The sequence below is a fragment of the Candoia aspera genome, chromosome 4 (assembly GCF_035149785.1).
Source record: "Candoia aspera isolate rCanAsp1 chromosome 4, rCanAsp1.hap2, whole genome shotgun sequence".
Taxonomy (NCBI): Eukaryota; Metazoa; Chordata; class Lepidosauria; order Squamata; family Boidae; genus Candoia; species Candoia aspera.
The window spans coordinates 9,995,868-10,252,993 of record NC_086156.1 but is presented as its reverse complement, the minus strand read 5'-3'; the positions used below and the strand labels follow the sequence as shown (position 1 = coordinate 10,252,993).

Below are 257,126 nucleotides of genomic sequence, written 5' to 3'. Positions count from 1 at the left end.
GGAGTTCATGGGGAGGCACGGACACTCCTATGACTCCGAGGCCGACAAGATCGCCGCCGTGGCGATCAAACTCCAAGACAGGGCGGCGGACTGGTACGTCCAACTGTACGAGTCCAGCTCCCCCGCCCTCGCCACCTTCCCTGCTTTCATCAACGAGATGAAAAGCTATTTCGAAGACCCCCTAGCTAAAGTACGGGCGAAAAGCGCACTCCAGAGACTTAAACAGGGCGCACGCACGGTCCCTGACTACGCCCTGGAGTTCAAAGCCCTCGCGGGAAAGGTCTGCGACTGGTCTGAGACCACCCTGCTGGAAATCTTCAAAAAGGGGCTCAACCGCGACGTTCTCCAATGGGCCCTCTACCGCGACGACCCAGAAACGTTACACGGGTGGATCCACCTCGCGGGGAAAGCCGAACACGCGCACCGCACCTTCCTTATGACAACCACGGAAGACACAAACTACGTCGAGAAAAAGGTACCCGCACCACACGGGGGGATGGCCGGCCCCATATACCCAAAAAAGAAGTTCAACCGGGAGCCCTGCGGGAGGTGTGGCAAATTAGGGCACAAGACGGCGGACTGCTTCGCCAACCGACCGCCGACCAGCGCGCCCAAGCCCGCCCCGAAAATTAGCCCCAAACCACCCAACCCGGGGCCGCCCCCTCACCGCCGAATGACCGTGGCCACAGCGACACCGGAAGAGGGCTGGGACGCTTACTGGGGAGAAGAGGACAATACCGACCCCGACCAGCCGGCGGGAAATGCTCCCCGCTTGCCCTGAAACGCGTGGCGAGGCAGGCGGCGGGACAGCAACGCGAACCACCTCAACGAAACGACAAAAGCTCCGTAATATTGGCAGCAATTCAACTCTCTGCCGGCAACGGAGCCACCACGGCCGCGGCACTAGTGGACTCGGGGTGCTCAAAAAACCTTATCCACCCCGACCTAGTCGCCAAACTCGAACTCCGCTGCTTCCCCCTCCCCACGCCGCTGGCATTCCACCAGCTGGACGGCTCCACAGCGGGGGGGAAACCAGCCACGCTACAAACCGAGCCGGTCACCCTGCAAATGGGCACTCACACCGAGCGCACGTCGTTCGTAGTCACGCCCATCGGACGGCCCATTGCAGTCCTGGGGATGCCATGGCTCGCGAAAAACAACCCGCGGATCAACTGGGCGACCCGCACCTTCACATTCGGCGACGGCGAGTATCGAGCACCAGTACCAGCTGGCAAAAGCAACCCCACGGTAGGACGAGCGGAGGCGACCACACAAGACAACGCCGCTACCACTGCAGACCTACCGGAACAATACGCCGACTTCTCCGAGGTCTTCGGAGAAGCAGAGGCAGACCAACTACCCCCCCACCGCAAGACGGATTGCCGAATCGACCTACTGCCCGACGTCCCCCTACCTAGACCAAAGATCTATTCGATGACCCCGAAGGAGATGGCAACCCTCCGGGAGTTCATCGATAAAAACCTAGACAGGGGATTTATAGAGCCAGCATGCTCACCGGTCGGAGCCCCCGTCTTATTCCGGGAGAAGAAAGACGGGACCCTACGGCTCTGTACCGACTACCGGGGCCTAAACGCGGCTTCCCTGTCCAACAAATACCCCTTACCCCTGGTGAAGGACATGCTCGCCCACCTGTCCACGGGCAAAGTCTTTTCCAAATTGGACCTGCGCGAGGCGTACTATCGCATCCGAATCAGGGAGGGGGACGAATGGAAGACGGCGTTCAACTGCCCCCTAGGCGCTTTCCAGTACAAGGTACTGCCCTTCGGACTCGCGGGGGCCCCTGGGGTGTTCATGCAGCTCATCAATGAGGTACTGCATGAACATCTGTTTAAAGGGGTCCTGGTCTACATCGACGACGTCCTTATTTACACAAAAACATACGAGGAACACGTAACCTTAGTCAGGCAAGTCCTCGACAAGCTCAGAAGGGCGCAGCTCTATGCAAAGCCCACAAAGTGCGAGTTTCACAAAGAGCGCCTGGACTATTTGGGGTATCGAATCTCCGGGGACGGCATCGAAATGGACCCCGCAAAAGTCGAAGCGGTACTAAACTGGGAGCGGCCCCGCAACAGACGGCAACTACAGAGCTTCCTGGGATTCGCGAATTTCTACAGGTCCTTCGCCCGGGGGTTCGCTGAGATAGCCCTACCCTTAACGGACCTCCTCAAAACCAAAGGGGTGGGGGACACCAGACGCGCCAAAAACCCAGGCACAGTGCTGAATTGGACTCCCGCGTGCCAGACCGCATTCGACAAGCTGAAAGCGCTGTTCACGACGGAGCCAATCCTCGCGCACCCGGACCCAGAACGGCCGTTCGTGGTCCAAGCCGACGCCTCAGACTTCTCCCTGGGAGCCATCCTGCTACAAAAAGACTCCACGGGGCTCCTGAAACCATGCGCCTACCTGTCAAGGAAGTTCTCCGAGACAGAGAGGCGATGGCACGTCTGGGAGAAAGAAGCCTTTGCGGTGAAATCGGCACTAGAAACATGGCGTCACCTACTCGAGGGAGCCACCCAACCATTCGAGGTCTGGACGGACCACCGGAACCTCGAGGCCCTACGAACGCCTAGACGCCTTAGCCCAAAACAGGTCCGATGGGCACAATTCTTCAGCCGCTTTGATTTCCAGTTGAAGTTCATGCCGGGCAAGAAGAACTTCCTGGCCGACGCCCTCTCCCGGCTGCCCCAAGACGAAGAGCCCGCCCCAGACACCATTGGGACGGTCCTATCCGCCTCGCAACTGGGGATGGCCGTGACCACCCGAAGCGGCGCACGGAGGCAGCTCGACGCTACGGCGCAGCCGACGGCGGGACAACCGGCGACGGAAAGAAGGCAACCGCAACTACCAGGGGGAATGCGCACGGACCTCGCCGCCGCCCTCAAAACCGACCCCTGGTTCCTGGCAAACCCCGACAAGGTAACGATGGCGCAAGACCTAGCATGGGGGGAAGGCAGAATCTACGTCCCGGACTCGCAACGCCAGGCGATCTTGCATAGGTCACACGACGCCAAGCAAGCGGGACACTTTGGGTTCCTCAAGACCCTACACCTAACACGGCGGCAATTCTGGTGGCCCGCGCTCAGGCGCGACGTAAAAACCTACGTGGCGTCCTGCCCAACGTGCGCTAGGGCCAAACGGGCACCAGGCAAACCCGCGGGGCTATTGCAACGGGTGGCAGAACCCTCCCGCCCATGGGAGGAAATCTCTATGGATTTTATAGTGGACCTCCCACCCAGCCAGAAGAAAACGGCCATTTGGGTGGTGAAGGACTACTTCTCAAAGCAGGCCCACTTCATCCCCTGCACGTCAGTCCCATCCTCACAACAACTAGCCAAACTCTTCCTCATCCACGTGTACAGGCTACACGGATGTCCCGCACGTGTGGTGACCGACAGGGGCACACAGTTCACCTCCAAATTCTGGCGGGCCTTCTTGAAGCTGACGGGGACCCAACAGGCCCTGTCTACGGCTTGGCATCCGCAGACGGACGGAGCCACTGAGGTTCTTAATGCCACCTTAGAGCAATTTATACGATCCTATACGAACTACCACCAGGACGACTGGGCTGAACTGCTCCCGTTCGCCGAAGTCGCATACAACAACGCCGTCCACACGAGCACGGGAAAAACCCCGTTCGAAGTAGTCTCGGGGCGCGACTTCGTCCCCATACCGGAGCTACCTCAACCCCCGGAACCCCAGGTGGACGCCAGCGACTGGGGACGGAAGATCGCGGAAGCATGGCCGGTAATCACGGCGGCGCTGAAGGAGGCACAGGCTGCTTACAAAGAGCAGGCCGACAAGCACCGGCGCCAACAACCGACGTTCCAGGCGGGGGACATGGCCTATCTCTCCACCAAGTTCCTAAAGTCAACCCAACCCTCGAAAAAACTGGGGCCTAAGTACATCGGGCCGTTCCGAGTCACGCAAATAGTGAACCCGGTAGCAATACGCCTGGACCTGCCACACAACCTCCGGAGGCTCCACCCGGTGTTCCACACCAGCCTCCTAAAACCGGCAACCACCTCCCGATGGCACCCAAGCACGCCTCAGCCCGCACCGCTTATGATCGACGGGCAACACCACTTCGAGATAAGGGACATCCTCGACTCACGCAAGCAACGAGGAACCCTACACTATCTGGTCAGGTGGAAACACTTCCCCCACCCGGAATGGGTGGCGGCGCACAACGTTAAAGCGCCTGACCTGACCAGAGCATTCCACCGGGCATACCCCGACAAACCGCAATCAAGGTCAGCAAAACCAACCCCCCCCCCCGCAGGCCTCCCCCCGCCTCCCGTGCCCCAAGGGAAAGGGCCCCCCCCAAGCCCGCGACTTGGGTGGACCTTCCCCCCCCCGGGACTCACTCCCCCCGCCCCGGGCCCACGGGGTGGTGACAAACGATCGCCAGCACCCTCCCCCCGCCCCCTGGCCGCGGGGGAGTGGCAAGCAAGTCAACAGGGCAACCTGGGGGCAACGCCCAGGAGACACAACAAAGGCGACGCACTCCAAATAAGCAAAAAAGGGCCCTACCTGGAGCTGAGCAGCACCCGACCAGCCACGCCTCTCGCCTCGCCGAACTGAGCCAAACAAACAGGGTGTGGTTGGAGCATGCGCACGCCAGGTCAGAACCCGAGCATGCGCACCATGGACACACCCTGGGAAGGCACGTGGTAGAGGGAAGAGCAAAGGGAGGGGCGACAACTACTCCGGCGGGAACTTTTGAAAAAAAAAAAAAAAAAAAAAAAAAAAAAATGTGACGTTTTGACAGCTCTAAGGGGAAAACCCAGAAACCCGGGGGAGAACACTATTCGGAAAGGGGGCAGTATGTCATGAGTGCCGTTGAGCTAAAGTCATCAGCGCAATGGCACTCATGACAATGACAAGGAAATAGGTGAAGGGGGACAAGTTAAGTAGCCATCAACCCACAACGACTAACGGCTAATAGACAATAGATAAACGGATCACGGAGCCACCCAAGCCATCAGCGGCAGTTGCAACGGGGATCGCCCAGCTGAAAGCAATCAGCAGAAGATTGAAAACCGGAGGATGGGCGATCCTGGAAACCCTCAACCAATGGCAGGGCAACACATGGGACAAAGGGGGGTGACGTGATCAAGAGCGAGGGGGCGCTGACCGGCGCGGGGTATTTAAACCCCGCACCGGCGCGCTCCTGTCACTCTCAGCTTTTTTCTAACAACGTTGTACCTATCCTGAAATAAACCAGAGCCTGCTTTGCAACCCAGTGTCTGAACGTTATTCAGAGGTAGGCAGCGCATGACAACAGCAAAATAAGCTATCCCTATTTTTAAAACAAAGGGATTTGCTCCTTTGCAAGGGACACTTCTTTGAGTTTGCTTTGAAGTTTGCAGTTTTTTGGTGGAATCCGATCTGAAAAAGGAGGACTTGTACTGACCCTCCAAAGCAAATTCAGAGCAAATCTGAGCCACAGTCAAGACAGCAATAAACTAAAGTGAGCACAAACAGCAAGATGCAAGGGCAGCCACAGGCGAGCGGAAGAAGATAAGGTTATGATTGCTTCTGGTCAATTTAGCAAGTGATGCATTTCCTGACATTTGTGTAAAGTAGCAGAAGAAAGGGATGGCTTTTATTTTAATCAGGAAAGTTACATTTAGGTCTCTAGCTTTGAAAACAGGCCCTCGTTGTGGGTTCCCATTGATATCCCCCAGTAGTTGGTCAACATGGCAACAAAACACCCTTGGCCTGATCCAATACAGTTGTTATTTAATTCTGAGTTATTTATTTATTTGATTCATGGGTGCCTGACTCTAGAATCAGTCTGGGTGGCTTAGTAAACAGGAAGAATATACGTGTCTGGACACAAGTTGCAAACACTTCACAAAATATAACCAACAGGGGCTCCACAACCACTTTATTCCAGAGCCTGTAAGAAAACCCAGGTTTTTAAGGACTTCCAGAACACCATTAGGGTGGAAATCACATGGATTTCTGGGGGAATGCTATTCCAGAGAGCAGGCACTGTGATAGAGGGTTAGAAAACACTTCATCTTTTTAATGTCTGCCCACCAGGAAAAGCGTAGAGTGCAGCCAGTAAAAAAAACAACAACACAACACTAGTAAACAAAAATAAATGAATAAATAAAGCTTCAGGCCACCATTTTCTTCTCTAAAGATTTATTCAGAACTTTATCCAAAACATGTGGCTTTGTTCACAGGGCCTAAAGGATCATGGGCAAACAATGTGCTCCTGGCAACAGGTGAAGTGTTCATATGTATCTATGATCATCCAATAAACAATATTCTAATGTTGTCGAGTTATGTCAACGTCAATTAAAACACCAGCTCTGGTTGACTTCCAGTGGGGACATGGCCTACTGAACAGCTATATCCGCGGGTTCCACGGATAGAACTGACAGTGCAGCGTTTTTTGGGGCTCAGGCAGGCTTTTTCCTGAAGCTCCGAAGTTTTTTCATGAATAAAGAAAATGCTTGGAATCATCCCATCTGTCCTCCAGAACGGTGACTTGTAGCCAGAGAATTGCAAACAGCGTTTGCACCAATCTGGTAAGACTGCCGGGAAGCCAGGATGTCACCATTTCCAAGCCGTGCTGTAGTCTTAAAGAGACACTAAGTTGAGCCACCCCATTTCTAAACCACCCAATTTATATATTTGTTTAAATTTATGTACCCTAAAGGAAGCTTTTTACAGCAAGGAGAAGCAATCTCTCTTGGTGCTTATCGTTATTTTTGGGATTAATTTAAAAAAAAATCTTTTAAAGTTTTGGCTTGTTTCCCATTCAAATATTAAGTAGGATTGAGAATAAATAATTGCCTCCCTGTTATTATTTTTGCACTGAATTTCAAGAATTTAATATTTTCCTACACGTTGAATCTGTTGTTTTGAATCTTCAGCTTTCTGTTGCCACTTTCTCTGGGAGCTGCCTGTTAGCATACTTTCACTTGTGTCAACATCTTTTGGAAATTTTCCATTAACTCACTAACTCCTGCTTTCACCAATCAAGTATCTAGTGGGTGCCATAATCTACTGCCTGAAACATGGAGGATTTCAAGCAGACTTTCTCAGAGTTCCGTTGTGAGCTTAAACAGTCTTTTAAACAGAACTTTTTCAATTCCTGTCAAGCTACTTTGCAAGATGTTCGGGACATTGTAGAAAATACCAGCTTTAAAATGTGTCATCTGGCTGGGGATGTCATGGAAGAAGTTGAGGAACTCAACAACAATAGAAATGTTTCTACTGATACTAAAGATCTTCTACTAAAGATTGAGGCTTTTGCTGACAATGACCAGATTGTGGAACTGAAGGAATTAAATGGACGGATCGAATTGCAAATTGTAAATGGATTTGTTTTTGTGATGGAAAGTTATGGGATAGAAGAGGTTTGTTTCCATGGGAGGTTTTTCACTGAGAAGTTGGAGTTTTTAAGGGGGGCAGTTGGGCTCTTTGATCTCTCTGTGAAAAATGCCTTGTGTTTATTGTGGAGATATGTGAATGCTTTGGTCTATTTTGAAGTGGGGTGAGGATTTGAGAATGTTTATCTGGATGGCTTTTAAGGCTTGTTTGACTTCATACTCTTTTTAATAATTTGGATTAAAATTAATAAGGTATAAACAATAAATGCTGGTTTTAGGTTTAATAGAATTAAGATTGTTATAATTGCAGTATTATTAATTATAAGAGCAGACAATTTATATGTTTTTTAGTTTGATTTTTATTACAGTGGACAGAAATGTATAGAATAGCAGTAGGAAGGAAATGATTAAATAAAAGTTTTGGGGGGAGTTGATTAGGAGGTTTATATATTTCTCTTTCTTCTAATATAAGGGGAAGGAGCGATTGTATTTAGTGATTTTTATAATGTGCTAATGGAATGATTTATAGAAATAATGTGATTTTGGTTTGATATAGAGTAAGGGATTGATTATGGAAATTGCTGTATATTCTTGTTGTTAAAAGTCAGAAGTCACCTCTTCATGTAATCTTTAAAATTCTTCTTTTCTTGTGTTTTCACACCTTTTTAGTTTTTTTTCTTTTTGTAGTTCTTCTGCTTTTTTGTACTTCTTATCTTTGCTTTAAATCTAATAAAATTCTTACACACAAAAAAAAACCCAGCTCAGGTTAACACAGTTGACGAATGAAGCTTCAGAAGGTTGAGAACATGAGAGAGAACTTAAGCAACTTATTTCCTTTAGAAACCTTTTTGTTCCACTTAAAATATAGTACAGTGGTCACCAGATGGTGCTGTTATACACATCCATATGGTCTGTTTTCTTCTGTTGCAACTATTTACTACGAACAACTCCTACAGAAATATTGTTATTCAGCGTTATTGGCTGAAAAAATTGTTAGCAATTGAGACCTGATTTCTTTTCTCTATGGAGACCTGAGAAATCCATAAATTCCTGCAAAGCAGAAAGCTGTAAACTACCACCACCTTTCTTCTTTCTGAAGTTGTACACAGGGTTGAATGAGTTGCAGTACTGTATTTTAAAATAACTGTTACAGTATTTTAAATACCCTATTTCTGTTGCTGTTTTTATTATTCCTCTTTAGGGTGAGAGATAAAGCGTACATGCCATACCACAGTTCTCCCCCTTCCGGGGGGTCCACAAAGTAAAATGAATAATTTCTCCGTTTTATTTTTAATACAGTAAATATCGATAGATATACCCCACATAAACCAAAGCTCTTTGGGTCATCAATCATTTTTAAGAACTTGAAGGGGTCCTGAGACCAAAATGTTTGAGAACTGCTGTTTTAAATGAAATACAACTGTTGCAGACTTCCAGCTTGTTCAGAGCCCCAACTCTTCTCCTGTTCAAATTTGCCTCCTCTTCAAGCTGCTATGTGCCCTATGGAGCAGCTGCTTAGGACAGCTTGGGAATGATTTGGCTCTGGAAAGTAGCAAGGCTTTTAAAATTCCTTCTGTCTGTTCTGTTCAACACATTGGCTGCATTTCAGTCAAACAAATGAACTTTTGGAGATCAAGCACAGGCCTAGTGGGTCACAGAGTAGTTTGGCTATGAGCAGTATTTAAGTTACAATATTGTAATCAACGATTAGTTTCCGTTTCTAGGAAGCAGGGTGGGGTGGGAAATTTTAATTACAGTTTTGTTACTTCCCTTCTTTGGTATTTAGTTACGGGATAAGTAATGAATTGCCTCTTGAACAGTCTTCCTAAAAGGGCTGTGTAGGGTCCAAAAAATGATTCAGAAAGGTTTACAAAAGTACAGCACCAATCTGGTATCCATTAAAGCAGATCTTCTTTTTTTCAGGAAACAGCTGCTTTAAGGAGCACTTCTACCAAATCATGTTCAAAGTGCACACAAACCTAATATTGACAGTTAATTTCTGTTTCCCTACAGGACAACAAGAAGGTTGCTTTCCTTACATAAATTTACATGAACCCACAAAGTTGGTCATGTACTTCATATACTGGCCTTGAATTCAAATGAAAATGACATGTCATAAATGCAAACTGGTCATTTCAGAATGAAGTACAATACAGGTTGATTTTAATTATGATTGAAATAGCTAGGATTCTACCGTTACGATTTGTTTAGTTGTATTGATTTTTTTTACAGACAGGCTTTAGTTTAATTATACCGATTGAAATGATATAAAATTAATTCCAGTTTCCTTGCCTTTACTGCATGGATGTGTCCATGACATTCCCAGGAGTTGAGTTTGAATGTATAATTATCTGAAAACATGTCATTTGCTTAACTGGAATGCAGGATTTACCGTCTTGTTTGAAATGGCCCACAGCTGCATTGCTGATATTTCATTTTTAAAAAAAAGTTTCCTGGGACACATTTTAAGAAGTCCATAATGAAAATGTCAAGCATAGCCCTGACATTCTAAAGTATATATTCAAATAGATGGAAGCAGACACATACGTTCCTTTGCATAAATGCAGAGCACATTTTGTTTTCTGTTGTAGCAAGCAAGATTGGTTTAGTTCATAGATTTTCAAGCAAATTGGTGCCCATTAATCTCCCACTTAAGCTGAGTCATTGCTGTGATCCCAGGGGGCATGAGAAATGTGTAGAATGCAATCTCTTTTGGCACTGAAGTTTTTTGGAAATAAAAGCTTTCAGGCTTTGTAAAAAGCAAAATTCTAACTTTCATAATCGTGAAAACAAACCTGAAAATGTGTGGGCAGGCAGTGCTTCATGGAATCTTAGAAGCAAGAGAGGCAGACAGATTAAATGGGAGTTAATGTCGTGGGTGTCAATATCCAGCACTGTATATTCTTTATACCTCCTTCCAATTAGCACATCAGAAAGAAAAAAGAAAAATCATACAGAATAAGAGAAGTGAGACCTGCAACAAAACATTGCAATGCAAATGAACTGTCCAATTTCCCTTCTATTTCCCAATTTTCTTTTTTTCCCCCCAACCCATTTAGAGGGAAGATTTCTATACTTTTATCAGTCCCGTAGCATCAACCATTACTTTAGCAATGCTATTTTAAACCCTTACCTTTAAATGGGCAGTTTACTTCTTTTTAAAATTCTCTCTTGGCCCAACTACACTGCAAATATAAACCAGCCCATCATAGCTTGCACAGCAAAAAAATAATAATTAGAGGTGAGGGTAGAGATGGGTGACTGTCCCTGTTCATTTTGGAAATAAAGTGAGGTTTTGTTCTCAGTCTTCCAGTCTGAAAGGTATACTCACAAATATTGGATCTGCTTCTGCTAGTTGTCCAAAAGGATCGGAAAGAAAAAGATTTGAATTGCTGTTAACATAACAGTATTAGAAAAGAACAGATGCATTGCCATAACTCTCTAACATAAGTGTAGATGCAATTACTCTCTTACAAATACTCTAGCATGAAATAATAAAATGCACCTGCAGCCCTCAGAAATGTTGAATTCACAAACTACCATATTTTTCTCAAACAAGACAATACTAAAAGGGAACTTTGCTTTGAAAATATACATACAGTCAGTCTCCCTCCGCCCCGAAGTGTAGTTCATTTCCTAGAAAAAAATGCTCTTGGGATTAATTCTATGAACTCAGAAATGTGGTGGATATTATTCTTTGGCTGAAGTGATTCGAGGAACTGATGGGCGAGTTTTAAATTATTGTTGGTATAAAGTTCTGCTGATTTATTCATTTATTTTCTACCCCGCCTTTATTATTTTTATAAATAACTCAAGGCAGCAAACATACCTAATACTCCTTCATCCTCCTATTTTCCCCACAACAACAACCCTGTGAGGTGAGTTGGGCTGAGAGGGAGTAACTGGCCCCAGGTCACCCAGCAGGCTTTCATGCTTCAGGCGGGACTAGATCTCTCAGTCTCCTGGTTTCTAGCTCAGCACCTTAACCACTAGACCAAACTGGCTCTCTGTTGCTGCTACCTAATCCTATACCCTGGTAAAGAAGCTAAGCTGTAAACCAAGCCATTTCCTGTTGAAATCTCACTAGCACTATTTCTCAGCAGTCTGGTCTGCATTCTAATAATGTGTTCTGCCTATGGTTTTTGTAACAAGTTTCTTCAGGGACAGTGGGATAAATAAACAGATAAATGAAATGAAATGGCAATGAGTCTCATATGAAGGGCCTATCCAAATGGATAAGAGGGGTAATTTATTGTTGGGTGCCAAATTAGCATATAAAAAGACAAACTTCCAGTTGTAAAGCCAGCCAAATAGCAAGCAACCAATAGACATGTGTTGCTTTTAATCTCAAAGGTATTAGAGGATGTGGATCATGTTCTGCCTTGTTGCTTCTCAGGCAAACTTTAGTGATGTTGTGCTCAAAACACATTATTTTGGCCTTGGAGATCTGTCATATAAAGGTTATGATAATTAGGACCAGTAGTCTCTCCTTAATGATGGACTCTTATTCTCAAAAAGACAAGACTGCAGAGTGTTCTTTCCTTGAACCAAAAAACTGTACTGACATGACACTCTGTAACAACACAAAAAAGTAACTGAAAATCAAACAGATTATTTAACATTATCCTTATAATTGTTGCTATTTAGGAATTAAAAGATGGTTGCATACTTTTCCATTGCAACCTAATAATGATAACCATCTGCAATGCTGCTTTGCCACTTTTGTAGCTTTTATTTTAACCCCCAGTTGCCTTTCAACTAAAAAAAAGAATTTGTACGTTATAGCCAGTTTGTTCAGAGCATGGTTGTAGCACGGCAGAGAGAAGAATGAAGATGACAAAAATATGAAAAAGATTATGGTACATTGAAAGCCCAGTTAGCTGACAGCACCTAGCCCATCTTGGCTGATCTCCAGAACCTAAACAGGTCAGACCTGTTAAGTACTTGGATGGGAGATCACCAGCAGGGCTGTAGACTAGACGGGGAAATTGAAAAACTTCCTGAAAGAAGGCAATATGAAAGCATTTCTGTACTTTTGCCATGACGATTACATGGACATCTCCCTGAAAACAACGGAGTTGAGTTCAACCTGAAAGAGACTTGACTTTACTAGGGAATGCTAGAAGAATGTCCATGAAGTCACCAGGAGTGAGCTTGACTTGAGGGACTTTATCATACTGAAAAGGATTAGAAGCTGCTCTCTGCTGTGACAGGAAGGTACATTTTAGTTGCATGTTGGAGCAGCATCTTCCCATAGAGTTCTGTGTTGAGTACTGGAATCATATGTTGTTGTTTATTCGTTTAGTCGCTTCTGACTCTTCGTGACTTCATGGACCAGCCCACGCCAGTCGTCAACACCCCCAGCTCCCCCAGGGACGGGTCCGTCACCTCCAGAATATCATCCATCCACCTTGCCCTTGGTCGGCCCCTCTTCCTTTTGCCCTCCACTCTCCCTAGCATCAGCATCTTCTCCAGGCTGTCCTGACTTCTCATTATGTGGCCAAAGTATTTCAGTTTTGCCTTTAATATCATTCCCACAAGTGAGCAGTCTGGCTGTATTTCCTGGAGGATGGACTGGTTTGATCTTCTTGCAGTCCAAGGCACTCTCAGAATTTTCCTCCAACACCACAGTTCCAAAGCATCTATCTTCCTTCTCTCAGCCTTCCTTATGGTCCAGCTCTCGCAGCCATATGTTACGACGGGGAACAGTTGGTAAAAACAAGACCTGGAGCTGACTGTAGTTCAGATCACGAACTTCTTCTTGCACAATTTAGGATCAGACTAAAGAGATTAGGGAAGACCCACAGATCAGCTAGATATGAGCTCACTAATATTCCTAAGGAATATGCAGAGGAGGTGAAGAATAGATTTAAGGGACTGCACTTAGTAGATAGGGTCCCAGAACAACTCTGGACAGAAGTTCGCAACATTGTTCAGGAGGCGGCAACAAAATACATGCCAAAGAAAGAGAAAACCAAGAAGGCAAAATGGCTGTCTGCTGAGACACTAGAAGTAGCCCAAGAAAGAAGGAAAGCAAAAGGCAACAGTGATAGGGGGAGATATGCCCAATTAAATGCAAATTTCCAGAGGTTAGCCAGAAGAGATAAGGAATTATTTTTAAACCAGCAATGCGTGCAAGTGGAAGAAGACAATAGAATCGGAAGGACAAGAGACCTCTTCCAGAAAATTAGAAACATCGGAGGTAAATTCCAGGCAAAAATGGGTATGATCAAAAACAAAGATGGCAAGGACCTAACAGAAGATGAAGAGATCAAGCAACGGTGGCAAGAATATACAGAAGACCTGTATAGGAAGGATAACAATATCGGGGATAGCTTTCATGGTGTGGTCAGTGAGCTAGAGCCAGACATCCTGAAGAGTGAGGTTGAATGGGCCTTAAGAAGCATTGCTAATAACAAGGCATCCCAGCTGAACTGTTCAAAATCTTGCGAGATGATGCTGTCAAGGTAATGCATGCTATATGCCAGCAAATTTGGAAAACACAAGAATGGCCATCAGACTGGAAAAAATCAACTTATATCCCCATACCAAAAAAGGGAAACACTAAAGAATGTTCAAACTATCCAACAGTGGCACTCATTTCACATGCCAATAAGGTAATGCTCAAGATCCTGCAAGGTAGACTTCAGCAATTCATGGAGTGAGAATTGCCAGATGTACAAGCTGGGTTTAAAAAAGGCAGAGGAACTAGGGACCAAATTGCCAATATCCGCTGGATCTTGGAAAAAGCCAGGGAGTTTCAGAAAAACATCTATTTCTGTTTTATTGACTATTCTAAAGCCTTTGACTGTGTGGACCATAACAAATTGTGGCAAGTTCTTAGTGGTATGGGGATACCAAGTCAACTTGTCTGCCTCCTGAAGAATCTGTATAATGACCAAGTAGCAACGGTAAGAACAGACCACGGAACAACGGACTGGTTTAAGATTGGGAAAGGAGTACGGCAGGGCTGTATACTCTCACCCTACCTATTCAACTTGTACGCAGAACACATCATGCGACATGCTGGGCTTGAGGAATCCAAGGCTGGAGTTAAAATCGCTGGAAGAAACATTAACAATCTCAGGTATGCAGATGATGCCACTTTGATGGCTGAAAGCAAAGTGGAACTGAGGAGCCTTATGATGAAGGTGAAAGAAGAAAGTGCAAAAGCTGGCTTGCAGCTAAACCTCAAAAGAACCAAGATTATGGCAACCAGCTTGATTGATAACTGGCAAATAGAGGGAGAAAATGTAGAAGCAGTGAAAGACTTTGTATTTCTAGGTGCGAAGATTACTGCAGATGCTGACTGCAGTCAGGAAATCAGAAGACGCTTAATCCTTGGGAGAAGAGCAATGACAAATCTCAATAAAATAGTTAAGAGCAGAGACATCACACTGACAACAAAGGTCCGCATAGTTAAAGCAATGGTGTTCCCCGTAGTAACATATGGCTGTGAGAGCTGGACCATAAGGAAGGCTGAGAGAAGGAAGATAGATGCTTTTGAACTATGGTGTTGGAGGAATATTCTGAGAGTGCCTTGGACTGCCAGAAGATCCAACCAGTCCATCCTCCAGGAAATAAAGCCAGACTGCTCACTTGCGGGAATGATATTAAAGGCAAAACTGAAATACTTTGGCCACATAATGAGAAGACAGGACACCCTGGAGAAGATGCTGATGCTGGGGAGAGTAGAAGGCAAAAGGAAGAGCGGCCAACCAAGGGCAAGGTGGATGGATGATATTCTAGAGGTGACGGACTCATCCCTTGGAGAGCTGGGGGTTTTGATGACCAACAGGAAGCTCTGGTACCGGTCCATGAAGTCACGAAGAGTCGGAAGCGACTGAATGAATAAACAAGAAAAATAATTAGCAGTTATACTGCACTTTGGCCCTGTAGTTGTGGGAAATTATAGTTCTCAGGACCCTGGAAGCTAAATATAAGTTGCTAACTAAGAGGTTGAAAATCAGGACTTCCAAGTAAGCCTTTCAGAAATACTATCCATTCCGATCAGACTGGTGAAGCTGAGATCTCATTAACACGTTAGACAGGAATGTTGGGAGGAAAAGTTTAGATTTGTTAGGAACTGAAGACAAATTGAGTGCATTCGGAAATAATGGCTTTCCAACTGAACCACCATATTAGCTTGGAAGAAAAAAAAATCAACGCTGGAAAGTTCCTAGTTTGGGTAAATGTTTAATACAAACTGCCTAGGAAGGATAAAGAAAGGTATACTGATGGCAGTAACCATTCATAAAACAAAAATTCTGCAGTTTAATTTGTGGCATCATTAAGGCTATGACAGCTCTACACATGGTTCACAGACAGAGTAGGCAGTACTAGAGTAGATGGTCAGTTTAAGGTCCCTCCTTGTCAGACTTAATTTAGAACAACTCTGTGACCATCATGGTGGAGATGTGAATCCAGTGGCAGTGACTCTTCAGCATCCTGACCACAAGGGGCCACTTGGGTGCAGATAGTTAATGACTGGCTTTTTGTCCCCTCTCTGTCCACCTGCTCTTTGCTCTGAAAGGTCACTTTCTTCTGTCTTTCTCCCCAGGCATACATTCTCCTTCTGGTAAGATTAGCTTTGCCTGTCCCTATACTATTACTGTTACATTTAAAAACATGCCTCCCTAATCATTGCCTGTCAGCTTCCTACTCTCAAGAATGTTCACATGTGCACCAAGAAAGCTTCAACCTCCGACACCTCACAGTCAAGCTGTGCCATGCATTCAAATTATCAAGGAAACTTCCAGCTGAATTTAGGAAGGTTTACCTCTGCACATGTTGGCAGATTGCTAGGAAAGCCTTTGGCCCAGGAGAGATCAGAAAAGTCACACACCAGGCATTTCTATAAAAATAATTTTATTTACAGAAAGCAAAACATATTTAAAAGCTTCTGCATTCTTACAGGCTCTCAGTGAGAGCTGCTTGACTCTCTACATGCCTATACAGAAGGGGAAATTGAAACTAAAACAAGTCCAGGCAAGTTCTTCCCCCCAGGCACAAAAATTAACATCCGAAAAGGAGACAATTAAATTCAACCTCTTCACCCGGCCAAAATGATTAGTTACCATAGTAACCTTAATCTGTAGTAGAAAACAATATATTAACACTCCCCTTTTATACTACAGAATAAGATGCAGACCAATTTGCTTTGTTAACTCTTTGTGTCTTGGTACAGCAAGAGGTTTGGTTAAAATATCAGCAATCATGTCTTTTGATTCACAATATTTCAACATTATTTCTCCTTTGCTTATCATCTCTTTGATATATTGATATCTAATATCAATATGTTTTGTCCTATTTTTGCAGGCTTCAGATTTTGCCATAGCAATGCAAGCTTGATTATCCTCATAAACAGTTATAGGCTGGTTCACTTCCATGCCTATGTCTTTTAATAAATGTTTAAACCATATAACCTCATTACAGGTTTGTGTTAGAGAATAAAACTCTGCTTCTGCAGTGGAAAGAGCAACAAGTGTTTGTTTTCTAGAATGCCAGCCTAAGCTAGATCCAGCAAATTGAATTAAAATCCCAGAAGTGGATTTTCTGTCACTGACATCTGCTCCCCAGTCAGAATTGGCAAAAGCCTGCAATTTCTCAGTTCCAGAGGCATTTAGCTTCAGGCAATAATTCTTTGTTCCTTGCAAATACCTCATTAACCTCTTCAATGCTGCTTTTCCAGTAGATGTAGGCTTCTCTACCTGACTACTTAAAATGGCCACAGAATTTGAGATATCTGGGTGAGAATGATTTGCAATGTACTGTAAACTTCCAATTGTAGATCTGTATTTCTCTGCCTCAGTTAATTGAGTTTCTCCTATATCTTTCTGAAAATCTGTTATCATTGGAGTAGAGACTGGTTTACAGTCTTGCATATTAAAATCCTCTAGGAGCTTTTGAATTTTACTACGTTGGTTTAACAGAAAGCTACCATCCTTCTCCCTGTGTATTTCCAAGCCTAGGTAATTTGTTACAATTCCAAGGCTTTTTAATGTGAAATGGCTTTTCATGCAGGCTTCAAAATCAAGCCTTTGTTTTTCTGTTGGTGTGAACAGCAGCAAATCATCAACATAAATGCACAGATACATACAGCCTTGTTTGTCTTTCTTCATATATACACATGGATCTGCTTTTCCTTTTTCAAAACCAAAATTCTGCAGTTTTTCATCTAATTTTTGGTTCCAGGATCTAGCAGCTTGTTTTAAGCCATAGATTGACTTCTGCAGTTCACAGACTAGATTCTCCCCTTTTTCATAGCCAGGGGGTTGCTGCATGTATAATTTGTGGTCTAAATCACCATAGAGAAATGCAGTCTGAATGTCATAGTGGTGAACTGACATTCCTTTGAGTGCAGCAATTTTTAACAGTAATCTAATTGATTCACCTTTAGTAACTGGTGCAAAAGTCTTGTCAAAGTCTAAATCTTTCCTTTGAGTGAACCCTTTTGCAACTAACCTTGCTTTATATTTTTGGATTTTGCCATCAGCATCCCTTTTCAGTTTGAAAACCCACCTACAACCTAGACAGCGTTCATTGGGAGGTAGATTTACCAGTTTCCACATTTTATTTTCTTTCAAGGATGCTAATTCCTGTTGCATGGCAGAATGCCAGTTTTGTGCGATCTCAGGTGGTAAAGCATTCACTTGTTCCAAAGACTCAGGTTCTGTGAATATGTGAAAAGCCTTTACTGTTTCAGCCTGAAAACGTGATGGAGGAATGCCTTTATTACTCCTCTGAGATCTGCGAGGTAATACAGGGCTTAAATTTTGACTCCTATCACTTTCCTGAGAAGCATCTGTCTCATCAGACAGATCTTCAGTTTGCTTTTCTGGTTTAATGTCCTCATCAGGCAAAAGATCACCATCAGCAAGTCCTTGCTGTTCTCTTGTGGTGGTCAGATCAACTGGAGAGCTAGAGTTTAATCTCCCCCAGTTTTGTTCAGCAAAAGAAGCGCTTTTGCTAATTATTAATCTCTCTCCCATTATGAACCTGTAGCTCCTTTGGCTTTGTTCATAGCCAACAAAGTTGGCTTTCTTTGTTGTGGGGCCTCCTTTCTTTCTCTGTTGTTTTGGAATATGAACGCAAGTGGTGCTACCAAGCACTCTAAGATGGTTTACCTTTGGTTTCACACCATAAAACAAATGGAATGGAGTGTCCTGAATCCCAGAGTTATACAATCTGTTTTGTACATAACAGGCAGTAGATATTGCCTCTCCCCAATACTTAAAAGATAAATGTGAATCTTTAAGCATGCATTCCATCGCATTTTGCAAGGTTCTGCCCTTTCTTTCAGCAACACCATTTTGCTGAGGGGTGTAGAGGTTAGAAAGAATTTGTTCTATCCCCTTTTCCACTAGGAACCTTTTGAATTTGTGAGAAAGGTACTCTCCTCCTCTATCACATTGGAGTGCAGATACAGGCCTAGGGAATTTTCTATTTGCCCATGTCACAAAACCTTTAAATTTCTCAAATGCCTCATCTTTGTGTTTTAAGATGTAGATAAATGTGTATCTTGAGAAATCATCAATGATGGTCATTGCATACCTTGCTTGTCCAAGACTTGAGCAAAAGGACCAATAATGTCAGAGTGTACAATTTCCAAAGGTCTAGTTGTAACTCTGTCACTGTGCTTACTCACAGGAGCTTTTAGTGTTTTGCATTCTTTGCAAACTGCACAGTCTAAGTATTTGTCACAGGGTTTTATCTTTAGGTCAGCACACAGCTGTGGCATTTGTGCTATATACTTGAAATTAGCATGACCAAATCTCCTGTGCATCAGGTGTACACATTGGTCATGATATGGTGTGTTGCCAACTGCAGCCTTGCAGCTTGGCTTCCTTGCATTTTGCACAATGTACAAGGAGTCTTTTAACATACCAGTAGCACACAATTTTCCACGTTTACATATCTCACAACCATTTTTCTTAAATGTTATGACATACCCTGATGCAGCCAATTGTGCCACAGATAAAAGGTTTGATTGTAAATTTGGCACATACAACACACCTTTTACAGTTTCTCCCAAGCAGGATAAATACAAGTCACCTTGTCCCATAATTTTGGTCACAGACCCATCAGCCAAAGATACACTTTGTTTTTCAGTTTTAGACAGTGACACAAAAGAGCTTTTACAATTACATAAATGACAATTGGCCCCAGAATCTAACACCCATACATCAGAATTACCCTTCTCAGCAACCTGTGCAATTTGGCTTGTCTGAAGAGCCTTCTTCTGTGTTGCCCTTGTGTTCTTCTTCTCTGTCTTTCTACTCTTGGGTCTCAAGGCACAGTCTTTCTGCAAATGTCCAGCAGAACCACAGGTGAAGCATCGCTGGCTGGCTAGTGCTGTGGCCTCAGCTTCCTTTCCCTTTTCCCTTGTTTCTGGTATTGCAGCTTTCCAGAAGAGATGGGGGGATCTTTCCTCTCTCTTCTCCCATTCAGCGAGTAAGCGCTGTGTAACATACGATGGGGTGAGGTCTGCTTCAGGCATAGCCTCCAGGGTACAAATCAGCATGTCCCACGTTTCATTCAGTGAGGACAGGAGGATATAGGATTTTGTGAGAGGTGTAAATTCCATTCCTCTTTCCTGCAACTCAACAAACAGCTGCTGAATATAATGCAGGTGCTCAGGAAGGCTATCTCCTTCTGCAAGGTAGGCTTTGTACAGCTTTTTTGTCAGGGTAACTTTACTCCCTGCTGTTGCCTTTATATACAAGTCTCTTAAAGCATCCCAAAGTTGCTTTGCAGACTGCATACCTCGCACGTGGACTAGCTGATTGTCCTCAACTCCCAGGATAATGGTGGCTCTAGCCTGCTCATCCTGTCTCAGCCATTCAGCACTGGGATTTTGGGGGGTTTGCTCACCAATGGGCAGCCAAAGATTCTCTCTGTGAAGATACATCTTCATCTTCAGGGCCCAATTCAAATAGTTGGTCTCTGATAGGTGCTCCAGAGGCATCGCTGAGGGCTGGGAGGTAGCCATGGCTTCTTCCTTCTTTTGCAAGTCACCTCAGCTGGCTTCTTTGTCCTGTAGACCAGCAGTTGCTGGAAAATCTCCAGGTGGCTCCAAAGAAAATCTTCACAGGTCTTTGCTACCTGCCTTTAAATTGTGCATGAGGTGTGGAGCTGATCTCTCTATTCTCTCTGGGTTTTACTGGGCTTACTGGGCTGTTTACTGGGCCCATAGCCTGTTGGCAGATTGCTAGGAAAGCCTTTGGCCCAGGAGAGATCAGAAAAGTCACACACCAGGCATTTCTATAAAAATAATTTTATTTACAGAAAGCAAAACATATTTAAAAGCTTCTGCATTCTTATAGGCTCTCAGTGAGAGCTGCTCTACATGCCTATACAGAAGGGAAACTGAAAACTAAAACAAGTCCAGGCAAGTTCTTGCCCCCCAGGTGGAAAAATTAACATCCGAAAAGGAGACAATTAAATTCAACCTCTTCACCTGGCCAAAATGATTAGTTACCATAGTCACCTTAATCTGTAGTAGAAAACAATATATTAACAGCACAGAAGTTATTGCTGTTTAATTTTTCTCCAAAAGAATTGTCCAATCAGCATGGCAGTGGGTTCATTTAGCTGATATAAAAGAAAACGTGTTTTAGTAGATTGAACTGGGAAATACTGCAGATTGTAGCTTCATCACGTTTGTGTGGATGGTTGCTGTTGCTTGGATCTCAGAAGAAAATTGGGTAACTGTATTGTGTTGGAAATACATACTTGCTTGGGGCAACATTATTTAGTAATGGAAAATGGGAATGAATTTGTCTGAACATTCAGAGGAATTCCTTTAACAGAAGGAAAGTTACAAAGAACCCACAAATATAATAAAATGCACACTTAATGCACACTTGTTGACACAGCATTCAGGATTCCCACCACTTTATTTATCATAGATCTATTTCTAGGGTTTTACAGGACATTCAGTTCCCTTAACTTCTTTGCCAAAGGAAAGGAATCTCAAGACTATTAGCAAAACTATTGCATCTGAATGTAAGCAAAAGTGTTGGGTAATCCCTTAATCCATTTAAGTATTCCATAAACAGTTGTTCTTCTCTTTCTCCTCCTCCTCTGTTCTAACTTGGGATTCCCAATGGTCTCCATCTAAGGAATTGTGAAGAGTCACACTTGTTTTGATGATGGTTACGTGTCATCAAGTTGCTGTCAACTCTTAGCGATCACATAGATAGATTTTCTCCATGATGATCTGTCTGTAACCTGGTCCTTCAGCTCTTCCAACGGTGCACTCATCGCTAATGTGAGTCCATCCAACTTGCTGTTGGTCATCCTCTTCTTCTTTTTCCTTCCACCTTTCCCAGCTTCAGAGCCTTCTCAAGAGAGCTGGGTCTTTGCACAATATGTCCAAAGTAGAATAATTTGAGTCTGGTCATTTGTGCCTCAAGTGAGAACCCTGTGTTGATTTGTTCAATGATTAATTTGTTTGCTTTCTTGGCTGTCCACAGTATTCTCAAGAGTCTTCTCCAACACCACAGTTCAAAAGCATCAATCTTTTTGCTATCCTGCCTCTTCAGAGTCCAATTTTTACTTCCATAGAATGTCACAAGGAATACCATGGCTTGCACTATTCTGATCTATGTAGGTAAAGACACATCACAGGATCTGAGTATCTTTTCCAAGGCCTTCATGGTGTCATGTTCACCATTTCAATGTGTTGTTAACATCGTAACGTTTCACATGTCAAACCGTACTTCCGTGTCTTACATGCTTGAACGTTTGCTGGTATTTTCCATTATTGCTGTGCTCTTTGTTTTGCTACTTTGGAATGTGTGTTTGGGTTTGCAACTCTGTTCAAGGTTACTTTCCCAGGCAGATGTAACGGTTGCTAGCACCTGGGAGGGGGTGGTTGCTAACGAGTACTCGGGGCGGGACTGGGTTGGAAGCAAGGCTTTTAAGTTTGTATTTGGCGCGCTTTTGCTCATTCTCAGCTTTCTCTGTATTTGCATACTATTCCTTTAATAAATCAGTTATCTTTAAGCCCTGGCTTGTGAGACTGAGTATTTGGGTTTAGGCAACCATTACACATGGCTGCTCTGCCAAGTGCTAGTCTGCGGCATATTTCTTGACTGCTTGTTCCTTTATTGTTGATGATTGAGCCTAAAAGGCAAAAGCTATTCACCACTTAGTATCTTCATTGTCAGTTCTAAGGCTGGCTAAGTTCTACCAGATGTCATTAGTTTGGTCCTCTTTATATTTAATTTTAGTCCCATTTTTTTCACTGTGCTCCTTGACTTTTATTACTAGGGCTTTTGAATCCTTTGCAATTTCATGAGTACACACTTTTTTAGGTTCAATAATTCTGTGATGTCAGATGCTCCTCCCAAGTTAATCATAGATTCCTAGCTCTTTTCCTTTTATGAATGAATGAGAAACAGGACAGTTGCTAGGAAGTAAAATTAGAAAGTAGTAGCAGTATCACAACATATATCTTTTGAGGAATATATAATAAGTTTCTTGGTCTTCTTAAAAATAAATTTCTGATCCATTGTGAAACAAAACCAAACCTGAAAACATGGAAAAAATGCAAATGTATTCTGTACTCATGAAAACAAAAGGATTTTTTCTTGCACATTCAAACCTCAGCCAAGAGGACTTTGCATTTAATTAAATGGACTCTATCCAGATGGCCAAGCATTAATACAGTATGTTATAATCTGATAATGCTAACTTGCCATAGGAAAATATGATAGGGGCTATGATGAATACAAAGATGGCAGATGACTCAAAAAGGACAAGCTAAGAAATATTTGAATCAACTAACACAATTTTTGTCCCCCCTCCAGACACTGAAAAAACTACTCATAGTAAATTCATACAAATTACGAGGTGTATGTGCATGCCATTACCACACTAACACAATTTTCATATTAATAGGTAAATCCACTGGATTAGACAATATATGTGTTGCCTGCAATCTGAAGCCAGTGCATTTCATCTGACAACTTCTGAAGTTTGAAAATGAGGTAAAGGAATAGACAGGAGGGAGTCAATCAAATATTTAATATTTAAGGTATATTTTACCATAATATCTCAAGATCCTACACTCCTGGGTGAATTCATATAGCTGTTTTATACTGAGCCAAAGCATAGATTCATTAAATTAAGGATGATCAGGGATGAAAGTGGATTTGATCAAGCATTCGTAATATTGCTAAAAGATTAGAAAGCACTTAGCAACTTTTAAAGTGGGTAGCATCCATTGTAGAAGTCATTGCTGCAGCAATAATAGACCAGTATTTTTTTTATATATATATTAGATGGAGTCACAGAACAGAGCTGACATGCAAGTATTGCTTCAGTTATTTGTCTGAAGTTCCAGGTATATTTGGAATTTGGTGACTAACAGTTTCCAAGCCCTCAGATGTATGAATCACATCTTTTCTTTAAAAAAAAAACCCTATCAATGATATTCATTACCTGGTATGGCCACTTGACATTGCCAAGAAAGAGAAGCACATCAGTAAGGAAGAAGACAATGGATTTATATCACATTTGCAAACATTACTTTGAAGTCTTGGCGCAAATCAGGAAATGTAAAGGAAATGTTTTCTAAATAGAATGTGGATTTTTTTTGGGTGTACCTTCGAGTCATTGTTGACTTCTGGTGGCTGCCTGAACTAGTTCTTGCAGTTTTCTTGGGAAGATATTTGGAAGTGGTTTGCTCTTGCCTTCTTCCTAGGGCTGAGAGAGAATGACTGGTCCAAGGTCTCCCATCTGGCTTTATGTCTAAGGCAGGACTAGAACTCATGGTCTCCCAGATTCTAGCCTGGTGCCTTAACCACTACACCAAACTGGTGCTCAAACAGGAAATATTTGTCCTATTTTTAAAATACTTTCATACTCCTGACTTTGCTTAGAGTATTTCAAGGACACTAAGTTCCATACTTACAGTTCTTCATGTTGTTTGGGATTTGGGCAGCCTTGCAGTGAAGGACCTCTTTAAATAGATAGCTGTCAGGTCTTCAGGTAGGACACATGGTCATCCCCATAGCCAATTCTTTTTTGCCAGGTTTCCCGCTTCCTGCCTCCAGGTGTGCTGGTTTGTAAATCCCATAATTTCCAAGCAGGATATCAGATGAGACTTATGGGCGTACCAGTCAACACATTTAGAGGGCACTGAGTTGAAGAAGGCTGTCCTAGAGAATTGTTGGGCATACCACCCACACCTTTCTCAAGATCTCTCAAGCCTGCAAGTGAAGATAAAGAGGGATGAAGAACAAATCTAGGTTCCGATGTATCCACCTTGAAATCATTTACAAAAGGTGAGTACTTTGCTGTCAGACAGTGCTCTGAATAGCATGGAAACCTTAATTATTCCAGCCTTAATTGTGGAAGGGAAATGCCCACAGGTTCCATGCTGATTCCAAACCCTTCTATACTATCAAGATATTGCACATTGCAAACTTTAGGCAAATCTTCATTCAGCAACTTGAACATAATTGCAAATGCTCCAGGTTCCCTAAATATAACTAGCTGACAGGCAGCAAGAACTGCCCACTTCTTGATTATTTGGTTCCATGCTGCTTTAAAGTGGCACTTGGCTTTCCATTTCTGAACAGTCTTGGTAGCTCTTTTTGCCATGCAGTTCTTTTGAAAAGGTGGCTGCTGCATACCTTTTCACTTTAGGAACACTTTTGGATTTAAAGATACCAATTTGCTCTTATCAGGTGTAAATGGCCAGGCTTGAGAAAAATCACTATGGTAGAATCCCATTGGACCTGCCTAGTTGGAATAAAGTTATTCTATAAGGAGCCAATGTTGTAAAGGCTCATGTAATCCATGGACCTTATTTCCCATGCTGATTCAATTTTTTCAAAAAGGTGGGAGCAATAGCACCATAATCAGTGCCAACATCTTTTAGAAAAGTTGGGGAACATGGTCATTATTGTATGAATAGACAATCCTGCCCATAGCAGCCAATTTGTAAGCAGAACATGATACCTTTTCAAAATTTCAACTGTGCTCTGTACCCCCAAAAGCTTTCCTGTCCCAGATGTAGGACCATCTAAAGTGAGCTCACACTTGACTTTCATTGAAAGAGAGCTCTTCCAAAAGTCATACATCAACAGATTTCATTCAGTCTCCCCTTATAAAATGGCTTAATTTTTTGTGCTCCATCACAATAATATCAAGTTTGATGTACATAAACTAAGAATGTTGAAATATTGATGATCTGTTATGTTTCTTAAAAGATTAATAAATGTGATTTTGAAGTGGGGAAGCTGTATATTAGATCATAAACTGGACTCTGAAGTTAGCCTGACCTTCATTGCTTGGATTGACACTGTATTGCTCTGTAAAATATATAGGATTAATAATTCAGGAAAAAAAAAACGGCAGTTTAGCAGCTGGAGAACGATTTGCAGTAGTTCGCAAATTAAGGATTTAATAAAAATGGAGATCTAGGCATGGCAAAGAACCATTTTTGTAATTTCTGAAATGATGAGAATGAAGTTTTTTTTTGAGTACTGGAGGTTTATGGCTATCTGTAATTTAAGGTTTATTTAGAGATATGTACAAGTAGAACATAAATGAAGATTCCTATCATTAGTAAAGCTCCTTGTTAGGTTTCTCAAGTGGCTTTTGCAACATAAAAATGCTTTCAAGTTTGTATTTTTGTCCTCTTACCTCCAGCCTGATCTTGTTCTCCAGCACTTCTCTAGAACCTTCCTCAGGCTCAGGGAAATGGAAGAAGGTAGAAATAGTTTATCTGAATCTCCTCTGCTCAGCTGATATTGCTAAATCAGTTTTGGCTTCATAAACTCTCCCATTAATTTTTTTTAACATTTGGAATTACACTAGCTTATCAGGCAGCCTCCTCCCAACTTGGAGCCCACCAGATACTGTTACTGTAAACCACCCAGAATCTTTCAAGTAGGGCAGTATCCAAATGGTTGCAGAAATTAACTGTCAGGGCCAGCCTCGCTTCGCAATAAGACACAGACTCACTTAATGGGTATTAAGGATTTCTGGTTTATTGGAATGATAACTGACAGAATGAAAAACGGGAACGGGGTAGGTGGTGTGGGGGTGCCCCTTTTATACCCTCCTGTATTGCCCCGGGCTTCCCCACCCCTCATTGCCCCGATCCCTCTTGATGGGACCCTTGATGGCTGCCTGGGCGTTTTCCCCGGTGTCTTCTTTTGTCTCCCTGCGACGGTTGTGTCCTCCGGGGCACCAGGTGCATCTTATCTTCATTCCTCTGATGTCTTTCTTTTCAGCTGCCTATGGGTCCATGGGTGTGGGTGCCTTTGGGTGCTTGTGTTAATCCCTGGTTTGATTATCTCCTTCCTCTTTTCCTTAATGATCATGATCCACGTTGTGAGGCTCTTTGTGCCTTACAACGAGGTCATGACATTAACAAACTAACAAATAAATACACAAGACCAACTTTTAGACATCTCAGCAACAGCCCTACTGCCTGCAGAATTCTGAGAGCTAAAGTCCACACATTTGGAGGCACCCAGCTTCTGGAAATGCAAGGTAATTGAATAACAATGCAAAATCACAGACTTGCTTAATCAATCAGTAATAACAATAACCCAATACACTACCAAAGTGCCTTAGTTTATTAGTTTATTTAGCCCAGATATTTACAATAGGCATTTAAACAGAGCTGATGAAAACACTGGGGTCAAAATGCATTTGGTGTATGCATACCTGACCAAATTTTCTGTATATGGGCTACAAAATTAAGCAGGATTAGGCCTGGTTAATATTTGAATGGGAGATCACTAGACAGCCTTGAACTGTAGGTTAGACATTCCAGAGGAAGGCAGCAGCAAATAGCTTCTGTTTCATTGGCAAGAAAACTTCACAGGTGTTAGGCTTCACTCAAAGGTGACTTTATTTTATTGAGCAAGGCCTAAATGGGCTTTTCCTATTCATCTGTTATTACACATCACCATTAGGTCTTAATGTACTTAATCTGATTGCTGTTCATTTTCCATTCCTGGAATACATTAATGCATTGTTTTGTGAACTTGCCCACTTCTTTTGTAGTACAATATAATTTCTAATTTTTCTTCCCTACAATAAGCATCTAAGGCTCTCTTCTATGGTGAGGCTCATGAACTACACTGAAGGCCAACTTGTGTCAGGGACAGAATGACTGCATAATCAACTGTGTAAAGCAAAACAGATATTAGTTTATTTGGTAGCATTGGGGGATGAAGTTCACTTTTTGTTAGGGCTTTGAATTAAGGAGTTAATATAAAGATTAAACAAAAAAGGAGCCAGAATTCAACCTTGTTTAAAAATCCCTCTTACGGTGGGAGTTGTGGGTGAAAGGCCTATACTTGCTGTATATCTGTCTTTCTCATACCTATTCTTCTGGAACATCATAATTAACCTAATAAGATGGCAATCTGCAGATACGTTTAATAATTTCCACCACAATCTTCCTCTACAGATTGAATCAAAAACTCTCTTCAAATCAATGAAGGCAGCATAAAGGGAACCTCCTCAAGATCAAGGGGAATCTTTTCCTGCCAGATGGTTTAGGATAACACATTGATCTGTACTTTGATCATCCTGTCCTGAAGCCCACTTGTTCATTAAACAAGACTTGCTGTTGCTCTAGCTAATAAATGAGTTTCTCATGCAAATGTTTGGCACACAGTTTGCTGTTAACACTAAGAGAACTGTCACACTGACAACAAAGGTCTGCATAGTTAAAGCAATGGTGTTCCCCGTAGTAACATATGGCTGCAAGAGCTGGACCATAAGGAAGGCTGAGAGAAGGAAGATAGATGCTTTGGAACTGTGGTGTTGGAGGAAAATTCTGCAAGTGCCTTGGGCTGCAAGAAGATCAAACCAGTCCATACTCCAGGAAAGAAAGCCAGACTGCTCACTTGAGGGAATGATATTAAAGGCAAAACTGAAATACTTTGGCCACATAATGAGAAGACAGGACACCCTGGAGAAGGTGCTGATGCTGGGGAGAGTGGAGGGCAAAAGGAAGAGGGGCCGACCAAGGGCAAGGTGGATGGATGATATTCTAGAGGTGACAGACTCATCCCTGGGGGAGCTGGGGGTGTTGACGACCGACAGGAAGCTCTGGTGTGGGCTGGTCCATGAAGTCACGAAGAGTCAGAAGCGACTAAACGAATAAACAACAAGTGGTTGGAGATACAAATGAAGGGAAGGGGAAGATATATCACTAGAAAGTAATTTATATTTTGTTTTGTTTTTTACTTTTTTCAATCTAAATGAAGTAATATTTTTTCTTTTTTCTTGCTTTTTCTCTACTTTCTTTGTATTTCAGTATTTAACAATAAAACATATGGATTATTTAAAAAAAGGTTATGAGTTTTAGGATGAGCTTCCTGCCTTATGTATTTGTTGCTAGCTAGAATTCGTTATGCTGTTAGCCATTCGTTTTTACTAACACTGTTAGTTCTCAATATTGGTTGGTCAAAATTGCTTCCTGCACATGATGCTATTGGTTGAGAGTCAGAAGAGAAGGTTACTGGCAGACTAGGCCTTGAGATACTTCAGAGTTTTTGAGGGTAGTTGTTATGTTCCTTCATACTATGTATTGGAAGGCCAGTTGATGTTGAAGAGTTAAATGATTCCATATCAACATATAGCCCCAATAGATTTTGTTTTAAATCATGTAATATTGGGGCAATGTCTGATCTTTCTTTGGAAGTTGACTAAATGCATTTTTCACGTTCATTTCTCCATCATCATCTCCACTAATTACAAGGTTATTCATTCATTGCAAGTAGCCTTGCTTTCTTTGTTCAAAGCTATCATCACAGATATGACTTGCCTCATAATTAACTTATCTGGCCCCATGCCCACCTTTCCTTTCAGATAATAATGGACTTAAAACAAGTTCCTTTAACACTCGGCCTCAGTAGATTTCACAAAATTTCAGATTATTTTCTCATTTTATTTAGCATTTATAGTAGTTGGGTCATTCCATTTAATTAAAATTCTCTGTCCATTAGAGTTCTTAGGAAGCCACTCAATTCTCCTGATGCCAGTTTGTGACATGCCAATACAAAGTAGTTGGCTTAGTAGAAAATAACAGCTTGTTGGCTTGTTCATTTTATTATTTATAACAGAAAGCATTATTTGGGCTGTTTGCAAAACTCAGGTGAAGGGACAGCTTGTTTTATGAGAGAGAAAAGACAGTTGGCATTTCTTGTTGACTTCACTTCTATTTCTGCAGCAGTCTGGTACTTCATTCTCTTTCTGACTAGTTTCTTAGTCAGCTCTCCCTTATGGTGGGCCCGAGTGTAGCTTAACGTCTGTTGTAACTTACTTAGCATCTCATTAATATCTTGCAAGTTCTGTAATATCAGAGCCATTGTATCTGCAATGAAGAGGCACTGTCTAGTTACAAGCTCTGTAGAGTTCTTAGGAGTATTGCCTTCTTCACTGGGGATTATTTATTTATTAAAGTTAGATGGTTGCCTATTGCAAATACATGACTCTGGGTGTATAAAAATATTTTAAAAATGTAAAACATATAGAAAAAACATAAAACACACAGCAGCTGGGAAAAATTAGAAAAACATCAGTCAAATACCAGTTCAACATAGGAGGCAGGCTCCGTCACACACCCAGGGCTCAATCACACGGCCAAGTCTTACAGAAGGCCAACAGGGACGAGGCCAATCTGATCTCCGGAGGGATTATATTAATTATCTCCGGACTAGTTAAAATGGAGTTAATGTCCAGGCAGGTAAGGGCAGTTTCTATATCCTCCTCCCCAGGATCTAATATCATTTTTGGCTCAGACTGATTACTTAATAAAAATGATTCATTTTCATTTACTGTATGGAATGTATTCTTTGGGTATGAAAAAGTCCTCAATTGTCTGTGGTTTTGAAGCTTTTTTTTTTTTTGCTTATTGGACCAGAGTTAGTTCTTTTTTCCTTCTCTCCTATCTGGACTGGGAATATTAAGAAGTACCAGTTGCTACAATGCGCTGTCAGCTCAGTGTTTCCACAATCAAGGATGTTTATAAAGTAGAAAATATATATGAAAATACACAAATATACAAGCCTTGGAATGAAAGACTTGGAGGAGTTAAAGTCAGCTGACAGCCCCGCCAAAAAACCCAAACCCAGCCCATAAAGTCTTTTTTTTTTTAATCCATTCAATCATGTCCAGTTCTTGGAGACTGCCTGGACAAGTCCCTGCAGTTTTCTTGGCAAGGATCTTCAGAGGTGGTTTGCCATTGCCTACTTCCTAGGGCTGAGAGAGAGTGACTAGCCCAAGGTCACTGTCCTTGCACAAATCCTCACCTTTAGAGAAAATACTGTTTATAGTCTTTTAAAGAATCTAGGTGAGCAAGAAGCTGGTTCCCCTAACCCAGGGTTTCTCAACCTTAGCAACTTTAAGATGTGTGGACTTCAACTCCCAGAATTCCCAACCAGCATCTTCAAGTTGCTGACATATCTTACAGTTGCTAAGGTTGAGAAACCCTGCCCTAACCTTTTCCTTTTCAATGCTTTCCCATGCAGTGTTCAAAATACATACATTGCCTTATCCTTCTGGCGAACCAGTTTCACTTGTACAGACACATTGGCCACTTAAGGATTTCTCCGGAGCCTAGTAGCCCAGGTTCATTGTACATAACGTTAGTTGGGGTTCTTCAGGGTTGGGGAGATCACTGCTGAAGTAGAGATCACATTTTTTCTGATGTTTTGCCTTAGGTTCCTGCACAGTGGTTCAGAAGTGCGGTTTGCCTCGCACTTTATAATCTGTGTGGGATTTGAGGCTGTCCAATTGGAATAAGGTTGGCACCATCCCCAACCACCAATCAATTGATACTTCTCAAGAAGCTTCGAATTACCAGCCAACCCCCCAAATTCAAATCCCCATTTGTGAATCATTCCACTGAGGGAGCCTCACTGGAATACAGTGCAAAACACCTGCAAAACAGGTGATTTCTACTTTGTCATTCATCTCCCTAAGCCCAGAGCACCCCAATTAAACATTGGCTGCTGTCTCATAAATCAAGGCAAAACGTTTAAATTACATATTTACAAACCAGCTGCATGTATTTTGCTGAAATACCCAAAAATACTGAAAATATTTTCACACACCTTCTCACGGGAGCCGTACTGCAAATAGACTCTTTTTAAAAGAGTTGTATCAACTGTTTTTTTTTTTAAGTTGTATCAAATGTATTATGTTACTGTATACTGCTTGGAGATGTGCTGCATGAGAGGGAGTGCAGATAACTTTTAAATAAATTAAATAATAATAAAAAGTTCCTATAAACTAGATTCTAGTTTTCACCAAAACATTAAACTTGGGGTGTACGTCTGACAGGCCAGACATAAACCTTAGTGGAAGTAAGTGTTTTGAATCTTAATTTTTAATAATAATAATAATAAATATAAAAACTACATGGACTTGTCCATGTAAACATCAGTAGTCAAGAGTGACTCAAAGGCACAAAATATATAAAGTGCAAAACATAAAGGACATGATAAAAAAAAACAAATATAGTAGCAAAAGTCCTAATGTAAATGAATATTTATATGAACCATGGAAAATTATAGGAATATCTCATCTAGCAGCAGATATTCCTCTGCAAAAAAAAAAAGGGGGGACCTCTAATGTTCAATTTAAATATCTCTTTTATTTTTTCCCAAACCCTGATATACCACCGCTTAGCACAAATCAATACTTTTGTGCCATATGGTAAAACAGAGAAGCTGCCCTGGAAAATTACTTTATTGATTTTGATTGGAGATAAATCCTATTGTTACATATCTTTTCATCCTGACCTGGATGTCACAATGAATTATATTATGCATTCTTTGTAAAGGATTGTGTGCAAATAATACCAAAATGCCAAGGTATATATTTTCTCTTGTAATAAAGGGAAAATAGCTTTATCGAATTTTTGTCAAAGACAGCATTGCCAAGAAGTACATCTTTATTTTTTTGTAGAAAAAAAGGAGATACAAATGAGTTCATTGGAGAAGCTGTGCTAATAAGTGAAAAATGGGTTTACATCTAAAAGTTAATTGAAAGCTTACAATTATTACCTCTCCAAGACAAAATAGTGCAATAAACGAGCTTAAGCAGGGATTTGGCTTTTAGTTTGGGCTAGATTTTCTTATAATTTTCCAGCACTGCATTTTTAAACTTTTATTCATTTGTTTCCTATCCTTCTGAAATACTGTTCACATCCAAAATATTAGCCTCTTCTGCGTTGATATCATTCAGGAACATGGATATTATATGGAAATTGGAAAAGACTTCTTCCAGGAAACACCTTACTTCTCATTGCTTGATTTATGACCCTGGTCATACCAAATGCCTGAGAGTTATGCTTGTATTTAGATTGCTAAATGTGTAGAGCAGTGTCCCTCAACCTTGGCACGTCTAAGATGGGTGGACTTCAATTCCTCTTGCTGGCTGGGGAATTCTGGGAATTGAAGTCCACCCATCTTAAACGTGCCAAGGTTGAGGAACACTGTTTTAGAGTATAGAGTAAAAGAAGCTCTGTTCTACTGTCAAGGGAATCAGCTGGCTATTGAATACTTGGCCTTTTCCAGTCTTTATGTAGGTATGTGGAAGAAGCCAAAAAGAAGCTCCGTTCCACCTCCAGAACAGCTGGTTACATTCAGAAGTCCTCAAACTCTCAAAAAGGTAGGCGCATTCAAGTTTTGAAAAAGTTTTCTCACTGCCTTACATAATGGCTAACATGGAGAGGATTTGTTCATTTACAGAACGGCTCCCGTCATGATTTGTTGTCATTATGGTCCATTGAGTTAGCCCTGACTCCTGGCAACTGTGAGAACAAGTCCATGAGGTTTTCTTGGCAACATTTTCAGAAGTGTCTTGCCAGTACCGTACCTTCTTCCTGAGTTCGAGAGGGACTGACTATTCAGCTGGCTTTCAGGCCTAAGTCAGGACTAGAACTGACAATACCTTAGGGTCTAATGCTGTGCCATGAATCACTACACCCAACTGCTTTCCATCACAGTATGACCAGACATAAAACACCCATTTCACAGAAATGAAAAATGACTAAAAAACAAGTAACTTGTCCAAGGCAAAAAAATGGGGCATGAGCCTCACAGCATGAAACTATTTATTTGAAAATATTTTCATTGCTATGTTAATATATTTCATCAAAACTGCTCAGCATAAAAGAAAGGTAATTTCTCAAGGCCATGATTATATGGCAGAGCTGAGTTACAAAATACAAGCCTATGAGAATTGAACCAGAAATCAGTTTCTCAGAAAAGCAAATTGATGATGCTAAAACATAATAGATCCGGAACATAAGGCAGATGTGAGGTTTGTGCCTCAAAGCACAAGCCCACTTCTTTGACTCCGAAGTTCTCTCTCCCAGACTTTATCTGCAGTTCACATTGCTCATCAACAAGAATCACCAGCCACAGTTAGTAATTTCTTCCATTCAGGATTACTTGCCTACAAACTAAGTCATTAAGTCTCCCTTCCTTCCCCTTTCTCTTAAACATACTCATCCCCATAGTTAAGGCACATATACACAGACCTGTCCCTATACTGCTAACTCCTATACCAGATGCTTCATGTTGGGTGTGTTCATGCAGCATGCTTATTTATGGTTTTTGTTGGAAGTTCTGGCAAATCCAGCACGCCTCATTTGCATGTGAATTAACATGTAAATTGAGTTGTCCCACAATGCAACTCTGAGGAATCTGTTTGTTGCCATTCCCACTTCCTCTCTTCCTTCTTCTCCACCAGAAGCAAGCACATGGATGTGTGGTGCTCTCCTCCATTCTGGGCACCATGTGGTGGGCCTGGAATTCGCCTTTTTTCCACTAGGAATTCCTCTTGGCAGCTGTAGGGCTGAGGGTTTAGGGCAAAACTAAGAATTTAGAAAGAAAAAAAGAACAAAGGAACTTCATCTTTTCCACCAAGATGGATGTAACACAAGCAACAATAAAGTCAGTAAGAATTCTTTTCCTTATCTCAACCTAATGTGTCTAAGAGTGTGATTCTTTATGTTGGGAGGGCTGAATGTGTAAGATCAATCACCTGTGTTTCTCTGGCATGCTCACTGAAGCTATCTAAGGTAATTTTCTGTGCCAGCTTCTCAACTGTGTTATAAGCTCTGCTCCAATTCAGTTGGTCCTAGCAGGCCACTAAACTGGCTTCAGTTTTCTCACAAGAGGCCCAATTTTCAGGGCTGTAAAAATACAACCATAAACTAATCATCCTGATTGGGTATGTATAACACACTAAGTCTCAAATATGCTTAATTAGACTGTGGTTCAGTGTGAAGTGAAATGAAATGAGCTGTGTATCTGTGAAACCAAGAGAAAGGGGAAGGCTGTAATAAATCTGATTGAAAGTGGTCTGCTCTTGTAGAGGAACTGATGACCACATGTATGGAACTGAACAGGTTGGCTTAAAAATTCCTGAGAGAGCTAAAATGTATGAAAGTATGAATTAGTGTCTTCTAAGTTGTTATGGTTGCACATGAAAGTAGGAATCCATAGGGTGGTGTTAGTTGCCTAATATGTTCTAGTGAATAGTGATAATGAAGAAACCACACCAGGGGGAAAACATTCTGAATGAATATGATCCAAAGGGAAAGTTATTATATTAGGTGACATGAATGGATGGGTGGGGCGGAGATGAGATAGCACAAAAAATTATCAAGCCATTCAGAGACCCAAGAATGAGTATGATGATTATGTGATGAGTATCTACTTAGAAGGTCTCTTTTTCCCAAACATGTAGTTTAAGTGTAAGTCTACTCAAGACCTTCGCAGCATCCCTCTGTGTCACATGTTTGCCATGACACCCAGCTAGTACGATAGTGCGTTGTTCTGTGCCTGACCTTTTTTTCCCTCTTTTGTGCCCCCTCGCAGGGCAGAGAGATTGTTTAAACAAACTATCTCTTCCTGAGCTGCTTTTCCCCATAGTTCAGGGCTTCCCCCAAAAGGCACTTATCGCCAGTTAACAAGCTCAGCTCTGTGACCATAATTAGTTGATTAGAACCTTCTGGCAGGCTCACCCTGCTATCTGAAATTGACAAGGCCCTGATTAGTTTAGCGCTGAAGGCTTTGCTTGCCTCCTAAGGGGCTCACAGCTTGCAGCTGCAAGAGCAACAGGCAAACAGCCAGCGCTAGTGCATTCCTTTCGGTGTGCCTGCTTACTCTCTTGTAATCCCTTCCTCTCCAAAGAATGTAAATAGAAACATTAATTCCCTTCCTGCTAATTATCCCAGCGCCGGGGTGAGCATTCCAAAGGGTGAGGGAGTAAGAAAAGGGCTATAAAATTTGCCCTTTTATCTGCTTACTCATGAGACAAGTTCTGGAAACTTTCCCTAACCCTTGAGCTGAAGGAAATAGCAAGAAGCAAAGGAAAGCTGAAGTAAAATTGTAAGCACGATCGCAGTCATGTGATTTTCATTTAGTGACTGCTTCGCTTAATGATCAAGTTGCCAGAACCAATTGCAATTGCTAAATGAGGACTACCTGTAGTTATTTACTTTTCTCCTATCTCCTGACACTAATTTATTTGGTTTATTATTTCAAACTCCATTTTTATGCATTGCATAAAGTTGCTTACCCTAAAAGGGAAGAGCATGATGGGGATGGATGGACAGATGGGTGGATGGATGGGTGGACAGATTGATGTAATGGATCATATTCTGAGAACCAGGATTAGCATTATCACATGCTGTCATGACCTCGTTGCAAGGCACAAAAGAGCCTCACAACGTAGATCATGATCATCAAGGAATAGAGGAAGAAGATAATTAAACCAGGGATTAAAACAAGCACCCAAAGTACCCACACCCATGGACCCATAGACGGCTGAAAAGAAGGACATCGGACGAGCAGAGATAAGCCGCACCTGGTGCCCTGGAGGACACTCCCGATTCGAGGGGACAAAGGAAGACACCGGGAAAACGCCCATGCAGCCATCAAGGATCCCATCAAGAGGGATTGGGACAATGAAGGGTGGAGGAGCCCGGGGCCCTACGAGAGGGTATAAAAGGGGCACCTCCACACCACAACCCCCGTTCCCGTTTTTCGTTCTGTCAGCCATCATTCCAATAAACCAGAAATCCTTAATACCCATTAAGTGAGTCTGTGTCTTATTGCGAAGCGAGACTGACCCTGACACATGCACGTTTACAGGTAATAGGCTTTTCTGAATGTCATTTGCCTAATGGCAGATAGTTTCAGAAGACTGTTCTTTCCATGAGGCATTTAAATTTTTTCCAGCCAGACTTGGAATATCTTTTTACTTTCCATCCTACACTCAGTATTTTCCTACCAAAATATCATATCACTAAAACCCACAAAGGAGACATTTCCAAAATTGCTTTCAGTTTTAAACCCACTAAATCTTAGCCCATTAAATCTTCCTCACTAAAAACTCAAAGACATGATTAAGCCAGTACTTTTTATTGTATGTGCTTCCAATGTCAATGTGGCTTTACTGTACTTATGAGATGACCTTTTGGTGGAGGTCAGAAAGATGTATTTTGGGATTGAATGGGAGACATCTCAAGCACTCAGAACCTCAGGGGCAATAGATGATGCATAGATATAGATGATATATATGGATATGGATATACTGTAGGTACTCATGGGAATTACACATAGGAGCTGAATTTTTTAAAAAGTAAGATTACATAAGATCTGACATAAAATGATGGGGATATTTGGTTTGGGAAGAGTTCTGGTGGAATAGCGCCTAAAAATTGTACTGAATCCCAAGATGAATATGAGATATAAATTAGCAGTGCAATGATATGGGTGCAAGAGAGAGAGAGAGAGAGACAGTTTTTAGTGTAGTTTTTAAATCTTAGGAATGCCTAATACCACTTTATTCAGTGTTTTTCTACCTTAAAGTACTGCACCGTAGCTTGAAATTTGATGTCCCACAAAGTTCTGGGTGCTATACTTTTAGGAAGCTTTGTTCATGCTAAGTGAAATTGTCTCAGCAGGAAGATGAAGGAGCCAAAGATTGAGGGAACTGTGAAGCATTGAACAAATGAGATTTAGAGACATGATAACATCTCTTTGAAGAAATGCAATACAGAAGAAAGCCATGGCCTCTCCTATGGATGATGAAAGCAGTGTTGTGTTATACCCTCCACCCTTATGGAACATCACAACACATGTACAAAAGGATGCGACTTGTATTGTGTTGGTCTGACATTGCTTTAGTTAGTCTGATTTGTTTGACACGCACACCCCCTCCACCCCTACACTGTAGATGTTGCTCATGGAATTATGGTCTTCGGTTAGAGGAAATCAGGTCTTGTTTGAATGTTAGGAAAGTCTTCCTAAAAAGTAAGAACAACTCCACAGTAGATCCAATTTCTTAGGAATTTTCAACTCTTTTTATTGGACGTCTTTAAGGAGAATCTGGTCAATCATCTGCCAGGGAAGCTTCAGTTTTGAAACCAATGACCTAAACAGCCCCTTCAACTCTATAATTTCTATGAAATACACCATGTGTTTTAAAATTGAAACAGCTGACAGGAACAGAAATTAAAATCAAACTACGAGAACTTAAAAACAGATATAAAAGCAACCAAAATATAATATATATTTAAAAAGTGGGTAACAGACCAACTCAGTTTCCCCCCCTAGAACTGCTTGGAAAAGGTACTCATAGCCTCAGATACACCTAAAGATAATGTCGAATTCAGAAGGAAACTCAACTTGCAGGTATACGTCACTTATTCTAATACTGTAGAGAACTCTGCATGTTAAGTACTGACAGAATTACAGGCAAAGTAGGACCACTAAGGATAAGAAAGGGTGGGTGGGCTAGCAGCATGCTCCAGGAAGCCCTAAGATTGGCAGAAATATACATGGGGGGAAAAAATCTAATAGAATAATAAAGAACAGATCAGTAATCCACTGCATGGCCATTGAATGCTGAACTGGGCATGAGCAATGGAAAGATGGAATGGAGTATTACTCAAAAGGCTGGCTGGTGTGGAAGAATTTAAGCCACCAGAATATTAATATTAATAAATGTGTTAAACCAGTATTAACAAGCACTAGAAGCCAGTAGATACATTAGAATAGTTTCTATATTGTATTTGTGGTTAGATTTCAAGAGGAAGCTGGTCAGAGCAACGAGAGCTAGCTGAAGTTGCAATTTACCATTCACACCCTGTTTCCTTTATAGTGGGGTCTTGCTGAATAGGCCCACGTGTGCTTCACCTGGCTTTGCAAACCCGTAACGAAGTGTTTGAAGACTGAAGGGCTCTAGTGTCCTGCTTAAGTAAATAAAACAAACTTCATCTTGAGAAGGGAGAGAAAACCTGTACGTTGCAAATGGGAGTTCCCTCTTACAGATACTAGCATATGATTAACCTGAAGTTCCCATTCAAGCGGAAGTTGAAGTTCCCATTCTCCCAGAATGCTTCCCTCTCTCACACATCCCCAGTTCCTGCCAGCTTTCAATACTTACTGAGCTCCTGGTCTTTCTTTCTGACTAAAGAACTTAACACGCCTTTCCCTTCTTGTTCTGTTCTCTCGAGATAACACTTTCTTGCTTAATGCTTTTTACCTCTCATTCAATAGCCTGTTTCCCAAAATCACAGTCTTTCATTCTACTCCTCTTTTTTTTTTTAAGATTCTATTAGAGTTTCAAAATACAAATAAAATATGAAGAGTGGATAGGATTGAAGAAAGAACTAAAAGAAAAAAGATAAACTAAAAAAGTACAGAAATAATTAGAAGTACAAAGGAAGTGACTTCTGACCCTCTCCAACGCAGATATAAATTTAAATATATAATACATTAATCTCTTACTCTAAATCAAACCTTAATCAACATTATTTCCATAAGCAGGAACAACCTAATCATCAAAATCCAAAATCAAAACTTTATTTTTTTCAGATACAAGCAAATAGTCTGAAAGCGGTTTCCACATAGAAACAAATCCAGTCAAAGTGTTTTCTCTTATCAATGCTGTCAGTTTTTCCATCTCTGCCAATTCCAGTAATTTCACCATCCATTCTTCCATGGTGGGAATTTGTATATCCTTCCACCTTTGCACATACAAAAGTCTTGCCGCTGTTGTCATATACAGAAACAAAGTCCCAAATTTTGCTTCAAGTTGTTTATCCATCAAGCCCAAAAGGAAAAGTTCTGGTTTAAATTGTACATTCATTTTAAGAATCTTTTGGTCTATAATACACATTTGCTCCCAATATTTCTTAGCTTTGTCACAAGTCCACCAGAGGTGATAAAAGGTACTTTCACCTTGGGAGTATTTCCAACACACATTTGATACCCCTTTATACGTCTTTGCCAACTTATCACCTGATATTGATGTTAGATATTAAATACCAACAGTACATCATCTTATAAAGGGGCCACGGTGGCTCACTGGTTAAGACGCTGAGTCAGAGGACCATTAAGGTTGGCAGCTCAGCAGCTCAAAACCTGAGAGCACAAGCCGCGTGATGGAGCGAGCTCCTATCAACTTGTCCCAGCTCCTGCTAACCTAGCAGTTTGAAAGCATGCAAATGCAAGTAGATGAATAGGTATCACTTCAGTGGGAAAATAACAGGGACATGAAAGGAGCCCCCTTGGGCATTCCCCGGCCAACGGTGACATCACCGGCAAATTCTTTCAATACAGGAGGACCTTGGTAGGTGCTTCTGACATGAAAAAAAATCATCTTATAAAAAAATATCTTTCAAGTTATAATTCAGCGTGAATTTCAAACCTTTATTCCACATGTTCTCCCATTGATCAAGCATAATATTATATCCAAAGTTTTCGGCCCATTGAATCATACAGTCTTTAACATATTCATCTTCCAAATTCATTTGCAATAACATTTGATACATCTTAGTAACAACATGTTCATCATTACTACATAAATCCAATTCATTTCATTCTACTTCTCCAGCCTCTCCTCTACGAGGTGAAACTGAGTTTGGATACCCCAATTTAGGTTTGTTGCTATTCTGAATTCCAGCCTGCTCTGATGCCTAAAGCACAGCACGGTAAAAATGGAAATTATCCTGCAGAAACAAATTCATTTGGAATGTTTCCATTTGTGAGGTGATATTACTTTAGAGTTTGGTTTCTTTCTGACAGTAAATTCACTCTCTAGCTAAGAGCCTTACTTGGTTAGTCAGAAAGGGATTTCTCTGGGGGAAATCACATACATTAGAAGAGAAGTGAAAGGAAGAAGCAAAACAGAGAGAGAAACCCCTTTCTCCTAAATATATAATAAATAAATGTGTGTGTGTGTGTGTGTATAAAATACTATAAAAATATAATAAATATAATTTATTTACATACTGCTGAGGCTAAGCTACGATGAAGAGTCTTAAGATTATAAAGGCCAAGGCATTATAAACTTCCAGAATAAATTACGAAACTGAGTGATGTTTAAGACATCCAGATCCATATTTAAGATTGGTTTGAAAAGGGAGAGAATTGCTGTCTCCTAAAGTGCTATTGCTGCAGGAAATAATATAATAATCTGTGGTACAGCTTTTGTTTTAAGACAACTTCCCCATAAGTGTGGTGAAATGAGGTTGTTATTCCCCATAAGTGTGGGGAAATGAAATCAGCAAGTTGAGATTTATCCTAATTACCTTCTGAGGAAGGTATGTGTGCTGTTTTGAAAGCCATGGCAAGAAACCAGGACTTGGTAGTGGAAGAACTAAAGCCAAGAGAAAGCCTACTCAACATTCCCATTTCTAGATGTTGCATATGGTACCAGGGCATCAGGGCACCCCAGGATTGCCCTCTCAGTGGCTGTCACAGGATCCCTAACTCATCTGGCTCTGATGTTTTAATTTTAAAAATGCCTCTACCTCCAGCATCAGGACTTCCAAGGGTATCTATGTCCAAGGACATCTATTATGGGTAGCTGCATGTGACTTTGTTTGGAAAGGCGCTCATCTGTCAAGAGAAGGACAAAGGTGAATAAGAATGGTCAGGAGCAACATGTGGAAGGGGGAATTGTTAGCATCCTGGTAAATCAGGGTGATATTTATATATTTTATTGATTCACTTACGTATTTACTGGGGTTTTTATGCCGCTCCAATCCAGAGGGACTCTGAGTGACTTACATTCCCTTTTTTCCAGTAGGAAGGTTAAAAGAAGAAAGTAATTATTGTAACAGACAACTAACTATAGCAAAGAAAATGATAAATGCTATTGAGGAACAATAAACACCATTGAGGAACAATAAACATCCAGACAGAGCAACCCAAATCAGGGGGCTCCCAACATTACTGGATCCCCTCCCAAGGCTGCCCTAAGAAGCCACATTTTTATGGTTTTCCAACATGGGGTTATATTCTCAACATAAGCCGTTCTGTGCAAGGGCAAGTCCCTCTCCGTGGCCATATTGCCAGGGTACCCACACTTTCTTCTCAAAGTTCCAAATCCACCCACCAGCCCCAAAAGATTAAGGACCCCTATCCCAGCTAACTTTTACCCAAGGAAGGAAATGTTGGGTTACTGACTTTGTTCCCGTTAGAGATGAAAAACAAAAATTGGGGAAAGATTTTGAATAGGAAGTATACTAATCCACTGCATGGCCATTGAATGCTGAACTGGGCATGAGCAATGGAAAGATGGAATGGAGTATTACTCAAAAGGCTGGCTGGTGTGGAAGAATTTAAGCCACCAGAATATTAATATTAATAAATGTGTTAAACCAGTATTAACAAGCACTAGAAGCCAGTAGATACATTAGAATAGTTTCTATATTGTATTTGTGGTTAGATTTCAAGAGGAAGCTCTTTTTTTTTCTTTTTCACTTCAGCAAGCCCATCCTTTCTATGAGCTAGACTAAAGAGGTACCAAAGGAAGATACAGGGTGATGATGGAGAGAATTTTATGTGTCCTATCACCTGACCTACATCTTCTAAGCTAGCTTTCAACTCTCAGAGATACCATCGTCACTAAAGTTTGAATCCATTTTAGAAGAGTGATGTACATGAAATGAGAACATATGCTTTTCTCCACCTTTTGCCTAGCCTTCAGAGTGTCTTGGGCCTGTATTTCAGACATGGCATTGTTTCATCCATTTATATAAGGCCTCTAGATCAGGGTTTCTCAACCAGGGTTCTGTGGGACCCTAGGGTCCATGAGTGGTCTCTAGGGGTTCCCTGGGAGATCATGATTTATTTTAAGAACTATTCCAAATTTGGGCAACTTCACATTAAAGAGGCAAGTTTCATTCTTTATTTTCAGTTTGACAACACTGTTAATGCATCTATACAGGCCTACCCATGAAACAAATATAATCATTCTGTAACTTCTGGCCTATATTTGAGCCTGAATGTGCAGGTGTCTCCTGAGGGCTGAAAAATATTTCAAGGGTTCCTCCAGGGTCAAAAAGTTGAGAAAGGCTGCTGTAGATATTCCTTCCTTTTGCCTACCCATTTCTCTTGTCAAACCTCCCTAAATTACTTGAATTATTTGTTTATACTTTGACCCTTAGCTTCTTCTTCTCAAAATCCTGTTTTGAACTCGTCCAGTTGGGTTTGGGTCTACCTATTCATTCTGCAAAAAAACAGCTTCGTCAGTGAAATCTTCACAAGTCTTCCTATGAAAGATTTTGTCACTTTTGAGGCAAAATGCTGGGTGCAAAGCAAGTAATTTTGAGTTATGGATGACCTCTCAGTTATGACCAGTGTTATCCAGAAGCTCCTTACTTAGTTTTGAAATGGTACAATGATAAATGCCCACCTGCTTCCAGGGACTGAACTCTTTCAGACTCTCAGCTCATATCGGAATGGGCTCATATTAGAAGTGCCATAAAACACATTAAATAAATGGACTTTGAAGATAGGAAATATTCATTTGTTTTTCAGATGAAAATCTGTCACCGAGGCTTTCATTCACCTTTAAGCATATGGTTCAAATTTGTACAAATGCCGCATACATCTCTGCCTCCCATGTACAAATATGCACATAGTAAACACATATTTTATATAATCAAGTTTATTTAGAAGAATACTTTCCCCTAAAAATTAAGGAAAACACATAAGCTTATTCTGTCAGTGTAATTAATTTTATTAGTTTAAAAAAAAATTTATTTTCAAGTCGACGTCTGATTTTTTTTTCACTTTGTAGGCAACTGTTCTATGATTTACTCTTGCAGATACAGTAGCTCAAGTATGCTGTATTAATTTAGGATGATTCAAATCTAACTGCTTGAAAAATGAGCCTTCAAGAAGATTAAGTGAGGAGGAATGCTCTGAATAAACTGCCCATTTTGTTTACATTTCATTGCTAATCCTGCCAAGTCCAATATATTTTTATTTTAATTAATTAAATCTAAAGTTTTCCAGATCATTTCAGCAGCATTTGATAGTTGAGGAGGTGTTTTCCAGTGTCTTGCCGTGTTAAACACCAACCTACAGATTAAGAGGAATTTTATGATCAGAATCAATTTGATCTTAACTTAACAGGAACACATCCAAACACACATGCAGGCAATCAAGATTACTTCTGAGGCCAACTTAGACTAAATTGTAATATTTTTTTTGCCTGTTTGGCTAGTAAGTGTACATCTGTTTATTTTATGTCATAAGGTTTTTTGAAATGCACCATTGCTGAGAACCAGAGCAATGTATGAAATTCTAAACTCATATTGAGAATCAGTTGGAAAAAAAGTATTTTGAAATTTTGTCTGAATGCATCACTACTTGGCATTTCAACACTCTTGCTTAAATGCCTTGTATGAGATCATGCAACCTGAGCTTGCTCCTACATACATTTAATTAGATTATATTAAAGTTAAATTTCATTTTAATAAAGTAAATCTTGATGGCTTTGGGGAGGGTAAACAGAATAATTTTAGTATCCTGTTAAGCACATAATAAGTACATTATCTGGAATACTATATCCCCATTTATATTCTATCATCCCCCACAAGAAGCATAAGGTATGATATATAGTTCTTTCCCACCTTGCTGATTTTATTCTCACAATACTCCTATCCTGTGCATTGTTCTGAGAAATAGTGATTGGACCAAGATCACTCAACGTGCTTCACATCTGAATGGAGCATTAAACTAGGGTTATCAGATGTTAGCCCTTTGAGGTAGTCCAGGCAAGAAGCACAAACTCTATCTTGATTGTAAGGTTATATTAACAAAATCTTGCAAGACTGAAAGTATTTCTCCCCTCCTCTCCTTTTACTCTCTGGAAAACCAGGGAGGGTCCCTTCTGAAATGCTTCCCACACCTCTTCTCCTTCTGTGAACTGAGAAATCTTTTACATGCCAGTGGTTCAGTCTGCAGCTCTTCCTCCTGTCTCCCAAGGTCATTCCCACATACCATTGCACCAGAGCTAGGTGCAAAAATTCAGATGACCACTAGATGGTGACAAAGAGATGCAGAACCCTCTAACTTACTGCTGCCATCTAGTGATCCTCCAGATTTTTGCAGCTTAGATCTGGTTTCCTCCAATTCAAGTCTAACGATTCATGACCTCCACTCTGTTCTCCTACCATTGCCATCCTTTCATTTGCAGGAATCTCTGGAAGAGTTGGTATTACTATTGAGGCACACTTACCTCGGTAGTGTTGGGGCTTCTCTGAACTTAACTCAGAGATGATAATTTTTCAGCAACTGCAGAAGACCAAAAAACAAAAAAACATTTAGTTTTCCCTATTTAGCAAGACAGATGTGGATCTGAATCAGATCACCTGGCTGTAGGTAATTTAACTCTCTTATAGGTGAGAGCAGATTAGTACCTGGTTTTACTGATTATAACACAACAGGAAGAAATATTGTTGGAAGCAAAAGAAACGTGTCATCTGTGATTTCTTTGGAGTTCTGCAATAGCATGAATTATAGACCTTATTGCTTCTCTGTACTTCAATGCATACTATTTGCCAGCTGTCTCCATCACCACCAACTACGTAACTTGTTATGACAGAGAGAGAAATGTTTTACTGCAGATGTGGAGATTCGCAGTTTGTGTAATTGCCAAATGTGATCCAGTGCATCTAATGCTGGTCAAAGACGTAAAGCCTTGGGTTGTGTTTAATTTTTTAACAATAGTTACATTTTTGTCCTCTGTTAGTATAATTAACCATTTAATCCTCTGTGGCAATTATTCACACATAGGGTGCTGGTTCCTTAAAGCAGTGCATTTTGAACTGGAATATATGCAGTGATTTGGCATACTGTATCTGTCTTGAGGACGGATCGTGAGCAGGAGGGGGCCACTATCCAGAGGGGAAAACGCACGCGTAGATTAGAGACTTTGAGCTGTCATTCAAAGAAACTCAGAGCAGACCCGCCTTGAGTTTTGGGGTTTGTCTGTCTGGGTTTTCCCACGCTTCTTCAGTTTGGTAGGATTTTCTGTCTCCAATAGCAGTTAAATAAAACACTAGAGACTTTCTCCTCGTCTCGGCATGGTCTTTGCTTAGCCAGGACAGTATGATGAGTAAAAAACTCTGCTTTGCTGTTTATTTTCACATGGAGTCTTTGCTAATACCAGATTACATTCAAGCACAGGAAATGTCAGTTCTCTTTTTAAAATGCTCCTCCAGACCCATCAGCAGAACACTGTCAGTCCCCTGATGTATATACACATGCATATCTCATTTCTGACCAGCACTAAGAAGAAATTGCAAAATTAACTTTTAGTGACAATTCAGTAATCACAATAATACAGATGGTAAAGAAAGTCTCATTAATAGCTAAGCATCATTTAGTTAAGTTTCATTTCCTCAGCTTAGTCAGGCAAAATGCAACAACTTTCCCAATTCACAGCACAGTCCTATTAAGATTTATGTATCACTCCCAATCCAGTGTGCATAGGATTAAAAAGTAATTCCTACATTTAGTGATGATACTAATAACAATGCTTACCATGTATATGAAGCTTACTGAAATATTTTGAGTACTTCAAATATATTAACTCAATAACACATTGAACATGTAAGATAGATCAGCCTTATTACCGCTGCATTGTAAACTGAAATGAGACCCAGTGAATAATTGGTCATGTGGTCAGCCATTATACTGCACCAATTTGTAGCAATGTGGTTGTTAATGTTAACATGACATATGGAAGAAAATAGCCTAGTGATCAACTATGAATTCTGCTTTATGAACAACCTCATAGAAATTATCATTTGTATAAAAGTAAAGTACAATTTCCCAATCCCCTATCTTGGAGGGTGGGGGGGACTTTTCTGCTCTAATGTAATAGATAACCAGTGTGATATAGTGATCAGAATAGCCTTCTGTCTGTCTGTCTGTCTGTCTGTCTGTCTATCATCTATCTATCTCTATCTATCTATCTATCTATCTATCTATCTATCTATCTATCTATCTATCTATCTATCTATCTATCTATCTCATCATCTGTCTGTCTATCTAAATTTATAGGGCTTTCAAGATGTATGGATGTCAACTCCCAGAACTGCTCAGCCAAAATTAGCATTGCTGAGAATTTTGTGGAACGGACATTCATACATAAGGAGGGCATCCAGGTTGGGAAAGTGGATTAGAATCAAGAATCCACGTTCAAACCCTGACTCAGCCATGATACTCACTGGCACCCTTGGGCCAGTTGCTATCTCTCAGCTTAATTTATCATGCCATGGATGGATATACCCCTGGAAGAAAGGTGGGATTCCAGTGTAATAACTCAATAAAGTAGAACACAATGCTATATAGTAGAGTATATGACTGAGGGATGCTGGTTTCAAATAATATGGTATTTGCATATGCTAATATTAGTAACAGTTATTATTAGCATAACCTTACCAGTTTGTTTATTTCAAATGCTATGATCTGTAGTATGTCTTATCTTATTATATCTTATAATTCTGGATCAATACAATTCAGTTGCACATGGGATCCAAGAGGATCAGTTAACTAACAGGAAAGAGGCAACAGGTTCAGAAGAAAAGCATCATAAAATGTTTGATAAGTTCTTCTAATGGAAATATTTTGTATCTCGGGGTTTTTAGGAAATGTGAATAGCAACAACAAATAATGGTTTGCAAAACTATGTTTACTGTGCCTGCAGTGACCACTCCATGAGTCCCCCTGATTTTGTAGCAGTGATTGCATCAAATATTTCTTACTACTCTCTGTGAAGGTTGACTGTAGCTGAGGAATAGCTAGAAACAGCCAAGTGTATTGAGATCATATTAACCAAAACTGAAAGACCTGCTCTAATTGGCAATTGCTTTCTGGGTTCAAATTAAAGTGTAAAATGAGAATGTGGGAAGCTAGTCTCATTATGAACCTATCCAGTTATTGAAATCTGTAGAAGCACTTTTGATGACCTTGTTGCTTGGATGTGAGGGCAATCTGGCTGTGACATCTCTCACCCCTCTGATCACCGGCATTGATTTGGCTGACCAGGTGGGTGTCCCTTTCCTCCCTCACCACTCCATGCGGTGTCCCTCCCAAAGCTGTGCGCTTGGTGGAAGAGCATGACCATCCCAGCTAGGAGTGTACCAATTTTCAGTCAGGTATACAATAGTTGCCTTTGTTGGAAGTCCTGGCAAATCCAGCATGCTTCATTGACATGTAAATTGCATTGTCCCACAATGCAACTCCGAGGAAGCTGTTTGTTGCCACTCCCAGTTTCTCTTTCTCTCTTCCTCCTCCTTCCACTGAGGGAGAAGCAAGCATGCTGCTCTGCTCTCCGTTCATCAGGGCCATGGTGAAGGATTCTGCCCCTTTCTTCCACACACCCCTTGGCAGCAAATAGGGCTGAGAGTTTAGGGCAAACCAAGTATTTAGAAAGAAAAGAAGAACAAAGGAACTTCATTATTTTCCACCAAGATGGATGTAACAGAACAAAGAATAAAGTCAGTAAGATTCTTTTTTACTTCTTAACCTAATCTGTCTAAGTGGGTGATTCTTTATGCTTGGGAGGGCTGAATGTGTAAGAGCAATAACCTGTGTTTCTCTGGCATACTCACTGAAGCTATCTAAGATCATTGTCTTTTTCTGTGCCAGCTTCTCAGCTGTGCTATCAGCTCTGCTCCATTTCAGCAGTTCTAGCAGGCCACTAAATTGGCTTCAGCGTTCCCCTGCTAGAACTTCCAAACAAGCTCAAGCATTGGTGCTCGCAGAAACCCGCTTGTCCGGCACATAGAAAAGGTATCACAAATACATCCTGTTGTGCAGACACTGTGACTGCATAGCTCACTTACCCTATTGTTAACTGATCCATGGTTTACAGCATCAATCCAATTGTGTGTCTTGCCCATCAAACCAAACAATAAATTAATCACTCAGCTGCTCATGAACTAGCTAGCCAGATTTTAATCTAGCTTCTTGTGCCAGCCCAGTCATTCATCTTTAGACTTGGTGTTAGGCAAAGTCATTTCAGTGTTTTATTGATGCTTTCGTATATTTGGATGTGGTCCTTGTTGTTTTTATGATTTTATTGTTTTATTTTTTATTCATCATACAACACTCTGATGGCCTCTTAGCAGCATGGCAGTATAAACATAACCATAATAATTTATCTTTTGAGCCAGGAAAATCAGAAACATTCAGTATTCAGCCTCATATTTTATCTGGTCTTTTTAAAAAATCCTTTCTGGTAAGTTTCTTTTAAATTTGATTTCTCCTTCATGCTTGGTGATATCTGTCAGCTGTTCCTCGTGTTGATCCCTGCAAGGGAATGCGTCAACCAGTAAAGAAGAATAAAAAGTAGGGGAGCTATCTGATCCACTAGAAGGTTTTGCAAGCTGTTTGTCCAGCTAAATATGGAAGAAGCCTGCTGCTTCCAGAGAATATTTCTCATAATATTGGCTCTCATTGCAGCAACTGGATCATGTTAAAAGCTGCTAGCTTTCCCAGAATAAATAGTCATGTAAGCTAAAGCAGAGAAGTAAATTTGGTACAAAACTGTCCCAAGGAAGCTAAAAATGCAGTGAACTCAGCACATCCAAACCAAAGGTCTGCCTTGTGTATACTGTATCTGACCTTCATAGGTATATAAAATGCTAATAAAGATAATCTGATTATTTTTTGTTCTGCTATCAACAAGAGAAACCTCTCCCAGATACTTACTTTTACTAGGATACTGTTCTCCAGCTAAACAGATAAGAGACTGACTTGCACCTGTTGAAACATGCCTTTTATTTTCCTCTAGAAAGTAAGTTTCTTAGCTATCAGTGTTGATTGCATGTTTATTGTGGTTTAGAGATTAGGAAGCCAGCAATGGGCGTTGATAGCCTTTTCTGTTCTTCCATCAAAAATGCATTCAAAACTAATCAAGGTAAAAACAGGGAAGAGATATGCTTCATTGACAACTACCATCAACAATATGTAATATAGGACCCTTGGCTGGAAGAAATACGGGCATTGGTTTCCTAGGAGCAGGCAAATTGTTATTCAAACAGGGAAAAGGCTGCAATTATGAAGCAGGAATGGCATTTACTCAGCACACAATCCAGAGATGTGTGTGTCTTTGTATGTGCATTGTATCATTTGCTAAATGTGAAAGTAACTTACTTGGCTAAAAAAAAAAAAAGCCAAAAATTCATACTAGACCAAATCACGTTTACAATATATCATCAAGCTTCCATGTTCTCAATAACAATTTTTATCAGAATATGTGCCAGGACACATGAGACAGTATTTCCTTCCATTCTTAATAGGAAATATTAGGAGTATGAGCAGATATTAATTTGGCTCTAATAAAGGCAGAGGTGACTCAAGCTTGTCACTAAGAGTCCTCTAAACAAAAGGGTAACCCCAGTCTTTATAAATAAGTGACATAAGTTGTGATGCATACTTTGCATTTTTTTAAAAAAACTTATAAATTGAGCAGATCTGAATAATAATCATCTGAACAATTCCAATGAATTGGTTGAATGTTAAGATTTTTATAATTCATGACTTTTTTTCATAACATACTAATCCATGGTTAGCTGAATCACAGTTTACTGAATTAATCCAATGGCTTGGTTCATATAACACATTGAACCATAAAGTAACCACATGGTTGAGTCTGCACAACACACAACCACAAACTATAAGCCAATCATATATTAATGTAGCATGCTAGGAAAACCCAAGCTGATGGCTGGGATCACACACTGCACTAAGCCAGAATATTTTAATCACAAACTCTTGATTGAGTAGTAATAGGTTGATTCACACATTATACTGACCTATAGGGATGGTTTAACGTTAGGTGTGAGTGAGACCTGTTGCTGAATATCTTTCCTTTATGGAGGGAAACATATATTTGAAAAGCATGTGTGATAAATAAATCTATTTCACACCCCTTTGTACTGCAATCTTAAATATACTTGCCTGTGAGTAAGTTCCACTGAACTCAGCAGGCTTATGCAGACATTGTGCTACTTATTTATTTTTACTTCAAGTAACATGAGCACAATTCTATCAGACTTTTTAAGATTTACTATATTCTAAGTCTTTCCCCCTCATTTATCTTCTAAATGTTTTACAGGTTGGCACTATGTTTCAAAAATGTTATTAACCATCAGGTAATTATGTGAGGTCTCATTAGTCTTTAGTAGCGTACATATTATTGAACAAAGTATTTCTAAATTACGATTTTGTTCTTTTCAGTAGCATAAGATGGTTATTTTATGTTTTATTTATAATCAGTGTATTATCCTCACATTACTTTTAGTCAAAATCTCTCTAACAATGAAATTCTCTTTCACGCTTACACATTATTTTTTCTTCACACTGTACTAAATAAATACATATTTTGAAATGTCCTGCACTAGTCCCCAAACACTCCTGAGGCAAATAAATCTGACTGACAATTCCAGAAAATCTTAAGGTGGCCCACAGCCCAGTCTGAGGGAATGTAGGTCATCTTCAGCATTTGATGTCTCATCTAATATCTCAAGTGAGAAATCTATCATATCCCTCTGTACTTAACCTTGCAACTGTCATAGGATCTATGCCCTCTGTTTCTGTCAGAAGAGAGAGCAGCAGTTTAGAAATTAATGGGTTCAAAGCACTACTGAAGCTTTGCATTTTCACAGCTAATGGATGGTGACTCAGCAGACATTGCTTGCTCCTTAGAGATGTAGGGTAAGCATAGACCAACATCTGTACTCTCTTGGAACTCTCCAAGGTCCTGCGGGGATCTGGAACCTGTATCTCTTTCTCACTTCAGTGCTTCAAAATTTCTACTTGACTTATTTCAGAAATTTATAAGGCCACCCATAAACACAACAACTCGGGGGGTATACAGTAAAAACAATTTTGAAATACAATTAAAATAAAAAACGGAACCACCCACCCAAAGACCATAAGAAAAACAACCATTGAAAGACTTGCTGAGAAACTCATAATGCATTTCTTGTCTTGATTTCAACACTGCAGAACATTCTAAACTTCAACTTTAAATTGGAATCCAAATAAACTCATGTCATCTATATATTCCTCTTATTTGTACATCCCTGATCATTTATGGAACTATGACAATTCTGGATGTAAATTACTTATAATTCCTTCTCATTCTGCAGATTAACAAATGACATTTTTGCTCTGTATGAGTAGGCCCTACAATTATCACATATTTATAGTGGTTTTCTAGTTTTCCAAATTGCTTTGTACCTATGTTATGATAGTAGCTTCAACTGACTTTCACTGTGCCACTTTGCTGATCATTTATGGAATTATGTCAGGGTCACCATTATTCTTTTATTATAGTACAATAACAGTCTTATGGAGCATGGAAAGACAATATAACACAATACATTCATTTGAATGGCAAATAGTTCTAATGTCTTCGATTATATTTTTTTATCTCAAATTTTATGTTGTATGGTGTGAGTGCTTGATGTCAGGTTCCTGAATAGCAGCTGAATGTCTGGAAATGCAGGATTGATTAATGGAACTAATTATTTACACAGTGTATAATTAAAACATGGAACTCAGTGCCATCAATTTATACAGTTTTGAATGAGAATTAGGGAAGTACGCTGAGGATTGTCAGGCACTGGGTGGCAGGCCCATACTTACATACAGATGACCATCCGCACTGAAGCAGATTCTCACAAGCGGACAGGAAACAAGAGGACAATGATGTTAACAGGAGAACTAGACCTTGCAACAAACTGAGATAGCTCAGTTTCCCGCATAGCTACACCAGCAAGCACCATCACAGGCCCCAACAAGTACGCATACAAGATTAGTGGTGCCTTCACATGTTCTTCGTCTAATGTGACGTACACTCTCATCTGCCCCTCTGGATTCTACCTAGGACAAGTGGGACAAACTTGTGCAAAAGAATTAATGGATGCAAGTTTGCCATCAGGACTCGAAATAAGGACAACATAATATCAGAGCATTTCAACCTCCCTCGACACCGCGTGGCAGGCCTTGAAGTGACTGTTTTGGAAAAACGGAACTTTGACTCTACCACTGAGTGAGAGATTGGTTTTTTTTTCAATAAGAATTCTATTAGATTTCAGACAAAGATAAAAACTACAGAACAACAAAACGCTACAGACAGAAAAAAAAGTAAAAAAGTGTGGAAACACAAGAGAATTTTTTTTTTAAGTTACAAAAAGAGTTGACTTCCGACTTTTAATAGCAAGGATATACAACAATCTTCCATAATCAATCCCTTACTCTATATTAAACCAAAATCACATTATTTCTATAAATCATTCCATTGGCACAGTATAAAAATCACTAAATACAATTGCTCCCGCCCTTATGTTAAAACAAGAAATTACACACACACACATACACACACACATACTGTGTGTGTGTGTGTGTGTGTGTATATATATATATGCGCCTCCTAATCAACCTCCCCCCCAAAGATAACATTTATTTATTTCCTTCCTACTACTAATCTATACATTCCTGTCTGCTATAATAAAGATCAAACTAAAAAAACATATAAATCATCTGCCACTGTAATTAATAATACAACAATTATAATAATCTTAATTGTATTAAACCCAAAACCAAACATTTATTATTTTTTTAATACCTTAATAATCTTAATCCAAATAATTAAAGATAAATGAAATCAACCAGACTGTAAAAGCAATCCAGATAAATATTCTTAAACCCTTACCACACTTCAAAATAAACCAGAGCATTTACATATCCTCACAATGCACACACAGCTTTTTTCATAAAGAAACTGAACAGCCCAACTGCCAAAAACTCCAACTTCTCTTCAGAAAACCTCCCATACATAATAACCCCTTCTTTTCCATAGCGTTCCATCAAAAAGACAATTTCACTTGTGGCTTGCAACTCGATTTCTCCCTTAAATTTCTTCAACTTGACTGTCCAATCTTCATCCAGCATTTCAACAGAAGCCCCGATCTCACTGTTAGAAGAAACATTTCTATCGCTGTTAAATTCTTCAATTTCATCCACAACATCCCCCACCAGATGACACATTTTAAACTCACATTTTCCACAGTATCCTGAATGCCTTGCATAAGAGCTTGGCAGGAATCAGAAAGTATCTGTTTAAAGTTTCAATGGAAGTCAGAAAAAGTCTGATCGAAATCCTCCATGTCTCATGCAGTAGATTATGGTGCCCCCTAGGTACTTAACCAGCAAAAGTGGAAGATAATAGAAAAATTCCAGAATGTGTTTACACAAGTGAGAATAGGATAACAGACAGTTCCCCAGGGAAAGTAGCAGCAGAAAGCTGAAAGTTCCAAACAGCAGATTCAACGTGTAGGGAAATGCTAATATCTTTAAATTTAGTACAAAAATAATAACAGGGAGGCGATTATGTACTCTCAACCCTCCTTAGTATTTGGAAGGAAAGAAAAGTCCAAAACTTTAAAAAAAAAATTTTTTTAATTAATCACAAAAATAACGATGAGCACCAAGAGAACCAGTTTCTCCTTGCTGTAGAAAGCCTCTCTTAGGGTAGGTAAAGGTAAAGGTTTCCCTTGACGTAAAGTCCAGTCGTGTCCGACTCTAGGGGGCGGTGCTCATCTCCGTTTCTAAGCCTTGGAGCCGGCGTTGTCCCTAAGGACCCGTCCGTGGTCATGTGGCTGGCGTGACTCACGGAACGCCGTTACCTTCCCACCGAAGCGGTACCAATTAATCTACTCACATTTGCATGTTTTCGAACTGCTTGGTGTGCAGGAGCTGGGACGAGCAACGGGAGCTCACCCCGCCACGCGGTTTCGAACCGCCGACCTTCCGATCGGCAGCTCAGCGGTTTAACCCGCAGCGCCACCACGTCTCTTAGGGTACGCATACTTAAAAGAAAAATAAATTGGGTGATTTAGAAATGGGGTGGCTGGTCTTAATGTCCTTTTAAGGCTACAGTGTGGCTTGGAAATGGTGACACCCCAGCCTCCCACCTGCTCTTACCAGTCAATCATGAACACGGATCTTCTGGCTGCAAGCAGCCGTCCAGAGGACAGATGGGGTGATTCCGAGTGTTTTCCTTTCTCGGGAAAAACACTCCTGGGCTTCAGGAAAATCTGTCTGAGCCCCCCAAAATTGCCACATTGTCAGTTCTGCCCACGGAGCCCACAGACACAGCTGTTCAGACCACCACGTCCCCACCAGAAGTTCACTGAGTGAGAGATTGTTGAACACACGAACATCAAAAGGTTTGAGGTGATCTCAGAAGATCTCAACAGACACAATGGGCTTTTAACACATTACAATTGTTAAATTGATAAGGTACTTATAATCTGTCTCACATATAACCTGCATCTACATAACCAACCTGCCTTTCCTTCCCTTTCCCCCTCACCTATGCCTCTTCCCAACTGAAATCCTACATTAGTCTAACCACTCTATACATCTGAACTACAGCTCATGAAAATGTATGCCTTTCAATCAAATTTTTAATCAGAAAAGATGCTACTGGACTCCTTAGCATACAGAGAGTATACAGAACATGATTTAAGGTATTCAGGAAAGTAGAGCATCTGTAAAGAAAGACGATTCCCTTATTATTTCCCCAACTTCCGGAAAAATAAGTCATCAAGAAAGTGGGTGATTGCACAGAAGCAACTGATGGGCAGAACACCACCTCAGATATCATTAAGAACTCAAAAACATGAGGATAATTTTGTGTTTTTCTGACAATTATTTACCATTTTTATGTTGACCTCACATTTTGCATAAGGTCTAATGAACAGGTTCATTAACTACGTAAGGTTAACTATGACATTGCTTGGCTCCTACCTATTTAATATTGTTTTAAAATCCTTACTATATTTGAACTAACTGGTGTGATCCTAAACGTATTTATTCAGGAATACGACTCATATCTTCCTGCTAAATGCAATATAAACAATAGGCCAAATCATCATACAGACCTTTCGTTCTTTCCAGATAATCAGTTTTTACACTTAGGGTTATTAAAAAAAATTAAGCAGATATTTTCTGGGATGATCAATCTCTGATCTCAGGACCTCACAACTTTCTCTCATCTCCATCCAGAGTCACATTGTTTGAGTTGGGCGGCTCTATAATTCTATCCATCCATCCATCTATATTTTGTAGTGGTCTGTGTCATCTCTCAGAACACCACAGCAATTTGACATTGCAAATGTCAAAAACTGTTGTTTGGTTGTCTGCCTGTCTGCCTGTCCATCAGTCTATCTGTCTATCTAATTTAGAGGCCTCCTGATTCCCGTTGACTGTGGGCGGCATACCTCTAAATGAAAGTAAAGAGCCTAGAACATCTGGAACAAACAACCCAGCACATCCAAAGAAAACTAACAGAGGCTGAAGAACCACCTTAACCCTAGGCCTGGGAGCAGAGCCAGGTGTTCAGAGTCTGGTAGAACAGCTGCAGAGTGGGAGCCCAATGGATTTTGGGATGGGAAAGACATGAAAACTATATTATAATACCTAAAATAAGACTAATCAAGTTTGAAAAAAGAGGTAACCCTATTCTTTCTTACTGCCCATCACCTGAGGTCTTTGGCCATAGACTCAGCTTCAGGATATGGGTATGGACTTGTCATATATTTGCTGGCTATCAGTATATCTAACAAGGCACATAGTACTGGTATGTGTACACATATGTGCAGATAAACAGTACCTATCACTTTTAATAAAACTATACTGATTAACAATAAAACTTTCACTAGGCTCTTATTCTCTATGCAGGATAATACTTACATTCCTCTATTATAAATAGTGAAAGACAAAGGACCTACAGGACAGATACAGGACAGATCTTGGGAGAACTCTTCTAGCCAGGGTTCCCAGATCAGAGGCAACAAATCCCATCCAAGATGTGAACCTGGGTTATACACTCCCTTGAATAATATCATGACATATCCTAGAACCCTTTGAGAACTACAAATATTTTGCAGGATAGCAGAAAAACATGTTGAATGGCAAAATAACAACCTGAATAAATATTTGTATATGTATCTCTCTCTCTCCCTCTAACGCACTCACCCTTGGCGAGGCCTGTAAGCCACTCCAATGCAAGTCAACTCTATTTAGAGAGGACCATTAAAGCCAGCAGGACAATTCACAGGTCAATAACAAAGAAGAAGTAGAGAATAGCACAAACCATTAAAACAAGGGAGAAACCTGTATGCATGTATGAAATAAGAAAAACCCAACACAGAGATGGGACAAAGAACAGGACAAGAAAATTCCAGTCATTTGGTTAGGCACTTTAAAGCTACCATTAGACCCTGAACCAAAGTAAATATATATAAAAAATACTATTCAGAGACCAGACCAAGATGTTGCAGGGGCTGGAGGGGGAATCTCAAAAGTCACAGTCCACAACCATTTCACGGTTCCATAAATGGAGTCAGTAGAAAATAGAAAGGCCTACTGGTACAGAATTGTAACAAGTCTAACAATCCTATCTGTGTATTTGTCATTTTTTTTCATTTTATATCTTTACTGTTCTTCTTCCTAGTTACAGGGTCCCTCACTTACCCAAAGGTTGAGTGTGGCATTTAACTACAAAAAATTACTCTCATGGCATGACGTCCCTCTGAGCTTGCAAAACGTAAGAGATGTGAATAAAATAAATCATATTCTTAAAAATTCCACTTCATTAAAAGTTCTTCTTAGTGTAAGTTGTGCAATATAGGCAAAAAGCCCTACTAAAATAACTCTTTTTTGTTGTTTTGGTTTTTCCATAGGTCTTTGAACACAAACCAGCAAACCTGGATAAAGGTTGGTTAGACTCCTAATAGATGTCAAATGTCTTCTCTTCAAATCATGGTTTTTTGGCTTCAGTCATCACAAAAAGAAGAGCAACGTAGCTAGCAAATGACTGCATTTTTGACTTGAATGTGCTGTGACATCCTGATGTTTCTAAAATACAGAAGAAATTCAGATACAGTCTATAGTGCTAGAGTTCTTCACAGAACTTTTTTAAAATATAAAATTATAAAATTCATCCTCGTAAGTGAAAGAAACTTAAACTTGCTCCATAGCTGTATGATCAAAATATGAAATATTATTTACTTGGACTAGAGTAAATACAGTAGGTATTCCAGGCACATGCAATCTGTCACATAGAGACATAGAAATAAGGAGGCAAAATCTGTTTTTCATAATGTACAACCCTTCCCTTGTCTGGAGCATATTTCTATTTGGCTTGCTATTTTCTACCTATTTTCAACATGCTTCTCACAAAAACCTAATTATGTCTAGCAACTAATTACTAGAAAGAAGATACTAAGAACACTGAGATGTGGCAGGACAGTGAAGACCAAGACCTTGATATAAAACATCCCTATATTCTGTTAGCAGCTTTTTAATTTTCAATCTGATAAATCAGAAACAAGAACACCATAGCTGTATCCTGCCTATGTTTAGCATCTGATTTGGGTTGGATGATATTTTTAACAAAGCGAAGGTTCATCCAGGACAGTCTTGCTTAAGGGTGTTCAGTTGTTATCAAATGAATCCAAAGAAATTTGGAGGAACATGATATGGAGAAATTACCATTTTGCAAACTCAATTTTATGAATGGAAATATTATAAAACCTTTATTTTATAAATGGAGATTTCCATTCAGATCTTTGGCTATGTATCACACATTCATGTTATAGAATGTATTACAATCTTGTCTTTTTAATATTGCCAGGTCTGGTAGTATGCAAACAATATTAATAAAAATATAGGATAAATTTTGAAAATTCAAATGGAAATTCCAGATATAATAGGCAACCTTAACAATTTCTGGTGTGCTTTATTTCAAAATTATGTGGAAAAGAGAGAGTTAGGCACAGATTTTTTTAATGATGCCTTGCTTTATTTATGTTTTTTTTTTCCTGAGAATAACACAGCATGCAATTCTGCAACAGAAGAAAACTATTATAATAAAATTGATACCTTAAGACCTATGGCTGTAGGGAAAAAAAATTGAAAAAATGACTTAGAAATATTTTGCCTCTATTTATTCTGGAACTGATTAAAAAGCCTGCAATAATGGGCCATTATTTTGACATCAAAGGAATAATAAGTGCCAGCAGAACTTTTGCAACCTTTACTTTGTTTTCAAATGGCAGACACATCATAAATTATTATTCACTTCTCAAATACGACAAAAGAAAAATAATTAAGATAGGGAGGAAATAACTAAAATCCTCATTTGTACAAATGGAAGCTATTTCACTCATATATAAATAGCCCCCACTCTTTGGTATATCATCCCACCAGAGATCAGATTAACCCCATCTCTGGTGGCCTTTTGGATGGCTTTGAAGACCTGGTTAGGCTACCAGGCATGGGGGTCAGAAGAAATGACAGAGCCTGTGTGATGGTTGTGTTGATGGAAGGGATGGTTTTCACCTTGGTTGTCAAGTGGTATTTAGTGTGATATTATTGTTATTTTGTTTTTAACTGCTCTTTGCCGACCAGGGTCACAAGCTTGAGATAGGTGGCCATATAAATTGAAAAATAAATATAGAACATTATCCAAAAAGCTGTTCCATGGGATAAATTAATAGCCATCCATAACAGAAGGTGATTACTATCAGGAAAACATAGGAGCACATGGACAGGGACGCCGACCATCACCATCTTACACGAGTCAAATCTTTGCTTATGCAAGTGGAATATAAGTTTCCATACCATTATCTCAGTGATTAAATTAGCACTGAGAAGGGAAATGTGTAAGTTTCCTGAGAAATGAACTTTTGCCCTTAAAAAATTGAAATGAGAATAAAATATAATTACCATACCGGTATAACCATCTGTTGCATTTCAATTATACACTTAAATGCAAGGAGAATTTTTACATTTAGAGTTGCAATTGAACCATGTATTCTTGATAAGAATATTATGTGATGGCTGCACAGAATAAATTGCTCACACTTGTAAACCCATCTGGTCAATCCTATTTCAGTATATTGGACTCATTCCCTGAATACTGCAGAAATGACTCAAGAGTTCTTTATGTCTCAATTTTTGCAGTCCAATTGATTAGACTGAGTAGCATTCTAGGCAATTTGAAAAAGGTACAGAGGCCAAGGAAATGAGAAAAAATTAATGGCTTGCAAGGAGTAAGGAATCTGTCTGAATGTGGATCTCATGTAAGGAGCTAAGAGAGGTTTGGTCTAAAAGGAAACTAACTATTTGTATCTTCTCTTGAGTGGGATGGTGTCATGACCTCGTTGCAAGGCACAAAAGAGCCTCACAACGTAGATCATGATCATTAAGGAACAGAGGAAGAAGATAATTAAACCAGGGATTAAAACAAGCACCCAAAGCACCCACACCCATGGACCCATAGACAGCTGAAAAGAAGGACATCGGACGAGCAGAGATAAGCCGCACCTGGTGCCCTGGAGGACACTCCCGATTCAAGGGGACAAAGGAAGACACCGGGAAAACGCCCATGCAGCCATCAAGGATCCCATCAAGAGGGATTGGGACAATGAAGGGTGGAGGAGCCCGGGGCCCTACAAGAGGGTATAAAAGGGGCACCTCCACACCACAACCCCCGTTCCCGTTTTTCGTTCTGTCAGCCATCATTCCAATAAACCAGAAATCCTTAATACCCATTAAGTGAGTCTGTGTCTTATTGCGAAGCGAGACTGACCCTGACGGATGGATGGATGGATGGATGGATGGAGCAGAGCACAGAAATATTTGTCTATGTCCATTTTTTTTTGCAATTTATCATATAAATCCCTAGTACTCTGCATCACTCCCTATTCTTCCACAGTTTATGAAAGTTCATCTGAGTTGTTTATAGTGAAGGGTGAAAGTTTTAAAATGGATTTGCTTTTAGCAATTATTATGGAAAGATGCTGCATAGAAACTATAAATACAGAAATTTATTCATCTTAAGAACACTGGCCTGGCAAAGAAGGATGTTCTGCTTTGGGGTCATTTGGGAAGCTGAAATAAATTTCAGAAATAAGGTATTTTAAAGAGCAAGATACTAGTCACAAGATATACCAGACTACATATGAAACTAACTGCAGCTGGTGTTGGAAGTTCACCTGATTTATTTAAAACACACACACCCTTTTTTTCTGCTTAAACATGCTCCCTCCCTCTTGCACATATAACACACATAACTTCTATGGTTTTCGCAGGAAAGCGAAATAAATGAGTGTTCTAAAAAAATGGGTAAAACACGTTCCATTACCCCAGCCATTTCTCTTCTTTCCATAAAGTGAAAAAATAAGAATCTCTTCCTTTCTATGGGAAGGGGGAAGAGTTACTTAGTAATGGAGGAATCTAATTAAATGAAAAATCTCATCCTTAACTTGAAGGAAGTTATGCTTCCTAGAAGTTCATTTTATGAAACTGGTAGAGAGAACTATTAATCCCATACTGCGTAGCAAGAAAGAAGAATGATAAGTATGTAGAGAAGTGCCATTTAAAATTATTTATAGTGACTCTCATCTCAATTGTATTTACCTTTTAAAAGTTTACTTAATAACTTGCTATTTACTTGAGACGTAGATGTGTACTCCCATAGTTTAAGTTGTCATTTCTCTAATGAAGGAATTAAGTGTGATTTCCAGTACAAACCATAAATTATCCTGACAGCAGTTATCATACATAAAGCCAGCTCAGTGTAATTTGAGGTATATAAGGTTTAGTAATAGTTAACAAACAATAACTAGTAGAAAAGGAAAGTCATGTTTAGGATTTGTTTCATCCTACAATACATTATCTTTCAGAATAGCTGAGCTTTATGACATTGTCACCAGATATGGTAAAACATTCTTGATTTTTGCATTTCCAACAATTTTCTGAATGTGTGTTGTTCATTCTACCAGTCAGCTCCAGGGTAATGTACCAGTGGAGGAACATCTTGTACCATTTTTCTCTGTGTCTCCTATTGCTATTCCATTGTTGCACATCAATTGTTCTGTTTAAGTTTTGCATCCATTTGATCATGTCATCTTAGGAGCAACTTATATATGAACACTAGGAGGTGTTCTGTATTTTATGTTATAAGTATTTCAAATTCAGCCAAGTCTTTGAGCTTACCATCTTGTCTTTGTAATTCCTTCTGGACTGTACTACTCATTGGATATACTGAAACCCTGAAGACCTTTTTAAGGAGAAAGTCTCATCTCAGTTTCTTTGGACAAAGCACTTAAAAAACCTCTTAAACTTTGTCTTTGAAATTACTATCACCATTTTATTATTGTTTTAATATAGAGATAGGCAAATCTTGGGGGATGTTGTGACCCCTCTCTCAACGTGGTTGCCATGAGGAGTTTATACATTTACAAAATGAGTTTGCTGGGGAAGGCATGGCCAGTCACAAAGCACCCATTTACTAGAAGACAACATTGATGTAATTGTCTACCCTTTGCTAGCTCTCCAGGGGTATGTCCTACCATCCCAGCTTACCTCTGTCTTACTTTGGGGCAGTTTCCAAGGAAATAATTGAGCTGTAACTCAACTGGTACAAATCCAGGTGGGAAAATAAACAGGGCAAAGAGCTTGGCTGGGACTAAGGGAATGATCTGCAAGTATATTAGGGTTCATAGGAACCAAATTGCTTAGTACCCTTGCTTAAGTTTTGACAGTTGGCTAATGCAAATAAATACAGGAGCATTATGTATGCTTTTCCAGTCTGCAAAATCAGAAATAATCAAGATTCAGTCTAAGGTTTTGCCTATCTTTTTCCTCTTGTCCCTTTTAGTTTCTCTGTTTTAAGCTTATTTGATCCATCAGTCGTTCATTTGCACCATTTCCTCTGCTGATCTTTGCAAGGAAATGAATCCATCCAATAAAATACAATAGCAGGCAAAGGTCTTCCTTCCACTAATCTGCTAGAAGACTGGTTTTCAAAGCCTTATTTCTGAATAGATGTGGAAGAAACTGCTATTTCAATAAATGTCAAGCTTCCAAATGAATCCCAAGCATTCCTCACAATATCTGATGTTATGGCCCTATGTTCTCCATGTGCTAAATTTCCCAGAATTCATTTCAAAGTGTGAGCCTAATTTTGGATCCTTCTGAGTTGCAAAATGTCACACAACAGCACTTATGGCCAAATATACTCATGAATCCTAGATTTCTGTGAAGAAAAGACTAAAATATCCTGCCTCCATTCCTGAGAATACAGAAGCTGATCTTCCCTGTCTTAAGGGTTGTCACAAAGTTAAATAAAACTAAATCTTATTTGTTCTGTCTGTTTCGTGCCCTGAATGAAGTGAAATCATTCAAAATGGTCTGTTTAAATGAAGTGTGACGCTATCAGCCAACAACTGCCTTGGTTCCAGAGCGAAGAATAGCCCTAAAATTGTGTTGCCAAAAGACGAGGCACTATCTTCTGTCTTTCCCATCACCTACCAAATGAAAAAAAAAGACTTCCTTTTCTATCTTACTTAATGGAGTCATAAATCATGGGGTTTAAATAATGCTTCCCATTAAATCAGTAGTCAACAGTATTGTAATCTGTATGCAAGACTGACTTGTGTTATTTATTCTGTGTCTGTGTGTGTGTGTGTGTTTTTCAGCTCAGCTTCTTTGCAACCAAAGACACAGCCAGGGATATTCTCTGGACTCCATTAACTACTTATGCAGCTATTTTTCTGCAGCACCTTTATTTAAAAAAAAAAATCTTACTCTCCCATTTAATATTTTGTTGTACCTTGAATGGAGACCAAATAAATAGACAATTATTAGAACAGTTGAGCTGATACCTCCAAATATACAATACCGTACACCCAATGTCTTCCAGGCTACTTTTAAAAGCCAAATAAAATAAATGTAGGCATCTTGCATTGATGTTGCCAGGTGGTTTTTTTTTTCCTGTGAAGATCCCTTCTCCTAAGTCAGAATGCGATTTGCTTGGCCATTCAACGTCATGCATGAAGTTAGCTGCTAAGCTTTCTAAATCATGCTTTAGGTCTTAGTGTGTTTTGCAAAAGCAGACAACTGTACTTTATTCACAACTGTAAATCACAGTTAAGAAAATAATGGTTCTGTCCGATCCATGAACCAGCCTAAAATTCCATCAATCTAGAGGCAGACCTGACTTTGTGTCCCAGTTGAGGTGAGGTTGGATCTGGAAGTTAATAAAGGCACAAAGGTATCAAATTTTATATACAAAACAAAAAACAAAAAATATATGGACAGAAAGCAGAATCTGGCTTTTTCCAAGGCAGGAGTTCAAATATTCTCTGAGATGGGTAGTCCAGCATCAGGTACTTGATCTAATGCAGTGTTTCTCAACCTTGGCCACTTGAAAATGTGTGGACTTCAACTCCCATAATTCTGGGAGTTCACACGTCTTCAAGTGGCCAAGGCTGGAAACACTGATCTGATGTATAGAGCAATGGCTGAATACCCTTTGCTTCAAGATTCAACCATTATCTGGTACTTTTTGTTCTCAATTTAGCATGATGTGTGTATCACCGTAATTTGTAAGCTAGGGTTTATACTTTAGTGTTATGTACAGTTTAGGCTACTATGTGGCTTGTGCTGGCTCAGTGTTATGTGAAAACTATGCCACTAAATAATACATGATTTAGTGCACTGGGTGAATTTGTCCTATGTATTTAAAGTTTGGGTTAGGATTAGTGGATAGGATCTCCCACACTGAAGTATACTGTACTTTTGTCCTTATCAAAGAACTATTAAAGATGTGAAAGGGTTGTCCAGCATACAACTTAGCCTATTTAGATAAACATGAGTAAACAATGGGAAAAATTTCTAAACACAGAATGATTTAGATTAGATTTTTATTTATAACATCCCACCCAAAGGAAAAACAGTTTATGTATGCATCATTTCAACTGGGAAACTGTGAGCATCCTAGACCAAGCCAAATCCAAAAAGGCTAGGGAATTCCTGGAAGCTTGGCACTCAGACAAGTCAGCCATCAACAGGCACCTAGAGATAAACAACATTTACACACCATTCAAAAGAGACGATAAGCTAAAAAGGAAACAAAAAGACCAGAACACCTCTTTGCCAGCAATCAGCACCCAGATAAGCAAAGATTAACACCAGGATTAACACCAGATGAACAATCAAGCAGCATACAATACCCTTATCAAGGAACAAACAACTCAGTCAAACAATCAAGCAGTAAACAACAGCCTAATCAAGGAACTACCAAGGAGAAAATGACAACCCCACCAACGCAGGCAGGGCAAGCTACTGTCTATAAACAGGGAGCAAACCCCACTCCCTCCTAGAACTGAAGATGTTGCCTAGTCTGGCAACAAAATGTCTGCAAGAAAACAACCAAGCTCAGAGAGCACCAAGGACTCCACAGTTCGACCCTGAGCTACAGATGTTCTCTTCAGTTCTTACCTACTCTTTGGAATTTAGTTCTCAAGATACCTTATTTCCATACTAAGGGATCAGGCATTCACACAAAATCTTTTCAAACTCCTCGAAAGCAACAAAACAATCTGTTTACATGGGAAATGAGAGACCAAGGACAATGAAAGCACATTAGCCCTCAGAAGTGGAAGAAAAGAATTGGGTGCATGTTACCGGCTGTTTATGGTGATTTCTACAAGTTGTCATTGAAGCCAATTTAGTGACCTGCTAGAACCACTGAAATGGAGCAGAGCTTATACCACAGCTGAGAAGCTGGCAGAGAAAAAGAAAATTATCTTAGATAGCTTCAGTGAGCATGCCAGAGAAATAAAAGTTATGGATCTTACACACTCAGCCCTCCCATCATAAAGAATCACAAGCTTAGACAGATTAGGTTAAGAAGTAAAAAGAATCTTACTGACTTTATTGTTGCTTCTGTTACATCCATCTTGGTGGAAAATATGAAGTTCCTTTGTTCTTCTTTCCTTTCTAAATACTTAGTTTTGCCCTAAACCCTCAGCCCTATTTGCTGCCAAGTGCTGTGTGGAAGAAAGGGGAATTCCAGGCCCACTGCATGGTGCCCAGAATAGAGGAGAGCAGCATGCTTGCTTCTCCCTGGGTGGAAGAAGAAAGAAGAGAGAGAGAGGAAGTGGGAGTGGCAACAAACAGTTTCCTTAGAGTTGCATTGTGGGACAACTCTGTTTGCTTGTTTGTTTGTTTGTCAAATTTGTCACCGCCCATCTCCGAGGGGAGGAACTCTGGGCAGTTTACAATATAAAACAATAAATACACAATAAAATTTCAATATAAAACACATTATAAAACAATTTCACAGAGCTACCAAATATAATAAAATTCAGATGGCTATGGTCTCATTCAGTTATTGTATAGGAGGGGCACTTCAAGGTACTAGCCAGCCCCAAGTATGACTACTCTCCTCCCTGCCCCAAGCCTGGTGGCAGAGCCAGGTCTTCAACTTTCTCCGGAAGTCTAGGAGCGATGGAGCTAATCTCACCTCCGGGGGCAAGATGTTCCAGAGGGCGGGTGCTACTGCAGAGAAGGCCTGCCTCCTGGATCCCGCCAGATGGAATTCTCTTATTGACGGGATCCATAGCATGCCCTCTCTGCACGATCGAGTGGGACGGGCTGGTGAAACGGGGAAGAGGTGGACCCTTAGGTAACCCGGTCCCATGCCATGTAGGGTTTTATAGGTGATAACCAACACCTTGAATTGGACCCAGAAGCAAACTGGTATCCAATGCAGCTTGCATAGCAGAGGTGTTATGTGCACCCTTTTAGGGGCACCAAAAATATCCTGCGCAGCCACATTCTGAACCAGCTGAAGCTTCTGGATACTCTTCAAGGGTAGCCCCATGTAGAGCACATTGCAATAGTCTATATGGGAGATAACAAGGGCATGAGTGACTGTTCGAAGGGCCTCCCGATCCAGGAAAGGGCGTAACTGGTGCACAACACGAAGCTGTGCAAAGGCCCTTCTGGCCATGGCTGTCACCTGCTCTTCGAGCAGGAGCCATGAGTCCAAGAGGACCCCCAAGTTACGCACCGGTCTGTCTGGGGCAGTGCAACCCCATCCAGAACCAAAGATGACAAAGTCCCGGATACGGAAGAGCTCTTAACCCACAGCCACTCCGTCTTACCAGGGTTCAGCTGAAGCCTGTTGTTCCCCATCCAGGCCCCTACAGCCCCCAGGCACCTGGAAAGGGCAGCTACAGCATCACTTACCTCGCCCGGGATGGAGAAATACAACTGAGTATCGTCAGCATACTGATGATACCTCATCCCATGGTGACGGATGATCTCACCCAGCAGTTTCATGTAGATGTTGAATAGGAGAGAGAACTGAACCCTGAGGCACCCCACAAAGGAGGGGTTGAAGGTCAGATCTCTCACTCTCTATCACCACCGATTGGGACCGGCCCTGGAGGAAGGAGGTGAACCAGCGTAAGACTACGCCACCCACCCCCAACTCCCTGAGCCGACCCACAAGGATACCATGGTCGATGGTATCAAAAGCCACTGAGAGGTCAAGAAGAGCCAGGATGGATGCACTCCCTCCATCCCACTCCCGCCAGAGATCATCCATAAGTGCGACCAATGCAGTCTCTGTCCCATATCCTGGCCTGAAACCTGACTGAAAGGGGTCCAGATAATCTGTTTCCTCCAGAACCCTCTGGAGCTGCAATGCCACCACTTTCTCAACCACTTTCCCCAAAAAGGGGAGGTGGGAGACTGGACAGAAATTATCCAGTATAGTAGGGTCCAGTGATGGTTTCTTGAGGAGGGGGTGTACCAGCGGCTCCTTAATTTACATGCTAATTCACATGCTAATGCGGCATGCTGGATTTGCCAGGACTTCCAAAACTCATGACTTCTAGGACTGATGCATTTAAGTCTCGGTGGACATAGGGACCTTCTCGGGGTACCCTAAAATGAGATGGGAAACTAGACTACTACTACATCTGCTCTAGGGAAAATTTGAGGCCAGGTTCACATATCATGTTTGATTTTGGCTTAGACTGTTGTCTAAACTCAGCTTTAAAAAGTCATGAAAGGGCTGGGATACAGGCAACATTCTGAAACAAAGGGGGGGGGGAGCTAGTTACAAAATAAGCCAAATATTTGGAATGATGACATCTGCATGCATATTTTGTCTCCTCTCTGTCCCTGTTTCTCTTTATGCTATTAAAAAGCAGCAGCTGAATGCAAGTGTTTGACGGAGAAGAATGACAATGGTGAAGAATCTGGCAAGGACCTCAGCTTTCTCGTCCAGTTACTTAGTCATAAAGGTGATTCAGCTGCTTGAAATGTGAAGAAAGGAAAAAAGAAAAGTGCACCATTGAATGTTCTTTGCTAAGCAGCTTCTAAATCAGCCTCAGGTTTGAAGGCATGTGTCTGGTGGCAAAACACCAAAAAACGGGTTCTACTCATCTTCTTAAAGCCTCACAATGCCCCACAACAGAGTTTCTCAACCTCAGTGACTTTAAGAAGTGTGGACTTCAACTCCCAGAATTCCCCAGTCAGCCATGCTGGCCAGAAAATTCTGGAAGTTGAATTCCACTCCTCTTAAAGTTGCTGAGGTTGAGAAACCCTGCCTGACAGTGATGATCACTTAGGGACACCATTGTATGTCAAAAGGCTGCCTAGATTCATGCCTATATCAGCATTGCTGGTACAGATGCTGGTCTTTGTCCAGAAACAGAAGGAATGTAATAGCATCTTTTCTGACTAACACATTCTTGGCATAGGCTTTTGTGAGTTCATTTCACCAGATGCATAGAGTGTCTAGACTGATGTAGGATTTAAATGGGGTGAGGTGTGGGGCAGGGACAAGGGAGAAAGGGAGGGAAAATAAGTTGGTTATGCAGATGCGGGTTACATGTGAGACAGATTACAAGTACCTTATCAATTAACAATTGTAATATGTTAAAAGCCCATTTGTGTTTGCTCTGAGATGGCCTGAAACCTTTTGATGTATGTGAGTTCAATTTCTTACTTCATGGTGCTGTTACATTCCCGCTTTTCCAAAACAGTCGCTTTGGGTTCTGCTATGGAGTATCCTGGGAGCTGGAAACGTTCTGATATTACTTTGTCCTTGTTTTGAGCCCTGATGTCAAACCTGTGCCCATTAATTCTCTTCTTCAGTTTATCTGACTTGTCCTAGGTAGAAACCAGAGGGGGATTGCAGGAAGAGCATGTGAAGGTGCCTCTAATCTTGTGTGTGTACTTGCTGGGGCTTGTGATAGTGCTGTTGGCATAGATATGGGGGCAAATTAGACATCTGGGTTCGTTGCAGGGTCTAGTTCCCATGTTGGCATTATTGTCTTGTTGTATCTTGTTGCTTGTGAGAATCTGCTTCAGTTTGGGTGATTGTCTGCATGTATCTCAGTGCCTGGGATGGTGTAGTGTCATCGGCAGATATGGGCTGCAGCTTATTAATAATGTGTTTGAGTGGTTTGAGGTGTGAGCTGTAGATGACAATCAGTGGTGTTCTGTGGTCTATCTTTTAATAGATAACTAAGCATAATCAGAGAGCCAGTTTGGTGTAGTGGTTAAGGCATCCGGCTAGAAACTGGAAGACCGTGAGTTCTAGTCCTGCCTTAGGTACAAAGCCAGCTGGGTGACCTTGGGCCAGTCATTCTCTCTCAGCCCTAGGAAGAAGGCAATGGCAAACTACTTCCAAAAAACCTTGCCAGGAAAACTGCAGGGACTTGTCCAGGCACTCTCCAAGAATCGGACAGATTAAACGGAGGAAAAAAAAAGCATAATCAAACAAGTTATCTTAAAATTATTAATAATCAACATTAATTCATTATTGATCATGTAATCATTAACAGTTACTTAATAAATAGATGATTAAGTAGATAAGGGAGAAGCAGCTGTTGTCATGAATAAGGTGGATTATGTCTAGGAAGCTGAGAAGCAACGCTTCAACACCACATTCTACCAACTTCTCTCCTCCGATCCCACTACATATCAGTGAGAACTACGTAATCTGATGAAATAATCTCCTAAAGACATACAGGATTGTATCTACATGGAAGCACCCAAGAGTCCTGACCACATCCACGTACTCCCCAAAATACAAATGCAAGGCAACCTGGGTCATCCCATTGTCTCAAGTATTGGAACTATCAGAACTGAAATATCAGGTTTCATGGATTCTGTGCTCAGACCTTATGCCAGCAGCATTCCCACCTATGTAAGAAACACCACAGACTTTCTAAGAAAACTGAACTCCATAGGCAATCAGCTAGACTCCTTCTGATTTTTTGTCAACGGAGACCAACACAGCTGTCCTCCTGCAATGATCTCTGCCAAGTTGCTGAAGTATTGGGAATTTATCAAGAACGCCAAGTGGGTGCAATGCCAGTCCTATTCTAGATGGCTGGTGTCCTGAAGGTTAGCATTCTTCTTCCACCCTTCGTCTTCTGATTCCCTCCAGACCACTTTGCTAGCTTGGCAGTGGTAACTTTTCAATAACCTCTGAGTCTTTGGAGTAGCTTCAGAACAAACAGAAGCAGGAAAGGGTGATGGCTTTGTGTGCTAATTCCTGATCTCTTACTATGATTAGTGGTGAATCTAGATAGGAAATTTGGTACAAGTATTATATGAGAGGAATGGCAGATAACCTGATATACTTCAATACACTTCAATTATCTGATATACTTTAGGTATGGGTCCCAGGATCCCTTACCATACAGACCGGTTCCTTCCTCCTCTGCAGCATTGCAAAATTCTTCATAGGTAGGTGGTAAAAGAGAGGTTCTACAGCTGTACATGTTGCTGTCACATTGCTTTCAAATGTTTATGTTATCAGTCATTAATAATAATGCACATGTTCTGTGTTCATTTTTTATTTTGGATGTATCTTCTGCTACAGTCTCTTTTTAATCTGCATCAGTCACGCATATTAGAAGCAAGTTTTTTCATCTGCCATCAACCAATGTTGTGGGAGATGGTTCAGATTGCATGAGTTGCAATCCTACACATCTCGAGGAAGTCCCATTTGGAACGGCTGTGCTGTTGTAGGACGAAATAATAGCTGAGGATACATATAATCCTGGCTCTATTAAATATCAAAATAATCAATTATAGATTTTCAAGAGCAATTAGAGTAGCCCTTGTACTAATTGCCTATAGAATAGTTTTCTTTCATGTTTATCTGTACGGTTTTTGGTGTATGTGTGTGGTTTTTGTTTTGTTTTAAATTCCCAGAGGTCAACATTGATCATCTACCTTCAGCTTGCTTGGGTACCTTTCTTTGACAGGTTCATGGCAGTTCACATTTGAGCCCTTGTGTTCCTACAATTGGGCACTGCTCCATTAAATACGGGGGGGGGGGGATCCTCAACCATTTGTTCCCATCAAAGGTGTCCTGCTCAGCCGCATGCTCTTCAGCACAGAGAGGAGGGAGGTTATTCCATTTCCCAACCACTTTGACAATAGACCAACTCGCAGGTTGAGTTGGCCTCCATGATTTTGGAAGGGGAAGGTGTCTGTCCACCATTGCGTCCACTCCACTTTCTAAACCAGTGTTTCTCAAACTTGACAACTTTAAGACACGTGGACTTCAACTCCCAAAATTCCCCAGCCAGTCTTGCTCTAACCCTTGACCTACGCATTGGCCTTTTCTCCTTGGTCCTTGGAGGACACAAAAAGCTGGCATGCCCATTGGTAGTATTATGGCAGGTCTTCCTCATCCAACTATTATTTTCCAAACTATGGGCTTGGGATTTTTTTAAACCTTTCTTTTCCACCACCCGCGCCAATCAACGCGGCTCTAGTTCTTGACTTCAAAACAAACGAAGCTAAAGCAAGAGAGTTGTGCGCCATCCTCCCAGCGCTTGGACCACAGCTCCCACCATCCCCAGCCAAGGCGTCCTTGAGAGCTGGGGGAATGAATGACGCGGGTCTTGTAACCCCACGCAGCCGAAGCGGAAGGCTGTCTTCTCCGCACCCCCATCCCCAAAATGGGGCGGCGGGAGGGGTTGAAACGAGTAACTCGCTGCCAAGCGAAGTAGCAACTCCCGGAGGTGGACCCGGCGCGAAGGGAGGTGGAGTCCGAGGGGGCGCCAGACCAGGCGGCCGGGAGCGCGGCGGACCCAGCGTGGGCGGGCCGGTGGGCGAGCAGGAGGCGCGGCTGCCCGTCCGGCTCCGAGCGCCAGCCGAGGCTCCGCTTGGCGGGCGCCCCGTGGGAAAAGCGCGCCGTTGCAGACCGGCAGCACCCGCCCGGCGACCGCATGTCCCTCTGGCTGTGGGAGACTCCCCCCGCCAAGGAAGGCCGCCGCGAGACCCGCGGAGCTGAGCCCGCCCCGCGCGGGGCTGGGACGGGATGCAGCCCTCGGTGCTCCTGCTCTTCTCGACCTGCTGGTGGACGTTGGGGCCGGTGAGTAGGGACCCCCGGTGGGGCGGCGGGCGGGCGTCGCCGGCAGGCGTGGTCCTCACCCGGCGGGGCTGAGTCTCCGAGCATGTGCAGAGCTCCTTTCCCGCGGCTCCTGCTTCGACCCCGCGACCCTTTCCACCGTCACCTCAGGGAGGGAAGGAGGCGCTTCCGACCTTCCCCGCCGCCCCCTGTCTTCTGCTCTTCGTCGGGAAGGAAACCTCGTGGGGCAACACCCCGTTGATTCCGGTTTGTCCCCCGATTGTGGGGCCGGCTCTGCGTCTGTCCCGCGCCTGGCCTGGGTCGACTCAAGGGACCCATTAGGGGAGACCTCCTTTAATGGGGGGCATGAACTTATTCCCCCACTGCCTCCAGTTAGCCCCCCCCATATTTCCTGCTCCACTTTTTAGAAATGCTGCATATTCTTATATCCTCCCACCCCCCCTTTAAAAGAAAGAGGGGTGAACCGGTCTCCTCAGGCTGTGATGGATTACAATTCCCATTATTCCTATTCAGCCATGCAGGCTCGGGATGGTGTCCAGGCCCATCTGCAGAGTCCCGGTTGAAGGAGGTTTAGTTATATAAAGTGGGCTGCTGTTAAATTTGAGCACAGGATTAAAAGCCAGCTAAGTTTGAATTTGTATCAGGCTAATGAATTGGACTAAATGATTGAGTAAAGGATTGCTTTAAGGCTCCCCGGGTTTCAGGACATTTCCGATTTACAATTATATTTATAATTCCCTGAGAAAAGCCAATTCAGTTTTAATCAATGTCAGCGAAGTTGCTGTAAACAGGCTGCGGCATCTCAAGGAATTTTAAATCCACCCACCCTCAGTCACACCAGCTTCCAGGCGAAATATTAGGATCATTTAATGCCAACAATCTCACCAGTTTTTTGTACTCAGAATTATAAGGTGGAAAAAAGGCAAAAGGGTGGAGTTTTCACAAGCTTTTCCCATTCTGTTTATGGCAGCAGCAGGAATTTTATAATAAGGCAGAAATTCTGTCCATTTTAGCCATTTTTAATAGATAACTCAATTTTTGTATATATGAATTACTGGAAATTTTAGTACATTTATTGTGGTGTAATGCTGTGTGGACTAGTGAACCTTAAAACAGGACTGCAGGCATGTCATTTTTGCCAAGCATTCACAAAAATATCAAGGAAAAGAAGACTAATCTAGGGATAAAGATGTGTGTTTTCTTGATAGTTCAGTGGGTTTCTCTTTTTCCATGGTCTGTTACTCATTTTAAGTGAAACGAAGCAGGATTAAGTACTGTAGAGTTTATACTTGCAGCAGAATGAAATATTAGAATTCATTGGCCTAATATTTCTCATTGTATATGGAGTGGCTGTTAAAAAATACCAGGGTCATTCCTGCCATTAGCCAGAGTGAAGGAGGTACCTTAGATGTCCCCCAGCAGTTAATAATGTATTAGCCCTTTTGTAGGAGGTGGAGGAGATGGGCTTGTGAGATGTTGGGGGCTCAGCTTCAGGCTCTGTATCATGACTTTGGGAATTATGGACCGATAGCAAAATGTCTTGGGACAGTCCTGTTGTGTCCCCCTTTTATAATCCTGAAAGGAGAAAAAAATGCAATGAAAATGCATTTTTTTTGTCACAGTATCTTGCTATGCCAGTTTCCTAATTGCAAGGAGATTGTCTTCCTTGCACTTGGTTTCCATCATCACAATCACCTCATTCTACTATATTAGTTGTCCTAAACTTAGAGTGAATATGAAGTGGCCTAAGAAAAATCATATTAGGTCAATGTTTATTGCTACATTTAATTCAAATGTTTTGGGTGTTCTATATCCTCTTATTTGTGCAGTGTATGATACACACATTCCAGAGCTTTTAGTTTAGTTTACTAACCTCATATAAAGTTAAAGTCTGCTTTGAGTCAAACTTGATTTGATGACTTTGTAGATATGTCCTTCTAGTTTTCTTGGGTGCAGAATGGAAGGGGCTTCCTGTTCTCTTCTTCCAAGGTGGTTTTTTTGACTTCCCAGTCTAACTTACAGCCTTACAGTTTCTTGAGAGTCTCCCATCCAACTTCTAACCAGACCCAACTTGGCTTAGCTTTTTGAAATAGCCAGGTTAGCTCATCTGATAGATAAGCACTGAAATCCTGCTGCATCTAAAGCAAAAAAAGTAGTAATATTTCTTAAACAGGAATATCTCTTTTTTTAATGATGCAAATTTGGTACAAATTGGAATCTCTATGCTCACCACAATTCCTTCATAACACTTTGTGGTAAAGCTAATCCTCCTTATATGATATTTTTTTTCTGTTATCACAAATTACAAGCAGGGAGCTATTTGGGAATTTGGGGAGCTGATACAGGTGTTATAATTCTCTATAAGTTGATAATTTGGTGTCTGAAGAAGTATACTGGAATGTGTTTTACCTCTGAGCAAGTTGATGAGATGCTGATTATTTAAACAAAGGGATAGTCGTTTTATGTGGATATGTATGAGGTATACTTTTTTTATGGACATACTGTATGTATGAAGTACAATCCAAAAACGTTTAACTGAAGCTTACAGCTTAGTCATCTTAAGAAAAGACCAATAAAATCCAGAACATCTCTGGATTTTCTCCAGTAATAAAAAACATGGTTCAACTCCACCTGAGTAGCCAAAATCGTTTCATTCCCCAGTCCAAACAAAGAGAAAATTTAAAAAAAAAATACAGGATCCAAGCAACCTGGGCCATGCACACTTGCTTCTTTCCTACTAAAGAGGAGGGAGAAATAGTCAAAATTTATCCCTGCTAGAGAGCCAACATTGCTTTTAAATGACTTCCTTGAGTGCTGAAGTTCAGTCACAGGAATGAGGAGAAAGATTGTCTACAAACTCAGCAGAGCTTCACTTTTGCAAAAAGAGGCCTCTATATTTCGCAGTTGGGGTTACACTATAGCAATCCAAAACTAAATTGGATCAGTTCTTAAATTAAGCTGACACCAGGTCTGGAACAGTGTTTTAACTGCTACAGTGTTGTTCTGTAGAAATCCCCTAATTCATAAGTCATTATTTCTGATAAGTAGCTTCTGATACTTTTTTAACCTTAGAAATTTTGTAATTCCCTATTAAAGCTGCTCAGGTTGATTGTTGTCATTACAGAATTCCATATTGCATCTTACAGAATTCCGTATTTTTAATTTTCTTTCATGATTTCCATTAGCACTAATAATTAATGATGGAGTTACCTATTCTCCATTTTTTAGAAAACAAGCATGCACATAAAGGAAGGTGACATTAAGAAAACGTTCTTTCGTAGCTGCCTGGCTTTTTTGCTGGAAAGATATCTGTGCAGAAATTAAAAAGACTTTGGTTTAGTTGGTACAAGATCCTTAATCAGTCAGTTACAAATCCTGAAGAAGCATTTGTACAGTATGCTAGACTTCATTTTATTAGCGTTAAACTAGATTTTTTGTGGCTTAATCACGTCGTTGAAAGCCTATTTTGTTAGTTTATGATTCAGTGTACTGTGTGGGCCCAGAAAACTAACCTGTTTGGTAACCTAGGTTAAACTATTGTGTGAGTGTAGTCTTTGAGTATGTGGTTATCCTGGCTCAAATACTGGACATAGTTAAAGGAAATCAAAATATTTGGGGAGGAATTGTAGCTCAGTGATAGAATACTTGGACACAGCCAACAAATCATGGCTGTAAACATGCAAACAACCATAAGAAAACTCTTTGTTGCCATCTAGTGTTCATCCAGATTTTTGCAATACAGGTCTGGTACCCCTAATTTAGAATAAGAGAATTTTGACATTAAAACAGATTTCAAACTTGCTTATCCATCCCTCTGTTTAATGTAGGATCTACAATGTAGAATGCTCCCTAGGACGGTACAGATGAACTCAAGTTATGATAGCAATTTTATTCAGACTTATCAGAGATTAAGCCTTGACCTCCATGAAGGTCCTTCTAAAACAAAGAATAGTGTAGAAATTATGAGAGCTTGAGGGTATTGAGTTGTGGAACGCTCATGAAGATCAATGTAATTCACAGTAGATCAGCCCAATCATGCCACGTCCAACTTGAACTGCAGCGCATATCCAAAGCGTTGGAAAGCCAGGCTTTACTTTGGCTTAAGCTTGATGCTGGAATTGGGAAGTGAATCTGTGGTGTGGGGAGAGAGCTCAGAACTTAGCAAAAGACTCCCACTCATGTTTTTCCGTTACTTTAAGTAGAATTTAGAGTTGCTTTAACTGCTTGCTTGTGACTGCTGTACTCTGCAGAAATGATTGCAGAGCAACAGGTAATCCTTTGATCCCTGAGACAAAGGTAGGAAGCGAGAAAATACTTGATCCTTCAGGCATGACCAGGAACTAGAGTGTTGGGCATTTTGCAATGTACTGACAACACTCTGCTACCTGTGTTAAAGATGTGGTTTGCAGCAGACAAAAGGTTTTCCCCATGAGTGGTACAACTCAGTGTTTGTCCCTCTGCTATTTTTTATTTTATTTTTTGTGCCTTCAAGTCAGTGTTGACTCCTGGCAGCTGCCTGGACAAGTTTCTGCAGTTTTCTTGGCAATGTTTTTGCCATGCCTCCTACCCAGGGCTGAGAGAGAATGACTGGCCCAAGGTCACTCAGCTGGTTTTGTGCCGAAGGTGGGACTAGAACTCCCAGTCTCCTGGTTTCTAGCTTGGTGCCTTAACCACTACACCAAACTGGCTCTCACCAAAGTGATTCCTCTGCTAACCATCTTTAAAGAAACAGTTCTTAGAATGAGGGAGGTACTTATTTGGTATTGCAGATCAGAATATAATGGTTATAACAAGGGCATCTGCAGGAGCAGATTTCAAAAAAGTCAGTCTGATGGCTGCATCTACATGATCAAAGCTCTGCCCCTTTTTATCTGTCCTGCAACACATTTAAAGGAGAGGGACTTCGATTGTGCAGGAGCAGCTGTCATCTTGACTATATGGACACAGACACACACACACTGCAGATGTCCTTGGACCATAAAGAGTAAAGGAGTAACAAAAGAACCATAAAAAAGGGAAGAAGACTAAAACATTATGTATTTTGGATTTTCAAGCTTCATTCTTTCTTTCTCACCAAGTTAAAACAGTTTTGTTTTAAAAATGGATATTTCCTTAGTTTATAACTGCTTTATGTAAAGCTGTGAGACACTTTGGTCGACACTTCTAATGGCTTTGGGGTCCTGATTGTTACCTAATGTTTTATTTTCCAAGACAAGAATCAGGAACAGTACAACAAGGTGTCTTTGCAAATTCAGCTCTGCGAAAGCTTATGTGCTGAAATTTGCATTTGGTGGAAGACAGATTAAACTATGTTTAACCAAACTATTGAATAAATCACAATGCCTGGGTTTGCACAACACTAAGCCATTATTTGGTTTTTTAATTTTGGCTATGGTAGTATATTCACTAAACTTTGGCTTAGTGTGATACGCGAAGCTAACCATCGTGGTTAAGAGACTGAACTCTAACTGAAAATCAGACATTCAGATCTTCCCATATCCAAGTCATGACCTCTTGGACATTGTTCTTTGGGAGATACCTTTTGGAACCAGATGTCTTTTACTAGTCACTTCAAAATCGATGAGTTCCCAATTAAAATTTAAGAAATGAAACTTCTATTGCTATAGCTAATCAGTTGCTATAATCCTTTTAGCCTTCTAAGCATTTTGAAGATGTTTCAGTGTATCATATAATATAAAACATTTTAATTATGATGGTTGTTTGCAAGCCAAAGCACCCAAAGGGACATTTGTCAGTGCCTGAGACTAGTGTCTGACTAGCATTTTCCAAGAAGCAGGGCTTAGCAAAGCTTATGCTAATACAATTTAATTAGGATACAGCATGAGATAAATAATTCTGATAAAAATTGCAGTATTGAATAAACCACAATTAGCTGGATTCTTAAAACAGACTGTGCCATAAACTATAGTTTACAGACAGCAAAGGCTGGTTTTGTGTAACACATTCTAAGCCAACACCAAACAAACCATGTTTATGAGTTAGTGCAATGTGTGAACCACTTTTATGCTTTTTCTAAGCTATAGGGATAGCTTGGCAGTGAACAAGTTTTTTAGCATAACCTGTTAATGTGGAACTCTGGTGTCTTTCATCAGAAAGAAACTAGAACATGGAACCTCTGTAGTTTGTTAATGACTTGGTTCTCTGTTTTCTTCTGGGTAGAATTCTGTGATCTTAGGTGAAACTTAACTTAGTTAATCAAACTATAAATGTCTTACTAATTTTGCTCTCTTGTAGGAGAACCAGCAGGTGCATTTGCTGCTAAGCCAATCTTATAGCTGAGTGTAAACTAGTCATTTTCTAAAAAGGGTGCTAAAACATTAACCTTGGCTGTTACGTATTGCTATCATATTTGTCATGCAAAATTCTGAACAATCGCAAGATGGCAACAAGGAGATCCGGAACTCAACTCGATTTCTGCAGCCTGATGTAATAGCACTAGTATTACGGCCAACCTGCACTGTGGGTCTAATAACACAGAACTACATTTCATAATTTTTGTAAGAAGTGTGGATTGCTCCAAGCATACAGCTATAGCAATAAATAAAAGCTTCCTGTTATGTCTTTTTTCCCTGTTGGTTCTACTAGCATTGGTATACTTTCTACAAGATCAAATGTTTTAAGGCTAGCTTCTGTTTTTATTCGACAGGTAAACGGTATTCATCCGGAATGCAGAATGCAGCTTGAAATCCATGAAGAAGAAATAAAGTGTATGGAACATTTAAAGAATGCCCAAACAGTGAGTTATAAAGGTAAGATAATGGCCTAGCAGTCATTCAGTAATGGTCTACTGTTATCTGTATGCCTGTTTAGTGAGGACTTGATGATGTGGCACAAGATGGCAGCTTTAGTACTGCTGACACATTGTACTAAACTATGGTATGATTTATTTGAGTTTTGGTTAGTGTGATGAAGGGCAACCTATGATACAAGAATGGTACAATTCCCCCTTTTTGTGGATCTTGGAACCCCTCTAGCGAAGATTGCTGAAAACTGGTAGCACATTTTCCTACCATTTTGAGCTGGGAAACATATGAAATCTGAAAGGCCTAAAGTTAGCATTTATAGTTTTAAAAAAGCAAAAGAACCCACCCAAATTCATCCCATAGCCAGGCCCACCCACATATATGATATGGTTCCACCCACTTTGTGGATTGTGACCACCAAAAGAGAGCCCATCCTTGAGTGAGTTAGCTCTGTGCCTATTTCAACTGGTTCACTCATGTCTGAAGTGGAAAAATCAATGCAAACCAATAGATGGCAACAAAGAATTGCATAAACTTTCTCTTCTGCCATCTGCTGGTCATCTCAGTATTTGCAGCCCCTATAAGGTGGTCCTAACAAGCAGCATGTAGAGGTGTGCAGACCCAGCCATCAGCAGAAAGTATCTCTCCTGTTATTTTTGGTTCCCGTTAAAGATTTTTTAAACTTTTAAAAAATGCTGACGTATAGTTGTGTTCACATGTATACAAAGTTGAGGGCATTTTCTAATGACCAGCGCAGCTTCACATTGCAACTGTCCTTTCTTCATATTTAAACCACATTTTAAAAATGATCCATAGCTACTGTACTTTTAAAAGGGGGAAATGTGATGGAGGAGGCAGCTGTTTCCATTCCTTTTCTGTCTTCACTTTTAAAAGAAATTTTGCTGCCCTTTTAAGTGCAAACGGAATAGAAGATTATCAAAAAGCAAATACCAGAAGTACGTTATTTTCCACAAGTAGGTGCCTCAGCCAAGGCCATCTGGTCATAGTGTAAATAAATGATTTTTTTATTCTGGTAGGGAGACAATAAATATACTAGTGAGCTTGTAAATGAAAAAGAAGTGCATCTTTGCCAGGAATGTGAGGAAAACAGTCTGTAAAAACCGTCCCACCCGGTCGTGTAGAGCGGGCATGCTACAGACCCCATCTGCAAGAGAATTCCATCTGGCAGGGTCCAGGAAGTGGGCCTTCTCTGCAGTAGCACCTGCCCTTTGGAATATCCTTCCCCTGGAAGTGAGATTAGCTCCCTCCCTCCTGGAATTTAGGAAACAGCTAAAGACCTGGTTCTGTAATTATGCCTGGGGCGGGAGGGAGAGTAGCCATTCCTGGGGATGGTTAGTTTCTTAGAAGGACCCAGCTCTGCCTGCAAATCATAAAGAACTTTTAACCATCGAGGTTTTTATTATATTTATTGTATTTGTATTATAGGGTTTTATAGTTTTATATTTTTATCTATCTTTTATTGTAAACCGCCCAGAGTCCCCCTTGGGAGATGGGCGGTGATAAATTTGATTAATAAATAAATAAATAAAACAGATCAGTAGCCTAATGCTACTTTATAGGCAAGGATAGCTCTATTAGGGCTGGGCAAAGCTTAGATTCAGAGACAATTTGATTGAATTGTCTTTTCAGATTGAATCCCCAAATCAAATCAGTTCAGTGTGTCAGATTGAACTGTTGACATTCTTGATAAACACACACTTTTATCTCATATTTAATCTTTTAACTGGATTGGGTCACTGTGACAGTTTGAATTGCACTTCTGAACTCTTCATATCAATCTGGAGATCTAAATCCAATTTGATCTTGGCTCATCTGCATGCTCCTAACTTCTGTTTCAGGAGGATTTCATACTAACGGGACATGTGAACTAGTCAGCCCAAACCTGGAGGATCCTTGCAATGACAAAGCTTAAAACATTTCTGTCGTAAATTGTAAAGGAGTGACAATAAGATTCTCCCTCCCTTTTATCTTCAAAGGCTTTTCTCTGAACCAAGGGGTCATTTGGATTAATGAGCAGATTACTCTGAATGAACTGGGATATCTTTGGCCTTCCATGTTGAGTAGCCAATCACCATTGCTGCTCTCAGACTAATTAGCCAATTATAATTGTACATTATTCTCTTATGTATAACTCTCTTTCTTCCGGAGAAAACAGATGGTACAAATACCTTGCTAGAGTTCTAGGTGAAATGAATTAAGGACACTTTTAGTATACATATCACATTAAAGATTTGTTTTAATCATGGTGGTTAAAAAATCTATAATTGGCCAGACTCACATATAATGCTAAACCATAAAACATGATTTACCAATCATTTTGGCTGGGTTCCCCCATGTACTAAGCCCAAATGTGCCCTGTTTGTTTTGAGCTAAGCAAAGGGTAATTTATTTGGCTTTGATTGCATTAATTATAGTTCATCTCACATCAAGGAATTGAACTACGTAGCAGGCAGAGGAACACTGCAATACAAACATGGTGGTTCTGCAGATAATATGGAGCGACAATGGAGTCTCATTCATACATCCAACACTCTAGTGGCAGTCATAGTGTGTATGTAATCTTCCTTCTTTTAATGGCCTAAACTGAGAAATACGTATATCTTTTTTCAACAGAAAAATTTATTTTTAACCTTCCTCTTCCTCTTCCCCTTCCTCCTCTTCCTCTAGGTCAATAGATAAGATGCTTCCATTACTGCTTTTACAAGGCTCCTATCTCTCTTTTTTTTTTGTGCCTTCAAGTCAGTGTTGACTCCTTGTAACTGCCTGGACAAGTCCCTGCAGTTTCCTTGGCAAGGTTTTTTTTTGAAGCAGGTTGCCCTTGCCTCCTTCCTAGGACTGAGAGAGAGTGACTGGCCCAAGGTCACCCAGCTGGCTTTGTGCCTAAGGCAGGACTAGAACTCACAGTCTCCCAGTTTCTAGCCTGATGCCTTTGACCACTGCACCAAACTGGCTCTCCTATCTCCTCTACCATTTCTGTATCTTGGAATATTTACTTCCTAGTCTCCTTTTTAATTCAACCACATGCAGTCACAGGAGTCTAACAATAGGTTTCTTAAACCTGTGTTCTTTGAAGAGATAAGCCCCTGTTGGCCAAAGAAATCATGTGAAAATGAGATACTTAATATGAAGCAAAACTCTGGGCTGTTTATTTGTTTTTATTAAATTGCAATCCAGTCTGAACTCAAGGAAATAACAAGAGTGGAAAAGGTTGGAACTGAGGGCAGAATGTGTTTTTAGCTGGCCAGGAAGCTTTTAGTTCTTTTTAAAACTGCATTGTGAGTTTTTCCAGGGAATGATGCAAGGGCTAGGAAAGTAATATTGTAATCTACTCTACCTCTGTGTTCTATATATAGAGCATACAAATATTGCTTTAGCTCAGCCTTGTATAAATCACACTTCTGTGGGGACCATTGATTTAAAATGCAGATGCAAACACATTGTTTTTTTTCCTGAATTGATGCTATTCAGAAAGGAATAAATTTTAAAAAGCTCCATCCTCTATGGCAGCCTTTCTTAACCTTTTGACCCTGGAGGAACCCTTGAAATACTTTTCAGGCCTCGGGGAACCCTGGCACATTCAGGCTCAGATATGATGCTGAGAATAGAATGGGGATAAATTCATGTGAGTATTTATGTATCTGATAATCTTGTCCTCTCTCCTCAGCTATCTTAATCTACAGAGCTGCTTGGTTAGGTCCTCTTATTTATTTATTTGATTAAATTTATATTCCTCCTTTCTGCTTTTGTAAGTATTTGGGTGGGTTACAGTGATTAAAATGAAAGACAACGTTTTAATATAAAACATGACATTAAGATCGAGAAAATTTAAATGGCTTTAATAGTTAAAAGCTGGGGGGAAAGATCTGTTTTTGCTGTTTTCTTAAATACTGGGAGAGTGGAGACCAAACACCAGAGCCATGAAGCACTTTGAATTCAGAGGTGAAAAGGGGGTTGCTGGGGTAGACACTCAACACTTGTCAGTAACTTCTTAAACAAAGTGTCTCTTTTCCTGGGATTGTGCTGCGGTTGGAGACAGGGCCTACATAAGTGCCATTGTATAGTCTGAAGGATATTTTTTCCTTACGAACAGAGGTCCTGACAGCCTGCCAAACACTTCTTCCCAGGGAGAGCATTTTGTAGTATGAAAGTCATACAGAAGAAAGTCCTATCCCACATTCCAGAGACCTGAACTTTGGGTGGAAAAGATACCTTCAAAAGGTGTTCCTGCTGATCTAAATAACTAGGCAGGTTCTTAGCAAGAAAGGTGATCCCTCAGATAAGCTATTTAAGGTTTTGAGGGTCAACAGCGGCACCTTACATGTTGGTAGACAATTGGCAGCCAGTGCAGATCTTTTAATGCAGACATCAGATGACCCATATACCTTGTACTGCTAAGCAACTTGTCTACTGCATTTTGCATTGGCTGCAATTTCTGGAATTTAAAGCACCTTGAAGTAGTTGAGATGGGTTATAACCGAGGCATGTATAACTGTTGCTAAGTCTGACTAATATAGGAAGAATCACAGGGGGTTTATTAATGTAGTTGTGCAAATGGGCTCCTTGCCACAGCCTCCACCTGTGAATCTAGTGACAGCTATGGGTCAAAAAGCATACCTAAACAGCAGGTTGTTAGGGGAGTGCAGCAGGTAGGAAGTTCAGAGAACAAAAGACAATGTATGAATTTGTGTAACAATGTGCTGAAAGTAAGGATGATTTGTACCTATAAAAAATGTTGGTATAAAGTAACTTTAGTTAGATTTCCTTTTGTTTTTCATGCGTCATGCTTTTTTTAAACTACTAGATACAGATACAGATATATAGTAGCATTCTGAAACTCTCAAGCACCTGGTAGAAGACCCAAGGTTGAGGAAGACACATACTACCCATAGGGGTGAGAAGGGAATTTCTTTTTATAGGTAGATTATGTATGTATGTATGTATTGTTCTATTCCCCACCTTCCCTGTCTCCCTGGTGTACTGTAGTTCATAACACTAAGCTACAATTAATATTAAGGTTACCATATCTGGACTTCCAAAATCTAGATGATCACCAGATGACGACATTTTCAGAATGTTCTGCAACTCTTTGTTGCCATCCTGTGGTCATCTGGGTATTGCAGCCCTGATATGGTAGCCCTGTGAAAACTCTTCCATTAAGCCCCAATTCCTTCCCAGTGTTCATGCATAAAAATGAACAGGTTGGGTCCTTCCAAGGACAACCTTTTCTTGCATTAATGCATAAATCAACAACTTATCAATCTATCTATCTGCCCCAGGACAAAATTCTTTTTACACCTGGGAAGCAGAAGCGGAACTGTGGCTTCAGCTTGACAGAACCTCAAGCAGGTTCTGCAAAAAGACCTGGTGGGACACTTCCACCCAGCTGCTCTTGCAACGGTGGCTGGTATTAAAATGGCTTTAAGGCATGGTCTCTGACTAATGTCTTGAAATGATAGTTAAAATCTTTTCAATCAATATGGCAGTTTTCTGTGCTGTGGGGAGTGTTGGGAATTCTAACACATCTGAAGAACATCAGTACAATTCGGTGTACGTTTACTAAGGAATACACTTCTCTGGATTTATTAAACAAAGGTAAATGGGCATTAATTTGCTCCCTTAATAGCCTTAAAAGCAATTTGAGGAATTTAATGTGAATGCTGCATAAGGAGAAACTGTCTCTTGGTACAGCTGTTTGTTGGATTTCCCAAGAGAGAAAATACATAGAGTATAGTGCAATATTATAGATATATTAGTGTCTCCCAGGAACACATTTGTACAGTACAAGTTTCTAAAGGAACTCAAGAAGTAACATGAAGAATCTGCCTCCCCCGCCAACCCCAGGTAAATTCTTGAAAGTGGTTTGAGCACCTCTGCTCAAGAAGTGCATAATTTTGGATAGATAGTTGGAGTTAACAGAGGATACAAAGGGTACCTTAAGACCAAGGTGCTTTTCTTAGTTAGGAAGGACCATAAGACTTTTGGAGTGGAAGAATATACTATAGATCTCTTTTTAAATTGGTGATATTTGGATAATACTGTTTTGAAAAAGTGTTGTAGGATATGGATTCGTAATAACAGAAAGCATCAAGGATATCTATTGTAATAGCTGGATCAATAAGGATGTCCAAAAAAGACGTTTCTAGACTTGTTGCTTTCCAGCATTTCACTTCTGAATGCATTTCTAATGCAAAACATATTTTTTTCATTGTAATAAATTGCCCTTCAATATTTCTTTCCAATTTCTTACACAAGAATAACAACTTTATGGCCAAAAGATTCACAACTCAAATTTGAAACATTTTTTTAATTCTGTTTTTTTATAACCACAGACTTGATTTTAATGATCCCTGCTATCCTTTTAAAATTTCATGGCATGTATCATATTTAGCAGTAATACAGAGTATGTGCAGAACTCATAAAATTGGAAGTTGGTGTTTATCTTAACTCTATTAGGAAAAAATTAGGCTGCGAGAGCTGGACCATAAGGAAGGCTGAGAGAAGGAAGATAGATGCTTTCGAACTGTGGTGTTGGAGGAAAATTCTGAGGGTGCCTTGGACTGCAAGAAGATCAAACCAGTCCCTACTCCAGGAAATAAAGCCAGACTGCTCACTTGCGGGAATGATACTAAAGGCAAAACTGAAATACTTTGGCCACATAATGAGAAGACAGGACACCCTGGAGAAGATGCTGATGCTGGGGAGAGTGGAAGGCAAAAGGAAGAGGGGCCGACCAAGGGCAAGGTGGATGGATGATATTCTAGAGGTGACGGACTCGTCCCTGGGGGAGCTGGGGGTGTTGATGACCGACAGGAAGCTCTGGCGAGGGCTGGCCCATGAAGTCACGAGTCAGAAGCGACTAAACAAATAAACAATAATTAGGAAAAAAAAAAGCTTTTACAAACCACTTATGATCACTTGATTATCAATCTTCAAATCTTGCTATATTTTATATAAGGCAGCTTTTAAAAAACAATTATCCAGTTTTTCCATTATGTTTCTAATACTTTAACAAGTGCATATATTCAAATGAGCTAACGGTTATCAATAAAATTATATTTTTCTGTTTCTCAATCTTGCAAGGAAGAGATACTGAAATATATTCCTAAATTAGTATAAACTGTATGTATTCTTTCAATACTCATTTAAAAAAATAATAAATGGTGCTTCTTTCAGGGGTGGCAAAAAACCCAACAATATTAAGTCAAGTGAGAGCCAAGTGGGATTTGACATGATTAGTACTTTAATGAGTGACAACCAGGAGATCCCAGGGCTGTGTTCAAAACTGGAAACTATCCCAGAATATCCCAGAAGAAGCAATTGCAAATAATGTCTGTATTATTGCCAAGAAAATAGCATGGCCGTGGCTGGGTGGTCACCAGGAGTTTTGCTTTATGCTGAAAGTAGAATACACTGTAATAATCTTTGGCTTGGCCAAGTGGGGGCCAGTGGCTTAAGACCTGGATGTGACCCTCAGAACTACAGGCAGCCTTGCTTATTCTTAAGCAGCATGATCAGAAGTAAGAAGTCTCTGGTTTCCTGCTGCCATTGATGGAAAGAATCATTTTAGTTTCTGTTGGCAAGTTGATATCTACATGGGTTCTTCACCTTTTTGTGCCGTGGACCCCTTTGAAAATCTGAGAAACCTACAGAAACCTGGAGGGTCTGGTGAAACGTATGGACCTCTTCTCTGCTAAATTTCAGTTAGAGGTTAGTAAAAATAAAGTTGTAGTTTTTTCCCCATCCAAGTTTATGGTATCTCTGAAATCAGGTTAGGAAACCTTGATCTAAAAGCAATAAAGACCAATGCTCCAGTGTGCCACTAGTAGGGAAGTGATGAAATTGGGTGTCTGTGCAGGTGGGCAAGCTCCCAGTCTGGCAACTAATATAACTTTGAGACAAAAAATGTTCACCCATTGCAGACCTTCATATCTAGAAGACATCAGGGTTTAGGAATGGTTGGTTACTGAATGAGCTGAGAATGGTGTCTGATTCTGCTGTCCACTGCAAAGTTGCTTGCTTTTAAAATTAATAGCCTCTTCCCCTAATCTCTAGGATTTTGATGTGCTTGACAAGAACTCATTTAAAACAAAAATATTTTAAACGTAGCAAAAAGTCTACACAAAGGTGCACCAAGCTAATTCCAATTTATGCCTGTATATTACATTTCTGTAGACAGTAAATGTTTAATGTTGCTCTTACTTTTAGAAAATCCAAGCTTGAATTTTAATACCATTTCCATATAGAAAGGCTTTCCAGAGTTGAGAAATGTCATTAAAGTGCAAAATATATGATTTCATTTGCAGGTCATTTAAATGCTACTCTGGATTTCATACACAGATATTTTTGTGTATAGAAAACATGGATTGTGGTTCTGTCATTTTGTTTTAAGGGCAATATTTTTTTTCCCTACTGGAAAACTTTAATATGCTTCTCTGCAGAAATACATAAACAAGTGTATTACTGATCCTGAAGGAACAAACTGTGCTCCATTCTTTGCGAAGATCTTGTGTGACTCTTAGCTAAGGCATGCACTCAAAAATTTTCAAGTAGATAATCAAAGTTCCTTTGGGACATATTTCTCAAGGGATCTTAAATATACAATATTTATCTTTAAATCAATCTCTGAAGAAAAAGTATCTCTTTATTGAAACACCAATCTATTATCAAAAGATTACAAGGTTAGCTAAGCACAGCATAACACTCACATCATCAAATCACTAAAGCATTTGCTATATCATGGCTTAACTCCTTATTAAGTCTATCTGAATTAAGTACTAATAACAGCGAAAGAGCTACCTATTTTGTGTAGCTGAAATAGATTCTCAATCAGTTACCTTTTATTTTTCTCCCATCCCATCTTATTTCATTCTCATCTCATGTTTCACAGATCTTTATGAACCGATCACCTGAGATAATTTTCTCTCCCAAAATCATTAGGTCAAATATTGTAATCAATGTGTACATTTCTGAGGTAAATATATAGAGTTAAATTCATACTTTTATTACATGGAGTATTTTGCAGTATTTTCTTTTACAAGTTCTTTGTCACCTTCTGGGAGTCTACACACACACACCCCTTACCTTTTGTAACCTTTGCTAACTCTGATCTAACTGATATCTGTTTTAGACACTATGTCATTAGATGCTACTATAAGGAACATAGGAAGTTTAATGTCAGCATACCTGGGTAGTTTATGTATAATTGCACTTGGTCTGCTTTTTCCTTGGAGATCTTGCATATTTAATCTACTTGGATACCCATAAATTTTGGATGAGAAGATTAGTGTAAGATGTGCAGGTGGTGCATTCTATCATGAGAGGCAGATGTACAGTAAAATTGGTTATGTTAAGGTTTAAGGTAGAAACCATGTAAAAATCTTATCTACAGTAGCTATTTACAAAGTATCGTCACACAAGAGTTAAAAATTAGGTTGAAGAACAAATTCAGAGGCTAAAGGTTTAGCATCTGGTGGGCTGTGACTGGCTATAGGACACAACTAGCTGTGTTCAGAGAGTCTGGATGGATGGCAGCCTTGAAACCCAGAGACCTCTCAATATAGCTTAATGTTGAAGGAAACTAACAAAAGAAGATATGCCTGCTAAATAGCTAGGGTGAGTTTTGGAATCTTGATTATATTAGGAATTCAGCAAATCCAGAAATGGCAGAAGAGGAAGATGCTTTCATAGCTGTGTCAAGAACCGCAGACTCCTACTTCATGTGGTGGCCTCCTGGGCTTCACCTTCCCTCTGAATCCTCCATTCTGGATCTATGGTATTTTCACTAATTCTGGCTTGTCACTGGCTCCTTGTGAATAGGAAGGAGTGTAGTGTGCTTTCTTGTCTTGGCAGTGCTTTACTAACATAATAAGCCTTGGCACACCTTATGTTTCTGGCCTTGCTCTTCAGTCCCAAGTTTGTCTACATTCCTGATTGCTTCTTGGTCCTAACTCCTCGTTCCTGACTTCTGACTTACTCCTGACTGTTGTCCATTGTCCAGTTCCTGACAATGTGAGTGTGAAGGAAACCACTTTTCTCAACAACCTCTTTCAGATATTTTCCCCAAACAAAGAGGAAATATAGACTGTTGCTGTTTGTTTTTGAGGCAGACTCAAAGAAAGAGTAGTAGAGCAAAATACATTATTTATTCTCCTTTCCTTTACTGCTGTATGAATTACACATCCATTAGAGCCAAGACTTACTCATTTTTCACTGTCAGCATAATTACCAGTTGCCTGATTTTTACACACAAACATACACACACTTCTGCCCACATACGTATAACAGCTTCAAAAATAGAATTATTATCTCCTTTGGATTCTTGCATGGCAGGTTGCTAATGCTGGTTTTGGCCTGAAGTCAACTTTATGTTTATGGCTTAAATCCTCTCTTAGGTGGTGGGATAGACATAGGTAAAGGTAAAGGTTTCCCTAGACGTAAAGTCCAGTCGTGTCCGACTCTAGGGGGCGGTGCTCATCTCCGTTTCTAAGCCTTTAGAGTCGGCGTTGTCCGCAGACACTTCCGGGTCATGTGGCCAGCATGACGACACGGAATGCCGTTACCTTCCCGCCGAAGCGGTACCTATTGATCTACTCACATTTTGCATGTTTTCGAACTGCTAGGTGAGCAGGAGCTGGGACTACCAACGGGAGCTCACCCCGCCGCGCGGTTTCGAACCGCCGACCTTCCGATCGACAGCTCAGCGGTTTAAGACATAGCAAGTCATTAAATAGGAATTCTGCCAGGCACTGTGACAATAATACTTCTTCTCTTTGATTTCCGGCCTACCAAACAACAACAGTAAGGACAAAAGCCAACAATAACAAAACCCAACAAAACTGGCAGATATAAAATATTTGGAATATCTAAAAAGATTTACTAAATGCCTGGGAAAATAAGAAAATCTCTATTTAGCTCCAAAAAAGACCATAAGTAGGTGCCAGGGACTTTGTGGAGAGCATTCTAGTACTGAAAGTTGCCCTGGTTAGAGAATGAAAGTCGTCTGCCACCTGATAAGATCATAATATGGTTGAAAATAAAGAGTGTTTTTGCCCCGCAAAACTTGGAGAATACCTTGAGGTTTCTACTGCCTTCTGGAACCTCAAGGTTCCCTCCAAGTTCCCAGAGCCTTGAAGTTCCTTCTTTCTCATCCACAAGAGGAGATTCTCTAACTCAGCAGCCAAAAACACCGCAACATAGTATGCCAGGTGCGAACAAGCTTGAGAAATTTCATTATTCTACATATTCTACAGTAGATACTAGTGTCCCTGAGAAAAATGCACTTCCCATGTCTACTTGTGCATTGTATATTCTATAGGACCCCAGTGGATACTAAACAGGGGGACACATCTTGTTGCTGTTGGACTCAGGTGTAAGTGGGTAAAAAGAAGGCTTGGAGATACTTTCATAGCTTAGACGTGAACTGAGTGAATGGAAGCTTAAGAGAAATTGGATATTCCTGTCCTTTTTCAAGCCATGCTTAGAAAGACAGTTGATTTGAGCCACATTAAAGCTAGCTAAGTACATGTTAAGTACAACGGGTTGGATATTTGGAGGAAAAACTAACCTGTTTCAATAATACACAACAACTTGGCTTTTTCCATAGTGCTCGAGCCTATTTTAATGTCTGGAATTGGGTATTTAAAATCATAATCCCCTTGCTAAACTTCCTGCAGCTCTAATCACACCCATTTCAGTTCTGCAAATAGGAAACTGATGCTGGGGCGTGTGGTCTGATGATTTGTGCAAGGCCCACAAATGAGTCCTGAGCTTCAATCTGCAAGATCCACGTCTGAATTCACTGGCTCTCGTGTTAACATTATCAAACATCATATTTGCAGTAATGAAACAATGCCTGGATCTTTCCCCTATTCTGCTCATACAGCTCCAGGTGGTGCAGTTGGCAGTGTGTAGCAGAGGGCTCTCCCATGATCTCTGTTCTTTTCTCTTTTTTTAAACACTTACTCATCTTTTTTGAGATGAAAACCAAGTACGTCTGCATAAGATAAGGCTGCAGTTTTCTTTCAAGTCAGAATAGCTGTGGATTGTAGGAAGGATAGATCTTTCCTTTTCCATATTGTGGGCACAATCCACTACACACAAATCCCAGCTATTTCAGCAGTGATTGTGCCAGAGACATTTCTGGTAGACATCATCCAAGAGTAGCAGGTTCAAATCATCACCTCAGCAGGACAATGAATATACTTTTATAATTATTAAATAAATAATAGGAATCCCATAGAATGCAGTAGCTATTTAAGTATTCTAGGGTTATACGTGAATGATGATTGTAGATATTGATGACCTCTTCCCACAATTATGAGAGGCTCACTTACAATGCATGTAAATGTTCCATAACTTCTTCAGGCAGTCAGCAAAAGCAACAAGGCTGATACTGCGCTGTTTAAATATTCTGAAGACGTTTTATTTATTCATATAGGAGCCTGCTTCATACCAACTGAAGAAGAATTTTATTTCAAAGTAAAAGGACATTAGTGAATGAAGTGGCAGGCAGTCGGCTCTGAAAAGCCAGGATGAGTTAATTTATTCTGTTTTTTGCAACATTTATATATTTTTCAAGGACATGTTTGTTTCATCCCATTTCCACATCAGTGTGCAGGGTTGTTTTTTAAACGTTCCTTCAAAAATTCATATGCATTTTAATGCAGAAGTTTCCTTAATACGTACACGTTGGATACAATTTTATACGCTCTGAATTGCACATTCAGAATTGCCAGGGTGTCGAGCACGGGCATTAGGATTTGATGGATTGATTGATTGCATTTTTATGCCGCCCATCTCAAAATTACTCTGAGTGGTTTTAAAAAGTTTTAAAAGTTCCCTAAGACATTAAGAAATTTGTAAACCAAAAGATAATTGTGTTATGGTTCACACTTTTATTTTGGGAAATGCAAATTGTCAGTTTACACTAAATGTGAAGCAAGTGACTTTATCCTAGCAAAAAACAAAAAAACCCAAAGGTCATCAACAGATAGCAAATAGGCTCAAATATAGGCCAGAAGTTACAAAATTGTTATATTTGTTTTATGAGTAGGCCTGCATATATGCATTAACAGTGTTCTTAAATTAAAAATAAAGAATGAAACTTACCTCTTTAATGTGAAGTTGCCTGAATTTGAAATAATTTTTTAAATCAATTGTTATCTCCCAGGGAACCCCTAGTGGCCTCTCATGGACCCCTAGGGTTCCACAGAACCCTAGTTGAGAAACCCTGGTGTGAAAGCTCAAGGCATCATAAAAATTCTTGTCCCACTATTTTATTCTTACAAGAATGCTGTGAGCTAAGGTACCCTAAGAAATAGTGACTGCGTGGCACAGGGACATTCCTGAGTTTGTGAACTTCACAGTTGAATGGGAATTTGAACCTGAATGCTTAACTAGAAGTCAGCTTACTGTCTCCTAGAGAACTGACATTAAAGCAGGTTTTGGTTTAATTTAATTTGTGATGCAGATGTAAAACCTTGCTAGTCAGGCTATCCATACATGTTACTAGCAAGGCTTCAGCTGTATGTTTCCTCTGTCAAATAAATAATGATTAGATATGAACTTAAGTAATGGATCACAGAAGTTCAAACAAGCTTTGTGGTTGCTACTAGGGACTTATGCAGTCTTCGGAAATCAGCTTCACGAGCTGCATTGCTTGCCAATTTGCTTACAAAGTGCTCATTGTAACCTATAAAGTCTTTCATGGCATGGGATTGGGTTATTTGAGGGACCGCCTCTCCCCAGTTATGCCTGCCCCCATCCCATGACATCTGGCCGAAGAGGCATGGTCCAGGTCCCACCTGTTAAGGAGTGCCATCTGGCCTTTTCTGTCCTGGTGCCTGCCCTTTCAAATATTCCTCCACAGATTAGACTGGCCTCAACCCTTTGTAAGGCCTGAAAGACTTCGTTTTGTCACCAGGCCTGGTGTCCTGTCAGGAAATGGTGCTGAGCCCATACCCTGGGTATGCTGATTTGTTATTACTGAATTTATTTTTACCTGGCTGCTGTTTTTAAGTCTGTTGTCTTTCTTTTTTCAATTTTTATGCTGTTTTTTTCCCACTATCGTTAGTTGCCGAGAGTCATGAATTCGAGATGGGTGGCCATATAAGTTGAATGGATGGTGTGTGGTAGGCTAAGAAGCCAAATTTCACCTGAAGTCATGTTTTTGTGGTTTATCTCTAGCAGCTGCTGGAAGTAATATAGATCTTTTCAGAAGAAAGTCTTGCCTTTGAAAGATGAGGACTATTTCAGTTTTCTCATAACTAAGATAAAGGAGATGCTAAACTACCTTTTCCAAGTCTGGCCAATGGCTGTGATAAATGACTTTCATAATTATAGCTTTTATTCCTTTCTTTGCCATGGCTGAAATGTTGGAAATCAGTATAGCTACAAAATGAAAAAGCCGGATTATAGTTCACCACAAAGTGCTTTCCATTAAAAGGAATCAGTTAACGTTTAGACAGCAAACATTATAAATCCACTGAAGTCAAGAGATCAAATTAAAACTACACCAGTCAAAGAGGAAAATATTAAAAGAACTGACTTGTGATCTGTAGACATCGTTGGGGAGATAAACATCTGCTACCAAGCTTTATTTTGGTCGGCTGCCTCTTCATCCTGCGTGGCCAGCCCTTGTAAAGATTGGAAATATTTTGAAAGCAACTTGTGGCACAGGATTTACAGATGGATGTCATTAAAAGCCAGGGTCTCCATAGTAAAATTGATAAATAGATAGCTGGTATGAAAAATTATTTTGAAATTACATTTTAACATGAGCCATCATTTGTCTGACAGGAGAGCAGCTGTACAAATATATTTTAACTAATCATTAATTGATATTAAATTCAAGTCATTTTCATTATTAAGAGTCCACCTCAAAGAATTGTTAAATAGTAACTATTTTTAATAATTTTTAATAAAATATGATTTCTAGCCCATCATTTATCTCCCATAATAGTTTCTCTTCCTCTGAAATGCAATCAGTTTATTTAAAGTAATTCTCTCTGTGTTGGTTTAACAGCATATTTCTATTTTCTTTAAACCATTATTCTACAGTACTTGTTGGGCTTAAATATAAAAGTGGCATCTATAATTGGACAAGTGCCAGCATTTTTATATAGTTAAATAAGCCTGATAAAGAATCTTAGTTTTATTATATTAATTGAAAAAACATTAATATTGACCAGCCTCTTCTAGAGCTCTTTACTACATAATCATACTTATGCAAAAAATTGATTTGTGGCAAATGACAAAGCCAATAACTTCCTGCTTCATCATTATCTATTGTTATTTAGACGATAATAGGTTGCAAATAACATTTATTATCTTGTCTTCTTTATCAGGTATGGTCATTATCTTTGCTTCAGCTTGCTGACACTGAACATCTACCTTTATTTCATCTCTTGGTCTAAGTATTTCCCAACCCTGGCAACTTCCAGATGTGAGAATTTCAATTCCCATAATTTCTTAGCCATTGTGGCCATTGCTAGTAATTCAGAGGATTGAAGTCCATGTCACTTGCAGTCATCCAAGTTGGGAAACATTGCCTTTCAAAATTCTGTCTAGCTTTGATCTACCCTGTGCCTACCTCTGCTAAATAGCAGAGAAACAGATTTATCTTGCCTGGTTCAGGTTTAGACCTGGACACTCAACCTCTGGTCAGTGTATCATTCTGTACCATTGACCTGAAGTTAGCATTTGATACAATTCTCAGAGAAAGTTTGTGGAGGCAACTTCATGTGACTTCCTCTTACTCTGACAGATCATGCTACTTCATGAGAATACTTACATGAATGTTAAATACGATACCAGTGGAATCCTTGCTGATCTTATTCCCATCACAATGGGAGTTTAACGGGGTTGCATCCTTGTCCCATTAGTCTTTAACTTCTATTTTAATACTGTTATTCAGGCTCTGTCACATAACACATTTCATGCACCAGAACTGACACACTGACCCATCCCTACATTACTGTATGTTGATGATGGTGCCATTTTTCTGTCTCAAGTAGAAATTCAGCAAAGCCTCCGAGTATTGTCTAAGTTCTGCTAGCAAGAAAGGCTTACAATCAATTATTTAAAAACAAAGGTATTTTCTAAAAGATGTTCCAAATGCTGTCATAAATCGCAAATCAGTGCACTAGAACAAACCAATAGAACAAACCCAGTTTCTGAAATACCTACATACCACTATCACTCATCCTCTACATGCAAGCATCCATTTTATTGATTAGTCATTTGGCCATATCAACAAGCAATAAAATAGTACAAAGTAAGGCAGAAGTAGAAAATACAATATCACTGATAAATAATAATGAAACAGAAATAATCTGCACAGAAGCAGCATCAAATTGGTGAAGTCTTATCTCACACACTTGTGATAATCAGGTATGTTAGCCATAAAGGCAACAGTCCCACCCCAGTGGCAATTTTAGAGCTATGGGAACCTTTTACTCTATGAGGCACAGTGCTGCTGTTATAAAGATATAATGATCCTAGTAGTAGTTCAGTCTAGATTAATGAGAACAATTCTCCATGGTCTTGGATTCATCTCTAATGCTTTATTGAAACTTGAACTAAGATCTCTAACTCCTCACGTGTGATTTTGCCGTTTGTGATATGATTGAAATTAAATTTTGGAAGCAGTTCTTCAACTCGTTCTTTTAGATAAGTTCAACTCTTTCTGGAAGGAAGGCATAGCAAATTATCTTTCTTGTTGTGGGCTGTTAGTCCAAGAACTAATAGTGATGGATCTGGAGCAAATGATTTCCAAGCAACACATTTTAGATCTTTATTTACAAATTTACAGATCCAAAATCCCAATTGTATTTTAGAGATTTTTTGCCTGAACCCTTTTCTATTCCCAGCTGTTTTTAAAGATACTTTCTCCCTCATGCAGAAAAGACTTCTCTTTAACAAGATTTTATGACCTACTGGCAGCTTGTAGAAGAGCAGTTTAATTATATTTCCTGTTTAGATCACCACAGTATATGCTCAGAAGTAACCACTGAATCAAGAGCTCTTGCCCATTATATCAAGATTGGTGATCAGTTCTGACATATCCTCTTCTTGCTGGGCATATGGTCTGGCCTGAGTTGAAGATTGTAGACTTTTTATTAGCAGATATTGCCACTGAAATTTCTAAAAAATTTGCCAAATTTTACTCCATTGAACTACCAGTAGAAGCCAACAGGTGTAAACTTGATTCGATCTAGAAAAGCACTATTTAATATAACTATTGCTGTTTATATACATATATAAAAATACTTTTGTTCTCTCTTATCTGATTTTAATCTTATTTTTTTCCTTCTCTTAATCCATTTTATTGGTCTCACAAATAATATATTTTTAAACCCTGCCTGGCTGAGATAGTTGAAGAGCCTCTTAGATAATTTGGTATCTTGGCTGATAGTAGCTATATAAATTCTATTCTGTCATTTTACAAAGCAGTGTTCAGAAAGCCAAGAACATTTGTCTCAGATTTTCTTTGAAGTTTAGGGCTGTATTCCTGGAAATACTTTTTTTTTAAAAAAAAATGAAGACAGCACTTCAAGATAGAATAAATGTGGACAAAAACAAATGCAGATGTACTGATCTTAAATTCACCCTGTTGTTATTTATGAGGGGCAGATGGATGATAGGGATTTTTTCCTCCAAAACAGGTGAGTTTGATCCTATTAGGATGGGGTGAACCATCTGTGGTCCCTAGTATTCCTGGTATATGATATTTTATCGTATAGGTTGTTTTTATGCTTTTATGTATTGCATACTGCCTGGAATCTGGTAATATGGGTGGCTGAGCTGCCGATCGGAAGGTCGGCGGTTCGAAACCGCGCGGCGGGGTGAGCTCCCGTTGCTCGTCCCAGCTCCTGCTCACCTAGCAGTTCGAAAACATGCAAATGTGAGTAGATCAATAGGTACCGCTTCGGCAGGAAGGTAACGGCGTTCCGAGTCATCATGCTGGCCACATGACCCGGAAGTGTCTATGACAACGCCGGCTCCATGGCTTAGAAACGGAGATGAGCACCACCCCCTAGAGTCGGACACGACTGGACTTTACATCGAGGGAAACCTTTACCTTTACCTTAGTAGTAGTAGAGATGATCTGAATTTGAGAGAAGCTCAGAGAAAACACACAGCAGGCCCATTTCAAGGTTGGATCACTTCTGGACAGCTCTGCACAAGCAGAATCAATGACTCCAGCAAAGACCAAAGAACCAGTGAGTAGACTGGTTCCTCTGAGCCTTTCCAGGTAAGGACATGAAATTGCCCACATGTGCTCCAAATTGCTGCTGCTTGCAAGGAGACTGCAGGACAGCAGTTTTCCATAGGTTTGAGCGCCAGGAGACGATGGGATCAGCCATCTTCCTCACAGCCATGGCGGAACCTTTTAAAGGACACTAAGTTTGCAAACCTCACTTTCTAATCACTTTTGGAAATGGCCTATTAAACATCTTAAAGCTATTAGAGACCTTTGGAATGACAAGTTTGAAAAGTCTTCATCGGGTGACTTTATCTTCAACTCTGAACAAAAGAAAAATTATAAGCTTATGAACTTAGAAGAATTTGAAAGAAACAGCAAAAAGCTAAATAAGATTTTGATCAGAGAAAGTTATAAACGGATTGAAGGTCTAGGTAAATTTGGAATATTCACTTTTACTATAAGATTTTGGAATTAACTATAAAAAGTAAACAGCTTCATGTGGGAAACAGACTTATTTTGACTATCCTGGCTATTGCAAGTCATAACAAAGATAAGTGATGATTTTAGAAATTGGACACAAGAGAGGACTAAAGATTCTAAGGAGAAGAAAAAAAATAACAAGCTTGTTCTTGATATCTGTTAATACTGGGACTTACAAAATGACACAAAACATTATAACATCAGAAATATTAAAGGAGATCTTTGAAGAATGGATCCAGAAATTAGTAACTACAATATCAACACTGTCAGTAATTATGTCTGTTTCTATGGATAGACTAAGTCTAAAAGATGTTGATGAAGGAATGACAGATGTGGAACAAATTTTATCTGACAAGACAGAGAAAATACCGAAAGTGGAACTACAAATGACAGGCGAAGAGAATGATTTAGAAAAGGATGCTTTACTGGATGTGCAAAAGAAACTGGCTGAAGTTTTAAAAATTAAAAGGAAAATACAAATGATAAACCAAGAGAAGGAACTGGAAAATGTATTCTTATTGGATCTACAAAAGAGGCTTGTTAAAGCCTTGGAGAAATCTCTGTGATGGGATAAAGAAGAATTCAAGAGAAATCAAATCTTATGACAATATTTGATTGAATTAAAAATTAATTTAATTCAATTTTTACTGTTAGAAATAAAAGGAAGCAAAATGAAGGAATATAAAGTTGGTTTATTTGATCAAGGTTAAAATAAGACACTTTTTTTTTTTTTGCTGACACCAGGATTCAAAAGTTGATGTTTTATCGATTGGCTTATAGATAAGGAATGGGAAACGGGATGAAGAGATATCTGTTTGTAACCTTACAGGGGGTGAAGAGTTATTAGATTTGTTTATACTTGTGATGAAAATAAGTGTTTCCCACAAGAAGCTGTTTACTTCTTCGTATATTTCTTTTCTTTTTCTTTATTATATTTTTTCTTCTTTCTTTTTTCCTGCACTTTTTATTCTTTTTTCCATTCTCTTCTCTTTCTCTAAGTTTAGTTTATATTAGTTTTTACTATTGTAATTAAACTTCTTAATAAAAATTGTATTAAAAATCTTAATAATTTAGTTATTAGTATTACCTTTTTTTATTACTGTATTGTGTCTAGTGGCATGTTATAGTATGCAATGACTGGGTAAAAGGAACCTGTCCCTCAGAAAAATTTGAACTGGGGCCCCTCCCGTCAGCTGGATTCCTAAGGGAGATGGTAAGGAATAGAGAGGGCTGAGGGTCCAAGAGTCTCCAGCTGTCAATCAAGAGGGTGATTTGATTTGGATGGAAGGACATGTCAAAGGATGTGTCTTGACCAGAGAAGATTTTCCAGCAGGCAGAGGGACTGGTTTCAGTAACAATAATTTCAGCTGACTTTTTAAAGTGAAATGATAAATGTTATTTTATTCTAGTTTTCAAACGTTGCATGATTGACTATGCCCCTCTTCCACATTTCACTAAGTCATATTATTAAAATATACAGAAGAATTCCAAATCAGGAAAAGATTTAACTGTGGCAGTAATTTTGCAAGGGATTTTATTATAATTATTGTATTTCTCATTTCTTAAGGAATACCCAAGCAATTGTTCCTGACACAGTAACCAGTTTAGAAGGGAATTAGGAATATGTTTGCCATTCAGTCACAGATACCTGAAATGATCATTGAGGTACAGGTAGTCCTCCCCTACTGGCAGTAATTGCAACTGGGAACTCTGTTGTTACGTGATGTGGTCATAAGGTGCAACATCACATGACCACACTGACTTACGACAGCAGTTCTGGCAGTCCCCGTTGCCATCATTAGGTGAATCCCACACAGTTGCAGTGTCCCACAGTCGCATGATCACCATTTGCGACCTCCTGCCAGCTTCCCTATTGACGTTGCTCGTCGGAAGCCAGCAGTGAAAGTTGCAAGCGGTGATCCTGTGGCCGTGGGACACTGCGATGTTGTAATCGTGAGCCAGTTGCCAAGTGCCCAAATTGTGATCACATCACTGCAGGGATGCTGCAATGGCCACAACTATGAGGACCTGTCCTAAGTCCCCCTTGTTCAGCACCGTTGTAACTTCAAACAGTCGCTGAACAAGTAGATGTTAAGTGAGGACTACCTGTCTGTAACAATCTTACTTCAAAAATCAAATTTCACTGCCTACAAGTTAATACTTAAAAGTTTGAGTTTTAAGGATGGGAGGATACTTACTGTGTGTCAGCCCCACTGGGTAGACCAGACCAGAAAATGAACTTCACAGGATGACTAGAACTGTACTTTATTGAGGTAAGCAAGTATAACAGAATCTTGCAGGTCTGATTGTGCTTTATCTGTTCTCCTCCTTATATTCCAGTGAATCAGGGAGGTGTTTGAGCTGTTTGAGGTGCTTCTCTTGCTTCCTGGGACTTAAATAATATTTCAGCCCTCTTTGTCTCAGTAATAGTTCTCCCTCACTTTCTATGCTGTGCAATTTCCCAAACTGACTATAGATATTAAAGTTGCCCCTAGTTTGAAAACCATTTGGAAAAAGTGCTTCAGATATTGTGTGCAATTAAATTAAAAGAGTGGATTCCTTAAAGCAGTGGTATCTTTTTTCAGGCTCATGCCCTGAGAAAAATCAAGCTACTTTAATGAGTAATAGAGAAACACTGTTCTTCTGCTAACATGTCAGCCTTGCGAGGTAGTCCAGACAAGAAGCAACCCAGGAGTACTAGCTCTATCCTTATTGTAAGGTTACAATAAGGCAATGGACTAGAAACCAGGAGACTGAGAGTTCTAGTCCCGCCTTAGGCATGAAAGCTGGCTGGGTGACCTTGGGCCAGTCCCTCTCTCTCAGCCCAAGAGCCAATCAGGCGTGGTATGAGAGTTCTAGTCCCGCCTCAGGCATGAAAGCCGGCTGGGTGACCTTGGGCCAGTCACTCACTCTCAGCCCAACCCACCTCACAGGGTTGTTGTGGTGGGGAAAAGAGGGGGGAGTATTAGGTATGTTCACCGCCTTGAGCTATTTATAAAAATAAAAAAGGGATAGAAAATAAATCGTGTAAGTCTGAAAGTACATCTCTCCCCCCTCACCTTTACAGTCCAAGGAACAAGGGAGGGTTCCTTCTGAGACATTTGCCACACCCCCATTCCTGGGCTCAGCTGCCTCTTATCTGACCATTGCCTAGTCTTTGGTTCTTCCTCCTGTCTCTCAAGGTCATTCCCACATGCCATTACATAGCATGAGGTCTGAAGTGCTTCATGCACAGCCCTAATAGATTAGGACTGTTTTCTTTTATACCGGAGCTTTCCTCCAGACTGCTTTTAATTAAAAAAGAAGTAGCAAATACCATCTTTGACCTGGAAACATGAATATCCCAGAAATGGAAACCTATTGATGATGGTCGGGTGGAATGGAAATCAGCCTAAATTATTGCATTTTTATCTATTTTCTTTTAGTCCATTTTCCCCCTCACATTTAACAAGTATAACCCCATTGAACCTCATGCATATTCGTCTCTCACATTCCATCTGATTTAGAAAAAACAGTTATGCATTGAATCAGCCTTCTGTGTTCTATATTGACAAGAAGAAACTGCCATATATAGTATTATTTAAAATTTTAGATCAAAGCAGCTACCGAAACATTTTTCTGAGTCTTCTCATCTTCGTAATGTCCATAAAATGCATCTCTAAAATTGTCTATTGTAAGGCTAGGATATCAGATACACTTTCAAAAGCACCATTCTTTTTGACATAATATTGAGTCCTTGTTACTTGGACTGCCATCTAGTGTAGCTTCTTATTTTGTTTCAGAGCACTATTATTAGAGTCGGCTAGAAGAGAACACTGAACCTTCCTTTGTTTGCAGTTCTTTAAAGAAAAAGGATGGAATGAAATTCAACAAGATTCAGCATTTCTGTGTTGTGTTGCTTTGGGAATAAGGTCCTCATAGAGTTCCATAATTAGTCATACATGAAAGGGAAGAACTTGGAGTGAGGATCTGCATTCTTATTCACATTCTTAGGAAAAGGGAAGGTGTTCTTTGATGGACTGTTGGCCTGTCTGATGAAGAATTGTTGACATCATAATATACAAACTATTTCAATGGCTCTGAGATGAGCCTTGTGACATCGATATGGTCAGATGCCTGTTTCATCTGCGTTGTCCTCTGTCTAAAATGCAAATCCATAGTCCTGTCATGGAAACAACCTGTGGACTGCGGCAGCCATTTTCTTTTCTGACATGGGCTGCCCTGTCAGCTGCATGCTGACTCTCCAAAATTGAGCATGGGTTGAATAGTACACTGTATGTTTTAGCTGTTTTTCATGGAAGGGGGCTTATATTAGATAACAGGACAATTCTCCTTTTGGCTTCCTCACTGTAACTTCAGCGATTTTCCAACAAAATGCAGTTAAGTAGTGAGGAATGTAGAGTTCTGCACTTAGGTAGGAAAAATCGGTTGCACAGATATAAGAGAGGCAGTACCTGGCTCAGTAGTAGGACTTGGGAATAGGAACTGGGTGTCTTAATAGACCACAGATTGTGTTAGCCCTTCAGGGGTAGTCCAGACAAGAAGCACAACAGTGAATACCACCTGTATCTTTACTATAAGTTTACATTAACAGAATCTTGCAAATGTGGAAGTATTTCTCCCCTCCTCTACTTTTATTTTCCGGAAAACTAGGGAGGGTCCTTTCTAAAACGCTTCCCCCATTCTCCTCCCCTTCTGTGGACTGAGATATCTTTTACATGATGGTTGTCCATTCTGCAGCTCTTCCTCCTGTCTCCCAAGGTCATTCCCACGTACCATTACAGACTGCCCATGAACCAGCAGTGTGTTGCAGCTGCCTTTAGAGCCAGTGCAATCTTGGGCTGCATCAACAGAGGTATGATGTTATGATCATGGGAACTGATAGTTCTGCTCGATGCTGAACTGGTCAGACCACACCTGGAATCCTGTGTCCAGTTTTGATCAGTGCAGTATAAGAAAGATGCTGAGGAGCTGGAAAGAATGTAGAGAAGAACAAGAAACCTGGTGAGGTGCTTACAGGCTAAATCCTCTGAAGAACAGTTAAAAGAACTGAGTATGCTTAGCTAAAGAAGAGAAGGTTAAGGGGAGGCAAGATAGCGGTCTTCTAATAATTGAAAGGTCACAGGGAAGAGTGTATGGATTTATTCTCTGTAGTGCCCAAAAGCAATGGATGGAAGCTTTACAGAGAGAGAACCAAATTTGAAATTAGTAATTTCCCAACCATGGAAGTTATTAAGCAGTGTTATTCAGTTTGCCTGTGAAACTATGGGTCCCCATCACTGGTAGTTTTCAAATAACTGACTGGGATGGTCTGAGAATTCATCCCCTCAGCAGGGATTAGACTAGAAGATCTCCGAGGTCCCTTCCAATGATTCTGTGTGTCCTGTGATTTAGATGTGGTATATCCTCAAGGCCTGAACATGCATGCCTGTGTGTGTGCATTGCTTTTTTATGAACATATAAAAGGGATAGCAGGATAGTTTTATAAGGCAAGGTTAAGGTACCATGAACAAATATACCTTCACATGTGATTTACTGTACGTTCAAGGCTGTTCCAAATCTGCCTGATAAATATTAAGGTTCTGCAGATCTTCAAAGGAAACACTTCATTTTCTTTCTTCAATACTTGCGGTAGCAGGTATAGGCTTCTGTGCAAGCACAGCACATACTCAGTGACCTGTTCCAGTTATTGCGTGTCATGGCTGAAGTTAAGCAAAAGCTGCCTTAATGTAATATGCTTGAATAAGAGCCCCTCCATTCCTTCACAGGCCTACCAATTGCTTGGTGTAAGAATAGCCTTAGAAAAAGACATTTCTGCTGGAACAGCAGGCGTGTTTAATAAGTAAAAATGTATAAGGATAGTTGAGATGTAATTTACAGTATAATATGTTGTTGAGATTTATATTTCTTTTTCAGTAAGCGCTTTGAATACTAAGTGGCTGACCAGTCTTGTTTCCAAGTTAAAGACTGGGAATTTAAATTGGGGAAAAAAAGTGTTTTGGCTATTATTGTCCTATAAGTTAAGTACAAGGCTTAAAGGGGGATTTAAACCTGTGTACCACAAATAAACATAAACCCAAGAAAGCTGGAGACAAACATCACTTAATCTCATACAGTCAGCTTTCAGGCTCTCCCTGGGAGGCTGGTGAAAAAACCATGTTAAAAGTCCAGGCAGCTTACAAGATTAAAATACAAATACAAAAAGACCAATAAATCCCCACCCAACAAACACACTCAAACTAACCACTTGATTGGGTCCGAATTGACCTGGGATCCCCAGGCCCACTGTCAAAACCACGTCTTCAAGGCCTTCCAGAAAAGAAGCAAGGTGGGGACCAATCTTATATCTGGGGGAATAATGTTCCAAAGGGAGGGAGCCACCACGGAGAAGGCCCTTTTTGTCAGTCCCACTAGATGCACTTCCTTCATTGATGGGACCTTCAACTTACCCTGCCTCCCCGCTCTGGTGGAATGAACTTCATTTTACAGTTTCAGGGACAGCAACATTTAGCCACCAAGTATCTCCTCAGTACAAACACAAAGGCGTTACAGTCCATAATATCTCCAAGAAGAAAGTTCTGATTCTTCTCTTGAAGAATCAAGGAATCCCTCTAGTTGCAGAAGAAATGTTCTTTGAACATTCTTGTTCATTGTCTGCCATCTCCTCTAGTGGTTTAGGTCCAAAGCACAATGTTCATTTCTTGCAGAAAAGCCCTGAAATCAAACAATTTACACATACCAGCCATTCCTGTTAAGTGCTGAATCTTGATGGCCTTTTTACATTTAGTTAGCTCAATTCAAGCAAGAGGCTAGTGATTCAAGATAACTGGGTTGGGCAGCTGGGAAAGATGCGTGTTCTTTGTTTCTCTTAGCCAGTGTTTCTCTTTTTTTTCCTTTTTTATTAATTAGTAATTGTTCAAGATATAATTAAGACACATGATGTAGAATATAAGACAGACAGAATACAAGTCTAAGAAAGAAACAGGAAAAGCTAAACCAGTGCAGGAATAAGCAAAAAAGCGTATCCGACCAGTGGCTTCTGACCTTTTCCAGCACAGGTATAATAGTACTTAAAAGTTAATCCCTTACTATTAATTAAACATTTAGTAACCTTGTATCTCTCAAATCAAACAACCTTGAAAACTTGAAGATGTGTGGACTTCAACCCCGAATTCCCCAGCCAACATAGCACTTCAATTCTGGGAGTTGAAGTCCACACATCTTCAAGTTGCCAAGGTTGAGAAACACGGCCAGTAAGATAGCAGGGAAGCTGCCACTTCCATCTCCATCTCTTCTTTCAAAAAAATCCTTTCCAATGGAAATTAGTTTTTCTAAAAACTGCAGTGGCACAGTCAGGGCTGCCAGGTCCTGTTCTGCCTTCTTGTAATTCTATTCCTTGTTCACCTTCCATGGGACCATGAGGTGGTGATTGAAATTCTGAAGTGGCCACAGAGACCATATCTAGAGAGGCCCTGCTTTAATGGGGCTCTAGAACATTGTCTTGGTCATAGATGTTGAAAAGGACGGTTACCGTTCAGATGGGTACAACCCAGGAGAGTTACTTGAATTGAGGTGGGGGTGGGAAGTTATTTAGCCCAAAATAAACCTGGATCTGTTTTAGGGCTAAAAATAACCACCTTAAGAATAATGGTCTGAGTCAATGAACTCAGTTTTGGACTTTGCTCAACATGCTTCCCCACAACATGGTTAAATCTGTTCCATGAACAGAGCTATTCTTGTCCTTCACTTCTGCCACAACTAGGCATAAGGACTGATCTGCATGACTGAATGTGGTGCACTAACCAAGGAAAGGAATGCATGGTTGCTCCCAGCCCACCGAGAAGATAGTTGCTTGCTCATTTTTTCCTGTCCCCCTCTAGCCCAAGTGACAGGAAAAATGGTGCAACTGTGGTATTTTGTTTTGTTTTTCACTGGTCTACCAGTGGGCACAGCAGAAGGGAAAGTGCCAGGTGTGAGGGGACCTTCCTACAGAAAGTCTCTCACTAGAAGTCAGATATTTCAATGGAAACTCACCCACAGAAATGAAAACAATTAGTGTTTGCTTTCCTGGTGTGGATGTGGATAAAGAAGCAGGAGAATTGGAGACTATGGCAAGAGACTGTGGTAAGCATGGTCTGGATAGATCACCAAGCCATCATTGTGAACAAAGCAGAGGAAGGGATTGAAATCCAGAAAGCGATTTCTTAAGCCAATTTCTTTTCCAGCTGGTTTATGCATGGTGGTCAAGTAGCTTAAGGCTGCAGTGCAGAAAAGCCCAAAGAGGTGCATTAATATTCATAACAAAATCCAAAAATTTTCTCTTACAGTTTTGCAGTTAAAATTGGGAAAGAAAGCTGGCATGTGAGTGATCTTCATTTTCAAAGCATTAAAAAAAATAGAAATAATGGGTATTTCTTGAAAAATGATTACTCTCCCTAAATAGGACCGCTTCTCAAATTCAAGGGTTGTTGGCCTTGTTGTTTCCTCTGGAGAGATTAATTTGCTCAACAAGCTTAAAGTCAGATGTTTTCTACTTGTTTTTCCAGGATGTGCTGGGGTCTGGGACAACATTACCTGCTGGCGTTCTGCAGAAATTGGAGAAACGGTGACAGTCCCTTGTCCAAAAGTCTTCAGCACTTTTTTCAGCAAAGCAGGTATTTAAAATGTCTTTCTGTAATTTGGATTGTCATATATCTTTGGTTTCTGTGTGTTTTAAATGTTGGAAAGAATAGCTATTTCATTAGGCAGTATACATATTGAAAGGAAAACGCATTTGACAGCTGCCTCTTAAGACATGTGTTTTAAGACAGGTACAACCACCATCAATCACAACAGGTTGCACGCATGCCTCTTTTGTTGCAAGTATGCAACTGACTGACTTCAAATTTATATCTAGAAAGTAATCCTGAACAATTACAAGGATAATGGATGGTATTTTATAGACTTGAAGGTTGGTTGGTGAAAGGAAATGCTTTTCTCTGATCATCTGTTGGCTTAATATAAGGTTTTAGTATGGAGATAGGGAATTGGGGAAGTCTGGCACAGTATTTGAAGTTCAAAATTATTTTCTTGCATGTTTCAGAGGAATCACAAGAAGGCCCTCTAACATGCCCCTTATTCTAGGATCAGATCTGTGCTTTCTTTTTGTTCCAGTATCAGCCACCCTACCATTTCTTTAATGCAGGAATGGATGATGTACAATATTCGCCAACCACTCAACAGCCCACTGCAAATGCACTCTAGACTTGTGTTTTGAAGCTGTTCTGTCCTGAGCTGTCTTAAGAACCTTTGAGCAGCTGGTCTACTATGCTTCATTCTACTTCTAATGACATTGTCAATTCCAGTTGGCAACAGTGCTTGGCACACCCACTTCCCTCTAGCTGATTACTGTTCAGGTTGCTGTTGCATTCTCAGCTGGTCAGGTCTGTCCGTCCTTCCTTCCTTCCTTCCTTCCTTCCCAACAATAACCAATAAGATAATGGAGTCCAGTGAAGTCCTCTGGCAACCATGGTTTCCCCACCTTTTCTGCCACCTTTTCAATTCCACCCCTTATATCTTCCACTGGGCATCTTTTTAGTTTCTGCCCAGGCTGGGTAACACATGCTTTCCTTCCTTTACCTCTCTGTGCTCACTGCACTGCACTGGTTCCTTGTCCCTTTTTAAAAAAAAAAAATCTTCAGGTTGCAAAGCACATTAGAACAAAGCCACAGAGTTTCAATAAATGTTGCTTTTTTGCTTCTCTGAACCTGAAGTACCAGTTCTTGGTTACCATAAAGTTTCTATGGACCTACTGTGGAACTAAAAAAGAAAGGAACCAACGTGTTTCCTTTGCTTTAATCACTGTAGCATCAAAGCAATGATGGTACAATGGGGGAGGGAAAAAAAGTCTGTGTTAGTGTTAACGAGAGAAAATGGGAAGGGTATGTGAAGGGATCCATATGTGCAAACATCTAGGAAAGCCAAGGAAAAGGACAAGGAGGGAACTGTCCCTAAATGGAAAAGGCAGGCACTGATAGACCCCCATACAAGGTTTGCCCTCCCTGCCTAGATGTGAAGAGCAAGAAGCAGGGAGATGACTGATCGGGGCTTGTGGTGGCCATGGGTCACCAACCAGGCCTCCTCGAGAACCACTGCAGTCTGGACTGGAATTTGTTAAGTCAGCTTCAGGAACAACTGGCATCCAAGGAGATAGGCAGCTTAGGCTGGCATATAGAATCATCCAAAAAAAACTCTTTCTCAGCTCTGGTCCTTCTTCCATATTTGGATGAGTCTTTTAACAATTCATTTTTACAATTTTTGTGTGTCAGAAGTGCATTCATCTCTGACTAGTTATCCGTCACAGGAACTGAAGGCTTTAATAATCCTGCCATAGGCCACTCAAAATCACTTTAAATAATGGTGTTGAGTAATGAGAGCCTTTTATGGAGACAATTTAATTGAAATTACTTTCCCATCAAGCACATTTATAGCCTCAAATTAGTTGTATCTAAAGCTACATATGTCTGCCAAGTGATCTTTAAATGTTACACAAATCTTTCCGGTCGCAGAGTTTCACGGAGTAGTTGCCATATCCCTTATGGCAGACACATCCCCAGAGAGTGAAGAGGAGCTAGGGGTCTTGAAACTCAGTGAATTTATTAAACCAGGACCTACCATGACAAGCCAGGAAGAGTTGGGTGAGATAGTGTGGTGTCAAAGGGCTGAGAGTCCAGGACTGTGAGATTGCCAGGAAAAACTCACTGGAGCGGTCTATTTGGGAATCATTTTTGTTCCCAAATGAACCTACAATCAAAACTGGATTAAATACCTACTGCTCTGTTGGGGGGCGAAGACATGGAATTTTTATATAAAGCCTTCCATATTTTTTTTTTTCAAAAAACGGGTTACTCGCAATGTCAATATCTTGTTTGCTCCTGAGGCCAGCTGTTTTACATCCAACTCTGGACACTTGGATTGATTTCTTGGATTCTGACATTGTCTTGTCTTGTGAGTTTTTGATTACCTGGCTTGGCTGATTCTTGGATTTTTAATAGGCTATGCTTTTTGCTCAACTTTCTTATCACATGTTGATTATGTGGGAGAAACGTTAAACCACCAACTACATGTCCCCCAACACTGTGAGCCCAGTGGAGAGTAGCTCTGTAATGTTCCTTACATATTATTCTGAACAGAGTAACTGTTTAAGGAACAGATATGCAATTTATTTGAACCAAAGATCAGACTTGAATTGTTTATGGTATCTGCACTCCAAAAAATAGGAACAGATGGAGTCGAGATTTAATTTGATTTTGTTTAAATTTTTGTTTAATTAAATATTGTTCATAGCCTCAAACATTTCATAATTCTCTATCTTTAATTAGAATTACAATTCAGTGGCAACTTTTGTAAAGACTCAGGGGACCACACTCAAGGCTATCAGGAGCCTTGTGCTGTAAATGGGATATTGAACTTCCTACCATATATTAGAATACAAATTAGATCAGCTTTCCCCAAACTGCTGTTTTTCAAATGTGAAAAACCATTGGAACTACACCTCATTCCCAGCTAGCAAAGACCAGAGTTATGCTAACTGTCCATGCTAGTTAGAAATTCTCAGAGTTGTAGTCCCAATTTATCTGGAGTCCATGAGGCTAGAGAAGATTGAAGTTTAATCAAAGTAGAAGTTCTAACAAATAAGCTTAGGGTTACAAGATCTGTTGACTTATTGAGGGGAGGGGATATCTAATATTCAAAAATTATATTACTGTTCTCCCTCTTTGTTCATTTTCTTAGGAAATATCAGTAAAAACTGTACAAGTAAAGGGTGGTCAGAGATGTTTCCACATTTTTTCATTGCTTGTGGATACAAAGATATTGAAGACAACACGGTAAGAAATACTGGGTTCATATTGAAAAATACCAGAGAACCATCCTCGCTTATAAGAAGTCTGGTATTTCCACTGTACGGTAGGAAACAAGTACAAACATCCATCTGATTGTATGTTAACTATTGAGTTATTAGCTCCTTTAGGAAGATGGAGATAATTGTTCTGCACTGACTGTCATTGGCTCACTAGATAGGTCAGTTTTTCAGGTTAGCTGATAATAAGAGTTCTAGAAATACATCCTGCCTTGTGCAGATGAATCCCCTCTTTCTAAAATAACATCCCATGAGATCTTGTGGGTCTCCTCTACTATGAAACTTCTGGATGTGGGATACCTGTTTTACCACCCACTTCCCAATCTGGTGCCTTCTAGATATCTTGGCCTACAATTACCATCATTTCAAACCAATATTGCCAATAACTATGAGACGATGAAAGAAGCCTCCTCCTGGTGTTTTCATTAGAGAAGCATGGAAAGTCGAAGAGGCTATAGACATCCAGTGAAGGTGGCGAAAGCTAGTATCTAACCTTTTGCCTCCTGTACTTAGTGTAAGTGCAAGAACCCAGCACTCCATGTTTGAGAATATCACAAATGTTTCTTCTTATTTGTGATATTCTCTCATAACTTCTCATAACTCCTCCTTCAAATTGAAGAATGGCTGATAAAATAATGGAGATATTTAATCACAGCAGTATTTGAAATTACAGATAAGAGATTACATTTTTCATTGTTCTCATGTAAAAACACTAAACATGTGTGAAAAAGAATTCTTCATGGTGAAAAGGTAACACAGTGCTACCAGATGTGGGCTGCAAAAATCAAGACCACTAGATGGCAGCAAATAGGTTTTTTATTGCCATCTAGTGGTCATGTGGAATTTCGCATCCAAAATATCTTAGCTTTAGTTAACATAAACTAACTGTTGTGGTATTTTTTCTTATCTATGGAAGTGGTGTTTTGCCTCGTTTTTTACTGTAAGGGATCATTTCTCATCATAATTTTGCCACTTCAGCCTGTAATCACGTTCCTTGAAATGAGCAGAATAGCTTCAAGAAAGTTTCCAAAGCCCATCCTGGAGATGTTCCCTCTGTGAATATGTTAGATTATGTGTTGTTTGTACCTGTAACTCTTTGTTTAATAAATCTTTGAGAAAGTGACCTTCTGGCAGAAACTTTAGCCGTGTTTTCTCTTGTGAGTTTTGACAGCTATAATTAGCTTACTTCTGGTTTTTCTCATCAGGATCTGTCAGAGCTGTCCATGTGGGGACCATGTCATGCTTGCATGTCTTGTATATGTCTTTGGCGGCTGCCTGTAGGCTTCTTCTGAAGGATATTTTTTTCCCACTTTAAAGAATGGTTGCTTCATGAACTTCATGAATTAAGGGGTTTTTAGAAGGCTAAACAGTTTTAAGTTTTCACAGAAGTGGAATGAGATCATTCTTCCAGATGGTCTTTCTCCTTTGTCATCCCATATGGCTGGACTACCACCCACTCACACATGTTGTGGCCTCAGTCCAACTCTCTTTCCCAAACTACTGGCCCTGCGATTATTAGCCATTGTTATCCCTTCGACGTAGTCCAGACGTACTAAACCTATTATATACCACCATTTTGGTAGTCCCCTAGAAGAATTCAATTATTTTACTTTTCCAGAGAGTAACCTGATTAGCATTTCTTCTTCAACCAGTTGCTTGCCTAAATAATACAGAGATCAATCTTATATTTACATAGTGCGTGGTTTAGAGATAGTCTGCTCCACAACACGTGTTCAGCCCAGGATGGAAGGAGATACCAAAAAAAAAAAAAGCAAACAAATCAAAACTATAGAAGCACTGCTTCTTGACTAGTTGAATTAGTTTCTGCCTGGTTTATGGAGACGTTTCTTGTGCAATATTATTTTAGTATATTTAATGTTCTTATTTGCTAGTAGAGATGAAATAAAATATTTGACTTCTTACTTTCAAAATTAAAGCGTAGGTGAAGGAAAACTGTTGAAGCATGAATTGCAGGACTTTTTTTTCCTAAAGTAATTATTTCTGAATCCATAGAATTGTGGGAAGTTGTTTGGTTAAGCTCTTGTAAAACAGTATTTTACAGCATAGAAAGAGGACAATGATTAGAGGTCTGAAAGTGTTTTCTGTAGAAGGACAGGTGCCTATCTCTGTTTTTTTCCCCTTCGGTTAACTTTTTGAGAACTGACCTACTACTGTATATTTTTGAATCCCCTAATATAGCAGATTAGAAGGCACCCATGATTTATCTAACATATTCCTTTCATATTCCTGTTTACTTAAGACTAAAAATCTCAGAATTCCAAGCCACCAATCACCATTGGGGAGAGTTGATCTATTTCAGTAACAAAGTACGATTTAATTGCTTGTGTCCCCTATAAATATAATTTATCCTCCAATGTACTTTAACTTGTAAATTCTCTGTACTAGTAATGTTGTTCATCCACTTCTTTTATATAAGCCCATACCTCAATAAACCTGTTAGGGCTTGTCCAAACAAGTGCTTTGTAGTTTAGATCACTGGACTTGGATTTCATGGTTTCAGGTTGCCGAGCAAGCGGCATGTGGGACAAGCCACTGAGCTGCATGTTCACAATGTCTGCCCTATTCTCCCAGGATGACCATTGGATCCTCCTGGATGGGAAGGAATATAAAAGGCTTTCTATTGCAATTAAGCTTTGTTTAAGCAATAAAGTCTTCTTCAAGGGGTATGTTCCTAAATTCTTTATACATGGTTATTGACTTCTCCATGACTCCTAGCCCATGTTTGACTATTGCCCATGACCCTGCCTGGGCTTGTGACATTCTACTCACCAGAAATGTTAGATTGATCAGTAGGATTGGCACACCAAAGTTACCCCTGAGATGGTATTGGAATGTTGCTCTTGGTAAGACTTGCCCTGTCATTAGGCAAAATAAAGTTGTTGCCTCAAGCAGCAATCGCAGGGACTTGGTAAGAGGTAGAAAACTATGTGCCGTATTTCCCCCTTGAAAGTAAGAGAACATCTTACTTTCGCATGCAGTGAAGAACATTGTCCCATTGCCAGTGATTAAGGATAATTAGATTGCCGGTCCATGGGATATTTTGGACCTAGAATGAGAATGGATACCTTAAAGTTTTGGACCAGCCCTGAATTTCTGAGTCTCAGAAATTTATTGATTTAATCTCAGTCGTTATTGAAATGCTAGGAATGGATGAGCCAGACATCCTGAAGAGTGAGCTTGAGTGGGCCTTAAGAAGCATTGCTAATAACAAGGCAGCAGGAGACGACGGCATCCCAGCTGAACTGTTCAAAATCTTGCGAGATGATGCTGTCAAGGTAATGCATGCTATATGCCAGCAAATTTGGAAAACACAAGAATGGCCATCAGATGGGAAAAAATCAACTTATATCCCCATACCAAAAAAGGGAAACACTAAAGAATGTTCAAACTATCCAACAGTGGCACTCATTTCACATGCCAGTAAGGTAATGCTCAAGATCCTGCAAGGTAGACTTCAGCAGTTCATGGAGCGAGAATTGCCAGATGTACAAGCTGGGTTTAGAAAAGGCAGAGGAACTAGAGACCAAATTGCCAATATCCGCTGGATCATGGAAAAAGCCAGGGAGTTTCAGAAAAACATCTATTTCTGTTTTATTGACTATTCTAAAGCCTTTGACTATGTGGACCATAACAAATTGTGGCAAGTTCTTAGTGGTATGGGGATACCAAGTCATCTTGTCTGCCTCCTGAAGAATCTGTATAACGACCAAGTAGCAACAGTAAGAACAGACCACGGAACAACGGACTGGTTTAAGTTTGGGAAAGGAGTACGGCAGGGCTGTATACTCTCACCCTACCTATTCAACTTGTATGCAGAACACATCATGCGACAAGCTGGCCTTGAGGAATCCAAGGCTGGAGTTAAAATCTCTGGAAGAAACATTAACAATCTCAGGTATGCAGATGATATCACTTTGATGGCTGAAAGTGAAGAGGAACTGAGGAGCCTTATGATGAAGGTGAAAGAAGAAAGTGCAAAAGCTGGTTTGCAGCTAAACCTCAAAAAAACCAAGATTATGGCAACCAGCTTGATTGATAACTGGCAAATAGAGGGAGAAAATGTAGAAGCAGTGAAAGACTTTGTATTCCTAGGTGCAAAGATTACTGCAGATGCTGACTGCAGTCAGGAAATCAGAAGACGCTTAATCCTTGGGAGAAGAGCAATGACCAATCTCGATAAAATAGTTAAGAGCAGAGACATCACACTGACAACAAAGGCCCGCATAGTTAAAGCAATGGTGTTCCCTGTAGTAACATATGGCTGCGAGAGCTGGACCATAAGGAAGGCTGAGCGAAGGAAGATCGATGCTTTTGAACTGTGGTGTTGGAGGAAAATTCTGAGAGTGCCTTGGACTGCAAGAAGATCAAACCAGTCCATCCTCCAGGAAATAAAGCCAGACTGCTCACTTGAGGGAATGATATTAAAGGCAAAACTGAAATACTTTGGCCACATAATGAGAAGACAGGACACCCTGGAGAAGATGCTGATGCTAGGGAGAGTGGAAGGCAAAAGGAAGAGGGGCTGACCAAGGGCAAGATGGATGGATGATATTCTAGAGGTGATGGACTTGTCCCTGGGGGAGCTGGGAGTGTTGACGACCGACAGGAAGCTCTGGCGTGGGCTGGTCCATGAAGTCACGAAGAGTCGGAAGCGACTAAACGAATAAACAACAACAAGGAATGGATAGTGCGACTTCTTTAATTTACAAGATGCCCAAAGAGCATTTTCTGACAATGGCTTAATACTGCTTGAAAAAACATTCCAGAGGAGTCACAAGTGCTTGAAAATTGAAACTCAGAAGACCATGATAGAATTTAGACTAAAGCTAAATCCAAGATGTTTTGTACTTTCTGTAAGTATTAGACTTAGTACAATCAATTGCTTCCCTAACCAAAAAAATGAAAGAAAAGGTTACTGTCTGGATAGCAGTCATTACATCATTAATATTATGTAGGAATGGATGCTTTTAGCAACCTTGAATGTCCTTCCTACAGGGAAATATATGGGGTTTTTTTTTATTTTTATCTGTTCAATTGTGTCTGATTTTCAGAGACTGCCTGGACAAATCCCTGCAGTTTTCTTGGCAAGGTTTTGCAGAAGTGGTTTGCCACTACCTCCTTCCTAGGGCTGAGAGAAAATGACTGACCCAAGGTCACCCAGCTGGCTTTGTGCCTAAGGTAGGACTATGTCAGGCTCTGCCTGAGACCCAAATGAAAACACAGACGCTAGGGTAGGCTTAGGTTCAGGTTTTATTTGGGAATAGAATGCATGCCTTTAGAAAGCTGAGAGTGAGGGGAGCGCGCCGGAGCAGGATTTAAATAGCCCGCGCTGGTCAGCGCTCCACCCCACATCATCCCAGGTGCATCCCACGAGTCCCAACGGTTTCGTCCCTGCTGGGTGAGAGGTTGTGCATCCCCCTTGCGCCCCAGGCATCGCCTCGATCGCCTTCCTGTGCGGTAACGATCCATTGCCGGGCGATCATGCTCTTAATTCTTCGAAAGCCCGGGCGTGCCTCTCCTGTTGTTAGTCAATTACCCATTGGCTACTTTGTATCTTTTGTTTCCTGGTCCCAGTTGTTACTTAGTTTCTTCGCACCTGTTGCTGGTTCTTTGTGTTTCTTTGTTGCCTTTGCCTAATCCGTCAGGGACCCATTTCCTTGTATTGTCATGCGAGCCGTTGCGATGTCACAAGTATCGCAATGGTGATCATGACAGACTAGAACTCACAGCAGTCTGTAGTGGTTAAGCCTGATGCCTTAACCACTACACCAAACTGGCTCCTCAGGGAAAGATATGATAGATATCTGATAAATGAAGTAATAAAATAAATGCCCAGTAGCAAACTTGCATATTATTTGCTATTCTAAGGCTGTTCTTCCTCCAAGCAACCCCAAAAGCCATGTTATCTCTGCCCCATTTTATCTTCACAGTCTTGCAAGATAGGCTATCTAGAAAGACAGCTTAATTACTTAGGACTTTAAGTAATGCAGACTTTGATCTGCATTTTTGTCCTCCAAAATATAATACTGTCTTAACCGCACCATGCAAATTAGCCATGTCACTCTCAGTCTGATACAAACCTGCTTTGCAATGATATGCCTAATAATGTCATGAGGATTACATTAAGAAAACACTTGTGTTAACCCTCTTATTTTAACTCTGGCAACGTGCACTTCTTGTTTTGCGATGGAAGCTTTTCATTTAGTTGTTGTCTAAAAGAATCTTTCCATGAAATAGTTTTCTAGCTATTCAAGTCAAAAATAACAAGTCTATTCTATTTGGAAAAAGCACTAAATCACAGGTACGATTAATTATGACATTGAAAAATGCACACCTTGAGAATAGTTAGGAAAAGCAATGTAGACTGAACATGATTATACTTGAAATTCTTAGTACCACCTAGTTTACTTTTCTTCTTAAAGAAATATCTCTCCAATCAAAGCAAATATTTGTAGCTCAGGGCTGAACTGTGGAGTCCTTGGTGCTCTCTGAGCCTTGTTTTCTTGCAGACGTTTCATTGCCAGACTAGGCAACATCTTCAGTGCAAAGAAGGAGTGGGCCTTGCTCTCCAAGGCACTGAAGATGTTGCCTAGTCTGGCAATGAATCGTCTGCAGGAAAACAAGGCTCAGAGAGCACCAAGGACTCGACAAAATATTTCTCCGCCAGGAAAGAGGGGAAGAGAGATAAGTCATTATAACCCTTTTAGCATTCCTCCGTATTACATGGAATCTTAATTTTTTCCTACTAAAAATTAATAGAATTTCAGGTGAGAATTGCCCAGTATTTCAAATATCAGTTCAATTGAACCCTCCAGCTCTTATAATTGAGAGCAGCTTTTCACAGAAACAAGAGCTGGCTGGGGAGTTCTGGGAGTTGGAGTCCACCCATGTCAAAGCTGCCAAGGTTGAGCAACGCGGATGTAGTGAATGAAAAGAAATCCCATTACAAGAGCTTCAGATATGAATCAGTTACAGGAAAACCTACACTTGACCTGTCAATCAAACCTGGATGCCAATGTTCAGTTATTTTATGAAAAATTATTGAGCTGTGATGCCTTTGTTCTGCATTCTGTGTGTGCGTGGGTGTTTCTGGCTGAAGGAGCTAGCTGAGATAACCTCTTGTTCTTTTCTTTGTTTCCTTTCTCTTTTTGTCTTTCATCCCTGTCTAGTTTCTTACTGTTCATTTACATAATACAATAGAGTCTTAGTTAATCGGCACCCATGGGGTTTGGTAGATGCCAGATAAATGTAGTTTCTGGTTGCTTGAGAGTTACTATTTAAACCGTAATACCCACTAGATGGCAGCAGAGAGATGCAGATTTTTTTTGCCACTTGCTTGAGAGTGCCAGTTTTTTGTTTTTTGTTTTCTGGTTGCTTGAGAGTGCTGGTTTTTTTCCAGTTCGATTTTTGTGCCGGTTGCTTGAGAGTGCCCGTTGCTTGAGTTTTGGTTAACTGAGAGTCTACTGTATAAGATTTTAATTCTTGCTGAGTCAGCATTCTCATTTTAGAAGGATTTTTAACTTAACACACGCACCACTTCACTCAGTTAAACTACAGAGCTTTACCTGTTCTGAGTAATTCAGTCCTAGAGAACATTAAGAGGGCCCCAGAGGCCATATAAATTTGATTAAATAAGTAAACAAGGATAGTGGCAGCATTTACATAATAGGACCTCCACAGAAGTATGGGAAGGTACGTTAGGAACTGAGGGGGAAGGGCTTAAGGAACCTCACTTCAGGCAACCGAGGGACCAATCCACCACATCCCAGGTGTGCATCTCATTACACATGCCAATAAATAGGAGCAGCAGAGAGCCATGGAGCTGGATAGGACATTGGTCAGAGTTTGTGCCAATAGAAAAACTGGCCAAGTCCTGTGGAGTGTCCCAAATCGCAAAATAGAAGTTTTCTTATTAGATATTCTGGGCAGCCAAGCTGGAGGAAAAGTGGACAATGTCAGCATGGGGACAAAGAATGCAGGAGCATTGCAAGAACATTGCCAAAGCAGCTTGTGGAAGAACCCTCAGCTAATTAATCATCAATTAATTTGGGGCTTTCACTATACATTACCCTTTTCCAAACTATCACCCTCCAGAGATGCTGAGACTGAATTTCCAACCAGCATGTTATTAGAATTTAATTCATACGATAGAGTAACAGTTATTGGATGACTTCAGAAGGGGACTGGGCAAATGAGTGAAACCTACAGAGAACCTTCAGAGGCACTGCAAGAAACAGTGGTGTTGCCTGCAAGCTCTGTCTTTGGACTTTCTAGAAAAGCATTTGATGAACAGCTGGGGAGACGGTTAGAGGGATAAGCAGAGTAGGATAGATCCATTCAATTTAATTGCTCCTTCTTCGGGACAAAATTCCCATCCAGCAAATTTTCTGACCTTTAATTCAAATTCTGCAGGCATATTCATCAGATTGGATGTGGGGATGAATGGAGATTATACTCTGTAATTTTTTCAAGCTGGCTGGGATGCCCCTTCTATTGCTTAAAAAAAAAAAGGCTTCACAAAGCCCCAAAAGCTTAGCAGTGCCAGATTTTTGAAGAGCAGAGGCAATACTAGGATTGGGCCTGACCAGACCAAACATTTTCCCCCAGACCCAGCACTGCTGTCAGTATAAGGGTCTATTGTTTTATGGAAAAAAAGGCTTTTCACCCTTTTAGGAATTTTATAACATGAGGACAACTTCTGCCTGCACCTGCCATAGAGTTATTCCTGGGAAGGACAAATGCTAGCCAGCATTCGTCTTGCTATGGAGCATCTATAGATGCACTGCAGTGAAACTCCCAGATTTGCTTCTGGCAAGATCTGTAGCATAATTCTTTTTAATCTCTAAGCAGGAAATGGGATCTATGTGGCTCTTTAGTCTAATCCTACAGAGCCCTTTTTATGTTTTCAAGATGTCATGTAATTTAATTCAAATGGCAATTATGTCAAGGGTGCAAATGAAACCAAAGTGTCAAATGTCATGTAACTCACTCCAGAGAGAGAAATTATACATTTTGGTAGATTCCAAAGGCTTTGTGGACCTGACAGCAATAAATTAACACTTTTCTTTTTGCCGTGTTAAGCTGAAGTGAGAAGTACAGTATACTTGAAAAATGTCTCATCAAGCAGAACTTGAGCAAGTTAACTTCAGCATAGTAAAGCCAATAATCATAATGGGAAGCTGTGTAGATACTCTTTTGTGTGGCCATATATTTTTAAAGTAAAAAAATGGTCTTTATTTGAAATAAATGTACCTTGGGCACAATTGAAAAATAGCTTTTCAAACAATAAGCATCAAGCATCATATAAGATGAAAGAGCGTACTTCCAGAATCATTATAGAACCATTTTAGAATATTGGCATAAAGGCTGCCTTTTTAAAGGATTTCTACTTTGAACATTACTTGGAAGGCTACCAGTCCCAAAGACTTTGTGGTATGTGAGTTACTGAAGTGGTTTCACTATTTCAAATGCTGCAGAAAGAACAGGAGCAAAAGAAACACAATGTATTGGTTCATACAACATTCAGCGCCATAAGGGGGTTTGTTTAGTTTTGATTTATAGTATTATGTGAACCCAGCTATTGTGGGTTCATGATTTATGGCTTAGTTGTGTCAACCCAACCAACTGCAGTTTATATATTAAATCATGCTTAAACAAACCATGGTTTCAAGCAATGGATGAACAGAGACTTTGATAATAGGGCTAGCATTGCCAATGTTTCTCAACCTTGGCACCTTTAAGATGTTTGGACTTCAACTCCCAGAATTCCCCAGCCAGACTTCACCTTTCAGAATTCCCCAACATATTGGCTGGGGAATTCTGGGAGTTGAAGATCATGTATCTTAAAGTTGCCAAGGTTGAGAAACACTGGGCTAGAATATCACATATTTATATGTCCATTGCTGATAGGCAACTTGCTTTTTTACTTTTTCCTTGAAATTGCTCGGGACTTTTCTTTCTCTGTACTGTATGTCGTTTTCGTACTGTATTTCGTTTTCGTACACATATGACATTTCTGAAATAGCATGAATGAATGAATGAATGAATGAATGAATGAATGAATGAATGAATGAGAACCCTGACCTTGACACTAGGGAAATTTCCATGAGTAAATTTCAAATTTATTCATGGAACAACTTAATGCAGCGTTTGGTTACTGCAATTATTTCATGCCCCATCATCACCACTGCATGTTACATTTCTTCATGTCCACTGTTGGGTGCAGAAGATGTGATATGTGGTAGAAAAACTCAAGGGGTATTATCACAACATAGCCTGAGTTATGCAGCACATCATGAGAGGTAGAAGGGGGGAGATGACTTGAATCCCCCTTTGATGGTAACCCATGTTATGTGTAATTTTGCCATGTGTTATGCAAACAAGGGAAAGACATTCTCCCTATGTCTTGTTTTTGGAGGTTCCTAGATACATCTGGTCAGTGACTATATGGATCTGAACACTGATAAGATAGGGAACCACCCAGATTCCCTCCTTGTAGGGGAGATGGGCAGTGATAAATTTGATAAATAAATGAAATAAATAGATAAATTTGGTCTGTTCTACCAGGGTTATTCTGATGTCAGCAGGGAGAAATAGGAGAGTAAACAAGGGAGAAGGTGTTATTTGCTTCTACTTTTCACTTTTGATGTTCACTTTCACGCCTTGAACAGAACTTTATGAGGCCAAGAAACAATTACCTAAGATGCACTATGCTGACTGTAGTCTCAAAGCAGTATCTTAACACATTATTGTGTTAGTGTTGGCAGGACATTTTCCCCCAAGTGTTGGCAGAAACCCTGAGGTTAAAATCTACAGTATGTCTACTTTATTCTTTTTTTCAGGAGTCTTCTTTTCCTTTAGGGTTACAACAACAAATAATTAAACAATGTTCTTCTAACCCTGGTACTGGAATCCATTTGCTATAGAGATACATGTTTCCATGTGAGGGTCTGCAATACAGAGAATTATAGAAGTGTGAAAAAGAATAGGTAGATCAAGCACAAAAGCAGACCTTCCTTTTACCGTTATCTGCTCAAAGTAAACACTTCTTCCCCAGCTTGGTGCCCTCTAGTATGTCGGAATCGCTTCAGCTCTCAGAAGTCTCAGACAGTATGTTGCTGTGTTGGTTGAGAATCCTGCAAATGGTTAGCCAAACAGAAGGGGACCATCAGAAGGGGACCATTGATCTAGTACAATTTCTGAAACAGGAGTATGATCCATTGTCAGCAAAGGAGGAGACCCCATGATGGATCTCTTCCTAACCCCTGTTGAACTCTTGAGCTACTGCTTACTTTTTCCCCTTTCTTTTCATCTTGGGATTGTGTATGGATGAACAATGTTTGAGGGACCAAGACTGAAACTAAGCCTGCCAACCTTCTCAAGAACCAAAGGAAGACCCTGGTAATACTGCAACAGGACCAAAAGGGGCATGGCCAAGATTGTTTAGCTTACTTTTTGGCTTTTGGAGGTATTTGAAGGGGAGAATGGGAAGAGGTTTTCCAGAGACAAACTGCTCCCATTCCCACTGTTACAACCACCACCACCAAAAGCTAAAATAGTCCAAAATTGCACTACCAACATTCCTCCCATTTTGTTGCTAAATTTTGGCAGCATGAACTCTCTGCTCTCTGGAACAATCCCTCCCCCTGATATATGACACCCCCAAATTCTTCTCACCATTAGGAAAGCCTTTAAGACCTGGCTCTTCCCCCCCAGGCATTAGGGGTCAGTTGAGTGGGAGTCCCCCCCTGTGATTGTTTTGTTGTGTGCTTGGGCACCATTTTATATTTTATATTTATACATTGTTGCTAGATCGTTTTGTTTTGTTTTTTTCTTCCTTTTGATTTATGCCACCGAGAGTCACATTGTCTGAGTTGGGCTGCCTTATAAATCTTTGAATGAATGAATGAATGAATGAATGAATGAATGAATGAATGAATGAATGAATGAATGAATGAATAAATAAATAAATAAATAAATAAATAAATAAATGCTAGAGGGCTGCATGCTGTGGTTTGCCACCTCCGCTATGTTGTTGAATCATTTCCAAATGTCTGTTCATAGTAATTAATTAAAATACATGTTTTCTTCATAGATTTTCTATGTTTGGGTGAAAACAATTTATACCCTCGGACACAGCGCTTCTCTCATTGCTCTGACCACAGGAAGCATTATTCTTTGCCTTTTTAGGTAAGTTTTCTAAAACATGAAAGGAATTAAGTATTTTGGAACAGTGGTAGAATAGGGATAGGCAATCTTGTCCTCACTTTTCACCTAATTATTTTATTTTATTTTAATTTTTATTTTAATTTTTTAAAATAAAGCTTCTTTCAAATCAAACTCAGCTCCTGGTCATTTGAAGGACATAATCGTATAGTTACTTTGGCAACAGTATGGAAATTGTTTATTGTTGTCTTCTTCTGGTGTGTTTTTGGACTTCTAGTCTCTACAATTCTGGGATCTTCGTCCAAAGTCTAACCAGGTTCAATCCTGTTTAGCTTCTAAGCCTAGGAAAGCTGATCCAGATGTTGAGGTTCTTCATTTCTTTAGATTTGTTTCACTGCAACCATTTAATTAAAATAATAAAGGGCAAGCAGCTGGTATGGTGCAAACCAAAGTGCCATTCTGCAGCATCATCTTTATTTCTAAAAATCCTTCTGGAACCCAGATAGGCCCTATAAGCATTCTGAAAAAATAAGAGATGTAGATGGATACAGTTAAGTGCTTTGCTGGCCTATGGAGCCCAGGACCTTGTAGTACAGCAAAGAGGCCCACCTGCTGAGGAAAGTAGGTAAGTGGGTGGGGAGATCTAAAGGAGGTGATGTGGAGCAATCTTATTGTATTGCTTTCTGAAAAATGGGTGTTTTGAGACTGGCTGTTTTTGTCAAGGCAGCCATTTCTTGAATGGGCAGAGCTCCCCCTTGATAGTCAATTTATGTGAGTACCAACATACTTTCAAAAGTCCTAATGTGTCCAGAGCCTAGGATCTAGACAGCAGCAGCTGTCAAAGATTTGTTGTTTTATTAAAGAACAATGCTGACTAGTGAACCTGCAGAAAGGTGCAATTCCAGAGTTCAGGTGCAAAGTTCAGGTGCAATTCCAGAGAAGATTGCTGAAGAGAGTTGTTGGGTAAGATCCAGAAAGCTCACTGAAGATGAAGAAGGGGATGCACTGCAGGACCTTTGCCCCCTGCAGATGACCTCTCTTGGACCAAAGATGACAGAAAATAAGACATTCTACCAGTCAGAGTCAAGGGAAGAAGCAATGTCAGTCTAAGAAAGGAAGGGGGGCAGCCAGTATACAGTATATTTAGGCCTTTATTTATCCTATCTCCAGGATGTAAATAGAGAAGAGACTAATTAGAAATTGCCACATGTACATGCATTTTAGAGCAATAATATAGCTTGCAAACATACACAGTTAAAAAAAAACCTGAGGTGATAATATTTAGTAGTAGAGAAAAAGAGTTATTTCTGTAAGGCAGCTTTAAAAAGTGAGAACTGGAATGCAATTATCTACTTGTAAAATCTGCTTCCCCCTTCATGGCGGGGAGGGATGCCTGGGAGGACATGAATGAAGAACGTTAGGAGTATTTGCCAAGAATATACAATATATTCCCAGCAGGGTCCCCTAAGGCATGAAGGTCATCCCAGCTAAGCCAAGCAGGCACCTATATTGGGCAACAGCAGTATAAGAAGTTGCTGGAGGTGGATTATCACTTTAGTGACAATGGCAAAAGTATAATTTCATACTGCATGGGAGAAGGCAATATAAACCACTCCTGTATTTTATCAAGGAGACCACGTGGATAGACAGCTATGGAATGTTCTTAGGAAAATGGGCACCCCAGAACATCTCACCATCCTCATGAGCAACCTATACGCTCGACAGGAAGCTACAGTCTGGATGGAACATGTAGAAATAGACTGGTTCTAGGATGACAAAGGAGTGAGACAAAGCTGTATATTCTCTCCTTATTTTATTCAAACTACAGTAGATGCTGAATTTATATTGAGGAAGGCTGGATTAGAAGAAGGTAAGCATGGTTTTAAATTGGAGGAAGAAACATCAATACCCTGTGCTATGCTGATAACACTACTCTGATAGCTGAAAATACAAATGATCTGCAGTTTCAAGTAATAAAAGCCAAGGAGCACAGTAGAAAAAATAAGAATCAATATAAAGAACACCAAATGAATGACAAACCAGTACAGCAACCAGACTTAGAACTGACAGTGAAGATACTGAAATGGTGAATTGCTTCTGCCTTTTAGGATCAACTATCAACAGAAATGAAATCAACAAGCAAGAAATTTGTTGCAGAGTAGCACTTGGTAGGATAGTAAAGAAATCCTTGGAAAAAATATTCAGATGCCATGATGTGTCTATACCTACAAAGATCAGGATCATGCAGGCATTCAACAATAGACCAACATATAATTCTACATCATTTAGTTGAGAAATATACTAGTCCCTCAAATGCACCCTCTATGTCATTTTCATTGACTTAAGGGCAGCCTTTGATTCAATACCAAATGGTAGACTTTGAAAGAAACTAGTTGCCACATCAATTGATCAGTGCCTCCTTAAACTAATAATAGCATTGCATCACAGCATCACTACCCAAATGAAGAGCAATTGCAATGCCGACTTAACCAAACTTAGCCATACTCAAAAGGGCATAAAACAAGGATGTATGCTTGCCCTACTTTAATATTAATTTATATTAACGATGTAGTTGACATCTTTGCCAAGCCAAAGCTTCATCCTCCATCTGTCGGTCAGTGTCCCTTTCCTATTCTCCTTTCCTGTTCTCCTATGTGCTGATGATGTGGTTTGTTTATCTGTAACACATGTGGGTATGCACCAGTGTTTTAAAGCCTTGTCATTCTATTGTTCCAGGGAACACCTTAAAATTAATTATTCTAAAACAAGGCTTTCAGTATTTTCAAGAAAGTGTTTTAAGTCTCCAATTAGGTGGAAGATCAATGGGAGACTTTTTGAGCAAGTTAAAACCTGCAAGTATCTAGGTGTTCATTTTTAATCTTCAACTTGCTGGAACAATCAAGTGATTGAACTCAATATTAAGAGCCCAAAGAGCATCCCTTGCAGTTATTGAATAAATAAAACAAGTACTAAGTACATTATTGCATATATGTAGAGCTTTTCTGCCATGGTACCCAGAGTGGCCAACAGTTGCTGAATATTTTTAAAAATGGACTAAACTATTGGAAGCTAAACTCTCCCAAGCTGCTAGACAATCCCTTCTGGAGCAGGTATCACCATTTTCTTGATCTGGACTTCTGCTTTTCCTAGGTTGGTCTCTGGTGGTCACATCAGATCCTCAACCTCTTTTTTGCAGTCCCCACAGCTAAGATTATTTCACTGAAATTTGGTGGCAAGTGGCCATTTTCTATAGTTCTTGCTTTTTTAAGAAAATAAAACTCAAAATAGGCGCACAAAATCTCTAGCAAATGTTGGGCCTATCCCTTCATGACTGTAACACTATCATGCCCCCCTGCAATCCTCCAAGGAGAGAGAAGAAATGAAAGAAAATAGGGCACATTATCTCACCTTGTTCATCCCTGTCCTACAAGAAATCACCTTAACAATTTTTTCAAGCTAGGCCATCACCAGCAGTTTTTCTGTTTTCACTGAGCTCCCTCAAGATTTTGCCTTTATCACATGAGAACTTACAAACTAGGGTAATTTCACATTTCAGCAACTACTTAATTTTTATTTTGTTTGGACGGGGCATGGGACATCCTGATACTTCACTGCTATGCCCAATGCATGCTGCCTCAGAAGGTTTCGAATTGTCCCCCGAAAGAGGAGATTTTGGCATTATTATACCTTAACAGTTATAATGTCAACCAAAAGTTGATGCAGCTTGTGGAAAAGCAGTGGGCAAAGCAGAATGATGGGTATGGGGCCATCAGGAGCTACACCTGCATTATGGTCACTTCCGTCTTAACTGTTCTGTGAAACAACAGAAGGTGAGCAGAAAGATCTTCAGTTATGCTTTGGTTCCAGAAATTACATTGTCTGTCTCTTTCTATATGTAGGAAACTTCACTGCACTCGGAACTACATACATTTGAATCTGTTCCTGTCTTTCATTTTAAAGGCAGTCTCTGTCTTAGTTAAGGATGAAGTCCTCTATTCCAACACTGGCACGGATCAGTGTCCAGAAAAGCAACCTTCCTGGGTAAGTAAAGAAGTTGTTATTAATTAAAGCCCATTTATTTTGTACCATGTACATAATCTTTGAGGTGGTAGCAGGTTATATCCAACATCACATGAGAAGAGTAAGGCATGGGTAGTGAGGCTTCAGTTGGCTTGCTGGAGCAGTGTTGGAATGGAGTAAGACTGCAGTGGGGAAAGATTATCCATTCCTGTAATGGCTTCCGTTCTGCTTTTGGGCAGACAACATTTGGTACAGCTGATATTCAGATCTGTGTAAAGATTGATGTGATTAACATCTAGGTTCTCCTTCCTCACCCTTACATCCCCATTAATTGGGATGTAAGAAGGCCCTCAGTCAGGCTACGGAGCATATGAGGATTCCAGGGAGTACTCAGGTGCACTTGCTTGGGGGGGGTGGCATGTTTTGTAAGTGTTTTTGTGCCTAGTGAAGTTATTTAAATAAAAATAATTAAATGAAAAAGGGAACCACATCAAGGGAGGAAAGGGATTTACCAAAAGAGATAGAAATAACTTGGAATGGGATCCAGAAGCCTTTAATTCAGGTTTAACAATTCAAAAATCACTACTGTCTCGTGCAGGGCCGCAACTGGGGGGGTGCCAAAATGAGCACAGGGGGCACCAAAATGGGTGCAGAATCCATGTTTGCCCCAGGTGACACAGACCCTAGTTGCAGGCCTGGTCTTGTGCAGTGGGCAAACCACTGCTCAGATTTCCATCTGAAACTTTGAGCCATCTCTCATTGAGTTTGCAAGATCATCATAATCAAAAAGCACTTCCTAAATTGCGTCTTTCTAATAACTGCCGAACAATGTGTGGTGCCAGAAATGGGAAAGATAATCAAAAGATAAAAAAATGAATTGTGACTTCTGCTTACCCATAAAAATACATATTAATACTTTTGCTTGTTGACACTGGGCAATATTAGTCTAACAAGCATCTGAGCCCTTTGAAATTAAGAAATAAAGACAGCAGCCCTTAGCATGGTTAATTTGGGAGGAAGTAACATAACTCTGGTGAACACAAAGGGGTTTATGGTAGAATTTGCATGCAAGAGAGGGATGAGGTCATAGCACATACACACCCAAAGGGAGAAATCTCAGAGAGCATTGCAGGGGATGATTTTCAGAGCTGTTGCTGCTCAGAGTATGAAACTGTCTTGATGGACCAATAACCTGAAAATATACAGCAATTTCAGACCTAAGTGTAAGTTTCAGCTTCTTGGCTCCACAGATATTAATGATTCCATTCTCTTCAGCTCAGTTAATGAGAACCAAGAATCCTGTAGCAACTGGAAGCATATTAGTCCTCAGCATGGAACTTCCTCGAGTCTCACCTCCCACTTTTCCCTGTTAATTAAATTTGACGTGCTTTTCACAAAGATGCTCTGTGACCTTAATGCAAAACAATGGATCACCTTTATTACTCTGCATATTCAGTCTCACGCAATTCAGATGGGAGTGACTGTCTTGGCTAGTTGAAGAAGGAACATTCTTCTCCCACCCACCCCTGACTATTTTTCCAAAATCCTAACTTGCTGGCATCATTGTAGTATGGTCCATCTGATGAAAGCTCTGCAGCAACAAATCACATACACCATGTTCATTCCGGTTTGCTTATATAATAGCTAAGCAATGCATTTCAGTTTCTCCTTGGGGTTGTGCATTCCATGAGTTATTTTTTGCTTCTGGCACAGCTGCTGTAGAATAAACTAACTTTAAAAAGGGATGAGAACATGTTTCCCAAACCAAATTACTTCTGGTTGATGGGTAGTCTCAAATACCTCTGCCTTGTCCTGATTCTCAAAGGAGGTGACATTTTTATTCCTAGACCTTTTTGCCCTGAAATGTGTAAGACAGTGAGTGTGAGAGAGAAATGTGATAATAAAGAAGAACACATGATACATACGCCACTGCTTTAGGAGGCAACAACCAAAGACATCAGTTTCAAACCTGCTTTTGAGAAGCACTTGGCATTTGCTTTCGTTCACTGAACCAAGTCCAAATCAGTTGAAAGAGGCTGTTTCAGCCCATCAATAGCTAAATTCATGGAAGGAGAAATCTCTTGTCAAAGCTTGTATCTATCAAAAGAGATTTTAAACAAAGGAAACCATTTACTGTATTACAGCAGTTTCTTTGCATAAACATTTCATCCTTGATTTGTAACTTTCCAGGTTGGCTGCAGGGCTAGCTTGGTGTTTTTCCAGTACTGTGTAATGGCCAATTTTTATTGGCTCTTAGTTGAAGGACTTTATCTCCACATCCTCCTCATGGTCATATTCTCTAACAGACACTTCACCGTATATCTCCTTATTGGATGGGGTAAGAAGATCAATATCATTATCTCTTTTTTTTATTCCTCCCCCCCTCTGCAAGGTTCATATTAACCTTGTATCCCACTTAGGCCTCTAGAATTTGAGACTCAGCAAACTCAACATTCTGTGTGGTGGGATCTGTCCAATCCTTGACCCACTATTATTTCGGAGGTTCAGGCAAGTGCAGAAATAATGGAGATGCATACAAAGCTCTTGCTAGATGACGGAGTGGATTTACATAGCTTGATGGGTCACAAGTTTTGTTGTCCCCTGACCTTAGTACTCAGATTACTTGGAGAGACAATTGAAGAACTCCTGGATGGGCATAGGGAAAGTTCTCAAGTGAAACCACAACCATGCTGGAAAGAAGATTCAGGGTTTCTAGATGCAAGAAAGTCCTAACACAAATTGAGTAAGCTTTGGTTTACTTTTCCAGAAACAAAAGTCAGGGAGTCATATTGGGGCACATTCAATCCTGGGCATTTCCAGTTTCGGGCACATTGGACAGTTGCTGATGGTTATATAGACAATTCTGGCTGGACAGACATTTTACTTATTTATTAGATTTGGAGACTACCAAACTCCCAGAAGACTTTAGGTGGCTTAAAATACACACCAAAAGACCAAACATTAAAAAATATGTGTGTCTGGAAGACTAAAAACAACCATACCTACCTGAAACCAACAAAAGACTAACAAAGGCTCAACATCTGCTCAAAGCCCAGGCCTCGGAGAAGACCCATGTTTTTGATGATTTCCAAAACAGCTGTAGGAATCTTGTGTGTGTGGGGGGGGGTTTGCTATTGTACAGGGCAGGTGCCACAACAGAGAAGGTGTGCTGCCTAGGTCCCAATAGATGACATTGTTTAATTGACTGAACCTGGAGCGTTCAAAAAAGTTCCCTTTTTAGGGAACGTTGGAAACTGGACAATAGTTGTCCATGAGTGTTGGGTCCAGTGAGGGCTTCTTGAGGAGGGGGCACACCACCACCTTTTTCACAGTGGGGGACCACCCTGTCTCTCAACAAAGCAGACACCATCACATGGACCCAACTACAGGTCGCTTCCCAGGCAGTCTTTATAATCAAGGAGGGCCCTGAGACTAATAAACAGGTGACCAAACTCACAGATTGGAGGACCCAGTCTGCTCCCTCTGGAGTCACAGGCTCAAACTTGATCCAAATAACCCCACAAGACTGTGCCCAGGAGCCTCAATTGGACCTGCCCAGTCGTCCAACTCCAAGTGAATCCAGGTGACTTTATCTGCCAGAGAACAAGAAAATTCCTCACAGTAGCCCTGAAGATGTTTCTATGACTCACAGTATAGGTTGTGAGTCAGTATATAGCACCTTCACATGTCATTATAGCAGCCACTGCATCCAGGAACAAGCAGGACATCTTGGACTTCAAACACCAAAGTCTCTTTATCAGAAAAAAAAATACTGTATGAAACATCTGTATTCACATTTGACTGAACACAAGTTACCCACATTTCACCTGAGTAGCAGGGAGCTGTGTTCATGGAACATGCTCAGTGTAATCACTGAACCAACCAATCTTTTGGATTTGTGCAATCCATTCAATCATAAATTTACCGAATGGGATAGTTTTACACAGTACATTTTGCCTCCCCAAAATCCCAAGACTAACACTAACCAGCTTTAGCATGAACTGCTAGATCTTTCACTGACCTTGTTGAACATGTTGTACAAACTCAGCCAGACTTGTTGTAACCTAGGTTGATATTAGTGCTTTCCCTTCAGCTAATTCTCATGCAATGTCATATTACATAGTTTGAATTCTTAATCTGCAGTGATTTCTGTTTGCACAGTTGATTTTGCCAAATCATGTATTTTATGTATCTTTTACTTTTTTCCTGCTTCTTCCTCTGCTATGTCTTTGTTCCAGGAATCCCTACACTCTTCACTGTCATGTGGATAGTATCTAGAGTGTATCTAGACAACACTGGGTAAGCACCAATTGAATAGCAGCATATATGCTTCCAGGCTTCATTATAAAAAATACTGGTTCTGGTTGCGTCATGTCCGAAATTGCCAAAGTTTTTATTCTCGGATACGCAGTTGGGTTGCAGCAGGTAATAAACAAACATACTGCCCAATGTGAAATATGAACCTGAATTATAGTTGTGAGAGCTAGGTTGTTTGTTTGTTTGTTTGTTTGTTTCTCTATCCCGCCTTTATTATTTTTATAAATAACTCAAGGCAGAGAACATACCAAATACTCCTTCCTCCTCCTATTTTCCCCACAACAACCACCCTGTGAGGTGAGTTGGGCTGAGAGAAGGACTGGCCCCAGGTCACCCAGCAGGCTTTCATGCCTAAGGCGGGACTAGAACTCTCATACCACGCCTGATTGGCTTTTGGGCTGAGTGGGAGTGACTGGCCCAAGGTCACCCAGCCTGCTTTCATGCCTAAGGCAGGACTAGAACTCACAATCTCCTGGTTTCTAGCCTGTTGCCTTAACCACTAGACAACTAGCCACTTCTGTTTGCTGTAGAATGCTGTACCATATGGGGAGCAGGGAGGATGTTTAAAAGGTCAGGATTGGATCACAGCCTCCTGATCTTCTGAAGCACCATGGAAGATCATCTGGTGATACCAGTGAAAGGAGCATGGCCAGAAAAATTCTGTCCTTTTTGGCCTTCTGGTGAGGTTTTAAAAATGAGGATGAGACCCTCACTTTTAAGTCAAAATTGCATCACTCAAATTGAGCCAGTGTTGCAATCTTGAGGTTCTTGGTCATTCGAATGGGGTGCTGGAGAGTCCAGTAGTAGGCACAGTCCTGGGATAGAGTAAGGATATTTAAGCACTAATGGAGTAATAGTGTGTCACTTCTGCTCCTCAAAATATTGTTAGCCACAGCTATGCAGAGTCACTGGTTTGAGATGGGCAGTTATGCAAAATGAACGAATGAATGAATGAATGAATAAACAAACAACCAAAACAGTGTACCTGATGTGAAAACAACTTTTGTGTCCTGGAAAAGAAACCAGTTATAACATACACCAATAATGAATTTAATGTGTGATCTCCAATTAAGAGTCAATAACTGAAATATCTCATCTAATTTCTGAACATTGTGTTTCTTCCTTGTTTCTCTCCCTCTCCCTCCCTCCCTCCTTCTCCCTCTCTGGTAACATCTTGTCTGATGGAAGATTTGGGGAACAGATTACGGAATTATAGAATCATGAAACCCAATGACCTTAATACAGTTGCCCATCCCAGACATCATTTATTTATTTATTTAGAAGCTTTAGAAGCTGCCTGACTCTGGGCAGCTTTCACTTAAAATAGGAAAACAGTAAAAAGAACCTAAGTGTCCAGACAAACTCTGCTACAGCCTCCATAAACAACCTCCCACAAGGCCTGGGAGAACAGCCAGTCTTTTAAAGACTCACAGAACATCATCAGATTTCTTTTTTGATTGATTGATTGATTGATTGATTGTTTATGCCCCATCAAGCTGGTGTTGACTCTTGGTGACCTCATGATAGAATTTCTACAAGAAACATCATCAGGATGGGAGCTGTTTGGATCTCTGGAGAGAGAACTTTTCAGAGGACAGGTGCTTCAACCGAGAAGACACGCCTTCTGGGTCCTGATATATGGTGTTACAATCATGCAGGACAGTGTCAGTCCAAGCAGGAGGCTATTTCAGAGTATAGATACTGCCACAAAAAAGCAGGGTCTGCAAGCCTCCATAGTATATATTGTGCTTGAGATATGCAAGTACAGTGCCCTTCAGTGCAACATGCATTAACTACTCTGGATTCTTGTTTTGAGACTTGCTCATTCCACAGCAAGATACGGATTGCCTCAGATGACAAACACGGACTGCCAGATGATATGAAGAGATGGCTGATCAGAGATGCGAAGGCCTGGAAAAATGCAAAAATGCAAATAAAAAATGAAGCATTTCCTTCCCCCAGCCATCCAATTTTTCCATTTTTTTTTCCAATATTTTTCTGATTTGTCCCAGGCTGTAAGACCTCTGTTACTGGCACGTGTCACTTGGATTTGGGACCTTCCACATGCTAGAGACACATCAAACTGAGATCAGTGCCACCCTTTGTGTCCTTAAGACATCTGGGTCTTCTGATACTCATCTGGCCCTGGAGTTATGAATGGGCAGGTTCCCATCGGTAGGAAGTCCAAAACCTTGGGTTTCTGCCTCTTCTTTCTGGGATTCTTCAGCCCATCTTTCCCTGATGTACTGTACAAAGGAGTGACTTTGACTCTTGTCCAATACAGACTGGCCTTTCTTCCTTCACCTCACAGTACAACATGAAAAGATGAAGAGTGAGAATGTGAGGAGAGTACTGTTTTCTTCCTCCTGATTTTGTCATTTCCTCCTGTTGCCTTCCTGGAGGGACCACTGGCCAGAGCAAGGAGAAGGAAGTGGAGACAGGCATGGAGTGCTTCACAGGAGTGTGTAAATGCACATTACTGGGTGGGGGCAAAGCCATTGCTTTCTCTTGTTTATAACAGCTGATCTGCCAAAAGAGACAATGGCATCACAGTGCAAAGTTGTTAGCAAGTAAAAGCCCTATAAAATTGAGATGGAACGGCCTGGTTTCTAAACGTTGTCCTGGTACCTGCAGCCCCCCCACCCCCATTGATCCATTGTAATACGTTATAAAAATAGTACTTGTTTCTGATTCACAATTATATTGTAGTCCCCTCCGCTTTTTCTGTTTTCAATTTTTCTTACAATTTTGCTAGAGATAAGCTTAATTATGGTACAGTGACTCAGGATTTATCATGTTTATTTATTAGCTATCCTTGCTGATAGAATTAGATTCATTATTTTTCCTTTTTGTTAACAGTTGCTGGGATACAAACGATCATAGTGCTCCTTGGTGGATTATACGAATACCAATCCTAATTTCCATTTTAGTAAGTAAATTCAGCACTGGAAATGAATTATATGTTAATGTTGTAATTTTTCACAGTAGCTTTTATCCCTTGAAATTTCATGCATGAGTGTTGGTCTAGGCAAAAGTCTATTATTTTTCATTATTAATTTTATTTAAAACCTACCCTTTGGCTCCAGAAGGAGAGGCTGAGGTTCTCCCAAGGCAGATAATAATATAATATCAATTTGAAAAGAACAACCCATTAGCACAATGAAAAACATTTCCACAGTCCTAAAAACAGAAACAAGAAAATCAACCAGTGACATTCCTACTATTAGGAGTCGCTCAATCTCTGGTGAATTTTAAAGACCTTAGCCTGCTTCCTGAAAGTTAAGAGTAACTAGCTAACTAACTAACTAACTAACTAACTAACTTACTTACTTACTTACTTACTTACTTACTTACTTACTTATTTATTGGCCACCCAATTTCAGTGGGTGGCACACACAACTAAAAATGACATAAAAACAGCTAAAAATATTAAATGAAAAAACTTTCCTATCATTAGTTTAACAAAACCAACCTTTTTCTGTATTAGATGTTGATATTATAATAGCTGCCCCAAGTTTAGCTCTTACGTATAATTTGCAGAATTATAACTCGACTGTATCCCTCCAATTTGCAAGTATAGAATTGCATTTTAGCGTTTCAGTTACCTTTAGACATCTCTTGTGTGTCTGTGTGTGTAAAGAGAGATAGGCTTCTTAAGTTTTCTTCTTAAAGAACCATATATAAAAATATATGATGGTTTGCTAGACAGCAGTAAATGGGAAATGATATGCCAAACCTCCAGCCTGCCTCAAAATCATGGTATGTCATGTAAAAATACTTCTTTATCAGAGATGATGCTGTAAATAGATGCATCCTATATGGATAGATTATGGATGGCCAATGCTTCAGACAAGTTATGGCATATAATACTAGTACTAATGACAATAATGATAATGTGGTGGTGGAAATGATAGAAATAGAACTTCAGTGAAGGAATAGAATAGAGTCTTATTCTATCTGCTATATTTAAAGACAGAATATAATTTTGAGGTGGACAGATGGAAAAGTGTATGTACAAAGGCCTGTCAGTCTGTCTGTCTCTCTTTTAAAACTTTATTTCATGAAACTATACCTAAAAGCCAATTGATTTTAAAAAAAATCAGGATGGGATAAAGCTATTGAATATTTTTTCCCTCTTCAAGTATCTTGCAATGCCTTCATAAGAACGGAGTATGAATGAAGTTGAGAAGTTTGAGGAGTTACACTGCTTATTGCTAGTTGATCAACTCTTAGGAATTCAGTCCAATACTGATTTGTCCCAGAATAAGGCTCACTGAATACCCTGGGAATTAATTCTATGTAGATGGACGTAAGACTGAATTATATAACTGCAATTGGACATATGTTTAACTACTAATACACTCTATTGGATATACTGAAATTTAATTCTTCGTATATTTAGCTGGGAGTAAATCTTAATGTACACTAGCACAGGATTTAACTGATCAGTGAATGTTAGAAGAACTAAGCACTTATTGATACAATTATTAATCCCTCTGTTAATTCTTTCATAGGTAAATTTTATACTTTTCATTAGCATTATAAGAATTCTGCTGCAGAAGTTAAGGTCACCAGATGTCGGAGGCAATGATCCATCACAATACAAGTAAGTGAAATGCAACCAAGTCCCTGGATGTCTCTGGATGGAGACCCATATTGGCAAAACAGGAATCAGAGGAGCACTGACTCGTGCTAACGGGTGTATTTTATGCATTTATCTTTAAGGAGACTTGCAAAATCAACCTTGCTTCTCATTCCACTGTTCGGCGTTCACTACATGGTGTTTGCAGTCTTTCCGATTCGCATTTCTCACTACTACCAGATCATTTTTGAATTATGCCTGGGTTCTTTTCAGGTAGTATCTCTGTGAGTTTTCTTCTTAAAATAGTTCTGATCTAATTTTATTACTATGCTTTGACTTGTTATTATTTTGCACTTGCAGGGACTGGTTGTTGCAATCCTGTATTGCTTTCTGAACAGCGAAGTAAGTTTATATTTTCTTGTGAAAATATTGAGGATAGTGATAATATCAGGGGCAATTATGCTGTTGTTCAGCTGTTTACAGAAACCCCCAGATTCACTTTCCAGCATATGCAGGTAGGACTGCGAAAGGCCCTATCTGGGGCAGTGGGGATGCATCTCAGGCCAGAGTAGACAGAACCTTGCTTTAGAAATTGCAAAAACCATGGCATGTTTTAAAGCATAGTTGCTGAATGAGCCCCAGTGGGTAGATTTACATTTCATGCCATTCAAACCAGGAGTGGGTGGCATGCTTTCTTTGCAGAACCATGCTTAACTGGGGGGCGGGTGGGAAGGAATGGTAAAAGCCACAGTAGAAGAGACAGGGTTGTAAAGTGGGTGCTGGGTCACAGATATGAGTGGAGCCAAGGATCAATCCTCTTTTCTTCCGTTCGTTCGTTCGTTCTTTTTTTCTTGTTTCCTTCCTTCCTTCCTTCCTTCCTTCCTTCCTTCCTTCCTTCCTTCCTTCCTTTCAGGGCGTTCTTTATTTTTTTAAAATGTGTTAAACCTGACCCAGGCCTTACATTACCATTGTGTGTTTCCATCTTGAAATTTTCCTAAAATTGGTGCTTGGAAGAAGATCCAGGAGCCCCCACAAATGGGTCTGAAGGCTACTTGTAGGCCTGGAACCAGAGTCACCATTCTTGCCTTACAGTACAGTTTACAAACCACAGTGGCTGTTTACAACCAACATACTGTGGGAATCAAATGAACCACATCCTGGTGTGACATGTGAGCCCAGCCATTCAGCTAACTGGAACAGTGGGGGTTTCTGCAGGAAGGCCATTTCCTACCAGGAGGGAAACGCAAAGCAGGAGAAACATTATAGGCTATAACTGTTGTTGAAAGCATTGCCTTTTTGCAAACTAAATCAAGCACCAACCTAACAGTCATTTGTGGACTTAGTTCTTAGATGGCTGGTGAAGACAGGTAGGGAAAAGTTGGGTTCTTCAGTTGATAGAATTTTAAATGCCTAGGGTAGAATGAGGAGAGTTCTGGATGATTTGTTAATTGGATGTCATTCATTTACTTGCAACTCTGTATGACTCCATGGACATCCTTTGTCAGAATTATCTGTCAGTACCTGCTTAGTTGAGTTCTTGTAAGCTCATGCTTGTGACATGAGGGATATTATCTACCCACCTTCCCTTCTGTGAGCCTCTTTCTCAGTTACCTTTGATTTTTCCAAACATCTGGATCTTCTTTTGCCTTTGTATGATGTATCCAAAACATTTAAGCTTTAGCTTAATTATTAGTGCTTCTAATGAACGTGAATTGGATAGATCACCTCCAAAAGATAGAGAATAGATATCCTGCAAGCTTTTAATCAGTTACCAACTACTGGAAGTTACTGAGTGAAGAGTAGTCCAGTATTTGCAGATGCCTTTAATCTGTTGGTTGCTGGGCTTGAATTTGGCACTAACCCAAAGATTTGGAAGTAAAAACTCCTGAACTAGGAAAGATTTATTTTCAAATAAGCATGCCTAAGTTTCAGTGTGTAATTAAAGTTTTGTGAGATTTTTTAAATCGAAATCTCTGCTTAAGAATTAAGACAGAGGTAAAGTACCTTGAGTTCAACTCTTGGTAGCTACGGGGATGCGTCCGTTTTGTTGATAGGAATATTGCCATTGCCTTTTTCCAGGATGTTTAGGTTTTTACTGTATTTCTCAGTCTAGTGCCATATAGATTGAATTGGATTTTTTCCCCAACACTTTAACACCTTTGGTTACAGAATGCTTTGAATGAATGAGCTTTTCGTTATTTTTATTCTTTATTCTTTTATCCTCACCCCAAGCATAGCACAGCATATTGTAAACTGTCGGGCAATTTCAATAGTTGACAGCATAACAAAGTTTTTTCTTTAAAACAAGTATCATTAAAGCATGCAGTTTTATTAAATGAGGGAGCCTTCTTATAATTCCCTTTCCATTCTTCTTTACCTTCTTGCCTATTCAAGCACTTTTTCATCCCCCGTAGCCTTGTGTAATAAAAGGTCCTCTGAATTAACCCACAGTGCTGATGAATTGCATGCTGGTTTGCTTTGTTTACCTTTAGGTTCGAGGAGAAGTGAAAAGAAAATGGAGGAGTTGGTGCCTGAATCAAAGAATGGACCGAGATTACAAAATCCACAGCTGTTCCGTTTCTCGAAATGGCTCAGAAAGTATCTCCCATTTGCATCGTAATTCGGCCACTCTGTTTTCTTCCCAGACAGAAACCACGGTGATATAAGTCATGTGGGTGCCTACCAAAAACTGTGGGGCATGTCACTGGGTATATAGTTCATTCATTGTGCTATTTTCTAACCTGTCTAGTTTGTACTCCACTTGATCTGTATGTCAGGATACAGGGATTTCCAGTGTATGACCGCTATCTTTCGAACTTAGTCTTAGAACTTGGCTATAATGGAACCCTTTTCCACTATTATTGCCCCCAAACCGTCTGCTGCACATAGCCGTAATAGTTTAATAGGCACCACCCACAGTGGGTTCAAACCTCTGGAAAGTTATCCAATCATGCAGCAATAAGTTTCATCTGTTGAAGAAACGTTTCTTGTTACTAAGTTGGTTCCAAAGCAGCTCTCCAAAGGCTATATATTTAGATACTAAATCTGCTACTGCCCTCTTGCAGCATCTTGACTCTCCTTGGGGTAAGTTCCGTACAGGTGATCCTTGTTTAGCAACTACAATTGGGACAAGCAACTCAGTTGTTAAGCAAAGTGATCGCTAAATGAAACATCACAATTTTACAATCTTCAGCTTTCCCTTGCTTTACAGACCTGCAAAGGCCGTAAACGTGAGGACTGGTCACCAAGTTATTTTTTCATCACCGTTGTAACTGTGAACGGTTGCTAAATGAGGCAGCCACTAAATGAGGACTACCTGTAGAGAGAAGCCTGCTCCTTGCATTTGCAAGATCATATGTTAGAGGACCATGATTTTGCTTGGTCTTTAGAGCCTAGAATGGCCATAAGTACATAAGACTGGCTTTTCATTCCAGACAAGCTGCTTACGCAAGTGTGGTTGTGACCATGGGATTGGGGCCTGTGGGCACAGTTCGTCTGATTTCTCATGTAGCCAAACGCTTGAAGGGATTTGAATGCAAGGTAGAAATGGAAAACCAAGTGTGGACCATCTTCCCTAAGAAAGCGTTTGTGTGTCATGACAGCAGACTGTTCTTTCCTGGCATGATGGAATAGATTGAAATGCATTTGAAAAGGCAAATCTTCAGTAACAATCTTTTTTTCTTTTTCAATGTTTCTGTGATCCTCCACATGCTGTCATTTATGAGTTTTGTCATGTGTTGTTTTAATACTATTTATTGTGTGCCTTTTTGATATTCCTTCATCATAGAAATGTAATATATTTTGATTATTCCTTTCCTTCACTTATGTTTTCACATACTGGTGGATTTCTATAAAATAACACCGACGCACTCATCAAGAGATATCCCTGCACCCTCCCCCTAATGTTGCCAAAATATTGAGACATTTTTGGCACTCATGTGCATGATTTTATTAGATTTCTGTGATTTTTTTTTTAATGCCTCGGCCATGGGACCCCATTAAAAAAAATCAAATCTCTGCTTTAGGAAGAGGGAGACAATCCACACTGTAATAGTAGAAGCATAGTCCTAATGTAGCCTCCTCCATTTTCTAGGTGCGTTGGGTGTGCAGCTTCCAACGCAACTTGTTTCATTGGGTAAGGCTTATATAATACTTAAAAAGAAGAGGGCACAACCTGTGTGCCTAGAGCCACCAGTGGTCCCCAAAAGAAGTAATTTTCACTAATAATTTCCCCTAATAGCTTTAGAGTATTCAGCATATTTCACCTATTTGATCTCACTGACCTTTCAGCAGTACCATGTTGTAATATTCTGATGGTATTGAATGGAAATGAAGCATAGTAATGATATTTTCCAAGCTCCTGGGCTTCAGATGTGTTGGACTAATCTCCCAGACTTCCCAGTCAGCCAGTAGGGATTCTGGGAGGTTTTACCCAACATACAGGTAGTCCTTGTTTAGCAACTGCCTCATTTGCAGTTACAACGGTGATGAAAAAGTAACTTTGCAACCAGTCCTTGAATTATGACCATCGCAGGTCTGTAAAGCAAACGAAAGCTGGAATCAAGATCATAAGCCCACTCATGGTTTCATTTGGTGACCGCTTCACTTAACGACCAAGTTGCTGGTCCCAATTGTGGTCACTAAATGAGGATTACCTGTATTTGAAATCTCCAGGCTAGCTGGTGAATTCTGGGAGTTGAAGTCCACCCATCTTAAAATTGCCAAGGTTGAGAAACACTGCTCTAGATGGTTAGTCTAAAGCCAGCTAGCATCTTTGGAACAATAGTGTGCTTTAAATAAAAACCTGGGCAGGTATTCCTGGAAGCAGTTCCCTGAATTCTGCAGAGCATTGCTTCCCTTTAGCTATCCTTTAGCTGTTATACTATAGCCAGTCTGCATAGGCAGAAGAATTTTTTTTATTAGTAGCGCATGGCCCCCAGAATGAAAAGGCTGGTTTTCTTGTTAAAGAATGCAACAAGCTCATCTGCTTATGAAAGTTGGAATCAAAAGCGGAATTCCACACACTTATAAGGCTATTTTGACTTGATGTAACTACCTTTCTATTTGTTTTCTTTTCCAGTATTTGTTACATCACCTGAACTTTTCTTCTTATTGGGTCCACCTCTAAAAAGCTGAGTAAGATCCAAAATGGGGAAATACTTAACTATGGTTAAACTTTTAGGTTATTTTTTTAGACAATAATAACACAGTGAAAAATAAAATAACCATCTGGGTATCTTAGCAAGTCATTGCTTGATCAGAGGAGCAGCAAAAGAAAAAAAAATCAGCCATAGATCTATATAAAAGTGGTTTGCCATTGCTTTTTTCTGGGATTATTTTAGCTTTTCAGTCTAGCCTGCAAACCTAGTTTTTCCAGGTCCAGTTCTACCTAAATAGTTTAAGGTCATCCTACGTTGGCTAGGTGCTGTGACACTTAACCAAATCTCTCTCTCTTTAAAAAAATGATACCTTGAAATCCAATTTTATATAACAAAACAGGTTTAAAACATGAAACCTCATGACGATGTGTAATCTTATTACTGAATACAGGTAGTCCTCACTAAATGACCATTTGTTTAGTGATGGTTCGGACTTAATGACAGTGCTGAAAAATCAACTTACAACCAGTGCTCACACTTACGACCGTCGCAGCATCCCTGCAGTCACGTGATCACAATTTGGGCACTTGGCAACTGATTCGCATTTATGACCATCATAGCATCCTATGGTCACGTGATTGCCATTTTTGACCTTCCCGCCGGGCTTCTGGCAAGCAAAATCAATGGGGAACTGTGTGATTCACTTAATGACTGCTTTGCTTAGCAACCAAAATTCTGGTCTCAATTCTGGTCATTAAGCGAGGACTACCTGTATAGGCCCAAGTAGTTTACAAGTAAGATAGTATGGAAAAATTTCCAGGGCCTGGAGGACATCACTGTGCTTGATGACCACTGGCCAAACTCTAAGCATCGCTGTGGTCTTAAGACCACATGGCTCAGTGGCTGTTTTTCTCCAGTGATATGTCTGTGATCCAAATTAGCTGCAGTTGGTGGTCCAATCAGGAACTGAGTCCCCTCCCCAGTTTTTCTGTTTGCTGGTTGACAGCTGCAAATTTATCAGCCCCAGCCTGATCTGTATAGGGCAGGAATGAGCCCCAGATGCTGAGATACGGGATATCTCCTTGCTAAAAGCAGCAGCCTGCAGCCTTTCCAATAGTGTCTGGTCTTCTCAATCACATGAAAACAAAGTGTAACTCTTCCCCCCCCCCGCCCAAATATAGTTACTTTTATTTGGTTTTATTACCATCTGGCACTTACTGTTTAATATATCAAATTATAAATATTTTGGAACTTAATGGGCTATCACTATAATATCACTACATCTCAGGGCTGCCGACTGCATGTTCCAAGTTAACAGGACTGGGGGAGAAAAAGGGTTTGACATGATCCCTTTTTAATAACCATAAAAGGCATAAACCGAAAGGGGATTTTTTTTGTTTTGTTTTGTTTTAAATTCCTGTCTTTACACACCCATTGTAAAGAGGAGGACACGAAGCTAGCAAGTTCTTACAAATATAAGCATGGAGCATCTGCAGTCCTAAGGGGAAAGGCCATGCCCACATTTTCTTCTGTTGTCGCCTCCGTCTGTGGCTTTCCTAAATAACAAACCAAGTCTGCTGCTCTTCCCTCAGAATCTGAAGTGGCAGATTTCTAAGAAAAAAGCACTCCGTCTGGTTTGCAGTTCAGCCAGGACAGAGCAACCAGCAGCCCCTTCTAACCTTTTAATTTGGGCAGATCTTCTTCACCCTATTTAAGCATTAGCCAAGCCGTCCATTCCCAGAGTTAGTCTCACAGCAGCACCAGCTCACGAGAGCAAGGCTGTTCAGGCAGCAAAAAATGCCATGGGGCTGTGTTTTGCGTCTGGCTCGGTTGCCACCTTTAAGTCAAGCCCTTGGGAGATTTCCTCAAGAATGATCAGGAGAACTTAATCTCCCCACCGAATATCTAATGTCCTGATCCAGGAGCATCCTCAGGAGGGGGGAATCCAAAAAAAAAAAAAATCAAAATGGCTGCCACAAGCATAAAATTGAAGCTCTGCCCCCTTTGTATGTGAGTCATGCGCACAATGCGCATTAAAAAGGGGCAGGGTTAAATCATACAACCACCAACTTGACTTTTGGGACTCTTCCTAAGGCCTGTCCTGCTCTGAGAGCTGCAGAAAGATCTCACAGATCTTCTACTTGGTGTGCCCTTCCCCCTCCCTGGGGGAGCAATTCCCACACCCTTTTTCTCTCTGCTTTCCAATACTGTGTGAAGGGACACAGGAAAAGCAGGACACCACAGCCCTAAGGAAAGTAACTCCCCATTTTATCTCATATTATTTGCCTTAGAGGCCCAAAGGAAGGGTTTTAATCTGGAAAGATTCACACTTCCCCGCCCTCTACTTGTGATTCTAAACCAACCTAACCCACTGGTTGGTTACTTGCTTAAAAAGAATAGTAATTTCGAAAATTTCACATTAGCTGATGTCTAATGCTGTTGTAGAGAGCCAGTTTGGTGTAGTGGTTAAGGCATCAAGCTAGAAACCAGGAGACTGTGAGTTCTAGTCCCAACTTAGGCACAAAGCCAGCTGGGTAACCTTGGGCCAGTCACTTTCTCTCAGCCCTAGGAAGGAGGCAATGGCAAACCACTTCTGAAACACCTTGCCAAGAAACTGCAGGGACTTTTCTAGGCAATCTCCAAGAATTGGACCCGATTGAATGAATTAAAAAAAATACTGTTGTATCATGTAAACAGTTGCTTAACTTTATTCCAACTGAGAGCTCCCCTTGACCATGAGTGACATGCTGGGAGAAAAAGGGCTGGGTCCAGAATATAAAACTAGGTTGGATTTTGTTTAATTTGTAATTAAAATTGGCCAACCCAGTTACTATCTACGTATTTAATAATTTTCTCCTGTCACATTGAAAATTGCAATTGGATAGGAACCAGAGTCATGCATTTCTGAAACAGAAGAACCTAGAGTTCATAAAACTGAAAATAAAATGCATTCTGTTGCATTGTTTGAATTGGTGTTCACATAAAATTAACCACTGTAATATTTCAGGTTGCAAAGGAAGCCATGGGTGAGAGGGTGGGGTGTTCATTTGCTATCAAACAATATACGGTTCACACTGCAAGGCTGCAAAACTGTTGGTCTAAATTCAAGGCTTACATCAGCCTTCACAACCTGGTGTCCTCAAGTTGCGTTGGATTTCAATTTCCTGGTTTCCTAGCCAATGTATTTCTAAGGGATCCAGACTGGGGAAGCCTGGTTTAGGTGTAAGATCAGGGGCTTTTTTCCACTCTGTCACGGGCATCACTGACCAACCAAATAATCCGCCCATTTTGTTCAAATAATATTTCTATATATTCTTTCTCCCTCCCTTTCTCTCTCTTTGACAGTTGGCACAGAAGTCACGCCAATTACTGTACTTTGACAATGCAGATAAAGATTTCTTATTTAGAATTAAGTATTATGGTAACCACCTTTTTAAAACCATTTAATTGATATAAAATGGCTTTATATTTGTAAATGTGTATACTACAAATAACGATCTCTTCCAAGATTTTTAGCAACATAATTTCACAACAAAATATGATGTAAATGAATATTGTTTTCCTCTTTTTTTATGAAATGTACAGATTTATGATGTATAGGGAAACAAATGTATATAGAGTGGCCTTTCGTATATGTAAGAACCTCATTTGAATCTCCTATTAATGCTCTTTAAGCTATGAAGTATTTGACAAAGTATACAGCAGTAGTGATTGTGAATTGTTCTCTGCAGTGTTAGAAACTGCATATAAACCTGCTGGATTGGACATAACATCCCAACACACATTCCATTCCACATTTTTAAAAATGCATCCAGACAATTCAGCAAGGCCCAATGAACATGACATCATGGTGGAACTTTCAGAGGAGATACAGGAGCTGAAGATGGCTCTGTGAAAGCAAGCCAACAATGACGACAAAAACCAAGGAACCAGTGAGAACTCTCCAGATAAGGAGAGGATGGAAAATCACCCACATGTGCTCTGGGTGGCTGCTCCTCACAAGGAGACCGCAGGACAGCAGTTTTCCATGGGTTTAAGCACCGGGAGACAACAGGATTAGCCATGTTGCTTGCAACCCCGGTGGAGACTTTGAAAGTCTCACAAACTTCACTTTCTAATCACTTTTGAAAATTGCTCATTAACTAGTTCTAAGCTATTAGAGACCTTCGGATCAACAAGTCTGAAAATACTGGGTGAGTGCCTTCAGTCCTGAATGAAAGAAAATTTTAATTAAGAACATAAAGAATCTGAAATAAACAGCAAAAAGCTAACTAAGATTTTGAACTTATAAAGTTATAAATGGACTAAGGGTCCAGATAAAATTGGAATATTGAAAGTTACAATAAGATTTTGGAATTAATTATAAAGAACAAACAGCTTCTTGTGGGAAATAGATTCTGTTTTGGTTTTTACAAGACAAAACAAAGATAAGCAATTGCATGATTTCAAAAATGGCACTAGAGGGGACTAAAGTTTTTAGATAGAGGAAAGATTTACAAACCTGCAAAATGTTCTAACAAACATTTGAAGTATGGAATCAGGAAATAGTAGCTGCAATACCAACTGTCAGTAATGATGTCAGCTTCTACAGATAGACTATGTCCAAAAGATGTTATTGAAGAAATGACAGATGTAGAACCAATCAGTCCAAAAAGTGATCTAGAAAGCAGGAAAGGAAAGCAAGTCAACCTACAGAACAAATCAGAAGGCAGACACCAAAGAACAACCACGAATGTAGAGCTTAGAGCTTGCTGTCTAATCAAGGCTTCATGGAAGCAGGAAGGCCTTTGTACTCCTTCCTGCTGAGATTTAATTGCCAGCATGGGAGTCCAATGCCAGAAGATGCATCTTTGAGCAGACTGCCTCCTGCCATCCAGTAGCTGACCCACAAGTGACTGTAGGCATCCACAATACTGTCTTAACCACTGCTTGCAACCTCCTGTGGTGTCCAGTCACCCCATGAAGACAAACACCAAGAAAACGACTTTATAATTTATCTTCAGGTTCAAGCATTACATGACAATGAAATCCTTGAGCTTTCTCCAAGTGAGAATCCACATTGCTCCTCAAGCTAAACATCACAAAGTTATATTAGCAAGCTAGATTTTTTTCTTTATGTGTTAATAATTGTTTGCTTAAGAAAAGATATTTTGTACTTGGCAGTGATGTAACAGCTAATTATAGAAGTGGTGCATAGCTTGAAAACACGACATCAATGAAGCAGTACAATGTTCATCAGAAGGTTCAGCTGTCTGAGATCCCACAAGCCTTCTAAGAGAGTCCTAAGTGGAAAGCAGGTCATTCTATGATGATCAGCTGATCTTTTCCCAAGTCATGAAATTAGGTTCCATTGGGTATCTGGATGTCGTCCAGATACCCAATGGAAAAAAATCTACTTCAAGTGACAGAGCACTGGCAGGGTTTCACACAGATAATGCTCCAAAGGGAATAGCAAGTATGTTTTCCATTTTCCAGGGATGCATCAGTCTCTATGCATCTTCTCAGCCCACACATTCTTTAATTTTAATCTTCAAGACTTGTTTAATTGGTAGAATGTCTATTCTCCTTGCTTCAGGCTAGAACAACCTGGAAGAAGGCAATGGCAAGACACAGTTGTCCAAAACATACATGGATGTGTCACAGGTTGAACTTCATTTTAGGGAGTCTTTATTTCCTAAATCTGTAATCACATTTCCATTAGTTCAGTGGCACCATTATCTTTTTTGATAACTGCACCTTCTTATTTTATTAGCCTATCCCAAAGGTGTTGCACCAGAAAGTATTTGAAAGATTAAGACACAGCTGTCCCATTCAGTCAGTCACTTGAACCCCTTAAAGTTTGGGCCATCCTCGCAAAACTAATCTTCCCCCACCATGTGCCTCTTCTGGGGGCCAAGCCATTCTCACTGCATGTTCCTCTTCCCCTGCTCTGCTCAGGATCTCACTTCATCTACCATGATACTGAAACTGAGGCCCCTGTTTCAGAGACAGTACAATATTAACATACGTAGGCTGAGCTTCTGCCTAATACGCTCTCACCACGCTACCCTTCCTTCACAACAAATCCGTATGTCACTTTTGCATCCCTTAAGTGTGCAGTTTTCTTCATTGGGCCTTCTATATGTAGGGCCACTACCCAACAGAATAATAGGGATCCCTTGCAACATACTTGAATTGCTAAGAGAACAACTTCCTTGAGATCAATAAGAGAACTTCTCAAAATCCTTAGGAGAAGGATTTCCTGAGATCATCAAGAGAACTTCCAAGATCCTCAGGAGAACTTTCCAAAGTCATCAGGAGAAAAACTTTCTGAGATCAGTTCTGAAGTCCAATAAAGACTTTCAGCCAATGGCTGTTGGTGGCAGGGAATGATGAGAGTTCTAGTCTGGTGTCTCTAGAGACAAACCATTTACAAAAGTTGCACCTTACAATGTAATTAAGAGCCGCCTTGAAAATACTGTAGCGTGAAGCACTATAGTAACAACCATAATTGAAGAAAAGTTACAGCTACATTCTAACATTCGGAAATTATGCTGATAGGAATGGTGATGATTCAGGAATTCAGTGACAGGGAAAGTTTCTTGGTGTATTTGTTTGCACGTTTTATATATTTTTAATTATTGCTCTTATGTGGCTAGGAGCAGCCAGAAAAGTGATCTCTAAAATATGAATATAAATATTTTGATACGATTTGATAAAAAATCCCTATTGAAGAGAGCATCTTCGCAATGTCATAGCCTCAGGTCAAGTTAGCTCCATCAGAGAGGGGACATTCTTTCATACTTAGAGATGTAGTGATTGTGCCAGCAATTCATTCATCTATAAGCAAGTCCAAGGAGATACAGGTAAGCTGAAAGTGACATGAATATGTTGGAGTGAGATGCAGATTGGCATGCATTAGGAAGTGCCTTCAGACAAGGAAAGAAAACAAAACAAAAGCCACTTTGTGGTTATAAATTCCTGAGAGAGAACACTATAGACCTTCAGATAATAAGCCTAGCTGCTCTTCCTAACATTAGGAGCTTATTTATGAGGTGCTAATATTAGGTTGCTTCACAATAGTTTTGGGGGCAATCCTCTTGTGCAAAAAAAAGGGGGATTGTATACTGCCTCATCTTTTGATGCAACTGGAGGTTCCTAAAGATAATTTGCAGAAGACCTGGACTGCATCTGATGATTGATTTTCTAATTTGAACTGGGATATGGTTAGCCCTCAAGTTAAAATTTACTTTCTGCCTGAGTGGATCCCATTTACTTTGCTCCCGAACTTCTTGCACTGAAGCAAAACCACAGCTCTTAATAATATGTCTTGTAAAACATTTGTGTAATATGTAACCTGCATTTCTTATCACAGGAAAGATTAATGTTTTTAAAAAGAGAGAAATTGTAGTCAAGGCCTGAGTATAATCCTGCACAGAATGGAAAATGTGTGAATCCACTAAACATTGATTACTCCAGCTTGATTTGGATTTTCTCTGCCATTCAGGAGCTGTTTTATAGATATATATTTAGTTCAACTCTGGCTGAACCTAAATGCCTTGCAGAAATGAATAAACATATGCAAAGAGTCCTTTGTGGAACAAGGAAGGCATTAAGGATCTTGAGAACAGGGGACGTTGGTGGATCTCAGGGATGTCAGAAAAGTGAAGATGGTGGCTACAACCACATGACTGAGCCTCATTTTGACTCTCTTCCCCCAACTCCCCCACCACAGATGCAGGTAAAAAAGTTGTGGGGCTTCAATTGTGTGGTTGCTATCTTCACTTTTTTGACCTCAGCTCCCTATAAATGCCTTGAATACAAGAACAACTTTTGGTGTAAGGAGGGACAACTGACATGGACCAAGAATTTGTAGCAGCCAAAGTCTCACATTAGGGTGAAAGGGGAAAGATGATTGAGTAGAATCCTGCTCCTGGGCAATTTTATGAAATGGAATTATTGCTCTGGTTTCTCAGTAACAATTTCCCATTATATGGTTATTTATGTTGTCTTTCATGGACAGATGAAGGAATTCCCAACTGTTTTCATAAATTACATCATGTGTAGTTTAAGTGGCGGCCATTTGCACTGGTTTCTGATGAACCCTGAAATGCCTTATTAGGTTTTTCCCCTTTTAATGTGGAGTCTGTCCCCCAGGAGTAAACTATGGCAAAATCCTGTGCAAAGAAATGCGTGCAACTTTCTTTCTCAAAGCCCAGCTGTCTGAATGGATCATCTCAGGGAAGAAACTTATTCTGTGTGTCTCCTTCCAACTTCAGTCAAACAGAAGCACATCACCGTAGACCCTACATTGGGTAGAGAATTGAGTCCATGAGACACTGGGAGTTAAGTCCATTATTTATTTATTTATTAATCAAATTTATATGGCCGCCCATCTCACAAAAAGTGACTCTGGGCGATGTACAACAATCCAATAAAACACATATTCAAAACAATCATTACCTATAACCATTATATAATAATTATTAAAAATATTAAAAATTGTAAGCAGAACTAAAAAAGAGAAAAGAAAATAATAGATGAAAGGATGTTAATACTGTTGGTGCAGGAAATTCTACCCACATACAGGATTTCCAAATCATTTATAAGTAGTTCTTGCTTAGCAATGGTAATTGGGACCAGCAACTCTGTCGCTAAGCAACATGCTTGTAAATCGCAACATCACGTGACTCTGCCAACTTATGACAGCAGTTCCAGAAGTCCCCATTGCTGCTGCTAGGTGAATCTTGCACAGTTGCAGCATCCTCTTCCATTGACTTTGCTTGTTGGAAGTCAGCACTGAAGTTCACAAATGGCGACCACGTGACCACAGGACACTACAATGTAATTGCAAGCCTGTTGCCAAGCACCTGAATCACAACCACATGACTGCAGGGACACTGCGACAGCCACAACTGCGAGGACCCGTTGTAAGTCCCCCTCATTCAGCACTGTCGTAACTTCGAACAGGTGCTGAATGAGTGGTTGTTAAACAAGGACTACATGTATTGGGTTCAGATAAGGTAACACAACCTAAAAATAATATACAAATAGAACCGTTGCAGAGGTATACCTTCCCAGGTATAAAAGGTAGTCCAATCAATGTTAATGGAAATAATCTGTTGTTTTTCCACTTCAAGTTGACCTACATAAAGAAATCTTGATGAAAAGATAACGTTATGAAAGCTTGGCCTCTGTTCCATAATATGCCATTCAAAAAAATCCATTAAACATTCAACAAGATCTGAATGCAGCTAAAAGGAACAAAGCCCTCTAGTACTGCCAATTTCACACCCCCTTCCATGGTGTGAGCTTCTACCCAAAGTCAATTTTTCATCTTTGCAGGTGAACAGTGTAGGGAAACCCCAGAATTCCTGATGGTGAGCTGTTCCTCCTTTACTAATCTCTTCACCTTTGGAGTTTGGATCATTGTGCAACCCCAGAGACGAGAGAACAATTTGCTTGTGTGGAGAAAAGGCAGAATAAAATACATAGCTGAAAGGTAGGTGGTCTGTGGCTGACATTCATTAAAAGCTGCAAGAAACGTTTAATGTGCCCTGTCTTGTTTTTTTTATTTAAAAAATTACTGAATTGCTGAACCATTGAAACTAAAAAGAAGCCCAGGCAGTTAACAATGATAGCAACCATGTTCAGCTTCAAGCACCTCCTGTACACCTAAAACAACAGTAACAACAGCACTAATGCCAGCTAAATAAGCCATGTTGGCTGGATTTGCACTGCACATTAAAATGTAACTCTTGTTTTGTAAACCAGCTTGCTAAGCCACTGACTAGAAAGCCAGATTATGGCTTAATTAAAGGTGTGACTCCAGTACAGTAGATGTGTTAGAAATGACTGAATCAGCCCTCAGACTTAATTCTGTGTTTGCGTTGTAGGGATCCTGGTGGTCTGGCTGGGATTTCGATGCAGGAGTGTTAAAACAAAGGGCACATGAATCCCATACAAGATTCATAGTCCCATAAAATGCAAAAACATCGTAGTATTTCTGTTTTTAAAAGAAACTAGTCTGTCTTGAGTGAGGGGATTTCATGGACACATTCACATAGCTTTCTTGACAACAGTGGGGAAACTTTTTTTATCTGCAACTTGCAGTATAGTCTAGTGTGCTTGGATGTCCTGGTAGGGTCCCATCCAAGAATGAACTAGGTCTGACCCTGCTGAGCTTTTTCAAGGTCAACTAGATCAGCCACCTAGCTGAACATTTCTAATAAATGCAAAACAAAAAACATGTTACATAAGCAATTACCATTTTTCACTCTTGTGCACTTTTTTTAGATCAAGTAGAGAGCATAGCTCTCAGTTATGAATGTATTCAGTGACAGGATACTGGCTTTTTTCCACAAAATGAATAATCTTACAGAAGTCTCTGTTCTACTTCATCTGCCCCATCTTGTCTCTCTCTGAAGCATGACACTCTGATACAGGCCTGACTCCTACCTACGGGAGATCTCTTCAATGTATGAACAAATGGCACAAAACTCCTGTTTAATTCTTTCCCACCCAACAGAATGTTGGAAATAAATTATGTAAAGGGAGTCAGTCCTTTTTCCATCTGTCTGTCCATCAATAATTGTCTTAAAATGGAGCAGAACAGGACCAAATTTGGTGTGAAGGGAGGAGAAAGTTCAGGCTTGAAAAAAATTCCAGAAGCCATGCTCTGTATGCTTTCCCTACCTTGGTTTTTGAGATTTTTATTCTTTTAGGGTCAACCTATATAATACTAACCTAGTTGGTGCAATATGGTAAGCTAAAATGCATGTTGTTTATCTTGGCATGTTAGGTGAATCCAGCCTTCATAAACCATTGTTTATGGTTTAGTGTGCTTCATGAACCCCACCAAGTATTGTTAATTGAACAAATCACAGTTAAAGAAATGGGACTTAATGTTACCTATGAATCCAGTCTCCAGATACTGATAGAGAAGGTCACATACCATTCGTCATGGGAAGGGGGTCTTTCAACCAATAGGTCTGAAAGAGGAAAGAAAGGTATTAAAATGACTTCTGGGTAGACAGCCAGACCTCCTAAGCTACTATCAAATTCCTCAGGATAATCCATTACACAGCTTTAAATAATTCCTTTCTGAAAAAGATATTTGAAAAATCCATTTTTTCAAATAATAGAAAAAGAGTTCTCGTTATTCTGAAGAATTTATGACAGCTGAACTAATGCCAGTCTGCTCAGATCCCTCCAAACAGACAAGCATTGTTTCAGGGGATCCAGCCAACATTTCATTATACATTTTTGGGGAGTGGGGGAGTGGGGGAGGGAGGGAAGGAAGGAAGGAAGGAAGGAAGGAAGGAGGGAAGGAATCAGGAGCCATGGAGGGTCCTCATTCTATGACCTCAAAATATGGGGCTCAAAATGTCAGCCTAGTATAAAGGGCCTTCAAGAATTAAATGGTGAAATAGATAACTTAAATCTTTTTTTTTCATTTCCACTTCCAACCAGGGGCATCCTCAAGGGGAGTCAAAAATGGAAAAATCACATACAGGTAGTCCTTGCTTAATGATCACAACTCAGACCAGAATTTGGTTGCAAAACAGTCATTAAGCAAATCCAACCCGATTTTACAACCTTTTTTGCAGCGGCTGTTAAGCGAAACACCATGGGCATTAAGTAAACCACATGGTCATTAAGTGAATCACACAGTTCCCCATTGATTTTGCTTGCCAGAAGCTGGCTGGGAAGGTTGAAAATGGCAATCACGTGACCACAGGACGCTGCGACAGTCATAAGTGTGAGGACCAGTCACAAGTCATTTTTTTCAGCACCATCATAAATCCAAACCGTCACTAAACAAATGGTTGTTAAGCAAGGACTACCTATAAAAAGGGGCAGGGTTTGGGGCAGTTGCAATGGCCATCTTGACTGTTTTGACACACTCACCCATCCCATTAATTTGAATCAGGAGCAGATAATTTTGCACCTATTTGAAGCAGGCAGCTATGTGGAGTCAGTCCTAAAAGAGGCAAGATGGCTTAAAAGTGAATGAAGAAAAAAAATCCCCAATAGAAAATCTGAGTTTTTTCCATGGCAGTAGCACTTGGCTTTCTTGCCCCACCCCCTGACCCCCGTTGCATTTCTTGACCTCCTCCAAATGTTGTGGGCCAAGTATTTTGACATACCCAAGAGGAATGGAGCAGGCCCATTAGAAAGTGGCATATAAGTTTTTAAGGCAAATACATCAACTTTAAAACAGTGTGGGAAAGCCTCAGCCAAGGGGAGTGAGGGCCGTTGCTTATAAATCCTGATATTTATGCCATGGTGTCTACATCCTGAACAACGCCATCTAGAGTAATGAACAGATGGGCTCCACTTTGAAGTAAAGACTTTCACTGCCAAATCCTGTTTCTGGAGCAGTAGAATGCCCGTGTCATCCATTTTCAAAAGCTTTTTTTAAAGACACCTAACTCAAAAGCTGGGTGCGGTTTCCATCTCCCTCTGCGCCTCCACTGGCAACCCTGTCTTTTTAATCTTGTCATTTTGCAGAAAGGAAAAATTAGTTCCCAGGAGTGACAGCAGTGCATTGCCAGTAATTTCCAATAACTTGACCGTTTCTAGAGAGACATGCTAGTTCCTTCTTTTACTCTGAATATAATTCTTGCTTCATAAAATTATGCCTCTAGTATAATGATATAATTAGAGCCTCTTAAGGCAGCCAATATAATAATGACAAATCAACCCTTGATTTTGAAAGCAAAATGGAGAGAAGATTGGCCCTCTGTGGTTGCATAACACCAATCAAATTACATTTGCATTCATCCTTTTTCCTTCGCTGACACTGGTGACACTGAGCTATTTGTGGCCACCCACCTTTACTGAATTTCAAAATATAATAGTGTGTACTGTCTGCAGGGATCAAAAAAGTCAAGATGGTGGCTGCAACCATGCAATCAAAGCCCCACCCCTTTTTCACATAAGAACATAAGCAGTGCCTGCTGGATCGGACCTTTGGCCCACCTAGTCCAGCAGTCCATTCTCCCAGTGGCCAACCAACTGCCCTGGGACACCCACCAGTCTCCCAGCAGATGGCCTTCAGAGGCAGTCCCAGGACCATGAAGACTAACAGCCAGTGATTCCCATGACTTCCATCAATCGGTCCAACCCCTTTTTGAAGCCAGCCAAACTGGTAGCCAGCACTGAATCTCATGGTAGTGAATTCCAAAGTTGAACTATGCATTGTGTAAGAACATATTTCCTTTTGTCTGTCCTGTTTCTTCCAGGATTCAACTTCACTGGATGGCCTTTTGTTCTAGTATTCTGGGGAAAAAAGAAAATAGCTTCTCCTTGCCCACTTCATCCATACCATGCATAATTTTGTACACCTCAATCACATCCCCTCTTGTTTGCTTCCTTCCATGATGCACATACAGACCAGGTGGAGCTTTGATTGCCTCCTCATGGCCACCATCTTGATTTTTTTGACCACCCCTGCAGACCCCTCTGTCCTCCCAGCTCTGAAGCACAAGCTTTGAAGAAAATAGCGTCACACAAACTAGTCCTTTCTACTGAACAGAAGATGCTTCAGCTATTTTTTGTGGAAAGAGCCCCTTACGCCCATGCTGGAGCTAAAGCAGAAATGGAAAGAGTGGGGCACCCTCCTTCTCTTGACCAGCACCAGCACCAGCACCAGCACGTTCAGCTCTTCATACCTTCTCATGAAGGGCCACCTCTTCACTCGCTTTTGTCGTGCTGTTGGTAAATCTGTCTCAAGCCCCTCCATGCATACTTCTTTTAATTGGCCAAATAAAATGTGGAAAACAGTTTTCTGCCTGCCTGAGATGAAAGGCTTTACAGTGCTTGTTTTGGCAAAAAACAACACAAAAGTTCAAGATGAATTTATTGTTTGGCCCAAGGATGGTGGGGATTAAGCTTGCTATGCTGCAGAAATAGGAGCCTGCTGGGGCACAAGTCACAGAGATCTGGCTAGTTTCCATTTGGATAAGGCTTTCTGTAATGTTCTTAGGGTCATTTTTCTGTCTTCCATTTTCTTGACAGTGAAGGAAAAGCAGAGTCCCTAACATCCACATCAGAACTGATAAAACAATGTCTTAAAAGTCTTTGCTCGTCAAGAACAGCTTTTATTGTTCTAATTGCCAGTCCTTTAACAAGATGTCCTAAAACAGGAGCCTATGGCCTTCCCAATGTTTGCTGAACTACAACTCCCAGCAGTCTGGCAAGCATGACCAATAGTTAGGAATGCAGGAATTGTAGTTCAGCAACAAATGGGGAATCACTGGATCCTACCTGGGCCTTATGGCAAGATGACCTCTTGAAGTGCTGTGTTCTCCTTCTCAGAGGCTGGCAAGCCACTCCTCTGAAAAGGTTTATCAGATCCTGCACAGAATGCAGGGCTGGGCTAGATGACCGCAGAGATCCCTTCCAACTCTATGGTTTGGTGAGCTTATAATTTGGGGCAGCTGCTTCCTATAGGCTGGAGTTCAAGAAGGTGGCAGGTGGAAAGTGCCCTGGTTCTGAGGGCCACTTTTACAGGCAGGTAATGGGCTTCTCTTCACTGGATGGGTCCAGGTGAAGGGAGGCTGGACAGCCCTTTGTTGAATTTTAATTTCTAAATTTGGATTCCTGAGCAGAGGATTGGGTGTGATGTCTGCAATGGCACCTTCCAGTTCTGGGATTCATTCTTAGAAGCTGATGGCTCTGACCTTTAAGGTTTGAGTTCTTTCTTCAACACCAAGAGACAGGAAGACATTTCTTCTGTGCTTGAGTGTCTGCAGGATATGGTAAAACAGTCAGGATTTTTACTGGCAGAGCTTTGATTGCACTGTCCACCATCTTGACTTTTTTGCCCCACTGTGACTTCTGAATGCTGTCTTGGTATTACTGGAGTACTTCCTTGACTTGGGAAGCTGAAGAGTTCAGGAATTTTCTCGAAACCAAACTGTGCTAAACCAAGTGTGAATGGAGCACGTGGAAGTAACGTCTCTCTCGTTTTTTCATTCTTGGCTGAAATAATTCAAAGGTGAGAAACTCCGATTACCCTAAAAGCATCTTCTTCACCAAAGACGCCCACACTCTTTAGATCACCTCTGTCTTCTTGGGGCTGCAACACTGGGCTCATTTTGTGTGGGGTTCCTGCTCTAATCTCTTTTCCTGTCAGTACTTTCCCCTTAATCTATTGGCTTTTCCCAGACCTCTTTCGGTGTCCTTGCGGCCTGGTCCTTCCATGCACTATTGATGATACCGGTCTCCCTGAATTACAACCGAGTTGTAGGTTATGACGGCTTTAAGTGGGTTTTGCAAATCTTTCCCCGTCTTCTCCTTTGATCTGACCTGCTGGAAGGGCATTTGCAGGTGGGGAATTCATGGTCCTCCTCCACTTCTCTTTTGATGATGAAGCTGGTTGGCATACAGCACTAGGGATTTTTTTAAGACTTACTTTCGGCATGTGCCTATGCTGATGTGGAGAACATCCAGCCTTTCCTGTTCAATGAAGCACTCAGAAACAGCTGCAGAATAGGGTCTAGTTACCAGGCTAAAATATTGACTCCAAGTCTATGCTTAGGGCCCGGGCTGTTCATAAACCTCCTATTTCTCCGGTGCTAATGTTACTGGTTGATGTCTTGCCCTCGATTGCATTATGGAACCCAGCAGATCCCACACTACATGAGCTCACTGCTGTAGTGCTTTGGAAGAAAAAGGCTGCAGAGCAGACTTTGTCCAGATTTTAATACTCTTGCAAACACATTGCTTTACGTTAAATTGCTTACCTGTAAATTCCTCTTATTTCAAATGGCATGGCTTAGTTTATGTTGTAACCTGAACGGTTTGAAAGAGGACATGATCATGGTTTTGACCTTATCTACCTTTCTCAAAGACATATAAACTAGAGGCTATTTTTTTTTCCTTTCAGATAAAGGATTTAACACCACATGTGTGCAGCATTTAAATGTAACTATAAGCTCTTCTTCGTCTCAGGATTATTTGACACAAATGCCAGGATTTACTAAGAAGGGTTTGGGGGCCCCTTCTGGACAAGAGCAGATTGGATTGTGACACGTTTAAATAATACTTGCATGGGAGCAAACCTTGTTTGTTTGTTTGTTTGTTTGTTTATCAATCAAATTTATCACCGCCCATCTCTCAAAGACAGCCAATGGTCATAGGTCATAGCTGCAAATACATACCCAAACTTGAAAATATCCGATCGCACTTCCTAAATATGCTCATTTTAAAGCGTATTTTCCAGAAGAGGATGCAGAAATTTGTCAGTTGTTTTGCCCAAAGATGGTAAAGCTAGAAGGACATTTCCAGTGAAAGTTAGAACATACAGCGAGGAAACCAAGATAGGGTCTCTGATTTGAAAAGCAGGCACCAGAAATTATTGAGACCTGTTCCTAATGCTGATTGGGGGACATTTTTATATACTGAATGCCTTTAATATTCAATTACCATTCATTAACTTAGACATGAACAACACTTTTATAAAACAAAGCTTATTTTATTAATATACTTCTAATAAAACTTCCAAAAGTTTCACCCAGAAATTTAATACTGCCGGAAGTTTTAAACTGCTGGGTGAAAATTTTGAAAGTTTTATTACATTCTGTTTGGGCAAGATTGGACACAGTTTCTTCTTCCATTACAGCTGTTACAGGTAGTCCTCGTTTAGCGACTGCCTCATTTAGCGACCATTCGCAGTTATAACAGTGATGAAAAAGTAATTTTACAACCAATCCTCGCATTTATGACCTTTGCAGGTCTGTAAAGCAAAGGAAAGCTGAAGTAAGGTCGTAAGCAGTCATGGTTTCACATGGCGACTGCTTCACTTAACGACCAAGTTGCTGGTCCCAATTGTGGTTGCTAAATGAGGACTACCTGTATTGCAATTATCCAGCTATTAATTGAAATAGATACTATTACTTACTGCTATTGAAATTGCCACCATTGCATACATTTCAAATTTTCACTAGCTGTACAATTAAATCCCTTAAGCTTTAACCAAGAACAAAATGTTGTTACATATCGTAGAGTAGAATAGCATGGGTAGACAGGTGAGCCTGGTGACTAGGCTGATTTTGTTCACAGGAACTTCTTCAATCAAAGTCCAATGGATACAGCTGACACCAAATTGGTTAGACTGTTACACGTAACTGAATTTTACACCAAAGCGTCAAGAGATATTACTTATATGATTGCTTATGTGCCATTAGGTTGTTTTCAACTCCTGGCAACCACACTGATAGATTTTCTCCATGATGATCTATCCCCAACCTGGTCCTTCCAAGCTTCCAATGGTGCACGCATCGCCATTGCAACTGAGCCCATCCACTTTCTGCTGGTCCTCCTCTTCTCTTTCCTTCCATGATTTCCAGCATTAGAGCCTTCTCCAGAGTTAGGTCTTCGCATATGTGTCCAAAGTTGGATAATTTGAACCTGGTCATTTGTGTGAGAACCCTGGATTTATTCATTCAGTGATTAATTTGTTTCTTTCTTGGCTGTCCAAGGTAATCTCAGGAGTCTTCTCCAATGCCAAAGCTCAAAAGTGTCAATACTCTTTCTATCCTACTTCTTCAAAGTCCAACTTTCGCTTGGTTTTATTTGACCTCACCCATGAAGCTGGGGCAAACCTGTCGGCCTTCCCAGGTAGACCAGAAAGGAATCACAACTTGATGAGCTAATTCTACTTTATTGTAAGGCTACATTGACAGAATCTTGCAAGTCTGAAAGTACAGTTCTCCCACTGTCTCCTTTACAGCTGGATAACTTAGGGAGGGTCCCTTCTGAGCCTCTTCCTCTTCCCATTATGCAGCTGTGGGCTATGCTCCCTCTTATCTGACTGTTCCCTTGGCAGCATCTCTTCACCCAGTGTCCCAAGGTCATTCCCACATACCATTACAAAAGCAGATTAAAGAAATAAGGTACACGACACAAAAAAATTACCCTATTATTGCTGTATTAGCATACCTGTATACTATCTCCATATATGTTTTACCCAGGCTATCAGAAGTGTCTGCAGGGTGTGGTCAGAAAAGTCAAGATGGCAGACACATGGTATGGCAACAAGTTCTGCCTGTTTTATGTGCAATGCAAATGGGTAGAGCTTCAACTGCACTGTCAGGGCCGTCATCTTGACTTTTCCAACCATGCCCTATAGCCATCCCTGCTGGTTACTGTTATCAAATTTTTCCGGGCCTACTTTTGGGATGAAATGATGAGTTTGGCCAGTACTATGAACTGTAAGACAGCCAGTTTGGTGTAGTGCTTAAAAGTGCTGGAATAAAAGTAGAGACCCAGGTTCTAGTCCTGACTTTGGCACAGAAGCCGGCTGGACAACTTTAGGCCAGCCATGCTCTCTCAGTCTAGTTAGACAGGACCAGGAAAACCACTTCCAAAAACGTTGCCAAGAAAACTGCAGGGACCTATCCATGTAGTCACCAAGGATCAGGGATTGCAAAAATTTCAGTTCTGAACTTATGCCAAAGTAACCTGGATTTGGCTAAATTCTGCAAATGTTAGCAAGTAAGGGGTCTTTAATTTCAAATGAAAGACAAACCAAACATTTTCAATTATAAAATTTATATCCAAGCTCATGGGACTATATGTTCAGTTTTATTCCAAAAATATGTATAAAGATTTACAGTACATAGCATATTTGAAGCAAATATATTTCTTTCTCTTTTAAAGGGATGCCTTCATAAATATTTGAGTTTCACAAAAATGTCCTCTAGCTCAAGTCCAAATACTGTGTTGAGACCTCTTAAAACATATAAATACTATTTACAAAAAGGAATTAAAAAAATATTTCAGCCACGCAACATCCTGCTAAATCTCTCATATTAACTAATTCATCTAAAGCCATCAAGCCATATTTGTGCATTCAGATACCGGCGTCTGTTCGTATTTTACAAGGCCTGTTGCAAAAGCAGGTTTAACTTCTCAGCCTCTTCTGGCTGAGGCAGGGCCCACTTCTTCTTGACATACTTAATGTCTATTATTCCAGATTCTTTGGCAAGCGCTATCCCCAGAACGCCACTTGGTTTTTCAGGCTCACCCAGTACAGCCATCGTTATAACCCTGAAGGCAAGAAACAACAAAACCCTTTTGTTTAATAAGCAGAGGAAAAGAGAGCAAAGTCCCCCTCCCCACCATCAGCGTCACTAGGATGAACTGGTATTTGGTTCCTCCCTTCCTTTGTGGAACTGACTAAAATCTTTCTGGTTGGACAGAAGGACATGGCACTGGCTACTCAGCTTAGACCAGTGTTTCTCAACCTTGGCAACTTTAAGATGTGTGGACTTCAACTCCCAGAATTCCCCAGCCAGTTGGCTGGGGAATTCTGGGAGTTGAAGTCCACACATCTTAAAGTTGCCAAGGTTGAGAAACACTGGCTTAGACCAACAGCCACTTGGCTCCATATTACAGAGGGCTGGACTAGATGATCCCACACTTCTATATTCTATCTCCATATCCCAGGACACAATTCCTCGACATCAAGAGGAGAACAAGCCCTTTCCACCTATCTGACTGGGGCCAACTGTTGTCTGGCTCCTCACATCCAAGAACGGCCTCCTGCAGGACCACATCGCTAGGATGGGCTCAGTTATTTTCAGTTATCTTTCTTCCCACCTTCTTTTTATTGTAGCCTTCCCGAATTTAGCAGCCTTAGAAGTGTGAATTATTAATGGATTAACTAAACAATATTGCTACATTGGCAAAAAAAAAAGAAAAAAAAGAAAGCAGGGTAGAAATGTAATTTGAAGAAAGATACTGGCTGTGGGAACTTGTACGAACAAACACAAAGACTGAAAATTGTGCAAAAGTAAAACATGCATTCTGATACAGGAACCATTCACTGGGATGAATTGGATTATAAAGAAAAAAATATTTCCTACTTTTATTTTTCACTCTTGCCTAGTCTGTCTACAAAGACACCTTTAAAAAAAATTTACGAGGCAGCACTTCAAACTTCACAAACATTATTTCAGAATCCTACAAAATCCCAGCATTACCCCCACGTTTTAGATGGGGAGAGGGACTGGGGCAATGATTAAAGCCACTGAATTTCTGGCAGAAACGATTTCTGCCCGGGGCTGCTAGATTCACACCTAAGTCTCTCAACTGTGATGTCTCTCTGGTGTTCAAACGCTCTCGGTACCTTATTTAAGAGCATCTGAAGGCCAGCCAGAATCAGGTGAGGACCAAATAGGAGTCGAAATGACACATTATCATGCTCACATCAGCTGGTTGGTGAGAATCATCTGAACCAGGTTTTCTCAACCTTGGCAACTTTAAGAAGTGTGGACTTCAACATACCTCTTAAAGCTGCTAAGGTTGAGAAACCCTGATCTGAACCATGTAATCAAGCAAGAGGAGAAAAACTGTCCTCAACGTTTGCCAATGTGAAGTATTTCCTTTCTTGCCCCAGTTATGAGAATTACCTGGACCACAGACATATGACTGTGGATTAAGGAAACAGAAAGGTCTTCTCTGAATGTTCAGATGGATGCTTTAAAATGAATGGAAAATAGGGCACAAGTGATCATCCTGTCCTCTCCCCTCCTGTCTTCTGTGCCTTTGCCTGGAGGTCTGAAGGACAACTGCCTCAGCTTCTGCTTGAACTCAGGCCCAGATTTCTATGGGTTCAGGACCCTAATAAAGCAGGGTCCCAGGCAGCAGCCACTGCACCAGGGGGTCAAACTCAGCAAGATGGCAGATGGAGCATCGTGCCCCTTGGACATCAATGCATGTTCAAAAGGAGCAGGGATTGCACTGTGACTCTCTGCCCACCACCTTGCTGATTTTGACCCTCTGCCCATGCTGCTGGTCCCAGGGAGAACCCCATTTATGCTCTTGCAGATGCAACTTCAGTTTTGCTTATCTTCTCCTGATTGCCTGGAGCATGGGGAGAGAAAGAAGCAGGGCCTGCATGCAGATATCGTTCTTTATCATTTTAAGCCCTTCGTCCAGGTAGCTGAATGCCTGAACGGAGGCTGGTATCCATGAAGATTAAAGTCCAACAAGCCAGCTGTTTTCACTTCTATCCTACTTGTATGATTGCAAACCAAACTGCCTCCTGTAAACTTACTTATCAGACCAGATCGGCTGGTTGGCTACAGGTGACAAATCGTTTTCCAAGAGATCCCAAATATAAACTACAGATCTGGCATCCAAAACAAAAAACACAGCTGGCCTGGTTAGAGCCCACTGGAGGGCGATTACTGGCTGCCCCGCTGTGCTGTTGTTCCACTGCATAAGTGGAAGCTCAGAAGCCATTTGATGCAGTCTAATGCTCCCATCTGAACAGCCCACCTGAAAACATAAACACACAAAACTTAAAATGAGAAAAAAAACCCAGATTTTTTTCTGATTAACGCATTCTTCTAAGGCAAGGCTTCCCAACTTGTTGACTGACGACCTCTGGTGGTCCAACTGCTGCACTAACCGTTACTAACTGCAGTAATAATTTGGACTCCAATCTATGAAGCAGATTGGACTCATGAATGGCCACAGAAGAGCCGTTATAGCAGAATGGAATTTATTAGTACATGTATATAAAGATACATCCTGGTGCCCTGACCTTGCTTTTTCCCCTCCCTCCCCTCCCATTTCCTTGTGGGTCTTATCTTGTCAGCTATAAGCTTCTAGCAAGGAATTTGTGGACTTCTGCTAGCATCTGTGGACTGCTCTGATAGCCTCTTTGGCTAACATTTATGCAGCGTAGACAGTGTTAAGACCTTCACTTCTCATCTGTAATATATATGGACACACTTCTGGTTTCTTTTTTCATATTCTCATACCTGAACCTCATCTGCTTCAGTTTCTAGCTAGAGGAAGAACTACAGGTTCACGTTAATATCTGCTTGTCTGAGTCATGGAATAAGCTTCCTGACTGACTGAACGTGCCAATATAGAAGATGTGAATTATGAACTCTAGCAAAAAGAGATTAACATCTGAGCCCCACTGCTGGTGTTGCTCTACCTGACAATCTGGATAAAACTCGCACAACCTAGTCCAGGACTACAATGGCTACTTCTCTACAGAGAGGTCATCCATGGCTTTGCACAGTTCAGCTCCAACTTTCAGACCTTTACTGACATTACACAGCTCGAATGATTCCAATCAAGAACGCAGAAGAGCATCCATACCAAGAAGATTGGCTTTCCAAAAGGTGAAAAATCAATTGCGTTAACTCGGGTTGATCTTGGTCCCCCCTGCTCGGGTTTGAACCACTTGGGAGGGATTTTCAGCTCGTGCCTTGTGCCATGGCTCACCACACCCTGTGAAGTGTTGGAAAGGAAAAGGAAAGGTCACTGCTACATGTGCTGAAGTATTACAAGGAATACTTCAGGGGGAGTTGTGGGCTTTGTCCAGATTCTGACAATGCAGCCATTTGTAATAACAACAACCCATGCTTAAGATGCCACTCTAAAAATCTATACTTCAAAAAGTTGGTGAGAATGAAATTAGATTAAGAATATTACTCACAACATCTGTTCCAACAACAAAATGATTAGGGTTTGAAGGCAGAAATTTAATGTTCAGTGTCTGGGGCACCCCCAGGAATGTGTAATCTTTTGGAGAAATGCTGAATAGAAAAGAAACACGTGTGTTAACAAGTGAAGCGGCAACAAATATTGAAGTACAGAATGATTCTCTTAGATTCATTAACCAGCCAATCTTAGCCAGGATAATCCATTCAATTCCCATCTGGCTTCCTTCTTTTCCTAGAGATTTTAGCTATAATGATCCTGTTCACAATAACAGGGTTTACTTTTTAGAGAAAGTGGAAAGTGGGCACTCCTCTCTCAAAGCACATTTGTTATCCCATCAACAACATAAAGCCTGATCTGCCTGTCAACATGTAGGGTATGCAATTTACTTCTTAGATTTACATCTATCATCATATTTGGACAGATATCCTGCGAACTATGAATGAGCTAATGATGATCAGAAGGACCAGGATCTGATTTTCAGATAAAGCTTCCCATTTGGACAGACATTCACATGTGCTGTATATAGATGTATAACCCATCCTCAGAGAGGCCCTTCTTCCTCCTATTTCTTCTGACGACAACCCCACGAGATAGGTTGGGTTTAGAAAGAGTGACGGTTCCCAAGTCACCCAGGGAGCTTCTCTTGCTGACAGTGGATTTGAACCTCATCCCCTCAGCTCCATCCAACCACTCAGTCAATCGTGTAGCTGGCATTGCCCTTATGCTGTGACGTGACCCAACTTTCTGGCAAGGGAGCATTTTGAACAGGGCTGTGCATCTGAAGCACCAGTATTCAAGCTTTTCCCCACTCTCTGCCCTCCTGTTGAGACGTGTTATTAGGGAACTACTATCCCCTTGTTGGAAATCTGCCAGCAGTGACATATGCAGTTTCAAGGAACAATCACATTAAGAAGAAATGTTCTATATATTTTACCTGCAATTCAGCTGAACAGTAGAGCTATGAACCAATTTAATTTTTCCCCCAGGAATTAACCCTGAAAGTCATAAAATGCACTGTAATAATTATAATAGCAACAACTTATTAGTACTGATACAATTAAGCAGCAGAGCGATTCTACATCCAAGCATGAGCTATCGGCTTTTGTTCACTAGTTCTGTTCACAAATGAGGCAGAAAAACGGTAGCATCTCCACTCCCCTTATGACTGCAAACATACAGTCTTATTCAACGTGGCACATGACTCTCCTGGTAATGGCCCAGAAGAGCTCCGACCCTTAATGAGTGCCAGCAACGCTCTTCTCCCCATGAAAGTCCCTCTTAGTCTATACACACTCAGTTTCTAAATGAGAGCTTTGCTTTGTGTTTCATAGCACTTGTCCCACCTGTTGCAGGGTCCTGCAACAATTGCTGGCACTGAACGTCCCCAGCTCACATGGCGAAGCCACCAAATCATGGTGCAACAAGGCCTTTGTTCTTCAGTTAGCTTGTTACGGAGCCCGACATCGGTTTTGGGCAGAGGGGTGGGTCATCCATCCAGCTGGCCTCTGTGCCTGAGGGAGGACTGGAACCTTTCTGAGGCTAGATTAGGTTGGCCTCGACCTAAAGACCTGGCTCTGGGACCCTGAGAGTATGAAGCGACCCGTCTCCTGGTGTATTCACAGTTAATGGTTGTTGCATTTCTCTCAACTGCTACGTATTTTAATCTCTGTAGTTGTCACTGTTTTATTTTTAACATTGTTCACTACCCAGAGTCACTTGCTGAGATGGGCAGCTATATAAATTGATTAAATAATTAAAAAAAAAATAGAGCCTGGGTCTCCCTGCTCCTAGTCCAGCACCTTAAGCGCTACACCCAACTGCAGGGTTTCCCAAACTGTGAGGCATGCCTCCCTTGGGGAGGTGCAGACAGAGCCCAGGGGAGATGTGGAAAACCTTTTAGTTGCACATTGTTACAACAAATCTATGTTTCCCAAAGTTTCATTGTATTAATTTTCATTTGTGTTCATTTCGGTGTTTGGATTTTCAGGGGACGCATGTACATTAAGATTACGCTAAAGGGAGGTGTGATGGCAGAAAGTTTAGGAAAGCCTGCCCAACTGGCTCTAATTAAATTTACTTACCTAAATCATTTTGTGAGCCAGCCAAATCCCCTTTCTGAAGTTCAGCGACCACCTAGGAAATGCCAAAAATTAACCTCAAAGAGGAGAAAGCAACGCAAACCTCTGGTAGGTGCTTCTAGTGAAGCTTCCCAAGTCTACTCACAAACCTGTGTCTACAGTGCAGCTCACCACAGTTTAAGCTTCATTCCTTTACTTCCTGCTATGCAAATCAAAGTAGAGTTTGCAGATATAGTCCCAAATACTTGTGCTCAGGTTAGTTTTTCCTTTCCCTGTCATGGTAACCACAGACTTACAGGATAATTCACCATATACAAATCGTACCTCCCATCAAAATGCCTAATACTGGAAGGTGACAGGATACAGTGATGTGGAATGTCAATAAAACAGATGTTAAGAAATATAGATGTACTCTTGATTATAAGGACGCAATGGAAAAAGCTCAATCTTTTAAAACTCTTGGGAGTAAACCTGTCCAAATAGCAGACGCATGGCGCTAGCGGTCACGAGATAGTGAGGCAAGCATGAAAGTGCATTATGAAGCTTTTGCTCGTAAACTCTACTAAGAATTAAGATTTAGAAACACAGTAATGAAGAATTACATTCATGACATTTAAGGACATAACTTTCAATTGCAATGGATGCCTTAAAAACAAACCTGTAAACCAGTGTTTCTCAACCTTGGCTTGGGAATTCTGGGAGTTGAAGTCCACACATCTTCAAGCTGCCAAGGTTGAGAAACACTGCTTTAAACGTATCTGTAAAGCTGCCTTTAAAAAAGAGCAAAAATAGGGATCAAATGGAGAAAAATGTGACGTGACCTGCTGCAAAAAGCCTGTAAAAGCCTGGGTATTATGATGCATCAGCTCAGGATTAACTAAGAAAATAACTCACCCACAGACTGAGAGTCCCATTTTCATCCATTGAAGCAATCTGAAATGAAAGTCCAAGCATTTCTGTGGGGGAAAAGGGTAAGTAAGAAAATAGGTTTTGCAGAAGCCATGGATGGGCTTTTACCTAAGTCTTTCCCACCTACATCTAACTGCTGAAAACTGGGGGCACCCCTGCGCAGCACGGTTAGCGCTCCCCAATTCCTCTAAAACATTTTGAAGCCAGGGACACTCTTGCCTTCACTCCTGCTGATCCAAGAACACTGGAAGAGCAAGGAATGCAAGGAATAGCACGGGCCTGTCCTGCAGAGAAAGCGCAACCGCAAGCGCTACCAGCACTGCCAAGAAAGGCTGCGTGCCTTGGGCCATTCCTCCCAAATCTGAACCACCAGAGCGAGAGGAAAGCTACCTGGCCATGGAAATGGCATTTCTCCCCCCTATAGATTCCAGCTGAAAGCAGCCGCAGTGGCATGGCTCGAGTTCAACAGCCAGGTTCTTTTTCTAACAGCTGCAGGAGGACTGCAGTCAGAAGGTTCTTTATGGAAGAATGAATATTGAAGAGAAGGAGTTTTTTACAGGGATTGTTAAACTGTCGAGCAACTGCCTGGAAGGATTAAGACTGAATCGGCTGATAAAGGCTGCTTATATAAGAGGAAAATTAAGCCTTTTACAGGGACCGTGTAACTGACTAGAAGGATTAAGATCCGGTTGGCTGATAAGGTCTCCCCTGTGAAACGTATCAGAGGGCAGGGAGTCCTGGATCACTTCCAATAAACACACCCCTCCTAAGCTCCACTGAGTTGCGATGTTCTGTATCTCAGAGTGGACCATTTGGGATTCCTTGTGTAGTGCACTAAACCAATCCTAACTCATGATGCTGTGAGAACACGGAAGCCTGAGATGGTTTCACACTGGTGCGGAAACTCTGGGGGGAAATGCCCTGGCCTTCCTAAGGCCATGCAGGAATGACACGCAAAACACTGCAACAATATCGATCCTTCGCTAGATTGTTAAATGTATATGAAATCTTCCCTAATCAAGTATCCTCAAACCAAAGCAACCAAACAGTCCATAACATATCATCATGCCATAAAACATCAGGATCAAATGTAAGTTAGCGAATAGCAGTAGCAAATACCCATCTTATTCATCTGCCCTTTTCCCAAGAATCCAGGGCCTCCTTCACCAACAGAGTGGCTTGTAGGTGGATTAGGACTGGAATTCCCAGACTGCATGACCCTTTGCAGACTTGGATTTCTGGACGGTCCAGGATGGACCACCTAATTTTTTTAAAGACTATTAGCTGATTTGAACCCAGCAGTTTACATACCTTCCTGAACAGAGAGATAGGAGAGCCCACAGTTCTGCTCCTTGAAGACAGATGTTGAGACAGGTTCAATGGTCAATACAGGACAAGTGTGGTTTATTGGGGTAAACACTCCATCTGCATTTTAAAAAGAAGCAAACATGCAGTGCAATAACCATTAACTAAGTCTACCCCCTCAGTCCCAGGCTCAGGGGTCTTCAATATAATACAAGGCCATGGTATTCTTCCATATCATCTAGGCAGGGCAGGATCGGGGGGGGGGGGTGTTAAACTTAATGGGGAAATGACATTCAGCCCTCTTGGAGGGATGTGCCCAAAAGACAAAGTTCAAGGATTCTTGTTCTAACCAACAGCCTCTGGTTTTCTGTTAGAGAACAGAAGGATCTGGGAAGGAAAACTGGCCAGCCTGGATCCCCTTCAAGAATCAATTTCAAAGATGAAGAGTTCACCTGGAGTTGATGCTCCCAGTGGAGCAGCAGCTGGCATGAACCACCGAGTATGCGTTTTAATCGGCTGCAGCTGATCTGCCTCTGTATCCCTTAAAAAAAGTTGGCACCCACTTGCTGTGTGTATATCAGTATGTTCTCCCATTCTGCTGAATAGGACTCTCAGGTAAGCAGTAACATGATTGCTTCCTTAATGAACTTTGTTTTCCTACTCTGGCTCCTCCTTTGGCTTAGCTTTTTACTATTTATAACACATCTCTTTTACATGGAAGAAAGAAAAAAGAACTAAGAAACTAAAGAGGAAGTGGGAACTCTTTCTACAAACACACACTGCCCAGTCCAGACTGAGATAGATGTAATGATATCATTCAAGGCATACAAACCAACCAGTAGAAAACGTTGGAGATCGAAATGTCCAATCTGTTTCATTAACTTTCACGCACTGGTGCATTCTTGAGTCCTCTCTGAGGTCCCACACCAGCACTGACCCATCAACTGTTCCAGCAAACACCAAAGTAGCTTTACAAGGACTAAAGCAGCAACATGTCACCTAACAGGGCAGAAGAATGTTATCTCAGAACCACAAAGAAAATAAGAGTACGTCATATAAAGCAACTCACCACCTCCTCTTTAGAGCATCTCTCTCCTTTTCCAGAGAGATGGGCCGTGATAGAAATTTGAAATATCTATCTATCTATCTATCTATCTATCTATCTATCTATCTATCTATCTATCTATCTATCTTCATTCATTCATTCATTCATTCATTCATTCATTCATTCATTCATTCATTCATTCAACATCGTTCATATACTTAACACCCACCTCCTACAGAAGCTGAGACATGGTGGATGCACTCTGCAGTACAGAATAATAATGTCCTTTTTTTTTTTTCCTTTTTGCTGATAGGCCATTTTGAAACCCAAATGGGAACTGCAACAGGTATTGCTGGTCCACCATTTATTCTGAACTCGTAATCTGATTTATCCTTCTGCAGGACCATCCAAGTTCAACAGAAATAGCCAAGTAAGGATTTGTGTTCAGAAAAACGTAAAGGCTTCTTCCAGTGCTTGGTTCATGTTCCGTCTGACTCCCTGTCTGTCATAGTTTCACCACCATGGCAACTATGGGCACTTCTCAAAGGCTACACTTCTTGGTGTCTGCAAGGCCCCTTGCCCCATCTGACTTTCACTGTAACACACACTTTTAATTAAATAAAAGGACAGCTGGCATGCTGGCAGAGTACCAACTTCATGGGCACCAGACATTCTTAGAAAACAGAATGTGGATAGATGTGTGCCCACTTCTCCAGAAAACGAAGCAAAGCTAAGCTGGGGTTGATAGGGAGCATCCTGTGGAGGCCAAGAAGGCAGTAGGGAACAGCTTCTTAGTCTGCCACCCTTGGCAGCTCTTTTGTGGATGAGCAAGCCTATCTCCCCCAGGGTCATAATTTTAAGACAGTGCCCAGAACAAACTCCCAAAATTTCCCAGTTTTGAGGAAGCCCTCCAGTGACGCATACCTGTGACTCACAAAGCAATACTTTCTGAGGACTAGAAGGCTGCCAAACATTCCACACACAGATGATGTACTTGCTATCCAGGGGTTGGTCATTTGAGTTTTCAGGTAACCCATGAACCGAAAGCAATGCCTGCCGCTGAGCCTGTGAGATATGCAGACAGGATACCTTCCGAGCTAAGGGGAAGAGAGGGATGAAGCCTGCATTATTTGCATTACTGGGGGGAAAAAACCCAAGTCCAAATGCAGGACACAGAAGAGAGTTTGGCTAACTCAAGGCTTCCCTTTTCACTTAAGAGCAGGGATGGAGGTGGGGCTGCTCTTTCAACTGGAGCATAGATGTTTGAAGGAGTGGAAAAAAAAATCCTTTCTAAACCTCAATCATCCTCCAAAGCCGGTCCCCTGAAGATATTTTGAAGCCCTACGAGCAAAAGCTCCTTAGGAAGAGAAGAAATGCACATGAGAAAAAAGATGAGCTATAATGCCTGAAGACCAAACATCAAAAGGTTTATTTTCACGTGCAGCAAAATTGCGGTGGAAGCCAGAATGGATTATTGTACAGAATAACTGAGGAAGAGGATAAGGAGGTGAGGGACTGAGATGAGAAATGATGTGTTTATTGATTTGTTTCTTTGTTTTTATTACTAGACTGATATCCTGCCTTTACTTCCTGTGGGCTTCCGAGAATCATCTGGTTGGCTACTGTGAAAAACACAGTGTTGGACTATTTAAGGTCTTATATTATATTACATTCATATGATGGAAAGGAAAATATTCTTACCATTCAGGAAGGGAAGATCTGTATTTAACTGGAAGCACCTGTCACTAATAGACAGGCTGGATGGCCGTGATCTTAAATTCCGCCTGGGCTGCGTTGCTACTTGATCTTCCTCAAGTAAAACTTCTATCACCTTTCAAAAATAGTATTTATTAAACAGTCGGGAACTCTCTGTCAGTACTGATAACCCAGACTTCCAAGCTAATTATGGCACTGCCGATCTCGATGCAGCAACCCAGTTTCCCTGATGCTTTCAAGGAGTGCAAGAAAAAGGAATTTGTGGAATGGCCATAGAGGTGTTTGGGTTTCTCTGAGCTAACCACAGAAAATCATCCCATATAGTAGAACCCAAGGGAAAAAAGCAAGCATAAGGAAATTGTTTCAAATTATCACTATGTCACTGTATATGTGGTACTATGTTAAACCAAGCTAAGTTCAATATTACCATTCTTTAAAATTACCATCATTGTTTATGTACTATTATTAGCTATTACGATTGGCAAGTTACAATAATTTGAACAACAAATCATATAAATATAAAATTATACCTGACAAGCAGATCGCAGGAAGTTTGCTAGTCTCTGGGAATCTATCTTTGGCGTAACGGCAGTTACATCATGGCTGCTTTTGGGACCTAAAATGAGACATGAGGTCATAAGAAGGAAACAAAGAATCCTATCTGCTTACTTGGTAACTTTCATACCATTTTGCCCATGCTGGCTAAAAACAGTAAGGGAGATATAAAGCAAACTCTTTTTAATTGCCTTTTTAAGGGTTTCAACAAGGGACGCGGTGGCGCTGCGGGTTAAACCGCTGAGCTGCTGAGCTTGCCGATCAGAAGGTCGGCGGTTCGAATCCGCGTGACGGGGTGAGCTCCCGTTGCTAGTCCCAGCTCCTGCCAACCTAGCAGTTTGAAAACATGCAAATGTGAGTAGATTAATAGGTACCGCTTCGGCGGGCAGGTAACGGCGTTCCGTGTAGTCATGCTGGCCACATGACCACGGAAGCGTCTACGGACAAATGCCGGCTCTTCGGCTTTGAAACGGAGATGAACACCGCCCCCTAGAGTCGGACACGACTGGACTTAATGTCAAGGGAAACCTTTACCTTTACTAAGGGTTTCAACAGAGTTCTCATCTGCTTGCCTGCTTACCTGAGTCTTAAGCTAGCCAGTACTAAGGCAAACACTTTTTTAGTAATGGGCCTGTACCTCTGGGGTGACCTTCCACCAGAGATTCATCATGCCCATTAGCTGCAATGTTGAACAAACCTCGCAAAACCTCTTGTTTTCACATGTTTCTCAGTTCGGGGGTTGCATTCCAGCTCTAATTTTGTTTTAAACTGATTTTTCTTCCTCTTTAATTGCCCTGGAAAGGTTTTACTATAAGCATGGGCTGCAAGTAACGCTAGGTAAAATAAATCAAGTCAAGAAAGATTCTCTTGGATTTTCTTGAATTTAAAGATCATTATTTTTCAACCACCTCCAGATACAAGGGCGGCTTCTCCAGGATGCTGTGTCCATTTTTCTTGCGTCTCTATTTCTTCTGTCTGAATGTCTCTGTCCAGATTATCCTCATTCCACTGCACATAAGCCTAAAACAGAAAATGAGATTACTGGCAAGAATTTTCTGTCATCTCTGATTATCTATATCTATCAGCATATATAAAATGTCCATATGCGTATATTTGTGCATGTGTATGTATGTATAAATACTATATTCCAAAATATTTTACTTCAAGAAGACAAACATTGTTACTAAAATGTGTTACTATCCACAGTTAAAACATTAAGAAGATAGATTTACTAAGGTTTTCCTTTGGATATTTAAAAAAGAATATGTGAATAGGAATATTAATATTGCACACAATTGTTTTGTGTTAAAATGGAAAATTATTTGTTTGGAATTAAGGAGAGTTTAGCGAGTTACTTCTGACTACGATCATACTGATGCCAGATGATGCTGGCAGGACTGGAATGAATGGCTGTTTATTATTTTGGTTGGTCGCAGTCCGCCAGATGTTTAGACTAGATCTGGCATTTTTGTCCACCTATTGAGTCTTTCCCAAGGACCTGGGATAGGCAGATGTTGTTAATATTATTATTTTTATCCTGCCTTTCATATATAACTCAAGGCAGCCTTGTTTTCCCTAGGAATGTTAAATGAAAGCTGCTGACTAATAAGGGCTCACTGAAATCTTGCAGATTCCTTTTGGTCAGACAGGGCAGTCCATACATAATAATGGGTGGAGCTTTGATTGCATCATTGTTTCCACCATCTTGACTTTTCTGACCACACCCTGTGTATACTGGCTGTCAAACTTACTCTCTAACATTTTAAAGACTGTACCAGCTGTGACCTCCAACTCTTGAATTGTACTATTCTTCTCTTATTTTGTCATCTCATATCCCTCACCGTCAGTTCCTTTAACAGAAATTCATCTTAAGGAGCTGTTGATACCGACACCCTTTAATAAAATAAAACTGAATAAATGTGAGTAATTGGAGTAAGTAATACTTTATTTCATACCTGCTTGGTATTTATTTTCCCAAAGTTTCGAATGTACATATCATATTCATTTACTGGAGGCAAATCCAACAAACAGAAGCTGACTGAAAAGTCCAGGTCAATAAGACGGAGAAGTTCAAAGCTACGTTTCCTTGAAAAATATGTCACAAGACAGCAAAATGTCTATTAAACAGAAATAAACTTCCACTGGTTAGAAATATTCTCTCTCTTAAAGACACATTCAACATCAAGGCATCTATACTGAAAAAATGTTTTATGTTGGTTATTACAGTGCACTACACTTTGATATCAAATGAAGAGGTTAAGTTCTGGATAAAAACGTTTCCTTTCTAAGAGCTTTGTGTGTTTTTCATAGTGGTGCTGCACTGCACTCTCAACAGTGACATTTCACACATTACACAGTCATTTGAGTTTGCATACCCATATAGCGGATGTGCCTGCAAAGTTTGTTATGTTCATACTTTGCATTTTAAGGCATATATGTATATGTGTGTGTGTGTGTGTGTGTGTGTATCAACAATATTTAAGTATAATATATGCAGTGGTTCCATTGTACTTTTGCAATAAAAAGTGATAGCTAATATTCCTGAATAAAAGCAATGGAGCTAATAATAGATGCACATTCTAGGAAGGAAACTGTGCAACAATGTGGGCATCATAAGATACTCAGAAAAGCTAAAATTAGAAAACAAAGAACTGACCTATGTTTTTCACTTCTAAGAGAGATTCTGAAATAGCCCAACGTAGTACAAAAATGACTGATGGTGAAATGAACACGTGTAAGAACCCCTAGATACAATTTTTAAAAATACAGCTTTGTTTCTTACTGGGGATATGCAAAGCAAATAAACAACAACAGACTCACTGAATTAGGAGACAATACAATTCTCTGTATACCCAAAGTGGCCTTGGAAAAAATTATTACATCATTGAGTCCCAGAGCCATGAAAACATTCTTTTATTTTGACCCATTCAGATATGCTGCATTCAATCAATTTAGATGCAGTATACGTAAATAAAATACTTTATTGAACTTTATTTGATGTACAGCAATTATAACATTACAAAAACAAATTAAAATTAAAATTGCATGCAACCCATCTCCCAACAGTTACTTGTAGTGGTTATTATTAATGCCACCTACTTCTGTTGACTGGCAATTTTTCTGATACTTTGCCGCTGTTTGGCCATTTGGAAATCAATGAATTTTCCAGATGTGGGACACTGAGCTGGTGACACTTCCCTTTCTGTAACGTAAGAGCACATGTGAATATACTATATACTATTGTGCACTATACTAATTGTACTTTTGTGTATTACCTCCAGTATATGCCTTGTGCCCTCTACTGGGAGGGAAACAGGATATACCGTATGTACTTGAGGATAAGCCAAGAATCCTAGGTGCCAAAATGCACCTAAATTATTGGGTTCGGCTTATCCGTGGAGGGGCTTATCTGCAAGTATATACAGTAATACTTTTTAAAAGTACCCGTATTTCCTGTATATACTCACGGATAAGCCCGTCAGTGAATAACCTGGCCCTCAAATTTTTAACCAAAATACCATGAAAAATGAAGTTTGGCTTATCCGCAGGTGGCACTTTTTCATGGTATTTAGGTTAAAAATTCGAAGGTCACTGAGGGGCTTCTACATGTGTATATACAGCAAACCAAAATAAATCAACCTTTAAAATTAGGTGGAATAATCTAGTACATGACTGCTAAACTTATTGTATGAAAACAAAAACAGTGATGCTTCTTTCAGTTAGGATCAATTCGTATCTACCAAACTGTGCTTGTTACAGCCCTACCTGGACTGAACAGCCTCAAATTAGCAAGCGGGGCGTCTTTCCACCCATATTCTTTTAGCCTAGTCTGATCCATCTTACGCCATCTTTCCCCGTGCAGGAAATTACTGATGTACAAGACATAGAGTGCTGTGTCTCTAGTCTAAGTAAGAGTCAACAAAGCAAGACACAGGGCTGCGGTGGACGACAAAGGCAAAAGAAGAGACATTAAAGCCTGTGAGATTTATCTAGAGAAGACAATGGGAAGAGCCAGTATCTAGAACAGTGTTTCTCAACCTTGGCAACTTTAAGATGGGTGGACTTCAATTCCCAGAATTCACTGGCTGGGGAATTCTGGGAGTTGAAGTCCATCCAACTTATAGTTGCCAAGGTTGAGAAACACTGATCTAGAACAATAGCCTGAGTAAAGAACCATGGCTGCAATCTCAGCTGCTTATTCTTATCAGTGGGCTGATTTAGGGAACAAGCTGGGTGTTCAATACAGCAGAGAAACTAGAATTCATAGTTAACTGAGGCTTTGATACATTTTTAGTGTTATTCCCTAAATCACCCTTCCTTTGATAGCTAGAGGACCCTACCTCTAAAAGCTCCCTTGCAAAGGACCTACAAAAGTCCTGGTATTTGCATGAGGCTGTTCTAACAGAAGGCAGAAGGGCATTTATGTCTTGGGAAAGTTATAACCAATGTGGAATATACAGTAAGTCTCACCAAAATAAAATCAATAAATACCATTTCAACTGGGGTTGGAAACTGGCTACTGTTGTGTGAACAGCCAACCCAGCCAACAACTTGTCTATCCTTCGTTTCATTTCCAAGGAGAAGCCATGGTCTTAAATCAGCCTTCCTCAAGTTGGAACCTCCAACTGTCACAAGTCTGAACCACTCTGAATTTGGCCTGTATGAAAAAGTGATCCCAGCCTCAACCAAAGGTTAGGAGAGGCCAGGTTAAATCTTGAGGGCGTGGTTAGCAGGCACCCCACCAAGACCTTGAACACTGCCCACAGAACTCCAAATTGTTGCTGAATTTTAATTTTTAGTGGGATGGACAAAAAATTTAAAAAGTACTTGAAAAATGATGATACTGACTGTATTCAGTTAGCGGAATGGGAATTTTAAGTTTTTGTCCTGCCCTTGCCTCTCTTTTGGGCTGCCCCTCAAATGCCAGGCATGCTTCTCAGCCCTGAAAACTGGCACACCTGTCTTAAACAGTGTGGTCTTCTCTTCCCCTTTGTTGAGAATGTCTCATTGCTGCTCAGAGTCTTCAGGAATGCAGCAGCATATAAACAGAAGTAAATAAATAATTTCTACCTTAAAGTAGCACCTAATCACGTACCTATTCTTGGTTTCTTTTCACAGTCTTTTGAAAGATATTCATTCTTCCTTGACTTGGGAAAGAAGGCCTCAAGCTTTTCATTTTCCGCATTAATTGCTTTCTGAATTTCTTCTACTTCTGAACTCTTAGTTACAGTAACTCTCTGTAATCCTCCTCCTGCTTCTCCTTTTTCCTTTTCAGTGTTCAGGCTATTTTCATCCTCATCATCAAAATCATCTTCATAGTCCTTCAAAAAGAATAGCGGTGATCACTTTTTTTGAAACACAAACGGGCTTTCTTTACGTGGATCACTACATTAATGTCCAAAGTTTTTGAGGACCACAATATAAGCCAGTGGCATCTGCAGAAACCTTAGTATAAACAGCTTCCATAGAAATCAGCTGTAAATAACTTATTAAAAAGTGGCTGAAATGTACTGAGACCGACAAATCTCATGCAATTTTGGTGCTCCTGTGGAAATCAAGCAAGGTTTACGGAGGAAAGGTGTCTAAATCTTGCGAGATTTCAAGCAAGAATGCCAAACTCTTGTTTGGGTGAGATGCCATTTTAAAGTTATTAATTCCGGCGCCCACGTCATGGATGCCCTCTGTACTTTTGTGGACCATCATTTCTTTTGGACCTGGAGGACCACCATTCTATAGTGCTGTGTCTTCTATGTTTTCTCTTTGTCGCACAATGGGATTTAAAAGGATGACTGTTCATTATCCAGCACCAATGACGACTATGAAACTCCTCTGAAAACACGTGTGCTTCGCTTTCAAGTAGATGTCCTTACTATGTCCCTCCAAATATGCTGGACTTTAACAAAGAACCCCATTTAGAAAGGCTTTTTCGTACGGTTTTTAAGTACAAAGCATTCTCAGAAAGTTTCATTACCTGATGAGCAACCTTGGAAATCGGCATAAAGAATCTGTATGGAAATCGGCATAAAGAATTATACAGACTGGCTTGGTGCCTAAGGCAGGGTTAGAACTCACGCTCTCCCAGTTTCTAGCCTGGTGCCTTAAGCATTTGTAATGATTAAAAACAGAAATGAGGTCATCTGCAGTTTAAATTTTTAGGCTGCGTATTGATATGTAAAGGTAATTGTACTGTGGATGTTTCATTGCTATGGTTGTAATCTGCCAACCTTTCTTTTGGACCTAGAGGACCACCAATCGCAGTGGGCAAAACAGTGAATTAGCAAGCAAGCAAAATATGACTGAAGTCATGCAATGCAAATTATCCATTACCTATCCGATTTGGATGACCTGTTTTTAGTCTGAACTCTCTTCAAAAGTTATTGTTCACACTCACCTCAAAATCATCTTCATAATTCACAGAATAATTATAATCTTCGTAAGAGGTTTCCTTTTTCAGTTCCTTAAAACAATAATAATAATTTAAAAAGAGCAGAGTTAAGTCATGAAGTAGCAGGGAACATAAAAGCATGAATAGAATTTATTTCATAAGAGAGAATTCTTTGGGGCATTTGTGTTTTTAAAAAAATAACAGAATGGTATGCAATCCTTACGTTTTCTCCACCTTCTTCATTTGCTTGCCTTTTGAGACAGGGTGCTGAGGAGTCATCATTTTTGTGGTGCTAATGTATCAATATATAAAACAACTGATAAGAGAAAAGCATTGAAATGTGACAGTGAACTTGAACAATGAGATAGATTTAATTAAACTGTGTACCTATGTTTTCAATCTCTAAATTCTGTATTGTGTTTTTAATCTCTAATATTCTAATACTCTACATTTAAACATCCCTTTCTGAGAGTAATTTACTTGAAATTAAGGTACATTCAGTTCAGTAAAATTTACTTCGTGTTTTTAGGGTATTTATATCCCAATTTATTTGGCCGCAGTATCTGAAGGAGGGCTTGTGTGAATTTAATTTTACTGTTTACCTACAGCAAAGTTTTGCCTCCCTGATTATAAACCTAAACATTTCATAGTACTATTTTTTTCAAAATTAAATTAATAAAAGCCCCAAAACAAACCCACACACCAGCAGAAAAAATAAACAAATAAACGAAAATCCAGCTTCCATTAGAACCCTACTGGAATTATTTGGATTTTTAAAGGAAGTAACTTTGCCATGCCTTTCTTTTGATTGGTTGTTACTTTCTCTTTTCCTAATTCTGCTTCTCCTTTGTTGCATTATCTCTTCCAATACTATTCCTTCATTTCAATCCTAAATAAAATTTTCTTACCTCTCGTCTCCCATCCTCTCTTTCACTCTTGCCATGTTTCTTTATTTCTTCTCTTGTATACCTAAAGAAAAAAAGAATTATATTGAATTAAAAGACATGTCCATCAAGCAAATATGGTTTCCATAGAAAATATCTCTGCTTAAATATTGAAAAGAAAAATAGAAAGAGAATAGAGATAAGGGATTTGTGCTTTAGTTGTTAGGACACGGGGCTTGTAATTTATGACTCTTTCATCTTGTGAGAAACACAAGCCTATGTCATTGTCAGAATAACATCCAACTATGTTTCATCACAAACGTGTGGTTCACAATTGGATATTAATGCAGAGATCATCTGTTTTTCATGGTCAAACATTCCAGAGAGAATTGATACAACTTTATTATTTACTGGCAGAAAAAAAGGGGCAAGTAGGATCTTTATGCAGTTTTAGACAGTCTCCAACAGGTGTGAAAGATCAACTTTTACAATCACTTTAAAAAATAATACGCATGGATGCATGTTAAGCCTTTTGAATTTTAGTTTTAACTGTTTTCTCAACAATGTTTGTTTTATTAAGATTAAAAAATATGCTCAGTGTTTGTGATCAGAAGCCATTCATAATTTCACTGCAGGATTGATATCAGGCAGATTTTCCCACAAAAAAGAACTATTCAAAATATCCTTACTTGGTCTAATCTTAAACCAAGATAAGATAATGAAAATATTTAAATAAAAGATGCTGATGTCTGGAACTGAATATATTTTGCACAAATCTGTACAAAATTTGTTACTAAAATATATGCTTTTTCCAAAGCAAGTATTTTGGCTATAGGGATTTTGTAATGGTTAAGGTGCTGGCCTAAAAACAAGGAGTTCGTGGCCTCCCTCAGGCACGAAAGCCGGCTGGGTGACTTCGGGCCAGTCACCCTCTCTCAGCCCAACCCACCTCACAGCATTGTTGTTGGGGGTGGGGGAACAGGAGGCAGGAGTATTAGGTATGTTCGCTGCCTTGAGTTTTATAGTTTTAAAAAGGTGGAATAAAAATATAACAACAACAACAACAATTGTTTTAAAGCTATCTCACCTTCCGGATCATCAATCAAAGTGAGGCAGAAGCCACTAAAATGCCCATGTTGTACTGACACACCTGCCTTTGGACATTCTTGGGGAGACTTTGGAAAGCAAAGGAAACCGGGGACTAAAAACTCAAGTCACACAGTTCTAAGGGTGTTGGTTGGGAAATAAATCCTGCCGTTCAGTGGGGTTTACTTCCTAGGAAGGACACACTGTTTTCAGCCAGGGCACCCCTGATATTTAAACAGTGCACATGCCTTTCAGGTAGACGGTCTGCTTCCTCTTTGCCCCTCTTCCCTTCGTTCCTGCGCTCGCTGTGCTGAAAACAAGCAAACAGAACAAAATGCCCTTAACTTACGGAATTCTCTATTACGGGGTACTTCTTTTCTTATTATTTTAATCATCAGAGATGTTACTATAAAGCTCCGTTCAGTAAAAACCAACAAGCAATCTCAATAATCAGTAAACCTTGTGGTCTCTCTTCCTTTTTTCACCTTCCTCTTCCTCTCGTCTTTCACTGTTCTCCTTGGGGTACCTATCCTCACGGTGGGATCGCTCTTTATGTTTCCTAGGCACACGAGCTTCCTCCCCATCCTTGGGATTTCTTAATCTCAGATGCTTCTCCTTCTCTTCCGCAATGGAGGGTTTGTGCTCTTTCCTCTCCCTATGGCGTCTTCTCTTCTCCTTGTCTGGCTCTTCGTCCTTGCGCGATTTGTGCCTCTGCTCGCGTTCTTCATCTCTGCTCGACAAAACCTCCCCTGAACTAGCTTCCTTCTGAAGGCAAAAGAGCAAAATACCAAACGCTCAAAAAAGTTTTAAGAGAAAGGACTGAAATACATTTGGACGGATACAGATTTATGCTTCAGATTGAGTATGTTTGAACCCAAGTCATTGGAATCAACATGAGCGTTTAGCACAATTTACTTCAAGCCCCATTTATTTCAACAGGACTATCTAAAGCATGGCTGGCTGGGGAATTCTGGGAGTTGAAGTCCACACATCTTGAAGTTGCCGAGGTTCAGAAACACTCACCTAAAGTATGGATCAATCAACTAAGACTACCATTCTAGCACTAGGAAAATAGATCTGTAATAAAATGTGCAATATGGAATACTTCTATTCAAGATTACAACCAGCTGGGTAGGCATTTTTCCAGAGTGATCCTCTCTGTTTCCATGCCCCAACCTCATGTTTTCCCATTCCCTCCTTTAGAATCATTTGGTTCACACTAAATATACACACTCTTCATCATGCAGATTTTGTTATCTCTCCTCTTAGATTTTGCTCCGACATTTATTTATTACACATCTGCAACCATGGGGTTCTCCAAGCTTGCACTATCTCCCTCACGTGCAGATCCCACTCCTTTGGCTGCACAGACATTCATTTTGTGAGAATGAGCTTGCTATGGGCATGTCACACCCAGTAGGGCCATATGGTCACTGCAGAGGTATTTTAGAGAACTCCTCCTTTGCCCTTGCATGAAATCAAAATTAGCGTGACTGTTCTCCTTGCCCATGGAATATGGGCATCTCCTGATCCTCAGTGGAAGATGTGCATCTTTAGAAAGACTGGGTATATTTCTATAAATAAAATACATTGTGATGCAGAATGTAGGATTGCCAGCTCCACATGGAAGTCTAGTAAAAGCACAGGGCCATAACGTGGGTAACCCGGAGGTCTAGCATATGCTAAAAGCGATGTAAGAATATACATTCTTTTATACTTAAAACTAACATTAAGTTAATGAGGACTGTTAACTACACCATTAATATATCTAACATTTAAAATTAGAAATATATATTGTTATTGTTATTATTTTTATCCTGCATTTTGAAATAAATAAATTATATATATTTGGTCAACTCAAAGGGGCAAACATATCTAAAACTCCTGCCTCCTATTTTCCCTTCAACAACAACCCTGTGAGGTGGGTTGGGCTGACAGAGAGGGACTGGCCCAAGGTCACCCAGCTGCTTTCATGCCTAAGGGAGGCCTAGAACTCAGTCTCCTGGTTTCTAGGCCAGCATCTTAACCACTATACCAAACTGGCTCATACTATATCTATACCCATATGTATACCCAGAATATTTTTTTCTAAACACGCCCACACACCCACTCAGAATGTTTTTTTTTTTTTTTAAACACTAATTTCAGTAGGGCTTATGATTGTCCATAATTTTGAAAGCTAAAACCAATTTCTTCAAACACCACATTTTGCTCTTAGGAAGTCATTCTGAGTTCTTCCTTTCATTTCCAGAGACATGAAGTTATGCTAAGTCAAATGGATTTTTAAGTCTATAAAAAAAACCCTCCAAAATATATTGTGCTGAATGTGATTTCTGGGACTGTGCCTATAAACAGTGAGTTATTTTTCAATTTTATCTTATGGTGCAATGATACATTTCTAATTGTTTGTATTTCTCTTACCTTTCTCTCTGAATGTTGCTTTCTTTCTCTTTCTTCATCTTTTATTTTTGAATGATCTAAAAATAACATCACCAAAAGTTAGAAGATTGTCTTGAACCATACAAACTCTGTATTTGACAGACAAAATGTACATCATAACTTCCCAAGAAGTATCTGAAGTTTGTTCAGAAAGAGACAATTAAAAATGTCACACTTTTCTTAACAGCAACAACTTTCTCTGTTTGGAAGCTGATGTTCTTCAAATGCCTTTTTACACTTTTCCCCCCTTATCAATCCCAAGCAGCATGGCCAAAGGTAACAGATGTTGGAGCAATAGACTGAACATCTGGAAAGCAGCAGGCTAGTGACCCTTCATCTTTTCTGTCTCCCACTGTTTAGTTAGACAGACCACCTTTTCAAGCAGATGAAAAGTAAAATGGATGATTGACTGAAAGCGGGTCCAACCCATTTTCATTTACAAAATAAGGAGGGTCATTGCAAAGCAAACACATAAGCAAGCCAACTCACCAGGGTTATCCTGGCTGCTTCTCCTCCTCCTCCTCCTCTCGTGCTCTTTATCCCTCTCCCTACAAGTCTCCACACTATTCTGTGGCAGTGTTTGGTTGGGTTCATCTTTTTTAGGTTTTCTATCCCTCTCTTTACCACTGTGCCTTTCGCCACTTTTTCCAGAGATGTATTTTTCTTCTTTGGCATCTTTTTCATCATTCACTTTGATCTCTCTCTCTCGTTCTCTGGGATGATCTTTCTCTCTTCCTTTCTCTTTCCTTTCCTCTCTGTGTCTTTCACTTGATTTAAATCTGATTTTTTCTCCTTTTTCTTTTAATTTGACTCTGTCCTTCTCTGGATCCTTCTGCAAACCCACTTTGTTGCCACCATCGTCATCATCTTCATTTCTGCCTCCGTCTCGTGGTTTTTTCTGATGATGCCTCTTGTCTTCAGACTGACTATCCAATCGAGATGCCTGAAAAAGGGAGGATATTTTTATGTATCAGTTTTAGTCTATCAAGTTTTATCTTTTACCTATTCTGGAAGAGATCTGCAAACAGGAAAGCTCTATATGCAGAACTGAATTTAGTCTAAAATGTGTTAAAAAACAACAACAACAGCAATCCTACTCCTTATGGTAATTGTGACAGGGAACAGCAGGGATATGCCCCTAACTTCCCCCTTAGTACACAAGTTGTCCAGTAGAAATAACAAAGATTGAAAAATAAGATAGTGCCTGATAAAGCAGACACTTGTCTACAAGCTAGAATAATTCTAGTACCACCAAGCCAAGATCAATATGGTAAGAAGTCTGGCTTTGGCTAGAAACAAGGCTTCACTGCTACAGAAGAAACGCACAGAGATGACGAAAAACAGGCGAGCACAATTTTTTTCTGGGCCAAGCAGCACACTTGGCTTTCACTGGCATGAAAGTGAAAAAAGAAGTGGATCAGGTCAGGGGAATGAAATTATGCCTGATTTTAGTTTATTTAGATTTAAAAGCAATTAAAATTTAAATGTATTTTAAAATTTAAGTATATTTAATAAGCTTTCTTGGCAGTAATATATTTAATACTTTCCCTTTTTTATCATGTTAAAAAATACAGTTTTAACACAACTCTCGGAGATTTTCTGGGATCTGGAGAGCAGGGTGAGGTTCTGCACATCTATTATAAAAGGAAGGATGGCAAAGCAATTAGTACAATTCCAGAATATCCTCTCAATAAACAATTTAATAATTAATATTTATCCTTCCAGCATACACATGAGAAAGTAATGGTTGATATACTTACAGACAGCATTTTGAGATATAATACTAAGCTATGGATTGCTCTTAAAGATTGAAAAGCCCAGGTTTTGCACCCATTCTTCTTTTAACTTGCAGCAATTAGTATAATGATTAACAGTTGAATGCTAGAAGCTCATAACTCTTTAGAATCACACAAACTGGGTGGGACATTACCCATATATACACTCACCCCTATGTACACCAGCTGAGTTCATACAAAGCACTAAAGCATATATTTATTTAACAAACCATGGTCAAGCAAATCATGATTTGGTGTGAACTTTGATATCAGGGCTGCTCAAAGTGCAGACACGCCTTCTCTCTCATCCCTAGCAATCCTTTGTAAGACTGGTGTATTCTCGAGAAAGACTACAAATAAGTGATTTTGAATATCATTTTCAGATTCTTTCAGAAATCCAAAATAAACTGTTTCTTAAAAAAAAGTCTAGCCACTAATATCACACTCATACTGTTAGTTTATTACTTTTTTTTTGGTATCTTCAAATCAGTCTTAACTCCTGGCCGTATTAGGAAGTATCAAATAGCAAATATATGCGATTAATAAATTACTTTCAAAGAGATGTACACGTGTGTGATCGTTCAAAATAAATTTGTAATCAGGCACAAAAATCTGATATTCATAGAAACAAGAAAGTAAATCCTGCTATGATATCCAAGCTCTTGGGCATGCCTAAAAATTATTTTAATGTATCTTGCTACCAAATGCTTAACAAAAAGTTAAGGTAGAATTATCATTCACCTTAAGATGCTTCTTTAGTTCATCTGATTTCCAAGTGTCATCTTTAGTTCTTTTCTAAAAAAGAAGAAAACAAGAAAATGTGTACCTCACTTGGAGACTAAACAGTACCTGAAACTATAACAGCAACTCAATTTCCTTTGAATAAAACACTCTAACGATATCAGCCCTCAGGTGACAGAAAGTTGGAAAAGCCAAAGAGCTGACTGGGGCTGAAGAGACTAACAGCAAGACCTCAGGACAATAGATAGTCCTACAGCCCTATTAATTAAATAGCTTATAGCAAAGGTACACAATAGGGTTGCAATTTTTGAATTTTGAAGGGCTGGGAAGTCCAAAACCAAGTTCACTCTCAGAAAAATTCAGTGGCCAAGTCACACTTTCCTTGTTGGATAAGTGGAGATTCCCCATTTTAGTTGCCAGGTATTCCCACAGAAAAAGTGGGAATTAGACTTAGGCATTCTTCAAAAATGATTCAGAAGTGCTTTGAATTTCACACAAACTACCAATTCTCTGCTATACAATAAAGGACACCCATCTTTTTTTATGCTTCCACATACCTGAAAAAAGATGCTACTTTAAGAAATGGATTTGTTGAAGTTAATGAGGTGCATGCACAAACTCTAAAAAGAAGGACCACTTTAATGAATAGCAGGTCTGAAGTTTTTTTTTAAATCATTTTAACTGTGCAAAGCCCATCATAGTCTTGAGGCACTTTGAGGCAAAGTCTGAGCAAATACATTACAACACACATTTCCATGGATTACAATCCAAAGCATGTGATGAATTGTTCCTTGATGATGGTATAATAAATTTCTCAATCTTTAAGATGATTTTTTTTTGCTGGTTTTGCTACAACAGAGAGCTATCCCCTGGAAAAGTATTATTAAGTAATTAAGTACATAATTAAGTGCATACCTTTTGGTTGAAGAGGAGATCTTTAGAGACCAGGAAACTGCCCTAACAGCACCACTTACAAAGCAATCCTATGCATGTCTATTATTGTATTTATTTATTTGATTTACACAGCCACCCATCTCAAGTGCATGGCTCTGGGTGGCTCACAACATTAAAACAAATAAAATATATGCAAATAAAATTAAACAAGAAATAAAACACACAGGAGGCCGAGAATCCTAAAAATCCCTCAATTTAGCCAAGAAACGAGCTACATCCCACACTCAGGGCCCCAGGTTTAGGCACAAAAACCAGGTCTTCCAAGCCTTATGGAAGGCCAGCAGGGTGGGGGCCAACCTAATCTCAGGAGGGATTATGTTCCAGAGGGTGTTGCCACAGTAGAAAAGGCTCTTCTTTGGAGCCCTGCCAGCTGGCACTCCTTGGCTGATGGTATGGGTAGAAACAACCAGGAAACAACTACAGTATTAAGAAGTAAGTCCCTCTGAATGCTTCAGAAGGGTCTACTTGCAGTCTGAAATTGCCATTTTATGCACATATCTAGGAAAGCCCATCTCAGTGAAATCCACTTTTGAATCTATGATGCCAGGAGATGAACTGATAGGCTGGGCTGCACTTCACACTAAGCCATGGATTCTTGAACTGACTGCAATTGATTGGGTACATGCTGTAAATCAGTGTTTTTCAAACTCTCTCTTTTGGGGGAAATGGGCAGTAATTAAATTTGAATAACAACAACTACTACTACTCCCAAAATCCCCCAGCTGGCTGGGGGATTCTGGGAGTTGAAGTCCACCCAGCTTAAGGTTGCCAAGTTTGAGAAAGACTGCTGTAAATAAACCTTATGGATTTGTTTTTAATGATGAAAAAGGGAACTAGAAATTTCTTAAATAAAGAAAAAGACATGTTTTACAAAACACAGAGATTTTGTGAGCTTCCTAAATTCATATACCACATTAAGCCCAAACCAAACAAAATACATTGTGGCACTGGTGTGAACGGATTACGTGCAGCCCAATCCCATTCACGGTTGCTCAGAAATAAATCCTCCTACGTCGACCTGGCTTAATTCCAGACAAGTCTGCAGCCTGACAGAGATCGTGTTCACGCATTACGATACGCCACGGCGTGCTTAACCACAATTTATCTAACAAACCACGAGAGGCTGAGTTCACAGGCTATAGAACAGGGTTCACGGTTTAACAGAAGTCTCTGGCCAGATTCACACGACACTCCTACCTAGCAACACGCGAACCACGTGTTGGTTGGGCGCGATGCGTGAACCCAGCCAGTATTACCTGCAAGAGATGCGCGGAGTGGCAACAATGATGAGTTTTGCTTAGCCTTGCCTGGTTTGCAGGCAAAAGCCGCCCAGCGTCCCCTCCACTCCCCCTTAGGCCGGGCACCACAAACGGAGCCCTTCCCAGGCAAGCTGCAGAGCACAGACCCTCCTCTCCTGCCTTCGGATAAGAACCGCCGCTCACCTTATGGCCTTCCATCGCAACCCTCCACGGCTGCGGGACGCAGCATAGCCGGTGCTCGCGGGGCTTCAGGCTCAGAAAATCGCAGGCCGCAGCTGCGTTAGGAAACCTAGGCAACCCGGGTGCAGTTCCGCCTGGCAACAAGTGGGTCAAAGCAAGTTCACAGCCGATAGGTCGAGTCGGTCCCGGGAACCAATGGAATGAGCACGAGGGGGACAGACGAGAACGTCGACCGCAAAGGATTCGGGGAAAGGAAGTAGTGGTGCTCTTGGCTCCTCTAGCATGATTCTTGGAGCTTTCGGGGAGAAGGTGAAGAAGTGGAATTGCTAAAAAGCCGAGAAGGAAAGCCCTGGTAGTTATGCATGGGGGGGAAAAGGGATCTTTCAGGTGCTTATAGCAACAAGACTTTTTAAATATGTATATTTCGGAGGAAATACAGCATCGGGACATAGTTTGAACATAGAGTTAACTTCAACTGCAGGGCATAATCTCTTTTATCCCCGGGTGTTTATGTCTGCAAAGAGAGATTCTTTCAGGTGTAATGCAGCGCTCTTGTCAGGTCCCCTGTATAAACTAGCTGCAGAGTTTGGCTCCAACTCGGAATTTAGCATATTAGTGCCATGCCCACTGAAATCGATACAAGTTAAATTGGGGGTCCTGCCTAAGTGCAAGCCCATTGATTTAAATGGATCTTGCATTGTTAGAATCTGGGTCCAGTCCAAAGACGGCTGCAATGATCTGGCTCCAAAAAGAGTCCCCTACGACCCAGTGGCTACAGGGCTCTCTCTCAGTTCACATGTATAATGATGAAGCCTCTCAGCTTTCACAAATTCCCCACTGCAATGAGGCTAAACTGCCACCCTGTTTGCACATTATACTGAACCACAAAGTAACCAACTACTCTTTGGCCTAGTGTAGGGTGCAGATGCAAACCACATGATCAGTTCATGGTTCAATAATTTCCTGTAATCCCAGAAATTTTAGCTAGGACAACCAATAAAGGGTCCTTAGAACAAATCAATTCAGAATTCTCACTCAAGGTACAAATGACCAGACTGAAATTTTAGACATGTTACATGAAGACTTAGCTCTCTTGAGAAATCTATGATGGGAAATATGGAAGGAAAACGTCCTAACAGCCAGGAAACACACTGAGACAAGGAAATGGTCTCTAATGTTTATTGCTAGTACATAATAGGAATCCTAACAAACTGAAGAAGCGTGGGAAAAACCCAGACATATAAACCCCAAGGGTTAAGGTGGTCCCGATCTGTGTCTCTTTGAATGGCTGACCAATTCCTCAGTGCTACGCATGCGCTTAACAGTCTGGATGGGAGCCCCCTGCTCGCCATCCTTACTCATGACAGAAAAAGAGAATAACCAGCAGCAAAGTGGATGGACTCAATTACAGGTAGTCCGCGCTTAACAACCATTTGTTTGGTGATGGTTTGGACTTAATGGTGCGGGAAAACCTGACTTACAGCTGGTCCTCACACGACTGTCACAGAGTCCCCACGGTCACGTGATCACAATTTGAGCACTTGGCAACAGGTTCACATTTATGACCATCACAGTGTCCCATGGTCACATGATCACTATTCTCAACCTTCCTGGCCAGCTTCTGGCAAGCAAAATCAATGGGGAACCGCATGATTTGCTTAATGACCATGTGGTTCGCCTAATCCCACAGTGATTCTCTTAACCACCGCTGCAAAAAAGGTTGTAAAATCGGGTCGGATTTGCTAAATGACCGCTTAGCTTAGCAATTGAAATTCTGGTCCCAATTGCCATCATTAAGCAAGGACTACATGTACAGCATTTCGTTCTGTTGTACATAGGGCCACCACGAGTCGTAAACAACGGCAACTAACAACAACAACAGCAACAGCAACAACATGTATAGTAGTGATGGATACACTGTTGGAAGACCTAAGAGCCTGGTTGGGGAGAGATCACCTTGAAGAAGGCCGTGTAGGGGTCACTAAGAGTGACCACCAACTCTATGGCACTCTGTGTGCCGTGGCTTTTTGCATTTCATAAAACAAGGGGTTATGGGGGGCTACAGTCTGATACATTCCCTCCATCTGATTCCCAGACAGGCTTCTGCTGAAAATCACTGCATTTAGTACACAAAAATATTATTATTACAATGGCAGGGAAGATGGAGGCAGCTATCCTGTAGCAGGGACTAATGAGATCATGGATTAAAATACAGCTGTCTGAATTGATACAGTAGGGTCAAAAATTCCATTACTGTTCACCCTAGTAATGGGAACAATGGATTGTACTCATTTCTGAATTTGAAGGAAAGAAATATTTGACTGGGTTTACAAGTCATAATGTGTAACCTTTTTTTTTTTTTTTGCTTAGTCATGATCTGACTGTTTCAAAGCACACTAAGCAGCTGCAAGGGCTGGATTTACACAACCCATTAAATTAATCAAACCACCGCTTAGCTCAGTGTGTCCTGTGAACCAAGCAGCTGTCTCATGTCCAAAGGAGCACCCTTAATTAGAATGTGTAGGGCAAGCAGGAGTATATTTATTTGAAACAAGACGTGTGTATTTATCGTCCCTGAAGATCATCACAGAATAATTTATTTGATAATAAAGAATTGTGTTTATATTCATAAACTGAATAAAAATAAATGACTGAAGCCATGTTGTGGATGAAGAATGCTAAAATCAGGGTAGTTATGTAAGATCACTATGGCAGAAAAGGAACATAGAAAAGGAACATAGATTCAATAGCCCGAGTTTTAATTTCCTCTTCGTTTGGGGCAAGCGAACTGCCTAGGTACTGAACAGACTGAAAGGGAACAAAAAAGGAGTGAGAAAAACAAACATTCCTGGAATTTGTAACCTGAGACCATTTTGACAACAACATACAGATGAAATGCCTTCCTGGCAGAACTACTTTTGTGATGTTCTGATTGGGCTTTCAGTCTCTCTTGATTTATTTCAAGACGTGCCCAGACACAGGGAGTGCTTGGTGCCCATTGACGGTTGGCAGATAGTGAGCTGTGGTGTAATTTCCCTACAACAGACAGAAAGGCCTACGGAAATCTAATGTGAGTTGTTACAGCTGTGTCACCTTTACAACTCTCTTAGTGATTCAAAGGCAGCTTCCTAAAATTACGGTCATGGTTCTTTTTGCATCAAAACAGCCCATCCTATGCATGTCAACTCAGCAGTAAGAGTGGTTGTGTTCAGTGAGTTTACAGCCAAGGAAATGTGTTCTTCCCTGACATGCTTAGTTCAGATTTACACTGTGTAAACCAGGGTTTCTCAACAAGGGTTCTGCAAGAGGTCACCAGGGGTTCCCTGGGTGATCACGATTTATTTTAAAAACTATTTCGAATTCGGGCAACTTCACATTAAAGAGGTAAGTTTCATTCTTTATTTTTAGTTTAAGAGCACTGTTAATGCATATAGATAGGTCTACCCATGAAACAAATGCAATACTTTTGTAACTTCTGGCCTAAATTTGAGCCTGAATGTGCAGGGGTTCCCCGAGGCCTGAAAAATATTTCAAGGGTTCCTCCAGGGTCAAAAGGTTGAGAAAGGCTGGTGTAAGCAGATGTCAATAAGGACAACCAAAAAATGTAAGTTTATTACCACAGTAGTTGGTTATAATATACAGTAAAGGTAAAGTTTCCTTTGAGCCTCAGCCTCAGCCTCAATTCCTGTTGACTTTATGGATCTCTCCACTGTTATTCTGATATAATATAGAAAGGGTGTGTCATCCACTTTTGGAATTTCTTCATGGTCTCCCATCCATGTATTAACCAAACTCCTCCCTGATTAGGGGAGTTGAATGGTAAAGAATATATATTATATATTATAGTAATTATTTTTTGTGAGTCTATTGCAACGAAATTTCATTTTAATATGCACGTGTACAGTGGAATGACAATAAAAGTCTATTCTGTTCTGTTCTGAACCTGACCCCGCTAAACCTTTTGAGTTCAGCCACGCAGCTGGAACAAACAATATTAAAAGTCATGTGCATGTGTATAATACATACATACATACATATATACATATATAACACAATATGTTTGGTGTAGTTCAAGGTGTCAAATTACTAGTAAATAATACTGAGACAAAATCCCTGCCGGAGTAAAAATATAGATGTCTGATGCTCCTTGAGTGTCACAGATTTTGTTGAATATACCAAAATAGAACAAACAGTGAGGACGCTAAGCTAAGAAAATTAACAAATTTCTTATTCTGCTTAGTTTTCTGAGATCAGGCAAAAAGTGACAAATCCTGCCACCTGTTGCAGACTCACACAGCACTGTGAAGCATATCCTAGCCAGTTATTGTCTGGATTCGTTTATAGCTTGGTTGTATCCTCTGAAAGCAGGAACAGCTTAATTCAGTAAGCCTGTTGTGCAATCATAGCTAGGAAACCCCCACATCCCACAGAAATGTTTGCAAGCCAGTATGATCCTGCAGGGCAAACTAGGAGCAGGCGGAGAAGATTCAGCTGCTAGCTCTCATCTCTGAAAGCTCACAAAGTGATTTTGGGCCAGTCTTCCTTCTCAGCCTAATCTCCCTTACAGGGTGATTGTTCTGGGGGAAAAAATTGGTCTGGCACTGCTTTTAGGCATTCCAAATTAAAATGGAACCGCTCCAACTAATCACATTATAATTTAAGCAGACATGTAGAAGAGAATCTAGTTTTTTTTTGAACTTCACAATGGATGTGTAGGTCTGTGCAGGTGTTGGGTACAGGCAAGGACTATGCTGCTATTTTTCAAACTTGGCAACTTTAAGATGGGTGGACTTCAACGTCCAGAATTCCCCAGCCATCCATGCTAGCTAGGGAATTCTGGACGTTGAAGTCCACCCATTTTAAAGTTGCCAAGTTTGAAAAACTCTGAGCTTAGTCATCCAGGAGAACGACTGTGCCGAGCAGCAACCAATCCCAGTGCAAATAAATTTACATCATGGGACAGGCGCCTTAGGGAAAGGCGGGGAGGAACCACACCCAGTAAGAAATGCCTATCGTCCCACTCCTCCTAGGAAGTTCTTCTCTGTCGTCCCCCCTTCCACCCTTGGTAGACCCAGCCTCCCGATCCCCCCTTCCCTCGGGAATGGTTTGCTCCGAGCCCGCCTCCCTCAGAACCCGGAAGCTCGTGTTCGAAGGAGGGGTGGGGCTCGGCGGCGGCGGTGGTTGTCCCTCAGCAACTGCGAGGTGGGAGAGGCGAAGGCGGGACGGAGATGTGCGGAGACGCCTCTGCCGGCCACGCCCGCGCCCGCCCTCGCTTCCCGCCCTTCGCCAGCGCCTCAGCGGCAGCCGCCCCACGGAGAGGGGCCGCGGCCGCGCGGAGAGTATGAGTGGCGCAGGGGCCCAGCCGCCCCCGGCCCCTGGGGCCAGCCCGGCGGGGCCCGGGGGCGATTCGGAGCCGCCGCCGTCGATGCTCAGCGTTGACCTCCCGGGGCTGGTGGCGCAGTTCGCGCGGAGCTTCGCGCTGGTCTTCCCCGTCTACGTGCTGGGCTACCTGGGGCTGAGCTTCAGCTGGGTCCTGGTCGCCTTGTGCTGCCTCTTCTGGGTGCAGCGGCACCGGGGCGGAAAGAGCTCCCGCCTGGGCCGGGCGCTCGCCTTCCTGCAAGACGAGGAGCGGGCCGTGCGGCTCACCGTCTCCACGGGAGACCTTCCCGCCTGGGTGAGTGGGGGGGGGCCGCCTCCCGCGGCTCGCTCTCCCCGGCTCCCTGAGGGGGGCCTGCAGGGAGTTGGCGCTTCCTCGCCCGCCTCCCCATGCGAGGGTGCCCGGCTTCGAGCGACCCTTGCGGGCTACCTCTGCTCCCGCTCCCCTCGGGGATGGTTTGGGTCTTTCTTCAGCAGCGGTTGGGCCGGGCCACAGAAGAGCCAGCCGCGTTTGCGCCTTTGCTCGTGAGAACCCAGAAAGTTGGGCTAATTGGCCAAAACACGGTTCGGCTGACCCAGGAGAACAGCCATGGTGCGGATGCAGCCCCGCTTTTCTTCGCTTGCTTTAGCGGGCTGGCGGGTTGCCCTGGGGGCATGCAAACAGTTCGAGAGTTGCAGTCTCTCCCCACCTATTTATTGAATGCCTGGATGGGTTGGAGTCCAACTCTTGTATTTCCCGGGGGTTGAAAATTACGGCAGTCGAAGTCCAGCACGTCTGGAGGGCATGCTGACTGGAGTCAAGCTGATCCACAGCCCTGCCTTTATTGAAATGGATCTGTCTCTGTGTGGAAAGACTTTGCTGTCACAACTGTTTCAAACCCTTGAGGATAGAAACCAGGTTTGGTGGGTGGTCCTAAGTTTTCTGGAGAAATAACTAAGTGCTGTCTGGGGTTTCACTACTTCATGAGGTGTAGAAGGAAATGGATTTATGCATTTTTTTCCTCTTCTTTTCTATAGAGCTACTATTTAGGTGATTAAAATCATACATGAGCCTGGTTAATATAATTGGTTGCAGTTTAGAAATGAGGATCATTCCTTATCCTGTTGCTTATGCTTTTGGAAGTGTTTATTTTCTTCCTCACAAATTACTTTTCTCTTTCATTTCCAGGTCAAATACAGAAAGGTGGTTTCTTTTTCAGTCCCTCTTTAGGAGCACTAAGGCACCCTGGAACTGTTTCCCTCATATGTTTTGTAGGATGTGAAATTTATCTCTGGAGTCTCGAGACTAGACTTCACCCTGTTAGCCAACATACATGCTGCAGAGGCATTGTCTCCAAAGTTGTGGGACAAGGGAAATGGTAGTTATTTTTAAATGCACCACATTCTTTGGATGACACCTGTTTGATCTCAGCTACCTTGCCCATGCGCAGGCTGATTATCTGCACATTAGCATGAACTTCACAAGTTTTCTAAATAGCTGTTTTATTCCAGATGAGAGGTCTCTTCCTCCCCCCCCCTCTTTTAGTATCTACATGAAATGTGAGAGTAATTAGTGGGTGTGTCTTCTTTAAGTCAGTAGGAACTGTAACGTGTAAGAAAATGTTCAAGAGTTGTTCACGGTTTTCTATATTAAAAGATTCAGCTTGTATTGCTAATACAGCTTCAGTATGACACACAGATTTGTTCGTGCTGTCCCTGATAAAACATTTGGGGACAGAATGAACGATTAGGTACAGCATGTTGTTTTTTTACAAAATTCAAAGTGAGCTGATGAAGCTGTCAATCTGTAGCCTGATAGGGAGAAATTCTAATGTAGTTAAGAGCGGCTGCTGTCTCTTTGAAATATACCTTGTCAAGAAAAGATATGAAGAAGCTAGATTAAAAATGTGGCAAGCAGAAGATTATCTCTGTGTAGAGGAGGAGTCCATGGCTGGTTTTGGATAGATGTTCATGTTTTATATCTCACACATGTATAAAGAGGGAAATATAAATATTTGGTTAGCAGCTGTTACTGTTGAGTACAGTAGATCTCACAGCACCTCCATAAGAGGTCTTTTTGTCAGTTCAAAATTGGTTCCAGACCTGTCTGATTAGATGACATTGTTTTCAGAGCTGAGTCAGTTTTTTGCTGTCATTGTATTGATTTATTTGAAAGTGGAACAAAGCTGGTCTTTCTTTCTCAGTATTGGAATTTATGGGTGGTTCATGCCCTCCTTGATCGGAGTTTTGGCCTCTATGCCTCCTAGCTCCTGGGCTCTGGCAGGTCATTCTGTTTCAAGACAGTATTTATTTATTAAATTTATATAGCCGCTCATCTTACCAGAAGTCACCAATCATTAGGAAAACCCAAACAGCAACTTGGTGTTTTATGCCCTAGTTGGTACCTCATTAAAAAGAAGGAGGAATTAGAATTTTGCTCAGTTTACCCAAGCTAGCTTGTTGTTAGAGTTCTTGATTTTAATAAAAAAAAATTTTGTAAGAAAAATCAAACATAAACCATGGATTTTAGAAAGGGTGATTTTAATAAATTAAGAGAAATAGTAAGAAAGTTGTCAAGGGTTGAAAACCTTAAAAGCAGGCAAAGTGTTATAGCTAGCTGGGACTTCTTAAAAAGGAAACGAAGGATAGTGTAATCTCAAACAATACCAGTGAGGAAGAAAACTAGGAGACTTCAAAACGAGCCAATGTGGTTGAATAGGCAGCTTGTGAAGGAGCTGAGATTGAAGAAGGATGCTTATATGAAATGGAAGGAAAGGCTAACAGCCAAGGAAGCTCAGAAATGTACGTTAAGAAGGCAAAGACAGAAAATTGAGTAACCTAAGGCTAGCAAGGAGGGTTTCTTCAAATAAGTTAATAGCAAAAGGAAGGCAAAGGATTGGAGGACTCACTTTTAGTCCAAGTGGAGAAATCTTGACAGATGACCAAAAAGAAAAAGCAAAGGAAGTCAACTCCTATTTTGCCTCTGCATCCAAAAGAAATAATGATTAGAGTAGCATAGACTGTAAATTAATATTCACGGGGGGTGGGGTGCAGGTCAGTAAAGATGTGGTAAAGGAGCCAATTTTTATGTCTTCAAGTCCCCAGGCCTTGAGAAGTGCATCCTAATATAGTGAAGTTGCTGGTGGAACTATTGGGACTTCTCTCAGTCTCTGAATGCCAGAGGACTGGAGAAGAGCAAATGTGGTCACCCTCTTCAAAACGAAGGGGATCCCAGTAATTATTGACCAATAGCCTAACATTAATACCCAGCAAGGTGTTAGAGCAGATAATAAACACATCATTTGTAAACTTCTTGCAAACAATGCTTTGATTGCTAAGTGTCAGCATGGCTTGCAAAAATAGGTCATGTGAGACAAATTTCACCTCTTTTAACAAGATAATTACTTTAGTGGAGAAGGGGGATGCCATGTATATAGCCTGTTTTATTTCAGTAAAGTTCCCATATTCTCATCAAGCTGTTAAAGTGTAATTTGGGTAGCATTATAGTAAGCGGGGGGGTGTCCATCGCTGGCTGGCTAACTGCACTTAGAGTTAGTATTAATTGCTCTACCTCAAGTTGGAGAGCAGTAACCAGGGGCATCTCACGGGGATGGGTCTTGGAGCCACTAGAAACAAGGAGACTGAGTTCTAGTTCCGCCGTAGGCATGAAAGCTGGCTGGGTAACCTTGGGCCAGTCACTTTCTCTCAGTCCAACTCACAGGGTTGTTGTGGGGAAAATAGGAGGAGGAAGGAGTATTCGGTATGTTCGCTGCCTTGAGTTATTTATAAAAATAATAAAGGTGGAATAGAAAATAAATATTATTTATTAATGACCTGGATGTCAGGGCTGATGAGCTGCTTATCAAATTTGCAGATGACACAAAATTGGAGGAATCTGACCAGCACCTCAAATCGAATTATCCATTCAGTCGTATCCGACAGAATATGGTTGCAATCTAATCTGAACAGATTATGAGACTGGGCTGGGAGGAAAAAAGTGCCCTTTAACAGGGAGAAATGTTAGGTATTACATTTAGAGTGCAAAAATATAGTCCATGCTTACAGAATGAGGAATTCATGGCTTGGAAGCACTACATTGGAGAAAGGCTTAGGTGTAGTCATTGACAACAAGTTGAACATAAACCAGAAGTGTAAGACAGCTGCTATTAGGGCTAACACGGTTCTGGGCCACATTAGAAGAAGCATTGTATCATGCCTTACTCCCTTTTATTTGGCAATAATAAGACTGTACCTGCACTGTTGTGTGCAGTTCTGGGCTCTAGATTTCCAAAATGATATTGACAGGTTTGAACAAGTTCAGAGGAAGGCAGCAAAGATGATACAGGAATTTGAGGACATGCCTTCTGCAGGCAGGCTGAAGGAATGTGGGATGTTCAGTCTGAAGAATGAAGACTGAGGGAAGACCTATCAGTGTTCAGGTATATAAAAGAGTGCTGTAATCAAGAACTGTTTTCCATTGCTACAAAAACTAGTATCAGAAATAATACTTAGATTTCATTTAAATATATGGAAGAATTTCCTAATGGTAAGAACTGTACAGTGGTGGAACAGTCTACCTATGGAGGTTTTCTCCATCTCTAGAGGTTTTTAAGGGGAGACTGGATAGCCACCTTTCAAAGATGGTTTAATTGGTTTTTCTGCAGATTACTAAGGGTTTTGGTAGATGATTCTTGTGATCCCTTCCAACTTCACAATTCTACTATTCTTTTCACCACCCCCTCTTCCCCCTTTGATTTATAAGATATTACTGAGGGCCGTTGAAAGTTGGGTGCTAACATAAGTTCCTTACCAATGACAGATGATTAAAGACAGATATAAAACAAGAAACCATAATGAAGTTAGGCAAAAAACTTCCATAGCAGAATTATTGCACACGGTTACATCTTGCATACTGTAGTGGATACTGATGTACATCTTTGTTTCTAAGACACTGCATTGACATGCGATATATTCATGTTAGGGCAAGGTCAAGCAGTAGGGAACATTGAAATATGGAATTGCATGTAGTTGAGATTGTATTGTGAGTCAGGCAGAGTGTATCTAACCCAGGGACCCAATGCTGAATAATTTAATTTTTGGGATCACCATCCATGATATGTGGGAGTAGGTTTTAGTATGTCTTATTACAGACACTTATTTACTGCATCAGTAGATCTTAGCATTAGGTCACATAAAAGATACCACTTGGTTAATGAAGCTTTTGTCACAGATCTAGTTATAATTCCATTGGTGAAAAGCAAAATAGGAATTGTGAAGAACTGAAGGTATCTTAATCTGAGTAGGTTTTTAACATTTTTGTGGGGTTTTCATTTCTCTGAATAGCCAGCTGTAGAATTTGTCCATCTACATGTCCTATATTAATACATCAAACAGATTCACCTTCAGTTTTAATACATCTTAAAATAAGTTTGTTTTGGAGGCATTTAATAGAACTTGTGAACTTGGATGAATATATAATTGATGTGCTTCTTTTGCTTCCTTTCAGTAATAGTAAAAGACCAGTTAAGAAAATGTACTCTGCATGAGTTATGTATCAGGAATGAAAATACTTAATCCTTTTTAAGGCTTGATAACTAGAAGAACTGGAATTCTAGTGGTGAAGGAGATAGATGAATTGAACATGGCAAAATTGCTAGAAAAATATGTACATTCCCAGCTGCAAGACTGCTATTTTCTGCCTCAGTGTTGTATTATCCTGCTCTTCTTTCTCCGTTATAGTAATTAGAAGTGAGCTATGGTTTATAGCATAAGTAAGGGACACCACAGCATCCCATTCCTTTGGTTGACTTGGCCATTTATGGAAGGCAAAGTATATCCCTTTCATACGTTATTCCAGATCACACTCAGACTTACCTGTAAATGTGTTTTATTCCTTGAAAGGGTATGAACTAAGCCTTGTTAAATCCCAGAAGCTAGAGAGAAGTATTACTAAAACTCCTCTGATTGGGGGTAAAATTTCCTGACACTTCTCATGACAGTAAGATTATATACTAGCCAAAATATAGGTAATCTATTGTCCTGCCCTTAAGGTTTGGACTGCACTTTCCATAAGCTTCAACTTTATGGTCAGTGATTATTTTGTGTGATGTAGTTCAAGAGATGTGGAGACACAAGGATGCCTTCTCTAGATTAACGTCCACTCCACAAAAGCCTCTTGAAAGTCACTGTCATCAACTTTGCTTGACTTTTGATCAAAGTTCCATGAACTGAAATAAAATAAGAATGGTGTTTACACTTTGAATTATTTGTCAGTTAAAAATATATTATGCACAGTGTACCCTTCAATTTTGTAATTGATTTAAATGTCAGATGTGTATTTTGTAGTTTTGTTTTGATTTTTGTGCCTTTGAGTCATTGTTGACTCCTAGCGACTGCCTAGACTAGCCCCTGCAGTTTTGTTGGCAAGATTTTGGAAATGGTTTGCCATTGCCTGCTTCCTGGGGCTGAGAGGATATGACTGGCCCAAGGTCACCCAGATGGCTTTGTGAGACTAGAACTCATGGTCTCCCAGTTTCTAGCCCGGTGGCTTAACCACTACACTAAAGTGGTTCTTTATTTTGTAGTTTACGATACATAATCTAAAATAGTGGAATTAATGATGAATTATGGAGCAGATGCCCAGTGTGTTTGGAAAGTATTAGGTTGATGAAGGCTAACTTGCAGAATGCATTTCTATATGAATTTCCTCTGAGCAAATCCACCTCAAGTTCAGTGACACTTGTTACCAGATAAGCATGTATCAGCCTGCAACCTAAGTATTAAGTATGTATCAGAGCTAACTTCTAATACTGCTACCACATGAAAATGATTTAACTAAAATTGTACTTGGGTAGTATTTTGAATAAAAATTAATACATCAACGGTGAACAAATGTGTTAAATGATATTCTGTGTTAAGACCATGATCTCATTCATCCTCCTATTTCACCAGAAAGATTAATCGAAGTATGTGAGTGATACCTTTATTTTGCGTCTGTGTTTAATCTGTGTATTATGCATCCGATGTGAAAGTAATTACCATGGAGGTAGTGAGTAGGGCTGTACAGCATTTCAGATTCTAAGAGAAAAAGGTGCTTTCGAACACACAGGGGGGCCCACAATGCACTTGTAGGGAACTTCTTAAACCAAACATGTCTTTTCCCAAAACCTACCTGTAGCTAGCAGCTGTGCAATCCTAGCAAAAGACTCAGATGCTTTAAGGAGTCACTGACAGGTGCTACATGAACACTCCTGCATAAATACAATACTGTATTTAGAAGCATACAATACAAATCCCACAGAAACAAATGACAATAAAATGGTTTCAAATTTTCAATTGCTTTGCTGCCTTAATTGTGTTTAAAACTTGATACATAGGACAGCGTATAATTTTAAAAGCACCTTTTTCCACTTTCCAAAACACTGCACAGTTTTTATGGTGAATTCTGTTTTGCTATATATGTTCGGGTGAAACTTGGACAGCTATGTCAGAGATGCTTTAATTTGGATTCCTACACTGAGCATGGGATTGATTCAGAGGCCTCTGCAGCCCTTGCAGTTTTGTGATGCTGTCGTTCTTTGATGCTGATTACTGCTTGTATCAAAGGATGTAGTTGATAAATGCAATTTCATTTCTATAATTAATTTCATTTTTAAAAGATACATGCGTTCTATTGTTTCAAGTTTTTAAACACAAGTGAGCCTGCAAAGTAATTGATACCATTTTATTGTCATTTGTTTCTGTGGGATTTGCATTGTGTGTTTTTAAATACTGTATGAACAATGTGTTTCTGCTCAGGTTAATCAATGGACAAATAATGGCTAAAATATATTCAAATCTTTCCATCTAATTTGAACAATTGTATTTTTTTTGGTAGAGTATGTTTACAAAAATTTCTGGAAGAAACGGAACAGCATTCTCTTCTAATGAGTCAGTGTAGTATGTTTTTATTTGCAGCTGTAATTTTTCCAGTAGTAATTTAGACTTTTACACTGATCTCAGCTATGTTTCTTTAGAAATAAATTCCACTTACTTCTATGCAATTTTCTTGCAAATAAAAGAAAATGCAAACATCATTTTCAGAGAACTAGGTTTTATTTAAAGTGGTTTGTATTCCAAGTATAAATACTTAGAATTGAAATGCCAAACTATAGTCAAAGTTATTTGCTTTTCTAATGGAATAAAGTACATTGAATTTGTTGCTAAAAATGAGACACTGGTTTGTCTTTGGCTGAAAATAACTATCACGTGATGAGCATTACATTGTCATTTGGCTGCCCTTATCATATAGCATTATGACTTACATTTCTACTAGTTCAAAGGCAAAACCCTTTGCATGTTGAAATAATTTCTTTACGATGGACAACATATGTGAAATGTATTTTAAATTGCATCAGATTCTTAATAGTGCAAGTATCAACCAGTGTAATTCTTAGCATATCGCTTCAGGATACTGTTTCTGTAATCTTCATTTACCATGTACTAGTTGTCAACATGACTGTCCTTATTTAAGCTTAGAAATATTGTGTAACTGTGAAGCAACTTCCATTGCACTATTATCAGCATTATTTTACCCTTGATCTCCAATGCAGTAATGCAGTTCTAAAAATATGAGTGTGTGCATCCAGAGTATGTGTCAATACACTGCATCTGCTTCCAAGTTGGTGGGATGCTGGCATCAGTATCACAGCTTGCATAGAATAGCATAAGTATGCTTCAAGTAAAACAAGGCTTTGGTTGCATTTATGGGCCAAAACCTACTGATCTTGTCTTTACCGTTAGCATTTGGCATGGATATGATTAAGTGTAGTAACTTACTGTATTCCTTTTTGATCTAACGAAAAACATGTGAAAACCTTGATTGACCAGAGTCATGATGGGCAGTAGCAATCAATATCCATGGGCCCATTTGGTGATAACCATGACATTTGAAAGGTGGTGACTTGGAACAAGTAAAAAGAGGAGTAAATGGTTAAAAAACATGAATTAACATATGAAATGGAAGAAAAATAGTGTGTATCTGCAAAATTAAGAGAAAGGGAAAGAATGTAATAGGAATAGAAGTAATTTTATTTCTGAAATTTATGAATGTGTACAGGGAAGTGAAGGTGCAGGTTTAATTATGACTGAAAAGGCTAAAATATGTCAAAAATGGTGTTGTCTAAGGAGTTTTGTTTCCATACTCTGGGTAAATATGAAAGTAGGAATCCATAGGTTCCTGATAGTTATGCGATATTATGAATGAAAGATCCAATTTATTTTGTATATACAATTTATCTATTCATAAATACATATGGTAAAAGTACAAGTTTAAAAGCATGATTGACAAAATAAATTAAAAATTTTGATTATTTATGATGAAACATTTGCATAACATGAAAAGGAACAGTGTGATGGTCGGTCTGTCTGTAAAGCTATCCAGACTTAAGTTACAGCATGTTCCAAGTTGCATGTTCTGTGCAGTATGAAATGATGCCTTTGCTGTTGTCACTAAAGTGATAATCCACCTCCAATATCTTCCTATATCATTGCTGTCTAATATGGGTACTGCTTATTTATATGACCTGCCCAATATAGCTGGGAAGCTGGGTGACCCTGCTTGGGAGCATATAATCTTTGGTGCGCTCACAGCTTTCTTCACTTATCCCCCCCATAAACAAATTCTCTGCCCCGCACCCCTAGCCAAAACGAGGCAACATAGTAGGACTTGGGGGGTGGGGGGGAAGAGTAGTAGATAATTTGGAAAATACTTTGCACCAGGATATAAACATTGTTTAAAGAATTAACTTGAATATGAACCCTCTTATTTTTTCTTCTTTCCTCCACATCTCTTTTCTTTTTGAGGACAGAGATCAACTCTTTTTTCCCCCATTAATTATATATAAAGTGCTCTGACAGACTTGTTGACTGAAAAGTGTGATAATGGTGCTGTTTTGAGTTTTTATGTATAGCTTATATAACCATTTCTTTAAGAAAAGTGTATTGGCTTTGACATAAAAATAGAACTAGGTGATATATTCCAAGTTATTTTTAATTTTGTTTTCCAGCGATTTTGTCAAAATACTGTTTTCTTCTGCCATGCATAAAACAGGAATATCATCACAGGCTGCAAACAACTTGACCATTATCTAATTCAACCTTCTGCCCTAACATTTCCTCCAGGCATTCAGTCTGATAGTATCATGCATCTTAAGCCATCTCATACTGACTGTATGCTACAAAAAGACTGCAGAAATTAACACAATTAAAAGTGTATTTGCATATTTTTGCCTTGGAATGTTTGAGCTCTCTTGGCATTAGTTTCAGAGGTAGATAGTAGTTAAACCTGTTCTGTTCTCATGTACTGAATGCTGTTAATTGTTTTGAAATTAACATGCTAAGGAAATAGGTTATATTTACTCAACCACTCTTCAGATACTGGGTTTTATAGTCAAAATAAGTTTGAGGCAAGTGCTTTGAAAGAAGGGAGCATGGTAACTTGTTCTGCAGCAAGGTAGTAGAGAAAACTATATATAGTTCCTCTCGAGGTTCATGAAGGTAATTGTTTTAGAGGCTGTATGCCAACCTGCTCTTCTAAAGTAGAGCCTGACACCAAAATGAGCTGGCTTGCTCACCCTGGAATCCATCTGTTTTAAACCTAAGTGGACTTTTAGAGTTCTGGCTGAAAAAGAATTCAAATACGTGAATTTATATCTCCCTTCCATTGGCAATGATTTCATTGCCAGATTGCTTTCCTAAATGGTAGTCAAAATGTAAGTTACAACAGAAAGTTTCCTAAATGTATAGTTAGTACAGTCATCTCCTGCAGGTGCATGGCTTTTAGCTAGCCTGCAAGTCCTTGTCTAGAGTTCATGTAGCTGTTTAAAAGCTCTTGTTACATGGTTCGATCCCCAGTCAGTGCATGGTTGGGTACTTTTTTTGGTTAAGCTAAGTGTTGCAGATTTTCCAGAAAATGTTGAAGTGGAAATTTTTGAACCAGAAATTTTTCACATGGTAGTTTGCATGGGATAATGTTCAGGAAATAATGTTCGATTTGCGTAGGGGCTGTTCTGATGCAAATGCAAATTGGACTGATTTGCATCATTAGTGATTTGGAGTGGGAGAATGGCTGTGGAAAAATAAAGCACTGGAAAAAATTTCCATCTGAGGTCATTGCTACATCTGTTACTACTTGTTGTCTTGTTAGAGGAACTTGTCCTAACGGTCAGAAATCACGCTGAGACGAGGAGTAGGTCTCTAGTGTTTATTTTGTTGTTTATTCGTTTAGTCGCTTCCGACTCTTCGTGACTTCATGGACCAGCCCACGCCAGAGCTTCCTGTCGGTCGTCAACACCCCCAGCTCCCTCAGGGACGAGTCCGTCACCTCTAGAATATCATCCATCCACCTTGCCCTTGGTCGGCCCCTCTTCCTTTTGCCTTCCACTCTCCCTAGCATCAGCATCTTCTCCAGGGTGTCCTGTCTTCTCATTATGTGGCCAAAGTATTTCAGTTTGGCCTTTAATATCATTCCCTCAAGTGAGCAGTCTGGCTTGATTTCCTGGAGGATGGACTGGTTTGATCTTCTTGCAGTCCAAGGCACTCTCAGAATTTTCCTCCAACACCACAGTTCAAAAGCATCGATCTTCCTTCGCTCAGCCTTCCTTATGGTCCAGCTCTCGCAGCCATATGTTACTAGTGTTTATTACTGCTACATAAAACAGAATCCTAACAAACTGTAGAAGCGTGGGAAAAACCCAGACAGATAAACCCCAAAGGCTAAGGCAGGTCTGAACTGTGTCTCTTTGAATGGCTGCTTAACTCCTCAGTACTATGCATGCGTTTCCCCCCCTGGATAGAGGCCCCCTCCTGCTCGCCATCAGTACTCATGACAGAACCTCTGGTTTTGAAAATTAGCAGTAGATTACCCCTTGCTCCAGATACAATAAGCTACATGCTAACAACAAGCATAGTGTGTTGATGTTTAAAAATCTGGCAACGTGACCAAAAATCTATTGTGGTCATTAACTTAAATACTGTACTGCCATTTATTACAGTAAACCTGATAACCTTAATGTGTGACAAGCCATGCACTCCCTCCTTGCACAAAGAGACTGAGAGAGATGAATGTAGGCATTGTACTCCTAAAAATATGCATGTAAAGAGGATATTTTTCACAAAAATAAACATGCTTTTATAGAATATGTAGAATTCTACAGGTCATCCTATAATATAAAACTTGCTCTGAGGAACTTTTTTGCAAATATACACCACATCTTGAAAGAGTAAGTCACCTTATTGAAGCTTACTTTTAAGAGTGATTATACCGTGAGGATAATGAAGATGTTGATGGCAGAACACTATGTCAATCCTAATGCAACCTTGCAAATCTTTAGTTTCCTTGTCTTTTTTATTATGTGTATTTCATAGTTGCACTTTGACTAGGTAAAATTAGAGATGGCCTAGTTCGACTAGGTAGAATATCTACTTTGGGATGCTGAAACCCCCCTTTAATCCTTGCCATTTCCAGGTAAAATAAAATCAGGATTGAAAAGACCATGCTCTACCTCGGGCCTGCACAGTTTGTCAAGGAGAAAGGGCCACATAGATAAATTAAAAATCTTTATAGGCCACAAAGAAATACCTGGAGCGCCAGTCAGCTCTTCCATGGCTAGCAGAGCAGTGGAAGCACTGGAGCTGGTGATGGTGGTGAAGCTTGGAGGAGCCCGGCAGCATGTCTTTCGGGGCAATGGCAGCTGTAAATTTACTACTTTTTAAAAAATGGCACAAGGCTGCTTGGCGAGCTGTATGTTGTGCAGGTCTGCTCTACATTCTTGGCGTCTGCTAGCAGTCATGTGAAGGGAAAAAAGGTGATTTGGCATTAGGAAGCTTTGTACATTTATATGAATACTGCTATCTCATTTCAGCGTGGCACTGATCAAAAATCTATGCCCATAAGTAATGATGAATGACATTAGTAACGGTTTTTATAAATTTGGTCTCTCAACAGAAATAGTTCATAAAAATCTTGCTAGAGGTGTGGCATTCATTTTAAGCAATCCCTGTTAGAACCCGTTCTAAACAACCCTGAAGTTTTCCTTGCTTACATTTATTTTCCTCTTACGTTGTGCAAGGGGAAAAGGTGTGAATTAAGTTGTCTTCAAAAATTTTTGGTCACCCTATTTGTGTGTAAATAAAAGATTAACCAGCTTTTTATATTCAGATAATTACATATTTGCCTTTTAATCACAGTAGAAAATATATCTGTAGGCAGGCTACTTTTCGGTTATGGAACTAAAATGATGTTTAAGCTGCTTGATATAGCCAGGCTCTTTTGTCTGTAAATACACACTTTAATTTTGTTCTGAGTGTGATAAATAGATCAAATCTGATCTAGAAAACCAAGTTCTTACCTATATCTGCAGAAGAGGTATTGGTGTATGCAAAACATTTGCTGAATTGTAACATTTTTTATTTGCTTTCAGTCTTCATACCTGCTTTCAGAAAATATCAGTTGCTTCTTCCTTTCATTTAAAAACTTGTTTTAGTTGCTGCTATTTTTTTGTTATATTAATATTCTATTTGAATGAATCTCTTAACATTCATGCTTGGGTTCAAAATAAATGTCTTATAATCATGGTTTCATGACTAAGGCTTTTCAAAAGCTAAGCTGTCCATATGCCTGGAAATAAAATATGTACTGACATTTCTCTCTAAACCATATGTCTTTGCATTTGTTTGGCTTGTAAAAATGATTTAAATGCATCTTGGTCAAGGTGGTTGCTCACTTGCAGTATAATGGAATATACTTTTTAGCAAGTTCAGGCAATGAAATGGCCTGTAATGGTGATAGTTTTTATAAAGATGCAATACATTTGTGATTTTTTTTCCTATTGAAGATTTTTTTTCTATTTTCCCTTTGAATCATAATCATATAAAGGAAGAATTATTTAATTCCATTGCAGTGATTCCTCCAGAACAACTTGTTAATCATTTTAGCTTGTACTAGAAATGTATCACAAACAGAGCATCTGTAGCTCACTTGGAGAACATATTGCATAATATAGAACATTAATGTCATAATGCAACTAATTTAACTTTTAGTTTAAATTTTATGCTGTGTTTCTTTTTAAAAGAATGCTCCAGGAGGCTAACTGTATATTATGTTTGATCATTTTTTACCCCATACTTGAATTGCGTAATAATTCAAGTATGGGGTAAAAAATGATCAAACATAATTCCAGATAAAAGTAGGTGTTTAAAATACTTACTAGCTTTTTTGGCAGGGGAGAGGGGAAAGCTGAGAAGGTAAACTCCAGTGAACCTCCTTCATTGAGTTGCAAAATTATGATACCATAGCTAAGAGCTTTAATGCAAAATTATGATATTATAGCTAAGAACCTTAATCTGTGCTCTTGTAAATACTGTTAAGAAGCCTGAGAGAGTTCATATGTAAAAATGTGCAGTGTAAGCTATGCTGAACCCAGGTCATAGAAGCTTGAAGAATAAGTCACTACAGTATTTAAATCGTTGTGTCCCCAGTGAACTGGCAGCTAGTGCAACAGAGCCGGTTGTTTTTTAGGCAATATACACACAGTAGGAGGTGCCCAGAAATGTTTTGTACTAGCTGTTTCTCAATTATCTTTTGGGACAGTCTCACATACAACACAATTACGTTTAATTTGTAGAATAGTCTTATTAATGTTGTTGGCTAATTCAGTACTGTCATATTGGAATCTACCTAAAAAAATCCTGAAGCAATGTATTCCAATAAATATGAATGTTCAATTGCTTTCTTCTCCGTTTATAATTTCAGATATAATATCTAGGGACAAAAATGAAAACTGTTTTATAGTAGAAATAGTGTCCTGCTCAGGTGATTTCTACAATAAGAGTCTGGACATAAGATTCTGGAGAAGACTGGTTTTTAATGGCAATTTTTAAATCATCATTCTAATAAATCATGGAAACCAGGTTTGAAAAATAAGCAATTATAACGTAGAAGTGATTTTTTTCATCAACCTTTTGTATTGCATTACACCTATAATATGTTTTTCAGGGCTTTTGATTTGTAGTATTAGAATCAGCTAAACTAATTTAGAAATTCCCTTCCCCACTCCAAATAGCTTGGGAAATCTCTTTTAAACGAGATATATAGTAGATTTATTTCCAAAACAATAGCATTCTTAAGTTAGTTGTTTTGGCCACATTAGTTTTGATAGTATCATCTGAGAATTATTTTATTGTGTAATATATTTAACTTTGCTAGGTATTGCATTTGCAGAGCAAATAGTACTGAACTGATAACGCAGCTTCTGCAGGAGCAGCTACATATAACAAACTGGTCCCAGATATTGCCCAGCTACAACTCTCAGCATCCCCATACTGTTGGTTCAGCACATTGCATGCACAGTATTCTCAAGTGGACCTAAGTAATTGTTTTTTTTTAACCCCTAATTCACAGTCTGAATTTGGGAGATTAGCCTGTCCACAAGGTATTTTTCCAACATTTAGAATCTATTGTATCCTCTTCCTCCTCTTTTTTTTTTTGGTGCTCCTACAATTTTTGCTTCTGCCCTTTTGTACTCCTTATTTCACCATACTATTTTTTCAAAGGCTGTAGTAAGCATTCACATGAGATGCTTTATAAAAGTATATCAACAGGAGCAAGCCTCCCTCCTTGAAACATTAAAACAGCCACGCCATTTGGTTCTCATGGCTGCATCAAAGGCAGTCCTTGACTGTCTATATATGTGTGTGCCTGCACAGATAACACTTCTGCAGAGACTGTACATGTTAACCAAATTGTTTTGCTTTGTGAGTATTAAAAATAGAGTCCGCAACCTTGGCCTAAAAAGTTGATCAATTTCCATGGGAAATCATGACTTCCCATCTGTTTTGAAAAAGCAAAGTGCCATCATGTATGGAGAAGGTGTCCCATTCTGGTAGGTCTCTCTGGGCTTACAAATGGTAGATGTGCTGTAGTGAGTATATGAAGTGGATAATCTGGACACTTTTCAGTCAGGATTCAGGCTGGGCTCTAGTACCAAGACAGCACTGGCCGCACTTGTGGATGATCTGTGGAGGGCTCGGGATAGGGGTGGTATGTCCATCCTGGCGCTTTTAATCTCTCAGCAGCTTTTGATACCATCGACCATGGTATCTTGTTCGACTGGCTCTGGGGACTGAGAGTGGGGGACTGTTTTGCAGTGGTTCTCCCCCATTCTCCATGGCCGGCACCAGTCAGTGCTAGTGGGGGAGGAGAGGTCCAGCTCTAGGCCCCTACTATGTGGGGTGCCTCAGGACTCAGGTCTCTCTCCCCTCTTATTTAACACTTATATGAAGCCACTGGGAGAGGGCAATTATATATCTCTACCCCGTGCCGGGCAAGTGATGCTGTTCAGGGGCTGGCTCAGTGCCTGGAGGCTGTAAGGGCTTGGATGGAGAGAAACCGGCTGTGACTCAACCTTAGCAAGACAGAGTAGTTGTGGGTTTCTGGCCCCCTGGGATAAAGAGAGTTGACATCTTTGACTCTGGACGAGGTAACACTTCCCCGCATGGATCTGGTGTGCAATTTGGAGGTCCTCTTGGGCTCATGGCTCCTGCTGAAAGAGCAGGGGGGAGCTGTGGCCGGGGGGCTTTGCACAAATCTATCTTGTGCGCCAGTTGTGCCCGTTCCTGGACCGGGAGGCCTTGCTCACAGTCACCCATGCCTTAGTCACCTCCCATTTGGATTACTGTAACACGGTCTATGTGGGATGTCCTTGAAGACCATCCGGAAGCTGCAGCTGGTCCAGAATGCTGCGGCATGTGCAGTATTGAGTGCCTCGCAGTTCACTCAAGTGCCACTGCTGCCATGTGAGCTGCACTGGCTTCCAGTTGCTTTCCTGGTGCTGATTATTGCCCTTAAAGCCCTACATGGCACAGGGCTAGATTACTTGCGGTACTGCCTCTCTCTCACGGTATCTACCTGTCCTAGGTTAGATAGGGTGGTCATGCTTCAGGTCCTCTCCCTTAAATATTGCCATCTGATGGGACCCCAGAGGCGTGGCTTCTTGGTGGCTGCCCCAGCCCTTTGGAACAACCTCCCAGCTGAGATCCAAGGTATCCATACCCTTTTAGCCTTCTGGAGGGCTGTGAAGACCTGGCTCTTCACCCAAGGAGGTTGAGCTGCAAGGGTGATTGGTCTGGTGCCTGGGGGGAAGGCTTCTTTTATTTTTGACTATGTTTTTTTATGGATTGTAGTGAGCCGCATAGAGTCATATGAGATAGGTGACCGTGTAAGTCCAGTAAGCAAGCAAGCAAGCAAGCAAATAAATCATAGAGATCTGCATAACTACATAACTCAATTGTAAAATATTTGACTATTAAAATATTTTAACCCCTGCCTAAGATGGTGCTAATACTGGTTTGTGATAAAAAGTGGGTTTCAAATGTCAATAAAAATATATTAACCAGAAAGATTAAGTATATAAATGTTGCTGTTATAAAAGTTCCTTTAAAAAAATATTTAAAAACACTTTTTAGTAACTTCGACTGTGGTTTTTAAGGGAATTGTTTTTGTTGGCTTATGAGTAGAAGTTTTCTTAAATATGTTAAATCCTAAAATACTGAAAATGCAGGTTTGTTCTTACTTTTTTTTTACCATGTTAACCACAAACTCAAGGTCAATTTGACGTTGGCAGTTTTAAAAATCTGCTTGTTGCAACCATTATGTGTAGACAGAAGAAATTACGTTAAAGAAAATGTCTGCTGTCACTTGAGGATTTCCATATGCCATAAGCAATCTATGATTGCTTCATAGATACTTATAATCTTATGATATAGAACTTATTCTTTTTGGCAGTGAGAAACCAAATTATGAGTTTATTCAGACTCGAAAAGGAACTTTTAATTTTCCTGGACTGGAATGAATATAAGTTGTGTGGAGACACTGCTTGTAGCTGTCAGCTGCACAAGACTTCACTAACTCTGGTACTTGAACTCTGTATAAATAAAATATTGTATAATAATACTTGGAAGCATCCAATATACATTATTGATATGATTATTTCATGTACTTAAGCACATTAAACATAACCATCGGCCCTTTTAGTTGAGGAGTTGTCAGTTTGAAACAAAAAAAACCCCAACCCTCTATCTGCAAGCAGTTTTGAAAATCTGCTCTTACTGTGGATCAATCAGTTTTTTTATGTTTATTTTTTCCTGCATTGAACCAACAGCATCAATAAAAATGCCATTACTGAGTGCCAGTTAGTTCCCCTCCTCTCCACAATGCTGGTAAACTATTAGACAGTGTTTCTCAACCTTGACAACTTTAAGATGTGTGGACTTCAACTCCCAGAATTCCCCAGCCAGCGGAATTCCCTAGCCACACATCTTAAAGTTGCCACGGTTGAGAAACATGGGCCTAAGCGATAGTGCAAATCTCTTGTTTGTGGGTCTGAACTGGTTAGTTCAGCTTTAACGCTGATTAAGCATGGCTTAAGGCTGCTTTGGTGTAGTTTTTAGCTATGAATAAATGCCTGTGTAAATTTCAGCCATTGTGATGGGAATGTGTATCAGGTGGGAAAGGTTGAGAAATGCCTCCCCAACTGTTTACAGTTTCTTAGTTAACACTCTGAACAATTTTTGGTAACCATTTTTATCAACCTTAACATATTTATATAAACACCTCACAGGGTTGTTGTTGTAGGGAAAATAGAAGGAAGAAGGAGTATTAGGTATGTTCATCGACTTAAGTTATTGATAAAAATAATAAAGGCAGGATAATAAGTAAGTAAGTAAGTAAGTAAGTAAGTAAGTGGTTCCATTCATGTAATCCTTCAAAGGAAAGTCCCCATCAGTTCTATCTTAACTTTGGTAACTACATAGATCAGTGTTTCTCAACCTCAGCAACTTTAAAATGTATAGACTTCAACTCCCAGAATTCCCAGCTAGCATGTGCTGGCTGGGGAATTCTGGGAGTTGAAGGCCACACATCTTAAAGTTGCTGAGGTTGAGATGCATGCATACTGTCTTCTTGCAACAATACAGAAGTGGTTTGCTAATTCTTATGACATCATTACTTTTATTCCTGGGGAAAAAGGGTCACATTTTTCATTTAGGTTGTGGTTTGAGAAGCGTTGCCTTAGCAGCTAAATCATGTCTTCTGTGTGTATAAATTAATGCTCAAACCAGATATACCTTATTTATGCAGAATTACCATGGCCATATCTCTTGTTCAGCCACTGCTGGATGGGAAAATTGTAGTCAGTGGCTACTAATGTGTTTGAAGCAATTTCCTATTTTCAGATTCCTCCATTTGTGTTTCCAGGTCACTGTGATGTTCTTTTTGAAGATTTTTTTTCTTTCTTAACTTGTAACTTTTTTTTTAAACCAGGTCCACTTTCCAGATACTGAAAGAGCAGAGTGGCTGAATAAGGTAAGCTGCCATTTTCACTCTTTAAAAGACTTTGTAAAAGTATTAAATGTTGCCTCTTGTCACAAAATAGACTTCTCACTTGGCAGACTTTTATTATACTATTTTGGATCTTCCAGAATCTCAGAGGCTTTTTTATTGGGCTTGAAAGTCTGCTAGCAGTTGTACAAAATATAGAAAAGTTCTTCATCTTTCTGAAATTGTAAGTAATGTAATATTAGCTAGTTCTTATATGCTAATGGAATTTTAAAAGGATACGTGATTATGTGTTATCAAGCTGTTGACTCTTAGCAACCACACAGATTTGTTTGTTTGTTTGTTTATTAGGGTAATTAGGAAAAAATATAAAATGCAGTATTTTGATTAGGGCAACTCAAGATTTGCAAAATAACATGTTAGCTTTGAGTTTGGGGACGCTTGGAAGTTAATGTACTGTTTTGTAATAGAAGATCTTAAGGGCATAGGCATCTGTAGGCAACAAGACAAGGGAGGGGGTTGACATGATGATGATGTAAGGCATGTCGGATCACTTTCCTCCCTATAGGCACTTGCTATTGTATAGCTTTGGAATTCTGTATCCTTCCCAGAGGTACTCTGACACTGTACCCCCAGAGAGGATAGTTTTCTGTTCTAATTTGTCATTAAATGACAAATTTAATGTCATTTAGTTAGTCCTGCCTTAGGCATGAAAGCCAGCTGGGTGACCTTGGGCCAGTCACTCTCTCTCTCAGCCCAAGAGCCAATCAGGCGTGGTAGGAGAGTTCTAGTCCCGCCTTAGGCATGAAAGCCAGCTGGGTGACCTTGGGCCAGTCACACACACTCAGCCCAACCCACCTCACAGGGATGTTGTTGTGGGGGAAATAGGAGGAGGAAGGAGTATTAGGTATGTTCGCCACCTTGAGTTATTAATAAAAATAATAAAGGCAGGATGAAAATTAAATAAATAAATAAATCTGGGAACTGGTAGGTAGAGATTGTCTAGTGTAAATCCTGGTCTTTCAGTGATTTGGACAACATAAGGCAGTTTGATTCTGTGATTCCATGAAAGTAGTACAGCTAGTTCTATGTCCATGAATGGTTATGCATCTCTTTGTGTGTGCTATTAGTGTCCCTTCACCAGAACCCTTGTCCGTACCTGTACGTTTTATATTTATTTATATTCACACAATTTTGTAATATGGAAATAGACTGCAACATGTCCTGTACACTTGAATCCACCTAATTACTGCACTGCTTATTATCTCTTTATTGTGACTGGATGTGAGTCAGTATTCAGTTAAGAATCTTCCTCCTGTGGTATAATTGTTTTCTCAAGCATAGGACAGGGTAAAGTATAGTGAAATCCAGCTAAAGATTTAAAAAATGAACTCAGTTGACAGAGGTAGCATATGGAGAACTGCAGGCAAATTTTGAGAATTAACGTTTATTGACCACAGTGACCCTGAAGTATCTACACACAACCATAATATACAGTACAATGCTATATGGTAATAAAGTAGCGTTAAGAGGCCATAAAAATTAGATGCTGCTACGGTAAGGTGATATAAATGGGGAATTATACACAAGGTCACATTTTTAATGAAATGGTGCTAATAGCATGATCAAGACTTAGAAGTTTCTTTTCCTTTTTCAGACAGTAAAGCACATGTGGCCTTTCATTTGCCAGTTTATCGAGAAGCTCTTCCGAGAAACAATAGAGCCTGCGGTGAGAGGAGCAAACAGCCGCTTGAGTACTTTCAGCTTCACAAAAATTGATATAGGGCATCAGGTATGCTTCTTCTACTTTGGAAGCCAGGGTGAATCACCGGGTATCATATCGAGGTCATGGCTTTGCTTTTATTTAACATTGAATGGGGGTTGTTGGACGGGGAGGCAGACTTGTTCCAGGAGCTGTTGAAAAGGCAAAAGCAATAATTTGGTACCCTGGAAAAAATGAACATTCCCTGAGTGTGTTTGTCTGAATGTGTTTATCGTCGATGGAAGGATAATTTTTCAGTTCCAAAATCTTCAGATTATTTGAATTATAAATCATTTTGGTGAATGCAACAATTTACAGGAGTCCCATAACTGTATCACATCCTAATTATATCCTATAATTGATTCTTGGTATCAGTATCACAACGTGTGTGTGTGTGTGTGTAAGATTTATATTTCACCTATTTTGTACAGCTCAAAATAGTATACGTAATGCCCCCTCCTCCTATTTTCCCCACAACAACAACCCTGTGAGGTGAGTTGGGCTAAGAGAATGACTGGCCTAAAGTCATCCAGCTGGTTTCTCTGCCTAAGAGAGGACTAGACTGCACGGTCTCCCTTAACAGCTACACCAAGTATCTTACTGTTTGTTTTGCTTTGGGCGTCAGTAAATTGTGCATGACTGTTTGGGGGTGGAGCAGGCTGATACACTTCCTATCTTGCAGGTACTGTATCTGTTGTCTGATTGCTATGGTGATAAAAGGAGTATTAATGCTGCAAAATGTAAACTACTCATATTACAAAATTATTCAGGTTTTTGAACATCAGTGCTTGCGGTCTAAATATATATACTGAATAACTGTTGTTCCATTCTCCTTTGGAAAAACTTGCTCAGAGGGCAGGCACATAATCAGTAAAGCTTCTGGTCAGAGCAGATTTTGTTTGCTCAGCTCAGCTTTGTTGATTTAAGAACCTGAAGCAGTGGGTGCCTGGCTCTGCAGATCATAGTGTCTGTGCCTGTATGGGTGTGTGTGTTTATTAATGGTGACTTAATAACCATGCGCTTTTATTTTAAAAAATAAGTTAAAAGGTATAAATGCGCAGGATGAGATTGATTTTTGCACATCACACCAATTTTCAAAAAAACCAGAGCTGGGCAAATTATGCTCGTAGGTGATTTCTCATCAAACCCATGCAAGCTTAATGTTGTACTAGTATTTCCTAAATTCAAATTAATGGTGAAAATGAAAGTGAAAACTTCCTTTCCTGATTTCCTGGGTGCAGTTGTTATTCATCAGTGGTTGCTTGGTGAGCTGCCTTTTAAAATACATATATGTCTTTATAGTTCAACATAATAATCCCTTCAACCTGATATAATGTTATGAGTTATGTAACCATATGGATCTTTTTTCACATAATATGGCATTTTAAATAAAGTGGAATGGTTTTACATTTAAGCATCATTCTTATAGACCTATTGATCTATTAAATTGGAAATCTTTATTTCAGCCCATTAGGATTAATGGTGTAAAAGTGTATACTGAAAATGTGGATAAAAGGCAGATCATTTTGGATCTACAAATCAGGTAATCTTGTCATAGTTTATATATATATTGTTTTTTAAAGTTTCCTAAAATTTATTCTTCATTGCAGAAATGTTGCAAAATGCTTACTTCTTGGAGAAAGAAATGCCTTTTAGCTCTTTATAAAAATGCAGAAACTCACTAAGTGTCAATCTGCAAGACTGAGCCAGGAAACATTGCTACGCAGAAATTAAACTAGCAGGACTGACACGCCACCGTTCTATAATATGACAGCAAAATAAAACATGGAAGTGCTTTCTTGAAAAGCAGGATAAAGAACTTCTTATGTTCCATGCCAATAATATGGGAGTCAATTTCTATGTATCCAGCCTTTTCATTATAGCACTCATGAAAGCAATAATGAAAAAATGTGAATGTGTGTGTTACTTATGGGAGTTTAGTCTCCTGTCATTGCTATAATTATCAGGAAAAAAAACAGGTTTGTTTCCGAATATCCCCTCTTCCCAGGTGTATCTCAGAGGAGAAAATAAGAGAAGGTAGTATATTTGGAAACAAGCCATTTTTTCCTATTAATTATGGAACTGAAAATTTCATTTATTTATTCCATTTATAACCTGCTACAGTCTAAGCAATTTTTGGCAGTTAGTAATGAAATAATAAAATTTAAAGTGAATGATTAGAAACAGTCTACTCTCCATTAAATGGAAATCCCACATTTTAAAAAGAAGTTTTAAGATACTGTAATTAGCAAATCTGAAAAGAAATACTTAGTTTTTGTGCCTTGTTCTTTTTTTTTAACCTTTGATTTTAGCTACCTAAACTATTTAGTGGCATGTAGTAAAAGAAAAGATGTTATTGGCTGTGTTTAAGTTAGCTCTTGGCAATTTGTTCAAATAATTTGTAAATCACATGTTACTTGCTTTGAGGGGGGAAAGCTGTGTTAGCCTGTGGTGGCAAAAAATCAGAAAGAATCTGGTAGCTCCTTTTCCAACCAACAACTTTTATTAAACGGCATAAGCTTTCATGAGCTTCAGCTCCCTTCATGAGATACAAAGAGTAGCTAGACCAGGGTTTCTCGACCTTAGCAACTTTAAGATGTGTGGACTTCAACACCCAGAATTCCCCAGCCAGCAAGCATCTTAAAGTTGCTAAGGTTGAGAAACTGGGCTAGACTGATGTAGGATGTAGATGGGGGCGAGGGGGGTTGAAAGGAGGGCAAGACAGGTTGGTTATGCAGACTGCATGTGAGCCAGATTACAAGTACCATATCAAGTATAATGTGTTAAAAACCCATTGTGTTTGTTGACACCTTCTGAGATTGCCTGAAAATTCTGGTGTGAGTTCAGCCATTTCTCATTCAGTGTTGGTGATAAAAGTCTCATTCTTTAAAAACAGACACTTTAAGGTCTGCCGTAGAGTGTTCTTGGAGGCTGAAATGCTCTAATATTATTTTGCCCTTGTTTTGTGTCCTGATGTCAAATTTGTGTCCATTAATTTGGTTGGGGCCTGTGATGGTGCTGTTGGACAAAAAAATTTGTCCCATTTTTCCTATATAGAAGCCAGAGGGGCATTGCTGGTGGGTGATGGCATATATCACATTGGAGAAAGCGAGTATGAAGGCACCCCTAATTTTGTGTGCGTACTTGTTGGGGCCTGTGATGGTGCTGTTGGTGTAGATGTTGGGGCAAAGTAGACATCTGGGTTTCTTGCAGGGGTGGTGTGTATTATTTGCTGTTACACCTGTAGGATGCTAGAAGCATCACCTAAAATGTCACCTAAAAGTGATGTATGGTCTGATGAAAGAATAGATCTAATTTTAGATGCTATAGTGCTTCCCTGATTCATTCTTTTTTTGGCCAACTGACTATATCAGTTTTGCATTCTGAATGAGCAAATACTCTTGATGCTACCATCCCAGATGAAGAGCTTAAAGTTTAGTGGATAGTGTAGCTGGTGTATTCTTGCTCATCAGTATTGAAAGTAAAGCCCTTTTACTTCTCCTCTTTTGCACAGTATGGAAAACAATCACTTTTTAAATTGTGAGAGTATTAACGAAATAAAAGCAGATGAGGGATGGGGATCTCTATAAATATGTAACAGATCCGTTGGTCATGTCCGGGTCTGCAGATTAATGTAGCTGTAAATAGTTCACAGCCATTATGCACTCAGTGGATAAAGTGTTCTGCTTCAGTCACTGTCCAAATAGTAGATCGTGTTTCATGTAAGCTGTATTGCAAAGGCTTAAGCCAATCCATATAGTCCTGAAGGGCAACAATGTCATTAATTAATTTTATGGGTACAGCCAACTAGCCTTTTTTCCTTTTTGTCTTGTTTACTTTGTTAGGTGTGTGGTCGAAACCAGCACAGCGCCAAATTAAAAGTAAAAAAAAGCAGGAAATAAAACTTTTTTCATATATGCAATGTACTGTAGTGAGTAGTTTGTAAGATAGGACTATATGTAATTATTAAATATATATTTTATGTATATATATAATTAAATTATATATATATATATATATATATATATATATATAATATTAAATATATATTTAATAATCATCGGCAGCTTCTTCAGCAGTTCCCATTTCAAGGTTGCAGGCTGATGTTTACTGAAACTTTCAGCACTAATTTGGTGATTTTGCTATGGTGATGGTTATATAACATATACAAGATAGTTAAAGGGATTTTTATGTCTTAGCCAAGCCACAATGGATTACAGTCTTGCCATCATTTAGGAAAAAAATGAATTTTTAAACATTTGGTGTCCTAAAATTGTTTTCTTAAATGGCCATTTATTAATGGATTGTATGCCTAGTACAATATTACAGTGTTTCCTTACATTTCTCAGTTTTGTTGGAAACTCTGAAATTGACTTGGAAGTCAAGAGATACTTCTGTAGAGCTGGTGTGAAGAGTATACAGGTGAGTTTCATTTTCTCCTGTCCATTATACCTTATTAGCAGTACAAATTTCCATAAATACACCTCCAGTCCTGAATGGTTTAGTTTTATTCTGTCTAATGTAATTCTAGTTCAGATTTATTAACAGACCTCTGCATAACGTATAACCGTTCTCAGGACTGTATCTTTAATACATGGTTAATGCTGTGTGTGTGTGCCCTTGAGTCAGTTTTCGACTCTTGGTGACTGCATGGACTAGGCCCTGCAGTTTTCTTGACAAGATTTCGGAAGTGGTTTGCCATTGCCTGCTACCTAGGGCTGAGGGAGAGGGACTGGCTCAAGGTCACCCAGCTGGCTTTGTGCCCAAGGTGGGACTAGAACTTGCAGTCTCCCGGTTTCTAAACCTGATGCCTTAACCACTACACCAAACTTGCTTAGTGCTTTGACCATGGCCTTTTTTTTATTATTTTAGATTCATGGCACAATGAGAGTTATATTGGAACCTCTGCTTGGTGATATGCCCTTAATTGGAGCACTGTCTTTATTTTTCCTTAGGAAACCAGTAAGTGGAAAATTCTAGAGTTCTTTTTTCCTTGTAACTGTTATAGCATAATGTGGTAAACTAAAATTTCTAAGAGCTATCGGTAATAGGCAAGTGCTTAGCTCCTCTTACAACTATGGCATTGCATCCAAAGCTAGAAATCTGGCTTGTATCTCTCTCAGTAGTTTGTAAGCCAGGATTTGTAAATTATTTCTGGAGTGTGCTTATTAGAGCACCGACAAGCTGGAGTGAAGTCTTTAAATATAATTTAGTATGCTTGCTCAGTACTAGTAAACCAGAATTCTGTTAGAATACCTGTTAGACAACTGTCATACCGAGCAGGCTTCTTAATTGTCATGGCAGCTATGATGTCTAGAGCCTTAAGACTCAAGAGCAGCCCCCTATGAATATTGTAGTTTTTCAGGATCATGGTCCTAGGGTTTTTCAGTCCCATTAAAATGAAGCTAACGTTTATAATTTGAAGTAAAGTAATACAATACTCTAAAAGATTTAATAGGATAGAATTCGTATATGTCCTTCCTCCAGAGTGACAGTTTGAAGCAGAAGTTTTATTACAGCCGTTTTCTATCACTTGGAGCTTCAGTGGCTACAGCAAGAAAAAAAAAATTCTGTACTATTTTGTCCAGAGGGAGAAAAGTTGGGTTAGTTGGCATCTAGTAATGTTTTTTTCTTCTCATATTTTCAGGCCAAAGTAACAGTTGGAAATAATTCAGTGTACTTTTTAGTCAGTGTCTGTTGCTGGCTTTGATGACTATATATGGTAGCACTGCCTAAATTAATAGTTCTGAACATACTTGTCTAATGAATTTGCTTATGTCTTCTGTGGTTTGTGAGTCAAAGATTTTGTCAGGCATCTCCTGCCTTTCCTATAAAATCTGTCACTGTGATAAAGTAACAGAAGATGGTGTGAATGACTGTTAGATGCTTATTAAAATATCTTTAGCAAATACAAAGTGATTTAGACAGCAATCATCACATTTTCCTTATAACTTTTCTTCCACTAAAGGTTTCACAGACTGTACATATTTGTATTTTGCTTAAGCTACCAGACTTCTACAGTCCTATATTTAGTTCACATTGGTAAATAAGCTTGCTTTTTGCAAGTTGCAAATTCTCTTTCAAGCTTAGGCTAATTTGAGTGTATAAAGAACAGAACAGGCCTTCATCGTAGAAGCATTTTAACCTTTGCAAGTTATTCATGCTCAAGGCCTTTGGTCGGAAGTCCCCAGTGTAGAACTTGTAGATGCCAGTGGTTTCATTGATCCTTCCATTGGCACCTATCATACACTTTGCCTCTATCTGTTTACATTAAAAAAAAAACCTTTAATTTAAAAAAAAGCTGGCATGCTATAAAGCAGAGTGCCAGTCATCAACATCATCTGTGTTGTCAAGCATGCCCCTGGGTCTCAGATGCATCTCATGTTTCTTAGTACATAAAAATGCTGAGTAGTTATTGTGTGTGTGTGTTCATGTCTGTTTATTGGAAGTGTGCCCATCTTGCTCAGAAAAAAGACTAAGATAAGTGGGTAGTAGAGAATATCCCCTGGGAGTTGTTGAAACCGTTCATTCCTCAGTGCTTTTTAATTAGGTATATCTCCCATGACAGCCATTTTGTTAATGGGGAAGAAAACACATGGTTTCCTCAGTTTTAGAATTTTAGCTGAAATTCTTCTGACCATCAGCATATCCTGCTTCTTAAGTTGTAGGCGTTTTAAGCAGCATTTTAATACTGTTTTCCATATCTTTCCAGCTTTTGGAAATTAACTGGACAGGACTGACCAATCTTTTGGATATTCCAGGACTAAAGTAAGCTGAAAATTGAATGGATTTATTTCGATAGATAGGTACAACTTAGTGTGCACTTATGTTCATGAGATTTTTGCCAAAAGTTACATGCATATCTTCCATTTGTTCTCTATTGTAGTCTTTAGTGGCTTCTGGAACATGCAGGTCCTCGACTTATGATCATTTGTTCAGCGACTGTTCAAAGTTATGACAGTGCTGAATGAATGGTGGTTATGATCAGTCCTTGGAGTTCTGGCTGTCCCAGGACCCCCGCAGTCATGTCATTGCAATCTGGGCGCTTGGCAGTGGGCTCACACTTACAACCGGTTGCAGTGCCCCACAATCACATGATCGCCATTTGTGACCTTCCCTGTCAACTTCCCCAGAAAGTCAGTGGGAAGCTGGCAGGGAAGGTTATAAGTCACTGGGGTAAGTCTCCCCCACCCATGCACCCTCCCCCAGCCTCTCTGCACTCGCACTGTGCTGGCCACTCACACACCCCTTCTCACCCTTGCCACGCCTCCCTTGCATTCTTGCACACCCTCCCTGACCCTCGCCATGCCCTTGGACCCTCTCTGCCCCTCCCCGCATCTCCCTTGCACAGCCCAATGCAGCCTTGTGCACCCTCCCTGACCTCCGCCATGCCTCCCTCACATCATCGCACACCCTCCCTGACAATCGCGCCTCCCTTGAATCCCCACACTGACCCGTGCCACGCCTCCCTCGTGCGCCCCTGTGCATCCTTGCTCACCCTCCCCAACCCTTGCTGTGCCTCCCTTGCATCCTCGTGCACCCTCCCCAACCCTCACTGCACATTCTTTGCACCCCTGTGCACTCTTGTGCACCCTCCCTGACCCTCACCATGCCTCCTTTGGACCCCTGTGCACTCTTGCACACCCTACCTGACCCTCACCATGCCTCCCTTGCACACCCATTAGTGCCCTCCCGCATCTGGCAGTAGCCACTTACTTGCCTGCTGGCCTGCTTGGAAGCTCCCTGAGATTTGCAACTTCCTGACGGCTTCCCCAGTGACTTCGTTGTGGGAAGCCGGCAGGAAGCTGCCTTGCCTAATGACCATGGGATTCAGTTAACAACAGCAACCAGGACTGCAGGGATTGCTGTCACAAAGCAGTGTGGTTGCACTTTAGGACCTCATCGCTTAGCACAGAAATTCCAGTTCCAACTGTCATCATAAGTCAAGGACTACCTGAATAACAATTAATTAAAAGCCTGATAGTGTATTCTGTATTAGGACTGTCCTTAAGACTCCCACTGTCAACAAAAAGGCAGCATCTCTTTGTTTCAGTAGGTGATATAGTTCATATGTTATCTGAATGAACCTTTAGATATCACAGAAAACTGCCAAAATACCTGACATGAAAGTGGAGAGGAAAGACCTCAGTGGTACTATTGTCTGTTGCCCACAGTCTAAAAGATATGGGATGAGCCTACTCCCTTAGCACAGCATACGTTTGTCTGCCCTGCTTCAGGAAGATTAAAAGGCTGCTACTCCCCACTTTATATAGGCACCAGTTCATATCAGTTGACTGATACGAACCTCTTCGAGTTCAAGGCATTTGATAATCTGTTCTGGAATGAGAATCGGCAGTCTCATTCCCACTGCTATGCTGAAACTTGTACCTCAGAGGTGGGGAGTGCTGCAAGGCTCATGGGTTGCAACCTGGCATTCCAAATTCTGGGGGCTGCATAACCTTGTCCTGTGATATCACTGAAAGGAGAGTAGGGTGGGAATGGGAGCAGGAAGCCTCCAGGAGACTATTCCCATCTGATCTCTTAAGTCCCTCAAAAACCACCTGGATCATAATAGAAATACATTATTTCCTCCGATAGAAACAAATAAGTTGAATTATATGTAAGATTGCAGAGATGTTAACATTTGGTGCATGATGGTCAATTAGACAAGTGTAATACCTGATTTTAACTTGGAACACCAATGAAAGCTTACAGTTTGTAAAATGGTTAAGGGATGCAGTATATAGGGTTGTGAATGGCATTTTAAACTTGCTAGTCATTTTACGAGCTACAGACTAATGGATAGGTTGGGTTTTCGTTTTAGACTGCTGAAAAATATGTATGGGGGAGAGATCTGTATAATTACAAGTAACAAAATTCGACTTCAGTTTTCTGGGTGAATCAGTAGCATCTGTTGTCGTCTTTAATACTGTAACAGGCAGAAGAAAACTGTTTTTATGCACGCAAAGCTATTTTCATTCTAGCTGTCAAGCTATAGTTGGGTCATGCTTTCAAAGAAAAACAGTCGTTCCAGTTTGCATTGCAGTCAGAGCACTTCCAGACACAAAATGGAAAATATTTGAGGTTAACTCATGGAGCTGTTCTGTACACTCTGATCTGTACATTTCCACTATCTTAATAACATGTCTTAACAAAATCAGCTGCATTTAGTGATTGCAGTATGTTGCAGATATTTAATTAGGTTGATATACTGTATATCCTCTTCATCTTCTGCTTTTATCTGGCCATTGCCGGTACAGTAGTGAGAATAAAAATACAGAAATTAAGCTTCCTAAATAAACCTGTAGCAAAAACTTCACTGCTATTTCTGATGGTATGCCCTACTATTTGTGGGATGGCTTGTTGGTGTGTTTGTACTTGCTTGTATTTGTAGTCAACTGCATATTTAAGGTCAGTGATGAATATCCCCTGGCCAAATTCCACACCTATTTGTGAAGACTTTTCTCATGATGGCATCTCTTATAGTACTGAATGGCAGTGGAATAGCACACATCCATAGCATGCCCCAGTGCAGATTGGGAAGCCCTCTGATAGTCCACTTTTTACCTGAGCCTCACAGGTTGAGCCATCGTAAGTGTGCTTCAGTTGCCATGTGATCTTATGTGGCATTCTCGCAGCAGCATGTGCTTTCCAAAGAGCACCATCCAAAGATGAAAGAACATGACCACAGGGATGGAAAGCTCAGAGCAGGGAAAGTTCAACCAAGGGTACCCTGGATCAGGCAGATTGTAACTGATCTGGCCCATTGCGGACTGGACTTGAAACAAGCCAGAGTCACAGCAATGGACATAGATTGTGGCGAGGCAGGGTATCAGACATCTGGCCTTGTAGCACCCAGAGTAGTATATTGGTTAGGAAGTCATAGTCAGTCAACTGTGTACTAAAGAGATAAAGTTCAAGTTCAAGATGTGTATGGGGTTTGGTGTTGGTGGTCTAATTTTCCATGCAGATCATGATGCGCCTGCAATAGAGATAGAAACTTCTGTACAAGCGTCTTCATAATTACACACTGGCCCTTTTCATTACACTTAAAATAAAAAGTATACACTGTGACTTCTTGCTCAGCCGCTGGCCTCTTTTGAATTATCAGTGAGATGTAGCATCCAAAGCACCTGCTGATGATCTAGCAATGTTTGACTGAGCACACAATTGTACTGCTTCTGGTAGGCTAGCTTAATCTGATGAGTTGTGGCAGCTAGAAGTGGCACGTGTCTTTTATTTAGCAAATATACTTAACTGTTTCTGGGGGGCGGGCTTGGAACTTGCATCTTTCCAGCTGTTCATCAGAGGAGCGAGGGTCATGGGACCCTAGTGTGGTATATTTGACACTTAACCCTGTCATGCTTAAGTATGAAGGTCACTTCATTAACAGCCCTGTGCTGCTGTAGGCTTGGTAGATTGATTCCTTAAAGTATTCTAAGATGCAGCTGACTTTAAAGTAGTCTACTGCACACCTTTGGGTGCTACTATAAATTAATATATGCATCATTAAAGCTATGTATAGTTTATATAAGTAAAACATCAAAACTGGCACAATTGTTTTTGTGAGATTAAAGAAGCAGGTAGCGTGTGTCTATGAGCACAGTGACGCTTAATTAGTCTTTATTCTTGTCAGCTGCTCTTATGCCAGTACCAGATATTGTTTAAAATTTGTCAGTACTTTTATGTAACATCAATTTAGCTGGTTGAAAGTAACCAAGGGTAGACTGTAGGCATGTTTTTTAATTAAACTAGCTGCACTTCATGTAAACAACTTAAATCCCATGATACTTGCTGCTCTTTGAGCAGAAATGGTACCAGCTAGACACGAATATTGTTTTCTTAAGCTGGGTTTTTGCTGTAAATGTGTACCTTGCAAATCCTGGACAGCTTCAGGTACAGAGCCCAGTATTTGCAGTTTTCTCTCATCTGTCCCTGTCCCCGTTAATAACCTCTCTTTTATATTATACAAAATGTACATGTGCACATAGACACCTCCAGCACTCTGCATTCCGCTTCTTTGCAGCTAGTGTGTACCACTAAAACATCTAATTTTGCAAGGACAGCTATTTTAGGATGTCTAGATAGTGGAAGGCTTGCCCAGCCTTTTTATTGTTTTCCCTCCTGGCTTGATGCAGGACATCAGAAAACTGTGGATAGTATTTACGGGCAGGGAAGGAGATGACTCAGTGTTCATATTTCATACTGATTCTATAAAAAGAAATCCTGATTAGAATTAATGGATTGACTTCTATTTCCTCATCTGGAGACAATTCATAGCATTTTTCTTTCCCTCCCCCACGCCCCATCCAAAAAAGGTGATAAGAAAAAAATACTTGAATAGTTGAATGCCCATATATTAATTTAACTTTATAATATTTGTTAATTTAACTTTATAATATTTGCTGTAAACAAGATGGCAGCCCAAAGGGAGCAAATTGATGTGATTTCCAGCCACAGGCAGGCAGACAGCATATTGTAGTCAAATTGACAGCACGTTTTATTTGCTGTTTTGCCTGAGCTTGGCCTTTAAAAACAAAATAATATCTTTTACGTATGGTTTATGTTAACCTAACATCTGTTTTATCGATTTACAATGTAGAAAACAGAAATCCATAATAAGGAACCTTTTGATCTAGTCAGTAGTCGTTTATACTCATATTACGATGAAAGGTAATGCAGAAAGGAATGAATAAGGTTTATACAGCTATAATAAGGCCATCCCTCTTACTCTAAACTGCTGTTTCCATCTTGTGGTGATGAAAGGTATTGATGAGATTCATACATGCTTTGGGGTTTACAGTAATTACTTCCATTTTTGGATCATTTGTAAAAGCAAATCATCAGCATCATTAGGGCTGTGCAAAAATTCCCCCCTCTCCTGAAAATATTCTGTAGGAAAGGGAGATGGGTTGGGATGCTCCTTAGCTATGATTTAACTTATCCTTTTTAACACGTTGATTGTAGCTGCTGTTTTCATCCCTCTGCAGCTAAAAACAAATCAGCATTCCTAAATAATAGAGACAAGCAGATCGTCTTGTCTGGTTTATCTTTGTAGCCTCTTTTATGCAACACTGGAAACCATATAAAGTAATCACAGAAGTCTGTAAAAGAGGACCATGGAATTAATTCAGATTTGAAGAAGAAGTGTTTTTATAGGTAGACTTGTTGGAGATTTTGTAAATCATATTGCTGGTTTTTAGAACAGACGATAAAAATGTGTTGGAAGAATGAATGTATTGCTGACTTAACATCCCAGACAACTCCATAAAAAACAGTGATTAGATTGATCAGGGAGTTAAACTGAAATAGAGAAATTTCAACTTGGATATTTATTTTCCTGCCTTGCTATGTGTTAGTCAGTGTGGATTGCATGTAATTGTTTTGATAGTGGCAGCATGTATAATTAATGCTAATCTTACAATAACTTTGTTGGTGTTTTCTTCACATAGTGGATTATCAGACACTATAATACTAGATATAATATCTAATTATCTAGTGCTTCCAAATCGAATCACTGTTCCTCTTGTCAGTGATGTGCAGATTGCTCAGTTGCGGTTCCCTATACCAAAGGTAAGGTTTTTATTTATTTTATTTTACTTATTTTTATGACCGCCGATCTCCCCTGCACGGGGGACTCTGGGTGTTCACAATAAAAACAATTTAAAATTCAATAAAATCATAAATAATACCAGTCAATAAATATATAAAATACAGTTTTTAACATAATATTGTGACATAACACAGTGTTTGTTTTTCAGAGTGTTTGCAGAACAACTTCTGACAATAATTACTGTAAAAGAGCCTAGAATCTAGATACTGAACAGGCAAAAAATTTCTAGAAGCTAGATAACAATTTGTTTTGTGGCTTTTAAGTGATTTTTGGACCATTACATTTCACAACAGCAGAAAATCTCTTCTACTTCCTACGCCACTGGGATTTTGTCTGGACACCATAGGGTTGTAGCCAGTTGGGTGGATTCTTCCACTTCATTTAAGAATTGCTAATTCCAGTGGTTCCCCTCCATCCAGACATTTCCATGGCAGCCTGGAAGAAACCATGGAGAAGTGACTCCTTTCTGAAGGCTTGTAAGATGTAACGGGTTTGGTTTTATTGGTTTCTGCTTGTAGTTGAGTTTTCAGATGAATCTAGAAATTGCTTTGCTGCAGTACTCATTTCCTACTACTATTAAAATCATGACATATATTTAAGTAATACAAAATAAATGACTGCTTATCTCCATGAATTTTTTTTCCTCCTTTATCCTAGTGCTCAGCAATGTCCACGGGGCAGGGGGGGGGCGTCAGAAAAGTACAGATGGTAATTGCAGTGTTGTAATTGAACCGTACCCCTTTAGTGCACATGTTGATGTTGCACATGTGTACAAAGGACAAGGGAGAGCTTCAGTTCCACGGCTGCATCCCGATGTTTTTGACACAAGCACACATACACACACCCTGAAGACCCTGTTGCTGTTGCTTATTGTACATATTTCTTTATTAAAAGCTCAAAAACACCAATATCAAAGTATCATAATGCAGAAAAGGTTAACTAAAATTGTAGCATGTCATGTATTTGGCAGTTTGGACAATTAGCAGGAACTGTTCCTTTACTTATTTAGTTACTACCTACCTACATAGTTTTAGCCATCCATAACTACAAAGTGCTATTATACCAGACTCTAGTCTCCAAAGTAAAAAGTTTAAAAAATCAACTGAGTTTCCATTCTATCTTTATAGAAGTCATTAGGACATTCCATTCAGTTATGCTGATGACACCCTACTGCTGAATGTTGTGTGATGGACAGCTTTTCTTGCCTCTTGTCAGGGTGTACTAAGAATACACTTCACTGAAGCTCAGGATCTTGAGGGAAAAGATACTTACTTAAAGGGACTCGTTAAGGGAAAGTCTGACCCTTATGGAATCATTCGAGTGGGAAATCAAATTTTCCAAAGCAAAGTCATCAAAGAAAACCTTAATCCAAAGTGGAATGAAGTTTATGAGGTATGAAACTACTGAGCGGTATTAGTGTACTTTTGAAAAATGTATTAAAGTCATTTAGAACCTCCAAGACTGATGTCATACAATTCTATTATATAGAATATGAACTTGCATTTTTAAACTATTGGTAGAAAAATTGTTGTTGCAGTTCAGTAGAACAGTTCAGATAGAACACCAAGCCATGTTTAGCATAAAAATGAGCCTTGTGCTCCTGCATGTTCTTCCCCCTCCCCTGTGTCTCTGATTTCCTCCGCTGTGGTTTACTAGCAAGTTGCAATTTCATAATAGATCTGTACCATAAAAACTGTGGAAATGCTAGTAAACGAATGCTTTGGAGGGAATACAAGCATATAATAAACAATGCTGGACTGAGGCAAGAGAGACCCAGATTCAAGTTCCTGTTTAGAGTTCATTGGATGACTTCAGGCTGAGATAAAATAATGGACCCAGTCTACCTTTACAAGTTTTCTAGGGGTAAATTGAGGGGGAAATCCCATGTGTATTGCCCTGAGCTCACAGAGGAAAGAGGCTTCCTATATTTTAAATCACATTGGAGAGAAACCATAGTACATTTGAAAATAATCTGAATGGTTTTGCCTAATTTAAAGGGGCTGTAAGACATGTCATACATTTGTGCTGAATTGGTTATCTTGCTCTTGTTTGTTATATTTTCAGGCCTTAGTCTATGAACATCCAGGACAAGACCTAGAGATTGAACTCTTTGATGAAGATCCAGACAAGGATGACTTTCTAGGAAGGTAAGTGCCATCCATCTTAACAGGTATGTTTGCATGTCCTTTTTTTTTTTTAATTTGAAATCCTGTCTTGGAATCCCACTATCCAGATCAGTCCATAAATGAAAGAGGAGTAGAGGTAAGCTCTAAAAGGCAAGAAAGAAGCTAGCAGACTAATAACAGTGTTTCTCAACCTTGGCAACTTTAAGATGTCTGGACTTCAACTTCCATGCTGGCTGGGGAATACATTTCCAAATGCCAGTGTATTTCCATTATCGCAAAATTCTGTACCTTCAAATTGTCAATATTTAGGGCATAGAACTTCAGCAAAGGATCGTTACCTTGTCGTGGTGCTGGAGCTTGAGCACCTCAATGATGCCATGAGCTAAACCGTGAAGGGCCACCCAAGACGGGAAGGTCATGACAGAGAGGTCAGACTAAATGCGATCCCTGGGGAAGGTAATGGCAACCCACCTCAGTATTCTTGCCGTGAAAACTAAATGGATCAGTACAACCAGAGATATGTCGGTATACCATCGGAAGATGAGACCCCCAGGTCGGAAGATGGTCAAAATGCTACTGGGGAGGAACAGAGGATGAGCTCAACTAGCCCCAGACGTGATGACGCAGCTAGCTCAAAGGCCGAAAGGACGGCTAGCGGCCGACGGTGCTGGTGGTGAACGGCGAATCCGATGTTCTAAGGATCAACACACCATCGGAACCTGGAATATAAGATCTATGAGCCAGGGCAAATTGGATGTGGTTATTGGTGAGATGTCAAGATTAAAGATAGACATTCTGGGCGTCAGTGAACTGAAATGGACTGGAATGGGCCACTTCACATCAAATGACCACCAGATCTACTACTGCGGACAAGAGGACCACAGAAGAAATGGAGTAGCCTTCATAATTAATAGTAAAGTGGCTAAAGCAGTGCTTGGATACAACCCAAAAAATGATAGAATGATCTCAATTCGAATTCAGGGCAAGCCATCTAACATCACAGTGATCCAAATATACGCCCCAACCACAAATGCTGAAGAAGCTGAAGTAGAGCAGTTCTATGAGGATCTGCAGCACCTACTGGACAACACGCCTAAAAGAGATGTTATTTTCATCACAGGAGACTGGAATGCTAAGGTGGGCAGTCAAATGACACCTCGAATTACAGGTAAGTATGGCCTGGGAGAACAAAACGAAGCAGGACACAGGCTGATAGAATTTTGCCAAGACAATTCACTCTGCATAACAAACACTCTCTTCCAACAACCTAAGAGACGGCTTTATACATGGACTTCACCAGATGGACAACACCGAAATCAGATTGATTACATCCTTTGCAGCCAAAGGTGGCGGACATCTGTACAGTCGGTAAAAACAAGGCCTGGAGCTGACTGTAGTTCAGATCACGAACTTCTTCTTGCACAATTTAGGATCAGACTAAAGAGATTAGGGAAGACCCACAGATCAGCTAGATATGAGCTCACTAATATTCCTAAGGAATATGCAGTGGAGGTGAAGAATCGATTTAAGGGACTGGACTTAGTAGATAGGGTCCCGGAAGAACTCTGGACAGAAGTTGGCAGCATTGTTCAGGAGGCGGCAACAAAATACATCCCAAAGAAAGAGAAAACCAAGAAGGCAAAATGGCTGTCTGCTGAGACACTAGAAGTAGCCCAAGAAAGAAGGAAAGCAAAAGGCAACAGTGATAGGGGGAGATATGCCCAATTAAATGCAAAATTCCAGAGTTTAGCCAGAAGAGATAAGGAATTATTTTTAAACAAGCAATGCGCGGAAGTGGAAGAAGACAATAGAATAGGAAGGACAAGAGACCTCTTCCAGAAAATTAGAAACATTGGAGGTAAATTCCAGGCAAAATTGGGTATGATCAAAAACAAAGATGGCAAGGACCTAACAGAAGAAGAAGAGATCAAGAAAAGGTGGCAAGAATATACAGAAAACCTGTATAGGAAGGATAACAATATCGGGGATAGCTTTGACAGTGTGGTCGGTGAGCTAGAGCCAGACATCCTGAAGAGTGAGGTTGAGTGGGCCTTAAGAAGCATTGCTAATAACAAGGCAACAGGAGACGACAGCATCCCAGCTGAACTGTTCAAAATCTTGCAAGATGATGCTGTCAAGGTAATGCATGCTATATGCCAGCAAATTTGGAAAACACAAGAATGGCCATCAGACTGGAAAAAATCAACTTATATCCCCATACCAAAAAAGGGAAACACTAAAGAATGTTCAAACTATCGAACAGTGGCACTCATTTCACATGCCAGTAAGGTAATGCTCAAGATCCTGCAAGGTAGACTTCAGCAGTTCATGGAGCGAGAATTGCCAGACGTACAAGCTGGGTTTAGAAAAGGCAGAGGAACTAGAGACCAAATTGCCAATATCCGCTGGATAATGGAAAAAGCCAGGGAGTTTCAGAAAAACATCTATTTCTGTTTTATTGACTATTCTAAAGCCTTTGACTGTGTGGACCATAACAAATTGTGGCAAGTTCTTAGTGGTATGGGGATACCAAGTCATCTTGTATGCCTCCTGAAGAATCTGTATAACGACCAAGTAGCAACAGTAAGAACAGACCACGGAACAACAGACTGGTTTAAGATTGGGAAAGGAGTACGGCAGGGCTGTATACTCTCACCCTACCTATTCAACTTGTATGCAGAACACATCATGCGACAAGCTGGCCTTGAGGAATCCAAGGCTGGAGTTAAAATCTCTGGAAGAAACATTAACAATCTCAGATATGCAGATGATACCACTTTGATGGCTGAAAGTGAAGAGGAACTGAGGAGCCTTATGATGAAGGTGAAAGAAGAAAGTGCAAAAGCTGGTTTGCAGCTAAACCTCAAAAAAACCAAGATTATGGCAACCAGCTTGATTGATAACTGGCAAATAGAGGGAGAAAATGTAGAAGCAGTGAATACTTTGTATTCCTAGGTGCAAAGATTACTGCAGATGCTGACTGCAGTCAGGAAATCAGAAGACGCTTAATCCTTGGAAGAAGAGCAATGACAAATCTCGATAAAATAGTTAAGAGCAGAGACATCACACTGACAACAAAGGCCCGCATAGTTAAAGCAATGGTTCCCTGTAGTAACATATGGCTGCGAGAGCTGGACCATAAGGAAGGCTGAGCGAAGGAAGATCGATGCTTTTGAACTGTGGTGTTGGAGGAAAATTCTGAGAGTGCCTTGGACTGCAAGAAGATCCAACCAGTCCATCCTCCAGGAAATCAAGCCAGACTGCTCACTTGAGGGAATGATATTAAAGGCAAAACTGAAATACTTTGGCCACATAATGAGAAGACAGGACACCCTGGAGAAGATGCTGATGCTAGGGAGAGTGGAAGGCAAAAGGAAGAGGGGCCGACCAAGGGCAAGATGGATGGATGATATTCTAGAGGTGACGGACTCGTCCCTGGGGGAGCTGGGGGTGTTGACGACCGACAGGAAGCTCTGGCGTGGGCTGGTCCATGAAGTCACGAAGAGTCGGAAGCGACTAAACGAATAAACAACAAGGGCATAGAAATGTTGTTACCATCTGAAAAAGGAAGCAAAGCAGTATTGATTGCAGTAGAGATAGCAGTTCATAGCTCTAATTACTGTGTGCTATTTCTTTTTCATCTTGAATATAAGTTTGGCTCAACTATCGGATATATGGCTAAGAAATAGACAACTGTAGAAAGGTTTATCCTTGCCTCCCCCCCCCTCCTGCCCCGCACATCTTATTTGGCTTCAAGGACCTAAACTTTTCTGCAGCAAATCCTACCACCTTATTCATAGTTCTTAAAAGAAGATAACCTTTATTTCATACCTCATTAACAAATCCCCTTTTGTTGTTCAGAATTGCCTTCTGCCCTATTAGCATTTAGATATTATCTCAGTTCTACTTATTGGTTATTATAAGAAGAGCATGAGCATGTTTGGGTAGTTCATCAGTTTTTTTCTACTGTATTCACCTTTTGCTGCTATAAAACTCCAGCTTCAGATTCTGTAGCTCAGATAATGGTATTCTAATGCATTGTGTTATGTTTTTTAGCCTGCTGATAGACCTAACTGAAGTTGAAAAGGAACGTCACTTAGATGAGGTAAACCTCTGTTCACTCTTGGGAGGACCGTGACAGGGCAAGCTCATACAATAAAACTGCAGTGCTTAATCATACACTGGATCTGGTATACAATTTCAACAAAGTCTTCAGTTTTCCTTGAATAGATTTCCTCAGTTCATTGTAACAGCCTGTGTTAACAAGTGAAATCAAAGACATCAGCCATGGGAGTGGACTAGTTAGTAGTAATTAATTCCAAGCAACGACTAGGAGAGGGATGGTTAGTTCCTGTTAAATGTGTTTTGAGGTAAATTTTCAGATGCTTAATTTTCAAAAGTCGATGGATATGTTTTATTATGAAATAATTTTACTACAGTTTTGTGGATGAAATGCAAGAAATCAGTACAACTCATGTCTATTTTACGAAGTGGTTACCTATTTTCTGCCAGCTACAGTGTCTTTAGCTGTTTTCATATTAAGTGTCCCTATTTGCCCTAGTCCAGGAATTTATGGCAGCGTAGGTTAATTCATCAGCAAATGACTTTGGTTCTTATCACCCTTTATTGACTTTCATTACAGTGGTTTACTTTGGATGAAGTCTCCAAAGGAAAATTGCACTTAAAACTCGAATGGCTCACATTGAAGCCTACTACTGAGAATCTTGACCAGGTATGTTTGTATACTCTTTTTTTTCTGTATTTGAAGAGGCTGTCATTAAAATATATATCTTTACAGGTTTGATTATCCAGATTCATATCCACATCCTCTGTTTCAAGAAGAACAGGATAAAAGCAAAAACTTGTTTAGGTACAAAAATCCAAAATTCTCCTAGAAGGTCAAAAATAATGGGCTCCATTAGGAAATGTTGCTTTTCTGCTTCTGGGGAAGAAATGGTGGACTGAAGACGGCTCTGCAAAAAGTGGAGCCGACAACTGCGGCAGAATTAAGAGCTGGCGATAGACAATAATTCCTCTCTGGATAAGGAGAGGACTTGGGATCGCCCACAAGTGCTCCAGATAGCTGCTCCTTGTGAGAAGACCTCAAGATAACAGTCTCCCCTGGGTTTAGAGCTCTGGGAGATGAGGGAATAGCTCTCTTGCTCAAACCACGGTCGACACCTTTGAAAGGATACTAAGTTTGCATACTTCCTTTTCTAATCACTTTCAGAAATTGCTTGTTAACTGCTTTTCAGCTATTAAAACCTTGGGATTGACAAGTTTTACAACACCGGGTGAGTTTCCTTCAATCCTTAGCAAGAGAAGTTTTAACTACAAGTTTAAGAACTTTAAAAAAAAAAATTTTTTTTGGAACAAACAGCAAAAGGCTGATTAAACCTTTGAATTTAGAAAGTTATAAATGGACTGAGGATCCAGATAAATTTGAAATAAGATTTTGGAATTAATTATAAAGAATCCTTCCTGTGGGAAAATGCTTTTGTCCAATTTTTAAAATCTTATATTGTTACTTTCTAAAAAAATTCAAAATATAAGATTTTAAAAATTGGACACTAGAGGGAACTAGAAGGAATTAAAGATTACAATTAAAGGAGAACACTCAAACTTGACTTACAGTTACAGAACGAAGCAGACTATTTTAACATTGAAGGATATATTTGAACAATGGACCTAGAAGTTAATTTTAAGAGTGTCTGCCTTTATAGAGAGACTTGTCTAAAAGATGTTATGGAAGAGAAACAAGTTCTATATGACAAGATTGAGACTGAGTTGAAAGTGAATTTAAAAATGACAGGCTACAAGAATGACATGGAAAAAACTGGCTGATGTCTTAATAATTAAAAGGGATATACAAACAACAAACAAAGAGAGTGACCTGCATAATTTTTCTATACTGGATTTACAAAAGAGGCATGTTCTGAAGAATTTTGTGAGAAGGGACAAAGAAAAAAAGAAAAATCAAGTTCTAGGACATTATTTGAAAGGACTAAAGATAAGATTGTTAGAAATAAAAGGAAGGAATATAAAGTTGGTTTATTTGATCAAGGTTAAAACACGTATGTTATCTCTGGTAACCCTTAATGGACTTTCACTGAAACGATGATGCTTAATGGGTTTGTTTATAGATAAGAGATGGGATAGGGGAAGAAGAGATCATTTGTTGTATTTTAAGAGAAGGTGATAAGTTACTAAAATTGTTTATACTTGTGATGAAGATGGGAAGTCACTTCTTTATATATTTTCTTTTCTTTTTCTTTACTATTCTTATTTTTTCTTCCTTTTCTATTTCTCTATTTCCCCCCTTTTTTCTTTTGCTTCTGCACCTTCTACTCTTTATTCTTCTATCTTTTTCAGTTTGAATTTTTACCGTTGTAATTATAATCTTTAATAAAATTACTATATATAAAAAAATGAAATGTTGCTTTTCATATCATTTCTTACATGCCTAAGAGTTAATATTGAAAAATAACTCCATGGTCATTTAGAAATAGCATTGACAGCAAAAAATAATGCTGTGAAAACATTCCCATGTTGCAGAATTCCTTTTCAGATAAGAAATCCCTAATCATACCTAGCTTGGTTATGTTTTGAAATACTGTAGTTAAAACATTTTACTTTTAGAAAGCTGTTGGCTCTCTCGTTCTTTGATATAGAAGATATTATAGTAATAGATTTTAAATTATTATGTATGGTTACACTTTAATTGAGAGCCAGTTTGGTGTAGTGGTTAAGGAATCAGGCTAGAAACCGGGAGACCGTGAGTTCTAGTCCTGCCTTAGGTACAAAGCCAGCTGGATGACCTTGGGCCAGTCACTTTCTCTTAGCCCTCGGAAGAAGGCAGTGGCAAACCACTTCTGAAAAACCTTGCCAAGAAAACTGTAGGGATTTGTCCAGGCAGTCTCCGAGAATCAGACACAACTGAATGGATTTTAAAAAAAAACACTTTAATTATCTAATTTGCAGTTTATAACTTCCTTTCTTTTTAGTTAGAGATGATGCACAAAACTAAAGTTTTTAATGATACTTTTGTGATTTTAGGTGCTAAAAAGCATTAGAGCTGATAAAGATCAAGCCGACGATGGGCTTTCGTCAGCACTGCTTATTCTTTATTTGGATTCAGCAAGAAATCTGCCAGTAAGTTTTTGGTGATAATGAATCTCCTCTTGAATGATTCTTAATTTTCTTCTGTCACACATTGCTTACTACTGTGCCACTTTGCCTCAGTAATTCACATTATTTTAATTACTTCTCATGCATTCCATTTTCTATGACAAACATACCTTATGGCTGATTTTATTTTGCTGAGTCAGTATTCTAATCATGTTTACAGAACAATGCCTTTTAAATTTACAATAAATTTACAGCATTTATTGATGTGGTAATCTTCTAAACAAATTTTGTGGACAGTCCTGTAAAAGAGAAGTAGACAGTTGGTCAATTCCACCTTCAAATGAATGAATAGTTGCTTGATTCGGGGCTGAACATTTGCAAGGTTTATATTTGTGTGCTTCTAAATCTAGAGCTGTGGTCCGATAGACATATACTTGCATATTTGCATTTAATCACCGCCTTTCCTTCTGTGAATGGAATCTCATTTACTATAAAAATTTTAAGATCCAAACAGGAGAATATAGGAGGATGATCTGAGCAAGGAAGAATCATGCATCGTTGTAGCAAATCAGCTGAGTTAACCTGAAATCAGCTTCTAATGTTATGAGTTGCTAATGAAAATGACTTTTTGCAGTTCTAGACTATTTTTCATAAACATAAATGTTTGAGCAAGGTTGCTGTGAGTCTGATCCAGCTAGGGTTGGTGTGAATACTTTCCCACATATGCTTACGAACATATAATGAAAACTTCTGTTTACTGTTCCCAAATAGCAGCTCCCAAAATAGCTGTGGAAAACCTTTCATTCTGTAAAAATAAAATGTGCCCACACACACTATTCGGATTGTGCAGATTTTTCACTTGTATATCTTTAAAGATATATATATATAGCTGGAGGCCAGATATGTATAATTGGAGTGCTTCATGGAGAATTCCATAGATTTAAGCTGTAATGGTATGTCTTTAATAACCATCTATTCAGGACTAAGTAAATAGTAATGAATGATCCTCAAAAAAGCCCAAAAAGATTTTTTCAGGTACGTTTGTAATGAAGCATATGATTGTTTTCTTCATCTTGCTCTTAGGAAGGAAACCCCCAAGGAAGTTGACTAATGTAATTTGAAGATAAAATATTAAACAAGAATCAGTGGACTTTATGAAACTTTCTAATAATGACCTAGCCATTTCTAAAACAGAATTCCTTGCAAATTTTAGGTAAAGGTGGTAACAGTGATGTTAGTGTATATATATATAGGATGTTGATTGGTAATATTTTAAAAACTTGTTCTGGTGAAGCTTTTCTATTCTTCCCTTTAATAATTTTTTACAGTAAATAATCCTATCCAGAATGAACACAAACCTTTCCAAATTAGGTAACTTATGAAGAAAATAATATAAAAAGTATTCTAATGAATGATCCACAAGCTGGGATTCCTTTTCCATCTTTTTTATTAGAGGATCTTATTCAAGACTGGAATAAATAAAACCCAGTCCTCCAAGAAGATGAATCATATCACTGTCTTATGGCCCCTAGAGAAAAGGCCTGTCTATCCTGGAGTCATGGATCAGTGGTAAATAATGAAGTGGGCAACTCTTGTCAGCCTGGGAATAACATCCCAGTTAAGGGAAGTCCTTTGGAAGGATTTGTTGAGGGCTGATGTTGCAATTCTTACTATGCCAGTTAGTATTTATCTAGACTTGTGTTGGGCAGCCTGTGACCTGAGAGCCTCTCTGCAATGCATGAGGTGAAATCTTGGGTTCATTATTGTATTTGTGTTACAGTCTTACTTTCATTTTATGCCCCGGAACTTTTTATTTGGAAAAAAAAAAAACAATGGGTAATAGTGGATCTCATTGTATAACACCTGACAGTATATCATATTTAACTTGCAGAAATGGAACTTTCCTCTTTGCCCAGATGATCTATAGATTGTCCATGATTAGAGCACAACTTCTCTATGTTTGGAAAATATTTTATTTTTTCTTCATTTACAGTGGCAGCAACCTTATTAATGTATGTATAAAGAGATACTATAAAAGTATGCTAAAAAGCCATTACTGAAAGATCGTGTGATTTTGTTATGCAAGTGGTATTTCCAGCTAAAATGCACAGTATTGCAATAGGAGAAAGATGTTGCCCTCAACATGCTGATGAAGCTAGGTCAATAGTGGAGAAAACTGCTGCTGGTTTATCATTCAGACTCCTTTGACCAGTGTTTCTCAACCTTGGCCGCTTGAAGATGAAAATGGCTGGCTGGGTAATTCTGGGAGTTGAAGTCCACTCATCTTCAAGCGGCCAAGGTTGAGAAACACTGCCTTTGACTCTTTTCTGTAACAATGCTAACGGTAAAGCTGCTTGAGCACCCAGACTGCCCGAATGCCATCACTTTCTGCTTTCTCCTTCCATTTCCATTTTCCTAAAGAGTATCTACGAGGGAAAGTTTGGGTGTGGATACTTAAAAGAGAGGAGAGCGTCGGGACTAGTCTTTTGTGAAAATACTACCTCACTCTATAGAGCACTATTTGTGAGTTCTCAGGTGTTACGTGTATATTATCCTTTTTTTAAAAAAAAATGACCCTTTTTTAACCTTGGTGTTTATAAACCCACTTTGCCCTAACATTGGAATGGAGGAGCATGCAGCTTTTTGTTTTAAGTGCATGGTTTTAGAATGTGTGTTGTTTTTTGCTACATTTTCCAGTTGTTAATTAGTTTCGCTTGTTAGCTAAATTTGCTGATCTTTTCAGAGACTAGCATGCTCTGTTATCTCCTTGAAGAAATGTGATGCTTGTAGAGAAATTAAATGGTCATGAATTGTAAAAATCAACATACTTTGTGGTTGTTTTGGAAAGTAAATGCAAGTGTTGTGTGTGGCATATGCAGGGGCCCAGAAGGTCTTTAATTTGGTTCAAGTTGCTTAATTAAAATTGGAATAATATGAATTACAGAAAAATACACCTCCTTGTGTGACCTGTTATCATTAAAATATGGGCCCATCAGATAGGTATTTCCACCAGTGCATATGTACTTGTCAAACTATTCCCTTTTTTAAAAAATATTTTTTATTAAACAAGAAGATTATTTAATTTTTAAACAAGAAGATTAAAAACTAACAGAAGCTAATATAAAGTAAGAAAGAAAAGGAGAAAAGAAGGAAATTCAGACTATTCTCTTTTGAGGTAACAAAATTATGTAGCAGAAGGAAGAAGACAACAAAGGCCAGCTGGAGGCGGCAGAGGCACTGTGGTGTGGGCCAGAGATGAAGGAGGATATAGGCGGGTGGGGAGCATTGAAGCACCCCTGCAATCCTAAGTGCAGGGAGGCTGCCAAGCACCCAAATTTTGATCATGTGACCACGGGGGTGCTGCAGTGGCCGTAATTTCGGGGACTGGGCGTAAGTACCATTTGTTCAGTGCCATCGTAACTTCGAACGGTCGCTGAACGAATGGTCGTTAACCGAGGGCTACCTATGACTAACTTGGTTTTTGATATATTAATATTCAGATTCATAACAGACATAAACAGATTCATAGCCTCAACTAACATACTAGCAATGTCACCACAAACAGTCCTTTTACATTTATCCATAAATACCTTAAACAACTGAGGAGGCATTATGTATCATTTTGTTATTTTCTGCTCAGCGTTGAACCATTTGCTCAACTTTCCATTTGCTTCTGCGCGTGCTTAACTTCTGTTATATTACGTTGAGTAGCCAAACTTGAATTTGCACAGAACCTTCCATACTTCATACCTGTTCACTTTCTCTAAATGAAGAAATAAACAATAAAAATAAATACATCTTGCTTCTCACATTCCCACATAAAGCCACAATACATTCCCCAAATTTTATTCACTGTTACCCCTTGGACTTTTTCTGTCAGAATCCAAATTCCAGTTAATAGCTAATTTCCTTGTAGGTCTTGCTGCCTTCCCCTTTGAATATGGAAACAATTGAAACAATGTCATCTTATGGGGCCAGGAGACAAGCTTTCTTGGTGCCAGGCCCAGCCCTTTGGAATGATCCTCCCCCCAATATACAGTTGGTCCTGACCTTGCAAGCCTTTAGAAAGGTGACTTAAGACCTGGCTCTTTCCCTGGGCCTTGAAGTCAGGTTGAGTGGAATTCCCAATTTGACAAATGACAGGTGATTTCAGCTTGAATCATCATTTTATTGTTTTAGTAAGTTTCAGTGAAATACGTTTTGTACTGGTTGATAATGGTTTTCTTCTTTTTTCCTTTTCACAAGCTGCCCAGAGTTACATTGTCTGAGTTGATGGCCTTTTAAATGCTTTAATAAATAAGTGAATAAACAAGGCATTCTTCCAAACTTCCGAAGCAGTCTCAACACACATTAAACAAGTTGCAAAGCCATTCCATCAGCAGCCACATCAATATTTTAATATTTGTCCAGTTTCACAGTCCGTTCCTGCAGACTTAACATCATTCAACAGTCTGACGGAATTGAGAAGACTATAATTTTATTTTTACTCTTTTTGTCTTTCCTTTCTTCTATGTCCACTTTTCCCCCAACATCCATTCTTGAAACTACGAAAAAGTGGTATTCTCCCACATTCAAAACTTCTCATCATCCTTCACTAATTCCCCAGTAGCCATTTCTCACTTGCATTGCAGAAGGTTGCACAATTCTTCACATGGCTCTTCCATCAATACCATTCACTGGAGCATAACACACAGCTGTCACTAAACTCTGAATTCCTGCTTTATACTGACCTCCAACGAGCTAGATCAGGGGTCCCCAACTCTTCAGCTCATTGACTCCTTCATGAAGTTTCAGATGGTTTCACTGACCCCCAAACATTATTATATGAAAATAATGTAATAAATACTACTTTAACTAATGGTACTATGAATAATGATAACAACAGTAATGGACAGTCCCATTGATCCTTAGGGGTCAGTATTGACTACTTTGGGAACACTGACCTAGATGATACTAATTCATATTTCTGATACATATTTTTAGCTATTTCATTCATGATTAAACATTCACCTTTGCTCCCCTCCATGTATTAATCAACAACACTTCTGAAAGGTCAGACCACTTTCATCAGATCTATTATATTGTCCACTTTCTGTTAGTTTCACAAAGATGTAACTTACTTATTTTTCTTTCATTTCGTTTTAATTAATGCTTGTTACCATTTATGTCTCTTACATTCAAGGCACAATCTTCCATATGCCATGGTCATCACCTGATCCTTGCCACCCATCATGACTTCAGTTAATCAAGGCTTTCGCAAAACACTTGTTTGTAGTTACAAAAAAAGTATAGACAGAGTTACCAGCCTTAGCCATACCTGTGCCACATGCAGCATTTCCTGCTAACATCAAGGGCAGGACCAGTTTTGACACATTTGGGCCAGCATGACCAAAGTACTGTTCCAGTTTTACACCAAGCACACTATTTTGTGCAAGCTACCTTACAAGCAAACATACTGTTTCCCTCATCTTAACCAACAAGGAGATAAATGCTAAATAGTAATAGATGTTCATATTTGCTTTATTCATCTTTAGCTCAAAAATCTGGTATTTAATGTCAAATTTTGAAAACTTTAATGAGGAGAAGAGATTAAACTTGGGAAGAGGTATGGATCTCTCCTATGGACCATTTCTAATATTAAGGTGGCACCTCTCCCCTCAGTTTATCCCTATAACAATCATCCTCTGAAGTAGGTTTTGCTGAGAGATAGTGGCTAGTGCAAAGATAACCAGTGAGCTCCACAGTCAAGTAGAAACTTGAAAGATGTTACAAAAATAAAATAGGGATGGAGAATAGCATTACTTCAATCTTGCAAATTGCCTATCTTCCTATTTTGTGGCATCTGATTATTGGGCTTGCTTTGAGTACCTTGAATTCTCTGAGTTTCTGAAATCAGCTTAGAAGCAGGCCTGGTTTTATGCTTGATCCAAGTTGGAAAGAATCATATGGAATACCAAAACAATGTGTCATAACTAAATTCTCATATACTCTTAGTTTACTACCAGCCCTTAAACCCTGGTCCCACTGCATTATTAAAACTGTGCCAACTCTATTAAGGCAGTTGAAATGATGTGTTACAGCAAATGGAAGTTGATTCGGGAAAAAGAAACTTAACAGCAACTTGACCCAAACTATACCTCACGTTGTCTTTTTTCTTTGTGAAATTGGAACTGTTCCTTCTCTTTATAGCTTAAAGTTCCTTAATAAGCATTACAGTATTTGCATGAGAGTGGCATGCAAACAGCAAACATCTCTGTCATCTACTATTTTTACTCTGATGCTGTTGGCTTCCCTTGATCAAAAGCCATTACAGTGTTCATCCTAAGTTGAGAATAATTTTTTACAAAACACAGTGTGAGGCAAAATTTCATAGCAGTCTTGAATGCATGTGTTACATGTGTGAACTTCTCCAAAGAAAGTACCAAGAACTATTAGGGGCTGAAAATCGTACATTAAGAAACCACATGGGAAAAAAAGTTAAGAGGAGACTCTTTCCAGTCCAGGCAGCTGTGCATTCAGCATAAAACTACTCCTAGCCCAAAGCTTTTAGATGTGTAGAGAGGGGGCACTTTTTCTGAACATTATGTGTTGCACCAAGTTATTACCACACTTAAGTAGCTGGCCAAACAGAAGGCCATGGAATGAGCACAGCCAATTTACTTTTTTATTAAGGCTGAAGATGAGTTCAGAAAAGAATATACAGTGCCTCCATTTAAAAACAAGTACCCATAAGTGTCGTGATACAGGTAGTCCTTGACTTACGACCACAATTGGGACTGGAGCTTCCATTGCTAAGCGGGGCAGTTGTTATGTGAGTCACACCAAACTTTATGACCTTTTTTGCCATGGTCGTTAAGCGAATCCAGCTTACCCATTGACTTGGCTTGTCGGAAGCCGGCTGGGAAGGTTGCAAATGACTCTGAGGTTTGAGTCTGAGGCAGACTCCGAAAGCGATACTTATCCTGAACAGTCAGAAGGAAACGAAACTTATCTTTCAGGAATCGGGGAAACAGATAACCAAAATGACTCAGCAGAGCAGGAGAAAAAGCAAGAGCTGATTGGGCAAAATCCGGAGGAGGATTTGAAACCTCCATTCAGTGCGTGAGACAGGAGAGCTGAGAAGCGCACGAATCAGAAGGCAGTCCGGTTGGCTGCAGAAGAGAAAAGACGCAGAAAGGAACATGTTAAAAGGCAAGCACGCAAGGAGCAAGCTGCTGGAGACAACCGATCCTTCAAGCTTGTTTCAGTGGAAGCGTCCTTACCTGAGTCAGAAGCCTTGTCTGTAGCCATTGCAGAATCAAAGCCAGCTTCTTCTAACATTGTGGGACTGCCTTTCTTGCAAGTCACTCCGATCGAGTCCAGGAGATCTCAGCTTTCCTTCCAGCTCCCAGCCTCGCCTCGTTGCTTCAGCCACGTGCGATGCTGCTTTCAGCATCAAGCCTCGTCGTGCAGATCCAGTCAAGTCCAGCCAAAGTTCCAGCTCCAAGTCTTGTTTTGCCACTCCAGTCCAACCCAGCCTTGCTTCCGGTTCCCAGTCTAGTCTCGCCGCCCCAGTCATGTCCAGTCTTGCCTCTCCTCCCAAGTCCAGCCTTGTCGTTCCAGTTCAGCCTAGCTCCACGTCCAGTTCCTCACCTCGTTCTGCCGTTCCAGTCAAGTCCTGCCTTGTTTTCGGATCCAAGCCTTGCCTCGCTGCTCCAGTCCAGTCTAGTACCACTCCGAGTTCCACCTCTTGCCTTGCTGCTTTGGTCGAGTCCTATCGCCTCCAGAACCAAGTCCTGCCTTACAGAATCAGTCGTGCCTTGCCCAGCCTCCGTGCCAAGATCAAGCCCAGCATTTCCAGTCCCCTTCTTGCCAAGCACAATTGCTTCCTCAGGTCTTGCTGCCTCATAGAGGGGTCTAGCCGAGTTCTGCCTAGCTGTGTTGCCTCAGTCTCCATCGAATCCTGATCCTGCAGCCTTGCCTAGTTTTCCTCCACTGCCTGGGTGGACCTGATCGATTGTGTTGCTTACTTATTGAGGACTTTATTATTGTAAATAGTTAATTGTAATAAAGGAGTTTTAAGTAACCCTGCCTGGCCATCTCATAGTCTGAACAGGACAGTGACGATCACATGACCCCGGAATGCTGCAATCATTGTAAGTGCAAACCGGTTGCCAAGCACCCAGATTCTGATCATGTGACCACAGGGATGCTGTGATGGGCATAAGAGTGAGGACTGGCTGTAAGTCACTTTTTTCAGTGCCATTGTAACTTCAAATGGTGGTAAGTCGAGGACTACCTGTATCACCTTTCTCCTTGCCCATCTGATTTTTTTTTTAATTTGTTTAATTAGAGAAAATGGGTTGCTGGCACACCCCAAAGCAAAGTGTCGGGCTTTAGTTCATCTTTATGTGCAAAAATGTTCTGCGCCTACACAGCCTCCATAAGGTTTTCATAAGGTAAATGTTGGGGAGGAGCTTTGGAAGTGCGACTACCTGCCAGGAAGACAGACAGAAATTGAGTAAGAAAGAGAGAGAGATCTTAGATGACTAAAAGGAGAAATACAGTTCAGAAGTAAGTTCATTCTCGGTTAACAAGCTTGGTTAATGATCAGTAAGTTCTGTGCATCTGACATAAGCCTTCTGTCAATTTTTGGTATGATTTTTCAGCCACGTGATATATAATATTGAGACAGATGTACAAGTTTTTATAACTTTTTTCCCATTGGAAACAAAACTCATTCCAGTCAAAGCTTTAAAGCTTTAAACAGTTATTTTGGAGGACAGAGTAATCAACATCCTTTTCCTGTTTTGAGTTTTAGCATGCTTGCATAGCAATTTAGGTTCCATTCCTTCTTTTTTTTTTATGTGGAATTTAACTTTGGGCATTCCATCTCAGAAATTCTGGAACAAAATGGAATTCTAGAACCCAGCTTTTGTTTTTAAATAATTTCTGAAATTAGCTTGGTAGTACTGCAGTTTTACTTTAATTTGTCATAGCTTGCCTACTCTACCCTCAGGATGATGCAGTTTTGCTGAAATAAAATTAGAAACCATTAATGGAAATGGTCAGCTGGTTAGACCCACCCCACTTTCCTGTATCCATGGTGTCAAATCAGATAAGAAATTTATGTTGCATTGGAGCAGTTAGGAAAAAAGTTACTGCCAAAAGGAGAATCTTAGCCTGACTGGAAAAAGTGGTGTATTGTAATTTCAAATAGAATAAGGACAAAAGGGTGTGTCAAATTATTTTATAGTAATAACTGTTCAAGCATTTTTCTCTTTCTTCTGAGAATGTTTGTTTGGTCTGCCATTGTTGTCCTGTCATCAATTAACCAAGTGGAACTGCTTCATTGCATGTCATATTAACCCTCCGTATGTTCATTTTCTTCTGGTTTAAAAGCATAATCCATTAGATTATAATCCAGAAGCCTTGAAGAAGTCTGCTGTTCAGAAAGTCTTAAAGGTAAAAGTGATACAATTTTCCATTTAAAGTCACACAATTAAATGAAGACACTGGGTTGCCTACAATAAACAAACATCCTTATGTATTTTGAATGCCAGGGGACATAAACTCAGTGTCACAAAGTAGGATCAGGACACAATGACATTAGTTTGCCTGTGAGTAGAAGGCAGATCCCATCAGTGTTGCATTACATAAATTAAAGAAACAAGTAGTCTTTAATTTTAATGAGCAATTATTTTTAAAAAGAGACCGAGCTATATTGCTAATATTAAATTATTTTAATTCTTCTGAAATAATACTGAAAGTTTAATACATTTTAAAAAGCATGCTTTTACTAAACTTGTTGGTGCTTTTTTAATCCAGAGAAGTTCCAAGTTCCTCAGTCCATTTTTAGTAAATTTGCTGAACTTAGAATGTAAGTGTATTTGTTTATTACTGAACAGATTATAATGACAGTCAAATTCTTCATAGCAAGATTAATGTAAGGGCCACTAAGTCGTCATGACGCATAAATCCTTTGTAGGCTTATTAATTCCACCCCTTTAGTTTCAGGATCACCACTGTAGACACAAGCATGGAATTAATAAGACAAATTGTCAGTGGTAATCTAAATTTAGTTGCCACTAATGTGGAAAGTAGGAGAAACACGTTTTTGAAGATGCTGACAGCACAGAATACCCAGTCTATAAATTGTGCAGACTCACAGCATCAGTATCACTGGCTGAACTGAAAGGCTTGCTGCAAGCAGATGTATCTACGGTGCATACTTACTTCTCCTTACCCTGTACAGAACTTAATTGGTAGGATGTATAAAAAAGGGATGTGCCTCTTTGTTTCCTGGGGCAAGGAGTAAAACTTGAATCTCTGTTATTGTCTGTTACAGACAAGCTTTGCTTATATTAAAGGGGCCACGCATTATATTTTGAGAGACATGTTGCCTATCCATCAGTTTGGGCATAGTAAATAAATGGTTTGAGTTGTACTTAAGCATTTTGAAAACAAGAAACTGATTAAGAAAAATGTAAATAAGTATCTAAACAGGCCACTATCTGCACAGGCCAAAAATTCAATAAACAATAAATTTTACCAAATAAAGGCATGAGTGAGAACTTGCTTCATACGTCATTCAGAAATAGAGATCATTTAAGAGAAGATGACATTGGTGAACATCTCTGGCTCATATTTGTGTCCTTGAAGATAATTTTAATCTTTGAGAATCTGTATGGATTTTCTGTCAATCTAGAAATTTACTCAGTGAGAAATAATTAAAAGCAGAATGCTAGGAAAATTAAAATAAATATGCACTACTCTTTAAAAATTCAAAACAATCTGTGTTGAGATGAAAATACATCTGCAATTTTTGTCTAACAATGTTTAACTTCTCTTTTAATCATGTTACTTTTTTGGAGTTTCAGTTTATATTATTAATAATCTAGCTAATGTATTAACAGCATTGATAGATGCTTCAGATTAACTTCTGTAACTCCTTCTTAACAAAAAGTATTTATCTGAGAGATTGATATGGAGCCTATTAATAGACATTCATAATTTGGGAATCCTTTGATTTCGTTAAAATTATCATAAATAATTGCTTACTTTTGCAGTTTGACTTAGTGCTAGTCAACTGGTGAGGAAGGCAGACGTGGCACATGGTTGGTCTTTAGTAAGAAAACAGGGCAAACCTATAATGGAAGCCACAGCATACCACCTCCTTTGCTGCCCTCCAAATGTTTTATGATTCTGACATCCTGCTCAATCATAGAATCCATCCCACATATATAAGATTAGTTTTCTAAGCTTGCGCTTTCTCCATCTCCCCCTTTTGCATGCTGACTGCAACATTCATTTATTTGTTCTGATGTTGCTTCATTAGCTTTGGGGGATGAAGTGCTTATTTAAGAATGAAAGGTTGAACATCTTAAACCAATTCATTCTAAAACAGAGATAATACTTGTAAAGGGGTTGGAAGCCCCAGCGATTTCAGTGTATAAAATCTCCCAAGGTAAGTTATGTGATTCCTATATCCCATATATGTTTGTGACACCGTTTTGTAAGGAATCTGGGTGGAGAGAAAATAAGAGTAATAAGATTGTCTGTTTTCTACATTTTCAGTCAGGGAAGAAAATAAACAGCAATCCAAATCCCCTTGTCTTAATGACTGTTGGACATAAGGCACAAGAAAGTAAGGTAAGCTTTTGCCCACTTCTGTAAAGCAAAACGGTTCGTACCATTCTGATTTTTCCATGTTTCCTGTATGTAGGATCATACACCAATCTGTGTGTGAAAGTAACATTTTCTTTCAAAGCGAATGGATCCCCCCCACCCCCGAAGCAGTTTGCAGGCACTTGGATCTGGATTAGAATCCTGGTGTGGAAGGAATGGGTGTCATGCTCTTTCTTAAATGCGCACACCACTGTGAGCTCCCTTGGATCAGAAGGACTGGGCTTGTCAGCTGCTTTAAGAGGAAAATACCCTTTGTGTCCATGTTTTCCCCCACCTCCAACTGCAAATCACAGATGCTCGGTGTCTGATCTGGATTGGGAGTACAGGGTAAAACAAAAGGTTAAAGATAATCTGTTGCCCATTCCAGAGGTGTAATCTGGATGAAGGTCCCCGAAACCTGTAATTTGCATTGAGGGACGAAGCTCATTGGACAGTGCGAGGGACCGTCTCCAGTGTTGGTGTGTATTTACACGCACATGTATGTTGAATACCCAGCTCTGTTTCCACTGTTGTCCTGTGCCCTCAGTATATTACCCAAGGACACGCAATCCTTGAAGGAAAGGGAGAAGGAGGTCTCTGTGTCTGCGTAAATGGACTTCGTTTCTCACCATACACGTTAATAAAGAATGCCTTCTGCCCCTCAACAGATCCGCTATAAGACCAATGAACCAGTCTGGGAAGAGCATTTCACGTTTTTTGTTCATAATCCTCGCCGACAAGAGCTAGAGGTTGAGGTAGGCCATCTCTAGCTATTTGCTTTTTTGAGGTATCTGTGCAGTCTTCTCTACTGAGCATTTTGAGGGTAGAATGCCTGAATGGCTGCAGCATTGTGAGTGTGGCAGCAAAAAAAGGTTGTACTCCCAAAATTTGCAAATGTGTTGCTGGACCCTATCTTGGAAGTGGATGTGGTTCTGTCTGTGCTGAATCATTTGCTTAAGAGATTTGAGGTAGGTGATCAGGAAATATTTAAAATCTGTTCTGTAACAAATATGTAATATTGTGCGACATTTACTTTATAGTAAATATAGCATGAAGGTCGCAGTAAATTTGGCTTTCTCTACTGCTGGATTTGAGGACATAGGTAGAAAAAATGACAGCACTCTGAAACTCAGACAATAGGAAGCAGTTATGTTCTGCTCAACTATTGATACTGGCATTGTTATTGATTTATTTTTAAATATTCTCTTTTCCTTTACTAGAGAAACCCAAGGTGCCTAACAGCCTTTTTGCATGGGTTCATTCTAAGCTGATTAAATTTATTAACAGAATCAAGTCAATTGAATAAAATTAAAGAGTCAACATTTTATCAGCTTTAAAAAAAAATTTTAATACAGGTTTTCACTTAAATGTAACCATTATTTTTTTTTTCTTCTACAGGTCAAGGATGAACAACACCAGTGCTCCTTGGGAAATTTTAAGCTTCCTCTTAACCAACTCCTTGCAAGTGAAGATCTAACTATGCATCAGAGATTTCATCTTAGCAATTCTGGTCCAAACAGCACTGTAAACATGAAGATTGCACTCAGGGTATATTATAAAAGTTTCCTAAAATGTATATAAAAATTGAGCACTTAAGAATTGTGGTAGTGATATGCGAATTATATTTGAAGAAAGAAAGAAAGAAAGAGGGAAATTCGTTCAGAATGACAAACTGTAATTTGTTGTTTGAGTGACACGTTGAAAGTTCTTGAGATCAAAACTGCAGACAGTGGTGAAAGTGTCACTGCATCCCATAGAGTGAGTCTATATTTCAGTGATGGAGCACAATGTTTTGCATGCAGGGGTTCAGTCACTGCCATGCTTCATCTTTGATACCTGGATTGGTTAAGACTTCTGGCTAAAAGCTTTGGAAATTTTTTCCCCATCAAATTAAGAAGAGATGCCTGGTGGTCTAATTTTAATGTAAAACAATTCCTTTTCTTATGTTTGCTTAAGCTATAGGAAGTTCTGCAATTGGAATGAGTAAAAGTAACTATAATGCTCCTTAGTTCAAAATATATCCCATTCAAATGGCAACTTCAAGAGTTTAAAATGACACACGGTCCATCATAATTGGCACATAGTATCTTTACAACAGATAGTAAACAAGGGTACTCTCTGATGAGATGGAACTACTCATATACTACACCATATACTCCAGGAACTGGCAACCTGGTGTCTCCCAGATGTTTTGCATTACCTGTCTATAAAGCCCAGCCAGCATGGCCAATGATCAGGGATTCTGGGTAATTGTATCCAAAACATCTGGAGATGCCAGATTGCCTAATCCCTATACTATATATGGTGTGTGTGTATGATAACAAGTAGGAACACATATCACTTATGCTATTCTTCTCGTGCAGACATTGTGCTCTAAACAGCATCTTGCGACAGACACGCTTAGTAAACCTCATTTTAGATACTACAGGAAAAACAGGATTTTCAGATCTCTTTCTCTCTCGCTTGCTCCTTTTGTCTATAATGTATGGAGTACCTATAAAGCCATTCAAAACAAATTCTTTTCAGGGGAGGTTGTGAGAGATTCTGAAAAAGTTTTGTGGCAAAAATCGTAACTGTGTTGAGAGGAATATTGAGATTGCCAGTGCTTGACAAATGGAGGAGGCTGGATTGGTGTGTACTTTTAAGTCTCCACAGCCATACTAAAATGGAAGTGTCCACCAAGTGAGATGTGCAGGTGCTACCTTCAAAGCTTTCCTTCTGTAAAATGTAAGAGTGTAAACTGTTTCTTAGAATTAAGCTCAATTCAGGTGGACTTCTGTTTTCCCCATAATGGTGGGGATGAATGGCAAACATCCTAGTTATGCAGAGCTCCCTGATAAATCACCATCCCTGGATTATCCAGGGATGGTTCTACAGAGCAATTGGACAGAGAGGAAAAACAGCCTCAAATATGACACTCTAGGTCTTCTTTGGTTCCCTTGTAATCTGTTCACGTACCTCAGCTTCCTCCCCAATGCTGGCTTTTGCAAACCTTGAATCTCCATTCAACGGTGTGCATAACTCTTTTGTGAACTGCAAGAAGGAATGAAGGTCCTCTTCTTTGTTTTGTGGCTATTAGATCCTTTCTCTTGAAAAGCAAGAGAGATCTCCAGATCACCAACACTCAGCGCAAGTGAAGAGGCCTTCTGTTTCCAAAGATGGGAGGAAAGGTACTTTCAGGCCTCAGGCCCCCACGTCTCCAGCAGCTGACTTGAACAAGGCCCCAACTTCAACAGCGGCAGATATTGATAAAAGGACTGATGGGGCAGAAACAGGCCTCCCCTCTAATCCTAGTGCACAGTGGCCAACAGATCTCAGCAGAAGTTCCTCCAGTCTCCTGACGTCCAATTTGAGCTGTTCTCCCAGCCACCTTTCGGTCAAAGAACCTACTCCGAGTATCGCTTCAGACATCTCCCTCCCCATTGCCACGCAGGAGCTGCGACAACGACTGAGGCAACTTGAAAAGTACAGTCCCAAATTCTTTTTTTATACTGGTGTATATTCATAAACACTTGGAAGCAATCAGACTGATATTAGGACACTGTCTTACCATCAAACTAATTATGACAACAACTATGTACTTTCAGAACAGGTCTGCTAATGTAGACAAAACAGGGAAATGAGAGAGAGCAGGGATCAGTACTGCAAGCCATTACGACTAAAAATAAAATTATTTCCTGATTATAAATATGGCAGTCAGTTAGGATATAAAACTAAAATTAAGCCTGTACAGTGAGTCATTCAGAAAATGTGTATGACTGTTGTTACACAAAGAACAACTTGTTGACAGGTCCTGCATCTCTTCTGAGTGGCTCACATTACAAATTAATCATAGACCGAGATCTATGTAAGGATTCTGTACTGGTCAGTGACCGTAATAAAATCAGTGGAATTGAATTATGTAAGGATTGTGGACTTAGACATCAACTGGCACCCTCACTCTGCAAATGCAGACAAAATCTGTCTTGGATCAAATAGATAATAAAAATATTTTTCATTTCAAATAAATGAGATACGTAGCATTGAAAGAGTGCCTTAAGGAATGCATTCTTAACATTGTATTTACACACAGTATGTAGACTCATTTAAAACTGTAACCTGAGATTTCAGTATGATTGGCACAATCACTTGCATACTTCATGTCCAGATCTAAGACATCTAGTGAAAATCTTTTTTTTTTTTCACTTACACTGAAAGTTCGTTTTCCCTATTAGCTTCCCTTAATTATGCTTTCCATGACTTCAAGAATTATTTCTCCGTTTATATATATGTAAACTTATGAGTGAACCATGAGATTTTGTTTTGTAGCTTTCATGAACATACAAGGACATAAGAAGAGCTGTACTGGATCAGGTCATAGACCTACCTAGTCCATCATTCTGTACCACATGGTGGCTGACTATATGCATTTGGGAAGTTCAAAATCCTGATTTTGAAATGATCGTATGCTTTCTCTGTTACTTCCCATCAGTCATTATTTGAGGTACATGTTCAGGATGTAGTAAACAGAAGCTGGTTCATAACACCAAAGATACAAGCATGAGTCTACAAGAACTTAACAAAGCAGTTACTGACAGACAGTCCTGGCAAACTGACACAAGTATTCAGAAGCAAATGAACTACAAATTATCCAATATTAGAACAGGTAGTCCTCGTTTAGTGACCACAATTGGGATCTGCAACTTGGTCGTCAGGTGAAGCAGACGCTAAGTGAAAACTGCAACTGTGCTTACAATCTTACTTCAGCTTTCCTTTGCTTTACAGACCTGTAAAGGTCATAAATGTGAGGACTGGTCATAAAGTTACTTTGTCATCACCATCGTAACTGCAAATGGTCACTGTACAAGGCAGTCGCTAAATGAGGACTACCTGTAGAAACTGATAACCTCATCCTCTATGAATTTCTCCTGTTCTCTTTTAAAAACTGGCTGCTAGTCATTAATTCCACGGGATAATTACACACACTATACGATGAAAAAGGATTTTCCCCTGAGTCTCCCTGCACTGAATTTCAGTGGATAGCCCTGCATGGTTTTATGTACTTTGCCATGTCTCTTCTTACCCTCCGTGATTCCAGATTAGGGAATCTCCGTGCTTGAGCCTTCTCTCATAAGGGAAGTGCTCCAGGCCTCATCCCCAACTCTGCAATACCCTCCTCAAGGAGCGGCAACAAGAACTGTACACCGTACTTCAAGGGCAGTCTTGTCATAGCTTGCTTTAAGGCCATTCTTACAGGATACTGGCAGTTTTATGTCCGGTTCCCCTCGTAACGATTCCAAGCATAAAACTTGTGGGTTCTTTTACAGCGGCTGCACACTGAGTTGATGATTTCGCAATACGGCAATACAATACAATACAATACTTTATTGGCCAAGTATGATCAAACATACAAGGAATCTGACTTCGGTGGAAGAGCTCTCAACATAGCTACACAACATCAAAAATAAACAACAATAAAGCAACGATGTTATTTACTAAAACCATACGATCAAGAAAGAAAAAAACATTGAAGGAAATAACACTACAGCTATCAACCAACGCACACTCATATTTAGAAGGAGAATTTATGGACAGCATCCTGCATCTGTTGTCCAACGTGTGTTCACATCCAACAGAGCATTGCCGGCCACATCCCAGCAGTCATGGCTTACCATACACATCGTCAATCATTATATCAGGCTACATTAATTAGGGGTTCAGCAGAGCAACGGCACGAGGGAAAAAACTGTTTCGATGTCTAGATGTTCTGACACATGGTGCTCTGTGGCACCGTCCTGATGATAGAAGTTGAAACAGTTTGTGTCCAGGATGCGAAGGGTCTGCAGATACCTTCTCCGCCCTCCTTTTGGCCCTTGCAATATGCAGGTCTTCTATAGAAGGCGGGCGGATCACAATGATTCTTTCTGCAGACTGAGCTTCACTGAGCTGTCCACCCTCACTCAGATACTTATTTGCAAGTGGAAAAAAAAACAGTCCCACCCCCCACAATTTACATATTGCCAGTATTCCAAACCCCCATTTTTTGGTCTTCTCAAGAGCAAAACACGCCATCACAAATCGGCAGCTACTTAATATTCAGTAATGCTGTATTTTACTGTATCTGGAAAATCAGAATGCATTGTAGATTGTGCACATAGCACCACACTAACCCTACCTATGTATGCAGCTGGGTTAGAACAGTACTGTAGTATCCTTATTGAGATATTTTATTTATTTCATATTTCTATCATTGGAGTATAAAATATTCAGAAAATCAGACAGGAAGAGCTATTGTTTTCTCACTGTGGAAACTCAATATTGACCGTTTGTATTATCCTGGTGTTTGTAGTGGAACAACGTTGGGACAGTCTCCGTTGGGACAGATTCAGTTAACAATTCGTCATAGTTCACAGCGAAACAAACTTATGGTGGTGGTGCACACCTGCAGGTGATCATATTATATATTTCTTGCATTTATCAATTTATCAACAAGAAAGCTTTGCTGGAGAACTAGGAAGGCTCTGATCTCTTCGCCCCCCTCTTGTCAAAAATGCTGAGCCTTATTCTTCCAATTAAATATCAGTTTAACTGCAACGGTAACTAACCAAGATTCTCTCTGGGAATCTAGGATGAGTGCCTTTATCCAGGCAATTGGGGGAGGACAGTTCAGTGAATCTAGGAGAAAGCTGTCCTGACGGACGGTTGCCAAAATTTGCAGATGTGCTGCTTTTTATATTAAATCTGATCTGGATATTTTGTATTTTTTGATTATAGAAATCTAATCGCTTTTTCAGAAGAAGGCTCTGATCCCTATGTTCGAATGTACTTATTGCCTGACAAGAGGAGATCAGGAAGAAGAAAAACAAGCGTTTCAAAGAAGACTTTAAATCCAGTGTTTGATCAGGCGTATGTCGTGATCTCCATTTGCTGATTTTATGGCACGGAGTTGGGGAAATCATTAAAATTACTTTGTACTGAAACATGACTTGTAATGACCTTTGAGAAGTCATTTGGAAATGGGGTTAATAGCTTACTGTTACTAGAAGTGCAATGCAGGAATACAAAAATAGATGTGGTATGTAGCCGATTAGCAGACCGTGATTTGTTTTGTTACCCACTCTATAAATAAGATTGTAAATAATGGGTTTTTTCCCAGTGCAGACATAGTCAAAATATTCTTGTGTAGGAAATAAGTTGTCAAAAAAGCCTAATCAATTCTATGTTAATTGATAGAAATATTTTAATTTAACAAAGTAGAATTTGGAGCCATGCCGTGGGGAAAAAATAGATATTAAAATGAGCATAGAAACAGTGGAAGGCAAATAATTTTGCAGAGAGAAATGTTGATTATGTAATGGAAACGAGTTGATCAGTTGTGATCGCAGACACCTTGCAGATTTTTCAGGCTGCTGTCACCAGGTATTCTGAAACCATAGGGAATCCTGTACACAGATTTCAAAGTACTCTGGTTATATTCTGTCTGAAACATTTTTTCCCTTCTCAGTTTTGATTTCAGTGTTTCGTTGTCTGATCTACAGAGAAGAACCTTAGATGTTGCAGTGAAGAACAGTGGAGGCTTCTTGTCCAAAGATAAAGGTCTGCTTGGTAAGGTGAGTCACAGATGTGAAAAAGCAGGTGCTTGGATAGTGTGGCAAATAAATCTGAATTGAAATATTCTAAGACATCAGCTTCCTAAGGAAGTTAATTCCTCCTTTTGGAATGGTAATCCCATAAACTTTACATAGCTCAGATCCTGAAACAGAGCTGCTTATTTTTTCCTTTATGCATTCTATAGTAAGATCCCATTTAGCTGATTTATAAAGATTCAAGTTGAAAGAATCTCAGACATTACCTTTTGCTTGTTTGATGTATGTTCTTTTTAAAAAAGTAATATTCTTCTAAACATTTAAGATCGTTGCACATGGAGAGGAAGCTGTGAAGAATATTGATAAAATAGCCCATTAGTGAAGTGGTTAATGTTGCACTGGAATCAGGGATTAGATTTCACTTTGATGAGCAATGAGTTTGTGCCTTTCAGCGGGGTTAGGATGCAAAGCCGGAATCTAGGATCACTTTCCACAGAACCAGGGCCTGCAGAATCTCCTGTCGTAATTTAGCCTCTTGTTCTCACAGGTATTGATACCACTGGCTTCAGAAGAACTTTCCAAAAATTGTACTCAGTGGTAAGTAGAGTCACAAGGATGCTTTTTCAGTTTTACCTGAGAGTTTGGATAAGACTTCTCTGAGTTTTTTTCTTCTGTTTGTTTTATAGGTATGACTTGACAGAGGATGGGACAAGACCGCACATTGCACCTTAGGCAGCTTTGGATTCCAGAAGCTCCTGTTAGCATATCTTTGCCAATCTTTATATATTTTATCAGCATTGTACCGATATTACTTTTTATAACTCTTAGTTATTTGGCCCATCACCACTCCCTAACCGTTTCATAATACCTTGACGTTTTATCGTAGGCTTAAGTCAGCTTACTTGTAAACCATTTTTTTTCCATTTATTACAGCAATTTTAATGTGCAATCGGGTTTGTAGAGTAAACATCTGTTTCAAATAGGTCCTGTTACGGCATTTCTATCCTCAAGAAAAGTGTCACCTTTCCTATCTTATTTGTGTCTCACCCAGGTGTCTGCCATGTAAATAGGTATTATTTTTTAAAACGCATTTTCCTCAGTGGTGTGAAGGCAGAAGAAAATGTTGAAGAAAACAATCTATTTTCTTTGGAAAAGTCTGATATAAAAACCTTAAGGCAATGTTTTGAAATTAGTCTGGGTAGCGAAATGGTCTTAATCTTACTAATACTATGGATTTAAGGGTTTATTTTTAAAAAAATGAAAAGGGTTGATCTGTGATTAAAGGTTTGCAAAAAAGGGAAAGTACAAAATATTAACCTTTAATATTTATATTGAAATAAATGTATTCTTTGAATTTCATTCAGATAATGCATATAAATCACAAATGCAGATATTATATATATATATATTTATATATATATATATTTATATAAAAATATGATTATCAAAATCCTGAAATCACACTATATTCTTCCAGGATGTGAAAGTGAAGGCTTCAGTAGTACCGTATTTTCTTGCTCACTGCTTCTTATTAAAGGCTTATTTGCCCCATCCGCAATGCTAGGAAATTGCCTACGCAACAGTATACTTAAGATATATCATGAATTAGGGTTTGGCAGCCGCCCTGATATAACACTGGAGTGATGTCACGTTGATTGCTACAGATAGGAAACAGTTTATAACGGGGTTTTTAAAGCATGTTTACAATTGGTATTGTAGAATACCAGCAAGTATGAGCTCCAGCTATAGAAACCTCTGAATTTCTGCTTGATTCTTTCACAGTTGTTTCAGTACTGTCAGTGTTGGTGCCCTGAGCAGTTAATCTCTCTTGTGGATCAATGTGTGTAATAGTCGCTAACAGCATTCATCTGCCACTGCATTCTTTTTGGAAGTACCAGTTCCAAAGTGGATTCATTCCCATATTACCAATAAGGAATGTGGCAGTGCAGAATAGGAGGACAGAGTGTGTACAGAAGCAGCACTGAAGCCGGTGCACAGTGCTTCCGAATTATGATAACGCAGGAGAAAAACCATCAACGAGTCATTTAAAATCAAATGTATCTTTTAATCAGTGTAGTTTTTTCCATTTGATTTTTACAGACCCAGGAAGTGCAAGAACAGTTTGCAAAAATTGAGTTATTTGAATGTGAACATTTTATTCATGGCTGCTTTCAGAACGGAATCAGTGGGGCATTAATTATATTTATTCAAATTTTCTTGAAAGCTTTTTCAGATGGTTTTAAAAAAAATACACATTTTTGTATTTTAACCCAAGAAACGGCATAGTGCCGTGGCAGAGAGTAGCTGCACACCATCTTGGATATATATGCAATTCCTTTCTGAAAATAAAGTGACACTTTATGACAACTTAGAGAGTCTTAGAGTGTCTTCTGGCCACAAAATGGTTTTTCTGGGTAAATAAACTTTAGGGATATTAGTGTTATAACTGAACTTACGAAACCTTAATTCTGGCTTAGACAATTTTGAAGAAACTCTCCAAGAGAAGCAGTCTTCATTGGAGCTTGTATAGATGTTCCCGTTGTGCCCTATAAGTAACTACACTACTAAGGATGCCAAAGTGCCTGTAATAGATGTAGCAGATTGTCTGTACCAAGTTCTAAGGATCAGTTTTCATTTGTCTCTCTCTCAGTGTGATGTACATGCATGTGGGCATGTATGTGTCTCCTGTGTTTTATTTTGGATAGGCCTCGTTAGGCAGACTTTATAGCATCATTCAGACATTAGCTTCGTACAGAATAGCATCACTGACTCTCTCAAAGTCTGCTGATAATGCAGCTTAGGTCAATGGCCCTCACTTCCTTTTAAATGACAGAAATGCATTTTGCTGCATGACAACTTTGAGAGGTTTCCCTCGAAGGGAGAACATGCAAGAGGAAGAAGACTCGGCCATTAACTATAGTTATGACAAATAAACTATATTTATGAAAAACGAAGCTGAAGAAGGCCCCCGTGAGACCTTCTAACATTTGCATTCTTAAAGCGACATCAGTAGGTAAGAGTAGTATATGGTGGAATTGCTTAAGTAGTAATTTCTAACGCATTTAAATTCTAACAAGGGTAGCATGGTGAGAAGGGGAGCTCATGATACCAACAAATGTATGCAGAATGGTCTAGCGCAGTTGGGCTTCGCTTTGCAATCAAAAACTGAAATTGGAAAAGGGATAATAAATGTTTGAGGAAAAATGAAGGCCACCAGGAAGTTGAGACATCTTTTTAGTTTGATGTTAAGGTACACAAAGTAATTTTTTTCTTCCCCACTATCTTCATTCTTCTTTCCAACATGGCCACATCTCTTGCCTGAGGCTATGTTTAAAAAAAAAAACTTGCAAAACACTGAATTGATGCAGTGTGAGCTATCATAGTGGAGTAGCTTTTTGCAGTAAAGAGAGGGAGTTCTCTTGAAAATTTGGACCAAAATCTGAATGGTCAGATTTTTCTGCCTTTGGTACATAGAAGCTGAATGTATGAATATTCTGTTCACAGTTTAATGATGGTTCGTTGAAGGATGATGAGGAAACGATGGGTAAATATGATGAAGTTCCAATTAGCACATCAAGGACTGAGTATCATCAGACTAGATTTCTGTGTTTTCTATCCTGTGCCTTAAAAGAAAGCTTAAAGATTTCATGTATTGAAAGCCAAGTTTTGTTCCCTGTATTTATCTGTCTTTATGTGCTACTGAAGCTGTTCAGTGCAGTCTTTTGCTGCATTTTGTATCTAGAGCTGTTGTGTAATCTAACCACCGATGCAGCTATCATCTGACTTTTGGCTTTAACATTCTTCCCTGTTTTGAACCCGCTATCAGGACTGCAGCAACTGGAGAAAAGAAAAGAAAGAGTAGTTGGTTGACTACAAATGGCCTTTTTTGCTTATCTAATTTTGCTATTGCATGTATTTATTCAGTAAATGATTCATACGGAACTCACTGCAGCGTGTGCCTCCTTGTCATTCATTCAGAGACCATCTGCTGTGTTTACTTGACGTAATTAGCAGCTTTTGTGCCCTCAGTTCACTTTCCATACAGGATCACTGAAATCACGCTGAATTATTTGGTGTAGGAGAGATTTATTGTTACGCTTAAAATTAAGTATTTGAAAAGAGTTTGGCTTAGGAAGCATTTCAGCCTAGTTCGGTGTTGCTCAACCTTGGCAACTTTAAGATGAGTGGACGTCAACTCTCAGAATTCCCCAGCCAGCCATGCCAAGGTTGAGCAACACCGAA

At 40.1% G+C, this 257,126-nt stretch overlaps 3 protein-coding genes across 4 annotated transcripts; 2 read left to right on the top strand and 1 right to left on the bottom strand.

Annotated features, from left to right (window-relative positions):
* Positions 1 to 71,922: 71,922 nt before the first annotated feature.
* On the top strand, positions 71,923 to 138,964 carry VIPR2 (vasoactive intestinal peptide receptor 2). Its single transcript, XM_063303392.1, has 13 exons — positions 71,923 to 71,978; positions 78,643 to 78,745; positions 105,992 to 106,099; positions 109,218 to 109,312; positions 121,460 to 121,554; positions 125,430 to 125,571; positions 127,741 to 127,888; positions 129,789 to 129,849; positions 132,727 to 132,796; positions 134,382 to 134,473; positions 134,593 to 134,722; positions 134,810 to 134,851; positions 136,942 to 138,964. The coding sequence occupies exons 1-13, from the start codon at positions 71,925 to 71,927 to the stop codon at positions 137,113 to 137,115; spliced, it is 1,314 nt and encodes a 437-aa protein (XP_063159462.1). The 5' UTR covers positions 71,923 to 71,924; the 3' UTR covers positions 137,116 to 138,964.
* A 19,121-nt stretch (positions 138,965 to 158,085) lies between these two features.
* Positions 158,086 to 185,447, bottom strand: DYNC2I1 (dynein 2 intermediate chain 1). The gene is made up of 25 exons (XM_063301833.1): positions 185,321 to 185,447; positions 182,925 to 182,978; positions 180,898 to 181,351; positions 180,391 to 180,446; positions 178,429 to 178,734; positions 178,214 to 178,279; positions 176,908 to 176,964; positions 176,223 to 176,291; positions 176,006 to 176,071; positions 174,710 to 174,935; positions 172,714 to 172,816; positions 171,570 to 171,699; positions 170,523 to 170,634; positions 169,590 to 169,675; positions 169,045 to 169,174; positions 168,268 to 168,440; positions 167,135 to 167,297; positions 166,305 to 166,418; positions 164,979 to 165,040; positions 164,088 to 164,139; positions 162,941 to 163,001; positions 161,999 to 162,098; positions 161,659 to 161,790; positions 160,598 to 160,821; positions 158,086 to 158,586 (listed from the first exon to the last, which is right to left on the bottom strand). Exons 1-25 carry the CDS (start codon positions 185,333 to 185,335, stop codon positions 158,415 to 158,417), a joined length of 3,183 nt encoding a protein of 1,060 aa, XP_063157903.1. The 5' UTR covers positions 185,336 to 185,447; the 3' UTR covers positions 158,086 to 158,414.
* Positions 185,448 to 190,595: 5,148 nt separating this feature from the next.
* Positions 190,596 to 256,835, top strand: ESYT2 (extended synaptotagmin 2). 2 transcript variants are annotated; one of them, XM_063303393.1, is made up of 23 exons: positions 190,596 to 190,991; positions 210,030 to 210,071; positions 211,702 to 211,836; positions 213,273 to 213,349; positions 216,156 to 216,228; positions 216,679 to 216,768; positions 218,519 to 218,574; positions 224,259 to 224,379; positions 225,635 to 225,811; positions 226,484 to 226,566; positions 230,602 to 230,650; positions 231,188 to 231,277; positions 233,602 to 233,697; positions 243,055 to 243,117; positions 245,230 to 245,304; positions 245,988 to 246,074; positions 246,718 to 246,867; positions 248,399 to 248,784; positions 251,648 to 251,746; positions 252,073 to 252,204; positions 252,803 to 252,908; positions 253,432 to 253,481; positions 253,571 to 256,835. In XM_063303393.1, the coding sequence occupies exons 1-23, from the start codon at positions 190,659 to 190,661 to the stop codon at positions 253,614 to 253,616; spliced, it is 2,616 nt and encodes an 871-aa protein (XP_063159463.1). In that variant the 5' UTR covers positions 190,596 to 190,658; the 3' UTR covers positions 253,617 to 256,835. The 2 variants fall into 2 exon arrangements, with proteins under 2 accessions (XP_063159463.1, XP_063159464.1); XM_063303394.1 differs by lacking the exon at positions 243,055 to 243,117.
* The last annotated feature ends 291 nt before the right edge of the window (positions 256,836 to 257,126 follow it).

Bases quoted from the DNA above. Each gene is read 5' to 3' on its own strand.
- VIPR2 (XM_063303392.1), top strand. From the start codon at position 71,925: ATGCAGCCCTCGGTGCTCCTGCTCTTCTCGACCTGCTGGTGGACGTTG. The intron at 109,313-121,459 runs GTAAGAAATACT...TTTTCTTCATAG, and splicing joins AAGATATTGAAGACAACACG to ATTTTCTATGTTTGGGTGAA. The intron at 121,555-125,429 runs GTAAGTTTTCTA...TTCTATATGTAG, and splicing joins ATTATTCTTTGCCTTTTTAG to GAAACTTCACTGCACTCGGA.
- DYNC2I1 (XM_063301833.1), bottom strand. The intron at 181,352-182,924 runs GTGAATGATAAT...TCCCTTTTTCAG, and splicing joins AACTAAAGAAGCATCTTAAG to GCATCTCGATTGGATAGTCA. The intron at 178,280-178,428 runs GTTTACTGATTA...GCTTGTTTTCAG, and splicing joins AAAGGAAGAGAGACCACAAG to CACAGCGAGCGCAGGAACGA.
- ESYT2 (XM_063303393.1), top strand. From the start codon at position 190,659: ATGAGTGGCGCAGGGGCCCAGCCGCCCCCGGCCCCTGGGGCCAGCCCG. The intron at 210,072-211,701 runs GTAAGCTGCCAT...TTCCTTTTTCAG, and splicing joins GAGCAGAGTGGCTGAATAAG to ACAGTAAAGCACATGTGGCC. The intron at 230,651-231,187 runs GTAAACCTCTGT...CTTTCATTACAG, and splicing joins AGGAACGTCACTTAGATGAG to TGGTTTACTTTGGATGAAGT.